Here is a 288,358-nt window from a genome sequence, read left to right on the forward strand (position 1 = left end):
CACATAACCATTCAGTCTCTGCTTAAACACCTCTAAGCATGTAGTACTATATAAAGTACTATATGACTTTAGAAGATGAAGTTATCACTTCTGACTGAAGGAATGATAACATTTATATAACATTTTAGGGTTTAAAAAGTGTTTTTTTCCTTTATAAGGGCATCAGAGAGAAGGTGCATTTGAGGTCGGGGTAGGGGAGGGCATGCGATGGGGGACCATTGAAAGCCTTTGAGCAGTAAAATGTTGAAATCTGACCTATGCATTAGGAATTGGCAATGATATATAGAATGGAGTGGAAGTAGGGCAGACTAGAAATTGGGACTCTGACTTTAAGAGTAGTGCAAGAGTTCTGGGGAGAGGTATTGAGAGTCAGAATTCAGTGGAGGCACAGATGTTGAAAGGGGAAGAGGAGTGTAACAGAGATTGCAGAGATAAGTGTTTACACAAGGATGGAGAGAGGAGAAAGGTGCAGATATATGAGTACTTAACACAAATTATGATAGCTGACATCTATATAGCACTCTGAAGTTCATAAAGTACTTCTCCCACAACAACCCTAAGAAGTAGGTAATATATTATGATCCTCATTTTACAAATGAGAATATGAAGGTTCAAAGGATGAGTGAGTTGCCCAAAGCTACACCACTAATATTTGGCAAAGTAGGTCCTCAAACCCTGGCTTTGTGAGGACTCTAGGTCCAGTATTATTTTCACTAAACCAGACATTAAGCTAAGAAACAAAAAGAAGATGAGGTGTTCTAGGGCAGCTAGGTGGTACAGTGGATCAAGTACTTCCTGATAGGAAGTACTCCTCTTCTTGAGTTCAAATCTGACATCAGACACTTACTAGCTGTGTGACCCTGGGCAAGTCATTTAAGTTTGCCTCAGTTTCCTCATCTATAAACATGATCTGGAAAAGGAAATGGCATACTCCAATATCTCTGCCAAGAGAACCCCAAATGGGGTCATCAAGAGTTGGACAAGACTGAAAAAGAAATGAACAACAGCAAAGATGCTCTAGTTCTCCCTTCTTCCTTGCTTGCATGAAGTCTGGTTTTGTTTATTTTTTCCAGATTCTTTCCCCTGATGCTTAGCCATGATAGGGCTGCATCAGAGATTGGCCTTATGAGATACTTCCTGAAATATTCACTACTCGTTGCTACAAGACAGACTTTTCTGCTAAAAAAGAAAAAATGAATGCAATAGATCACCTCTTCATACTTATTTCTTAGAAAGTAATTTTAAAAATGATAAATTTAATAACTATCCAAATTGAATGAAAACAATCAAGTGAGAAAAAATAAACATCACATACAAAACAATAAACTCCAATTTTGAAAAGTTTAGTAAAATGGAAGAATATATATCACATATAAACAGTAACAACCTAAGTAATCTAATTTGTTCTTTGTCCCTGTCCAATGTCATTTCTGCTTGGGAGTTCTTAATGAATTTTATTGTGTTACATTAGATTTCCTCAAACTATTATATGAGCAAACAGAAAAGCAACTATTTTGTGGAGAGATGCCAAAGTTGTTGGTGTCCCAGTACTTTCACATTTTGCTCATATTTCATATTATTTGAACAAAACACTCCTCCAAAATATGCCACTTTGCTGGACCTCCATTTATTTATTTATTTTTAAAACAGGGGGAAAGGAGTCTGATTCTAGGGGTTTCTGAGAACACAGGCAAACACATAGACTTCCTTAAATAATTGAGAATGGATATAGAAAAAACAGACTGGTGTAATGGAAAAATCCCTGGGGACAGGGGGCAGAATCACAAGAGCTAGATTCTATTCCTAGTTCTGCCACCCGTGTGACTTTAATCACTTATCTGCTCTGTGCCTCAGTTTCCCCATCTGTAAAATTAGAAGCAACATAGTGTGATAGCTAGAAGGCTTTCCCCAGAGTTCAGAAGACTTGTATTCAAATCTCACTTCTGATACATAGATCATGTGATCCTGAGCACCTCATTTAACTTCTCAGCACCCCAGACAATTCCCTAAGACTGTAAGTTGCAAAGATGTTATCAAAAGAACTGCAGTGGTTGAGAATTTTCTTATACGGTGTTCCCTACACTAATGAGATCACATATAAAAAACAAACACAAAACCATGGTGGTCAGGGGAGAGGAGGACAATATGCTTTCCCTACCTACTAAGTTTGTTTCAACCTTCTCTCTGCCTCAGCTTTCTTGACTATAAAATGGGGATACTAACATTTACTACCCACTAGGTCATAGGATCCTGAGGATCAAAGGGGAAAATTCACTTAAAGCAGATGAGGAAAACCCCTCTCCCAGTGCAGGTTGGCAACTTCTCTTCTTAGAATTGCCTAGAGCACTGACAAGAGACTTGCCCAAAGCCACAAGGCCAGAATATGTCAGAGGCATGACTTGAACTCAGAATTCCTGATTTCAAGTTAGTTCTCCTACCACTGTGCCAGCCTTCCTTTCTTGTGAAGCCTAGAATAAATAAATATTATTTTTGATCAAAGAAACTTAAAATAATATCCTGAATTAGTGATCTCCTTTTAGAGAGGAACAGATCAAGTCCAATGCCCAAGAAATAAATATGCATTCCTGATTATTTCCATGGTAGTAGGCGGGAAGGTAATTTTTTTAAAAGCAAGATTTTTTTAAACTATCTTTTCTCAATACGTTAAGGGGTCGTTGGCGCAAGTACCGTAAGAAACAATTAGGTGGGTAAGTCCGTCCTTGATAATACCTACCCAGATACTTCGTTTATGGGGATTTCAGCCCCTCGTGCCTTCTCATTTCATGCAGTTTTTGCCCAAATTTTCCCTGAACTGTCCAAAGACGATGAGAAGTTTCCCTCCCTCCCCCAACATCTTTGAAGCCTCCTTCTTCGGTCTTCACAGTTGACTAGGGTTCTACTGCAGCACTCAGGTCTCCTATCACTTACTTATACAGAGATACTCTGTATGTACTAGCTAAATAATTTTTGTTATGGAGTGATTGTTGGCTTTTTTTTTCCCTTTTCATACTGTATCAGTTTAAAGTGAACTTTTGGCGTTCACTGTGCTCGATCGGCAAAGTTAAGACTCAAGAAAAAACAGCTAACTTGTTGGACCATATCCAACTTATCTTAAAACTCTAGTCTCTGATCTTCAGAGAGCAAAGCAATTCAGAGATCATCCCAGGCGCTCAGGCGGTCATTGGTAGCAGCCTAGTAGTTCAGGAGACTCAGGGAGGGACACCCGCCCAGTAAACAACGGGGTGTCACGCAGAGGGAGACACTGAAAGACCGAGAAAAGTTAGCGAGAGAAAGCAGAGGAGAGGATCAAGTAGTGTGAGAGGAAAACTTTCTAGCTACTACCCCCAGGTTTCTCGCCTCCCTCTCCCCTTGGCTCTGAGGACTGGGTGAAAAGGGGAGGGGATGCTCTTGTGAGTTGCGCCTCCTTTCGTCGGGTCGGGTGAGTGAGTGAGTGGTGTGTGATCTCCAAGTTTTCAGACTGGAAAGAGCCTGGGACGTAGAGCCCGAGCTCAGAGGACTGACTGACTGGTCCGGAGGAGGACAGGCAACAGGCGCAGTTACCAGTCAGGAGCAACAGCCACTTTGGGAAGCAGCAGCAGCAGCAGCAGCAGCAGCAACACCGTCCCACCGGTGTTTGAACATGGAAGTACAATAAGAAAGAGGACCCCGGCAAACTTCAGTCTAAGCGGCGCTCCAAGTCTCCCAGACGGCTCCTCTTTTCTGTCAACATGAAAGGTCAGGCGAGGAGCGGGTGGGCACCTGGAGGCCTGGGGAGGCTCCATCTCTCAACTTTTCTTAGCTGTCTTTGGGCTGAGGGGGGCATCTGTCAGTACCTGGCCGGCCAGTGTGGGGCAGGGACTAGAGAGATACCTGTTCCAGACTCCTTCTGCTAGATAGCATGGGGACCAAAGGAGGGAGGGAGGAAGCAGGCTCGGTAGCTGTCCCGTATGCACTTCTTGCCCACTCCTTTGGGGCACCCACGTAGATCGCATGCGTGGGTGTGCGAGTTCATGTGTATCTGTAAGGAGGAATGTGTACCCTGCAGACTGGATGTGAATAGTTGGAAGTATCCCCCCCCCCCCTCCCCCTTGTCTCTCTGAAGGAGTTCGAAACTCTAAGTAGTTGTTTACGGATTCCAGTTTCCAACTTTTTAATTGAAAAAATATGGTGAGGAGAGGAGAGGAGTAATAATTCTTCCCAGTCATTTTTTTTCCTTTAACTTTCTCAAGCATTTCCCAGCCTCTTTTCTATATTTTGGTTTTTCTTCTTTTGGGCATTTTACCAGCCGGGGAGGTTGGTATGTTGCAGTTGTGAGTGTGTGTTTGCTCCATGATTTTGTGATGTTCTTGGTGTGCCTTCTAAACATCTGGCAATGATTAGGTGCCAGTGGAGGTTTTTAGCTGGCTTGGGAAATGTATTTGGCATCTTTCTCCATAAAATCCACTGACTGGAAAAATAGCTGTTCTTGGTTTTGAATCTCTTAAAGTTGAAACTTAAGTTTACTCCTGTGTTTAAGTTTTTTGACGCACACATGTGCTTTAGTTGTGACACATTCAGTTTAAGACTCCACTGGATTGGATCCCCTGAAGTTTTGTTTACGGAAGTATCAGATAATATCTCACCTTAAAAAAATGAAATAGTTACAAGAAAGGCTTTGCAAGGCATCCTTCTGTTTGGGGGAAAATCGGGCTTTTGTCAGCAGGAGAATGATTTATATCTCAGATAAATAATTACAGTGTGGGCATCAAAGGAAATTGTTTAGAGGTTAGCATGCAATTGTATATACATAAGATTCAAGTTTCCTTTTTTGTTTTGTTTAAGATAACACATTTCAATAAACATGCAAGCAGGCACCAGTTCAGAGCTCAAATTAGGTAGTTGGATGCTTAAAAATGCCATCCGGATACAGTTACATTGAGTTTCCAGCACTCAGAAGACTAGTGATGTGATCACTTATTCGTTTGCCAGAGTCGCTGTCTAAAGGGTGGAGCTTGGTAAGCCCACACACACTTTTAAGGAAACTTTTGGCACTATGAAGACTCACTCTCCTGAAAGGCAACCATACCATATTGTTAGGAGTGACAATTTACATGAATTATTCTACATTCCCTAGTTATTTTAGTCCCTGCCTTAGAGTCCCTATAGAGACTTACCACAAGCCAGGTGAAAAATACTCCCTTCCTGAAAGAAGACTTTCTTCCTATTGGATACAGAAGCTTCAGGGCTGAGTTTTCTCATGCTGTTAGCAGGCCTAGTACCATTTAATCGGTTACCAAAAGGGGGAGTGTTCAGATTGCTAAATGTTCCTTTTGTAATCCATTCCTGTCCCTTTGGCCAGATTTCACTTTCTCTCCTTTGCTTATCACCAAGGGCAGCCAGCATGTCTTACCCCCATGGTTTTCAGACTTTGCAGCCTGAGGACCACTTTATCAGGGCAAATCACCAATTCCCACTTACCCCAAGTCTTCCCATTTGTCTCTGCAAAAATTACAAACAAAAAGGTGGCTTTTTACAGGCTATGTCATAACAATGAGTTACATTTTAAATGCATTTGTCAATGTTCTTTACAATTTTGATTCTACTTTTTGGTAAAAAATATATTCTCCTTCTCCCCCCAAAAAATCCAAACAAACAAACAACTAAATGATTATTTTGAGGAATTTGCACTACAATTTGGGCCAACCTATAGAGAATCTGGAAAATCTTTATTTTCCACTGTGCACTCATAGCCAGTTTCCTTCATGGCACAATTTGAGGGATGCCTAAAGGCCTCTTGCCCAAAAGGGCCTGAAATTACCAGATTATTCATACTTTGTATAAGACATTAGGTTGAAGGCCTCTGTTAGATTGTAAATACTATCTGGAGAACTAAATCTTTTGACCATTAGCACATCAGCTTGAGTTAATTTATTGAGTTCACCCTAGCAGAAAGAATAGGACATAAGTCAGGCATAAGAGAGACAAAATGGGAACTAGAAACTGAAAAGTCCAGAACATGGGGTGCTTGTAGGAGGCACTGCCAGGGGTTGCCCTATTTGGAAAAGGGCCAACTGTTCTAGCCGACTGCAAACATACTATGAATAAGCAGTGAAATAGTGCAGCTGAAAGAGCTAATTCAGTTTTATCCTGGATTAGTAAACATAGAATGTTGAAAGCCAGAGAAGAAATGGTTCTGCTGTACTCTGTCCGGGTCAGATCACATATAGTACATTGTTTCCAGGTCAAGGTGCCGAATTTTAGGGGAGACATTGATAAGATGGAAAATTTCCAAGGGAGTGTGGCAAGGATGATGAGGGGACTGGCAACCAAGAGGAAACATGAGAATCAGCTGAAAGAACTGGGGATGGTTAGCCTGGAGAAAAGAACTAATGGGGAGGTCAGGGGGAGGTGATAGCTGTCTTTAAGGGTGCAAAAGATTGTCGTTAAGAAGAAGGATTCGATTTTTTTTCTGCTTGATCCCATAGGGCGGAATTAGGAGCAAAAGGATGAAGTGATGGCGAAACAGATAACTCAACCTAAGCAAACACTTCCTAACAATTTTTGTGATTCATTCATTTTAGTTGTGTCTCACTCTTTATGATCCCATTTTGGATCTTTTTTGGCAGAGATCCTGGAGTGGTTTGCCATTTCCTTCTCCAGCTCATTTTACAGATGAGGAAACTGAGGCAAACGGGGTTAAGTGACTTGCCCAGGGTCACACAGCTAGTAAATGTCTGAGGCCAGTCTTGAACTCAGGAAGGTGTCTTTTTTTAACATTTGGTTTTGTTTTTTAAGGCTTTGAGTTCCAAATTCTATCCCTCTGTTCCCTCCCTCCCTTCCTTGCTCCATCCCTGACACAGCAAGCAATCAGATGTAGGTTATACATGTGCAATCATGTAAAACATGGAAAGGTGAGTCTTAATAAAAAAAGTCCTACCAACTAGAATTGTCCAAAAGTTGAATGGACTGGCTTAGGGAATAGCTAACAAGCTGTCCATCACTGAATTAAGATTAATCAGAAGACTTCTATTAATCAGAAGATTATAGAAGACCATTTGCCAGGAGCATTATAGACATTAGACATATTTTTGGTAGAGGTTAGTCTCTAAGGTCCTTCCCAAATGAAGGATTCTGTGATTCTATGCCCAGCTAGTATAACCTTGAAGATTTAGGGGCAACCTGAACACACCCTGTATTTGGTGGGAAAAGTAGCTGATGAAAGAAGTAGGCCATGAAAATAAGGATGGCATGGTTTTAAAGACCTGTTTACAATTTTGTCTTAGGTTTGCCCTCAGTGTGCCATTTGAGAACCAAAGAAGCTAATGTGATCTTAAGTTCCATTAAGAGAGGCATAAGATCGGGGTTGGTGGGGTAAGGGTGGGGGTTATTAGTAGGGTTATTCCAAAGTGGAATGAGCTGCACTGGGAGGTAGTGGGTTCCCCTTCATTGAAGTCCTTGAGGCAAAGGCTAGATGGCCATATGCCAATGTGCTCTAAAGGGCATTCTTTTTTTTAGGCATTGATTAGATGGCCTTTGAGGTCCCTTCTAAATCTGAAATTCTGTTTTTCTGTGAATTATTGGCCTAAAATAGAGGATCAGATATAGGACTGGTATTGGCCTCTACTCTTCAAATTGTCACTGGCACTTTAAAACATTGACTCAATCCTATATACATGATCATAGCATTATAGAATTCTTCCTTCCTTAATGAATTCAGTGTGTGGCTCACAGTCTTTCTCTTTTCCCAATCTCTTACCCTCATCCAAGGGGATTTCATCATCATATTGATGCTCCCTCAAACATCCTAACTTTCCTACTACTCAGTCTACTGAATTCCCTTAGTCTGCTTTTACTTTCCATCTCATCTATACAGAGAGTTGTGTATAGGCAAGAAACCCTTGACTTTGCCATTACCCACAAATGTCTTACTTTCTTGTCCATGCACCCCAAAATTCTTTTATCTGATCACAGTTTTTTATCATTCTATCTTTCCCTATGCCCTATGATCCCTAACTTGAGTCTCCATCCTTACTCACTCCACCAAGGAGTTGCTGGAGCCATCTTGAAGTGGCTCCAGAGAACCTATTATTAAATATTCAGCATGAGCATTTATGCCTCAGAAATTGTCAAATGCTATAAATCAAGGCTTGATTTATTGTTTTGTTAGCTTTCTTTAAAAAAATAGTGGAGAAAAAATGTTGATAGTTAAGTTAAATATAAATGTGTATAGTGAGTACACTTTTAAAGAGTCAGTTGTTAAACATTTACCAGCACATCCTTTGACCCACCACCTCTGTTATTTCTCAAAACCTCACCCTTATGCTATACTCTCCTCCCTTCCCTTGGTGAACCAACTTAACTCCCTTTGGCAAAGCAATTCAACTCTACACCATCATCTACTCTTGAATCTCTTCCCTCCTTGTTCTGTCACCAATCAAATTTTGTTAAACTGCAATCCTGTATTACTCCCCTCATGTACTACTTTCACTGCTATTCATGTGCTGCTGAGTAAAGCTAAAGGAAATCATGAAACTGTGCTTACTGGGTCCATTACAAATTTACGTTATCTAATCTCAACTGGGCCCTAACAAGCAAGGAAAACATTCTATTCCTCCCTAATTGATTTGCTATCCCACTCTCCACAGGGGTTGTTTCAAATCTTCTGATCTCTCCTCAAATCATCCACTAAACCCCCTCCCCCCACCCTCTCAGTTAAAAATTTCTCTTTATTATACTTCACTGAAAAATTTGAGGGCATACAGCAACAACTCCACTTTCTCCCCTCTTCCTCATCTCACATCATTCAGACATGACCCTATTATAACTTCAGTCAGGGCTCAGATGAAGATGTGACCCTTCTTCTTGCCAAGGCCAGACCCTATACATGTACCCTGATCCCACCCCTTCCCATCTTCTCCAGCAGATTGCTTCCCACTATCATAACCACTTTCTGTCTTATCTTCAATCTTTCCTTATCTACTGGCTATTTCCTTGCTGACTATAAGCATAAACATTTCTTCCTCATCCTTAAAAACCCTCACATTATTAATCTTACTATTCACCGTAGCTATCATTCTATATCTCTTCTCTCCATAGATAAATGCCTTGAGAAAGTTGTCTACACTTGGTGCCTGCACTTCCAGATCTCTGTAGCCAGCCCTCATCTCTCTCCTGAACTACAGTCCTGGATGCTCTGTAAGCATCTCAAACTCAACATTTCCAAACAGAATTCATTATATTCTATCTCCTTCCACCCCTCCCCTCTTCTAAATGTCCCTACTACTGTTGAGGCCACCACCATCCTTCCAGTAAACCAGGCTTACAACCTCAGTGTCATCCTTGACTCTTGAACCACCCACATACCCAACCCATTAACACATCTTATTATTTCTACCTCCACAGTATCATTAGTACACATTCCCTTCTCCCCCCCCATCCCCCCACACACTACCCTACAGGGTGTTCCTAAGGTCTGGACACATAGGCAAAAATGCATATTGTCAAGAAATGAAATGAATGAAATATTCGACAACATTTTATTTAATTGGAATATTAACAAATAACATCTTCAATATGATTTCCATCATTTATGATGCAAAGGTTGATGCCCTTTGCAAGATTCATGTGAACTCGATGCAATAACTCCACATTGCCATAAACTTTAGCATATTCACTCTTTATGCATTCAGTCAAGTGTGGTGCATCTGTGATTTCCATTGAGTACACCTTCTCCTTTAGCATACCCCAGAAAAAGAAGTCAAGGGGGCTAAGGTCTGTTAATATTACAAATATTTCAAAATAAGCATTTTTGCCTATGTGTCCAGACTTTAGGGACACCCTATAGTTCAGGCCTTCATAACATCATGCCTGGATTATTTACTTATATTGAAGGCAGTGGCCAAGGTCACAAAGCTAGTAAGTGTCTGAGGCAGGATTTGAATTCAGGTCCTCCTGACTCCAGGGCCAGCACTCTATGCACTGTCCCATCTAGCTGCCCTTCATGCCTGGATTATTGCAATAAGTATCTTTCTCCCAGGTCTCCCTGCTTCAAGTTTTTCCCCACTCCAAGCCATCCTTCAATTAGCTGACAAGGTCAATTTTTTTTAAAGTATCTTACCATGTCACCTCTCTCCAAGGGAGCTCCAAGATGAAATGTAAAGTCTTTTTGTCTGCCATTTAAAGGAAACATAACTTGGACCTTTCTTATCTTTCCAGTCTTTTTAAACTTGATTTCTCTCTACTTACTCTCCAATCCATCTATTCTGACCTACCTTCCTCAAACGTGACACTCTTTCATGCCTTTGCACTAACTGTTTCTCATACCTGTAGTATTTTGCCCCTTTATCTCTGCCTCTTAGTTTCCCTGGCTTTTTAAAAGATAACTCAAATTTGCCTTTTGTTTGTTGGTTGTTACTGCATTTGTCCTTCATTTTCGAAGAGGACCATGACATCAGGGAAATGATGACATGACTTGCAGTTGACTTGGATTTGAGTGAGGGAGGGCTGTGCAAGGTCACCAGCCTCACTGTCTCCTCTGGAGCCATCTTGGTCCAGTGGCCAGATATTCACCAGGAAGATTGGAGATGACGTAGGATACAATAGGAGACCTTTTGCAGATGACCCTTCAAGTCCCTTCTCCAGACCACATTCTACCTCCTCTATATTTATGTTGACGTACCTAGATAATTTCAATTTGTCTCTCCCATGAGAAGGGACTATTTTGGCCATTCTTTGCACAGTGCCTAGCACATACTTAGCATTTAAAAGCTTGTTGCCTGATCAAGAACTAGGAAAGGTCTTATTGTTCTGTTTCTTCTTTCATAACATGACTAATATGGAAATATGTTTTATACAATTGCACACATAACCTATATCAAACTGCTTACCATCTTAAGGAGGAGGGAAGAGAAGGAAGGAGGGATAAAAATTTGGAATGCAAAATCTTATAAAAGAATGTTAAAAAATTGTCTTTACATGTAATTGGAAAAAATAAAATAGCATTAAAAATAAATAACAATGGAAATTAAAACAAAAAAGTCCAACCTTTTCATTTTGCAGATAAAGAAATTGAAGTTCAAAGAGATTAGCCAAACCTGCCCAAGATCACATAGTAAGTGGCAGAGCTGGGATTCAAACTCAAATCCTCTTCAAATCCAATGTACTTTGTACTACTTCAGGTAGTTTGTCCTTATGTAAAGGAGAAATAATGATCCAAGTCATTGGCTTAATTTACACTGATTTTTCAAAATGTTCTTTGTAACATCTTTGTTGAAAAAATATTATTTTTCCTTGACTCTGTGATAGGTCCAAAAACTTAGGACTGTTTGATATAACTGAAGTACAATCAACTCTCTATTATCTACATAAATGGAGAGAACTACAAAAAACAGGTAATTTTAAATCAATCAATCAATTAACAAGCAGTTATTAAGTGACTACCATGTTCTGGGCTCTTTGTTGGGTGCTGGGAATACAAACACGATTTTAAAATTTCACATACATATTTAAGCATAAGTTGCCTTATGCTTGTTAGAACAAATTTACCTTCCTAGTTAAGTTTTCCTGTAAATCACTAAAGAATTCTTTTGTGTACCTTGAGTAAACACCAAATAAATGGTTGAGCTACAAGGAAAGAGTTGGGAATTCAAAATCTGCTATTGGTATTCCCGGAGGTCAGAAAGCCACTTGAGAGTCCCTCGAAGCTAAAGACAATAATAATAGCCAGCATTTAGCAATATTGCCAATGCAATTATTGAAATATTTCTTTGTCTTTTATTCATTAACCCATGGCTCAGAAATCCAGAATTTCATAAATATTTGATTTCCAGAATTATGGGATCCAATATTAACCCAGTCTTAGAGTGTTAACGTAAAGCATTTTTTAACCAAACAAAATCGATGGGCACCTCAAGAGTTACAGGAGTTCATAAATACTGCCAAAGAAAATTTAGCCCCTATGTTCTTCTACTGCCTTTTTAAGGTACATATTTAGCTTTCTAGCTCTGATGTTTAAACCTTGGTTGTCATGCTTAAGATAACTAGCGCTTTTCAATGAAGGATATTCACACACTATTCTTGCAAGTAACAGTAACACCAGTATACTGAGTGAGTTCAGCAAACAGCTGTGTCCGTTTTTATTTCCTCTGTCCCTGGAATAACTGATAACAAAATAGTTATATCATTATAAATTTGAAAAGAGCAAACGATATATTCTGTTCCTGGAATTCTGGAGTTCTTTTAAATTGATTAAAACATGAAGTGCTTCTTAAACTGATAGGCAGGTCCACCACTACCACCACCCCAATATGGAATAGTACTTATAAACCTTGTTAAGATTTTCTAACAATTATTCACAGTCCTTCCTAAAGAATCTCTGATTTTTAATCTAGACTAAGGTATGTCATTCCTAAATCACATTCCCCAGTTCTGAACTTTGGGGATGTTTGTGAGTTATGATGCAGCATTTGTTGCCTAAGAAACAGCTGAAAACAACTGCCACACATTACAGCATACATACAGAACCGCTGGACTAATTTAACACAGGGGGAGGATGGACATTGCTATTAAAACATGGTGTTCAGTGCATATTTTTATGCTTTTGTATATAAACATGTTTGAAATGTTGTTTGGTAATAAAGGGTTTTAAAATGCATTAGTAAGTGGTGTACTCCCCCACCCCTATTTCTCTTCCCCCTCCTGCTCCCTCCCCCCAAATTCTGGACTCATCATCTTTTGCTTTTCCAGGGCTTGTCTAAAATTTCTGTTCTATTTAAGAACCAGAAAAAGCACATGCAAAGGCTGTTTCTTTACAAGTCTAAGGGGATGACGTTAGCTAACTTTGGGGGAAGGGGAGTGAGAGGAAATTAAAAGGTGGAAGAAGTGGATTGAGCTCTTATTTTGATAGGCAAGTTTTTACAGATGAGGAAACTGAGGTCCAGAAGAAGCAAGTCGGACTTGCTCAAAATCACGGACCCAGTAAGTGACAAAACCAAGACTCAAACCCAGGCCCTCTGATTTCAAACCCAATGCTTTTCCCTCTGTGCTGCACTGGGTAAAGACACTAATCCTTTTGTCATTAAAAATGACTCCCTTAGGCAGAATTTAGGCCTGAATCAAGCACAATCCATTTCATAGGAAGTTGTGCTTACTGACAAATGAATAAATGTGGATAGTTCCCTGCTAGCCATCACCACTGAAAACAATTTGAGCATATGCACTGCTGACAGTTTTGCCATAAAAAACATAAATATTGTCAGCAGTAGAATTTCTAGACATAAATCATAACACATGGTGGGTGATCAGTTGGAGACAGAAATTGGTGACAATGAGGGACAGTAATATAACTTTATAATGTTTATATGTGTGTGTGTATGCATATTGTATGTACACATATATCCATATGTACACAACACATACATCTTTAGAATGTATAATCTTTACAAAGAGCATTTTATTTTCTATTCTTATTAGCAGACTTCTTCCCAACCACACAAACCATCTAAAGCTGGTGGGAGGTAAAATTCAAGTTTAAGCAACTGTATGATTTTCATTTAATTAAATGGAATGTGAACAGCCAAAACTAGTGTAGTGCTTTGAAAATGTCCTGTAGATCATTTAACAGGAATGAAACTTGATGTTTGTAATTGCATAGCAACAAATGCCAACAAAACTAGAAATTAATATTACAGAATTAAGCTGCCAGTGAGTTCATATGAGCACTCAACAACTAATGTAGACATTCAAATGTGTCATGAAAATTAAGTCAACATTCCTTCTTGGTATTTGTAATTGGTAGGGGACATGAAAAACAAATCATCTGACTCAAATAAGTCTTTGTTACTGCATTATTAAAGGTACACTGACTATTACCCCGTGCCAGGGAGGTGACATTTGGTCAAAGAGGTCAAACATTTGAAATTCTAAGTAAATCACTGGTTTACCTCCCATGCAGCTTCGTGGAAGTTTCTTCACTTCTCAGGCCTTGGGCTTTTCCTTTATAACATAGGAATCTAACAAAGGCATTTTTAAAGGGAACAATGATTGGTCGATGAAAAAAATCTGCACATAAAATAGGTGAGAAATTTTTAAAAGGATTATAATTGAAAACATTTCATAAAATACCATGGTACACAAAGATTCTGGGGTAGAATCTTTTTCAATTGATTAATTTATTTTTAGTTTTCAACATTCACTTCCTTAAGCTTTAAATTTTTCTCCTCCCTCCCCTCTCCCTCTCCTCTCCCTCCCCAAGACGGTCTGCAATCTGATATAGGCTCTACATATACATTCCTATTAAACATATTTTCACACTAGTCATGTTGTATAAAAGAATTATAATGAATGGGAGAAACCATGAGAAAGGAAAAAAAAGGAGAATAGTCTGTTTCGCTCTGCATCCAGACTCCATAGTTCTCTCTCTGGATGTGGATGGCATTTTCCATCACGAGTCCTTTGGGACTGTTTTAGGTCCTTTCATTGCTGAGAAGGGCTAAGTCTATCAAAATCAGTCCTCGCACACTGTGACTGTTACTGCGTACAATGTTCTCCTGGTTCTGCTCACTTCACTCGGCATCAGTTCATATAAGTCTTTCCAGGTTTTTCTGAAGTCAACCTGCTCATCATTTCTTATAACACAATAGTATTCCATTACATTCATATACCACTACTTGTTCAGCCATTCCCCGACTGATGAGCATCCTATCAATTTCTAGTTCTTGGCCATCTGAGGTAGAATCTTAAACACTCTGGACAGGTCATTATCTCTAAGGAGTGGAGGATTATATGAAGTCAGGGTCATTTAATCCTAAAAGTCCATTTTAACTCAAATATCTCAGGTAACATGTCAAATACTTTAGATGAAATTAAGCAATTATAGATGTGTCAGAGCTGACCTTCCAAATGACCCAGTTGGTTCATTTTATTTGTCTTCAGCTGAGGGCACCTCTACTTCACCATCACCATGACCACCATCATCACAGCCTCTTACTTTGAAGTTTCGGAAGAATACCCTCTATGAACTTGTGTTACAAATCAGTAAAATGAGTAAGCTTTTCCCATTTGTGTAAGCTGCCCAATCTAGTATATGCCATCAGACATGGGACTAGGAGTAAGCAAGATAGGACACTGTCCAGGGGGCAAAGCATAGAGGGGCACAGCAAGGGACACATTAAATAACCACTGCAAACTTTCGGTCTTTATTTTATTTTATTTTATATATGTACATATATAATCATCATAACAAACACAAAACAAAACAGGCGTTTCCATATACACAATAGAATAAAAAAGGGAGATTGCACGTGTGACTTTAGATTTTGTTTTTCTTTCAAATATATAAGTTCAAAGCTGTCCCGCTTTCCTGTGTTTCTTTCTGACCTTCTTTCTGTTCTTTTCTCCACATTAAAAAAAAGATGCTTCAATGACCTTCTTTTATTTTATTTTATTTTTCCCACTATCCTCTTGCCATCTTTCTCACTTTCCTGACACCACCCCCCTCCCAATAGACATGATCAAACAAAATAAATTTGCTCGTCAGCCAGGTCCAAAAATGTATGTCTTCTGCAACTAGTCCATTGCCACTCTGTCAGGAGATGGGTAGCTTGCAGGGGTTTGCATTGTGCTGGGAACTATAACAGTTAGCCAAGAGTGAGGGGGGCTGGAATGTATGTATGACACATTTTTAAATTTAGTCTTCAATATTAATATTTTCTCACCTTCTTAAATCTGGACAATCAACAAAACAATGAACCAAATTCTAATTTGTAACATTTACTGATTTCCAAAGTATAAAGGCCCATACTGAAAATCTAACAACCAGATCCTGTGCTGGCTCCAGCACAACCCTGGGCATGCTTTATTATTGTGAAGCCTCTGGAATCACAGTTGATCATAAATGCGTGTATTTTCAATACCTGAAAATTCTTCTCTCAACAGGAAGGTATTTATGTTATGCTAAGTGATCCAGTGAAGGCTCAAATCCTTCATTGAACAGAAACATGAAGTAGGTACAAATTTCAAATATGTGGAGATGAGGTTTTAAAACTTTATCAAGGGCAAATAACAGGTGGATCACTATGGCTGTCAGAAGTCAGTCGATAAACATTTATTAAGTGCCCACTATGTGCTGATGCACGCTGTGCTAAGCACTGGAAATACATATATGAAAAAAGAAAGATATTCACTGCCTTCCAGGAGCTTATAATCTATCTGAAGGGGCCAATGCCCCTTCACGGAGTACCTAGGGCTGGGGCAGGATGTTTCTGGAGTGAAAATTCACTAGAGTGGCTAATAAGAAATGAAATTAGTTGGAAAATTCTGAGCCCTCTACAAAGCAAAGTTTTGGGAGGAGTTTATTGCTCCTGCCAGCTGCCCTCTAATCAGAGGGAAGAAGTGAGGAAGAGTGGAAGGTGAAAGCTGAATCATTCTCTGTGATAATGAGATTTCAGGTGATGAGCTCATCCTGGTGGAAGTGCATATCTATAGTCAGCATCATGACTGATTGCTTTACGCCTATTTATACCTGGCAGACCTTATTCTCCACTGTTACCACCTCATAGTGGGTAAACCAAACCTAATTTCAAATAAGGATATAAGAACAGAGGACTATAGAAAACACCGCACAAATTGTATCTGCAAGGTGGGAAAGAGGAGCAAGGCTGTAAAGAGAATGTGTTCCAGATTTGGAATCAAGGACCTGATTCCAATCCTTCCTCCAATACTTTTTACCCAGGTTACTTTGGATGACTCCTGTGGGCCTCAGTTTCTTCATCTGTAAGATAAGGGGGTTAGACTAGATCATTTCTAAGCTACCTTCAGCTAGGTGGCACAGTGGATAGAGTGCCAAGCCTAGTCAGGAAGCCTCTTCTTCCTGAGTGAAAATCTGGCTGAAGATACTAGCTATGTGACCCTGGTCAAGTCACTTATCCCGTTTGCCTCATTTTCCTCATCTGTAAAATGAATTGGACAAGGAAATGGCAAACCACTCTGGTATCTCTGCCAAGAAAACCCCAAATGGGGTCATGAAGAGTCAGACACAATTGAAAAATGGGCTACCTTCTAGTTCTAAATTTTTCAGATGATTGTCTATGCCTATCTGTGGAATAAATTTCACAATAAGCTGTTTTATTATCTAACATTGTTTTCTTTAATGTTTAGACATTTTTTGGTAATTTTAACATTAGATGCTATCAGAGAATGATTGACTATTTTCGAAACAGTCTCTATTCACTAAGTATTTATTGATGGTCTTCTAAATGTATGGCACTGGGCTAGGTACCATGAAGCACAAAGATGAATGAGTAAGTTTCAGTTCCCAACCTCAAGGAACTGTCTATCTAGTAAGGGAGATAATAATTATACACAAATAACTAATAACAAAGGATAGAGCATGAGAAGTGATGTCACTAGAGAGATATAAGGGGTCATGTGAATGCAGAGGAGAGAGAGTTCACTTTTTATGGGAATATATCAGGACATGCTTTGTGGAGAAGGAGTCAATCAATCAACAAGCAAATTCAAAGCTTCTGAAGCGGGATTTGCCTTGAAAGATGGATGAGATTTTAACCAGTGGAAATGCAGAGGGCAGCATTACAGATGGAGGGGTATAGCAAAGGCCAGTGAAGAGTTGCATACGCCTGGTAAGGGAATGGAAGTTCTTGCGGGTAGGGATTGTTTCCTTCTTTGCATTTGTATCCCCAGTGCTTTGCACAGAGTAAGTGTTTAATACATACTTGTTGAATGATTGATTGAATGAATGAATCAATGAATAGGAAGGAGCATGGCCGGAAAATAGAACATAGGAGGAGAACAGTCTATGAAAGTTAGGTCAGAACTAGATTGTGGAGAGTCTCAAATGTCTAATTGCAAAGTGTGGACTTAATTCTGTACTCAGTGAGGAAGTAGTAAACTTTTATGTGTAGGGCAATGATGTTAGGAAGTAATAAAATGTGATTTTTTTCTATTTAAATATTCAAATCTGTAGTCTTTTTACTCAATCATTTTACATTCTTTATAAAACACACTGCCATTTTATTTCTAAGGTTAGGTCCTCTTTTTGCAGTATTCTTTTGCAGTATTCTTTGCCTTAGTATAACTGCAGATGAGCAATTTGTCCTCTTTTTTCTATTCTGGAACATTTATCATGTTTTCACTATAATTATAATGATAATAATTTCACTATTATTATTTATCATGCTTCCTTTATACCTAATAACAATAGCATTATTATTACTTATATTTCCTTCATCACAAGTTTAATTTCCAATTGGATTACAAATAAAATGCTGATCCCTATAAAAAAAAACCAAGGATTAACAACCTCCTAAGGACAGAGTAGCAAAGCCATTTTCCTGATTTCCATGCATTTGACATATAGAAAGCCAGCTTGGTGGAATGGATAGAGTTCTGGACTTGGAGTTAGGAAAAATTGAGTTCAAATCCTCCCTCTGATAACCTACTAAACAAGGGCAAGTCCTGTAAGTTCTCAAAGTCTGTTGCTTCATCTATAAAATGAGGATGATGATGGCTATGGAACCTACTTACAGGGTTGCTTTGGGCCCTGAGCTGCCAATAATATATGTATGGAATCTGCAAAATCTAAAGCACTATATGAATTACAGATATTACCAATTTCTCCAAAAATCTCAAGGATCTATAATTTCTTTGTTGTGGGTACCCCTACTGATGCTGATTATATCTCCTCTAGACTTTATATTGTTTTAAAGCTTTTGTGTGGTTTCATTTTATTTTTCCAATTGTATGAATCTGATAGGACAAAAGTGATTAAGTTTAGAAGAATCACAAGCATCTAAGTTGAACCAGTAGCACCAAACCAAGCCCTCTAAAATGTGCCATTTGAATGTGGGAGGTAGGAACAAAGAGATTTAACACAAAATTCACTTGAATTGGGTTTCATGAGCCCAGTTTGGGCTCTTCATTTGCACTTAATCGGAGGAATATAGCTCTTGGCTTTTAGCACAGTTGTTTAGATAATCTAAAAATAAGGTTAAGTGATTTAAAAAGAAAGCACATTTATCAGTTCTCCGCCACAGAATGTATCTCTAACCACATAGCATTTGTGCCACAGAGATACGTTGCTTGGTTTAGATTCTTCTGGCCAGAGTCTCCTTGCATTGTGGAACTTTTGTAGGCTTTGGAGGGAGGGATTCAGAAAGCTACAAAAATGATTAAATGAGAACCTCTCAAATATTGAATGAAAATATGAATCATTTTCCATTTAATTTGCTGACTACTAATATCCTGTCAAAAGGGGCACTTTCAGGGCACACAGTTTATTTCTTTATTCTTTAGTTCTCAGGTTGCAGAAATCAGAGGCAGTTGACTTAGTATAGATCATTATCCCCCACAAACTAGCTTAATGGTTAAAAAAATGCCCTAAACTTTGTTCAACTATGAAGGAACAAACAAGACATTCTATCTTACTTTATCTCTGTTTATCCTGAAAACAAGCACTGGAGCTTGTTACATTTATAACAATTGCCTGCTGTACCTAAAATTGTAATTTTAGGTCTTAATTTTGAATAAATGATTGTCTTTCCTGGTTGCAAAACATGGAGTCCAGAAAGTAACCGAAAGTAACTTAAGTCCCCTTCTTATGGTGCCATTGAGCAATGCATGAATAATTAAATCATCTACACAGTCCATCTACTGTTCCAAGGAATAACCTGGGTGTGTGGAGGGAAAAGGCAGATACAATTAACCCTTTAAAGTCATAAGTGTCAGCTATGTAGTGATACCGCATTAAATTCATTTCATATGTTTGCAGTACTCTTTACAGCAACCATCTGGAAAGGCAGATGGAAAAGAGGAAAGCAACATAATAAGATATATACACTTAAAATAAGCTTTAGAAAGCTGTAGACCAAGCACAAATATTCCCAAACACAGACTTAATGTAGATGAAATACACTTTAAAAAATTTTCTTCATTTTTTACATCCACCAATCAATAAGCATTTATTAAGCACAAACTGCGTGCGGGGTACTATGCTAAATGCTGGTGATACAAAGACAAAATTAAACAGCTCTTACTGTCAAGGAGCTGACATTCTATGGGAATACATAAAAGGTAGCAAATGAAAGCAAACCTTCATTATCAAATACCTTACGTGCAGCACCTGGCAGTAGGTTCCTTGGAATGCTTGGGCAGGAGCATATTTTCCATGGTTTGCCTACGATGTGAGTAAGTGTCTGAATTCCTGGTTAGTGCTAGTGGGTTAATCATGGGGCATGAATCCTTATAAATGAGAAACTTGAGTTCAACTGAATAGTGAGCTAACTGCTAGAATGTACTGTGTGCTGAAGTCCTAGTATTCATTCTTGATTGAACTATGAACTAAACAAAAGTTATTGGTCCCTTCCCTCCTAAGAACCTAGTCAACCAGATGGGACTGAAACCAAATATACGTAATTAAAAAAAACACTTTTGAAATAGAACAAAGATGGAACATCAATACAATCTCCAAACCAAGCCTGGACCGAGCATAGATTTATTAAATGGCTGCTTGAAGACTATGGCAGCAAAGAGCCTTGGTATCACTGCTATTACCCACAGGCCAGAGGCTCTCTCTGGCTGTGGATTGGCAATGGAGCTATTACCTAGAATTCTTCCTTATCGTCATAACAGCTATGCACTTTCAGACCAGCTATAGAGTTAGATTTATGAAGGACCTTAGAGAGATCTTCTGCCTCAATGTTTTATCCCATGCAAGAATTCTTCAGTCCTGGGATGAATGGGGCGGGGGCGGGGGGAAGAAAAGAGGGGGAAAGAGAAGGAAGAAAAAAAGTTTTTAAAAAAGTCACGTGATAACTTTATTATATATTTAAGAGGAATAGTACGTTGTACCTAATAGATTTGCAGTTTCATGTGCAATCATCTTTTTTAAATTCTACCATGTTATGGAAATGCTTGTTTTATTTCATAAATTAAAAATAAAATAAATAAAATTTTTAAAAAAGAATAAAGAGGCAGTATGGCATGGGGGGAAGACTGATTACTCTGGAATCAGAGACCCTGGGTTCAAATCCTGCTTCTTTAACTAATAAATCCAGTAAGTCACTTAACTCTTTCTGGGCTTTAGTTATCTTCCCCTTTAAAATGAGGTAGTTTGACTAGCGAGCCTCTAAGGCCCAGTCCTAGATCTCTAACTATATGTAATAACTCATATTTTCATTGTGCCTTTAAGGTTTACAAATTACTTTTCTCATAATAACCCTGTGAGACAGGTATTTTTTGGCTGTTGTTGAGTTGTTCCAATTGAGTTCAACTCTTCATGACCCCATTCGGAGTTTTCTTGGCAAAGAAAGTAGAGAGGTTTACCATTTCCTTCTCCAGCTCATTTTACAGATGAGGAAAATGAAGCACAAACAGGGTTAAATGACTTGCTCAGAGTCACCCACCCAGCTAGTAAATATCTGAGAATGGATTTGAACTCAGGTCCTTTTGACTCCAGGCCCAGGGCTCTATCCACTGTGCCAGTTAATACCTTCTCAATATAAACTAACCAAATACAGCTTTGACAAAGGGATATTTACAGAAAGTTGTGGCATGGCCTGAAGTACAAAATGTTTCCCAAACAGGGACATGCTCTCCCCTCTAGAGGAAAGTAGGCTCAAAATTAAGGTGGTAACTACAAAGATTCTTCCCATCATCGTATCCCAGGTGCAACATAAACTATGGATGAGTTACTTCCTTGTAGGACGTGGCTACCAAGTTGATCTCCTGGTCTCTCAGAACTGCACTGCTCACTGGACTCTGCTGCTACATCTCAGAAGGCTCTTCTGACTTTGCAAGTCCTCACAAGACCGTGTAACAGAAGACACAAAAAAGAGGTGGCCTTATCCCAGACATGGGCTAGACCAAAAGGCTGTTTGCTCGGAGCTGGCCCAGTAGTAGAGGTGGAGGGAACAAGGGAGAGCCCTCTTTCCCCTCTCAGCTCTCTCGAGCTAAGAGTCTTCTTCATGACCTTTCCAGCAAGAAGGAAGGAGGAAGATTTGGAACATTAGTGCTTTTTTTTGTATGCACACTCACTTCTGGCTTAGCAGGAAATCAAAAAGCTTTCCATCATCAAAGAGCAGATTGATAGTAGTCACAGAATGCCTGCCTATGCTCGGAAGAGGACAGGACCCTCCAGTCTGCTTTGCTTGAAGCAGGATCCCCAGGCACAGTTGTGGGTGGTTTAACAGGCAGAGCAGACTTTCACATGTTTGAAGGACTGGGCAGCATAACCCAATCCCCTGCTACATGTATATTATTTTCCCGATTCTTCTTACTTTGTACCAATACATTTAAGTCTTCCCATACTTCTCTGAATCATACATTATGGTGCAGAAAAGTGCCATGTGCCACAACTTGTTTAGTCATCCTCCAATTAATGAGCACTTACTTTGTTACCAATTACAATTAAATTTCTAATAATTAAGAAGTATAATGGCTGCTTGTGAGGTAGTGAGTTCCCTTCTACTCAAAGTGTTCAAGCAGAGGCTAAATGATCACAGGCCAGGGATGCTGTGAAAAGGTTCATGGAAAATATAGGGTAGGATGAATGACCTCTAAGGATCCTTCTATTCAAACCCTAGGAATCTATGAGTCTATGGTGGATCATTTAGTTTCCTCAGGCAGAGATAGGAAGATGACAGTATTTGTTTTCCTCAACATTTACTTTGATGTTTTAATTTCTAATAGATATAGATAAACTAAAGCTCTTTGTTGGGTCGTCAGTCATTTTAAGATTGTTAAGAAGTCCCAAGACTAAAATATTTGAACACGACTGTATTAAAGGATATTTAATCTCATTGGCATTGGTTCTCTAATTTGCTAAGGAGATTATAATATTAACCTCATCCTGTATAATTGTTGTCCAAGATCTCTCTTAAGTTCTCCATAGGAGATTTACCCAAAGTTTTGCCCTTCTTTTACTGTTTTAGTCATCTTGAGGAATACCAATGTGACATTTGGGCTATCTTGCTTTGCACCAATTAGTTTCTTAAATGTATCATGGGCTGCTTGTGAAGTAATGAGCTCCCTTTCATTGAAAGTGTTCAAGAAGAAGCCGAATAACTACTGGCAAGGGATGTTATAAAGACACTCATGGAACATAGGGGAATTGTTGTCTCTCATTCACGTCATATGATTGGAGCATCTAATGTTACTTAAACTACTCATAGACAAGTCTCCCTTAGTAATATGCTACCCTCTGCTTATAGCCACCACAAGTCAAGTCAGTAGGCATTTATTAAATACCTACTATGGGCTAGGCATTGTACTAAACCCTGGCAACACAAAGAAAGGCAAAAATAGTCCCTGTGCTCAAAGAGCTCATTCACAGTCTACTGGGAAGACAACATGTAAATAATTGTGTACAAACAAGATATATATATGTATATATATGTATATGTATATATATGTGTATATATATATGTGTGTGTATATATATATATATATATATATATATATATATATATATATATGCCCTAAATTGGAAATAATTCAGGGAGGGAGGAAGAGGGTACTAACATTAAGAGTAATACAAGCCTTTCTGTGGTTCTTTTTATTTTTTGTGATTATAATTTTTCCAATATCATGGTGTTCCATGATTTGCATCCCCTTGGCATTATGGAGAAAATACCACTATTGAAGAGATAGGCTTCTGTGACAGCAAGCCACTGATTTTGGGATCACTAACAACACTAAACCAAGAAAAGGATCAAAGGGCACAAGACATATGTCTGATAATACAGCCAATAACTTGCATTTAAATATTTGAAATTAAGGAACAGGGAAAGGAGGTTGGATGGAAGTACCAGAGATGTTCCTGAGTTTCATAGATCGCCTCTAAAAAAACCATCACCCCCCCACCATTTGAAATTTTTTTTTCTGGAATCTAGGACTCTGAATTCCACAAACATAGTAAAATAAGCTCTACTTGAACTTGTGGTACTATGTAAAAGCAAGACTCAAAGAATAAATCACCAGTAGAATTCTGTTCAACATACCATGTTGCATGATCTCGAGCCAGTTTGGCTCTGTGCCAGTTACCAAGGAGAGCTGGAGGGAAAAAAATCACATTTCAAAACAATCCAGCAAAATACAGCATACCCCATAGGTATTAAAACTTTAAAATGCATCTGCCAAAGCCAAAAACTATGTTCTCCTTGATATAAATCTTAAATTAAACACTTTTATTGTTATTTAATTTGTTAAGGTCACCTCTTCCCTACAGACAAGTTGCTGTCAAAGATAGGAGTCAAGTTAAGGCAACTTCAGTCCCTGAGTCTTAAATCTCAACCAAATCCTTATTTGTTTAGGAATCTAGTACTTGCTTTGACTTTGAATGTGTCAAAGACAGTACTGGGAAAGTGGCAGGCTGCTTAGGAGACTTGTCTGAGAAAGGTATCAAGTTAGATGCTGCTCTCTTAGGGAAAAGATTACGTTTGGTTTTGAAAAGCCAGAAGGAAGATTTTGAAAGGATTCTGGCACACTCGCCTGTTGTGCCATGACATCTACAAAGATCGTTAGGATGCACTTAGCTTGCCTCTTCTTGTCTTAAGAAAAATGTTAGGAGACACTGTAAGGCTGTGTGTGCTGAGTCAAACATCGTCAAGGCCATTTTGGCCTCAGAAAAGCCATTGTATGCCTGCCATAGCTGAGAACGTTTTTTATGAAAGAAAAATCATTTTTAATCACTTATATTGTGCCTGTACAATATAGACTGACTCACACTCAGACGTAACCTTGTCGAGTTATTCCATATTCCCCAACTCCATTTCCTGATCATCTGTGGCTCCCTATGTCTCCTGAGCCCTTATTGGGATGATCTGTTTGTGAAGGGAGCTGCCAGGAAACCAGTCTACTTGACCTTTGGGTGTAAGCAGCTGGGCAAGGGCAGCAGACACAGGAACGAGGACATTTGCACCCCTTTGAATATGATATAACAGCCAGGAGTGTAAGCAACTTGGTCATCTGTCCTATCAGTAGACAAGGTTTTTCATTTAACTGTAGAGCAACCCAAGCCTCTCATGATTTTAACTGACAAGAACTATTAGCCAAAATGGATAGAAAGGTTACTATTCCTTTTGTCAACAAACTTTCCACATAGAACACAAAACTGTGGATCCATGTGGCAGAAATACCAATTCACTCATATACTCAGACATCCGATCTCCTTTACTTCCTCACAATAAGTAGGATTGGCAAAATACAAGACTACAGAAAAGGCAGAGAAAAGGTGCTACAGACTTCAGAACCATTCTTAAGATATATTTTCTCACAATAAATGAGCACCCTGAGTATAAAGTCTCATCTAGCTGGGTATTTCAGACAAGTTGTTGGGCTTTTGGGGAAAAGGGGTCATAATTTTCTGGATTGGTTGGGCAGTCAATAAACATTTATTAATTTCCCACTATCTGTTGGGCATTGGGCTAAGCTCTGGATCACTGAAGATGGTATATTTTTTATGTCAGTTAGCCAAATAACTTATCTTCATAGACTCATCCTAAGATCACAAAGGAACCCAGTGGAAATAAAGAACAAATCAGTGGATTATGGCAACTGAGTATATTTTTGAACTAAATCAAGATCAGATGTAATAATGGCGATGAATAGTAATTTTCTTAGAGCCCTCAGAGACCTAGATATGGTATAATAAGGCTTAATTTTCCTCGTTAAATGTCTTCTGCTGTAGTTTTAAAAAGCAGCAAAGTCTGCCCTACACAACCACACCTAATTTAAACTTTAGAATGGGAAGTCTTAAAAGTTCAGCCCTCATAGAATAGGGAGGCAACAGTCCATTGGAATGTTAAGCATTTGTATTTATCTGTATCTAAGAGGAGGATTTTAGGCTATTTAGAAGATAGCCTGGCCTACATAATTTTTAATGCTTGGTTGTTTCTAAATTTGTCTTAAACCTTTTTCTTGTTAAGTGACCAAAGAATTTCACACAACAAGGAATTTACCTGCACGTCTTTGGTTTGTAGTATGCTTTCACTGGATGAGCAGAGCAATATAAAGGAAAAAACACTGGACATGAAGTCAGATAACCTTCTCCTACTCTTATACACTCACATATAGTAGGGCCATCGCCCTCCACATCTCTGTTCTTTCTGCTGCCAGGCTGTCACCTTTCCAGTCTGTCCTTCACTCAGCTGCCAAAATTAACATTCAAATGTCTCAGGTCAGCTGGTCATTTCATTACCTTACTCAAAAAGATTCGGTGGCTCCCTATTACCTTTAAGATAAAATATCATTCTTTAACCTGGACTTAAAGTCCTCTCAAAACTGGCTCCAACCTTCCTTTCCAACTTTATTTTACATTGCCCTCTTCCACTCACTCAACATTCCAGGCAGATTGGATGGCTAGTTGTTGTGGAGTCTTGTTCAGCTTTTTCCTGCCTCTGTTCTTTGACAGAGGCTATCTTTTATGCCTGGAAGAGATTCCTTCCTTATCTCTCTCTTTTGAAGTCTTTCTTTTCCTTCAAAACTCAGCTACCTCATCATTTCCTCCATAAAGATTCCCTTAATTCCCCATAATTCCCTAGATCCCTCCTGTCAAACTCAAATAGAAACTCAAACTAAATAGGACCACTAATCCATACACAATAAGCTTTGCTGTCCCATAGTGGCTTAGTTTTAAAATACAATATTTATCTACATTTTCTTGTATTTTTATTTATTTTGTTAGATATTTCCCAAATATATTTTAATCTGGTTCAAGACACACTGGGACATGTTGTGGGATGTTTTTGGCCTGCAGGCCATGTGTTTGTTTGTGTTTGTCCTTCATTTTCAAAGAGGACCATGACATCAGGAAATTTCTGAGTAGATGATTTTCAGATTTATGTATCCTGCCCTAGTCCATCTCCTGAGCCTCTTGAATATCTTCAACTGGACTTCCTATAGTCATCTCAAACTCAACAGATCCAAAGCAAAGCTAATTGTCTTACTCCCAAACCCTTCTCTCTTCCAAACTAACCTCTCAAGATCAGTATCATGCTCCTAGTCACTCAGGCTCACAACCTCGTTGTCATCATCAGTTGTCTCTCATGTACCCCATATATCTATGCCATTTCCACATCTTGTCACATCGGCTTTCATAGACTGTGGCCCCTTCATCTATGGCCCCTTCACTCGACTCACATGGTCACAAGCTCTTCATGACCCAGCCCCATCCCACCTTTCACACACTCTACCATCCAACCATACTGGCCTACTTGAAGTTCCTCCCACATGACACTGAGTTTCACTTATCTTTGTATTTGTACTGACTGTCCTCCTTTTCCTTCTTTTCTGTCTTTGTTTTTCTCTCTTTTTCTTTCTTCCTTCCTTCCTTTCCCTCTTCCTTCCTCATCAAAACACCCACCAACATCTACTCAAATTTATGTCAGGATGTGAGTATACTTAGGAAATGTGGTCTGTATTCACCCATATTCAACATATCAACATATCCGAATGCCCATAAGATCACTTATATGAAAATATCCTAACCACTTCAGCAGATACTAACTGAGCCACAGTCCACTTCCAATATGATTTTCCAGCACCAACTTATCAATTCTCCACCTTTTGTTTCCTTGTAGACGATTTTGCAGAGGAGGAGGAGGTGCAGTCCTTCGGTTACAAGAGGTTTGGTAAGTAATGAATACCATCTCCCCTTCCTTGTGCATTGTTGCTGAGACAGAGTAAAGAATTGTGGAGTAATGAGAGCAAGATCCGCTTTGGGCATGTGCTAGCAGAGACTTTTCTGATGGACTCCTCTGGTTCTAGGGATCTGTTTTATGTTTAGTTTGACAATGGGCTATCTATCAGTGGCTGATGTAACTGCAACTGGTGCCAGTAGATGAGCCATTGTGATGTAAGTTCAAGGGAGATGTATCTTGTGGGAGAAATACATTCTTGGGGAATAAACCTCTAACAGCTGTAAAGCCCACTGGGGATAGTAGCAACTAGAAAAAGAGGTGGATGGTGGAATCTCCAAGGAGCTGCCCTCTGAATAGAAGACTGACATTTTAGCTAGGTGAAGAAGTAGTAAAGATGGAACATGCAAACTTTTAACAAAACAGAGGTTAAATACACAATATTTCTTGAGTCAGCTGTTAATAGAATAGCTGTATTTCCCTCATGTGACCTGCTACTCATTTCTCATCCAAACCCCAACCTCACCATTATCTCAGTTAACATTGACTTATCAATGGTAGTAATGTCATTTTCGTTCTCTTTAAGAAAGAAGGACAACAACAACAGCATGTTCTTTCAGGTTTCTTGATCAGGAAGCAAACTGGAAGTCATGAGGCAGCCATGGAGGCACTGTCTGTCTTGAGAATGCATTTCATGGATCCTCTACTTTGATTTTTTCGGATTTGCAAAAAGCAAACAAAACAAAAACAAAACCATTGCAGGATTTTAAAGAAAGTTCAGGGAGGGAGAAGCAATTTCCATCTGCTTAGATGGTTTTTATGGTGAGGGGAGGCAGGAAAGAGAAACAGAGAGAGAGAGAGACATGGAGAGAGGAAAGGTGGGGAGAGAGAGGGGGAGGGAGAGAGAGAGACAGAGAGAGGGAGAGACAGAGAGAGAGACAGAGGCAGAGAAAGACAGAGATAGGGAGAGACAGAGATAGAGAGACATGAGAAAAACTCTGGAGAGAGACTACTCTTTGATTAAAGTTAACAATCCCCAGCTGTACTAGCTCCCCCTCTTACTTTTTTCCTTCCTTTGCCTCTTTCTGGGTAAATAGTATTTTGAGATTGGAATACAGTCATATTAAACCCACAGTTCCTCCATAAGCAGCATTTTCTGCTATTCACACTGAACCTCTCTCTACCCCTGGCCAAGGCTGCAGAGTCAATATTTCTGGCATGTGCAGTTGGGTTTTTCTGTTTGGAAGTTCACTGAAGTGTGGGAGAGGCAAGGAAGAATGAAGATGAAACCAGAAACTATTAAAGGAGGCACTCAAAAAAGAGAAAAAGAACTAGGCAGAATAAAGGAAAATAATATAGCAGCAGTGATTGGTAGACAGGCAGATACAAAATACGAAAGAGAGATGCAATTAGGGAAAAAAAATTGAGATACCTGTGAGCTTAGGGTAGCACTAAAAGTATTTTGAACAGTGAACAAAAAGAATTCCTTTGGCAATGTTGACTTTGAGAGAATTTTATTTATCACTTGCTGGAGAAAGTTTCATTGCTCTTAAATTGTAGAGAGATTAGTCGAAGTTTTGTGAAAAGCAAGAAAAAAATAAAATGAAGAAGAATCTGGAGGAATTAATTTACAATAACTAAGGAGCTAAATATGTGAGTAGAAGTTGCCAAACAGTGATGACTGAAGGGAGAAATGATAACAGCCCGCAAATACTTAAATAGTGTCAACTCCAAGGAGAGAAAGGAATGACACTGGGTGGTACAACTTACGGGCAAGAGTGGGATGAGGTTATGAATGGGAAAATCAGGTCAGGATAAAGAATCTTGATGATTTTCAGATAAATTAATGGGCATCCCATTCAGGATAAAGTTAAATTTTACAGCTGGAAGGGATCTAAAACTTGGTGTGGTCCAGTTCCTTCATTTTACAGAAGAGAAAATGAGGCCCGTTGGGAGGCGATCTGACTTACTTAAGGTTACACAGGGCATTGTACAACATACACCAGTGCTCAGCAAAGTGCCTGGCACATGGGAAGCCCTTAATATAAGTGTTTATTGACTGACTAGAACGTATGTAACCTATACTCAGTATAGCCACTATAACATGTTAGCATGCAACAAACTTGAGTGTATGGGGATATATAAATTTATACATACATGTGTGTGTGTGTGTATCACACACATATTATACAATATATTTCTCCATAAACTATAATGTGCTAGATAGAGAGGGGTGACTAGGTAGTGTAATAGAGCACCAGACCTAGAGTCAGGAAAGCCCAAGTTCAAATGTGGCCTCAGACACGTCCTAGCTGTGTGACCCTGGGCAAGTCATTTAACCCTGTTTATCTCAGTTTCCTTATCTGTCAAATGAGCTGGAGAAGGAAATGGCAAACCAGTCTAGTATCTTTGCCAAGAAAGCCCCAAATGAGGACATGACTGAACAACAACGTGAAGTGCTAGATACAACGCCTCAAAAATGAATCAATCTGGTGTGAGTATGGTCAGACTGATTATAGGTATATCTTCCTTAATAAAACAAATATCTTTCTTAATAAAATGAACATACAAAAATCTGAATTTAGAAAAATTATGGAGATATTTACAGCATTTAACATTTTAATAAAAGATTCACTACAGAGGTCCTTTAAATAATATACTCCTTTATCATACTTAATATATTTTATTTACAAAAAATACATAGTTTTACATGGACCTATTTATTGCAGAAAATAAGGGACAGGTGTTATATTGTAATTTTATATTATAATTTTGTATTTTATATTGTAATTTTGTAAATATATTGTAATTTTATTGGTGTTATTCAATCATTTAATCAACAAGCATTTATTAAGTGTTTACTATGTGCTAAGCACTGTGTTAGACACTGGAGAACCACAGGCAAAAATAAAACAGTGTCTTTCCCTAAGAAGCTTACATGTTCTAGGGAGAAAATAGGTGCACAAAAAGTATATGCAAAAATAATATAATGTAATGGGGGAAGGGAGCCTTAGGAACCAGAAGCTGAGTGGCTCAGGAAAGGTCTAATATTGGAGCTGGTTCTTGAACTGAGCTTGGAAGGAAACTAAGGATTCTAAAAAATGGCACTCAAGAGGGACTGCTTTCCTGACATGAGGGGATGGCCTGTGCAAAAGCATAGGGACTGAGATAGATTGCTGCAACAGAGGAATAGCAAGAAGGCTATTTTGGCCATACCTCAGTGTGCTCGATGAGGGGTAACATGTGGAAATGAGGCCTGGAGCCAGTTTGTGAAGAGCTTTGAATGCTAAATGGAGGAGGTCACGTTTGATGCTACAGGAAAGATAGAGCCACCAGAGTTTATCAAGCAGGGAATGAAATGGTCAGACCAACAGGTCAGTTCAATGCAATCCACAATAAATGAACAACAAAATGGACACTCCTTTCTGTGTGTGTGTGTGTGTGTGTGTGTGTGTGTGTGTGATTTCAATAAGTCATCTCTACTTATTTATGGACTGGTTAATGAGCAATAATGTAGGGTAGGGGATAGAATACTGAACTAGTTGTCAGGAAGATGGGCCTCATACACTTACTAGCTGTACAACTTGGAGCAAACCACTTAATCTCTGTGCACCTCAATTTACTTATCTGTAAAATGAAGGGGTTAAGCTCAATGGCCTCTAACATCCCTTCCAACTATAAATCTATGATTTTTAAACTATGGAGAAATTCTTTCTCCCCTCTGGGTCTCAGTTTCCTCTTCTGTAGGAGGAGGGGGTTAGATTAGATAATGTCTAAGGTTCTTTCCAGCTGCAACATTCTAGGGATGACTAATCAGCCTTAAGCTTATCCAGGCCATTTTTCTGAGCTCCCTTTACTTGTTAGCACCTTTTTCTGAGCAAAACTAAAGTGTAGTTTGGATTGTAAAGAGGCTGAAATAGGCCAATTTGCCTCTTGTTAACCATTCTGATAAAAAGCTGTAGTGAGGGAAATGTAGAAGGATTGACTCTCTGGAATTTGGAGATTTCTATGTATTTCCATTATCAGCATTCCCTGACCCTTGGATAGATGAGCCTGGATAGAGAGGTATTAGTATGTAAATGATTTGGGGTAGTTTATTATCTGTTAACTTTTAAAATATGTATTATGTAGAGTGAATCACAGTATGAGTTATTCTCTTCCCTTTTCCTCCCAGTTATCATTATCTTAAAATGTCTTAAGTGACATTAGAAATTTTTATTATTATTAGAGTTAGCAAAAAGAAAAGAATTAGTTAATATTTTAAGGGCATCAGTTCAAAATGTTGGAATGTATTTGATATAATGATCCAAACATGTCTTCCAAAAGTTATGGGTTAGTCATATGATTAATATGAACACATCTCCAAATTTTTTTCATTAAAATGATCTTGGGAGGAAAAATGCCAGGTCAATTCCAAGGTGTGAGTGGTAAAGTATGGAGTTCTGAGTTATCCCTTCATTTGCATTTGGAAACTCAAACTTGGAATTCTGCTATTGACTTTCTCTAAATGAAAAAGGAATCCAAGAAATGAAGAAATTCATAACAGAGATAATCTCAGAAAAGCAAATTGGATAATCCTTGAAAGATAAAATTTCCAAAGATTTCTGAGGACTTTTTAAAACTCTATAACCCCTTATTTATTAGAGGAATTGGATAGTGGTAAGAGTTTAACATTTTGTGCTTCTTCACATCCAAAGTCAGAAAGCTTTTTTTTTTAAAAAACTGGAAATGTATAGGTACTTCTCTTCTGCCATCTTCTTGTTTTTTTACTCTTCCTCTTCTTCTCCCTCTTCCTCCTCTTATTCTTGTTTTTCTTTTTGTTCCTCTTCTCTCTTCTTCTTCCTCTTCCTCCTTCTCTTCTTTTTGTATCTCTTCTTTCTCTTCCTCTTCCCTTCCTCTTCCCCACCCCGTCCTCCTCCTCCTCCTCCTCCTCCTCCTTCTCCTCCTCCTTCTCCTTCTCCTTCTCTTTCTCCTTCTCCTTCTCCTCCTCCTCCTCCTCCTTCTCCTCTTCCTCCTCCTCCTCCTCCTCCTCCTCCTCCTCCTCCTCCTCCTCCTCCTCCTCCTCCTCCTCCTCCTCCTTCTTCTTCTTCTTCTTCTTCTTCTTCTTCTTCTTCTTCTTCTTCTTCTTCTTCTTCTCCTTCTTCTCCTTCTTCTCCTTCTTCTCCTTCTTCTCCTTCTTCTCCTTCTTCTTCTTCTTCTTCTTCTTCTTCTCCTTCTTCTTCTTCTTCTTCTTCTTCTCCTTCTTCTTCTCCTTCTTCTTCTTCTTCTTCTTCTTCTTCTTCTTCTTCTTCTTCTTCTTCTTCTTCTTCTTCTTCTTCTCCTTCTTCTTCTTCTTCATCTTCTTCTTCTTCCTCTTCCTCCTCTTCCTCTTCCTCCTCTTTCCTCTTCTTCTTCCTCTTCTTTGCTTCCAGATTTGTGACTTCATTAGTACAGGGAGCTCCAGGAGAGGAAACCCCCTCTAGTAATGCAGATAGACAGCTGTTCTGCAATTTAATAGTCTTAGAGAGTTGCCTGGGACATTGAGAAGTTAAGTGACTTACCCAGTCACATCTCTAGTAAATGACAGAACCCAAGGAATTGAACCCAAGTTGTCCTGGCCCCTAGGCTAATTCTCTGGAGCACAGGTGGGGAACCTGCAGCCTTCTAGGTTCTCGGGTATGACCGTTTGACTGAGTTTTACAGTTTTGCAGAACAAATCCTTTCAGTAAGGTGATTTGTTCTGTGAAGTTTGGATTCAGTCAAAGAGCCATACTTGAGAACCTAGACAGCCGCATGTGGCCTTAAGGCCTGCTCTAGAAGCATTACCAGGGTGCCTCTCAGTGTCTTAAATATGCTGCATTTGGATTGCTCTTTACAATATTCAAGGCACTTTCACATGTGTTATTTCATTTGATCTTCGCATCAACCCTGTGAGGTAGACAGGGCAGATATTATCATTATCATCATCATTATTATTCTTATTTTAAAAATGAGGATGCTAAAGCACAGAAAGGTTAGGTGAATTGTCCAAAGTTGTTACCTAGTTAGTAAGTGGGATCAATTGGAGGTAGTCTTCAGAGGGAAGGCACTCCCCAAGGTTGAGAACCCAAGCCTCTGATCCCAAGCTCAACTCCTTTCCCACTTTCCAATGCTGTGTCTCTACACAGGCTTAATCTTTAGTTTATTTCTCATGTAGAAATGTTAGGCACATCTGGACAGCAGCTAGGTGACAGACCACTTGGGAGATGGGATAAGGGTATCCTCTTGAAGTCTCAGTTTCTTCTTCCATCAACTGGAAATCATCATCTCTTCTCTCCTCACCTCACAAGGGTCTAGTGAGGGCAAAAGAAGATAATATAGATGAGAACATCATGAATTTAAGAGGTGTCATCGTGATGATGATGATGATGATGATGATGATGATGATGATGATGATGATGATGATGATGTTGACGACAATAATATGAGTGCTCTCCATTTGACATATTTTATTATGCTTAATGGAGTTGCGATCCTGGGAAAGCTGTAACTTATGTCTGTCTCAGTTTCCTCATCTGAAACATGGGGATGATACTAGCATCCATTTCCCAGGACTGTTGTAAGGATAAAATGAGATAATATTTGTAAAGCCCTTTGCAAACCTTAAAGTGTTATATAAATGCCAGCTGAGCATGGGGAGAGTAGAAAAGTATTTGTCTGGTAGCCAGGTGAACTCAGCACTGGTTCCAGGCTCCACAACTTACTAACTATGTGGCTTTAGACAAATCAGTTAATTACTATGTCCCTCAGTTTGCTTATTTGTAATATGGGGTGAATGGATTTGATTGTGCCTCTATTATCCCTTTTATCACCGGCATTACTTGATTTTGTGACATGGTACCCTTTGTGGGCTTGGTGGAGCTCCAGAGCACGTGACTTCTTAATTCCAAGAGTCCCAGAGTTGTTGCTCACATTATGGAAAAAGACAAAAGGATTTAAACTCACTCTCAGCAGTCTCTCCTTCTCCCTGTGGAAGGCAACCTTGGTAGTGCCTTCCTTTTGAGGTTGTCACCAATTGATCTTGTATATGTCTTGTTTGTACATAGTTGTTTGCATGTTGTCTCTCCCATTAGACTGTGAGATTTTAAGGGCAGAGACTAGGTTTTGGGTGTTTTGGTTTGGTTTGGTTTTACCTTCCTTTATATCTCCAGTGCTTAGCACAGTGCCTAGCACATAGTAGGCACTTAATGTGTGTTGACTTAATTCAGTAGTGAGGAGCAGACCTTTGGAGAGTAGTCTTTAGGATTTTCAAGTTCCTTTGTTCTGTGATATAGCCTTGCCTGTCTCCCTGACCTCATCCCCCTGGTCCATGGTGGGGGAGTGGTGGAGATAAATCCAACTTTGCTTCCTTCGTTGCATTGGGTTTTCTTTTGTTGTTTTTGGAATACAAACTCATTTAATAACAGGATGCTCAAAGTTTGAATGACGGAAGACCAGGAGATACATTGCTGAGCCTATGAAAAACATGGGTAAAAGTCCTGTAGATTTAAAAGTTTACAGTGAGTAATTGTGGGCAGCTGGAAACATTTGTTGGTCAGTGTTTGGCAAACAAAGCTCTAACCAAATTGCTTCCCTGGGGCTCAGCTTTAGGGATTATTAATAGCCATAGTGTGTTTGTTGTCATTAGTCACATCACAGGAGAGAAACAGATCCATAAGGTTGCAAGTTGTGAAACAACAACAACAAACAGGAGGAAGTCATTCTCTGTGAAGTGGAATTCAGTTCTTTGTGGAAATGAAGTGATAAAGTCTCAAGGAAAAAACCTGGAGAAGAGTATGGGAAAGAGGTTTGTTGTTGGGTTTTTTTTTTAAAGGCACATCCTGTGTATCTGTGACCACCTCCCATGCCAATGTACACAAATGTGCATTCCAATTTGACCTTAAAGAACCTTTTTGCTCACAGAGTCACATGCATATGCAGATTCATTTCTTAAACTGTAAGATTTAATACTTAAACCACCTATTTTCCTTGTACCATCCAGGATGGTTGTGAAGAAAGCGTTTTCTTTTTTTATAGATTTTATTGATGCCATGTGCTTTTATATTGCCTAAAGTTCTTGCTGTATTTCTCCCCCTCCTCTGTCCAGAAAGCCATCCCACCCCAGAGACTTAAAAAAAGAAAGAAAAAGAGGAAGAAGAAGAAAATCAATCAAACCAATCAATTCATCAAAAAAGTCTGAAAATATATGCAATGTTCCACTCTCCTGACACCAGCCCCTCCCCCCCATATACTTCTACAAAGGAGTTAGGGAAGGTATCTTCTAATATACTTTCTTTGAGTCAAGCTTGCTCTTTCTAATTTTGCAATATTTATTTTTAATTGTTTGTGGTTGTTTTTTTTTCCATTCCTATTGTTGTAGTCATTTGGGCTCAGTTACTTCACTCTGCATCAATTTATGCCTTTCCATGCTTCTCTGTATTCATCACATTTGTTCTTTCTTATAGCACAGTAATATCCCATTAAATTTATGTACCATAGCTTGTTTAGTCATTCCCCAATTGATAGACAGCTTTGTGGTTTCCAGTTCTGTGATACCACAAAAATTCCAAGATCCACACATATTAATACATACATATGTACACAGATATTATATATATATATATATATATACATATATACACAATATATATATATGTATATACTTTCTTCTTATCAATGGCTTCCTTGATATACAAACCTAGTAATGGAGTCTCTAGTCACTTTATTCACCTAGTTCCAAATTGCTTTCCAAAATGGCTTTACTAATTCACAGCTTACATTACATTAATGTTTCTGTGGAAAAAAGTATCTTCTACAAAGTGTTAGATATATGAAAATTATTGTTATTATTCATAGCTGCTGATATGTAAGGCCCTTCTTATCCCTCTCTTTAATGTCCTCCCTTCCAAAATAATTTAGAGGAATGATAATTTTATTAAGCAATTTAATTGGCAAAGTGCCAAGTATATAGTAGGACTCAATAAATATTTGTTGAGTTGGACCAGTCCTGAGGCTTCACCACTATCTCTAATCTCCCTTTTCTGGGCCTTCAATAGTTATGTACCTCCCGGTACACAAATACAATTTACGAAACTTGCATTTTGTACCTACTGTCAACTCTCTGAACTGCTGCCTGACAGGAAACTGAGAGGGTGCTGAAGGAATAAGAGTGTGGTGGATTATTTGGGCTTTCTTTTGAAAAAGAGAAAACATTCATCCTTAACTATTTTCCTATCAGCAGAAGTGATGACTCCTTCTTCGAACCAGGGTGAAGTTTCTGGTTTCAGTGGAGAAAAATCCCTAAAGTGGTTTCCTGAGTAGATGTTGCTAAGGGCAAACAGTCTGATGTCCCTGTTGGGTTCTCCTGCTTGGGCTTTGGGGACCCAACTGCCCTCCTCAAAGCATCTCCCTGACTGGGCCTTCAGATTGAAGTAGAGAAATGCCTTTGAAGTCATCTGTTTCAGAAAACAAACTATCCCTTTCCTCTCACATTCCTCTCACCACCCTCCTCCCCAAAGACTGACACCAGCCACATTAACCCTTTCCCCTGATAAGAATGTTAGGAATTTTGATCATTTCCTGTGGGGAATGACTAAATGAGCCTAGTGTGAGGGCCATTCTGTCAGCAGTACCTTTTCCAAACATCTTTAAACAGAAAGAATGAAAAAATAAGTCAGAGAGATGGACCTGAAAAGAGAAATGTGTTAAAGAACAATAGAATATAAGTCTGGCTTGGTGCCCTGTGAATTTTTTTTAATATTCAAAGCTATGAAGTAAGCATTTCTACATAGATGTCAATAACTCTAGCATTTATGTTTTGTAAATCATAATAAATTCAGCTATATCTGAGTCTATGAGAATTTACATGCAATATAATGTAAAGAGTAGGCCCAAAAAGAAAATATCAGACATAATTTCTTTTAACTGTTCAAATAATAAAACTGTTGGATGGGACCTCAGTGGGTCATCTAATCCATCCCCCTGCTTCTGGGAGGATAACATTCATAGTATTTTAGAAAAGTAGCTATCTATCACTTTTCTTTAAACATTCTTGGAAAAGAATTTTCTAAAGAAATTTGTTTACTTATTTCTCAAATTAAGGCAGCAGAGTAGATAGATTGGCATAGTAGATAGATTATTGGTGTTGGAGTCAGGAAGACCTGAGTTCAAATCCTGCTTCAGACATTTACTAGCTATGTGACCCTGGGCAAATTATTTCATTTCTTTGTGCCTGTTTCCTTATATGTAAAATGAAAGGTAAGACTTGAAGATCTCTGATGTCCCTTATGGCTCTAATTTTACGATCCTGGAAATCAGGAAAGTCTAGGTTCAAATTTTGCCCCTCATACTTACTAATTCTGTGACCTTAGGCACTTAACTAGCTATGTGACCCAAACTCTGCGTGCCTCAAACAATTCTGTAAGACGTATCTACTGGGTTATAGACTTATTTAGACAATCATCAAATCAGGGGTTTGGGAGGCTCCAAAGAACCATTTTAGTGTCCATTCCATAAATTATAGTTTCACCCAAAAAAACCCCAAAACAAACAGCAACAAAACAAAACAAAAACCAGAATCTAACGTGATTTCTTCCTCAAATGTGAATAATAAATTTGGTTTTGGTTTCTACTATGGCTTTTGGGAAAGACAACTTAGACTGTAAATTGAGTTTTTCACAACGTCCATGTTTCAATAGTATCTCAAAGCCTTTGCTGGAGAAGTAAAATAGTTTAGTGAATTTATATAGATCAAATGAACAATACTCATCATTTCATGTCTGTGGTACAGAACACAGCAGTCAAAATTGCCCAACTGTTTCAAATAATTCCCACCCCTAACCTTCCTGGTTTTCAGTTGCTCATAAATTTGGGTGAGGGAGTAGTGTAAAGAATTTGTATTTCTTACACTTAGAATTAAGCTGAATGTGTTTTGTTTTTATTTTTGGAAAGGTTTTAGAAAAATCCATTTAGCTTTTTTGGTTGACAGCATGAAAAAATTAGGATTTTTTTTCAGTGGTGGACTGTAGGGGACAGGATGGAAAAGAAAGCAATCCTTTTGGGAAAAAAATTCAAGCAACTAGAAAATAAAACCCAGCAGAGTTTTGAAGGTTTGCTTACAGTAATGTTAATTGCTCAGAGACCTTTCATAAAGTACAGGGCAGCCATGGCTACAGGTTCTGGGGAAACTCATGATTAAGGGCACTATCCATGGTCAATCCAAGAAAAACTGTCTTTGGCATTTTCCATTTTCTGTTTTTTGTGGGGATTTTTGGTGTATTTCTTCCTATTTTAGGTGAATCTAGTCCTCAGGGCCAGCCTCCTTACAGCCCTCTTTATTCCCTTCTGCCTCTTTCCTACCCCAGGCTTCAGTGCTGAAGTGGATCATCCTCCCCCTCTTCCCTTCACACTCAACATTTGCCTTTACTGTTTCCTATTCGCCTCAGTGTCATGATCTGCTCCCTGCTAATACGATTAAGTCAGGGTCTCTTAACCTTGGGTTCAAAGGTATCTATGGATAGATTTCATGGGGTCAATGAACTTGAATGGGAAAAACTGCATTTTTATTTCAATGCTACTGGCTTCTTTGGTAATCTGATATATTTTATTTTATTCATTTAAAACCATTCTGAGAGGGGATCCATAAGCTTCACTTCTGCCAAAGGGAACCATATAGGTCAGTTAGTCAACAAGCATTCATTAAGTACTTACTATGTACTAATACTATGTACTATTCCAAGTACTGGGGGTACAAAGAAAGGCAAAAGTATCATCCCTGCCCTCAGGGAGTTTACATTCTAAGAGGGGAAATGATATGCCAGCAACTGTGTGCCTACAAAATATAGCAAGTGTAAATGTAACATTGGTTGGTTGTTGTCCTTTATTCTCGAAGAGGACCAAAATGACATCACTATGCTAGAGTCAAGTTTCAATGTGTCCATCTGTGGCTGATCAAACCAATACAAGCTTGGCATGCTCTACCACAGTTCATATACAAATAGTCCATATGAAGATTTGAGGTGGATACTCTAAATTTGGACATCCTGTGTTTCCTTTGAGCTTTTACAATTGTGCTTTGCTCATAGAGCACAGCATCTTCTCTGATGTGTGCACACCATGCTGAGTGGTCCGTGCCAGTGTCTCCCATATCACACAATCAATTCCAAAGTTCTTGAGAGAGACCTCAAGAGCATCCTTGTATCGCTTCTTCTGACCACCATGTGAACGCTTGCCCTGTGTGAGTTCTCCATAGAACAGTCTTTTTGGCAAGCCTACGTTTTGCATTAGAATAACGTGGCCAGCCCATCGGAGTCGTGCTCTCCGAAGCAGAGTTTGAATGCTTGGCAGTTTAGTTCAAGTAAGGACTTCAGTGTCTGGTACTTTATCCTGCCAGGTGATCTTCAGAATCTTCCTAAGGCAATTCAAATGGAAGTGATTCAGTTTCCTGGCATGGCACTGGTAGACTGTCCAGGTTTCACAGGCATACAACAATGAGGTCAGCATGACTCTGTGGACCTTCAGTTTCATAATCAGTCTAATACCTCTTCCCTCCCATACTTTTCTTCGGAGCCTCCCCAACACTGAGCTAGCTTTGGCAATGCGTGTATCAACCTCATTATCAATGTGTACATCCCAGGAAAGAACATTACCAAGGTAAGTGAAGTTATCCACAGCATTTAAAACTTCTCCATTTGCTGCAACTGCTGGTTCCACATATGGATGGTGTGGGGGTGGCTGATGGAGCACCTGTGTTTTCTTGGTGTTAATTGTTAGGCCAAAATTAGCACAAGCAGCAGAGAATTGATCCATACTTTGTTGCATCTCAGCTTCAGAGGCTGCATTGAGTGTACAATCATTTGCAAACAGAAAAGCATACACCAACCCTCCCTTCACTTTGGTCTTGGCTTGTAGCCTTTTCAAGTTGAAGAATTTACCATCAGTGCGGTAGCTGACCTTGATGCCGAGTTCATCCTCATTGAAAACATTTGACAACATGGCTACAAACATCAAGCATGGGAGCTTGAAACATAATCCCTGAAAGAAGGCACGGGGCGGCGGGGGGAAGGTGAGGAAAAGGAGAGGGATTGGGGAAGACCAAGAAAGACCTTTTGAAGAAGGTAGCATCTGAAATGAGTCTTTTTTTCTTATATGTAAGTTTATTTTTTTGAGATTTTTTATTTTTAGTTTACAACACTTGGTTCTAATTTTGAGTTCCAGGTTTTCTTCCCCCCCCCCCGCCTACCTCCCCAAGATGGCATGGAATCTGATATATCTTCTACATATAACATACTAGTCAAGTTGTGAAGAATTATGACCAAGGAATGAATCATGAGAAAGAGGAAACAGAACCAAAAAAAAACCCAAAACAAAAACAAAAAGAGGAAAAAAAGGGAAAAAAAGGCAAACATAAAGTGTGCCTCAATCTACATTCAGACTCTATAGTTCTTTCTCTGGATGTAGATAGCATTCTCCATCATGAGACCTTTGGAGCTGTCTTTGCACCTTGAGTTGCTGAGAAGATCAAAGTCTATCAGGGTTAGTCATCGCAGAATCCACATATCTGTGGTTGTGTATAATGTTCTGCTCCGCTCATTCAGCATTATATCGTGTAGGTTTTTCCAGGTTGTTATGAAGTTCGTATCATCCCCATTTCTTATAGCATAATAGCATTCCATTACCTTCATATACCACAACTTGTTCAGCCATTCCGCAATGGATGGGCATCCCCTTGATTTCCAATTCTTTTTTACTACAAAAAGAGCTGCTATAAATATTTTTGTACATATGGGTCCTTTTCCCACTTCTGTGATCTCTTTGGGATACAACCCTAGAAGTGGTATCGCTGGGTCAAAGGGTATGAAAATTTTTATAGCCCTTTGGGTATAGTTCCAAATTGCTCCCCAGAATGGCTATATCAGTTCACAACTCCACCAGCAATGTAACAATGTTCCAATTTTTCCACATCCTCTCCAGCATTAATCATTTTCCTCTTTTGTCATTTTAGCCAATCTGACAGGAGAGATGTGGTACCTAAGAGTTGTTTTGATTTGCATTTCTCTAATCAGTAGTGATTTTGAGCATTTTTTCATATGACCATAGATATTTTTAATTTCTTCCTCTGAAAACTGCCTGTTCATATTCTTTGACCATTTCTCAATTGGGGAATGACTTGTATTCCTATAAATTTGGCTCAGTTCCCTGTATATTTTAGAGATGAGGCCTTTATCAGAGACACTGGTTGTAAAGATTTTCTCCCAATTTTCTGCTTCCCTCCTAATCTTTGTTGCATTGGCTTTTTTTAATATAAAAACATGAAATGAGTCTTGACAGAAGGAAGGGGAGCCCAAAGCTGGAAGCAAGGAGGCAGAGTATTCTAGATATAAGGCATAGAAGATAGAGCTGTAGTATTATGTGAATGGAATAGCAAAAAGGATGGTGTAGCTGAACTATAGAGGCCATGGAAGAACTAAAGCATACGAAGGCTTAGAAAGGTAGGAAGGGGCCAGGATGACTCTTGAGACCTCCTGGAGACAAGGACTAGAGGCAATCAAATAGAGTTAATGATTTAAAATTTTATTCATTCAAATGCATAGCCAGTGGAGAAAAAGTCTGAATGGGAATGAAGGTCTGCAAAAAGTGGGCCTCTTTGTCTCCCCCCAGAGCCATTTCATAGCTGAAGCCTAGGCTGGCTCCATCATCTTCCCTCTCCAATCTATCCTTTGGCTACCAAAATAATTTTCCTAATGCTCAGGTTTAACCATGTCATTTCCCTTCTTAAAATCCTTCAGGGACTCCCTATTGCTTTAAAAAATGGTGGTGGTGTGGTGGCGGAGTGGGGTAGGGGGGTGGTCCAGAATAACATATAAACTCCTTAGCCTAGTGTTTAGGGGACTCTGCAATCTAGCTCTAATTTATTTTTGAAGTCTTATTATATACATTCTATGTCCTTGCCAAATGGGATGACTAGGTATTCCATGATCTTTTATCTTTTATATCTGTGCATTTCCACAGATTACCCCACATTCCTAGAATATACTCCCTCTTCATCTCTTCCTTTGAAACCCTTCTCTTCCTTCAAGGCTCAGCTACAATGGGACCTTCTTCACCAAGCCTTCCCTGATTCTCCCTCATTTTCTTAGGTCTCTTTGGATCTTTTCTGTATCACTCTCTTTTTCTACACTGTATCACACTTACTTGCAAGCATGTCATAACCTCCTTCTCCCCGCCCCCCATTAGATTGCAAGCTCCTGGAAGACAAGAATTGTGTGATTTTTCGTCTTTGTAGCTCCAGTAGGCAGGATAGGCCCTTGTATAAAGCAGTTTCTTGAATGAAAGGTTGTTTCATTTAAGGCCAGATTCATCTCAGTCTCTCCCCTAGCACTTGACGTGCTCCTCAGTCAGGCCAGTGTGTTACTGAGAGCTAGGGCCATCCTTGTAAGCTACTCCTGTCAAACCTCATGTTCTTCATGTTTTCCTTCATCCAAATAGTAGCTGTGGGGACTTTCACAGTATCCAAATTCATTACAAAAAGAAATTGGGGCAGCTAGGTGGTGCAGTGAGTAGAGCACTGGCCCTGGAGTCAGGAGTTCAAATCTGGCCTCAGACACCTGACGCTTACTAGCTGTGTGACCTTGGGCAAGTCACTTAACCCCAATTGTCCTACCTTCCCCCCTCAAAAAAGAAGAATTTATTAAGGAGCTACTATATTTGGGCACAGTGCTAGGTTTTTGGAATAAAAATGACAAAATGAAGAAACAATCCCTACATTAACGTAGCTTACATTCTAGTGAGGAGGAAGGAAGTGCTCATTCCTTTAACCCCCTCCTTCCCTATGTAGTCCTAGAAGGGTTAATCACTGCTGCTGGGGCTGCTGCTATTTCTTCTATTCTCAGCAAATTCTTCCTGGAAGACTGACATGGATTTCCCAGAGCTGCAGGGTCTCACACCACTCTGTTTTATTATTGTCATTATCATTGGTATTTAGCATTAGTGTGGTATTAGAATGGATAAAAGACCTACAGACACTCTGTGTCCCACACTGTTTGACATTACCTGTAACACATCGTGTCCTAAGGGTACTGTTTGCTCTACAATGTGGTACCGTTTTCATTTCTGCCTTTTAATCTTGGCTCTAAAAGATCTGGAACAATGTAAAGTGCTGACAAAATCATAATGCTCTTCTCATTCTAATCATGTTTTAAATCTCACTCTAGGAAATCTTGAATCATCCTCAGCTTTATTCTTCCTGTTTTTTAATAAACTTTCCCCTTCCTTTTGTACTTGTCAGCGAAAATACAGAGTCTCGAAACAATATTGCTAGGGCTGTTTGGCGAAGAAAGTCTAGACAAAGTGCCCTTTCTGATTAGGTTGTAGCCATTGCTAGGGATAATTTTACATATAAATCTCCCTCTTGAATGTATTTTAGAAATCAATTTGGGGAAGTATAAACTGTGTGGCAATATATGGACATGTTATGTCAAGCAGTTTATTCATCAATCTAAAAAGAATTTTATAATCTGACCTTTTCTATTAAATAAAACTAAAATTATTTCAGGAGGGGAAAAACTTTTTTTTCTAATTTTTTTTTCTATTTTCTCTCTCCTAATCAAAAACTTTACTTTTCTAATTATCTTATCAATTAGTCACATGATGGTGGCTCAAGCCAGACTTCTCAAAGTAAATCCTAAAATATGTTTGCAATGACAATGTTATTGTGGCATGGAATTTCATGTCAAGGATTCAGAGAGGTGGAAATAGGGGATGTAGGTGGGAGCAGGGGAAAGGAACAAAAGGGCCTTTTTTTAAAGTTACCAATTGGATCACAGAGAAGGTGAGTATAGAGTGGTAAATGAGAATTTGAAGAAAAATGTAGGTGCGAGCTAGTGGGCCTTAAAGAGTACTCTGTTCATGAAAAAATATGCACTTTGTGAGATTTGCAGAGTGATTGAGACAAAGCAAGACTCTTTAAAACGGGAAAATGACCTTCTTAGTCAATGAGACATAAAAATTACAAGGCATTTATTAGCCATCCTAATTTGCTGGGCATCATGCATAATTTTAAAAAATAGAAGGCCTTTTTAAGTGTAAGTTAATGAAGAACACAAAGACCCATATAAACAATGATGGACTTGCATAAAAGAAAAATAATAGCCAATTATAAAAATATCTCCCCTCCCACCAGCAGGATTTCCAAAAGTACAATAGAGGGCACCCCAAGCTAGGGGGAATAGATGCTGCCTCTCCTCGGTTCTTTCACCCTCTTCCTCCTTCCTGGAGGGGAATTAAGAGACTAGAAGATTGACAGATTTAAATGTTTTGGACAAAAAAATGTTAAACAGTTCTTCCTACCCCAGATTCTACTCATCCTCTGTTTCTGCCCTCCATGAATACACTCGCCCACTTAAATAAGGGTTTTTATTCAAGACCCTGTCTCCTAGTGCCCAGCAAAGCTACCATTCTAAGACAGAGATCCTGCCTGGCTTAAGCCCTAAAGATACATTTGAGGAAAGTGTGTTTCCTTTCCCAATTGCTTCATATGTCCCGAATAGTTGAAACTATTAAGTGTTAACATATGAAACCATGCTAATATTAACGGTGGCTTTTAATTGGCGCTGGAAATGTTTAATAAGCTAATTTGCTTCAAAGGTACTAACATTTTATAGGAGGAAAATCTTGGAAAGGCATAAAGTTATCTGAGAGCTCAAGAATAGGAACACATTAACAGAGTTGGAGAGAGAAAGAACCAGGAATTTTCCATCTATAAAATGGACACAGTACTTCTTAGTATCATACAATTAGGGGCATTATGTGAATTGGGGTTTTAATGTTAATTGAACTTTGAAGATTTATGTCACCATTCAATATGTGTCATACTTATAAGAAAAATATGCGATTATGAATGGGCTTAAAAACTAAATTTTAAACATTTGGTAAAAATTAACAAGTGGAAAATTCAGACCAATCCATCCTTGCTTCCAGATTGCAGTGGTTCACTCCAATCTGTCTGTTCTATGTTCTTTTCAAGTATTTTCTCAATCCCATAGAGATATGTTGCAAAGCTCTTGTATCTTGAATCAATCTTCTTTCAAATTAAAATATGAAAGAGTTCATTCCCCACCAATCACATTATATCAACTGACTCATTCTTCAAATGCATGCATCTGCAAAATTAATAAAACTATAATGTTGCCATTAACAATAATCTCAAGGAAATTAATTCAGTGATCTGGTCATATTTATCATATTATGAAATTTGGTTTATGCTTTTCATGTTAATGAAAGACATGCTGAATGAAAATTTTAACCCCACTCGTTATCATCAAACAAGTATCACATTAGCTATGACCTTTCTTTAGCTGACAATCCAAAAGAGACTGTGGCTTTTCAAATCTCCTCTTACCTATGGAAATAGTCCCTCTTCTAATTGGTGACCTTGTAGAAGACTATGAAAACAGAGTGCCAGATGGTCCTATAGATCTTAGGACTTTCCCCTGTTTTGTCTCCCCGACTTTGTAACAAGACTGAGTCCCTTTTCCTAAGTGATAAGATATTAGTTCAGTTCTCTAACTTCTTGCATAACCAGTGTTTCTTTTGATATTTTTCAAATTTGTAAGCAGATGATCATGCTATAAAACTAAGCAAACTATGTTGGCAAGGCAGGAAGAATGAGTTTTCTTGAACAACATTAGTAGTTTTGGTTGGGAGTGGGGTGAGGTCATCTAAAGACTCCATATCTTTAATATCATCATACTTCCCAAGAAGCTAACCCTTGAGACTGGAGGAGGTTATATTGCTTCCTCAAGGTTGGGTTGGGGCAATAGGTTATGGAAACAGAGACTTGGAATTAAGGAGGCTCTGTGAGACAGTTCAAGAGAACAATGAATAGACCGGGTCTAGGGAGAGACTAGAGGAATTGCTAGAGTCAGGAAAGTAGGTAGTCACTACACTGCTCAGGCTCCTTTGAAGGTCTCCACAAAACTCCAAAATAGATTACCCTCCTGCTTTTCCATTTAAAAATGGCATTTGGTAGGCCTCCTGCTCATTAAACTCTCATTCACACTATCTGAAATGCTTCATTTCATTTTACATGAGGTTACCTTAATATGAATTGAGTTAATTATACTGCTATCCACCTATTCCCTATCAGAAAAAAATAGTTGCATCAAAGGAAGTCGAATTTTAACAAAGGTGGGAAGTGAAAGGGAAGGCCATTTGGGATCAAGGTGTTTTTGAGAGTGAAAGACATTCTGGGCTCTGTCTCTGACCCTTTTCTCTTTTTTTCTCTCTATACTTTTTCAGGTGATCCCATCAGTTATCCATGGGTTCAATTACCATCTCTGTGCAGATGACTTAGATCTATATTTATTTAGCCTTATCTCTCTCTTGAGTTACAGTCCCAAATCACCAGCATTCTACTAGACATCTCAAAGTCAACATGTTCAAAACAAGACAAGTAGAAATAGCTCAATATTGCTTCAGCACCCAGCCGAGGGAGCACACCGGGAAAGCTGCAGACCCCAAGAATGGTTAGGGCTGCTGTGTTTACTGAAAGAGTACATGTATAATGCTTCTGCTTTACTAATAGAACTCAAAGCTATGTAAAAAACCTGAGAGTTGCAGAAAAGTGGCTTCTTCCAGGGAAAGAATGAAGAGTCTTTGAAGAGGACCAGGTGATTTGCAGTGATTCAATAATTCATTAAACATTTACTAAGCGCCTACTATGCACCAGGCACTGCATGAAGTCCTGGATATACAAAAAGAGGCAAAATACAGTTCTGACCCTCAAGACTGTTTCTTAAAAGAGACCACTAATATTTAGGCCTGCAGTCCAGAGTTCTGAGTTGCTCTTGGACACATGGATTTCCTAAGTGTTCTGCAGAGGCTATGCATTGGTGGGAAAGTGTGACCTATGTTTATGAGTGGACTGTTATTTTGATTGTATAACTGTCCATATAACAGTACGCTTTTGCCTTTTTTTGGAGTAAATTATCATTTTAAGATTATTGTGGCTTTTGCCTTCTCATTTAGCAAATATTTCATGTTAAGAGTTTACAGTGTCATTGTGACGCTTTGTATAAATGGGAAGTGTACCAGTGGGGCCTCAGAAACTATAGTTGCAAGTAGTAGGAGAACATTTCTCACACAAAGATTTCCCCTAGGACCTGGAGAATGAACAGTAGATGAGTGGTCATGGCTGTTGCCAGCCCACCATTATCCCCCTTCTCCAAATCTCCCAGGTATAGCACCAACCACATTGGTTGTGTAGCTTGTGGGCATGATATCCAATTTAGCAATTGCACTCCCACCTTCTCTCTCTCTCTGGGCCCACTCATCCCCAACTTAGAGGGTGTGTGTGTGTGTGTGTGTGTGTGTAATTGTTTCCCTTTTTCTTTATATCCCTAGAGCTTAGCATAGTGCTTGACATATAGGTGCCAGCCACTTAATAAATTCTTATTGATTGATTAATTGGGACAAAGCTACAGAAAAGAAAGTAGGAAAATATCAAAGACAAATACCATGTACTCCACAATTTTCCCAGAGACTAGACTGAAGGAGCCCACCATGTTTAAATAATGCCCAGGGACATCTGCAGGACCAATCATCTTCCCACATCTTTGGATTTGCTGCCCCAGAGTAAGGGAAACCCCACATGCTCCTGCCTTGAAGAGACTGGGTAGAATGCTGGAAGTGAGAAAAACCAATCTGGCTAATTTATCTAGTTCTGGAACATTTTCCTTGCTGGCAAATCCATTTTCTGTGGGTTGGGAAAAGTACCTGTTCTATGGATGAGAAAGCAGATGCTCAATAATTTTGTCACCTGGGGATCAGCAGCTGAGGTGGTGTAGATCTTCCCAATATTCACCTCCCCCAATATCAAGGTAGGGAGGAATTTCTCATTTTTCTCTGTGGAGCTCTAGGAGTATCATTATTATACTCTGTAGAGGAAGAAGGGAAGAATCAGGCTGTGTGACCCTGGGCAAGTCACTGAACCCTGTTTGGAGATGAGAACAGTACCTGCCTCCCAGGTCAAATGAGAGTCAAATGAGATATTTGTAAAAAAAAAATGCCTGGAACATAGTCGGCACTACCTAAATGCTCATTCCCATCCCCTTTTTTTGGATTGTTTTCCAGCTATTGTGAAGCCTAGATTTTGTTACTGTTGGTATCTAGGCATTAGTAGTATTAGTTTAGCATTGGATCCAGAATATGATTTCTCTGCAGTTATCTGGAGTTATGTCTACACAGGGACAGTAAGATGATTTCCACTTCATCATTCAATTCTCCCGTGGATCTATGCTCTCATCACTGTGGGTATTGCCATGGTACAGATCACAATCCAACCATGCCTGCCCTTCCTGTGAAACCTTCATCCATCATCCACATCTTTCCACAGATTCACCACAGAAGATTTACCCAATGGCCTGAGGGTCTTCCTTATGTTCTCTCGACACTGCATAGAAACCAGTGGAGCACATGGGCTATCCATCCGTCATCCCTCGCTCTTATTCTCAATAATTGGCTACTATCCCATTTTCCCAGTAATACATTTCTCTGATGTCGTGCTTTACACCACTCTCCTACACAATTCCTCATTGGCAATATGTTATTATTTCCTTCTCATGTCTTCATTGGCCTTTGGGTATTCGTCAACTTAATTTTTTCAGACATTGTAGCATTCCATGGCTTGCAGCTATGTAACATCACCAGAAGAACATTGGTGTTAAAAGGAAGAACATTTTTTTCAAGGAGAATCCTAGGATCATCAAATAAATTGTGCTTTTTCCCAAAAGCAATCCTTTCTGCTCTGATCGATTTCTAGGTCCAACTCATTAATCTGCCTTCAACATCATGAAATTTGGGGGGGTGAGTGGAGTGGGAATTGGGGAGATAAAGATATATGAAGTCTTATACAAAGCTCTAATATAGAAATATTTTTAAAAGAACAGCTGTTAAACTACCCTGAGAAATGGGGAGGAGACAATTACACTTTTCTTCCAAAGGAGGAAAAGTTTAAGACTACTTTCTGCTGCTTATTTTTGTGGACACTCGGGAGAGAAGAATCTAGGGGAAAAGTGGGCAGGAAATGAAATTTACCTAAGGAGTGGGTCATGAAAGAAATAGAGACAATAGGAGCAAATGAACCTTCTCTACCTCTTTCTACCATGTGCCCTCAATATTTGCTCTCAGTCTCAAAGAGTCATGTCTTTGACGCTCTATGGGGCTTAAATTTGAGAGCTGAGAATTTATTTCTCTTAGTGCTCTAGCACTGGCAGAGGAATAATGAAGAGGCTAAGGACTTGAACTGTTTCTTTCTCATATCTATTCTAGCCCAAACCTGCCCACCTCCAATGTTTTTGTGGCAACCCAATCCACATCCACGTGAACTTCTTTACATAAGCACCTGACAGTCAAACTGAGGGATGGAGAGATCTCAGGTTCTCTGACATCTTGCCAGAAGGCCTCCTGAGTAGTTAGTCTTCTTGAATGTGGTTTGAAGGGCCATTTTGTTTCCTGTTCTCCATTTCAAAAATGTCCTAGGAAAGGGGAAAAATCAGATCAAATTATGTTTACATAGTACTGATTTTTAGCAAACTAGAGAATGATAGAATTGAAACGTCTTAAGAATGTTTTGACATAAAATGTCATTTAACCTCATGCAGGCCCCCCTGCCCAGGCTGCCATGGGGAAAGGAATAGGCTAGCTTATGCTTTCTCCTCTTTGTGCTAAGTTCCCATTCAAGCCAATCCTGTGGGAGGTATGGCAAGACAAAACTTAGATATTACTTATGAGACTCACTTTGGAACTGATGGAAGAAAGGAAATTTAATTTAGCTAAACATCCTTGGGAAACTCAAATGACACCTGTATTAGCAGGTTTTTTTTTCATCCTTGAAGAGGGAACCTCTAACTACCCAGCACTTTTGCTTCAAAAGAGTTTCTTTCAGCTTTCATCATTTAAACCCTACATTGTGTAAATCAAGCCCTAACCACCATTTTTAGGCACCCCAGTGGGACAGAAGGAAGAAATCTTGGGAGTAGCTAGAGTCCCTTCAAACTAACCTATATAGGGCTGGTCCTAGGTTGTTTCCTCAAAACTAGTATTTAGGAGCTTTCTACACTTAGACTTTTGCTGTATCTGACTAGTAAAAGTAGAATGCTTTAAGAAAACGGAACCTGAGAGAATTGCTTTGTATCAATTGTGATAACTTGGTTATCTCTCTGCTTCACCATAAGCTCAACTGTTTTAAGGAAAGCCCTAGTGCTCAGCTACTTGAGGGCATCTTTTATTTCTTTCTACCCAAGCATTCAGCATAGGTTCTTCAGGTATAACAACAGTCCCTTGACACATTTTCCCAGGATCACAAAATCTCAGGGATAGATGGGACTTCAGAGAACATGTAGCCCAATCTGAACATTTATCTCCTTTATGACTTCCCTCGAGGTGATTGTCCAGCTTTTGCTTGAAGGCTTCTAAGGAACTCAACCCATTCCACTGGTTAGAAAGTTGTGCATTACTACAAGCCCCCTGAAACTTCCAAACATTGCCCTTGATTTTTCCCTCTGAGTCCAACCAGAATAAGTCCTAATTCTCCTACTGAGCGCCCTTCTTCTTTGCCTTGCCTCTGACTCACCCTCCAAAACCCCAAGGCCTCATCAGGGTATCAGTAATACCAATAGGATTGTTCACATCATTTGGATAAGTAGAGAATAACCAATTACAAGCTTTCTAGTGAGATAGAGGACCACTAGGTCTTGTCATCTGCCCTGCCACTGTGATCTAAAGTCCTCTGAATCTTATCATCTGCACTGATTATGCCCAGGATCACACAGTCAGTATGAACCATGAGTTCTGGGATGATAACCCAGGATTTAAATCTAGGTCTTCCTGGCTTGGAGGCCAGTTCTTTTTCCATCACACCAGGCTTCCTATCAAGGATGAGGTTGGCAAGAAATAAATGCTTATCCAGAAAATGCCATTGCTAAAGACCATCATTGCCACCTACCAGTGTGCCCAAGATACACTGTTCCAGCTCCCCAGAATAGTTTGAGACTCATATTAATCTTTGTGGCCATTCAACCAGCCAGCACCAGACTTCCATTTCCCTTTATTCTTATGATATAGTAAAGAGCTGGCATGTGGAATGATAGCAGGGCTGTACCTAAAATCAGGGAAGACCTGGTTTTGAATGTCGCCTCTGACACTTAATAGCTGGGTGTCCAAGGGCTCATTCTCCCTCTGTCTTGGTCTCTATCTCTCCCTGAGCTTTAGTTTCCTCATCTGTAGAAATGAGATGGTTAAAAAATAGCTGCAATACTGTGTTGACGTGAGAAATCAATGGACATACTGGGAGCTAAGTGACACGGAGGATATGGCCTGAACCTGAGTCAGGAAGATCTAAATTCAAATCTGGCCTCAGATGCTTACTAGGTGTTTGATCTTGGGCAAATCACTTGTCATCTGCCTCAACTTTCTCTTCTGTAAAATGGGGATAATAATACCTACCTCATAGGGTTGTTTGGAGGATAAAATGAGATAATATTTGTTAAACACTTTGCAGACTTTAATAAGTGCTAGCTATTATTATTGCCATGTGTTAAGTGCTACATAAATTTCAAATAACATTATTATTGTTGTTAAAAAAAAGAAAGATCTGGCTTCTACTATTTGCTTCCCTCCCCCTCTACTCCTTTGTTGCTCTGGCATAACTCTTTCTAATCATCAAATCACCTCCTCCCTTCTTTTAAAATCCTAACTCTCCAATCTGCCTCTCACACAAGGAATCTCAGGGATAGATCACTATAGGCATTCTAGATTTTAGATTCCCTTTTAAAGTTGCTTTTTAGGATCTCAGCAAACATATAGGAATATTGGGTTGACCTATTAGCAGCACCAGGCCCCAGACTGGGGAGAAAGTTTGTGAAAGGCAGTATTGGCCATCCTAATATTCAATTTGGGAAGCTGGGATTGAACCTCATTTATCTCAGGCGGGACCCTGAGCTGGTTCTTTTCATTGTGGCCCCTCCTTCCTCCCATTAGGAGCAAAGTCTCCTCTTTCTTCAACCTTCTTTTCCATTGCTGGACTTAAGTGAAACCTTGTCTTCCCAGAAAAAACTTCCCAGCCCCCAATAACCTTGTAGGGGTTTCATCTTCTTCCTTGACTCAACAGGAGAGTACATAGCAAGATATTCCCAGCTCCCTAAAGCTACTCTAAAATGCCAATCTACAACCAAATGTTTAAATAATATAGCACTACTTTGCTACTTCCTAGAAGTCACCACAACAAATCTAGTTCTCCTGAGCTCCTCGGCCTGATGCTTTTGTTTCTCAAAGTAGCTAACAAGACAAGGTTAGCTTCATCCTGCTTTATTCATGGTTCTGGGAGTCTCATCTTATGGAACAAACTTCCTTGTGGAATAGTCTTCTTCTTATGCCTTCCCCTCTGCCTTTACAGTGGAAATAGGTGCTAGTATTGTGCCTGCTCCAGCTGCTTCTTTAAAATAAAAAACACTAAAATTATAAGGAGGATAAGTGTCAACAATAAACAAAAAAAATCAAATAAATAGACAAAACAAGGGACAAAATCTTACTGAAGCTCCTTTGTGTTTGATGAGGCAAAACTCAGAGAATTAACAAACAGGAAAAATAAGATGCTGTTATTCTACATTTCCTTCCAGATCTGTCCAAAATTCCACCATTATCAGCTGCCCTTCCCTCCTTCGTTACAGACTAAGATTTAGCAGAGACTTCAGAGGTACAATCCTTAACTAAAATAATGAATCCTGTTTAGAACATATCTAACATATGGTCATCCACACTCTGTCTGAAGACGTCTAGTGATGGAAGCTGGAGGCAGCCCATTCAATTTGTGGGGATAACTATAATTGTTAGGAAGCATTTCCTTTTGTTGAACTAAAATTTGCCTCCCTGTAAGTTCTAGTAATTGACTCATTTCTTCCCTCCCGAATTAAGCAGAAAAGTCATCTCTCTCTCTCTCTCTCTCTCTCTCTCTCTCTCTCTCTCTCTCTCTCTCTCACACACACACACACACACACACACACACACACACACGAGTTATTGTGTTTCAGTCATGTCTGATTCTTCATGACTCCATTTGGGGTTTTCTTGGCAAAGATACTAGAGTCCCATTTCCTTCTCCAACTCATTTTACAGATAAGGAAACTGAGATAAACCAGGTTAAATGACTTGCTTGGGGTCACATAGTAAATGTCTGAAGATGGATTTCAACTCAAGTCCTCCTGACTCCAGAGCCAGTACCCTATCTTCTGTGCCACCTAGCTGCCTGCAGTACCACCTCGAATATTTAAAAGCTGATTTCATTTCCCCTCCACATAACATTATTATTCTCCCATGCTGGATTACTAATTATTCCCAGAACTCATCTTTCCTTCTCTTGACTCCATGCCTTTGCACAAGTAACACTCCCGTCGCCAGCCCCAGACCTGGAATCCTCCTGATTGGCATTGCTTAGAGATTCATTTTAATCTTTGTAGCAAGTCTCAGCTCAACCTCTGCCTCCTCTCTAAAGCCTTCCTTGATTATGCCAGCTACTACTCTCAGATCACCCTTTTCTACCCTCAAATCACCTTGTATTATCATTATCTACACAAATAAAAGCACAAACTACCTGAGAGCAGACTGATGCATCTCTTTTTATCCACAGAATTTAGGAGAGTGGTTCAAACAGAATAAACATTTAATAAGTGTTTAATTGATTTTAATTGTCCATTGCCATCTTCCTAGCCACAAGAGGCCTTATCTTGTTGATGATCTTTGTGCAGTTGTAGGATCAGTATTCTTGGCAGCATCCTTTGTGAAATACATATATATACATATATACGTGTATATATATACATATATACACGTATATATGTGTATGTGGGTGTATATATACATGTGTATGTATATATATGTGTGTGTGCATGTGTGTATATATATATGTATGTATGTATGTATGTATATATATGTAGGATCTCAGCAAACATATAGTAATATTGGGTTGACCTATTAGCAGCACCAGGCCCCAGGTTGTTGGGGGCTGGGAAGTTTTTTCTGGGAAGACAAGGTTTCATTTAAGTCCAGCAATGGAAGAGAAGGTTGAAGAAAGAGGAGACTTTGCTCCTAATGGGAGGAAGGAGGGGCCACAATGAAAAGAACCAGCTCAGGGGCCCACCCTGAGATAAATGAGGTTCAATCCCAGCTTCCCAAATTGAATATTGGGATGGCAGATACTGCCTTTCACAATATACCTACACATATACCTGCACATGAGGTACATGGAACCACTGGTGGTTACATGATTTAGCACAGTGAAAGAGCCAAATTTTGACAACAGCACCACACAATATAACTTGGCTTGAGTAAAGACCCCAAAGGCAGTGAAATTTGTAAATTTATCTCCAAAGTGAAGAAAATTTAAGACTTGAACTGATGTATAGAGTAGCACAAGGGAAGGATGAAGAAGGCAAGGGAAATCAGAAAGCTTTAGGATTTGCAATGCATCAAGTATTGTGACACATTTTGTGGCCTGTCCCGGGTGGCCTCCTCGAAGAGAGTCTTCCATAATGAAGCAGAATAGCGTGAGTCAACTGCAATCTCTTTCTGGGGTGACTACAGATGGTCTCTATGTGAGTTTAAATAATAGATCCAGTCAAAAACCTCCTCCTGCCCTAAAACTATTGTTTACTAAGCTCAATGCCAGATCAGAAGAGTTTAACCAATTTTTTTTCTTTTCCTCTCTCTCTTATTGGGAGGATTCCTGAAGAAGAAGCTTAACTGGGTTAATGAATCATCATTCAGCACTTTTTTTTAAAGCAAGAATTTCAGGACACTTTCCCCTGGAAAGTATTGGAAGGTCACAGAATGAGTTGGTTGGCTAAAAAGCTGAATAATGCTGAAAGATGACGAATGAGGGGGAAAAAATCTGATAAACTGATGCATGTGTTTTGCACATGATTTCATTAAATTTCCAAGTTGATATTAGGGCCTGCCTTAAGTGCTTTCAAAGGGACCTGAACACGCCCCCTCTCCTTCCAAACTCACCTAACACACAATTGTAAGAAGAGAGGCAGAAAAGAGCTTCCTCTGGATGGCTTTTCTTCTCTCACTGCTAATTCTTGGAAGTGAAGGATGAAGCAGTATAAGCCATTTGTAGCAACCTGGAGATATTTGCCTATCTTGGTCATGGCAGAGTCCCAGGGTCTTCATCCTTAACAAATTTTGAAGTAAATGAAATTTGTTTTTGAGATGCCTCATGATCTGTCCCTCCCTGCCCCCAATCCTTTCTCACACTTTCAATGTGCCCTGCTGCTCCCCCTCCCTAGCCATCCTTTCATGGAGTCCTGGGTCCCTTCTATGGAGAAGGGTGAGTTGATAAACCAATTCACACTTAGGTGTTAATGACCATGTGTTATTCTTCCCGAGATATTTGCTTTTTAAAAGGCCTTCAGGGAGAGAGCAAAATTTAACTCAAAGGGGGTGAATATCTAGTGATCATATTTCAGATACCCGAGCTGAGCCTTTATACCAGGATCTAGAGCAATGAAGATCAGCAGGTAGTATAATTTAGGCAAGGGGGGTGCTGTTGTTCAGTTGTGTCCCACTCTTCATGACCTCATTTCGAGTTTTCTTGGCAAAGATACTGAAGTGGTTTGCCATTTCCTTCTCCAACTCATTTTAAAGATGAGGAAACTGAGGCAGACAGGGTTAAGTGATTTGCCCAGGGTCACATAGCTAGTAAATGTCTGAGGTCAGATTTGTACTCATGAAGATAAGTCTTCTTGACTCCAGGCCCATCGTTCTATCCACTGCTACCTAGCTGCCCCAAATGCATGCAAATGCATGACTCGGGAGATATTTAAAGAGAGCGGAGTAGGTACTACCTTCCACTTAAATCACATCAGTTAGGCAGCCACCCATGTCATTCAAGTATTAGTCACTCCTTTGCCCTTGTATAGTCTAACAGCTAACTGAATTATTGATTCCTTAAGACTAGGTCTGTCTGATAAGCAGTCAATTAGTCATTTAACAGCCTTCATTGAGATGAGCACCAGGTGCAAAGTACCAAATAAGGTCAGGTGAAGGATACAGAGGAAGTAGGGTTCCTGGTTCTTGGCCTAGAGAAGCTTGCAAAAATAGGTCAGACATTAGTAAATACGTAGACATTTGATTAACAGAAACAATATATATCTAGCCGGCTGAAGAGAAAAAACTTAAGGGGAGTATGATTGTTGTCTTTAACTATCTGAAGGGCTCTATGTGGAGGGATAAGATTTATTCTGTGTGGCTCCAGAGGTCAGAACTAGAACAGTGGATAGGAGCTGTAGGGCAACAGAGTCTAGCTGAGTATAATGAATGGCTTTTTAACACTTAGAGCTGTCCGTGATGCAATAGGATCTCTCTCAAAGTTCCAAATCCCTGTAACAAGAGCATTCATGCATTGGCCAGAGGACTATCTATCAGAGCTGTTGTAGAAAGGATTCCAGCATGAGGCAAGAGATTGGACTTGAGAGCCAAGGTCCCTTCCAACTCTCAGATCTCAACATATGCCAATCTTCCAGAGGTAGAGGCAAGTCCAGAGCAATGAGGGAAATCTGAAAGCTTGAACACAAAGAACTAGGTGGAGAAGGATCTAGTAGGTGGATTTAAGCAGCATAGACAGCAGTCCTCTGGTGACAGTGGACAGGAGAGAAAGCATATCTTTGTGATCCAAGAACTATGTGGAAACCAGTGACAGATGGTGTGTCTGTTGCCTAAAAACTAGTCTCACCAAGTTTCGAAGGGCCTCACCACCAAAAGACTGTCCACTGGCAGATGAATTTCTTTCAGCCATGGCAACTTGTGAAAAGTACTCATGAGGGTGTAGAGGCAGCATAGGTAGAGGGACAGAGGGCTGGTTTTAACAGCCAGAAAATGTAGAACCAAGCCCTGCCTTTGAGACATGCTAGCTGTGCAAGAATGGCACTAAATCTCATGGTACTCCAGACAATTGTCCAGAGTTATAAAGTTGCTGCTAATCTCTATCAGTGGAGAGAATTTCTATAGTCAGAGTTGTTGACAAAAACAAAATCACCAGTCCAGGACAAAAGACCAAAAAAATTGGAGTTTTGACCAACTTCGATTGATGGAGACCCACATAAATCAAGGACAATAAAATTATACTTTTAGATAGTGCTTTAAGGTTTACTAAATATTTTTTCTAGCACTAGCCTCCCAGAGAAAGCAGTACAAATACTATTGTTCCCATCTTATAATATGGAGGAGAAAACACACTCTGAGAGGTTGTGTGACTTGCTGTCATATAACACAACTAACAAAATGCAAGGTTTAGATGCAAACCTGGGTCTTCTGGCTTCATCTGTAATACTCCTTGTACTGCACCACATTGCCTTTTGGATGGTTGAAGTGCTCTAATTAAACTGAGAAGAGCTGACATGCCTGAATCAGTAGGAGCTACAGTAAGATAACCATGGCTTGTTTAATATAGGAGACACACAGTGAAATGGTTTCAGTGAGCCATCTCAGAGGTTAAGCATTTCATATATGGCCACTCACCTCATGACAATGGTCATGTGACAATTCTTAGGTGACTCTTGCTTTTAGTTCTTCCAACATGTAAAACCAAACCCATTCAGTCTTCCTTCAATGCTTCAATAGTTCACAGAATGCACGACCTCATTGATGTGGACGTTATCTAATGTTGATGCAGGTTTTAATCCCTCTGTGACTACCCATTATTGGTGAATCTTATGGATCGTCCATAGATGAGACACCCTTCATACTGGAGGTCTTCCTCTAGGGTCTTTTAGTGTTTCAGGGTTATCTATAGAATACTCAGGCTGTCCCTCTCATATCCCTTGTCCCCACTACAAGATCACTAGGCCCTCCCCGTTTCAAATCATATATTTCTTGATGATATTTCTTTTACAACTTTGTAGTCATATGTCATCATTGGAAATATGCTTCAGCCTACTTGTACCCACAATGTGTCTCTTCATTTTGGGTGACCAAAATTTAGATTGCTTGGAGACCATGGTGTTTCAAGATTCTTGACACTACAACAATGCTGGGAGAACATTTGTGATGAGATGTGTCTTTGCATTGTTGGGTAGCTTGGGATCATTCAAAACACTATACAATGTACTATTTGCAATCTAGCCTGCCATCTTCCTCTTGTTCAATTCTAGGCCCAACTTGTCCACCTGTAGTTATTGTCCCCACAAAATGTACCAACACACTAAAGTCCATCCAAGACTGTCCATCCAATTGTATGTCATAGTGAGACAACAGATGTTTTCCATCCTTGTAGTTTTACTTTATGGATTGTTAGTCTGACCTCATTTGAATAATCAAGGATCTCATTGAAGAAATGCTGTGATCTTTTAAGGCTTGATTCATATAGCAGGAGGTCAGCATTATGCTGTGGAAAGTATGTCTAATTTGATATCTCTAACTTGGATTCAAACCGTGGCTCTGCCAATTACTATGTGATCTTGGAAAAGTCATTTAACCTCTCTAGGGCTCAGTATCCTCCTATGAGTGAGTTAAGTAGACAACCTCTAAAGTCCCTTCTAGTGCTAAATCGAGAATCCTAAAGACAACCCCATCCTAAATATCATCTTCAAATAGAAGTATCTGGAGAACTTCTCCATTTACAGGAGATCCACTCTTACTTGGGCCTCAAGTAAGACATCTTCCATGACAATGCCCAATATCTTTGGCAAGCAAATATCTTCTAGTTCTACTCCATGACTGAGGTTAATAACCTTACAGTTGTTGAACAGTTATCTCCATGGTTTCATTTATCAAGGAAGCATAAGATTAGTATAGTATCAGCGGAATTTTACCATACATATGAAAGTCTCCTTCTTAGAGAAGAGCCTTTGTGGACTGAAGTTTTCTGATTTCCCAAAATCTCCTCTGGTGGTGCAGTCCCTTGCCACAATGAAAAATGTGGTGCATCTGGCAAACTACATCTTCGTGAAGTCACAAGATGTGTTTATGTAACTTAGTCAAAAGAACTTGAAAATATAAATTTGCAGCTCTTCAGACATAATGGAGCTTTTGAAAGACAATCTATATCCTGTCAGTGAGATATGCTATTCCCTTAATCACCAGCTCCAAATATCCCGAGATCCAGTTATTGTTGGCAATGATGTCCTCTAATGCTGAATGAAGACAGTTTTATTTCCCTGTGCTCAGCTTGGTGTGGAGTGCTTGCTGAGAGAGGCAAAAAGTGGGAAATAGTATAGCAACCCAACAGAGAAATCTTAACAATTACAGAGAATGCTCCACCCTTGCTAGAGGGTTCTCAATTGACTTCATTTGCACATTATAAAAATGAAAAGAAAAAAAAAGATACATTTCCTGACTTCTACTTCGTTGTTTTGTTTTGTTTTGTTTTGTTTTTTGGAGGGTGTGTGGGGAAGAGGTTGTCTGATTTTAATAGTTACCCCACCACTGTGCTGGAGATAAATCAACATAGTCCCTATATTCATTGGACACTTTCCGAACATGAAACATAAAATGCTTCCATGATAGTTGCACAGCTTGGACATAGCTCACCATGGTCTATATACTATACTTGACTTTATTGGAGGAGAGCATGGGTCTCGGACATTCTTCAAGGCAGGGTTAAAAACATCTGCAGCTTAGAAATCAGCAGAGTTCCCCGGGGGAGAGTGTTAAATCCAGAGTGTGCTGATCTGTTTCCTGTCTTTGTTATGATTTCTTCACTGTAACTGAATATCCCTCTGAGCTGCAGTGAATGAGTGGCCCTGGAGCAGCTGTGTCAGCAGGCCAAGGACTGTTGGCTTAGCTGACTCCTTTCACGTTTACACAGCTAGCTTCCATAATCCCAGAGTCAGTCCTATTCATTTACAGGTTAAGCCGCTCCTTGTCTTAAGATCGATGGACTTTGCTATACACTCCATTCGGTGGTTCCATGCAGGGGAAATATAATCTAATTAAAAGTAATTAGGAGTGGGGGTTGAGACTGGAAAGCAATTACTTGGCCTTCTTGAGTCCTACCTAAAGAAAACTCATAGGAACAAGAATATGCCTCTTACTAAGGTCTAAAAAAATGGTCAGGAAAAAATGTGGAAAAGCAGTATTATAATTAAGAATCTGAAGGGATTTCCTGGTTAATCCTTAGAATTGTAAGAGGGCTAAACATTCTACAAGAATAAATGAAGGAATGGAATCTTGAGGATTGGGGGTATTGTAGCCAATGGAAATCTTACCTACCTAATGCGTTGTTTTATTTTTACTTTCTGGAAAAAGGTATGATAATGCCTGCTGATATTAGGACCTTATAGGTCTACATCAACTCTAAATATACAATCGCACGGTCCTATGACCCTCATTTTTTTGTCCATGTGTAATCTATCTAGTCTCAAAATGGTAAGCTGCCAGGAATTGACCACTACCAACAGTCCACAACCCAGCTGGAATACTTGTACTCATTTTAAAAATGAGTCATTTAGGGACCTTGAAGATTACATATTCCATTCTTAAAACAAAGCGTCAGCTGCCAACAGGTTTCCAGTAAGCTAGAAGAGCATTTAACCCAAAGTGGGTTTGGTGACCTTCTTGAACTGAGAAGTGGGGCAGGTTCCAGTGAAGTGTGGGGAACAGATCATGAGTAATGCAAAAAAAAAAAAATCAGTCCATTTTTTTCCAGCTTCAGGGAAGGGGGGCAGGGGGAGTGTGGAGGTGGAGGGGAGGAAAGCCAAGCCAGTTTAGCATTTCTATAGAGGTTTTATCTGGGTGGTTTTTCCTTATTGTGCTTAACATTCAGCTGTGGAGGCCCAACATTTGAGCATAAATCTGCACATCACACTATTCACTCAGACTTTTCCAATGAAGAAAACAATGAACATTTTCCATGTTTGTAAGAAGGCAACAGAACACAGCGCTGCAGGATAAATACTGATGTTCTCAGCCATGATCCTTAGCTCTGCAGCCATATGTAATGGCCATTGTTGGTACAGTAGGATTTCAACATGATTTTAGGGCCACAATGATTCTCTGATTCCACATAACTCTAGTGGGCCAAATGGTTTTTAATGGTAATGCTAACATTTATACAGCATTTACTATGTGCCAGGCACTGTGCTAAGTAAGCTCTTTACAGCTATTATTTCACTTGACCCTCACATCCAACCCAGGAGGTAGGAGGTACCAGGCCCATAACCACTGTGGGAGTGAATAAATGTATATGTCAGATTATTTTTCTAAATCTTATGTCTAAATTCCATTTCATAATAGTAATGATACCATATTAATATAAAAATCATTCATCCATCAGCGGCATACCTTATAATAATACCACAGAAGACTCAACATACTGTCTAACTGTACACCCTGTTGGATGTATGTTTTTCTTAAGCATGTAATTTAAAATATTTTGCACTAATTTGGTATCATTATAAAATTCTGGTGCCTTTCATCTAGCTACAGTAGAATCAGAGGATATGAAATAACAATGCCTATCACGGTGGTGGCTAATCCTTAACTGGATGGATTTGGGGCCACAATCCAGTGGAAAGAGTACTCATCGGGGAGTAAGAATACTTGGGCTCAAATCCCACCTGTCACTACCTGTGTAACCGTGGTCAAGTCACTTAACTTTTTGGATCTCAGTTTCCTCATCTGTAAGATTCAAGGTTTGGACTATCTGTGCTCCAGCTCTAAACCTATGAACTCTGATCACCACTGAGAAACACATTATCGACAATAATAAAAGGCCTTTATTGGGAAAGATGCTAGTGACACATCACTCATCTTCCAAGTACACTGCAAAATGCTCTCCTCTACCCTTCCATATCCTTCGCATATTCAACTTCACAGACACATGAAGAGAGGAGAGAAGGGAAGGGAATAAGCATCTATATAGCACTGAATATATGCCAGGCACTATACTAAGCATTTTTTTAAATTTAATATTCTGTCTTAGGGGGGAGGGGGGAAGTGAGGGAGAGGGAGAAAATTTGGAACTCAAAAAAACTTGTGGGACTGAGTGTTATAAACTAAAAATAAAAAATAAATTTAAAAAAAAGAAATAAAAATGCTGTTTGTCTCAGTTTCCTCAACTGTAAAGTGGTGATAATAGCAGCACCTACCTCCCAGAGCTGTTGAGAGGATCAAATGAGATAATATTAATTTTTTTTCACTTTTAAAAAACCTGTTTAAAGATTTTCTTGCCAAAGATACTGGAGTGGTTTGTCATTTCCTTCTCCAGCTCATTTTAGAGATGAGGAAACTGAGGCAATCAGGCTTAAGTGACTTGCCCAGGGTCACACAGCTAATAAGTGTCTGAGGGTGGTCAGGTCTTCCTGACTTGAGGCCCTGGCCCTCTATCCACTGCATCACCTAGCTGCCCAGCTTCTACCTACACCAACGCAAATTGTATTACCTCTTTGCCTTGCTAGATAGGCTTAGTGTGGTTAGTGAGTTGCTCTGGCCAAAAAAAATGCATCACTATGTAGCCGCTCTAGTCAAGAGCTTCTCCAAGTTCAGTTTAGCTAATCCTTGGACAACAGATGTATTTGGATCATACTTCGAGCCTTCCAGCTTGAGGTCTGCTGGCATGGCCCTTGAGAACTCAGGCTCACCAAACCAGTAAAATGAGTCATGTCCATCACAGCTTACTAAATTTAATTCAGCATTGTGTCTCACGACAGCCTTTCCCTGACTGGCCCCACCTGACTGATGCTTCCTTGGCTGTGTATCTGCTTAGCAATTCAGTGCTTATCTTGAGCTAGATTCATTTAATTTGTGGATACGGCTTTGTATTGCTTTTGTAGTATTTCATGCATGTGTGTTTTCTCCTTGAGTTTATCGCATATTCTTCATAAACTATTTACCTTCAGCAAGGTCCTAGAGAAGTGCAAAGATGAAGAGCTACAGCTTTAGTTATCCTGAACAAAACTTCCAAACAAAAACAGGAGATGCCTGTTCTTTCTTTTGTACTGCCCCTCTCTAGGGCCCTTCACACAGTAGGTACTCAAGGCATTACTGTTGAAAGAACCAGAAAATTATGAAAAGGAAGCCTGTCTTTGGGGAGATGACTTCAGCTGCCTGACCACAGTTAGGCAGCATGCTGTCTTTATTATTTTAATGGTTAGTAATGCAATGAGAATTTTAGAGCTTGTATTCATTTTTGTGCTTTGGACTCAATATAACTCTAGTCCCTTGTGTTCACTATATGATTTCTAAGATTAGTTATAATGGTTTCTTTAAATTATAGAAGAAAGTCTTACAGAGACATGGAATGACTAGCTCTCAATTTTTCATTTTTTTTCATGGTGAAAGTTGAATAAAGGTAAAAATGTGTTGGTTGCCTCAATTTGGATTTTAAAAGCCCATTCCTAAAGACTGAAATTCATATTTTAAGATTTAAATGCCAAATAACCTATGAGAGTCATGCCCCACTATCTAATCACAAGCACCCTTCCCTTCCCTCCCCCTTTCTTTTCCCTTCTATTTCCTTGATTACTACTTTTTTTCCTCATTGATGATTTCTCAAACTGTAGTAGTCATCACCAAGTTTTAGATGCCCCAAAAGTGAACCATCAGAGGCAGCTATGGTTAATGTTCAGGTGATACTCTGAGAAAATGGTTGTCATGAATACAGGTTCCAATCCCAGGACATCCCTCCCCTTGCTGATCTCCAAGTGGAAATCCATCCCAGTAATAATATGGCAGTAATTAAGAATTCCTACTTGCTGAATTCACTGTCACCTTTAAGTAGGGGAAGTTGGGTTGATGTGGAGGAAGCAGAAAAATAAACCACCAAGCCCCAGAGACCTCTCTTTGTTGTTTAGAAATTCAACTATGTATTAGAAGATGGATTTGGCACTTATAATAAAAATGACTCTAGTTTCCTGCTGGTTTTTAGGATGATGTCTTTTGGTTACATTCTTTCAACTTGTAGAATATTAATTTAGAATTCTCTTGGGTAAGGGCTTCTAGCTGTGCTGCCTCTGTGAGGGCACTGGGTCAAGGAGGCAAGACAATGGATGGCACATACCCCACAGCCTTCTCTGTTACCAGTCCAATGTGGTGTTTAGTCGCTTAGGGTTCTGAGTTTCAGTCGCCTGGCACAGCAGAAGATAGAGGTTTTGTGATGTTCAGAGAGGAGAAAGCAGGCCAAAAAGACATTGGTAGACATTTTTTAAAAACTGGAAAATGAAGGGTAATGCTTATTTATTTTTCCTATTTATTTTTCCTCCCATCTCCTATTTTTGTTTGGAAGTGTTGTTCAGGGTAACTAAAGCTGTAGCTCTTCATCGTTGCATTTCTCTAGGACCTTGCTGAAGGTAAAGCCCAGGAGCACAGAACTATGACAATAAGAACTATTTAAGAATAAATAATGATGATGAGTTCCGTAGGAAAAGAAGCTAAACTGTTTTAAAATCAAAATACTAGAAAACAAAGATTTACATTCTTAATAACAAGGAGGATAAAATAAAATGTACTGCAAATATGAATTGTAGACCGCTTCACAATAAGCCATTTTTGTGTCCTAAGTAAAGCTAGAATATGGCACCCCTTGCATTTGGAGATCACACTCCCTAGGCATGTGTCCATGAGAAGCTGAGCCTTGTCTGCACCCTATATGACTCAGCTTTTTATATTGACATTTTAACAAACCTGTCATTTCATTTCTGTGGGCCACTCCTTCGAAGGAAAAAAAGATTGTGACCTCCTCTGGCCCTGTGCAATTCCTGTTTGTGCCTTTTCATAAATCCCTCGTAAAGGAGCCATCCAACATACTGGATGCCTTCCCCTGGTTACCTTACTCTCCCGGAAGCACCAAGCTAACATTCAGAGGGGTCTGGTCCATCTATCATCTCTCCTTCTCACTCCACGACTGTCCTACCTGCTTTTCAAATCATATATTCCCTTGATGTTGTCTATACCCTTTCTGTTCCTTAGAAGTCATCTTTTACAACGTGCTTCCAAGTATTGATGTCCCGCCCTTCGGACTTTTTTCTTTTTTTAAATAAGTTTTTGTCAATGTCTTTTGTCTTTTACATAACCATAGTTTCCCTCAACATATCTTCCCTTCCTCCTCCCAGAGAGTTATCTCATATAACAAATAGTATTTTTAAGATGAAAAAGAGGGAAAAATCAACATAATTAATCAACATATCACAAAAATCTGAATTTAGGTGTAATGTGCAACACTTGTGGGCCCTTTGCCTCAGCAAAGGGGTGGTAGGGTGGGAGTATCTTCTCATATCTCTTCTTTTGAGCCATGCTTATTTTGCAACATTCATTTTTAACTTTTTTGTGTTTGTTCTTTCCATTTACATTATTGCAACCATTGTTTTCTTGGCTCTGCTTGCTTCACTCTGCATCAGTTCATGTAGACTAGAGGTCCCCAAATTCATTTGGCCTACCAACCCTTTTTCAAAAAAAGAAAATTACTCAATTCCCCCCCTGGAAATCTACTTTCTTTAACCTTTTAACAGTTTTTTAAAAATTTGCATCATTTCAAAAAATAAAACTTTTTTTAAATGACACATCTTAAATTTAATAATTTATCTTAAATTTGTGAGTTTTTTCCTGCATTGAAACTTTGATGATGCAATATTGTGTCATGTAACCATATGATATCATATTTCAAACAAGTCATTATGTCCACATGTTCCTGCCGATGTATGTGGCACTTGCCAACAATGCATGGCGCACTTGCCTGCCAACACTTGCTTGTTAAGACCTGTCAGTGGACTTGACCACTGTAGGTTATAACTTGCATTTTATGCATTTATTTGGAAAATAATGTAATCTCTATAACTTTAACTCTGTTACACAACAGATGAAACATGTACAGTTTTTCAAAATTTTCTTCTCTTATCTTCTTTCCTTATGCTTCCACCACCCTCTTACTTTTATTCAATGCCCCCCAATTGCACCTGAGGCTACCACTGCCCCCCCCAGATTATTCCAGCACCCCCAGGGGGCAGTATTGCCCACTGAATGTATTAGTAGACATTTCCATGTTTCTCTGTATTCATCAAATTTATCCTTTCTAAGAACGTATTAACATTTCATTATATTATTGTACCACAATTTATTTAGCCATTCCCTAATTGATGGCATCTACTTTATTTCCATTCTTTGCTTTTACAAAAAGACAGCTGCTATAAATATTTAGGTGTCTATGGAGACTTTCTTCTAATCAATGGCTTCCTGTCCATTGGGCTTTGATATGTGTTTGGGGGTGTCTGGATATGTTCAGTGACAAATCTGAGAAAATTAGTATTAATATAACAAGCATGTGATGATAGAAGTTTGGACAACTCCTGCTTTTCCCATTTGCCATTGTTAAGAGAATCCAAGGATGCTTATGCAGAGCAAGACTTTCCGGATTAGTAACCATGCAGGATGGAGAAGGGCTGGCAAGACTGAGTAAAAGAAGGTTGTATGTCCAATTCGCACTGCCAGAACCACTTTGACAAAGTCCGAGAGGTAGGCCAGACATGGACCAATGTTTGGAAACTGTGCCTGACTCCTGGTGCCATGCCAAGAAACATGGTCTGGTTGTAAGGGAACTATTACTGCCAAACTACTGAAGCCAGGCAGCCCCACCAGAGGCCAAAGAGAAGCTAGAAACAGATGGCATTGCTGCTCTAGCCTTGAAAGCTATGATTTGATTATCAATTTGGTGACTTCTCTAAGTGATTCTAAGAGTTTGTAGGGACTGTGAGCAAAATCTCTGGGAAAGGTTCACTGGGAAGACCTCTCCCAATGGCTTTCCTAAAGGTCTAAGCTTTTATGAATCCTTCCTGTGTTCCTGAGTGTCCTAAATAAATTTGATCTTTTCTTAATGCCTTTGTTAGCTTGCTTGCTTACCCAGTGCTGCTGAGGATCCTCTGAAAGACATAAGCCAGATTATTGTGTTCCCAGGGGAACTTCTGGGTAGGGACATGAACCATCAAGATCACTGCTAGAAAGAGGACCCTGAAAATGAATCTGGTCTAATATGTCAGAGGCAAAAGTCTAATTCTTCTACCATTATCTTCACTTTGCTCTCCTCTACCACTTTCCAGTATGGCAAACTTGGACTTTATCCTTGGATCCCATAGCTCTGATAAATGAGCTTTTATCTTATCTTGCCTGGAACCAAGCCTCTGTGCCACACTCCAGTCATTTATACACTATGCCTATGTGCCCATATCCCACCCTTTTCTATTTTCCCTTTATATGTTTCTTTCCCCCCTTAAAATGCTTATTGAGGGCAAGAATTCTTTTGCTTGTTTCTTTTTGTATCCCTGGTGCTTAGTCCAGTGGTTGGTTCCATAATAAGAATTAAATAAGCATTTCTATTGACTCAAGATCCATTTAAGAACTGACACAGTAGATAGAATGCTGGGCCGGTAGTCAGGCAGACCTGAGTTCAAATTTGACATCATATACTTAATAGCTGTATGATGACAAGATAGAGTAAAAGCCAGTGAAAAAATGGAGTTGGTTTGGTATGGGAGTCAACAGAACCAATTAGCTTCTATCTTATGAAGAATGACTCCATCTTGTGCTGCCACATGTATTATCTTCCATCTTGTTGTTTGTCTGCAAATCACCCTTGGGAAACTAGATGGTGTAAGCCATCTATTGTTTTATAAATGCATGTGAATGCAATTAAAAAAAGAAGGACCCTGAAACTTACCCCTCCCCGCCCCACCTCCTAACTCAGCTGAAAGTAGCTCTTTCCCCTTCTCAACTTGGAAAACTCTTAATCTTTCCTCCAACTGGAATCAGATTACCTAATTTTGTATCATGGCTTGTATCCTGTTCATCGTTTTGTTTAATTAATTGATCTTATTTGATTGTTTTCAGTATATAAAAATCTGTCTCGCTCTGTCTTCAGGGTCTTTGGACTTACTGGGGAGTCCATTGATCTATTTTACTAATAAATCATACAGTTCAGACTGTTTCCTCAGTTATTAATAATTATCTACCACAGTGACCTCCAGCAAGTCATTTAACTTCTGTTTCCCTCACTTTCCTCATCTGTAAATAAAAGCACCTTGCTCCCAGGGTTGTTGTGAGAATGAAATGAAATAATATTTGTAAATTGCTTACTAAGCACAGTGCCTGTCACACAGTAAGCACTATGTAAATGTTAGGTATTATTGTTATTAGCTGATTCTGTCCTGAGTTACACATTCATGATAGCCATTGTTCTCTCTTTTGAGCTACATGCGTGCTTTGGAAAGCCAGTGTGTTTACACTTGACTTTAAGTCAAGATGATATTTTCACAACGTGCTTGCCAAACTTTGTCATTCCACTATGGAAATTCTGCCAGAACAAATACTAGAAGGATCAGACTCTCAATGCACATCCGAATTTATTTGTGAAAGGAAGTTCTGTCTTATTTCTACAATCCCAGACTCTCAACATCACATTGGAAGCTCTGTTGTACATATCCCATGATAATTAAAAAGTGTTTGAAAGGATATTATGACCAAAAGAGAGATCTTCAAGAGACACTCAAAGACAATGATACAGATAAGCTTCAAAAAAAAGGAAACACTTATTAACTACCACGTGGATATTACAAAAGAAACAAAAGGTAGTTTTTTCCCTTCTCTTTATAAGTTTCAGTGTTTCTGGATTTTGCACAGCAGCCCTTTCTGATAACTTGCTTAAAACGAATATGCTTTTCCAAAAATATGGGATTTATTAGACAATGTACTTGGAGTCAGGAATACCTGGGTTTAAATTAATCACCAAACATTTACAAACTATGTGACTTTGGGCAAGTCAATTAACCTCTATCTACCTCAATTTCTTCATCTATAAAGTGGGAATAACAACTGTACCTACTTCATAGGACGTATGTGAAGATCCAATGAGATAATATAGCCAAAAATCCTTTGCAAACTTTAAAATGTTATATAAATGTTGGCTATTAATTAGAAAAGTTTTTTAGCTAATTTGCAAGAAGATGCAAAAAAGTCTTATTAAAACAAATCTCTCATGGTCATTGCCTTTATTTAATAGCTATTGCAGATACTTTACCACATGAGAAAATTCTAAGTCTCTGTCAACATTTCTTTTTAGTCAGTCAGTTCCTAAGCATTTCCTAAGCCCTTACTGTGTGCCAGGTACTGTGCTACTTACTAAGTATTGGGAATACAAAGAAGGGCAAAAACAGTCCCTGTCCTCAAGGAGTTCACAGTCTAATTGGGGAGACAACATTCAAACAACTATGTATATGCAAGATACATACAGAATAGAGAGAAGGCACCCAGTGGTATGGAAGGAGGGGAGTGGAAAAAGGGAAAGACTTGGGAAGACTTGCAGAAAGTCAGATTTGAGCTGAGTCTTGATAGAATCCAGGGAAATGGAGAGGCAAAGGTGGGAAGGGCGACCATTTGAGGAATGGGGATAGCCATTGAAAAGGCACAGAGTAGGGCAATAAGCATCCTATGTGATTAACAGGAAGAAGGCAAGGGTTGCTAGATTGTAACAGTGGAGGGGAGTGAGGTGAAAGAAGATTAAAAGATAAGAAGGAGAAAGGTTGTGAAGGGATTTAAATGCCATAGAGAGCCTCTTATATTTGGTCTTGGAGTTAATAAGGAGCCACCAGATTTTACTGAGCGGAGGTAGGGGTTTTGCGTGTGGGAGCAGGCATAACATGGTCAGATGTAACCTTTTGGAGAATCATTTTGGCAGCTGAGCAGAGGAGTGGGGAGAGACATGAGGCAGGGCAGACCAACCAGAAGGCTATTGCAATAGTCCAGGAATGAGGTGATGAGGGCCTGCACCTGGGTGGCAGCCATTTAAGTGGAGAAAAAGGAATGGATGCCAGAGATGTTGTGAAGGTAGAAAGAACAATACTTAGAAACTCATTGAATGTGTGGTGTGGGTACAAGAGAAGAGTCTCAGATAATGCTAACATTTGCAATCCCAGAAGACTGGGAAAATGACCGTGCCCTTGACAGTGATAGGGAAGTTTGGAAAAGGGGAGTATTTGAGGGGAAAGCCAATGGATTCTGTTGTGAATGTGTTGAGTTTGAGAGGACTACAGGATATCCAGTTCAATATGTCCAAATGCTTTTACAAATAAATCAATAAATCAAAATATGCACTAATGGCCCAATCCTCCCAATTCCCTGTTACAGGCTATAAAGATAGATTGTAGCCAGATTGTGAAAGGCTTTAAATGTCAAACAAGAGTTTTATCTTATCATAGAGGCAATGGAGAGCCACTAAAGCTTCATGAGTGTGGAAAGGAGATGATTAGATGTATGCTTTATTGGTATCTCTTTGGCAACTGTATGGATGATGTATTGGAGTGTGGAGAGAAGGGATACAGGGAAATTAGTTAGGAGGCTGTTGCGATAGTCCAGGCAAGAGGTGATGAGGGCCAGAACTAGGGTAGTTATGGCTTCAATAGAGAGAAAGGAATGGATTGGGAAATGTCAAATTAACAAGATTTTGAGGATGACTCCTCAGTTGTGAAGCTGTGTATCTGGAAGCATTAGAGCATCCTTAATAGAAACAAGGAAGTTTGGAAGATGGATGGGTTTAGGGGGAAAGACAATAATTTCAGTCTGAGGTATGTTAAATCTTACAGGACATTCAGGTGGAGAGGAGAGGCATCCAGCAGGCAGGTCGAGATACTATGCTGAAGCTCAGGAAAGAGATGAAGCCTGGATGTGTAGATTTGGGAATCATCTACATAAAGATGATAACTGAATCCATGAGAGCTGATGAAGTCACCAAGAGAGCAAATGGGGAGAGAAAACGGGAGGGAGGCCTTGCAGGTCAGAGTATTGGAGTACATCCATGCAGTACAGTAAGAGATGGATGATGATCTTGCAAAGGGGAATAGGAAAGAACAGTTGTATAGGGCAGAAGATAACAAAAAATTGTCATACAAACCAAGAAAAGAAGTATCCAGAAAGAGGGGGTCATCTGTATTCAAATGCTACAGAGAAGACAAGAAGGATGACTGACAAAAGTCCATTGGATTTATTGATGAAAAGATCATTAGTGACCTTAGAGAAAGTTACAGTGAAATGGTGCAGATTGGAAGCCTGATCATGAGGGGTTGAGGAGTGAGAGGAAGGTGAGAAAATGGAGACAATAAGTATAGATAACTTTTTCTGGGATCTGGGCTGTGAAAGGGAGAAGCAAAATAATATGATAACTCCAGAGCATAGTTTTATGGCAGTACATTCCCAACTCCATGGTTTTAGTTCTTTATTAACTGAAGAGCCAAACTAAATTTAATCATCAGTTTAATTTTAAAAGTTCAATTTGGATTGGATTTTATTTACATATGCATAATATATTGTTTCTCTATCTACATTTCTGTGTAAGTTTGTGGGAGGGTGGCAGGGTTTCCGTATAAGGAGATTCCTAATCTGTATGACTTTTACCTTAAATGAAAACCAAGACTGAATATGTGTTTCTGGGAAATGAAATTTTCTACTTTTTTCTTTATTGTGAAACATTGACTGTAAACTATGTCACTATACGGCATTGAACATGTTATGGGACTGCTCATCATTGGACATGGACCAAGCTTCAGTATTCTTGACAGCAGCAAATGTTGCTGTTTTTACAAAATATTGTGACATTTTTTAAGACTAACTCCCACAATGTCTTGTTGGCATTATTCTACTCCCTATGTATAATAAACATTCTTGCCCATTTATCAAGCTTTTAATATGTTATAAATTTTTGGAAAAAAATTATTCCTTACATAACATGTAATGAACACTGTACTTATATAGATTATTTGCTCCAGCCCTGGATGAATAAATAGATACAAAAATTGGCTTGGAAATCTGTGACCCAGTTATCAGATGGAAAAAAAATTCATACAGAATATATTTACATACACAAACATATGTGTATACATACTCCTACCCCCCACATTTTGCAAATATATGTGAAATTCCTTCATCTGTAAGGATAGAACAAGACAGAACTCTTAAACATACCTCACTGTTCAGAACGATGCAGATGCTACTTATGATTGGTTCAAGGCTCAGTGATTCCAAATAGGTTACAGAAAGATTTCAATAAATTTAATAAAGCACAGCCTACAATTTAGCATTTGGTCTATTTTCTCCTTGATAACTGGGTTGTAGACCTCTGAACCTCAAAATTTTGCAGTATGGTATATTGTTAAAAGTACTTGGTTACAAGGCAAGACATTATAGTTCTGAGTACTGGCTTTGCCTTTGGCTAGTTGTGGAACCTCATCTTGGGCACCCTTCTCTAGACTTCAGTTTCCCCTTATGAAAAACGAAGAAGTTAGATTAGATGGTCTTTAAGATCCTTTCCAATTTTAACATTTATTCCATGGGAAACTTTCATTCCCCCAAAATTTAGTGCCTTCTTTGTAGAGGACAGTATTGTCATCTAACAAATATCACAAGATGCTTAGAAGTAGACAAGATGGTAAGAACTGAAATGTACCAATAACCACCAAGAAATAACCATTATCTTTGGGGGATATCAAGCAATATCTCTAACATATTTTGCTACTGGAAAATTTTCTTCCTTTCTTGACTCTAAACCTACAAAAATTCACTGAAGAACCAACAATGCTTGTTTAAATTCAGTAATAATAAAACTGAGTCTTTTTGAGCCAGGTGCAACATGATAGACTACTAATTTACCCTCATTAAACTTTTAAGAGAATCCTGCATATTCTTGTAGGTTTGTGTAAAACATATTCCCTCAACACCCTTTTTAGTGGGGCTGAAGCCCAGTGCATGAAGCCTGTGTATCCACTTTCTTGCCTGCAACGTACAGAAGGGTAGAACAGTGTTCCTGCTTCTAGCTTAGCCATTCACTATGTGATCTGGGGCCAACCAATTAGATGCGAATGCCCTTCTTAGACTTGGGACCCACATGCCATCTGTCTGCCTTGTGCAGATATTAGGAGAGCAAACAGAGTCACATACTCCAGATTCTGTGGTAGGGGTCTCATAGAGGGAAACTGGATGGAAGTAGAACATAGGCCAAAATTGTTTTAAAATGCTTTGAATTGATTACAAAGAAGAAATTGTTTATGAAACTATTCCTATTGTTTTCTTATTTGGGAGTACTGCTTATTGAGAGGAACATCTACAAAACAGATGTGGACAGATTATCAATAAGACCACAAGTTTTTGGTCAAAGGATTCATTTACCAATAAGTGACTCTGCAGGATCTCCAACCCCACAGAAAGAAATGGTATGCTGACCCCACTCAGCAGTCTCAAGGGCTGACTTATTCCCTAGTGACTACAGAGTCCCAGAGGCCTCACATCTGTCATTTTTTCCACTCAGCAGATTCCTTTGGTGACCCAAGTTACATGTGCTCATTTTCAGGGACAAACGTCCAGAACTTGTAGAGAATAAACATTATAATAGTGTTTATCCAAAAGAAAGCATGAAGAAATTCTTGAAGAAATGACAGTATTCAAGTCCTCCCAGTATTCTTTATCAACATAATCTTTCTTGGTAATAACAATACATTTTCTCTATGTCACATTCATAGTTCTGATGAAAGAATTGATTATTGTGCAGAATTCTCATTATCTACTTTGATTTTAGATAGAGATATATAAAATGATGATGGTTTAAAATAGTAAGCTAAAGGAAATCATAAAATAAAATCAAATTTAGATGAGACTTCAAAAATTATTTCATCCAGTCCCCTAGACTTCATGAACTTTGCTGAAGTTTTTATCTTTAAAATCCTCTATGAAGAAAATTCCATACACTCCTTGAATAGCCTGTTGAAATACTTAACAATCCTTCCTGCCAGGAAGTTCTTCCTTCTATCTAGCTTGAGCATTTCTTGATATAATTTAAGCCTGTTTCCTCTTGTTCTGACTCTTCAAATTAGGCTAACTATAGTAAAAGCCTAGAGGATGTGCCTAAACCTCCAATTTAAATGTTGTTTTACCTGAAGTGAAAGGAAGAGGGAAAACATCAAAGGCACCAAGTTCTAAGGAGCCTTCTCTCTCATTATTGAAATGGGAAAGTTAGGTTTCACAGAAATAGAATTTTCCCTCATTTCACCTTTTACAGTTGTTATGAAGGAAGTAACCCTCTAACTTTGCAAAGATGCCTCACAACCTGTTAATGGCTTAGACTCATACTGGGAGGATCTAGTTCTATAGAACTGATTGTGTTGTCAAATTCTGTTCTCCAAGAAGTCAAATTGGACATCCTTCACAAAGTAAGCAAAGCAATTTCCCAAAATGCTTGGGCATTTACAAAAGGAATTTGTACAAATTTGTACAAATTACAAATGGAAAATCACAGGTCCCTCTTCTCATATCACTGGAAACAACTAAGGCAAAAAGCTGTCTTTCCTATCTTCCCATTCCTAGAAAAGTGACTGCTACTTTAAGTGGCAATTGGAAGGTAATGTCAGAGGTAAGCATCTTAGTATGTACCCGATAAAGGTAGCTGTGTGAGTTAGCAATGTTATCCTAGAGATTGTGGTCAGGATAAAGGACAAAGACAGAAACCACATGTGTGGGTGTGTCATCTGCAGGGTCTCTCTGAATGGAGTGGAAGATGAGTAAAAAGTAACTCCATGCCATGTTGACTCCATACCGTGAATATCTGTTGCTGTTCCACGGGTCATTCAGTTGCCGTTCCATCTAGGATCATGTAGTCTCTCACCAATGTGAAGTCAGCAAGTGAACTTAATATAATTGGACGATATAAAGAACCAAGAATATTATCACTAACAGGAACAGGTATTAAGGCAGGAAAGATCAGTCCAGATAACCCAGACCAGAGATAATGACACAACCTATTTTCAGACTCCTTACTATTAAAATATGACAGAGCATTAAAATATCGTTGTATGAGGCACAATATATAAAGTGAAACTCAAGCTCACAATATATAGTAGAACTTGTCTAATGCAGGCTAAGTAGAGGAAGGACCAGTATGGATTTGTTTTTTAAAAAGCATGAATTGTAAAATATTTTGAAAGTAATGCCTTTCAAGTCCCTGTGAAAATAATGACTAACAATGATCTGACATATTTAAGTCCTACTGAACCTGCTTTAACAAATGAGTAAGAATGTATAATTAGAAAATTAACTATTTTATGAAAATAGTATTGCTAAAGTTTTAGAAGGGTCTGAAAACAATTTGCTTTCATGATCAGGCAAAAATGATTCTTGGAATCTTGTTTCCCTATTGATTTGTTCAGCAAACCTGTCTTTATGGATAACACCAAGACAAATTTTAACTGAACTTGTGTCCTAACGGTCACAAGTGTTGAATTGGTGGTGTCCAAATTGATGAGTTTTTTGTAGTATGATGTAGGCAACTTTCGTGACTGAGAAAGATCAAGAATAAGAAACAGAAGGACAGAGTAATAATGTTTTTACCAGGGTCTTCTGAAATCCACATGAAATGGAATCTGCTGAGACATGGGTTTTGCCACATTGAAAGAACAAGCGCATGTTTTTACACTTCTGGCACTGATTTCATTCTGTTCTCTGCATGAACATTATTGTGCTGGTCAGGTTTGATGACTTTATTATATGTGCAGTCCAGAATGCCAAGTTTCATGTGGGAAAGCCATTTGCAAGAGAAATAAATGAACTGTGAGGGCTGCAGGAAAGGAAGAAAGCAATAAGGGAAACTGGACTCCATTTAGAAATAATGTATATGAAAAGGATCTCCATTGGTCTGTTTTCAACTGACAAATAGGAAAAAAAACGAGAGGTGAAACCTTGCCCTGGATCTGGGAAAGCCCTGAACATGTGATCCTCCTCACTGTTAAATCATGTTCTATGATCCACCTCCTCCACATACCTGATCCCAGAGTTCTGAGGTATACTTGGGTGAGTTTGAGATGTAGTTTTTGACTTAATTCTAAATTTCTTGTTTTAAAGATATCTGAAAACACTATGGATTTATTAATTTTATAGTCTATATGTTTTTTATTATTGGAATTCCTTGATTTTTTTTCATTCTACCAAATTTTTTTCACCTTTTGCTATATCCTCTGTTCCTGCCAGAGAAAAGAGATATTCTTTCACAAAAGCTGAATGCATAAACATGTAATCAGTTTTTTTTAGATGGGACACTTTCTCAGAAAGAACTTACCCTCCTTAAAACTACTACATGGAACTTACTGTTTAAATGTTTAAGAAGAACTTGTTTACCTTAAATGCTTACATTAAATAAATTTACTAATAGGTTAAATTTTTTAAAAATAAACCTTGTAGGTCTATCAATATTTTCACCTTTCCTAGAATTTTTACTGAGCCTGCCTTCAACTGTCAGCACAACACACTATCATCATTTAACATTTAATGATTACACCTATCAAACCTACAGGGAATAGGGCACTGCACCTTCTCCTTCTTCACTAAGGAGCATATCTGTTGTGGATATACATTTGTGGTATGGGCTAGGTTCAGTTCTGAGGGACCCAACTTCCAATGAGATGATCAGCCTCCTTTTCCCACCTACTACATTCCAACCTTGCTCCTCAAGGGAATATTTCCTTGAAGGTTAGATTTGGTTTATGTCTAAAGTTTCCACAAAGAGAAGAAATGTACTGAGTGTTCAATAGGAATCAGGTATGGGAAAGGTATTATTCCCTACACAAAAGAAATGCTACATACCAAATATTCACAAGTGTGCATTGACAGAAAGATTTAAAACAGGATACATTAACTTAATTTATAACTACTGTTATACTACTCTCCTAAGAGATTAAGATGTAACCTCATCAGACCATAGGACAATGTGTTGTTGTGTTTGTCCTTCATTCTTGAAGAGGACCATAACATCATGGAAATGATGACATGACTTGCATTTGACTTTGATTTGAGCGAGGTGGGGGCGGTGCTGGGCAAGGTCACCAGCCTCACTTTCTCCTCCAGAGCCATCTGGGTCCAGTGGCCTGATATTCACCATGACTACTGGAGATGGCCCAGGATGCATTGGCAGACCCTGGCCCTTTCTGGTTAAGGTCTTTTCAGGTTCTCACTTTGAGTGAGGTAACGGCCAATTCAGTGAGTCAGGGATGGCCCCCTTAATCAAAAACTCAAAAAAAATCAAACTGGGAGGGGAAGACCCTGAGGGTTCTTGGCCAAAAGAGAAACAGTTACTATTTAATATTTACATTCACTCTGTGCTAGTAGGTCAGGGACCTATTGTCTAATCTGAGCTCCAAGGTGAGGTGGGTTTATGGCTTGGCTTTATAGGACAATTTAGGAGCCTAATGAATAGGCATTATTACATTTAATCTTGATTCCATACAGTCCCCTTGCTGTCAATGTCTTCAGGCCATCCATGGTCAATTCTTCATCTTCTCTTGTTGGTGGTCATCTTCTATGATGTAGAAACCTCTCTCTGATGCAAACAAGAAACCAGCCAGGACCTCAAGAACTTTCAAATTCATAAGATAACCTTTAAACACAGACAGTCCATTTCAAGACTGATGTTCAGTTACCTATATATACTCAGGAAAAGAAACATAAAACAGAAGCATCAGATAGGGCTCTGCAATCCAGTGATGGCCTTGTCTGTGTAGGACGTGTACATTAGCTACCATGTTCTCATAGCTTCATGTGGTCAGGTTGGAGATATGGGTGAGCTGTCCTCTCCTCTAACCCTCACAGAAAGTCACAGAGTTACATGGTGCCACCTGGAGAGTGGAAGAGAATCATGGGTGGCATCATCGACAGGTTCTAGGGATGCTTCCTGATATTCCGAAACACTGAACTAACATGCATGGATGACTGCAAGTAGGCAGGAAGCCTTGAGAATTCTTCATGCAATCCCTGGCTATGATAAAATTTAAAGCTGGGAGGGGCCTTAGAAATCATCTAATCCAAGCTCATTATGTAGATGAGGAAACCGAAGTCTGAAGACATAATGTGACTTTCCCAAGGTGAAAAGACTGTCATAGGATCATAGATTTAGGGTTGGAAGGGAACCTTGAGGTCATCAAGTCCAACTCCATTGTTTATAGTTGAGAGAACTGAGACGCAGAAAGGTTTAATAACTTGCCTAGGGTCACACAGCTAGTAAGAATCTGAGGCAGCATTTAAACCCAGTTTTACTAACTACAATTCCAGTGCTCGATTCACTATGTCAGACATGTCAAACACGCAACCCACAGTATTCCTGAGAGTAGCCTGAACCAAATTAAAATATAATTAGGAAATATTTAACAAAATAAATAAAAGCACAATAAAACATAGATAATATTACATTTTAAAACTAAGTCAATATGTGACCAACAGGGATCCTTATGCATGGTTTTGTTGTTGTTGTTCAGTCTGATCTAACTCTTCATGATCCCATTTGGGATTTTCTTGGCAAAGATACTAGAGTGGTTTGCCATTTCCTTCTCCAGATGATTTTACAATGAGGAACTGAGGCAAACAGAGTTAAGTGACTTACCCAGGGTCACACAGCTAGTAAGTATCTGAAGTCAGACTTGAACTTAGGAAGATGAGTCTTCCTGACTCCAGGCCTATCACTCTCTCCACTCTGCTATCTAGCTGCCCCATATGTGATTTAGTGGCCTCCATTTCTATTTGAGTTTCACACCACTGTACTGTACTATTCTGCCTCTCAAGTAGTAAGGATTATAGAAGAAATGAGAGCTGAACTCAGGATTTCTGACTCCAGTCCCATATCTATCCCTATCTATTGCTTTAAGATTGTCATCATATCATAATGCATGTTTCTTGGCTACATCCTCCTTTTGTGTCAACATTTGCATTGCTGGGATAAAAGAACAGAGACGTATACGGTAGCCAAATATATTTTAGAGATCACCAACAAATGCACACCCCCCCCCATTACAACATAAAAATCCAACATGTCTTGAAGAAAATGTCATTTTTACCCAACATTAAGATGCAAAACCCAGCAGGTTTTTCAACCAGAAAATTAAAGTGGGTTCACCTCATAAACCAAAAGGGATAGAAATGGAGAAGATGCAGACCTTACTGAGTTTCCTTTAAGCCTAACATGTTTTCTTTCCAGTCACAGGGAAATAGATATGCCTGTTTATTTGGATTTTGTCGGTCTGCTGGTCATAATTTAGCTCCTGTTCTGAAAGGGGTACTTGAAAGATAATCTAATACTATGAAATTTAACAAGCATTTATTAAGTACCTACTATGTGCCAGGTCACGGGTTACATTTGGTGTCATGTTCTATTAGGGATATTAGAAACCACAAAAACCAGCCTCTGCACCTTAGGAGCCTGCTGTCTAGTTGTGGAGAAAAGCTGTACTGGGGCAGAGGGGGAGGAAGAGGAGAATGAATTAAACAAAGGCAGTCTATAAGAAGTGCCAAGGGATGCTAATAGTCAATATGTACAATTGGAGTCCAGAGGAGGAAGATCTCCCTGTGAGCTGAAGTGATTAGGGAAACGTTTTAGAGGAAAAGGGACTTGAAATGGACCTTTACAAATGGGCACACTTTGAGCAGGTGAAAAAAGATACTAAAAAGCATTTCAGCAGGGCAGAAAGGGAAGTGAATGAGCACAGAAGAAGGAATGCATGAAGCTTGTTTGGGAAATAGTGTGTAGACCAGCATGCCTAAAGCAGAAGGTCCTTGTAGGGTTGAAGTCACAAATAAGCTTGGAAATGAAGGTTGGTCCTCCACAAAGGAGTCTGGACTTTGTCTAAGGGAGGCTTTGAAAGATTTTGTGTAGTGGCATGATGGAAAGGGTATTTTAGGATATTAAATATGGACAAAGCCCACAGGAAAAGACTGGGAGGGGAGAGACCAGAGGCAAGAGGAGCAATTGGGAAGCTATTACCACTACCCAGATATGAGGTGGTATGGGGGTGGCAATGGAAAGAGATAGAAATGAGAGATGCTACAAAGGAAAAATGAACAGGACTTGGGGATTGATTGGATATGAGAGACATAGGAGAGAGAGATGTAAAAGATAAACTTGAGGCTTTTTTAAGCCTGGGCAGCTAGGAGAATTGAAGTGTAATTAATAAAAATAAGTTGTGTTTGTCCTTCATTCTTGAAGAGGATCATGGCATCAAGGAAATGATGACATGACTTGCAGTTGACTTGGATTTGAGTGAGGGAGGGCTGTGCGCAAGGTCACCAGTGTCACTTTCTCCTCCAGAGCCATCTGGATCCGGTGACCTGATATTCAACAGGATGACTGGAAACGACCCAGGATGCAATGGGAGACCATGACCCTTTTAGGCTAAGGCCTTTTCAGGTTCTCACTTTGAGTGAGGTAATGCCCATTCAGTGAATAGGCCTCTTTAAGAAGTGAGTCAAGGGATGACCCCTTTAATCACCAAAAAAAAAATCAAACTGGGAGTGGAAGACCCTCAGGGTTGCTGGACAAAAGAGAAACAGTATTGACATTGGACATTCACTCTGAGTTAGGAGGGCCCAAAAAATAGCTATTAAGTGGTGCTCAGGCAAGGACCGATTAGACAACATTAGAAATAAAAGAAGTTAAAACAGACAGTAGAAGGAAGGAGAAGAAATGAGTGACATTTGAGGCCTGTTTAGTTTCATGTGATCAGGGCAAACAAGGGGAAAAGTACAGCAGGACGTTATATATATGGGACCAGAGCTCAGAAAAGAGGGTTAGAAATTTCATAGGGAATGTCATAGGCATGGAGGTGATAGCTAAAGCCATTAGAGTAGATGAGATCTCCCAGAGAGAGAGAGAGAGAAAAAGAGAGAGAGAGAGACAGAGAGACACAGAGAGAGAGAGAGAGAGAGAGAGAGAGAGAGAGAGAGAGAGAGAGAGAGAGAGAGAACAAGAACAATGATAGAAGAGCAAAGAGGAGAGGACTGAAGTCTGAACTTTGATGAACACCCCATTTGGGGGAGGAGGACAAAGAAATAACTGAGAGGAAGGAGAACCAGGTTAATGTGATTTCAAGGAAAATAAGAAAGGAAAGAGCTCCAAGAAGGGAGCTTCATCAAGTGAAACAGTTGAAAGAGGTTGAGGGCTCATAAAAAGGCCTTTGAATTTGATGATTGGGAGGTCACTGGTGACTTTCCAGAGAACAATTTCAATAAAAGCCAAAATGAAAATGATTGAAGAAAGTGGATAATGCAGATGTAGAGGAAGTCACTGTAGGTCACAGGTTCAAGAAGTTTAGAACTGAAAGGAATTAGAGATAAAATGGTAGCCAGAGACAACAAAGGGGTTTTTCAACTTAGGAGAGAACCAAGGCTATTTACTTGAATTTTTTACTAATGGAGACCCAGAAATAATCGTGAGACACAAAAAAATGGAGTTTACTATAGGGAAGGGAGACACAAAGCCAGAAATTCAGGATTGAGGGTTGGTATAGTAGACAGTGAAAAAGGTTAAGATACAAGGGATACTATAAAGATGGACGGCATTGAAGTGGATAGCTGTGGATTCTGCAATAGGCAGGGAATTGGGTAATCAAGAACATAAAATGGATTGGGTGAAGACGGGAAATCAAGTGACTAGAAGTACAGGTGAGGTCAGTAAGTATGGGAGAAGTAGTAGTTGTGGTCAAAGAGGTACAGCACCAAGTCTGAAGTTACAAAGGTAGGACAGCGCCATGGGATGACAAGGGTCAGGCTATGTCCACACTGCTCAATGGTTCGTGAGACTGGAGATGACAAGACAGCCTTTGATTTGCTATTATGGAGTTATCCTCAGATCTTAATTTTCTCACCTCCCTCAATTTTACCTCCACATATTTTGCATCGATCCCCTTCTCTCCCCTCACAAAGCCGCTCCTCCCAGTCCAGATGTTCATCACCTCTCATCTGGACTCCAGCCTCTGCCCTCTCCAATATCTCCTCCACACAGCTGCCAAATTAAAACTCTTAAAGCACAGGTCTGACCATGCCACTCTATTGCTCAAGAAGCTTTGGCGACTCCCTATCCCTTCTAAGATAAAATATATTCTTCTGTTTGGAATTTAAAACCCCTTATCATCTAACTAGCACTAACATCTTTTTGGCTTGATTTCACATTATCCTCACTTTTACCCACTCAGCATTGTAGTCAAACTGGCTTACTTGCTGTTCTCTGAATATAGACCCTACTGCTGAGCATAGTCTGTTGTCGATGCTAGTAATGCCTTCACTCTTCTCCTCCATCTATTGGAATTCCTTTCTCCTTTCAAGGCTCAACTCAAGCACTGCCTCCTACACAGATGTTGTTTGTCCTTCATTCTAGAAGAGGACCATGGCGTCAAGGAGGTGGTGCCATAATGTGCAAGTGAACTGGATTTAATGAGGAAGGGCAAGGCCTTTCAGGTCCTCCCCTCTCCTCTCACAGTAGTTAATACTGTCCCTCTCCAAAATTATTGTGTAGTTTTATTGCACATATTTTGTATTTACCTGTGTGCTTGTTGTGTCCCGGCAGAATACAAGCTTCTTGAGGTCTTTATATTCACAGTGGTCAGTACAGTGCCTAGCACATAGCAGGTGTTTAATAAGTGCTTACTGAATTGAATTAAATTCAATTCACAGGCAGGACAGTTTGTTTTTAAACAGTATTTATCAAATACCTTCTTAGTACAAAGCACTGTACAAATCCAGAAATGCTAAATTTTGTAACCCATATAATTTTCCAGATTGAAGATCCTTTTCATTCCAAGGATTGCATTCCTTTTCTTATTAGGAGACAATATCCTTTAATCCAATGATTTCTAATGGAGTAGCCCCCCCCCGGGTTTCTAGCAGATGAATAAAATAACATTTTGAATCTATACAGCATTTTACGGTTCACAACATCCCTGTGAGATAGGCAGGGAAGGTATTATTGTCCTCATTTTGCAGCACAGGAAATTGACTCAGGTATATTTAATGATCTGCTAGACTAGCGGTCTTTTATATCCTCAGTATTTGCTTGATCTAGCTTACTGATGTAAGAACATCCTAAAATATGAATTGTAGAACAAAAGTCTGGAGTGAATATTAACCTGTTTGTGGCACCTGATGGAAAATTTTAAAGTTTGAAGACTGGTCCAGGAGAATTAGGAGTTAAGTGAGATCATGGACAAAGCATCTTTGTTCCTCTCTTTGTTGTCACTTACTACCCTCAGCTGTGAGAATGTACAGATGTTTGCCTCACAGACTCCAGCTGTAGGCCATGAAAGGAGCCAGATTCTTCCTCCTTTCCTTCTCTCCCTCTTCCCTGCCCCCCAACTATTTATAATGTTTAAAGATCCCAAAGAATAGATTTGCAAACAGAGGCAACAAACAATACCTTGACTCTCTAAGAATTAAATTATGGAAAATACAAACCTAGACTGAGTGGCAAGGGAACTTCTGAGTCCCAGTCAAGATATGGGACTTTTTCTTTATATAAGAGAAAAACTAGCAAGGTATTTTGCTTTTGTTGTTCTATGTACTGATCCCACATGTTCTGGGCCCTTGGCAAGGTCTGAATCATCAGCTGACATAGGACTTGGGAACCTCCCAGGCCAGTTAAGAACATATTTCTCACCCAAGGAAGCATTTAGAGAACCAAAAGCCATGTTCTTGCCTTCCCATCAACAACTCATTAATTTGTAATGACAATATCCTTCAGTAGATTTGGCTCCAGATACATAAATTTTGTGCATGGACTGCCTTTCATTTCTCTGTTGTGGCCTCTAGATTACTTTTAAAATAACCAGTTTAGAAAGCATTTTTCTTCTACATAGTGAGAAATTCAACAGGGGAAGTCAACTGTCTCCAACAAATCTTCCCAAACTAGATCACGTGGCCCAAGACCATAAAGCTAGTCCCAAAGATGGAACTCACATGCTAGTCTAATGTTCATTCCCTTGCAATGAAACTCTGTAACAGATATATTGTACTGGAAAGTAAAATGGCTTTGTTTTGTAGACATGTTACAATAATTGATACTTACACAGCACGTTAAGCTTCATTACTTCATGTGCATTATCTCATTTGATCAGCAGCCATGTAAGGTAACATTATTACACCCATGTAACAGATGAAGAAACTGACGTAGTAATAGCCAGCATTTATAAGGCTTGCAAAGTGCTTTACATATGTTATCTCATTTGATTTTCATGACAATCCTGCGAAGTGGGTAGGTTCCTCTACTAGAGGGAACTAAAGCAGAGAGAGGTTAAGTGACTTGCCCAAGATCACATGGCTTATTAAGCCAAAGAGTTAGCATCAGAACCCAGACCCTTTTACTCAGCAAGGCACAGTGAAAAGAAAAACAAACAAGAAATTATTAGGCAGCTACTATGTATGAGCTAGGCACTTTATTATTATTTCATTTGATCCTCACAATAGCTCTGTGAGGTAGATTCTATTACGATCTCTATTTTTCCATTGGGGGAACTGAGGCAGACAGCAGTTAAGTGATTTGCCCAGGGTCATACAGCTAGGAAGTATCTGAAGCCAGATTTGAACTCAGGTGTTTCTGATTCCTAGCCCAGAGCTCTATCTGTTGTGCCGTCTACTCACCCCAGATATGTAGTCAAAAGACCTGGGTTTAAATTCCAGCTCTGCCATTTACGAGCTAAGTGACCTTAAGCATTTAAACTTTGAGGGCTTCTGTTTCCTCATCACTCAGCAATGTCTGAAGTCGTTCTCCGCTTACATTCTGTGATTCCATGACTCCGAGCCCAGTGTTCTTTCTCCCCCACCACGCTTCCTCTAATGTCTTGGTTTGTAGCCAGACCATTTCTGAATTTGACATAAGACACAACAACTTTCTGGGCTCAATTTTCTAGATGCTTATCTTCATAGCATGTCACTTGGGAGTCTGTTACTGACAGAAGCGTAACAATTTTTAGTTTATAATGAAATTAGATTCATCTATATTTTAGAGGGGAAACCACACATTCTATCCAGAACATTTAAAAACTGGTGTTGGGTCAGGAGTGGAGGCCCTTGAGCAAAGAGCAGGATCAGGGCCTGTGGGTGGAAGGGAAAAAACAAAATTAGACGGGAATAAAGAGGTAAGTAAAAGGCTAAGTACGCTGCCAGATGAGATCACCACTGGGGCTGGGTAGAAGAATAAATTCAGAGTTTTACTATTTCTTCCTCCCTACAGAGGCCCATTACTGATAACTCAGATCCCTTCCTGCACTGGCCCTGAGGAGAGGTTAGAAGTAGGGACAAGGTAAGAGAGTTGGTAGTCTCAGGTAGCAACTAGTTCAGACAGAAGGCATTTGACAGGGTCTTTCATGATATTCAAGGTCAAGATGGAGAGATGTGAGCAAGTTAATAGTATACTTTGGTGGTTGAAAAACTGTACCCCAAAAAACTAATGGAGAAAGATAGGTAGGAATGCAGTGTCTTGTGGCATGTCGTAGGACTCTAATGCGGCTCTAGCAATGCCCTGGCTACCATTTTTATCAAATTTGGGCAGAGGCATAGTTGTTAGGCTTATTTAATGTGCAGATGACACAGACCTGAAAAGAATAGTTAACACCTTACATGACAGTCAAAGACAGCAGATTAGAATATAAGCTAAATCTAGTTAGATAAAATTTAAGAGACATTTTTAAAGTTTTACATTTGGATTTTTTTTAAAAAAATAAATTTCACAAATATAAAATAGAAGAGGTATGGTTTAAAAAAAACTGTGAAAAAGCTTAGGAATTTTTAGTGGGCACAACATGAGTTAACAGTATGATATAGTGGCCAGAACTGTTAATGTGATCTTAGGCTGCCTTGAGAGGTGATAGTCCCACTACTTTTTACTCTATATCCAATGCTCTGTTCAATTCTAGGCCCCAAATTTTAGGAAAGATATTGATAATCTGGAGAGTGACCAGGCTGGTGGAAGGCTGTGAGATCATGTCATATGACAATCAGATAAAGGAAATGAGATGTTTGTCCTGGAGAAGACTTAGAGGGGATATGATAGCTTTCTTCAAGTATTTAAAGGACTGAAGGAACAGGCAGTTTTGACTTGCAGGTAGTACCTTATTATGGAAGACGGATTTTAGGTATCAGTTAGACAAAATGAATTCTGAGTTCCCTTTGCACTCTGTGACTTTAAGATTCTAGTGAAAAATGATGTAAAAAATGTGTCACATCCTGACAAATCTCCTTCCATATGTATTTGAAATCAACCATATTTATGTTTTAAACTCTTAACATCGGGTCATAGAAAGATAGTGCTAGGAGGGACCTTACATATCTAGTTCAACTCCCTCATTTTAGAGATGAGAAACTGAAGCATAATATTGGGGTGTGACTTCAGAAAGTTGTAAAAATGGTAAGTTATGATAAACATATGCATAGATGTATGTGTGTATGTGGGCACACATGTGTTATATTATGTGCCTGTATATTTATATAGGGTGTTCCCAAAGTCTTAGTGTAGTTTAATCTTCCAAACTTATATGCATGTAAGTATGCATGTATGAGACATGCATGTATACCTAAATGTGCACACATGTTCATATGTCTGTGTATGTATATACATATCATGGACATATATGCATACACTATTACATACACTATATAAGAGTATACCTGGTGAAACTTCAGCAAAGTTAAAAAGTCTGGAGAGGAAAAGATAAAAACAAAAATGTAAAGGGGAAGGCCTTCAAATGCAAAATAAATATTCCATGCCTTAATAAGGGTCTTGAACTGCACTCAAAGGGGCCAGCAAAGATGCACTTGCTTCTGGGCACAGGTCACATACTTATCTTTGTTCCTCTCTCCCAATAAGAGTCTGGGAAGTATAACTGACTGAATTGGTAAGCATAACCCAAGGAGGAGTCTCTGGCTGAAGGCTGCTGAAACTGTCACTAAAGAAGGAATAACTGTCTAATATGAGAGTCTACCAGGGGTGGGGAACCTGCAGCCTCAAGGCCACATGTGGCCCTCTAGGTCCTCAAGTGTGGTCCTTTGATTGAATGCAAACTTCACAGAACAAATCCCCTTAATAAAAAGATTTTTTTCTGTAAAATCTGGACTCGGTCAAAAGGCTGCACCCAAGGACCTATAAGGCCACATGTGGCTTCAAGGCTGCAAGTTCCCCATCCCTGGCTAGACCTCTTCCACCTCCTGCCTAGAGGTGACAAAACTCAGAACCAAGACTCTTAGAGGGTCAAAGAGGGGAGGCTTCTGCCAAACCTGGGCAGAGGGTCATTACCCTAGTTGAAAGAGCACATGCACACATATATATCGACACATATGCACATATTCAGAGACATAAAAGCAGTGCTTTTAATTAAATGTAAACATTATTTTTAAAAATTTATTAAGCATATCTCTAAACTTACTTTAAATAAATTATAGAAATTTGCTTCGTGTTTTATCACTTGTGCATCGATTGAGAACAAAATTATTAGCCCTACAGCCATCAAAAAAATGAAAAAAAAAGTATGAAAGTAAAATATAGGGAAGGATTTCATCTTTGGCTGAAAATGAATATAGCTTATCTGAGCTTCTCAGGGAAATTAATTATTTGCAATGATAAGAAATTATGATGTACTTTTGATTCATACCCCTTTAGACAACTCATTTATGTACTTTAAGAGTGAAAATATGAGCTAAAGGTAACTTCTGTTGGAAAAGGAGGAGGAGGGAGAGGGAGGCAGAAATGAGGATTTATGTGGTCATTGGTTATAATTTTATGTCTGTGAACGTGTATTATGGGGGTGAGAAGTCAAAAGCCTTGAATTCAGCTTTTTCAGACTATTTCATTAATAATCAATGAGACTCTATATCTATTTTATCTATTATATCACTCCCAGATAGTCATCTCCCATTCCAAAGACTTTTTCAAGCACTATAACAAAGTATCTCCATCTGTTCTCTCACCTCACCTACTCAAATTGGAATAAAATTTTTTAATCCCCAGAATCCTTTTCTATCCTTTCTAATTGAACAGTGCAACTTACTAAAGAAAAAGGACTTGCCTTGCCATCTGCTATCTCCTTGAACAACTTAATGACAACTTTCCAATTCCTGACCTCACAATGAAAACCAACTTAGATCTATGAAAGAAGAGAGAGGATAAGTTTGTAAAAAAAATCTGTTAGTGGAGTGTCTTGGGACAGGTCATCCTGGGCAGGGAAAGAATGTTGGAGAAATGAAAATCCAGTGCAGGTGGCCACCCCGAAGCTAGTTTGACTTGGGTCAGCTATGATCTCTTCCATCTGTTAGAATATATATAGTGGCATAATGACCCAGATGTTCTCTACTTGGTCTTCTTCATACCACCGTATTTTTCTTTACTTATTACATGATCAGCAAAGCCTAAACAGAATTAATATCCACTTCTTTCATGCTATACAATGTCCAAGGATTATTATGAATGACAGCATAAGTGATTGTTGCAGCGCACTTTGTTATGTCCTTGTCCAAATTAGCTAGCTTTCTATTGCATATTGGGGACCATATTGCAGGCTCATTCCTGACTAATTATACATTTATTTATGTGGTGTAAGTGGAAGGAAGGAACTATGAATATTAAATTCGGTGGATCCAGTAGGACCTACCTAGTAGATCGCAGGATAAGTACCCACTGTACTTCTTTCATATTGAATCCCACCTTTCTTTTCAATCTCATCCTTCTCCTGTTGTTCCCTCCCCTGACTTTATAATCTTTTCTTAGAATGGCTTTTGGTTTAGGTGGCTATCAGGCTGGACACAAGAGAGAGCTGTGACCTCAGGCCCTGTCATTGTATTTTTAGACCTGAAGAAAATATGTTGTGGGAAACAAATATATGGTTGTGATTAACCTGATCTCTCCAGGTTAATCTGGACAAGGGGTAGCTATAGCATGAGCTTACATTTAGTGTCCCCCAAATCAAAGCTCAGAACCCCAAATCCAATCATTTGTGGAAGAAGGAGGAGGAGGAGAAGGAGAAGAAATAAGAGGAGAAGAATGAGGAGGAGGAGGAGGAGGAGGAGGAGGAGGACAAAGCAGATGAGGAGGAGGAGGAGAAGTTAATAGCTCAACAAGGAGGACATTTATAGGCCAGTAACTGATTGTCCTTAAAACTACCTATAGGAAGAACTGAATTTCCAACAGATTTTTGATTCCTTCCTCTTCTATAATTTGTTATTTGCAAAATAATCAGTGATCTAGCAAAGAGAAAGTGCCTACCCCTAATCCTTAATTCCCTCTTAATGGAGGAGCTGCTTATGCATTATTTGTACCACTGATTAAGACTCTTCTATGTAGCCCAAGTTAGTGGAAAGGAAAGGCAAATATGAAGACAAATGTTTGATGGATAACTTAGAGGTTACTAGTTTCACAGGGGTTGTCCAGCTGACATACTTACAATGCTCATTAGTCATGGATTTTTATTTCAATTCCTCCCTCCCCCCAGAGATAATATGGATGCATTGAAGATGAAGGGGAAAGGTAGCCAGTTATTAAGGGCATCTGACTGTCAGGAAGACAAGAGGCTTTTGTGGCTACTTAAGATGAGCAGTATGAATTTCAGTCCAGGAAATTTCTGCTCCACATTATCAGACAGGAGAGTGCAAAGTTTCAGGAAACTCTTGAGCATAACCAAACAAAATAACAATCATAATATTTTTATTCCAACATTTTTGCATTTTGAAAATGTTAACTTTTACTTTACTACTAGTAATAATAACTTACATTTATTTTAATATGTACAAAGTAAAATAGTTGAAGGCTGTGACTGCAATGCCAAATATCCAAATGGAAAATTTTAAAATGTAATACTAAACCTAGCCGGTTTGTCTATACAATACCTATTATGTGATTATTTGGATTCTTTCTTCCTCTTTGGTTTATAGAAAAAGAACCTTACACCACATAAATAAATGTATAATTAGTCACAGGAATGAGCCTGCAATATGGTCCACAATATGCAGTAGAAAGCTAGCTAATTTGGTCAAGGACATAACAATGTGTGTTGCAACAGTCACTTATGCTGTCATTCATAATAATCCTTGGACATTGTATAGCATGAAAGAATCTTAACTCTATTAATAATTAACATTAGTTATTAGCTATAGCATCAAATATATCCTTAATAATTTGGAGTTGCTTGCAAGACGAAGTATTGATCATCTAGAGTTCTTGGAAGGTATTGAATCCAGAGTTGCCAAGTTTTTACTTTGAACCATTTCATATCATATTATATCATGTCATAGCGTTAACAGTGCAGAGAAATAGACATTCCATTAAATGATCCAATGTAATAAATAAGAAAACATCTTCTGTAAACTGAGTGAAGAGTAATATCTATTCAAGACATTAGTCACAAGTATACAGAAACTGTATTTAATAAAATACAAATTCATTTAAATGTGTTGTTCAATTCATACTTGCTTTTTGCTATTATTTTCTCAATTAATAGATATTAATAGTATGCCTTCTATCATGTGTGGGATTGTAGCAACAATCTTGCTAGCAGCTACTGTGGCTGTGTAAAACCAACAACAACCAGCACACAGAACACTGCAAGCCCAGGTTCTTTTGATCTGCTTTACTAAGGAAAGCAACGTTAAGGGGTTAACAATCTTACTTTAATCCAACATACAAATATCATTCATTTAGTTCATGAGAAAAAGCCAGCAACCTGAACAAACTATAAACATAAACAGACAGACCTTGTCTGATTCAAATCACAATTCATAGTTACCAGAGAATCACCAACATCTATCTGGGTTACAAAGCCAGGGGCGGGGGCAGTTACAGCTTGTCCAGAGTCTCAACACTCCTTCCGTGAATGTGCCACCAGACATAATGCTAAACTCTGTTCAGGGCTCAAAGGATTCACACCTAATCAGCAAAAGGTTGTGAGCCTGGAGCTTCACACTTAGTTAACAAAAGGGTGTGTGCCTAGAGCTTTGCACCTAGTAAGACTTAATCAAAGACAATTAATTTAGCATTCTAAAAGAGTAAAAAAAAGTCCCACCTTAATTACCAATACAGGGATCTATGAAATTTTTCTATCAAAAGGGTCCCTCAAACTTGAAAACGTTAGGAATCACTAGACTAAATATTTGCCAAGGTATTTTTCATATCTACTGTATGATGCAGTGAGATTAATAAGGAATTGGAGCTCTTTGAATGATTTTAGTTTGAGGTCCCAAATTACCACTGGGGAGACATGTCCAAAGGACTGTTTGAAGATACAGTTGGAGCTCCAGTGAGAGGTCAGGGCTAGAGATAGATATTTGGGAATAATCTACATAGAGATGCTCCCTGAAACCGAGGAAGCAGATGAAATCACAAAGAGGGATAGTGCAGAGAGAAGAGGAAAAGACTAAGAACAAAATCTTGGGGGAATACATATAATTAAGGAGGAGAAAAGAGGGAATGATGAAGATAGAAGGAGCAAGTAGAGAGGTAGGAGAATGAGGATAGTATCATGTCAAAGAAACCAAGATAGACTTTCTAGATGGGTCAGTGTTGAATCCTATAGCTCAGATTAAGCTCAAAAAAAGGCCTTGGATTTGCAACCTTTGGGAGAACAGTCTTAGCAGAGTAGAGAGAAGGTGATGGCATGAAAGCAATATCCAAGTAGAGGATTAAGATGGGGTGACTTGAGCAGGTTCACAGGCAGGTGAAACAAATCTAGTCAAGATGGAAAAATTGATGGAGCCAGCTCTCTGAAGAAGTGGGAGGTATGGGCTCAAGAACACAGGTGGACCTAGCCTTGGTGAGAAAGAGGGAGTACGTATTTCTCCAAGACCCATTTAGAGAAGAGGGTTTGAGATGAAGAGAAGGGAAACTTAGGGATTTAGATCATTGAATATTCTCAGTAAGGTAGGGAGTGATTCATCTGCTAAAAGTGAAAGGATAGGCATAGAATTAGCTCCTTGAGAGAGGAGAATGTATTTGAAACTGCCACTGGATAAACCTAGAGCTGGATTAAAAACACAGTTGGGACCTAGCTCATACAAGCTAGCATGATTTTGTGGGAAACCTAGTCACCTCAGTTTTGCGAATTTCTACAACAGTGCAAAAGCCTAGGACCAAGAGTGGAAAAATAAACAGTAAAGTTACCCAGAGTTAGGGAACAATAAAATGGAAATGGCAGAAGGACCAGATTGGGAAGGGAGGCAAACGAAAGTAGAATAAGGGAAATGGATTGGAATATTAGAGAAGGTAGAGACAGTGAAGATTCTAAAGAACCAAGGTTCAATAAGAGGGGTCGAATAGGAGAAATGGGTGGGGAAAAGAGATTATGAGAGAGAAAAAAATCTTGACTACAGGAGATTAACAAGGAAATTTTGAATTCCATGTGAAATCCTCCTGGATTATTATCAATCATTTTGAGTTTCTTTTTTTAAATATGAAAGGTTTTTAAGATTGAAAATAAAAAGTACAAAAGAAACCAAAGAAATTGAAAAAGCCTCCCTTTGATTGGCTTATTTCTCCATAATAATTCATTGCTATCTAAATTTAGTTTGCAACAGGCAACATGTTTTTAAACTGTTTTTCTTCCTTTATTTTAGCCAGTGAGAATTTAGTGATTTATAGGTAATAGTCTAAAAGAATACCATGCAAACACAAGATACTGGATTATTTATTAACAATAATAATAACAACAACATCATACATTTGTATAATTACTCAACAGGAGTTTGTTTTTTCAAGGAGGTTCATTCTTATGGGGCATAACCTGCTATGAGGTTGCTAGCCCACAGAGTCTAGTCTACTCCTTAACACAATAGCCCTGGAGCCTCTAGAACCCAAGAGACAACTGCAAGGAGTCAGATTATCAATGGGCCTGAGTCAAGTCTGAACATCCTTTAATTATGGCAAGGGGTGCTCTCTAAAATGATCTGACCCCCAGGCTGGGTGACTGTCTGAGTCCTAGGCCCTATTCCACACACTTCTGTAAAATGACTGCTTGGTTACCATGGCAGACTCAGAGATCAAACAGCACTAACCCATTCATTTGAGCATCCTGAGGAATTCTGGGGCCGCAAAGCAACCTCTCCCAGGCTGCCACAATAAGGCCCATCCTGATCTAAATCTTCAGAAATCCCTGGGCTACTGCTTACAGGTGGGGAACTTCTCTAAAGAACTGAACTCCCAAGTAGACGGAGGTAGTGGTTTTTCCTTGAAGAAAAAGAGAGGAATTAGATTAAAGCAAATAAATGTTGATTATTTTAAGGATATGAGTTGATCCTTAAAGAGTGAGTCTTAAGAGGCCTCTCTGAAGCAAAACTGAAATTTGGGCCACTGTGCCTCCTTGGAATTTTTCTTCTTGGATAATCAAGTGAGTTTAGATTCATTTCAGTCTCCCACTGATTTGACTCAGTCTGGCAGGGTTCTTTGGAAGGCCTATCAGATTTAAACACTAAATCTAGGAATAACACAGTGGAGTTTCAATGCATTTTAAAAGCCATTATTATCTTTATCATTGTTGAGATTTTTCCAGTACAGTACAGTTAATATGAATATCATACTATGAAGAAATAGTAGATGCCAGGTTTGCATCTACCTAATTCAAGGACCCAAAAAGTCATCTTTGAAAAGTATGACCTTTTAAATGATTTCCCTCCCCTCAAAAAAACGTTAAGCTGCTGGCTTATGTCTTGGCTCCCCTACCAGCCCACCCACTTCTACTCTCTTACTTCTTCCTTTGACTGTTGAGAGACTTGGGACACAGAGGATGAATGGGTGTGGCGGGGGTTGGGGTTGGGGATAAGCAACTTTGTTACAGAAACTTTCTCAGAACATTTAGTCATAAAATGTCTGCAGCTATCCTCAGCTTCAGTCTTATGCCTTACTCATTCCGCACTCTACTTGCTCTTCACTCATATGGCACTCCACACCTCTGCACCAACTTCTCCATAACTGAACTGCTCAGCCTTTTCATCTCTGCCTCTTCTGTCCCCTTCCTTCTTTCATGACTCAGCTCAAATCCCTCCTTCAGCCAGAAACCTTTACCTACCCTCCTCCCACACCCTCTACCTCTGCCGCTAGTGCTATCGCACTGAGGGGGATCTTATATGTACCGTTATTGAGATATCATTTTCCTAGATCTTATATGTACCATTACTGAGATAAAGCCTCCCTAGATCTTATATGTACCGTTATTGAGCTATCATCTTCCCTTGCATCTTATACGTACAGTTTTTGAGATATTGCCTCCCTAGATCTTGTCTGTACAGTTACTAAGATATTGATTCCCCATTAGCACGTGAGCACCCTCAAAACAAGGGCTATTTTGCCCCGTTTTTGTGTTCCAGGCATTTAACATGGTATCTGGCATGTAGAATGCATTTATCGAATCTTGCTGATTGATTGATTGTCCCCCTGGTCTATAAAGCTCTTACTTCTCATCACTACCTCCTGCCTTCCTTCAAGTGGGCTCAAATTTCATCATTTGCATGAAGCCTTTCCTAGTCTTCCCCCTACCTTCCTCATGGAGACTGATTGCTTCCCACCTATTCTGTCTGTATCTTGTGGGCACTCATTATTCGTATCTTATCTCCCTCCTTAGAATACAAGCCCCTTGAGGACACGGACTGTCTCTACTTTTCTTTTTATCTCTAGCACTCAGCCCAGTACCTGACACATAGTAGCCCCTTTAATAAATTTTTTTATTGATTATTTAAGGTTATTATTATAAGGATTATTAAGGACTATTTTAACACTAGGTAGACAAGAATTATTAAACTTTTAGATCTGAAATCCCAGAATATTAAAGTAGAAGGGTGCCTTAGAATGTGTCCAGTTTAACCCCTGAATATTTTGCCTAAGGTCACGCAGCTAATGTGGCCAAGTAAGGACTAAAATCACCGAATTTTAGAGCTAGAACTTTTAGTCATCCTACTTATTCTAGATACGAGAAAGGAGCCCAGAAAAAAATTGTGATTTGCCTCAGGTCACCCAGCTGGTCATCTGCAGAACTGGAACCAGAGTCCAAGTTTCTCCATCTTGGCCCAATGTTATTCCTGCTTCCTACCCCACACTGCCTAAGAGTAATGACTTCATTTGGATTCCTTGTTTCTGTCTGGTTTTCCTGAAAAACAGCCCTAAACTACACTGGGTTGACATTTTTATCTGCAGAAATGTGTATACGATAAGGCATGCAATATACAGTAGGAAGGCTAGCTAATTTGATCAAAGACAAAATAGTGTGTACTGTGACAGTCAGTTGTTGTGTCATTCACAACAACCCCAGGGTATTGTATAGCATAAAAAAATAATTAATTGTCGCATCAAATACATATTCCATAACTTGGACTTTCATATAGGATGATCTTCCAAGCCCAGACATTGGCAATTCACAGTTCTAAGAAATTATTGAATCCAGTGTCTCCATGTTTTAACTTTCAACTCCTTCATATCATATCATGCACACAGAAAAGATAATTAAAATCCTCTGTAACCCTATTACCTTTTCAAAGTAGCTTCACTTTGATTCCGTGATTATATGAAATGTTTCATACAGTGCCAAGTCAATAATATAAATGTTCACTTTGTGCCAAGCCAGAGTATTTTTTTTCAACTGGGATTTAATACTCACAGCCCAGATTTATCTTGTGTATTTTTCCACTTGAGGTTTTTATCTACTCTTATGTTCACATTTTCAAAAAGAAAAAGTAGGTGTCTAGAATTATGATGTGTCTGTTTTATATATATATATACGTTATATTTGAAGCAGAAAATGGGTCTATCCATAAAGCAGATCGTTGTCAACCTCTATAGAAGGCAATGTTGAATAGAATTTGCACGCTTCCTGGATAAATGAAATCTATGTAGAGAGAGTCACTAATGATTGAAAAACAAAAATGAGTCACAACCTTCCTTCTGAATTATCCAGTCTGACTGTTTGAATTGGTCATATTAATTCATTAATTCAAATTCAGTCAACTGAATGACCGCCTTATATACAGAGCGCAGAGAGAACGTTAAGTGTACCTATCCTGGTCAATCCAACGAAGAGACAAGACCAATATACACTTAAAAAATAGGAATTCATATATGATTCCTTTCTCACGTGTGGGTCCCCAGAGAAACATTCTAGGTGTGATATATACCATGTGTCAACACTCACTTAAAACCATAGCTCATGTGTTCCTACCATTGTGTTTACTTTTATCAGCTAGCCATAGTACAAATACTGCTCTAGTTCAAACAAAAGATATTTAATCAAATATCATAACAAACAAAATGTTAAGAAAAGTTTCCCCTGTGCATACCTAGCATATATACTCTCTCACAGGTTACTTAACACTAGTGGGAGGACACACATTCAGAGTACATGTGTGACCAAGAAACAAGCATGAAGGGCACACAAAGAGAGGGAACATGTATGAAGAGGCACACACCAAGAACCTGTGAGGCCAGGACAAATAAATTGAGAATATGTATGACCTCGATATACTCATACCCATTGAAACTCATGATATCATCATGCTACTCTGCTACTTTCTGCTTGGCATCATCTCTGCTCTACACTGGGATGCATCGCCCTATTGATCCTGTGGTTGGTATTATACCTTGATCCCTACTACCAATTTCTAGATTTTATCTCTTTAGAGTCTCCTGCTAGCAATCTTGGCACATATCTATGAGCTTACTGTGACAAGAAAGTCTTTAGTTGATAACAACTGACAATAGATGTCCTCTCTTTGGTCATAAAGAGATTATGAGCTACCATATCCAACTAAGGAGGGGCCAAACAAATTCCAAGCCAGGCTAAGATTATTTGTGCCTTAATCAAAGTTCAAAATGTCTGTCTGGTTTAGGATTAGAAAGTTCTTGTAACTCTCATTTAATCCCTTAAAGGAATTATATGGCCTTCAAATTGATTTCCTTCGTCTTCTCCCTACATCCTCTCTCCAGACAAAAGCCAATAGCTTTGTGGAAGCTGGGTAAGAAACCTATTTTGCTTCTAAAATTCTTTCTGGGCTGGCATGCAAATGAATCTAAACAAGCACAAAAACTAAGGAAGGAGGTAATCATCCTCTGTCTTCCTGGCCTATCATCTTGCCTTTACTATATATTTCACTACCAAAAAAAAAAAGAAAACCAACCTAAAACAAAACAAAAAGAGAAAACCCTGGTTTAGGTCCTGAATCTTTCCAATTGAAGAACCTCACTGTCTTCCTACATTTCAAACACAGAACATCTAACAATTTATAAATGCCACTCATTTGTACTTGAAATTACTAATTGCTAACTCTTCACTTGACACAGAATAGACAAGACGGGGTGGGCTCTAGTATGCAGAATGGGCGGTACATTACATTGACTGCCCCTGATTTGGCAGTTCTGTTTTTGCCTGGTCCATCTAATCCCAGCAAACTTTACTGACCACTTTGACTAGACTTCTCTCCATGGACTTAGGGCATGGCTACATATCCAGGATTTTACTCCTCATTTAACTCACAAAGTCAATGGTTGATATATTGAAATAGTTTTAAAATTTGGGCCTATGGTTTTTAAAAAATGGATGTTTAAAGAAAATTTAATTTGTAAACATAATGCCTTACACATAATGGGTACTTTACAAGTATTTGTTGAATTAGATGCACTCTATTATTCAGTTTTTAGCCATTTAAAAATGATTTTCCATATGAGTATGGACTTATAATTAAGGTTTACATAAGTCTATAAGAATAATAGCAATCTCATCAGTTTAGATACGGAGTGTTTTAATGCAAATAGAAATCAAGATATCACTTGAAATTTACTTTTCAATGACAATTTTTGTGTATGGAGCTAGATCTATAGATTGATATGATATGAAAATATGTACATATAGTTAGCAATAGTTTTTGTCTGTAATACTATATTACTATAATTTTTTAGTCTGCTGAATATCTAACTATTCTTTAAAAAGCATATCAAATGACACCTCTTCTAAGAAGTCTTCTCTGATTTCCCTAGTCAATAATGGCTTCCTCTCCCTCCCTTGGACTTTACATAGTACATTACGTGTACCTTTCCTAAGTACTTACATATTATTTTGTGCTATAGTTGTATATCATATCTCCTATTAGACTACAAGTCTTATGAAGGCAAGGACTATGCCTCATCTAAACATTAGGTCTCCCTCAGCACAGCGTTCTGTACATAGTATGGGGTTAATCAATGTTTACAGAATGTAGCGTAAGTTTCAAGTCTATTTTTAAATTAGATTTTTATTCAAATCTTTTATTTTTACATTACCTAGAGTACCCTCCCTATACCTCCCCTTTCCCGCTTCCAGAGAACTGTCCCTTATGACAAAAGAAGATTTTTTTAAGAAAATTTCAAAATCATCACAATGAACAAAGAAAACCCTGTTTTTCAAAGTATACTTTAGTGAGTTAGGAAATATTTTCAACAGGCTATTTTAATAACAATGTTATGCAACTCAGTGTGGTCATAGGATTTAGAGCTGGAAAGGATCTTAAGTCATCTGGTGCAACCTCCTTACTTTTATAGAAAAGAAGTGAAGAGCCTAGAAGGTAAATCAATGCAACCTCCTTACTTTTATAGAAAAGAAGTGAAGAGCCTAGAAGGTAAATCAATTTGCCCAAGGTCAAACAAGTAATGACTAATGGAGCCAGGTTTAAAGCTCAGATCTTCTGATTCCAAAAGAACACTATCCATTTCCCATAGATTATGTGAATTACATTCCCTACAGTACTTTAGGAGTATGCTAAAAATATAATTGTTATGTACCAAATTGTAAATAGACAAATTCACAATCTGTATTTTACCAGTAAACACTAAGACAGAAATATAGATATCTAGAATCATAGAAATTCAGACTAAAATAAACCTTAGAAATCGTCCAGACTAACCTCTTATTTTAGAAATCACAGCATCACAGAATATCTGAGGTGGAATAGAGAGAAGGAAACTTATGTATCACCTATACAGAAAGGAAACAGACCACAAGACTGACACAGGGGCATAATGTGGTAATGATGGGAGAGCTTTAATTATCTAGACATCTGCTGAAGTTTGCCCTCTTCCTAAAACAGAGTAGCTAATTATTTCTAGTCTCACTTTAAGGATAGTTTCATCCTTAAAGTGGAGGAAGTCTACATCCTCATTTGATAGATCACAGAATCACACACTCAGTGAAAGGAACCACAGTTACCATCCAGAGGTAGGGAACCTGAGACCTCAAAGCCACAAGTGGCCCTCTAGGTCCTCAAGTGCGGCCCTTTGACAGAATCTAAACTTCACAGAAAAATCCTTCCACTCTCTGAGTCTAGCCATTCAACTAGTTTTGAATGCATCTGATTGCATTATTGTCTAAACCTGACTTCTCCAGTTTTTTTGCACAAGAATAACATGAGATATTTTATCAAATGTTTTCTCTAAAATCCAGATATACAATATCTAGAGTTCCCTTAATTTAGCAATACAGTAACAGTGTCAGAAAAAGAAAATAAGGTTAGCCAGACACGACCTGTTCTTACCAAAGTCATGCAGTGTCTTTATAATCACTGCTTCCTTCTTTAGGTGTTCATTAACTATCTCTTTAATAATAGGTTCTAGAATTTTCTCAGAAATCAAAGTGATATTCAGTGGCCTAGAGTTAGCAGATTATTCTCTTCCTTTTTTGTTTTTGAAAATTGGGACAAATTTGCCCTTCTTCAATCCTGTAATTCCTTTCCTATTTTCTACAGTCTTTTAAATACCACTTAGAGCAGCTCTGTAATCACATTCACCAGTTCTTTTGCTACCTGAGGATTTTGTTCATTGGAACCAGGTGACTTTAATTCATCAAGGTCTGCTAAGTGCCCTTTTCCACCTTATATTGGTTATTTACTCCTTATTAACCATTTCATATTTATATTATATTGTCGTTGATGCTGTTTAGTCTTTTCAGTCATGTCCAACGCTTCGAGATCTCATAAGTAGTTTGCCATTTCCTTCTCCAGCTCATTTTTACAGATGAACAGCTGAGACAAACAGGGTTAAATCACTTGCCCAAGGTCACACAGCTAGTAAGTGTCTGAAGCCACATTTGAATCCAGGAAGATGAGTCTTCCTGACTTCAGGCTATAGACTCTATCCACTGGGTCACCTAGCTGCCCATATCATGTATGTCTGTTAGTACGATTCCCAGGCATGGTCTTTGAAGATTGGGTTTGAAGAGTTCAGCAAAACAGCAGTAGTGTTAGCAGGGCAGGAAGATATCTGGAGTGAAGCCAACGTGTAACAATGTTTTCTGTACAGTTTGTGCTTTGGCTGAGCCCGTTGTAATCCAGAAAGCTTGGAACGATCAACTTCCTATTTTGTTTAAAGCAAGTTACCCTCTCCACTCCTCATGCTTACCAAAGCATCCTACTGCCATTCCCCAAACAGGTTTTAAGGAAACCAGAGCCCCGCCTTGATGAGGTTCCACTGAGGACAGGAACTGCAAATGAAGCTGGCACAGTAGAAAGACAACTGACTTTGTAGAGAAAAGAAGTGAATGTGAATCCTGGTTTACTAGCTGTATGAACTTAAGTCACTAAACTTCTCCAGCAGACTTTCAGAATAAGAAAGAGGTTCCTGCTTACATATTTGTTTACTTAAAAAAAATTTAAGTGTGAATTATAGAGGAATAGCCAGGCCATTATTGGTTGTTGGACTCAATAGATTATCATTACTGAGTGTTATAAGCCATATGGAATAATCTATAAAATAATAATAATTTCTCTTTCTGTACTTCCCTTAGTTGAAGCTTCTCAAAGCACTTCTCCAGCATTTACCAATCTACGCTTAAAAATACTATAATTGACCATTGTCAGATATTATTTCCTGGTATTGTCGTTGTCTTCTGTCCTTGATTTCTATTTATTTTATCTTTTATTTTATTTCATCTTCCCACTGTATCCCTATCTCACAGGGTTCAGAATCTCTCCAGATTAACATATGAACACTATGAACTTGCCCATTACTCTGTGGAATTTGAAGGCAAGTGGAAGGGGGTAGAAAGAGGGTTTCTTTTACCTAGCATGTTCCAGTCACTTATCCATTTCTAGTTTCCAAAATAGTTGAGGAGCCTTGACGATCGTTTTAAAAAATGTGGAAAGGTTTGTGATTACTTGCCCTTGAAAAGTAGCAATATCAACATATTGATGAAGCACCTACTGTGAGCACTTATTCCCCCTCACTCCATCCAATCAGTCACCAAGTCTTAGCATTTCCATCTCCTTAACATCTCTTCTATCTTTGACCTATCTTCTATCTCCTTACTTATAGCACAGTTACTCTAGTGTGGGCCTTTATCACCTCTTGCTTAGAGTTATGATAGTATGCTTGACTGTAATAGGGAAGCTCAAAAGAGGGGTAGGCTTGGGGAGAAAGATACTGAGTTCTGTTTTGAACACGTTGAGTTTGAGATGCCTATGTGAGGTCCAGTTCAAAATATCTACTAGGCAGTTTGTGATGAGGGATTTGAACTCATAAGAGAAACTAGGGTTGAAGTAGAGATCTGGGAGTTGTTGACACATGTCACACTTGTGGTCAAAAACTTTCTGTTGCCTCCTATCAAATAAAATGCAAACTCCTTAGATTGTCATTCAAGGCTCTCTACAGTTTTACTCCAACATAGCTTTCCGGTTTTCTGATGTAACTTCCCTTGAATGTACTCTCTACTCCATCCCAATAGTTACTCTTCCCAGTTCCTCAATCTCCTCCCGCCACCCTCAGTCTCCCTGTTTTGGTGCATGCTACCTCTGAAGTCTAGAATGGATTGTCCTTTCCCACTAAGCCCATTTCTGTTAGCATCCTTCCCATTCTTCAAATTCTAGCCCAGGGGTGAGGAACCTGTGGCCTCAAGGCCACATGTGGCCCTCTAGGTCCTCAAGTATAGCCCTTTGACTTAATCCAAACTTCACAAAACAAATCCTCTTAATAAAAGAATTTGTTCTGTAAAACTTGGACTTGGGTCAAAAGGCTGCACCCAAGGACCTAGGGCATAGGTAGCCTCAAGGCCACAGGGTCCCCATCCCTGGTGTAGCCCATGGATGATGTGTAAGGGTCTCAATCACTAACTACAAGGTTCCTGCAACCTCTAATTCTACTATCTACTCCTGAGAGAATAGGGAAGGGCTCAGAAGGTACTGTAAAGAACACGACTATTACTGACCTTGTGTAGGTCACCATTTCTCAGCCCTTTAGCTTAGTCTTGGCCTAAGACCTCAGGCAGCTTACAGCATAGCCCATTGACAGAAGACTTTCCCCAGAAATACATAGAACACAGGAAAACACAGATCAAATGCCCAACCTTTCTGCTTACAATACTTCCTACATGAAACCCCTCCTGATCCCCGCTCCCCCCTCACCCAGTAGAAATATTCATTCTCTCCTCAAACTTCTCAGACCACTCTTCCTTTTCCTGTGCAAGTTAACATTTACTAATTTATAGTGTAATTATTTGCTTGCATCACTCATGCCCTACTATGAGATTATAAGTTCTCTGAGAACAGAAAGTGTGTGGTTTTGGGGTTGTTGTTGTTTTTAATCTTTGTATCTCCAATGTTGCCTAGCACAGTTCCTTGAACAGAGTAGAAATTAATAAATACTAACTTGAAATAAATTTGCTAACTCTAGCACAAATCCCAGGGAACTTGTGGAGTTTGGTTCCCTGAAGGCAGGATCTGTGTCTTATTTTGTTGTTTTATCCCTATCCATAGTGCTATTTTTTGTACAGAGAATATAAGTAATATATAGGGTTTTTAAATTGCATTTGGAGATTTATAAGAATATAAAAGGTGCCTAGGTTTCTTGGGTGAACAGACAGATTCAGCAAGCAGAGGCTTAAGTCCATTCTTTTTCTAGTGAGAAAATGTAGGGACCAGAGAAGGATACTTGGGTGCCCTTTTCCAAATTCAGCGCCATCTATCTTTTGTAAAAGGACGGGGTTGTGGGGGTGGAGTATCTGGACCAACCCTTTAGCGTCTCCTCCAGTACCTGGAAGGCTACCGTGGCCATTTACAAGAAGATCTTTCAAAAGTAATTGGTAACCTAGGGATCCCACAACTTTCTGCGAAGGTAACAAATTAAGTTTGATATCCTGATAGCCCAATTCTTTGCCTGGCTGAAGTTAAGTCAACAGAAACCATGGTACCTGTGGTATTGGGAGAACTCTTCAGAGGCCCAGGTTAGTCAGTACAGGAAGCTTTAGGCTCAAGCTGGGCTGTCCTTTGTTGTACCAAAAAGTAGAAAGTCTAAGTCCAAATCTCTGAGCTAGGAGTAGGACTATTTTCATCTTTCTCAGAGACAGCATCTGTAAATAATCAGGCAGAAGCCTTTCTATAAAATAACACAGCAAAACCTCAAAGAGGATTCTAAGTCTGCAACATTTAAACAAGATTTTTAACCCGTGGGGGAGCCAAGATCAACACAGAGCTTCCTGCACATAAAAGCCTGGAATTTCATCACAGTGTGGGGGCAAAAGTGACAATCACGTTTTCACTTTTCAGAATCAAATGCTGTTTAACATTACTATAGGGATGGGTGGAATGGATTCAGGCCTGTGAGTAAGATAAGTCCTAGAAACAATACCTAGATGCCACCTGTACATGAGGGCATCCAGCTTCCATAGAAGAAAAAGAAAACAGGAATTTAGCCAGACTAGTTAGAGTGATGGAAGTTAGGGAGGAAAAAAAAGAGGAAAAGAAAAAGATCACTTCAAGGTCAGGCTACTCAACATAATTTGTAACTGGACTTTGACTTTTCACAGAATAATATAATCAGTGAAGTTTATAGTATAAAATGTTCTGCCTCTGAGGATGCTCTGCCTAAAAACAACCCCTGGGACACAGCTGTAAACACCCATCCAGATGAAGCACAATTGAAACCAATTTATTTTCCTTTCTAATTCCTGCTCCATGGGGAGAAGGAGCAAGAACCCAGCCCACATGTTTGTGGGGGAGAGAACAAGTAGTCAGTCTGGGACTTGAGCTGAGGTGAGGGAGTAGGAGGGTTGCAAACTGCATTTTGATGAACTGAAGAGGCTTTCGATGCAAACAATTATCTTCTCCTGAGCAACCAATGCCCCAGAGACTTCTTAGCCCCAGCAGATCATGGTACCACGTGAGCACACTGCTGCTGGGCTAGGCTCACCCAGAAATGATCAGGGACTTAGAAGCTCTCAAATTCATCCTTACTTGGAGGTTCTATGCAATGTGTACCAGGGGTGGGGAACCTGCAGCTTCAAGGCCACATGGGGCCCTCTAGGTCCTCAAGTGCAGCCCTTTGACTGAATCCAAACTTCACAGAACAAATTTCCTTAATAAAAGGATTTGTTCTGTAAAACTTGGACTCAGACTACACCTAAGGACCTAGAAGGTCACATATACCCTCAAGGCCGAAGGTTCCACAGCCCTGTAGGCAGTCATGTGGTATGAGATTCTGTTTGGCTTCAGAGGGCAGAATTAGAATTAGAAGCAAGGGGTAGAAGTTAGGGAGAGATGTATTTTGGCTCAACATGTGGAAAAACTTGCCAGCAATGATATCTGTCCGGAAGTTGAGTGAACTGACTCAGGAGTCCAATTCAATCAAAAGTATATACATACACACATATATCTACATATCTATATCTATCTAATTCTGAACAAAACATGGTGCTAGGGGTGGGGATTTTTTTTAATAAGACACAAATTCTACCTTCAAGGAAGCAAATTCCAAAAACTCCCTTGTTCTAGGGTTAACAAATCTAATCGAAGTTAGTAAGCATTCATTAAGTTTTATTCTGTGTGAGTAACCGTGCAGATAGCAATGAAGTTGCAAAGTTTGGAGTTTTTTTTTTAAATCATCTCTATTGTTAAGGAGTTTGCCATATTATAGTGGTGCACAAGTGATATAAACAAATAATAATAGTACAAGTTAGTAAATGAGAGACCCCCATCTCTAGAGGCCTTCACTTAGCCATTAGGTGACTACTTGTCTGGGATATTACAGAAGACTTTCCCACTCAAGATTGGACTTTGTGATGTCCATCTCAAGGGATCCTATGCTTCTGAGCTACTACTTGTCTGGGATATTACAGAAGACTTTCCTACTCAAGATTGGACTTTGTGATGTCCATCTCAAGAGATCCTATGCTTCTGAGAGACCTTCCTAATTAAAAGGATCTGTTCCTATTGCTCAAGGTTATAGTGTCAGTAAGTAGCAAAGTATCCCCTCATACCCAAAGTACATAGGAAGTAATTGCTGAAGGAAATGGAATTAAATTTCTCAAAGGCAGGGGTCACATCTTCTATTCTTTTTACACCCATCACAATGCCTAACAGTGTCAAACACATCAGGCATTTAATGAGTTCAATGAACATGGTATAGTGGATAGAGAAACATTCTCAGAGCCAAAGTAAATCTGGGTTCAAGTCCTGCTTCTGATACAGGCTATATAGGCTGTGGGACTATAGGCAAATCACTTAACTTGTCAGTGTTCTAGGCAAGTCAGTAATACTATAAGTTAAAGAGGAAGGGCCTATCTACATTGGGAGTTCTGAATACCAATGGAATCCCAGGTTTAGTCTCAATCTGTATCTCTTGGAGTGAGTGAAGGCTAAAGTCATGCTGCCCTGAGCACAAAGAATTTTAGCGGTAGGTTTGCAGTGCCTACCAGTAAATGTATTTTCTCATCTCTTCTCCAAAGCCAATCCTGGTTATTATGATGCTATAGCATTCAGTCTCCTTTTCTTATTTCTTCTTTTTTTAACCCTGTACATTATTGTAATTCCTGGTTCTGATTACTTGGCATTAGTTCATAAAAAATCTTCCCATACTTCTCCGAATTCTTCATATTTGTTGTTTATTACAGTGCAATAATACTGCATTATATTCATGTACCACAGCTTGTCTAGCCATATGCCAATTGATGAGCACCTACCTTATTTCTATATTTTGGCAATCATAAAAATTGTTGCTGTAATTTTTTTTGTATATGTGAGACCTTCTGTCATTGATTTTCCTAGAGTGTATATCTAGCAGTAGTATCTATATATCAATGGATATTTAATATTTCATTAATACTCTTTTCTTTCTTGTCATTTATGATACCACTGTTATTATTCTTCCCACAAAGATATCCCAACAAACAAAAAATAAATAGAAATTCTAAAACACCCTTCTTTGTAACAAACAAGTATATAGCAAAGCAAAATAGACCCACACATTGGCTATTTCGGAAAATGTGTCTTTTATTGTGGCACCTCTAGTCTATTATCTCTCTATTGAGAATTAGGAGATATGATTCATCATAGGCCTTCTGGAGTTGTGTCTGTTCACTGAATTTATCAAAGTTCTTAATTCTTTCAAAGTTGTTTTCTTTTATAATGGTTGTAGTTACTGTAAAAAATTGTTTTCCTGGTTTACTTAATTCACTCTGCATTAATTCATACAAGTTGCTCAGGTATCCCTGAATCTGTCCTTTTCATTGTTTCTTGCAGTGCAATTATATTCAAATATCATAATTTGCTCAGCCATTCCCCAACTGATGGACAATTCTTTGTTTCCAGTTCTTTGCTACTGTGAAAAGTACTGCCATAAATATTTCCTTTCCTTCTTTCTTTCTTTCAACTCTTTGGGGCATAAGCCTAATAGTGATATCCCTGATGGGTACAAATAGTATATAAATAGTTACATGGTATCTAGTTCTAGAATGCTTTCTAGGATGGTCGGATAGATTCACAGATCCACTAACAGTATATGAGTGTGCCCAAAGAAGTAGATTCTTGATGGTACCCTATAGTGACAAGTGAGTTGAGCAAAAGGACAGACTTTAGGGAAAATACACAAAATGCATTCACTTGGTGAAAGAGAGATCAAGAGTAGAGAAGTCCATTTGGTTTGGTTTGCCATTGTTAAATGCTTTCTTTTGCGTTTTTGAAAGCACCGAACAAAATATAGTTATATATATTCTAATCAGGTTTATTAATATTAGCCCATGACTTAGATGTGATAAAAATATTTCTATCGGTTTATATTTCTTTTATTTCTTTCTTTCTATCTTTCTTTTTTTGCCACACAATTAAAAAGTATTATGGAACAAGGGGAAATCATATGACCAGTAGGACTGCCACTTTGACCTTGAAACGTTTGGTTAGGAATGATCCATCTTATTTATCTCTGGAGTAATCTATGAGTCTTACTCAACTATGGACATATTAGGTAATATTCCTCATTCAACTGATGTCTAGGTCCCGGTAGATTGGACCACTATCCAATGAATCAATTGGTTCAACCTCTAGATGAGATCATTCCAATAACCATTCATTTGTTTGAACAGGCCATATCTTGATGCCATGTAGACAGGATTAAGGGAAAAAAACATTGCCATTTGGTGCCCCTGTGTAGATGCCAAGAGCATGCCATTTTACCAGAGTGTCTGTGCTTGCATTTGTCAGCTGTGAATTCAGCTGAGATACTTAAAAATATACTTACTGACAGAAGTATGGTCGGTTTCAAATAAATAAATAGAAAGCATCCCAAAGGCAAGAATTTCTAGAGGAGACCACTGTCAGTGCAAGCTGACTGTTGGAATCTTTCAAATGTTTCTGTGAAGTGAGATAAAGTGCCACTTATCTTCAGTATGGGTGGCAGAGTTCTGCTTAAATGTGGTTATTGCACAGACTTTCTGTGTATGACTTAAATTGGGGAAATAGGTGATTTAAACCACTAACTTCCTAAATTAAAGGCATAAAAGTCAGACATATAATTTCTTCAATTACACACCCATATTTCTCCTACATTCCTTTGGATCTTTCATGTTTGTCTTCTGCTAGTTTTATATCCTCTTCATAGGAAATGAGCACTAGGGAGCATGGACCAACTGTAAGAGAATGAAAAAAAATGCATTCCATTTTCCTGCATTTATTTTTAACGAGCATTATTTTCTTAGAGAAAATTAAAATTGCTCTGCTTAAAAATCATTTCATTGTGAACTCTACTGGCATACTTCTCTTAGCACTATACCAACCAATATTATTTCATAATTCTAAGACTGTTAAGTAAATGAGAGCCCCCCCCATCTCTAGAGGCCTAGAGAATATTAGAGAACACAAATATGAGGAATATAAAGAAATATGGAAAGACGTTTATGAAATAATTCAAAGAATGAGAAGAAAACCAAAGCAGAAGGTCAATATATACTTTGACTGTGACTACATAAAAGGAAAAAAATATGTACAAATAAAGGCTAATAGGCAGCCAATGGAAGTGTCTGCTGACACTTGGAGACAGTCTTTGCTATACAGTGTAGTGAAGAGCATTCTACCAGGAGCTTTCTATCTAGGGCAAATTCAGAGGAAGCCAGAGAACTCAGCTAGTCCTATGCAATTAAGCATTAAAACATGTATGCACAGACAGAACATCGAGAGAATTCTTAGTCAGAATCAACCCTTATTGTCTACTTAGTACCTAATCCTAGACCTTGCTGCATTTGGACTGGGCCCCTTGGATGCTGTCAATCTCAGTTTTGACCCTTCTGCCCCTCCAGATGATGCTTTCCATGCCTGGCTCTTTAGCTTCATGAGCTATACCTTGATTGCCCTCCTAATGGGAGTTTTTTGTGGAACACTTTTGGGCCCCTACCTACTAGTAATCTCCTGACTTCCATGGGAAATTTTAACAACCATCATGAAACCTGTCTAATTAAAGCCCATGACAGCCCCAGTCCTGGTCCTGGTTCTGGATTGGGTCAGAGGGAACATCAAAGAAGAAGATACATAGAAAACAACAAAATTCTTAAAGATATCTGCATGTCAGAGGTAACCATTTAGAGTTTAATTAGTTGTACCCTTCACTATAGCTCTATTTCAATGATCCATGATGGACTGAGGTTCTTGAAGGTGCTGTCAGAGAAAAGGTAAGCTCTGAAAAGTTCAATCAATCTGGAAAAGCTTTGGCTATATACATCCAGAGATAGACTGGACCTTTGTGTTCTAAAGACCAGCCCAACTCAAGACTGGAATGATGGCCACCAGGAAAGAATTTTTTTCAGAAGCTCACTAAGACAATCCTACAAAAGCCTAGAGGAATTGTAGTCTATTAGTAGAGAGTATCCGCAACAATGAAGTCACAGATCCTTGAAATATTGAAGCAATTAGATGTAAATGTAAATTTAATCAGCTTTGTTTTTGTTTAAAGTTAATTTTACAATAAATTACCCATTTTAAAAAAACCACAAAAACAAACTCTAACCAAACCTTACCAAAATCCTGCCATAAAACCATTTAGTTAATCTCTCTCTTTACATGATTGTTCCCGATTCTGTCCATAAATTTCATTTCATACAAAAATGTGTTTTCTCAGAACATTGTCAGGGTCAGTAAGGTTATTCTCATACCAAATTCTGCAAATTATAAGATAGCAGGACCTCCCAGGACAGAAGGAGGGAGTTTTTAGATGCCTTAGCACCTGGTTTCCCTTGGATTTGATTGAATATGGCCCTTATCTATCTTGCAATCTAATTTTCTGCTCTTCCACTTCATGTACTCCATATTCCTGGCAAATTAGAGTCTTCATGATTCTATGACCAACTCTCACACTTTCTTGCCTTTATGCCTTTGCATACAAACTTCTCTCTTCCTCATTTCCATCTGTTGACCCTTCCAGATCAAGATCCAATGTTGCTTCTTCTATGAAGTCTTCCTTCTTCCTCCCAGTCATAAGTGAACTTTCCCCATTCTGGGCTCTCATAGTATATGCCCTTCATGCACTTATCATGTTTTCTTTTGTACTAGAAATTTTGTGTGTATATGTCATCTCTCTTACTAGATCATAAGCTACTTGAGGGCAGAGACTAGTCTCTATTTGTAGTGGGGGGGTGCTCTCCTTCAGTGACTATCACAATGCATGACATTATAATCATTTAACAAATATTTTTCATTATGGTTGAATCAAATTGATTTAAATCACTAGGTGAAAACTCGATTTATATAGATTTTTAAGAAGGCTCAGCATTCCTTTTCTATAGAAAGGGCAGAAGAATTACGTGTACATGCTGTGTCTGTGTGTATGTAAGTATGTGTGTGGGTATATCACTCCACATTTATCTAGGCTTATCCTTGGACATAAGATTTAATCTGTCGGTCATGTATATATATATGTTCATATACATGATCCATACTTAAAGCTTTTAAAACTGAGTATAGCACGACAGAGTTTGTACTTTGCTGCTGTAACCTTCAAGAACTTATAGTTACCTCCATCAGGCATTTGAGTAGGACTTTTGTGGAGATAAATGTACATTGCAGTTTTAGAAGGTGTATGCCACCATTCAATTTCAAGCAGCAGTTCATTGTAACATTTTTCTAGCTTAATAGCAAGAGAAGATTTCTGAAAATCATAGAATACTGGAGCTTTACAGGGTCTTTAATGTTTAACAACCAGTTCTTTGGGGGGGGGATACACACAATACACTTTAAGTTTAATCTGCATTATTAAAATTTTTCACTTTCTGAAGTCTAAATCATACCTACTACTGGAGTCCTGCCAACATTCCCATAGTGCAGACAAAAGCAGATTACACGCAATTGGGAAATATTTAACAAAATAAATAAAAATAGAACAGAACATAGATGATGTTCATACATCATTTGCTAAGTTAATATGTTGCCCATAGGGAGCCTCATGTATGGTTTAGTAGCCCCATGTTCTAGATAGTTGACCCAACTTGAGATATCCCCCTGAAAATGTGTCATTCTGAAGATGATTTTAATCAATTTGGTTTCTTTAAGCCCTCCCAAGTTATCTTTTATGGAGTAATATGGTATCTTGCCCAGCATATTAGAGAAGCAGTTTTTAATTAGCAACCCTAAGTATACATCATGTTTCTAGAGCATTAACCTTTGTCTAAGAGCTGAACATAGCTTTTTTTAAAATAAGAATTAAAATTATGTCCAAAGATTTAGTTCTTTCTTCTACCATATTTAATTTAAAGGAAGAGATACAGTCCTGACTGTTCTTTTGCTATGCAATATTTTATAGGTCGAGTTTTTTTTTCATCTTTCCTTATTCATGTGTGAGAAAGAACTGAGAAGGTTACATGTTAGCAATCATTTCTAGGACTCCCTAGTGAATTATATCCAGAAGAACAGAAGATTTTGCTGTATTTTCCACATTCTGAGACTAGCATTTTTATGGATGTAATCTCCTTTTAGTGACATACACTTTCATAAATTTCAGGGAAATGTTTTATCATTTTGTTTGATGGATACCCCCACTAACATCACCAAATATCCCATATGCCAGAAGGAGAATTTTGTTATTTATTAACCCCAAATCATACCCTGCCTTTGTTTATAAGATAGATGGTTCATCATATTTATATCATAATATAGAATAGACTCATATTTCTATAAGAACTAATCTTTCTGTGATTGCAGCGAAGTATCAGTGAAAATTATAGTTATTTTTTTCCTCAAAGAGCTTTTCATATTTTTCTCCTATTCTCAAAGATAATCTGCTTAATTTCTAAGTATATGTATAAACCAACATTTTTTTAAAAAAGATAGAGTTTAATAATTTTTTTAGCATCAAACCAAGTGCTGAAATGAGTCCATTTGCTTCACCCAAGATAGCAAAGTTCTTCCTCCATTCATTCATGCCATAAATGTTTATAAAAGGCTGATTTTGTGGAAAGTATTTTTCAAGGTACTGGGAAAATACAAAGCTTAGATAAAATAGTGCCCATCTTCATAGGGTTTACAGTCTAGTCAGGAGATAATCATTATAATAATTCACATTTATTATATAACATTTTAAGTTTACAAAGTACTTTCCTCGCTGAGCACAAACTATTAACAAACAACTATGATACATATTATATGACAAGTGAGTTAGAGAGTTAGAAAAAATTGCTGTTCGATGTTTGAGGGGGAAAGTCATTACCAAGGAGTTTGGGGAGGGAGGACGATAAGGGAAGGCTTCTAGTAGGAGATGACTGCTAAGTTGACCTTTTAAAGGGTAGGTAGGCATTGAAGAGACAAAGAGAGACATTTCTCTTCTAGGCATAAGAAAGAGCTAGAGCAAAGACAGATGAGTTGGAGAGCATATAGCATACTCAGGGAAGAGAGAATACACTGGTTTGATTAAAATATAAATTATGGGGAAGGAAATAATCTGAGATAAAGTTAAAAACGTAAAATAGCAGTAGGTCAAAAAAGACATTGAACGCTACATGAAATAATTTGAACTTGCCTCTGGAGGCAATAGGGAGCCATTGAAGATTTTTGAGCAGAAGATCGTCATAACTACAGACATAAAATGATGTTTCTGTCAACAGTAGCAATGATGGCTTGCAGGTGGGAAGAGAGTAAAGGTCAGAAGCCCTGTTAGGAGGTTTTATCAATAATTTAGGTGGGTGGTAATGAGGACCTGTACTACAGAAGTAGGAGTAGGAATAAATAGAAATAAGCTCATGAAGGAGCTTGCATAACTGAAAGAGATAAAACTTGGTAGCTGGATAGGAGAAGTTAAAGGAAAAGAAGATAAACAGACAGACAGACAGACAGATAGATAGATAGATAGATAAAACATAACGCCAAAATTGTAGACCTGGGTGACACTGTGAATGCTGGTGCTACATATAAAAACAAAGAAGACCAAAGGGGGAACCAATTTAGGAGAAAAGACAATAAGTTTGAGGCGGCAGTAGAACATTCAGATACACTTGTCCTGAAAGCAGTTAGAGCTCACAGAATCAAAGAATCTCAGAGCTGGCTCATCCAATCGGCATCTGACCAAGAAGAATATCGTCTTAATTGCATTGTAGTATTCCATTCCATTAGTACATCACAATCCATTTTTAAATATTTTCCATTGTTGAACTCTTAGGTTACTTCATGTTTTTTTTTTTACGATAGCACATAATGTTTATATGCAAATCTTTGAGCAGATATCTTTGTTGTTATTTTCAATACACTTTCAGGAAACAGTATTAGCAATGAAGTTATTGGTCAAAAAGTATGTTCCGAATATGCATTAGAAGTTGAATTTTTAAAAATACCCTCCGCAACATTCACAATATCCTTCCCCTTTGGATGAAGATTTCTGGTGCAGGGACCTCTATCTCTCGAGATAGCCTCTTCCATTTTTGGACAGCTGTAATCATTGAGACATGCATCAAACCTAAATCTTGTTCTCTGTGGCTTTCATCATTTGCTCCTATTTCTGACTATGGGCCAAGTTAAAAAAAATCTAATTCTTTTTCCACATGACAAGCATCTGAATACTCTAAGACAATTATAACGTTCCTTCTACATCTTTTCTGGGCAAAATATTGAGAGTTCCTTTAGTGGATACTCATTTGACATACTCTTGGTGCCCTTCACCATGCTGGTTGCCTTCCTCTGGGTGGTTTTCAGCTTACCAAGCTTCCTTTGGCCTTCCTAAAATGTGGCCGTCAGAACTGAAAACAACACTCCAGATGTTAGACAGAATATAAATGAACTGTTACTTCCCTATTCGAGACAGTATGTTTCTCTTAATTCAGAGTAGTATGTACTATTAACCCATACTGAGTTTTCAGTCTACTAAAATACTGGGGGGGGGCGGTTATCATATGATATATTGTCTGGTCAAGCCTTCTTCATTTTTTACTAATGAGGTTGATTTCTTAAACCCAGTTATTTCCTATTAAATTTCATCTTACTAGATTCAACCCATCATTCTAGCCTTTCAAGACATTTTGTATCCTATTTCTCATTCAACATATTAGTATACTTTGTGTCATCTGTAAATTTAATAAGTATGCCATCCATCTGTGCATTCCTCCAAGACAGTTATGAAAACATTAAAAAGCACAGCACTAAGGATAGATAGATCCCTGAGACACTCCACTATATACCACCCTCTAGTTGCCATTAAGTCGCTAATGGCCACTCTTTGGGTCTGGTCATTTGACTAAATTCACCTAATTGCACCACTACCTAGCCTACCGCTCTCCCCACATCTAGCACACATGACAGGCTGTGCCCAGATTTCCTTTTCTCTACTTCATATTCTAAGATGGAATCTCTACTTCTCCCCCAAAGTCCCATCATTTCTATTTCAGCAACTGGTTCTCCTTGTTAGTTATCTAGAATCAGATCAAGAAGAACAGTTCTTGGGGCAGCTAAGTGGTGCAGTGAGTAGAACACCAGCCTTGGAGTCAGAAGGACGTGAATTCAAATCCAACCTCAGACACTCATCATGCTTACTAGCTGTGTGACCTTGGGCAAGTCACTTAATCCCAATTGCTCTGCCTTTCCCTTGCAAAAAAAAGATCAGTTCTCACTCTGTTATCACTAAGATGCAGGATTGTTCATCATGAGAGGTCAGACAAGACTAGATATAAGAGTTTTTGAGCCATTTTGAACCAAAGGTATGTGACTAGATGATCTTGTGAAAATCCTTTCCAGCTCTAAATTCTATGGTTTCATGTTCCTGTTTCTACTTTTCTAGTTTCATGAACTTGGAGTACAATGAAGGTTCTCCATAGAGTAGTATTATAATGACAGTCATTTGTGGGTAAAACCTTCTTTGCAGGGGAAAAAATGAAAAGATTCTATGCAAAAGAAGACATCTACAAGACAGGAGAATGTTTTTTCTTTGTACTTTGCCTGGACTTCACTTTTGCACCTATCACATTCTTTCCACTGGATCAGTTATCTGTGTAGATACTTTTAACTTTTAATAGATTGTAAGTTCCTCTAGAACAGGGTGAGCCAACAGACTTTGCTGAGGATGCTTATGGTGGCCCTCAGCATCTGAAGATGGAAAGGTGGGAGGAAGAGGCAAAAGTGAGATTTGTACAATGGCATGTTCTGCTTTACCATCCATCTTTATCTATATCATATATCTATATCTTCAGTACCCAGGACAGTACATTGTTCTTAGAGGGTTGCCAGGGGTACCACAAGACTAAGTAATTTGCTCAGGGTCACACAAGTAACATGTGTCAGAAGTTTTATTTAAACCTAGGTTTTCTTGACAGTCAACAAGCATTTATTAAGTACATATGATATGCTAGGCACTGCACTAGGCACTGCGGATACAAAGAAAAGTATATCATTGGTCCTCTTTGAAAACAAAGGACAAACAACAACAATAGACAGTCCCTGTACTCAAGGAGCTTACATTACAATGGACACTGAGACCAGCACTCTATCTACACTGTCATACTGCTAACTTAACATGGGCTTTTCACATAGTACCATTTGCACAAAGTAGGTATTTAATAACCATTTGTTGAATGGAACAGAGAAAATAGAGCTCTTCCAATGAGAAAGAACTTAAAGGGAAAACTCCCTAACCTCAGGAAGCTCAAAGCTTTGTATTATTGGCTCAGGGGAAGACAAAAATTTTTAGAATTCAGTTACTACAGGACTGGCCAACATTTCTTAAAACTTGCTGACAACAAATGCATTAGAGATGATATCACTAAAGGGACTTATGATTATGATTAGGTTGAATATACCATTATTCCAAACCTCACCCTTGCCTCTTCCCCTCACCTCTCCATCTCCAGATGCTGAGGGTCACCATGAGTACCTCAGTAGAGTCTGTTGGCTCACCATTTTCCTTTCCTGATAGGACAGCATGATGGTGTTTCTGAGAGTTTGGCTCTAAATACCACCAAATACATTCTCAGAGAGAGGGAAAAATCATAACAGAAAAGAATAAAAGAGGTACAGTGTTAGAAATAAGAAGGAAAAAAGGCTGCATTTGTCATCATTGGCCCAGCCAGATTGTTCACTTAGTCTGTAAAAGGTTTTTTCACCACCTACCTCAGTGGATGAGGCGAAGAAAGTGCTTGGCAAACTTCAAGCGCTTCACACTCCTCCACTTGGATGTGAGTTTGCATTGGATTATAATGCCTCCAAATGCAAGGGCAAAAGTTTAATACCTGCAGTGATTATTGCATGGGTTGGCCAGACATCCTACAGACTGTGGCCCACTATGGTCACAGAGGAAACCAAGAAAAGAATCAATAGTTCAGAGGAAGTCATCACCAAGATCCAAAGAGTCAGAGCTCATGTGCTATTAAAAGTGGGTCCTTGACATCTTTAGACACAAAAGGAAGCAGCACATATTCTACATAATTGCTAAATTTCTCCTGAATGGCTCAGACAGTGGAACCTTCCTTCAAAATATCCTCATATCAGCCCTTCCTAATTGTCAATACCATTGCCACACCATAGAGGAAGCATCATAATTTTCACATAAGCTAAGAAAACAACATAAGAGCCTTGTGACAATCCCAGAACTACATAGTCTGAGTTCAAACATGGACTAAACTCCATCCTCATAATGGAAAAGATTCCCAGCCAGAGTGGAAGCACAGAAGCTGCTTTCCCTGAATCGTGGGAATTCCTCCAGGATATAATAACAAGACAATTAACGGAAACATTGAATGAACACTTAAAAAGACCCATAACTCACAGCAATTATTGCAGCAACTCTCCCATTATATGCTGTGCTCAGACTCTGACCTGATCTGTCTTTCTTTTCCTCCTCTCCCTCAAATCACAATGAACTTTTAAAACTCAGTTCTGCTTAATGTTTCTACCACTTACAATGACAAACCAGTGACCAATGTTTTCTCAATAGCTATTCACTGGTAGTATACCAGACTCTCAGCTTATTTAATTATTTGATTTAAAAATATATACCAAATTCCATGTGTGTTATGCCAACACACACAAAAGGTCAGTTCTGAATTTCTGTCAGGTCTACTATGACCTGTGTCTTTAAGAAAAAAGAAAGTAGAACCATGAGATTTTCTCCTTCATACAGAGAGGTTTAATCTATTGGTCATGCAGAATGGATATTTCAATAATGTTGTACTTTATCACATATATATTTATTTATTTATCAATATCGTATATCTATATCTTCAGGACCCAGGACAGTACGTTGCTCATTGAACTTTACTGGTGATTTCAGTGATACAGGGAATTATTAATGAGAAAATTCTACCCATGCAATTTATAATCTTAAAGCATTGCCTGGGGCACTGAAATATATATATATATACACATATACATATATACACATATATAGTATGTATGTATACACACACATAGACACACATACAATATGCACACATATATGTATGTGTGTGTATATATGTGTGTGTATATATATACATATGTGTGTAAAATTGGTGCCCCTAGAAATTCTCTAAGACACACACACGCACATACACACACACATATATATTTCATAAACTCACAAATTTTTTTCCTAACTTCCCTACTATGATGATGACACTGATGACTATAGTGAAAACCATTCACCTAAAGAACAGTTGATAATATTCATCACAAATTCTACTTCTTTTTTTTACTGCAGCCCAATCTTGGACCCAACATGGCTAAGACAGATGTATTGACTGGTTAAAGAGGACAGGTGAAAACAAATTACAACATAATCTAGTTCATATGTCACTGTGACAGGCAGCCAAAGAGGACCTTCCAGGTTAATGCATAATTAGCAGGAAATGGTGAGCAGTTTTTCTTAGCTCTATATGAGCCAATTTCCTTTTCCCTTAATGAATGTATAGCTGCTAGCCCAATACCATATAAAACCTTCCTTCCTGTAATCTAAGGTTCAAAGCATTTGAATTCCATATTCTGAATTCAGAGAAGTCTTGTAATCAGCATTTTAAGCTGCATTTAAAAAGGCACCCTGTCCAAAAATGAGGTACCAACAGTTGCACTATATTCTGCCTAGGTCAGACCATATCTAGAGTGTTATATTCAATTGTAAATTACACATTTTAGGAAGGACATTGGTAAATTGGATTGTGTCCTGAGAAGCACAACCAAGGTGGTGAATAGACTCAAGCCCTATTGAGGGAGCTGGTGATTCTTAGCCTAGAGAGTAGAAGACCAGGGTAGAAGTAAGCAGGGGGTGGAGGATGATGTCTCTGCTTTCAGGCTTTTGAGGGATTGTCCTTTGGAAGAGTAATTAGACTTATCCTGTCTAGTCCCAAAAGACAAAATTACAAGCAACGGGCAGAAGTGAAAAAGGCAAATTTAGTCTTGATATATGGAAAAATTCCCAACAATTAGAGCTCTCCAGAAGTCCAATTTACTGCCTCAGGAAAGAGTGAACTCTCCCTCACTGAGTATCTTCAAATGAAGACCAATTTGTTGGATATGTTGGAGAGTGGATTCTTGTGCAGGTATAGTGTAGATTGGTTGGTCACTTCCAACTCTGTATGCAATATGACTGACAGGTTTTCTAGTGAGTGAAAATAAAAGCAAAAGGCAAATTATTGAAAGGGCAGACATCTATCTACATAATCTATTGAAAATTCAAACTGCTCTTTCCAGAACAGAAAGCCAATCTAAATTAGCCCTATTTTAGGATAGTGGCAAATCTAATTGACAATGAAAATAGTAGTTGAGGTGTTCAACTCAATTCAATTTAATAAGCATTTATTAAGTGCCTAGCATTTGTCAGGAACTATGCTAAGTGCTGGGGTACAAAGATCAGATCAAATAGTCCCTGTCCTTAAGGAAACTTACATTCTACTGAGGGGACATACCATGTTCACAGACAAGCAACTACAAGCTACATACAAAGTAATTTCCAAGGGAAGAACGCTCATCTAATATGAGGGGCAGTTTATTAACCAGAGCCCTAGAGGGCATAATGGAAGGGTAGGAAAATGGTGCCCCGAGCAATTCTCTAAGACGCACACACACATACACACACATACACACACACACACACATACATATATATGTACTACAGGTCTGTGTATATATAGTATATATATTTATGTGTGTATGTTTATGTATGTGTATGTATGTGTGTACATACATACATACATACATATACATATATACTACAGGTAAGGACTCAGGAGAGATAGGATTAACATGAACATGGGGATGAGGATAAGTTAGCAGGGCATAACAGTAAAGGAAGGGAGTGTCTTATAACTTGGAATTCAGAAGCACAGGGATAGTGAGTGGAGCAATAAAGCAATAAATTAACTCACCCTTCATGGTAATAAAAGTAATGTTGACATGATCATTAATCCCTAAGAAATGGGAGGAGGCATTTAGCCGGTTGCTTTTAATAGGACCCCTAAACTATATGGTAGGTAGCAAGATGGCACAGTAGATAGAGTGCCGCAAGTGGAGTCAGGAAGACCTGAGTTCAAATCCAGTCTCAGACACTTAACAGCAGTCTGACCCCGGGCAACATGACCCTGTTTGCCTCAGTTTTCTTATCTGTAAAATGAGCTGGAGAAAGAAATGGCAAAGCACTCCAGTGTCTTTGCCAAGAAAACTCCAAATAGGGTCATGAAGAATCAGACATGACTGAAATGACCCAACAACAAAAGACTATATGGTAATAATGATCAAGAGTGTTCATTTCAGTAGGACTATTATATTTCTTGTATTTCTGTGCTGTACTATTATTGTAACACAAAGTTCCACAACAAATTAAATCATCTTGATCTGCCACAGAAATTATTTGAAGCAAAATGAATCATGAGGTGTAGGGCATAAAGAGTTATATGGTAAGGTCAGACTGAGCTTGGAGATGGCAGAACAGAGTGTGATAGAGTTCCCACCTGATAGGGCCTGCATCATGGAGACAGATATTTTTTAGCCTCTAGACTTGAGGGTGAAAGGCCTCTGTTACGTAAGTATATATAAAGTACCTTCATGTGTATGCCTAGTAGGAGGTGCTATAGCTAGCTCTATGTCTTTAGATCCTATCCAACCCATCTTCTCCACTCCCATGCAATTATGTTAGGTCAGGGCCCCATCACCTCCCAAAGGACCTACTGTAAAATCCTCTGTTTTCCTAGCTTCTAACCAAGATCTTCTTCAGCCCATCCTTCACACTGCTGACAAAGTTTGCCAAAAGTCTACTCTGAACACATCGTTCCTCTTTTCAAAAAGCTTTAGTAAAAGGTTCCACATTATCTACTAAATAATGTCTGTTTGCTTACTCTGACCCAGTAGTCATATAGGACACTAGTAATTTTATAATAAGCATGTGTTCCACGTCAAAGCTTATACAAATACATTTTGAATTAGACCTTTGAAAATGGCTGCTGTTATAAAGTGTTATGCTGGTTCTACTTACCTCACTCAGTATCATTTTATACAAGTCTTTTTAGGTTTCTCTGAAACCATTCCACTTACTATTTCTTGTGGTGCAATAGCACTCTACTGTATTCATATAACACAAATTGAAGAGCTAAGACACACATTTATGCCCATTGTGGGAATTTGTTTTTCTTGACTATACACATTTGTTACAAGGATTTTTGTTTTCTTTTTCAGTTGGGGAGAATAGAAAAGAAAACAAATGCTTTTTAATTTTTAAAAAATAACATAACACTATAAGTGAAAACTATTGCTAATATCTACTCTTTGCTGAAGCAATACAAATGAGCAGAGAGAAGTTAAAGAATAAACTATATATATTTAGTACATACATTCTGCATGTATATATACATATATATATAAAATCAGTGTTATACCTATTCAGTATATATACACACACACGTATATGTGTGTTTGCTTGTGTATATGTATATATGGGTGTATGTGTGTGTGTGTATATATATACACACACACACACATACACCCATACACACACACACACACACACACACACACACACACACACACACACTGAAGAAAGAGTATATTCCCAAACATTTCACTCAGTAGGATTCAGAGAAGGAATACTCACTCATATAGGCAAAGGGATCTTCCCAACTCAGGAACTGTTCCCCACCAAGGATATAGATTACAATCCATCCATTCTTACCCATCTGATATACTTATCTGTATCTATATCCCTCCCATAGGTTTGCCACAGGAGATCTACCCAATGTTCTGGAGATCTTCCTTGCTTTCACCTGGCATTCCACAGGTACCCCTGGAGTACTCTGGCTGTCTACTTGTATTTCCTCATCCTTGCCACATGACTGCTTCATCTTCTTTTCCTATCACACAAGTTTTGGTGATGTCTTTTACATGGTGCTGTTCAGTTATTTTTCAGTCACATCCAACTCTTTGTAACCCCATTTGAGGTTTTCTTGGCAAAGATACTTGAGTGGTTTGTCATTTCCTTCTCCAGCTCACTTTACAGATGAGGAAACTAAGGCAAACAGGATTAAGTGACTTGTCCAGAGTCACACAGTTAGTAGGCTCCTGAAGCTAGATTCAAACTCAGGAAAATGAGTCTTCCTGACTCCAGGCCCAGTACTCTATCCACTGCACCATTTACTCACCTTTTATATAGTAGACCTGTAATATATGCTAGTTGCCTACTCATGCCATGCCTTCAGCATGATATTCATTCTTTGTTGGCAGTCGATTTCAATATCTTGCTGGCATATGCCAACACCAATAGACTGCTAATGTTTTAAAGATGAATCTTTGCTTTCCTGAGAAGTTTGGAGTCATTAAAGGAGCTTTGCAATTTCCTGATGGTAAGCAGCTCACTCTTATCCTTCCAGCTAACTCTGGGCCAACTCAGTATCCATCTGAGCTGTCTGTACCATTCTACACATTGATGGACCAGCTGTATGGGGTTTCTATCTAAATGTAGATTGAAAGCCGGATAATAGATATTCTTTATACATTTGATCTTTCCTGTGTGGATGTTCAGGCCAAATTCTTTTGAGTGATTACAGATCTTTTTAAGGAGGTTGCATAATATCTTCAGGCTTGAAGCAATTAGGAAAGTTTCATCTATATACAGGAGCACCTGGAAGACTTTACCATCCATAGGAAATCCTTCTTGAACCTGAACTCTATGCTGGATCTCCTCCAACACAGTGGTGAATATCTTTGCAAGCATACACTTCCCTGTTTCATGCCTCATTTGATTTTCTTATCAGAGAGTCATTAAACAGAGTTCTTTCTTTTGTTATACCTTCTATGGAATCCTGAATGATTTTGATGTATGGGTGTGAGTCACATTGTTGTGACAGTGCTTGTAGGGTAGTCTTTTGTTATACTGAGTCAAATGTATTTTCATAATCGACAAATAATAAGCACAGTGGGATCTTATATTCTCTATATGGTTTTCTATTAATTAGGAAATGGTAAAGATGTGGTTCATTGTTGAATATAATTTAGGAGAACTTTCTTGTTCTCTACTGATAATCTTATTGAAGATGACCTCAGTTTTTGTATAGATGACTTTAATAAAGATTGTGTATAGATGGGAGAGTAGGTGTGTGGGTTAGTAATTGATGTTCTCTGTTACCTTTTCAGTATTAAAAAAGTCTGAGTTGTTTTTCCCCATACCTTTGGTATTTTCCCTTTCTTCATATATCCATATCAGCATAGTTCTCTTCTGTATGTACTTCATCCATTCTTGAAGTTTCCTCCATGTTCCTGTCTTTGATGCTGTTTCTCCCTCCTCTGTAAGGATATCAGTAGCTGTAATACTAGGATTCAAGCACAGTTACTCCACTGACCTTGATGGATAAAACAGTTAGGATGATCTTTGTAAATCTTTTCCATTCTTCTTCTGTTTATAATCCTTCTTTCATTTATATACTTGAATGCCCTTGGAATGACTTTACTTAGTTGTATATCCTGCCAAGCTTGCTTGTAACTGGTTTTACTTTACATTGCTTTTGTCTGTGTTATGAGATGATACTGCTCTTAGTCATCTATCATCCTTCTCTGTAAGATTTTACAAATGAGTTTATATTTTAATCCAGTGTTGCCTTTGGCAGTCATCTCTTTCTATCTAGGAAATAAGTTAGATGTTCACCGTTTAAGGTATTTTCTAGGCTCTTTTGGACTCCTGTTGAGGCAATTCATTTACACTGGTTAAACTTTTATATAAAAATTTTATAGACAGTGTCTCTGTCCTTTTTATTGTCCATTCCCACTTCCAATTTTGGTTTTTAATTCAAGGTTAAATTGTTTCAATATATTCCATATCTTTTTCTTATCATTCTACCCTGTTTTGTTTTGTTCTGTTTTTACTAATTCTGATATCATTTCTCACAAGTTAATGATCTGACTGTACACAGATAGATGACTCACAGATAATCCCACATCAATAACAAGACTTTTCCTTTCTGTTAACATATAAACTATTTCATTTGTTATTGTGTTATTTGCTGCTCATTAGGTCCAGCATGGACCAAATCTACGCTTGCAGAAAATGTTCATGCTATAGGACTTTGTGGGTAATCTGTAAGTCATTGGCCTCTCTCATTCCTATTTCCTGAACTGTGATTTCCCCTATATTTCCCCATCCTCACTTTTTCTCACCTTTACATTGGAGTCGCCAAGTATCCAAATGTATATTGATTTGGAGGATTTTATCAAGTTCCTTATGGAATATCTCTACTTACCATTATACTTCTCATAATAATTATCATTAGTGCTGATGTAATAACCAAATATCCCATAAAATAATGTTTCTCACTACTTTTAAGTACAAGATAAAACCCACTTCAACACTCCATTTCTATCTCAAAAGAATACCTGTGAACTGTGCTTTCATGTGACTACATCTTTCTTCCTTTTTTCCTGGTTTCATTGATAGCAAGATGGTCAGTATTGATATGATTCATCTCCTTTATAAATATATCTATTCAATGGTCATTAGACAAAGATCTTATATTTAGAGTATCAATAGACAAATTATAGTTGATGAAAGGCTTAAAAACTGTATGATTAATATCATCTGCCCCCTTTCCTGCCAGCCTGTCACCATCATTGAAGCTGAAGGGACCACATAAAGCAGAGGGCCATTCTTTATTTTCCTTTGTTTCACAGTTGGCTGTAGCCAAAAAAAAAATCTGTTACCCGTGGGCCAGTCTGCTGGTAATGAACCCCTTCTAGGCTGATTCTTGGAAAACAGACTCAGTCTATAGCTAGATATTTGAAGCTTTTCAGCATGGTAGAAATCCATGCCTCAATGAGGCATCGGAGTAGAATTTTTTGGAAGAATCATTCAACTTCATGCCTATAGAATGATACCATGCATTGAACGGTAAATTCAAAAGATGCTCTCCCTTCTTTCAATGGTCCAGTGGCTGTATATCCAGGAAAGAGCAATGGGTTGAGAATCAGAAAGTCCTATATTCTAGCTATGGTTCTGCCACTGATAAGCTGTACATCCTTAAGCAAGCAATTATTTCTCTGGGTCTTAGTTTCAGCATCTACAAAAGAAGATTATGTTCTATATCTGATGGCCCTTTCTAACTCTAACATCCTGTGATTTCTTTCTACTTATTTCAACTCAAGTCACATAAACATTGTTAAGTGCCTGCTCTGGATGGTTCAGAGTGCTAGGTGCTTGGGATACAAAGCTGAGAGTCCTTGCGATTGAGGAGCTTACAGTCTCATAAGGGCAAAACAAACAAACACACACACAAACACACAAAGACATACTCACACAGAGAGATAAACACATAACTATAATACCAGGTAGACTATAAGTGCATAAAGGACATTTGGGCAAAGGAGAAAAGTATCATTTTTGAGGGGAAATCAAGGAAAATTTCATGGAAGAAGTGTCACATCATCTGAACTTGAAAGAAAGAAAAAAATTCAACAAGAGGAGAAAGTCCATTTCAGGTGAAGCATGTTCTTAAACTTATGGAGGTAGAAAAGGGCAGAACAGGATTGGGGAAGAGTGAATAGTCCAGTCTGACTGCAACTAAGTACATATAAAAGAGATGAGTATCACGTGAAATAAGGCCAGGAAGTGTTATGAAGAATGAATTGGATTGGTGAGAGAATGGACAGATAGAGAGACAGAAAGATTTTTCTTCACTAGTTTGTAACAACCTAAATGGCTGTTGTGCTCAGTTGGTGGACTCTATTTTGAAACTAATTGCTCTTCAGAGAAACAATAACCTCATACCCAGATACATGAGTTGCTAAATCACAGGAAACATTTTCAATGTCACCCACGGTTTCTATCAATTACTTTGCTAGCTTCTCAGCAGAGACTTCTACCCAACAAGAGAATACAGAAGCAGCCTAATGTAATAGCACAAGCATTTGACAAAGTCAAGAGACCTGCATTCATGCCCCACCTCTTATACTTACTAGCTATATGACCTTGGGCATGTCACTTGCAATAATGTTTTTTACCTCCCTCGTAGGAATGTTATGAGGAAGGTGATATATGATTAGTTACTGCTAACTACTCAACAAATGTTTGTGAATTAGATGAGTAAATGAATATTGATTTCACATTTTTGATTGAAAAGTATGTTCAAGAATTCTTACACAAGACACAACTATGAAGCAAATAGACCAATTTCCCTAAGCCGCTTAAGAACTCTATTATTACTTTATAACTATATCTTGTATAACAAGTAAAATGCTTTATTATAATTTTGTATGCAGTAGGGTAGAATTCTGTTGTAAAAAAGTGTGCTGTTACTATACTAAACCAAGCAACTTTTTGGTCAAGATTTGTGATTTCATTGTTATAAGAAGTTCCTAGTGAGGAAGTTCCCTTCACCAAAAAAATGCAAATTGGCAAGACAACTTAAAGTCTTAGAGAGTTAGAGACTGAAAGCTTGAGGGAATACCACATATCAAATCACTTAGATATATCCAAGAATGGAATGGGTTGCCTCAGGAGAGAGTTAAGTTCTCCATTCCTGGAAGCCGTCAAGCAAACGCTGATGCCCACTTGTTGGGTCTGTCATAGAAGAAATTTCTGTACAGGTCAGACTAGATAACCTCTGAGATCTTTTCCATCTCTCCATTTCTGACTCTGATCTTAGTCCTCATACACATAATTGCATTTAGGAAAAGTCAGCCAAAATACCATTATCCAATAAGGGAGAAATTAATCCTGTCTCTAGCTTTGTGAAGGTGGTACACTTTTCTCAAGAAAAAATGAAAAGCTTTAAGATAGAAAGGTATATCAGGTAGAAGTGTATTTAAGGTCATTGCAGTTCAAAATTCTGAAACGGCAACTGCTTTTTTCCAACCTTTCTGACTCAGTGGAAAACAGTGTGAAGAACAAGAGGATAAGTGTGCAGAATGCAGCCACCATACACACAACACACACAGCCAGATCGCTCCCTTGTTGACAAGACACTGGTATTTGGTGGGAAATTATTGTGGCCTAGCCTAGTGGTAGGTCCTTGAGCAAATCTATCCTGCATTAAAAAATAATAACATTTGTTACTTAGCAGCAAGTATTAATAATGAAAAATGCTTTTGATAATTTGGTGTAACCAATAAAATTTCATGCAGACCAAAACCATAAAGTATTGCATTTTATTAAACATGGAAAGACTTCATTATCTGTACAGTGAGGAAGAGGAGAGATTAACTACTGGGGTCCATGAACTTGTTTTTTCAAATATTTTAATAACTGTACTTCATCATAACTGGTTTCCTTTATAATCCTATGTATTTTATTCTATTTAAAAACATTAAATATGTTATTCTGAGAAAAAGGTCTATAGGCTTCCGCAGACTTTTGGATCCATGAAACAAAAAAGGTTAAGAACCAATGAACAAGTCAATCAATTCAATTCACAATGCATTTATTATGCACCTAATATATGCTACATGATAGAAATAAAATGACCAAAGAAAAACTGTTCCTCTCTTCAAAAATTGCATTCTACTAGGGGGGATGCAACATTATTTGAGTAAATAATGTAATGAGTATATATGTCTTATAATATAATATGTAAATAATGTAATGAGTAAATAATTAAGCAGAAGGGAATTTGAGGAGAGTACAATGAGAGTAGGGGGAGGAGGAGAATAACAATGCGGGGGAAGGAAGAAAGGTTTCCAGCAGAGAGTGGCACCTGCATTGAAACTTGATAGAAGCCAACGTGAAGGTGAACAGAGACTGAATTCCAAGCAAGAAGGACATCTATGAAAGGTGTGAACATCATGTACTAAGAGCAGAAAGTAGACTAGTTTGCCTGGAACATAGATTATTTGAAAAAGAGTAATGTGAAATAGGTCTGGGAAGGTGAGCTTTGGTGGTGAAAAGTTTTAGGTACCAAGCTGTGGAGTTGTATTTATTACTTGAGACCACTTGTGATTCTTGAGTAGTGAAGTGCCGTGATCAGACCTCTACTTTAGGAAAATTATTTTCACAGCAGTATGGAGAGTGATTTGTAGAAGAGATTGGAAACATAGCAATCAGGAGGCTATTATAATTATTCAGCCAAGAATGGTTGCAAGCCATGTAAGTGGAGAGAAGGCTAGAGGCTGGTGGCTATGTGAGTGGAAAGAATGACATAGATAAGAAATATGTTGTGGAAGGAGAATTGAAAAAACACAGCAACTACCTGGATATAGATGGTGAGGGAAAGGAAGAGGGAAGAAGCAAAGATGACTCCAAGGTTATAAATGAATAGTGGTATTCTCAATGGAAGGGGAAGGGAAAAGAAATGAACAATGCCTACTATACTAGTTTCCAATATATAACTCAAATAATGCAATCATAATCTCTTTCCCTCTTGATGATTCCCTTTCTTCATGTCTCTTTCTCTCCATGTCTCTGTCAGTATTTGGCAATGCTTGAATTCTCTTAGGAGCCCAAGCTTAGCAACAACCATGGATAATTCAGATTTAATCTTGCGTTTATCCTCTTTTGAGTTCCAAACTTGACATCTTTTGTCTATTTATGAAGGGCAGGCTCTTTTGTTTTGAGAAAGTAATTGAAAAGAAAGATTGTCAAATGAGTAGAGGTTATGTGATGTTTTATTTATTGAAAACATAGAAATGTTTCCATGTGTGGCATGGATCACTCTGCTCCACTGAAGTACAGGCAGCCTGAGGCTGAGTTTATAATTGTTTTCTGCTCCTCTTGAATCCCACTTCAGGGGCCACATCTGTCTCCCTGGCAATCTTCATGACATGGACATATAGCCTCATTGGCAATGCTCCTTGTAAGTCTCAAATATTCCCCAAATAGCTCCATATCTACCTTCTGTTTGTTACCCACAATTAACTTCCCCTTCTCCAGATCCTGTCCATTTTTGCTCTATAACCCTTTAGTGGACAAACACTTCGATTAACTTCAACAAATATTAACTACTTACTATGTACAAGACACAATAATATTCTTTTTGTGAGGATTAGACAGAAGGTATAGTAGTGTGTATTGCCAAAGCCTGCTCCCCTCCATATAGGGGGCTTAGGTGGGAAGTTCGTGTTTCAAGTTCGCTCAAGCCGCATCCATCCCTTGCCTAACCAGGATCTCTAGGGGCAAGATGCTAGGACAGCAAGCTACAGTACTTTCCTCCCAGTTGTTTCCTATTTTCTAAAAGGGTTGGGGATACCACTTCCCATATAGACTTTGGGAGGAGAGGAGACCAACTCTAAGAAAAATTTCAAGTGGGGTTATTTGATTTTGGTAATCTCTCCCCTCAGGATGCCTCTTCCCCCAGCCCCTTCCAAAATGTCCAGTACCTTCATGCTATGCTTTGGTCAGTCAGTCAACTAACGAGCACTAGAGTTGACCAACTGACCTTACTTCCAAAAGCTTCTTTGTTACCGCCTCCATATCTCACTCAGGTGTGCCATTCTCTGATCTCAAATGCCTTATGACTACCCATTCCCCATTCCCAAAATTACCCATTCTTTCTCTCCCCTTCTCCCTATCTTTCAAAACGTCCATTTCTTCTTAAAGGCTGATCTCAGCTAAATATTGGAAGGAAAACAATCTAAGTAAATTAATTAAAAATGAATCCCCCAAACTTTACAGGCATGATTGCTTTTATTTTATTTGCTTTTACATTGGTCATTTTCCTTTAAACTGAAACAACCTCCCGCCCATGCTCCCCACCCCTACCAATAAAGAAAAGTATTTAAGTAAAACCAGCAGACACTGTATGAAACAATAGCACATATCACATTTCTTATTCATAGTTCTCCATCTCTCTGAAAGGAGGGAGCTATGTTTCAATGATGCTTCTTCAGGATCAAGGTTGGTTATTACAATTAATCAAAGGTTAATGGTCTTTTAATGTTGTTTGCATTAAATTATTTTAGTCCTAAAAACTATCTTATTATTCTGGTTTTGATTGTTTGGTTCTGTATCGGTTCATACAAGTCTTTTCAGGTTTCTTTTATTCCCTCATTTTCTTATTATGGGCAACTAGGTGGCACAATGGATAGAGTGCCAGACCTGGAGTTAGGAAAATCTGAGTTCAAATCCAGCTTCAGAAACTTCCTATGCAATCATTTCACCAGTGTCTGCATCAGTTCCTTCATCTACAAAATGGGATAATAATAGTACCTACTTCCCAGGGTTGTTATGAGGATAAAAATGAGATATTTATTAAGTGTTTTGAAAACCTTCAAATTCTATATAATTGCTAGGTGTAATTGTTATTCATCTTTTCTTCTGGTACAATAATATTTCATTACATTAGTATACCACAATTTAATATAAATCTGCTTTGTTTTCTGGCTTTCATTTTTTGTTTTTGTTTTGTTTTATTTTTGCTACCACAGAAAGTACTATTATGAATATCTTGGTATATGGCACCTTTATTTCTGCTTTTCTTTCCCCTAGGGGAATGTGTTGAGTGGTAAGACCATTGAATCAAAGATTATAAACATATTTGTGACTTTTACTGTTTTCTAGACTAGGTGGATCAATTCTTAGCTCCACTAACAGAGTATTAATGTGTCTGCCTTCCTTCAGCTATTCCAACATTAACATTTCATTTTTGAAAATAATCTTTGCTACTGAGTGTTGTTAGATGACAAATGAGTTGTATTAGTTTATATTTCTCTTATTATTAGTGATTTTGAGAAGTCTTACATATAGCTGTTAAAAGTTTGTTGTTCTTTTTTGAAACTGTTCATATGTTTTGACTTATCTATTGGAAAATAATAATAGCATTTATATAGAGGATTGTAAAGATTAAGGATTGTAAAGTTCTTCATAAATGTTATTTCAGTTTATCCTCACAACAACATGGGGAGGGAGGTACCATTATTATCCCCGTTTTACAGATGAGGAAACTGAGGCAGACACTGATGAAATTACTTGCCCATGGTCACATAGCTAGTATTTGAAGTTAGATTTGAACCCCGGGTCTTCCGGATTCTAGGTCCAGCAATCTATCCACTGTGCCATTTTAGCTGCTCTTAGTCTTAGATATTGTGTCAATTTGCTACATCTGTTTTGTTTTAGCTTTTTAAATTAATAAGCATTTATTTCCTCTGCTCCTCAGAGCCCTCGTAATAAATATGCGTAGTCAAGTAAAACAAGTTCACACATTGGCCATGTCCAGAAATGCTTATCTCATTCTACATATTGAGTGCATCAACTCTTCAAATATTGCATTTAAATACAGAGTGATAGCAGAACAAGGTGTCCCAAAAAGTCTTAGTGCAGTTTTAAGTTATTAAAGCATAAAGGTTATTTATCTTCCTAAGGGCCATTGCTTTGAACCATGGGGCCATGGGGAGGACAACTTTCCCTTGTATATAATCCTTCCATCATACTGATTATTCAGAAACTTTTTACATATATGTATTAAAAATAACAAGCAAAGTACTCTTTCTGAATGATAGTAGTGTTTACACCCTGTCACAATAATTAACTTGTTTTAAGCTAGAAGGCAATATATTGGATCTGTAGTTAACCCCTCACCTCTTTTTGACTGAGGGACTACTGAGATTACTAGAAATGTTTGTGTAATGAAATAACAGATTATGTTATAGTAGTTTTTGTTAGAGGAAGTCGGGGGGAAAGCAGAGCTCTTCTTGAGACATTCCTTAGATCTTGACTAAGTAGATGCACTGGTGCTGCAAGGTAGAGGCAATAAAAGGCTTTCAGCGGAAGGTGGAACTTGAGAAGGAAGCCAGGAAAACCAACAGTACGAGAGGATGGCACATTGCAGGCATGAAGGACAGCCAGTGCAAAGGGATAGAGCTTTGTTTTGTGATTTTCTCAAAGTAGAATTGGCTGTCCTGATGGTGGAAATCAACTCTGATTGGTTAGAATGAATAAGAGAATGAATATTATAATGAGAGGTGGACCTATTCTAATGAGGTTCTGGGGTATGTGACTCTGATCACTTAGTCTGGGTCAAAGAGACTTAGCTATGTTCATATCACCCATCTGACAAAAGGGAGAGAATTCGTATTTTACCTTTTGAACAGATCTAAGTTCTCCGTCTCAGTATCAGCCTGGTTGCCTGAGTAACCTACAGGGGTGATTTCTGAATAAGGAAATAGAAAAGGGGGAAAACTTTGGTCCTAATTCAATGATTAGTTATTAAATACAAGAGAGAAATAATCATTTCTCAATCAGAGAGAGAGAGAAAATATTTGTTAAGAATTTATTATGCTCTAGGCACTTTGCTAAGTGATGAAAATACAAATAGATGCCAAAAAAGGTAATCCCTTCCCTCAAGGAGCTTACATTGTAAAGGAAAAAAGAGCGGGGGGGGGGGGGGGGGGGGGGGGGACACCAAAGAGCTGGTGAAGTCCAGACAGCAAGGAGTGAAGCCCAGAGTAAAGTGAGCATGGCCTGGGTCCCTTGCTGTTAGACTTCATTGATAGTGATAGTGATGGTGATGATGGGAAAGGGCAGGGAAGAAGCTTCCACTCTGCCTTGAAGAAGCTGGGCTACTATTAGAAAAAAGGAAGAATCAGCCTAGTTGACCTTTCCCCACAAACCAGTACTAAACTCTATTTTTTGTCCTCATTGTTTTGAGAAGCAGTATGATACAACCGAGAGAACATAGGACCTGGAAAAAGGGTAAAGCAGCCGTTCTAGGGACTTGTAAGCTTGTACCATGTTTGTGGTTTTGCCACAGGCAATCCAAAAGGAGGCCTTCAGTAAGGGCAAAGTTGTCTCCCCTAAAGGAGAGGGATGAAAGAAAGCCCCTTGGCTCTTCAGCTTTTCAGGAGGTTGAAGTGTTCCCTAGCAGCATGGAAGCAGAAATTCAGAATGAAAACTAACTTTTTAAAAAGAATATAAGCAAGCACAGGGGAATCTAAATAAGGGGCTTGAAGGGAGATAGAATTGGACACTGGGGAAGGAGGTAGAACGCTTCAGAGCATCTGGAGACCTGGTTCACATCCTGGCTTTGCTGCTTACTTGCCACAAGACCATGGGCAAGTTGTCTAACCCCTGTGCATTTATTTCCCCATCTCTCAAATGAGACTATTCACATTTCCATTACCAAGGTCAGAGGGCAACTGAGAGAAAATAATCCTGTATGTTGCAAAATGCCTGATTGGTATGAGCAATTATTAGAGAGGCAGAGAAGTGTCTCTTTGACCAAGAGACAAAAATCCAAGGTTCAAGTCCTGATTTCGCCACATTACCTGTGGGACCCCAAACTTATACTTATAAGGGATACTTAACCTCTAAGTCTCAGTTTCTTCATATGTGAGATAGACACGATAATACTTGCTCTACCTACCTCAAACAGTTGTTATGAGGATTAAATAGATAACATATATGTAAAGTGTTTTGCTACCACAAAGTACTACATAAATGCCAACTATTAGTATTATTTTCCTGTGCATTTAGAAGCATAGAAATTTATTGCTGGGAGGAACCTTAGAGATAATCCTTTCATTTTACAGATCAGAAACCTGAGAACCAAACAGGTGAAATAGCTCTTCCAAGGTATAGTCAACAGTGTCTAGTGGAAAGAGCAGTAAGTTTGGAATCAGAAGAGCTGAATTCAAATCTTAGGTCTGCCACTTATCACCTCTATGACTTTAGACACTTAACTTCTCTGGGCCTTAGTTTCCTAGACTAGATAATTTCAAAGGCCCTTTCTACTCTTCTATAATCTTTTGACTCCATATTCAGGACTCCAGGCTTCAGTCTTCTTCTTCCTTGCCCCTTTGCTGTGAATTTTGATCCACTTAGTAAGATGAGTCTTTCCTTTCTCCTAGTCATAATAGCAATGAAGTAGTCTCTCATGGGCAGAGCGACATGGGAAGCAGAAGAACACATTGCCTCTCTATTGACCTTAACAAATAACTTCACGACCGCTTCATCAAGCCCTGCTCTGAGCTTTGTTCTGAATCTGTGGGTGGCTCCCATCTGCCCTTTGAACACGCTCAAGTGTACAATAACAGAAAGTTCATGAGTTTGTCAGGAACGCCTCAGTATATAAGACTATAAACCAATTCCTCTTAAATTCCTACCAGACCGATGAGAGTGGGATGTTCTGGAATTGGGTAATGTTAGAGTGAATTGGAATTTCTCCTGTGACCTGTAAACAGTAGACTAAGGCTCATATGACAGGCATGTCTGACCACTTGATGCTTTTGCTACATTTTTCTAAACTCGGAAGAACAATTGTTAACTAACAAACAAAGCCACAGGAATGACTGCAGCTCAAGAGAAAAAACAGGAAACAACAAAGTCACTTAAGTTTACCCACCCATGATTTCGTGTTAGTGTTGAGTACTTTTTAATGCATAAAGATAAAGTTGTTCAGAGTCTTCATTACAATGCTCATATATTGGGTGTTCTCTCTATCCCCATTTGGCTTTTTTAAAAATGAATACTAGTGAGGGATCTGGTAACAGAGGATGCTCCTCTGCTTACTAAAATTACTTATGAAGTTTAAGATTGAATTTGGTTGTTTTTTTCCCTATTCTGGAGCCTCAAACAAAACTTTTCATGACCCTGTATTCTACTATGATCCATATGGAGGTGGGGGAAGGGAAATTTAAAGTATAGCCAGCATAGACATACACAGGCAAAGTGAAGTAGAGGCAACTGGTGAATTTGAGCTACACAGAGAAACAGGTTGGACAATGTATTAGAACTTTCCTCTTATTTTTGTCTAAATTATCAAGACAGTTGTCTCAATTCTCTATTTCACCTCGCCAATGGAGACATGCTTCCACTAAAATTCTACCCCGATGTCAAAGAATCACTGACTCCTCCCTTCCCAATCAACAGTATTAGCTGCTTTTAAGGAAATGGCCAGCAGGCTTCTGTAATATCCTGAGCCTCAGTGAGTAAACACAGCCAACTTTATTCAAGAAGGAGGGAGACACATGAGAATTGGCAAGCTTGTAATCTCTCAGGTAACTTCCCAGCTAGAAACATTGGAATCCATTTTTTAATGAGTCGTATACTTTACGGTTATAATTCTTAACAATAAACCTATGAAACCAGATGTGATAACACATTCCTTTAAGCCTTGACACTGGGGAGGTTAATGGGGTGGATGTCTTGAGCTCAGGAGTCCTGAGCTGCAGGAGAGGTAAAACCAATCTGGTGTCCACACTAAGTCTATCACCAGTATGATGGCCATGTGGGAGCAGGGAATCACCAGACTGCCCGTGGAGGGCCAGACCTGCCTGGGTTAGAAAATGGAATAGGTTAAAGATTCTAGAAATGGAATAGGTTGAAGGTTCTAGGATGGACAGCTAGGTGGCATAGTAGATGGAGTGCTGGGCCTGGAATCAAGAAGAATCATCTTCTTTAGTTCAAATTGAACCTCTGACTTACAAGCTCTGGGAATCTGGGCAAGTCACTTAACCCTGTTTGTCTCAGTTTCCTCATCTGTAAAATGATCTGGAGAAGGAAATGGCAAAGCACTCCAGTGTCTTTGCCAAGAAAACTCTCAAATGGAGTTATAAAGAGTCAGATACACAATTGAACAACAACAACAAAAAGCATTCTGTGCCACATTGTTGCTTCTTCTGCTGCTGCTTCTGGTTATGGTAAAGATAATGATGGTAGCCATTACATCCCTTAGACTTTGGTGAATCACTAGGATGTCACCTCTTAAAACTATAGTGACTATCTAGATGTGACTATAAAATTTCATTATTTCATTTGATAGAGTAGAAAGAATACGGAGTCAGAGGAGCTGGGTTCAAATACTGTCTGATTCTTATGTCATGAGTCAGAAGAGTCATCTAACTTCCCTGAGCCCATTTCCCCATCTGCAAAAAGAATAGGTTGGACTAGATAGTGTCTGAGGTCCTTTTCAGCTCTTTCTATGGTCCTATGAAAAGCTGCAAAATTACCGAAGGCAGCTTTGCATTCAAAAGAATTAATGAAGGATTCAAAGAATTATTTATGTGACACTAACCAATCTGAGTCATTAAATACTGAATAGGAGAACGAGATATACAGGAAAAAAAATGTTTCATTGGCCCTCATGAGGAACTACTCTAAAACCCTTGGATTCCTCAAAAGCAAGTCAAACATAGGCAACTCCAGAGTCTAAGCAGCCCAGGAAATGCTAACCATGTGGAGCTCCTAGATAGGAGATGAGCATTGTTAGGCCTCAAAATGCTGTTAAGAAAAAGCCAAAAGAAAAGTTCAATTCAGAGACCTTCTTTTAGTGCATCCAGTACATATGCCATTTCTCTGTAGATAAGTTAGAAAGGAGAGTTCCTTTAACTAACAGATGCTTGGTTTAACTTGGGATAAAGAATGAGTCTTAACAAAATGAGGAAGAACAGTTTATTTTTCAGGAAGCTTGAAGCATATGTTCCCAGATGTTGCCCGTGCCACATAAGTCAGGGAAAGAAGCTTTAGTCTGCTTGTTTAAAGGAAAAAAAAATACACACCAAATTGTTATTTTTAAAAACAGAAAAACAAGCCCTCCAATATAGTAAATGTTGCAGAAATCATAATAAATTGTGGCAGAAATGTCCATTTTACAAAACAAAGTCAGTCACGTCTCATGTTGCATAACAGGCAGCCATGTGTGCAGGCATTTCTGTGCTGATTGAGGACACATTGCCATATTCATAAACATCCATCACAAGCTCAGCCACGCACCTCCGCATTCCTTGCAGGACCACAATGAACATTCCACTTGTAGAGCATCCATGATGGAGCAATTGTTACTCCTTTTTCCACGAGATCCTATTTGTGTCCAAATAAGCCATCTGAAAATCCACTCCCTCAATGTAAGTAAGCACCTGGGGTGAAATAGCCCTTAGGAAACCTAATAAAGAAGAAAGGAAATGGGCAATTGGAAGCCAAAATTGCTTTCTCAAAGTGTGGTCAAATCAAATGTGAAAAACAATGGCCTTGTTCTGCCAGAGGGATGGATAGTAGCATGTACCCTCCTACACAAACTACACTTTTTCCCTCTTCAAGTTTTAGTACATATTTGAACAGAGATTACCAGACATCCAATATGGAGGAATTTATAACGGTCTGGAAATGATTAATGCCATGCCATAACTTATTAAAAAATATAACCAGCATAAGTCGGCCTCAAAGCCACTTTATGTCCTAACAAATCACTTTTCCATCATTCGGAGCCTGAATTATCCAGATGATTGTTCCTCTGGTCCCTTTTGTTTCTCCTTCCTACCCCACTTGCTGCCTGGCTTTTTACCATTTCTTTCTTTCTCAGCACCACTTAGCCACACTAAACTGGGGGCCTAAAAGAGAAGGGGAAGTTCAAACCACTTAATTTTGCTACTTGTTAGAAGGAAGGAAGCAATGCTGGTTGAATCCCAAGCAGTCATCTGTCCCCAGAGTAATCACTCAAACAGTACAAGAAAAATGAAACTAAGGCTCACCTCATCTAAGTTCTCTTTTATGTTCAATTAACAAATAGGTTTGACTGCTTAACACTGGGGCATATTCTGGTTTACAGGAGTACCTTCTTTGTCCAGAAATTTAGGGGTGCCCTTCTTCTGCCTGGACCTCACAGGGGTGGGGAACCTGCAGCCTCAAAGCCACATGAGGCCCTCTGGGTCCTCAAGTGTGGCCCTTTGACTGAATCCAAACTTCACAGAACAATAATAATTAATTATTGTTTTATTATTAATTATTAATGTTGCCCATGCCACATAATTAATTATTATTAATTAATCCTTAATAAAATATTAATTCATCCCATAAAAAAATTAATCCCTTAATAAATTAAAATTAATCCCTTGATAAAATGTTAATAATTAATTAATCTCATAATAAAAGGAATTGTTCTGTAAAACTTGGACACAATCAAAAGACCGCAACCAAGGATCTAGAAGGCCACATGTAGCCTCCAGGCTACAGGTTCCCTGCCCTTGTTAGAACCTTTCATTCCTTTCGAGGTTCAACTCAGGAGCCATCTCCTATCGGAAACTTTTCCTGGTCTTCCTAATTGTTAATGCACTCTTCCTCTTAGAATTACTTTGTTTTTACTTATCTGTATACATGCTATATACCTGAAGTGGAATGTATGCTCCCTGGGTCAGTCTCTCTCTTACCTTGTCACAAAACGTGAAGCCCTTCCCTAATCCCCCCAACTGTTAGTGTGGTCCCTCTCTAATGACCCTGTGTTTATTTTGCATTTATTCTGTATTTATTTATTTTGAGCATGCTTATGTATGCACATGTTGTCTCTCCTTTTTGAATTTAAACTCCTTGATACTAGAGATTGTTTCATGCTTTGATTTTGGATCTTCATTGCTGAGCAGAGCGCCTTGGTGCCTAGTAGGAAGTGAATAAATGATTATTGATTAATTGGAATCCACTTCTTTAAGACTTGTTTATGCCTTTTGTAACAGCAAGCACTCTGACATACCCAGGATGACTTGCTAGCACAGGTTCTTTGATCTGCTTTTAAAGGAAAGCAACTTTAAAGGGGTCAACAACCTTAATTTTAATTACATTCACTAGTTCAGGGGAAAGGTCAACACCCTGAATGTCAGAGAAAATACAAGCAGAGAAAATACAAGTAAAGAAATTAGACCAACAAACAGGGCTCTGACTGCCTGAATCAAAGCAATATTGCTACACACTTTACATCCACCACTGGACTAAGAGAGCATTTACATCTGAGCAGTTGGGGAGCTCTGAATATATGGCTACTCAGAGTCTTGACCAGGAAATCAAAAGATCCTTCTCATAAGCGAACCCCCAAAGCAAAATACCAACTCAGAGTATATATACACTTCTCAGAGCCAGAAGGCATCACAACTCTTGTGACTCAGTGCCTAATCAACTTAGTACCAAAAGGAGTGAAAGCCTTCCTACAAGCAAGCCTCCCCTAAGCAAGCTTCCCTCCCCCAGTGGGCTCTGTGAATCAGGGTGTATCACAGCCGTTGGCTGGGCCAGAGCTCAAAGCAGGTCACATAGGCCTATTAATAGACGGGGAAGATCTTCCTATTCCATTAACATTACACTCTTTTAGGAGATTATAAACATGATAGAGAGCTTATAGAATCACTGAGCTGGAAAGGACTTCAAAAGTCACCTAGTTACCTGTCCCTGAGCAAAGATCCCCTTCGACGTCAGCCCCAGAAAGTGGTCGTGCAAACTCTGTTTGAAGGCTTCTCATATGGATAGAGGGAGGGCCCCACTATCCCCCAACATAACTTGTTCTTACCTTGAACATCTTCGTTAGGAAGTTTTCCTGACATCAAGCCTCATTTTGTTTCCTTGCAGCTTCTCTTAATTATTCCTGATTCTGCCTTCTCAGGGCCAGACAAAACAAGTCTAATCCTGTGTTCCTCGAGACAGCCTTTCAAACACTGAAAGACGGCCGTCATGTCCTCCTTGGGTTTCTATCTTGTGTTTTCCCTGTCATGCTTCACTCTCTAGACTTGATTCCAGTTGCCATCTCCCTCTGCCCTCGGGTCCCTCTTCTCCCATTGATGAGATCCTCCCAGAACCTCCATTTGGAGGAAGAACCCAGACCAGTTGTACTTCATTCTCTGGACTTCATTCACAGGATCCTGCCCAGGTCCCGTCCCCCTCCCACTTTCAGCTCCCTTACCCCATTAGAACATAAGCCCCTTAAGGGTGACTATTCTTCCTTTGTGTACATAGTAAGCACTTTATACATGCTTGTTGACTTGGCTTCTGAAGCCTTATCTATTTGTCTGATTTGATCATATAAAATTGTAACAGAATAGGAATTTTTCATTGTATCCCCCAATATCAACATCTATTATCAGGTTTAACAGAACAAGGAAAGGATTCTGGAAAGATGGGGACAAATAATTTGTGAGTGTCCCCTCCATGTCCCTGACCCATGAAACTCTCAGGAGGTTTGACAATAGAAAGGTTTCCTTCAAGGCATGAAGCATTGAAGGCACTGAGGACGTGGGATCATGATGGGACAGTCAGTCAGCTGGCATTTATTAAGTACCTACTATGCAGGCGTTGTGCTAAGTGTTGTAGAAGCAGTAAAAGGAATAACTTTATCAATTCCTCTATTTTCTAGCCCACCCGTCCCACTACCTCTTTGTTGTTGTTGTTGAGTCGTTTCATTCATGTCGGTCTCTCCAAGACCCCATTTAGGATTTTCTTGGTAAAGATACTGGAGTGGTTTGTCATTTCCTTCTCCAGCTCATTTTATAGATGAGAAAATTGAGGCCAACAGGGTTAAGTGACTTTCCCAGGGTCACACAGCTAGTAAGTGTCTAGGGCCAGATTTGAACTCAGGAAGATGAGGCCAATAGGGTTAAGTGACTTGCCCAGGGTCACACAGCTAGTGTCTGGGGCCAGATTTGAACTCAGGAAGATGAATCTTCCTGATTCAAAGCCCAGTGCTCTATCCATTATGCCTGCCTCTACCCCTTCTTCATGCTTCTCCTCCACACACATACAGTTATTTCAATGCGCATGCCTATGGATAATCCCCGGGGCTCACAATTCCTGTCTCATTTCCCTTGACACCACTTCTTCTCATCAATGACCAACCACAGGAGCAGCAGACCATTCATTAGTGCTCTCTTGTTTTGTAAATCAATGACACAACATCCTTTATCTACATCTAGTGATGTGGGAAATGTTCTCAGATAAAATAGTCCCACAGACAATGCTGACATTGATTTAGTTTGTTCCCCTCACAACAGCACAGTGAAATAAGTACTACTTTATTATCCTCAATTTATATACGTGGAAACTGGCTCACAAAGCCATGCCTGCCAAGAGCCTATAGCTACTAAGTGTCAGAAGAGGGATCTGAGTGCCCATTTTCCTGAATTTAACAGCAATACTCCAGCTACCCTCACACTGCTTCTGATTAAACAACATGGCATAATAGAATGTTGGACTTTGAATCATTGAATATTGAATAATTGAACATTTAATATTGAATAATTGAATAATTCTGACCTATGTGTGACCTTGGACAAGTTGCTTTGTCTCTCTGGGCCTCATTTTCCTAATTTTTTACAAGGTAGTAGCAATAGATGGTCTCTAAGGTCTCTTTCACCCTTAATCTAATATCCTATGATTTTTCTGGGTCAGTATTTCAAGCGATGCCTTCTTTTATTTTATTTTTTAATTTATGGAATAAAACAAGCATTTCCATAACATAATATAATTTTAAAAAGATGACTGTACATGAAACTGCAAATCTATTATGTACAACTAGCTATTCCTTTTAAATATGTAATGTATATTTTTAACAATGCTTTAGACTGCTGATAAAACCACTTGACTTCTAAACGTTAATCTGACTCTTTTTGTTTTTAACTTACTGGGTTCTACCAGATTAATAGAAAAAGAATCAAAAGAACTCAGAAGTCTATATTAGCTTTGGACTTTAGGACTAATTTTTCATACCTAAGCCCCCTCTCACTACATACTTTCTTTGGCTTTACGGTTCTTCATATTGTGTTATTTAAACACATGGAATTTCCAAATCAATATATAAACATCCCCAAGTAGCGTGAAAAGAGGCAGTGTGCCCAATGTGCGGTAAAAACTGTCTGCTTCACACAGGCTCCCAAGGCACATGGAAGCTTCAGATGTTCTCAATTTCTGGCCTTCAGTTGGTTTCAATTTTTCTTTTCTTCTTACTCTTTTTATGAAGTTTCACTGATTTGAACTTCATCAAAGCCTCTGCCATGTTAGAGAATGCTGTATTAAAGACTAATTGTTCTACAATGAGAATGTTTATGCTTCATTGTTTCAAGGATGCATCATTTATTTAATCAGTATAGGTAACTCCTCCCACTGATTTACATTGTCACCCTTAGTTAAAGGTCCTTATGAGCAGCTGGTCCTTACGCGGACACAATCACACTCTAGGCACCTTCTGGTAGCAAACCTTTCCAAACTTAGCTAGGCCGATCTTTGGCTTGTAAACACAGTTTTTCCAGCTTAGTAGGACTAGAAGTCTGTTGACAAAGTCTTCAAGAACCTCTAGTTCACAAGGCATCACAGTGGAACCTTAGCAGAGAATGAATTTTCATATTCTATGTTTATTTCCATATTGATGTCTTCAGCTCCATTTCTCTGTCTTGCAGTTCCAGCATGTATATTTCCCTTTTGCTTTCAAGAGAACTCCAACCTCAAGAGACAGTAAACTGGCAATGGGAGAACTGGGCCAGGCTGGGCTTTCTACTTTAGCATTGGAGAACCAGCTTTTCTTAGCATCAGACTTCACTAGCAAAATTGGAAAAAAATCCTCTTCACCTTGTATTTTTAACTACAAAAGTAGGTGGAGAGGGAAATTTTGCTGTTAGCTCTTTTCATCAGATAATGGATATTTTTCTCTATATTCAGAATAAAATCCTAAAAGAAAAGTATAAATCATGACCCTCAACATTGAAAGTATAGAGAAGTCATTTCTTATATTTTTTAAACCCAGAGTCAGATGACAAAAGTCCTATGACTGCAGTTTTGTATCATTTATCATTTGTATCATTATATCATTTTGTAACCCAGGTTTCAAGACTGAAGCATTTTCTCTCTTTGGTGGAGAGACTGATACATAACTCAATGCTGCCTCCATATTTGCAGGGGGGAGTTAGTATGAGAACTTTGTAGAGGAGAGTGATTCTTCATCCCTGGTTCTACAGAAGTCACTCACAGTTCCACATTCTTTTCAGGGAGAGAGATCCATAAAGAGAGAGAGAGAGAGCAGACTTTGGAAATCAGGGATGAGCAGCTGGCTTTCCCCTATATGTTTGTTTTCCAAGGTCTGTTTATCTTTCTCTCTCTCTTTTTTTCTCTCTCTCCCTCCCTTCCCCTCTCCCCTTCTATCTCTTTCTCTCTGTGTCTCTGTCTCTTTATCTTTCTCTCTGTCTCTCTCTCTTTCTGTGTGTGTGTGTCTCTCCAAGCTTCTCCCTGAAGAGAGTTTGAAATCATGTGTTTTCCAAAGCACTTCCATTACACATTACCACAACTCTCCTGGAAGCAGGTTTTCCAGCCTCCTCCACGTGAGGAGATGCCATCAGAGGCACTCTGCCCAGGTGCCAATCTCCAATTACAATTGTTTAACCTTTGGCAAGCACTAAGGGACCTGAGCTCTCTTTGTTCTGGATCCATTGGATGACCAATGGAAAAGAATTCTCCTATCCTTCCTAGTTCAGTTTCTTATTTTGGAGGAGTTTATGAACTAAATTAGGTGTGTGGGGTACAGATCAGAGTTTTTCTTAATTTGAAAGTAATGCCATATACATGTTTCCTTTGCAGATACTTAAGTCAGTTGGATATGTTTAAGTTCTGAAACATCTCTTCACTTTTGAAATGTTCAAAACCAGAGATGATTTAAATGTGGAACCAATTGTAAAACTAAATATAGCTTGCTGGCGAGCACAAAATTCTTTGTATTTTTTTCTTTTACCAGTCCTTTGGTGACACAGTGTCAGACTAATATTGTATAGAATAAGCCTCAGGCTTTTGTCTTAGGATCCCCAGAGGCCAAGAAGAATGATATTGATGGCAGCCATCCAAGAGGGACCTTCTCCCCAACTCCCATTATTCTATCCCTAAAGATATCAGTGAAATTCAGAGCAGCCAGAGTGGATCATAACTTTCCAGTAGCTAAGGGAAAGCTGAGAGACTGATGGATGCATCAAGGTTGGATTCACTGCTGAGTTAACATAAAGAATGTCTAAAAAGTAACCTTATTCCCTGAGAGTCAAAAGGAAGTACATGGGAGCAAGGACAGGAGCCATAGCAACAAAAGCAACAGAAGAACAAGGAGAGTGTTTGTAAAAAAAGAGATTGGAGAATAATGTCCCCAAGAAACCTAGGGATATGTCCCTCTGAGGAACTCTCCAAAAGATGGAGATTCTCCAAAAGCTACGGATAAAGTCTGAGAATCGCTTCTAGATCAGAATGAGGATCGTAATCAGCAAGGCCATAGTTGAATCAATCCAATAAGAACAGATTGAGTGCTGGCAGAATGAGGCCTTGGTGGATCCACTAGAAAGGCTACTCTGGCAGGCTTTCTATGCCATTGAACCCAAAGGAAACACAGACAGATTCCCCATATCAAGAACCAATTCTGAAATGATACTATTAGCTGACATTTATATATTGCTTTAAAGTTTGTGAAGTACTTTAAACATCCATTATCTCATTTGATCCTTATCATAACAAATATTACGATCCCCCTTTTACAGTGGTGGAAATTGGGATTCAGAGAGGTTAAACGGTTTATCCATGATCACAAATTAGCAAGGGGCAGAGGGAAGGTCTGAACCCAGTTTGTATCTAACTCCACATCTAGCACTCTTTTCATTCCATCATATAATCATCCTAGGCCATTGCCAGTCATCTCAACTTTTGACTTGCCATTGGATTGTGATGAGTCAAGAAGAGAGAGAGTAAGGCTGATAGTTTTTCACAATTCTACCTCACTTATATCCAACTCATGTACAAGTCACGACATCACCTGTGATGTCACTGGTCCTCTTCCAAAAAAAAAGGGACCACCACCACCAACAACATTTTTCCATTCACCATGGGAGACAGCATGGTACAGTGGAAAAAATACTATCACTGGAGTCAGAAGAGCGGGCGATGATTACTATTGTGTCACCTTGAGCAAGTCAAGCTCTCTGGGCTTTTGGTTGTTGCTGATTTTTCATCTTTTAAATAAGAGTATTAAACTAGTTGACCTCTGAGATCCCTTCCAGCATTGTATCTATGATACCATGGCCATGGGCAGCTGATTTTTTCTAATGGGGGCAAATTAAATTTTTGCATTTTCATCACTCTTAAAACTTTCTGAGTCAAAAGAAGGAAGACGAGAAGAGTGAGGAGGCTTTTCCTGAAATCATGGGTATATCTAAACTGATTCTAACACAGCTAATCAATTCTATGAAGACAACAATGAAAATCAGATTGACTGATGCTGTGTAGATAAAATGGCTAGTTGTAATCAGCTGAATTTTCCATTTTTCAACCAAAGAATTAAGTCTTTGTATAGATACAATCTAGATAAGTCATCTTCTTTTCAGTCAGTAATGGTACCACCAGAACTGGCCAAGCCCTGAGAATATATGACTGTAAAAAGAATGATGGCCATCATTATGAAGATATCTATCCTTCAGAACGCTAGAAACCTAGATAGAGAAAGAGCAAATGGGGCATTTGCTTTGTAACTAACAAGTTTGAGCTCCAGATACAATCTGTCCAGCACAGTGCCTGGCACACAGTAAGTACTTAATAAAAGTTGATCGATTGATTGATTGGACTAGAGTATCGAGTTATTCCCTTTCAAAGGTCCACTGCGTTCTTCCTGCTCAGTAGCCAGTAACTGGATTGCTTCCTCATTTCAAAGCACCCAAGACCTTTAGGTGTGAGTTGTTTCCTCTAAAGCGGCCAGGGTGTGGCTCTAATCCAACCCCTGTTCCACGTACAAAATTTCTCATTGGCTTTCAGAGTCTGGGTTAAGTAGTGAGCTCCCTCTCCCTCTCTCCCCTCTTTCCCCTCTCCCTCTCTCCCCTCACCCTCTCTCCCTCCCTCTCTCTGTTTTTCTCTCTCTCACCCCTCTCTTCGTCTCTCTCCAACCCTCCCTCCTTCTCTCTCTCTCTCTCTCTTTCATCCCTCTCTCTCATCTCTGTCTTATCTGTCTGTCTCTCTTTTTTCTCTGTCTGTGTCTCTCTGTCTCTGTCACATACACAGACACACAGACACAGACACACACAGAGACACACACACACACACACACTTTAACCTGGGGGACTGGAGCAGGGAAGAGACACCACTTTCACTCTCACATTCCTAAATACATTTGCTGCACCCATCCCACCCAAATTCCCTCTCTGATTCGGAGGACCTGTGTGGAATCTGTCAGTGAGGCAACTGAACCTTGAAGCTGAGGAAGGTGCCACCTCCATTTAAGAAGCTGCTAGCAAGGTAATTAAAGAAAGCAGTAACCAGAGCCTGCAAGGCCAGTTCTTTGGCACTTTTCTCCAGCATGTTGTGCACACCGGGTCACTGAGGGCCTGTAAATTGTACGGTAATGGCTGGTTCCTCAGCAGGAATAAACATGTGCTTTCAGTTTTCTAAATGAGTCAGGCGCATGCTGCTGCGAGATAAATGCTGATAGCAAGCAGATGTGAAGTGTGCACTGCAAAAATGAGAGGGAGAGAGGGAAAATCATGGGCTGGCATCTTCCACCCTCCTTGAGCCCATAGACTGATGCTTAATGGAGTCTGCCCTCTTTAAAAGCAGCATCTTTTTTTTTCCATAAGAGTAATCTCCATTTCAGCCCTTCAATGTAAACGTATTCTGGCTCCAATTTGTCGGCTGACTCTAATCGCCTCAAAACTTATATAAACTCTAGGTGAGTAATTTCCCCCAAGTACAGTACATCTCTGGAATGCACGTGCTGTGAACTTGAATTAAACTTTTAACCTCAGATTTCTCTGGCGAGGGTTATTATCCACATTCTCATTGTACAGAAAGAAAGTTGAGACCCGAGCATGCTGTGTACTTTCAGCAGTTCAGGTTTGTGTTGAGATGCTGGGTTTTCCCCATGAGGTTTTCCCTTGAGAGTCCATTGCTGGGGGTTATAATGAAGGCATTGTTTTTGCCAAATGAGGTTATATTCCAATGGAGCAGAGAGAGGCTAGTCTGGAAATAAGATTTCTCTGCACCCAGATTCCTCCTCACTGTTTTGTGATGAGTCCCTTTGAGCTAAGTAGATCCAGAACTTATGGCAGGGTCTTCATTCCTCCCAACTTAAATATGCTTGTCTGGTGACTTTCTGAAGGCCAATCACAAACCAATACTTATAACCCTCTGTATGAAACAGAATAGAGCATGGGGGTCCTACTGTAGGAGCAATGCTCTATTCTCCCATGCTCAGTTTGATTTCTTGCCCTGTCTTCTGCTTTCTTCTGGCAACTGAATCAGCAGGTGTTAGGGTGTTTAACAGCTTACATTTCCAATGCTGAGTTTGAGCATTTTTCATTTCTTTACAGTATCTAATCCTGCCCTCGTGTCCTTGAATCCAATATCTATGGCATACATTTTTGATTAGTCCTTTATCTGAAATGAGCAAACCTCAATTCCTCAAACTTTACTGAGGTAACATTGTCATGGGAAGTAATCTATTATCCTGTCCTCCAAGGAACTACTCTTAATCTGTGCTTTATTTTTGTTTGAAGACGATGAAAAGGTGACATAACACAGTGGAAAGAATGCTAGCCTGGGAATGGAGGAAGCTACATTCCCATGACTATCTCTAAATATCTATGTGACCTTAGACAAATTACTTACTCTCTCTAAGCCTCAATTCCCAAACCTGTAAAATGAAGGGCTAAGACGATCATCCTTAAGATCACATCTCCTCCCAACAACCTATAATTCCGTGAGTTTAACTGTTAGGTTTTTAAGAAACTCAAATTAAAACACAAGAGGCAAAAGCAGGGGCCTAGGAGGCAGAAGGGAATGTGAAGGTTGCTTTGGAATGTTATTGAAATCCATTCTATTTCAGTGTTCTGATGAAAACACCGTGATGTTATTAATCCCACTTTACATCACATCTTCCAAAGGATTCTTTGGATTCCTGAACAAATGAGAAACATACTTTCCAGGCACTGGAAACATGAGAGGAGAAGTAATAGTGTCATTCCCTCCCCAGGAATTGGAATATTTATTGGATAATTAGTTGCTGATGCTAACTTTCCCTAAAACCTCACCCTAGTCCACCATTAGCTGCTCACCTTCCAGACCTCCTTCTTCCCTCCAATCTTTTTTTTTTTGGTAAGGCAGCAGTGCTGACATGAAATTTAGGGCGTGGAAATGAGGGACCACTTAAGGTTTCTCGTTGATGCTAAGCATAATACAATGGAAAGAACATTAGACTAAAAGTTGAGAAATCTTACATTAAAGTCTGGCTCTGACCATAAGCAAGGCACTTCTGTTCTCTGAGCCTCAGTTTCCCCATCTGTAAAATGAGAATAATAATACTCATACTACATGGCAGGTTGGGTTTGATCGATTTTTAAATTTTTGTGAGGAAAGTGTTTTGTAAACTTTTTAAAGGGATACGGAAATATGAGTTGGCATTGTGACATTTATCATTGAATGCCAAGTCAGGGAGATAGTTTCTTATGTCGCTAACTCTTTTACTACAGAATAATTGATTTTGCAGAGTGCAGAATGATTTGGTTTCACAAATACTTTAATGTGACTTATTTATTATATTGTGATCCTGAGATGAAAATTATCTTCCCTTCAACAATTTCTCAGAGAAATTGCCCTAGGCCAATTTCAAAAATTTCTTTTCTTTTAATTGCCCATGGCCCAGAATCTTTTGCCATGAGGAATCATGACACGCTGAATGTCTAACGTGAAAATTACAGAAGAGTTGGGAGACTTGTGCATGGGCGGTTTCCCTTTGATGAGCCACCATTTTGTTGAGCTCTTTGCCAATGATTTGAGATCAGTGTGTGATGTAGACAGCTGTAGGTTTTTTTAAATGAGTATTATATTTACCATAATTTGTTGAGTAAGTAAATTTTATATTAAAATTTTCAAATAAATTTCCATTTTATCTACAATAACATAATATCCAACATTTCACAATGCACCCTTGGAGAAACACTGACCTAGATTTTTCCTTTATATTTAGCTCATTTAGGTATTTGTGTATTATCTCCCTCTCCCAACAAATAGATTGTAAGCTCCTTGATGGAAGGGCTTGCATTGGATCTATCTCTGTAACCCCAGAATCTAGCACAGTACCTAACCTACAATAGGTCCTTGATGAGTATTTTTAATAAATGTATGAATATTTTATTGATAATCACAATTATAAACTGCAGCAAATGTTTGCTGAATGGAATCAGACATCCTCACATGACTCCTATCAGAATCATTACAAAAGCATCATCCGGTGCCATCAAAAATGACAAGGATGAGGGAGAATTGTGAATTATTATGATTGCTTTTCTATTCTGAGTACCATAGCATAGTAAAATAACTCAGGATCAGTGGTGAGATTCAGCCTGTTTGCACCAATTCGGGAGACCAGTACCTAATTTTAAGCTGAGTTCTACAAACTGGTTGTTAGCGGGGGCAGGGCTTGCGCCTGCCACATCAGCAGCAGCGGCACCTCAGCTTGGTTCGTGGAGAAACGGTTGTTAATTCATTTGAATCCCACCACTGCTCAAGGTCAATATTTTACCAGTATTTTAATTAATACTTGAAGTATTTACTAGCTGTGTGAACATAGAAAAGTCTTATCACCTCTTAGTACATCAGTAAGCTCTCTATGAAGGTACAGACAAATCGCCAGACTACTGAGTAACAGATTCCCCCATGCCAATGAAATCACAGGTCTAGACCTGAAATGATTCATGGCTCAAACATCTTCTAAAACTACTCACTTTTGTCTGCAAAGTATTATTAGGGGACTCAACCTTGTTTTCTGTTTGTATCTCTAAAAGTACAAAGGTGTGGGGGCAAATTTGGAACCAAGTGTAATTAAAGGGGTCAACTAGAGCAAGACATTAAATAGCAGATAAGGCGTCTTTCCCCACCCAGTAAGTAATTGATTTACTCCCAGGGAGTGATTATTGTCTACATACTAGTTTAGCAAAAATCATCTCCCACCCTGTACTTCGGTTTGAGCTATGTGCATGCATATACGGAGCTACAGCAGGTATTAAAAATAAGGCAAAGTAGAGACCTGGACCTTTGACAACAAGTATAGAGACTGGTCTGAGAGGTACACTTCAATAAAAATGTTTTTTAAAGACAAAACTAGAAACCAAGGTGAAAACGATGGAACCACTTCCCTACTAAGATCCAGTTGCCCACAGCTGTCTATATAAGGTCATGTTCTCTGTTCATTCCCTGATGAAAAACTGGTTTGCTATTGTGGAGAATTCTGGGATCCCTTGAGCAGTGTTGTGCCTTGCTTCTCTCAGTCCTTCCTTAAGTGTTCCACCAACCACCAGGTAATGACTTGAGTAGCAGAAGAACTGAGACCATTAACTCTTTCAGACCACTAGGGTACCATTTAGTTCCTTAAGACTGTCATTGACTAAATTACCTCTTTCACAACACAAGGGCATCATTTAGTGAACAGAAGCAGTAATTTGCTAAATGATACCTTTGTGGCTTGAAAGAGTTAATGGAGCTTCCCCAAAAGTCTAATTTACTTCCAGGGTGTAGCTTTTACACTTTAAGATTCTGGCTCAATTTTCTCATTTTGCTTCTCTTATAGAAATAGCTCAAAGGAAGGGGACGTGTTGGCAGATTCTTTCTTACATAACAGTGCCTAGTATTTATGCAGCAGATACAAGTTCCATTTTCATATTCTCTGGGAAGCTGGGCTGTCTTAATATCCTGCTGTGCAAAAAGTCCTGAGAACTTCCCCCAGATGGGACAACATCTTTAAAAATAGGTTGTACAATGTTGTTGTTGTTTGTTTGTTGTTGCTTTCAATTTGTTGGAGGAAAACTTCAAGCCAAAATTGAACAGATTCCATCCAAGAGATCAAACACTGTTCCTATTCTTTGAAGAAAGTTGATCACTGTAGAACCTCAGAGCATCTGATCCACGCCATACCTGAGCAGAAATCTCCTCTGCATTATCCACCAATAAGTGGTCATCCAGTTTCTGCCTAAAGAACTTCAGTGATAGAGGAATCTTTAGAAGATAGTGTGTGCTTTTAGCTTCTGGGGATAGCTGGGTGACAGTTTGGATAGATCACTGTTCTTAGAGTCAAGAAGATCAAGCCAAATTTGTCCTTAGAAACTTACTATATGTGTTATCCTAAACAATCACTTAACCTCTATCTGATTTAGTTTCCTCACCTGGAAAACAGGGATCATAATAGCAGAGAGTCGTTGTTAGATTCAAATGAGGCAATATTTGTAAAGTGCTTGGCATGTGATAAGCATTTAATGAAGGCCTGTTCTTTCCATCTCTTTCTCCCTCCTTCCATCCCATAATAGTAAATTAACATTCATTTTATGTTACTGTGCATTTATAAATTTGACCATGAATGGTATTTCTAAAACTTTTGGTCTAGCACAAATGTCAAAGATCCACTCTAGATACAATGGAAGCTTTAACACTATGGTTTTGTGGTCACATGATCTAGCAGAGGTTCCCAAACTTATTTGGCCTACTGCTCCCTGTAAAAAAAAAATTAATGTCCCCCTGGAAATCTTACAAACTAAGAAAGAAGTCTCAGATTGAGCATACAATTACACCTGAGACTACTACCACCCTCCCACCCCCGAATCATGCCAGTGCCCCCAGGGGACAGTATTGCTTACTTTGGGAACCACTGATGGAGGAAGGCACCCAGATATAGCATAGGAATATGATTTGAAGAAGGTAACTTCACGAAGGCAGCACCAGCCAGACAAGCAGTTACAGAACTAGAGGAACCTCTTCAGATCAGTCAAGACATCACAGATGGGTCAAGGCCCAAAGAGAAGGAGCCTCTGTAGCAGATTGTAGCCCCATGATTTCTAAGAAAAAGCTGAGTAGTACTGCTAATTTGGGGCATTTGAGGATTTAAATCTTCTGCTTTCATTGTACCCTCCAAACCAAAGAGAACTGAGAATCGACTATACTTCTTCACCATGGTAGGACAAGGACAACTTTAACAGAATGAAAACTGGCAGAATTTTATTGATAATAGCCAATGAAAATAAAATAAACAATTACAAAATCAACACAAATAACCTAAGAAAGCCCACAAATTTCTCTAAAATTTTAATGGCTTCTTTTTAGTTTATATCCAAGATGCAAAATAAAGGGCAGCTAAGTGGCATAGTGTATAGAGCACCAGGCCTGGAGTCAAGAAGACTCGTTTTCTTGAGTTCAAATCTAGCCTTGGACACGTGCTAGTTATGTGACCTTGGGAAAGTCACCTAACCCTGTTTACCTCCGTTTCCTCATCTGTAAAATGAAGTGGAGAAGGAAATGACAAACCACTCCAGTTTCTTTGCCAAGAAGACACCAAACAGGTTCACGATGTGTTAGACATGACTGAACAACAACAAAATATGCAAAATAATATACATATCAGAACTGTCTCTGTTTTTCTTTGTTCTCTTATGAGCATTTCCTTTCTTTTGCTGTGGAACATAGAAACATATAGCTCTGAATAAACGTGATCATGAGAAATGTAAATCTCAAATTTTGCATAAAAAAAGAATGCAGCATCTAGACAAAACACTAAAATCTCTAGAAAATTTAGATTTTTTTTTAAGAAAGAATGAAATAGAGCAGGGGGAGAAAATTATTTGATTTAACCAGTTGAAACTTGTTCATGAGGTGTAAGGACCAGATGTTCCTGAACCTGTGGCTGTTATGTATCTAAGAATCAGAGCAGATCTGGATTGTGGAAAGGGAAATGGAGGAAGAAGACCAGGAAAGAGGTTATGCAGTCTCTACTTTTTTAATGCCATTTTAAGAAAGATCCTTAGGAAGGTCCAGTCACTGCCGTATTATGAATTCTGAAGGACGTTCTTCAGTTCTTTCTGAAGTAAGAGAGCATTTGCTGAAAGTAGAACACGCTTCAATCCCCAGAGATTGAAATAACAAATAAGTAAGCCTGAGGCTCAATGGGACTAAAGTTTATTGGCAATAAAAGGCAGCTGCATTGACAACTTTACCAATTAATCTGCCAAATGCTAGCACGTCACATTGTTAGAAAACAGGGCTGGAAATGTCCAGGGGTCTGTATAAAATACAGACAATATCCTCAAAGGACTGCTGGTCAGCAACTTAGTACCGCACCCTCCAGCAGATCGAGTGATGTCCTACAATTTTTGGTTCCAGTGTAGGAAGAAGGGACACACACCAAGCCATGTAGAAATATCCTCAGCCCATTATAGATTAAGTCATATGCACACTAAGGATGTTGTAGATGGTTCTGGCTCTCCCAGGGAAACTCCAAGGTTCAGTCCAGATTAAGATGCCTCCAAGACAGTCCATCCTAGAACTACCTCAGGAATTCCATTCCAGGTCTAGAAAATTCACATTTCTGGACTTAGTTCACTTTGAAATTTTGATGAGGGATGATCATAGGTTGGGCAGAGGGAACTACGGGAGGGAAGCCCTTCTCTCAAGGCTAAATTTTGTCAGGTAGTGGGTCTTCAAATTATTAGTGGACAGACTCTCACAAGGAGCAGGATATAACAACATCAGCCAACCTGGCCACTACTAAAAAATTGCCCCATCTTTCACATAAATATTGCCAGCCCTCCAATCTAGCAAATAAACATGGGCTCTGTAGTGCCTGCCCTCATAATTTTGTTAATATTAATTCATAGTATATGTGATAAGTTCTTTTAATGGAAAGAACTTTTCAGGGAAAACATCCTGTATGTTTCTACTGCTTCTAGTGAACAGGGTCCATGCCAAACATTTACCCAAGATAAACATGTAATCAATCATTTAATCTGAAAATTTAAGGGTCATTAACTTGGAAAACCATATAAATAGCTGGGATCCCCTCTAGGACATGTCTCCCTAGATGCCCATAGTGAAGTCATTTCATGTTGCCATCTTTTATTTTGCATTACTTCATGAAATTTATTATATTGTAGAAAGGGATTTGAAGGATTTCAATCTTTCCAAATACTTATTTCTCTATCCCCAACATCCATATTGTTTATTCATTTGCTTAAGGACCTTTTCCTTGAGAGAGTCCTTCTGCTGAATTAAACAAAACAGATGTTATCCCTTCGGAAATATAGTTAGCTGGTTAGCAAGTATCTATGCAGAACATTGAAGTATTATGAGATCTAAATGAATGAGGAGGCACTAATACTGCCTTTAAGGAATTTACAATCTTACTGGGAAAGGCTGAGCTTAAGGTGCCACACGTTTACTTATAGAAGATCAGGCTCTTGCTTCAAGAACTATAGGACAAATAAGAAGAAAAGGCATGATTTATTCAATGTGCCCAAGTTATATATACAATAGTTTCCAACTTTCAAACCAGTTTCATTCCAAAAGTTTATATCAGTCATTTGCAACTCAGTAAATTATTTTCTCATAGAAATAATTTCATATAAGATGGGTGGGTTTTTAGGAGATCCATGAAAGCCTATTTTCCCCAAGATATGCCCCATTATGTGCTTGCTAATGCTGAAACATAATATATGAGAAATAACACACATGACAATTTTGCATATGCTATCCCAAATGCAATTCTTATGCATATATAATGTAATATTACATTGCATTAACTTTACCAATTAATCTGCCAAATGCTAGTACGTCACATTGTTAGAAAACAGGACTGGAAATGTCCAGGGGTCAGACAATATCCTCAAAGTACATTACATGAACTACTCCAATGGACATTATCTGGCTACGTGAATAATCATCTCTCCCATTTGCCCCCAAGCATCACTGTTACCTTAGTCTCTGGCTCAATAGTACTAGCACTTCTAGTGTGACTTCCTGAGCTGGTGACTGACCCAAATTAACTGTGAGCATCCTTAGACTGGCAGGTTTGTAGGTCCAGTCTGGATCATGTGGATGGCACAAGGTGACCATTACTCTTTTCAGTTTATTGTTGTTATTATTATTATTCAAACTATTACATCTTTTCAGATGTATTTTGTTTCCCAGGGGCCTCTGCTCTGATATATGAGGCAGGAAAAGGGCTGCCTGTGGGTTCAGTCCTCCCTCTCTATCTGAATAAAGGTCCCAGCATACAGTGTCCTCCAAATCTCTATCTGAATCCTTACCATATGAGCCATTTATTACATGATAGCCTAAAGCAAAGGTCAGCAAACTTTGGCCCATGGGCCACATCTGGCCCGCCACCTGTTTTCACGCAGGGCTGAGAGTTAAGAAAGAATGAGTTAACTCACAGCCCCATACAAAAATGGTGGAAAAGCAGGCAGCAGGCCGGCCTGTCCTACATGATAGATTCTGACTGTCCATCAGCTGGTAGGTAGGTTGTTCTTCTTGTGACATATTAACATATGCGGCCAAGGAGTATGTGAAATGGATACACATCAGAAATCAGTGTGGTCAGGGCATAGGCGTGGAGGGCGCACACATGAGAAGCATGATCAGGCAACGACTAGAGCCCTTTCCTATCCTAGAGAGGAGCTGTTAGCATGTAGTGTTGCCATTTCTCTGCTCTCTGTTGCCCTAAGTGAGCACAACATCCTCTGCTGAGTATGTCTTCTCTGCCAAGAACCCCTGCTGGCCTTATGATCAGTGTTCTGATCTCTGCTCCCGCCTTCTGGTCTTCAATCCTTCAGGGGCATTGGCTGGATTTCCTTTTCTCTTCTATGATGCAGAGGTCTCTCCCTAACAAGCACAGGCTAATACTATGAGCCAGCCACCATACTAAGCCAGGCAGCCAACAAAAACTAGTAGAGTGCCCCCGGACTAAGACTGTTGATTTTTTAACTTCCCTTTTTCTTAGGATTCTAATTGAGGTCCAGAATCCCAGACAAATATTTGAATGAGTTACATTTCTCGAAACTCCAAGAAAATTCCTTCAATTCTTGTTTAACCTCTAATTTAGCCTGTGTTCCCAAAACTTAAGGGAACTTTGCAAAACAAAACAAAACCTCCTAAAAGCTGCATGGAAGCTATGACCACAAAATCAACCTACTCCCCAAATCAGCTTTGACTGGTGCATGAATACATTAGGGAAAGAACAAAAGGGCCAGGTGAAGCAACAGCGCCTCAGTCCTTCCTTTATTAGGCATATCTGCCTGCAATAAAAGTGCTGACCTTCTTTTGTTTGCTTCTGCCTAGCACAGAAATGCTCTATCTTAACATGTAATTACATGTGTATAACACTTAACATATGGCCAGCATGTGTACTCAAATGTTAGAACATAAGTATTTTTTAAAATCACAGTGAGTAAGATTCTTCCTCTAGTTAAAATTTAAAAACTGAATGTCTTACATTGACTTTTGCCACTGCAATTCAATTTAACAACTATTTATTAAGCATTTCCTATGTGCCAGAAAACCATTATGCCTTACTATAGACAGTGGAGTTACAAAAAAAAAAAAAAAAAAGAACACAAGTCTTATCTCCAAGGAGGTTTCAGTCTCCTGGGACGGAAACATAAACAGGGATAACTATGATACAAAGTAGAATGTCATAGAGGCAGAGTATCCTTATAAAAACTGGTAAAGGTAGCACCTGATTTAAATGGTGAAAGTAGAGAAAGATTCTGAGAGATGGTGATAAACAGGGAATACTTCACAGGCACATGTACATGCTTGGATGCAGAAGTGGTAGGTTGAGATTAGACAGTGACTAGTATCTCTTTGGCTGAAATAGAATACTTGATAGCGGAGTGGGGGTAAAATAAGTCTGGAAGGACAGAACCAAATCAAGGAGGGCCTTATAAATTTTATGAATTTATTTTATAAATGATGTAAGTTCCAGGCAAGAGAGTTTCTATTTTATCCTATGACCCACGGACAATGGTGAGCCAGTGAAGATTTTTTACCAAAGAAGTAATATTGTCCGACCTGTGGGGAGATTATTTTGGCAGCTGTGTAACATACGGACTCAAATGAGTAGAAGCCGGTAACAAATAAAGAGATTACTGAAATGATCCAGGAAAGACAGGGTGAGGTCCTGAACTGCAGAAATGACAGATGAAAGTCTGATGAATGAAAAGGATATTGTGGAGTTTGAATCAATAGGACTCAGGGCAGCTAGGTGGCACAGTGGAGGGAGCTCTGGAGTGAAGAGGACCTGAGTTCAAATCCAGCCTTGGACACTTACTAGCTGTGAGACTCTGGGCAAGTCATTTAACCCCAATTGCTTCCCCCCTCCACACACACACAAAAGAATACATTTAAAAAATCTATAGGACTTGGATGGGGGGAAAGGAAGAGTATATAATTATTTCAAGGTTATGAGCCATCCATTAAGGAGAATGATGGTACCCTCAACAGAAATAAGACTATCCAGCCTAGCAATTATATAGTAATTTAAAGTTTGCAACACACTTTAATATATGTTTTCTCATTTGATGCTATCAACAACCATGTCAAGTAAATTCTATTATTATTTTTTATTCTAGAGTTGAGGAAACTGAAGCTGAGAGAGGTTAACTCAGGACTTCATAGCTAGTAAATATCTGTGGTAAGATTCAAACTCAGGTCTTTCTGACTTCAAATTCAGTGCTCTATCTACCAAGCCATTTATCTGCCTTGGAAAAAGAAGGATATTTAGGTGTGATGATAATGAGTATATGTTTGGACATTTTGAGTTTGAAATGTCTAATAGGGCCTTTGGAGATACGAGGTTGTAATTCAAAGGACACATTTTGGCTGGACATAGAGAGTTACACCTCATCCGCATGGATCATTGAGGAAGTAAGTGTAAGTAGGGAAGAGAAGAAAGCTAAAAACAAGGGACAGACACAAGGAAGGAGAAGGAGAATGGGCTTGGGTCTACTGAAACACTCATTCCCTTTCTTTTCCCTTGTCTTTAATTGAATCTTCCTTAAGCTGGTCATGCATGTGAAACCACCAGATGGCTCTTGTCTAGTACATTGACTCTAGCCCTTCTGTCTTGATAAAATGAATGGATGCCTCCTCCCACACCAACACTGCTTTTTGACACTTGGATCTCTGCCTTACCAAGTGCCTATTGCTGGGCAAGCTGGATTGAACTGTCATGGAAAAAGATTCATGAACTCCCTAAGGAACCTGATCATTCTACCACTCTAAATCACTTGTCAGAGGAAGCAAGAAGCCATCACTTAATGGAACATTAGGAGGACTTTTAGTATTTTGAACTTTGAACTGGATGAGTTGTGGTCTCAGCACTAACTCATTTATTTTCCTCCTCTGAGTTCTTTTCTGTTTCTTCTTCCTTCTCTACATTTTCTCTTCATTTCTCATTTTCTCCTGTGTTCGCAAACTGCTACATTGCATGGACTTGAGTTTTTAGAAAATAAGTCTTCTCCCCTGTACATTATGATTACTTTTTCTGGGCAGTTTTGCTGAACAGTAAAGGAAGAAATTAAAGGTTCCCTTAGGCCTGTGTTTAAAGTTGTAGAGATTGCTAAAATAGAGTGAACCCACCTCCTTACTTCCCTGCTACTACAGAAAAAAAGTGGTGTGGGTGGGCACAGGAATGCTGGGAAACATCCACTGACTTCAGCGTGTCAGGATGATTACATGCCCCTGCCCCTCTGGAGATGCCAGTTTCTAGGAGGGGCCTTTGAAGAGAACAACCAGATGTCAGGGTTTGACCTTGGAGGTTTGGATCCTAGAGACTCAAGAATGCCTTTGGGAAAGGATGATGCGGGGCTTGTGAGGTCATGAAGAAAGAAAGGTATGGTGTAATGGCGTAAAGTTTGGGGAGCAAAGGAGAGAGGGCATGAAGAGCAACATTGCAGAGACTGGAAGTAAGTGACTGACAGGGACAGATAGATAGGAAAATGAAGGAGGCCACAGAGTGGGCTTTGAGAGGGTTACATTTAGGAATATTAAAGGAAGAGATAATTGAAGAAAGGAAAAATAAACAAGAGGTGAATATACAGTGTGTAGGGAAGAGAAAGAAGCTCTTAGAGGTCATCAGAGACTGTTAGACTAGCTTTATCTGAAAATTTCAGGATATATCGATTTAGAGCTAAAAGCAACATTAGAAGCTATTGAATAGAAACCCCTCACTTTAGAGATGAGGAAATTGAGGTATAGAGAGATTAAGGACTAACTGGGTTCACACAACTAGTAAGTAGGTAAGACAGAATTTGAACCCAGAATTTTCTGACTCCAAGTCTAATACCCTATCCTTTACATCAGTAGTGGCAAACTCAGATAGAAACAGAAGCCACTAAACTATGCATGAAAATCCCTGGGAGCCACATATTCACTTAGAAAACTACCTAGTAACATTATCTTTGGGGGCAGCTAGGTGGCACAGTGAGTAGAGCACCGGTCCCTGGAGTCAGGAGGACCTGAGTTCAAATCCAGTCTCAGACACTTGACACACTTACTAGCTGTGTGATCTTGGGCAAGTCACTTAACCCCAACTGTCCTGCCCTCCCCCTCCAAAAAAAAAACATTATCTCTGTTTTATCATATTTTTGTTTATTTCATTAAATATTTCCCAGTCACATTTTAATCTGTCTCAAGCAACAGTTCTAACAATACGATTGACACCTCTGGATTGCACCATGCTGCCTGCAAAATACTTTCTTCATCACATATAATGTTATGAGGACACATGCAGAGATTCCAATTTGTACAAAAAGTAAATTCCTAGAAAGCCAAGGTAAAAAAATTTAAGGTGAATCTTACTGCTTATAGTAACTTAAACTAAAATTTCAGGAAATGCCTTCTATGGAATTCACCATCTCAGCTGTAGCGTTCATTGCCATTGGCTCCGTTTACTTACACCACTTATTAATTATGTCTCTTCTAGCTGTAAGAGCAAAATCTTATGAGGTGTCTTTCCTATACTGTAATAGTATATTACTAATACACTGGTATATGTAGAAGAAGGTAGTAATATGGCATTTTCTTATACCTGGTAGACACTCAGCAGAACATTTATTAAGCACCAGTATATGCAAGAGCTATGGTAGATGCTGAGGTTACAAAGACAAAAATGAAAATCCCTACTCTCAAGGAGTTTATACTCCATTGAGAAAAAAAACATATATATATATATATATATATATATATATATATATATATATATATATATATATTCTTTATGTGTACGTATATGTATTATGTACATATATACATACATATCTATATATGTTGTTTCTCTTTTATACATATATATGTATATACAAAGTAAATCCAAGGTGATTTCAGGGAGGAAGTAATAGTAGCTGGAGGGATGAGGAAAATCCACATCTCAAAGACAATCATTAAGCTAGAAGCTCAGCTTGCTATACACAAATTTTTGCTGTATCTGAATGTGTTTTAATGAACACAGAATTCAGTTTTAGGAAGAATGTTGGGTGATGAGAATCCAGTGTCAATAGCAAAGGGTGTGTTTGAAGGTTTGGGTATTTTCCACTCACAGGTGGTTTCTATAGTATTTTTAAATGTTTCTGTAATGAAGAAAAGGGTAGTGAGTTGGGATTTGCAATCCAAGGGCTGGTACCCATAATTATAGACTTACAATTTCAAGTTTTGTCATACTTCCAATCTTGGACATCCTTTTTCTCTGTGTGACAGTTCTACCACTTCTAAGTGGGGGAGGTACTCTGGGGAGCCATAAACTCTTGGTAGGTGAAGCAGGATCTCTCATGCACTTGCTTTGTGAGGGTCTCTTAAAATTTACATCACCTCAGTATCAGACTGCTTGTCATTGTTTTAGAAGGCTAGGGATTCAAGTTCAAGTTTTGGACAGTCAGCTTTACAGAGAATGAGAAGCATTCAAAAATAAAATGGGCCTCTGGTGCTGCCAGCAGGACCCAGGGATTCCCTCCCCTGCAGCATGAATCCAAAAGCTCAACCAGGCCCAAGTCTCCACAAATGCTTTGGAAAACTCGTTTTGTTTTTAAAATAGTCATGTATGCTGCCTTTCTGCAACCCAGCAGTGGATTTTCATGACAGCACATTTCTGGAGGGCTAATTTGGCTACTTCTAGTCAGCCAGGTCTATGGTTACAGAACACACATCCGAGGGCAGAGACATGAAACCTATTATTCAGGCCACCCCAGAATATGCTGTTTGAACCAAGTGTTAGGGATTGCTAAGACAGGAAGTCCTGAAAAGAGGTTTGAACTGGGCTAGAGTATCTATAGATAGTTTTCCAACCTAATTAAAATGGGTTCTTTTATGTTTGATTCATCATCAATCAAAAGGTTGTCCGCTAAAACCCGTTAATATCTCTATTTAACGCCACAGTTGCTGACCCTTGAGGTCATATTTTGTGTTATAGACCTCTTTGACAATCTAATGAAGTCTATGGACCCCTTCTCAGTATATTTTTAAATGCATAAAATAAAATACATGGGATTATAAAGGAAACCAATTGTAATGAAATACAGTTATCAAAATATTTTTTAAGTTAACAGATCCAGGTGAAGAACAGGGAACAAAATCATCATGGCTATGGACTTGACTTAGGAGTTTTTCCTTATTTCAGCTCTGCAATAGGAGTGGCCTAGGAATTCAGAGCTAGCTACTCTTCTTTCCTGTAGGACTTCCAATCTGGAACTCTCCCAAGCTCCTCTCTTCTAGCCACACCTGTTTCCCTGTCTCTTTTCTGCCCTTCTCCTCCCCTCTAAGTTGCCTAGCACTCAGTGCAACTTTCAGAGGGACTCTCGAACCAGCCCGGCTCCACTGCTCACACTTTGTGTGGAGGCCAAGTAGTAGTTTGGAAAGACCATCTATACAGTGGGCTTTGGTCTCTGTCCAGTAGATGAGCTTCCTCAATCAGAAAGCAAGGGGGAAGAGTCATGGTCAGTGTCTTACAAAAGTCCCTGAAAAAGTTGGCCCTTGTGTTCAGTAATCATTGTGACTCTTTCCTACCATAGTTCTACTGAACAATGACAGTGTTTATCAGGAACTAGGTTGGAACTATAACTTTTCCACTACACATGTGTTTAGCAACAATTAGTGTCTCAAAACGTCACACACACACATACACAGGGACAAGACATGGTTCTACTACTATGGTACTCACAAACATAACAATTTTGGTCTAATCAGAGGGTTTGGCTTGCTGCAGTAGAATCAAGATCCCAAGATGGCAGAAGATCCATGCTGGAAAAAGAAATATTCATTTTACGCTAGACAGTGAAGCCCTAGGCTTCTCTAAGGAAGCAAAATGATCCTTTGAAAAGTAATTCACACAGAGTGTCAGCTTCTTGCCAACTCTAATTCAGTGCAACCAGCCAAAAACAGCCAAACTTTGTTTTGGGCTGTGAAAGCAGCTGTTATAATAAACTCCCTTTTTTTTCCTCTCTCTCTCTTTTTCCTGTGATGGTGGCATAACTGTTTAAAATAGATGTCTCCAACACATGGATTTTCTGGGGTCATGATAATATTTTTAATTTCTGAAACCCAGTAAGTTTCTTCTGAAGTTCAGAAATAAAAAGCCACATAGGGTTTCATATTGTGTCTGTTTAGAATGTGAGTGTAAAATCCTGTAGGTAGGAGCCCCTTGAAACCTGTAGTCTCATCCTTGGCCTTTGATTGGCAGGACCAACCTGAGACTTTGAATACATCCTATGTGTTGTAGCTTTGAGCTTCCCTTCCCACCCTAGCCTGCTTTCTAGCTGAAACGAGTCCTTCCCACTGACTGTCCTGGGGCCCTAGCTAACTAGGTGCTCAGCTTCCCAGCTGCCTAAAGATAAAACCAGATGTGAGGTGATTGTGCTTTTGCTTAACTGATACTGCTAAATAATACTGAAAAGGCCTGCTACCTTTTCAAGTTTTTAGAGCAGGGTAGCTCATAGTAGGCCATCTGGACCTCAGTAGTCAACATTGGACTTGTTGGTTATAATTATGAATGAACTATTTCCTAGCTTTTCTCTGTGTCTGTACAACCTCTGCCTTTTTTTAAAGATGGTTTTAATGTTTGTTCATGCTCCATGTCATACTCCCACTTCATCTTTAGTTGTTCAGTGTGCTGGCCAGGCCACATTGACAGCCATGAACCAGGCTGTGTCTTCACATGTTGAGATATGTACAGGTGCCAGAAAATAGACATTGCTGCAATTCAGGAAGCACCCCCACCAACCAACAGGTGTGTTTGATGGGGAGAGGAGGAAGAAGGAAGAGGAATAAATGCAGATAGATACTAGGATCTCAAAGTAGGAGGTTTGTTTCAGGCTTGAGTAGGAGGCAAGATATTCTATATTAAAACTGAAATACTACAGAACATAAGCTTTCTGGCTACCTTGTCTGAAACTAATTAAATATGCCCTTTCCTGGTGTTGCCTCTGAGTGGCTGGTGGACTACATAGGTAGTCAACAATACAAGAATAAAGAACTTACTAGTATAGTCTTGGCTTAAAGTATATTTGCATAAAACTCTCTTCATTGGTAGAGATTGATTACTTAACACTCCAGGTCTGCCTGAGGGCCAAAGTTAGTGGAGTTCGTGAGAGCTTGTGAGATGAGAACTGGCATGTCATGATGTCTTTGAGGTCCTGGCTCCTCTACATGTTGGCTTCTTTCCAGAGCCTTTCTCTTCTTTCAGGAACCTTTCCCTAAATAAAATGGAAAACTGCATGTCTTCTCTCTCCAAGTTTGAAGCCAGACCAAGATCTCTCTTTGGTCAAGCTCTCACCGACTCCACCCCTCCTACAGGTGTGGACCATTGAGTAACCAATCTCCACCAGTAAGGAGTTTTGCTGTTGAGACAACTCAACAGCTAAGGCAAACAGGGTTAAGTGACTTGTCTAAGGCTAGATTGGAACTCAGAAAGATGAGTCTTCCTGATTCCAAGCCCAGTTCTCTAATAGTAGGTACTATTCAGTACCTACTATTTGTCAGACACTGCGCTAAGCCTTAAGGATACAAAAGGAGGCAAAAAATAGTTCTTGCCCTCCAGGAGCTTACTATCTAATGGTGAAGAAAATAAGCAAACAATTATACATAAACAAGCTATAGAGAGAGAGAGAATAAATAGCAAATAATTTTAAAATGGGAGGCACTAGAATTAAGAGGAGTTAGGATAATCTTCCTATAGAAGACCGGACTTTAGTTGGGACTTAAAGGAAGCCAGGGAAGCCAGTAGGTGGAGATGAGAAGGGAGAACATTCCAGACTTGGGGAACAGTCAGTTTAAATGCCCAGAGCCAAGAAATAAAATGTGTTATTCAGGGAACACCAAGGGGGCCAATGTCATCAAATCAAAGAGTAAGAGGTGAGGAGCAAGGTATAAGAAGACTGAAAAGGTAGGACGGGGCTAGGTTATGAGGGGCTTTGAACGTCAAACAGAGAATTTTGTATTTCATCCTGGAGTCACTGTATTGCAGTATCAGAGTGGTGGTGGCAGTATCAAAGAGAAGAAGGGTGCATATTCAAGAGATGTTATAAAGGCAAAATCCATAGGCCTTAGTCACATATTGGATATGATAGAATGAGAGATAGCGAGGAATCAAGGATGATACCTAGGGTGCAAGCCTGGGGGACTAGGAAGATAATGGCACCCTCAACAATAAGAGGGAAGTTTGGAGGGGAGAGCTTTAGGTTGAAATATGAGTTCAGGTTTGCATATGTTGAGTTTAAGATATCCACCGAACATCCAATTTGAGATATCTTAGCTGTTAGAGATGTAAGACTGGAGGTCACAGAGATTAGGACAGAATAGGATGCTAGTTGCATCAAGTCTCAGAATATTGCAGAGACTCCTGGATGGGATCTTGAATCCCTCAAAAGAGTTTAACTTAACCATCTACACAGGCAAAACAACGTGGATGAAAAATGTCTCTCACCCAGATTATGACACGTAGTTAAAGGGTGGAGAAGCAACCTTTAGAGTCCAACTAGACAAAGAGTTAGGCCCTAAATTGAGTAGCCAGTCAGTCTGGATTGCCATTGGGAATTTGCAAAATTCTTTTAATGACCCCAAACTTTTCCCTGAAACAAAAGCACATCTTTTCCATACCAGTAGTCAGTCTGTTTTGTTGTATAGCTGTGAATCATGAAACAATAGTCACTAAAGAATTAAAGTTGAGGACAACCCAAAGGACAATGCAAAGGCAAATCATGACTCAGAGCAAGTTGCAACACATAACAAACAAGTAATCACAAAGGAGAGGCAGTTTAAAGGATACTATCACATAAATGTAAGAGCAGGAAAAAAATGTACAAGAGTGAAGGATGGCCAGCAGATAGCCTAAATGTTCCATAAATCTCATGGTAATGTCAAGAGAACTTGACGTGTTGGACAAATCCTCTGTGGTAAACTTACTGGAAGACACATGTAGCACTGAAGTTTTTACAAAGAAATATTTACTTCAAATGGTATAATCACAAATATATAAACTTATTTCCATGACACATGAAAGACATAATCTCTTGCCCCTTATACTACCTCAGTCTCTGGGAAAAGAAAAGGAATTAGGTTCACAGCTTAGTTCAGTTACTATAGAGCACACAGTCCCAGTTACAAATCCAAAACTCGCTTTGAGCTTGGATTCCGGGTACTCTGACTTCTCAGAGCTTTATACTGGGCTGGCTGGCTGAACTCATGCCACCTGCAATATTGGCTCCAAGGTCACCATTGCTCCAATGCCTCAGTCTGATGGGTTCATGACTGTTACCTGAAACTCAGGACAAATGATACAGAATAGAGACAAATACCCCTGCCCATTTCTTGGAGCCAGGGTAAAAAGGAGAGAGCAAGGGAAGGAAGTCCTTCCCCTCTCACAGCGTCTGCATGTCATATGTCAGTGAATTGTGATCTTCACCCTCTGGACACAGCAAGAAGGGAATGCATAGGAAAAAGCACAAGTCAGAAAGTTCACCAGAAGAAAAGGGACTGATCATCTTAGTCTTGCCAGTTTTAATGAATCAGGCAGACAATTAAAAGAGGCTGCCCCCATCCCCTAAAGAGGCCTCCATGTTAGGGAATCTGGATATTCTCCAAAGGCCCCTCAGGGTGCCTCTATGTCAGGCAATCTTGGCATGACCAGACAAGCCCAAGTTATATATGTATAAAGTTGCACAGTCTGGACAAGCCTGTTTTGCTGTCTATATTACAACGCATTATACGTTGTTAGGAAGAATACCACATTGGTCAGTTCACAGACCCACTGAACTATTGGAGTAGAATATTGCCCCAAAAAATGTCATCACCTGATATATATACACACATACATATATATACATATATACATACACACACATACACACATACATACATATATACATATATATGCATATATATACAACATACATTATACATTTGTGTATATATATATATGTATAATGAACCTCTTCATATTTAGCTTTGTTGATCCCTAGATGACAGACACACAAGCCTTTACTGAAATCATATCCAAAGTCTTTTCCACTTTGTAGGAACTGTTAGAGCTAGTGCTCTGTCACTATAACCTCCACAGATTCAAACTCACCTCCACAAAGCGATGAGGCATCCAAATAAGACTTTGGCAGATGAAATTACACAGCATAGCCATTTAAAATTTTTGAAATGAATGGATCTCAATACTCAACAATTTATCACCATATTTCACAATTTTGGCTCTTTTAATGTTTTCATCAATAATATCTGCCAGTCTTCATTATAAAAATAATTATTAATTTATCAAATATTTCTTCAGTGTCTGCTATGTTTGAAACACTATGTACGTGCTAGACTCTTGGAGAAACAATACAAAGAAGCAAAAATGTAATCGCTGGCTTCGTAAAACCCACATTCCAGTAGAAGAGAGAAAAACAAACCAATAACAACACAAGGGAGAATGTGAAAGTACCACGAGAAGGCTAGAAAATACTATGGGAGGTCAGAAGAGAGTTTTTCTTCATCTGTTCTCTCTGCCCCTCCCCTCCCCACCCAAGTTAAATGTAAGCTTCAGGAGGACAGTTTAGTTTTCTTTTTATGCCTAGCACCTGGCACAGTGTTTTATACATAGCAGGTGTTTTAAAACATTCATTGAATTTAACTGAACTAAGAGAGATGACTTTTTCTGTATAGATGAAGGAAGGCTTCATGGAGAAGTTAGGATTTTAGTTTGGCCTTGAAGGATGGGTAGGAATAATCCAACAGAAGCAGGTGACAGTAGAGAGGAGATATTCCAGATGGAAAGCTAGGCTTTAACAAAAGCAGGAAAGCCCAGAGTGTGTTCAAGATAGACTGTGTTTGCAGTAACAAACAATGCAGTTTGGTTGGAAAACAGCTTACCTAAGGGAAGTAGTAGGAGATAAGTCTGGAAAGATAAATTCAGGCCAGAGTGTGGTAAGCTAAGGAATCTGGATTTCATTTGGTAAGTTATAAGGAGCCATTAAAGGTTTTTGAGGAGTTGAGAGAAGAGTTGGGAGGAAGGAGTGGTGGTGACAAGATGTGGAGATATATAAACGCATAAAAAAATGTTATAAACTGGCTATATATAGCAACCTAGAATATTTTTTAAAAATTCAGACTGGCCCTTAGGCATTTTTACTTCTTCCTAAGGTCCTCTGGTACGAGCAGGCTCCTGTGCTGGGACAAGACCCAAGAATAAAGAAAAGCTTAGAAATTAAGGTCTGTTTGTTTTTTTTAAGCAAAAAAAAAAAACAAAAACAGAAAACCTTAGCAATTAATTGTAGCCACAGCACTACAGTAGAAGAGAGCTCAGATGTGGGTTTTGGTTTTTTTACATACCCAATTGACACACAATGTGCAGTGGACACATAGGACACAATCAGTAAATATGCTAGTTGACACATTAACATCGTATGTTGGTAAATTGAGGGAGGCGGCCTAGAAAATCTCAGAACTTTCCATCCATCTCAATGATTCTTTCTGTTCTGACAATTTCACTTCTACTTTTACCTCCCAGAGTTTGCTACAACTAGGTACAAGTGTTGCAACAATTCAGCTTAGCAGCTGCTGTGGGGGTGAAAGACCAACACAAGCCCAACAACAAGAACATTGCTAACACAGGTTCTTTTGATCTGCTTTACTAAGGAAAGTAATGTTAAGGGGTTAACAATCTTATTTTAATCCAACATATACATATAAACTCACTTAGTTCAGGAGGAAAAGCCAGCAACCTGAACTTCAGATCAAATACAAATACAAACATATATTAGAAACAGACCAAATCACAATTCATAGTTACCAAAAAGCATCAACATCTGAGTTCAAGATCCGGGGAGCTCATAACAACGACTGGCCCAGAGTCACGCACCACTTCTCCTGTGTCTCAGAGCTTCAAGGGAGAACACCAACCTCTGGGTTTATATATCTTGTTCAGGGTCAAAGGTGAGTCACACACGCGACTCGCCCACATGACCTAAAAGCATCACAAACCCACGTGGTCTAAAAGCCTCTGATGTCACAAACATGTCACTCAAACCCATGTAAACTAGGCTTTCCCTTGAGGCAAGGAGGTCATCAAGGACTCCTAATTTAATCAAGGAAACAAAGGCCAAACTCTTAAAGGGCACTTGATTGAATAAGTGCTAAGACCCCATCTTGATTTCCAATGCAACAAGCCATACTAGACAGGGGTTTGCCAAAAAGAGCTGGAGAAGTGCTAAGCCCCTGGCAGAAGACTGTGGCTCCAATAAACATCCTTTAGTCTGTCATTCATTGGCCTGTCAGTATATGTGGCATAGTGGAAAGAGAGCTGGACTTGAAATCAGAAGACCTGGATTTGAACCCCACCTTAGACATCCACTAGTTGTATAACCTTGGCCTAGTTCCTCCATTTCTCAAAGCCTCAGTCTCTTTGTCTGTAAAATGGGAATAGTAATGCTGACCATCCATATCTCACAGGATTACTATGAGGAAAGCATTTTGTTGGCCTTACTGCAGGATTAGGAGCAGAGCAGACCAGAGCACCTATTTCCTGTGTATTCTTAGGAAGCTAAGTTTCAGCAATAATTCTGAAATATCTTACTCACAGAAAATGCGTAGGTTCCCTCCAATTCAGTGACACAATGGAGAAGTAGTAAAAAAAAAAAAAAAAGTGGGCGGAGTTAGAATAAAGATGACCTAAGTGGGTGGTAGTGATAAATGTCAATTTTATGAATATTTTTTAGGTTCTAAGTGCTTTTTTGAGCCCAAGTACTGGTTATTCAGGAATTTTGGCACATTCAAAGAAACTAGAGCCTTGAGTAACTTTGTTAACATGTACACAGATAGTGCTTAAATTATGTGGGACTTGTTGGGATCCTAACTCTAGAGCTCTACTGGGGAGAAGAATTTAGAAAATATATTGGGCAGAGCGAGGTTCACTGCGTTTGGTGTGCAGCTATTTCTAAAAGTCATGTGACCAATTCAGAAAACATTTACCAAGCACCTATCACATAGTGTTGTGCTGAGCAACAAGAGAAATAAAGATGAATGAGCAATCTCTGACATTAAGGAGTTTACAATTTAGTAAGAGAAGATATGACACTTAACTGACAGTTCTAATATAAAATACTCTATTAAAGATAGTTACAAGCCTTTTTCTAAGTCTTTATTCTTTGATTGATTTGTCATTATGGTAATAAAGTTGCCAGATTTCATTGAGAGAGCTAGCGGTTGCTGATTACACTTGTTAGGCCATATCATTTGGCCTTTAACTTTCCCAGGTCCCCCTTTCATTGGTTTTATACAGTTGTTTCCTGTCCTTCATGCCATAGAGCCAGTCTTTTGTTACTCTCAGGAATTATAAGTTCACATCTTTATAATGTTCTCAGTTAACAAAGTACTTTCCTCACAATAACATCATGAAGTAGGTAGCATTGGAATTAGGGCCACTATTTTACCCAAATATGTGCAGATTCTGTGAATATGGCAACACTGGAAGCTCCTGGGATGGAACTGTCACCCAAGGCAGATTACATCCCATCCATGACTAAGAGGTAAGTCTAGGGCATTGTTTGAAGCTCACTGAGATCAAGACTTGCTGGATCGGGATCACAGAGCTAGTGAATGTCAGCAGTGAGATTCGAATCAAAGTCTTCCCGACCCCAAGCCCAGAACCCTATCCACCTGACCACCTCTATTTTGTATATTTCAACACCATCCTAAAGGTGAGGAAACCAAAGCTCATATAGGTTTAATGACTTGTCCAGAGTCACACAGTTAGTTTTTTCCTGATTCAGCCTCGCACAGAATCTCTGTAGCCCAGTGAGGAGAACAGAGGTACTGCTCTAGGTACTCCCCAAGTTGCCACTAAGCTGCAAATTTGTTAATAGAAAGAAGATCATTTTCAGTCAGTTCCCCCTCCCCCTTCCCACTGCCATATATCAACCATCTTCCCATCCTGCCTAAATAAATAATCACATATTCTTTTCTAGTTTTCTCTAAGAATATTTTTTTCAATCTCTGTTCTGTGTCTCCTTCCATCCTATTCTTGATCCATTATAGGATATTTGTATTGTAGTATCACAGGATAGCAACTTCTGGACTAAAAGGATCCCATGTGAGCCTGACCCATCTGCCAGAGACCTCTGATTCTTTCATCTCCACTTTCATGCACATCAGTCAGGCACGATTTGTGGCCAGTTACAGCTGACTCGGCAGTAGAGGTAGAATTGTCAGAATGGATCAGAATTCCAGAACTAAAAAGAATCTCTGAGGAGAGCCAACCTTTGGATTTTACAGATATGGAAACAGAACCCCAGAAAGGTGCAGTAACTTGGCTCAGATAGTCATAACAGAGACATGATTGGAATTTCATTCTCTCACTTTCCAGCCTGGCATTCCTTCAGTCTCCAAATGCCAGTTCTTATCTCCCCCACCAAGCTCAAAGCCAGAATTATTTTTTTTTGTGATGCTAACTGATTTTAAAAGCTTGCAGCTCAATGTTTACACACGTTCCAGAGCTGTACATCGCACAAGTAAATTAGAACCTCTGACTTTACTAGCCCTGTCATAACCACAGCTGCACGAGGGCTTTTTCTTTTCTTGTCTCTCCTTTTGCCTGTAGTACACGTTCTTCTCCTTTACTAGGTGTTGTTTATTAGGTGTTTTCCCCTAAGTGCTGTATAAAACTGACAGATTTGTTTCAAGGCAGCCAGTAGGTTCAGATTTAGTAGGTGGTTGCCTTTACTAGCTCTGCTGCTGCTGTTGCATAACTGGTTTCAGGAAGGAAGAAGCAATGCAGACTGGTCAGACCTGGAAATCAGAACCGCCATTTGCTCCTATTTCAGGGACAGATGTTCTAAGACTTTGAGTGAGCCACCAATCATGCCTCTGACACTCTCAATAACCTTCAATTTCCTCAGGAAACTCTAGGATAATAGTAAAACCTTCCTAGCTTTTTGGGTACAATGATGATACTGTCGACCTATTATCAGTAAGGCACAAGCCTAAAATAGTTTTCCTAATGGTCTTGACAGGCTAAGTATGGTCCACACACACTTAGTAAGGACATAAATTTGTGTGATGGTTTACATTTTTCAATCAACTATGTGATTCAAAGATATGGTCTACTATGGACTATCTCTAGTGGAAGTTTGTTCCTGTCTAAGTGCCTTCGTCAAGAACACCCTCAACCTTTAACTTTAACAATAAGACTGTGTCTACTTTAAAAATGGATTTTCCTCTTGGTGACTCAGGCAGTCTAGTCCAGAATACATTCCTTAACATTTCATATAAATAATAAAATTCAGTAGTTACTGATGTTATTTTGACACCTTTTTTTGGTAGCAATCAAGTCTGAGAGCATCTTCTCTTCTCTGTCGGATATGTTGAGAATTGAGCTTACAATCTCCTCACAATTATCACCTCCAGCATGTACCCACCCTGTTCATTTGATCTAGTTCAGCTGCTTTTCCATCTTTATTCTCTTCTATTTCATTTCTACCTTCTCTGTAAGCGCTAGTGGAGACTCCACTCTCTTTGATAGTGAAAGAATTTGTTATAAAAAATCTTTGCTGATCTTTTCCATCTTTCCTGTGTTTGTTATCCTCCTCCAGCTTCATCATGAAATGACTTTGGGACAACTTTGTTTAGTTGGGTTTAAGTTTTCTTTAAACTATTTTTACTCTCTACTGCTCCTCTTTGTTTTATGATGTGATATTGCATATAATCTCCTAAAACTCTTCTTTGTAATATTTCACAGTTGAGATGGTATTCTAGACTGGCATTGCCTTTGACTTCCATATGTCTCTGATTTCCAAGTAGGTCACAAGTTTGCTGACTAACATGGATTTTAGACTCTTTTGTCTCTTCATTTTGGCTATTGATTTATGTAGATAGTATATTAGTATATTTATATCAGATATATATCTGATCTAGGGCCTTCAATTTTTTTCTCAAAGTTTTCATGAGGAATAGGCAAGAGGCTTCTGTGTATTCTACCAGTTTTTGCCCTCTCTCATTCTTAACACCTAATCTACTCTTGATCCCTATTCTCCAAAGTGGTTGGGTTGGGGCAGGGGGTGGGGGGGAGTTCAGGATTTTTTTTGCCATTTCTCCTATTCTCATTTTTGCATTGAAGGCATTGAGTATATGTTGATTTAATTTGAAGAGTCTTTATGAGTTCTTCCTAAAAGTTCTCAGCCTCTTTCTTCATCTTTTGAAACAAATGGTGGTGATTAAGTTGCAATTACTTTCATGGTGGTCTTTTTGCAAATACTTATCATGAGTCTGTGATGTGAGAGGGCTAAATATTTCAGAAAATTGTTTTTCTTTTTGCCTTTGGATGCATGATAAAAATCAACTCCATGTATTCAACTATTAGAATTTATAGACTATCAGATAGAAGAGACTTTGGAGGTCATCTAGTCCAAACTCTATTTTGTGGAAGAACCTAATATAGTGTTATTTCAACTGTGCAATGCTACCTCCCAAAACACATGAACCACTTAAACCTTCCAGAATAGGGTGGAAAATCACCCACATTATCAATCCGGATAGAAGCATCATCTTAGCCTGAAATTGTCAGGGTGTAGATGATCTGTCATTCTCAAGGTAACTATGCTGAGTGTTGTTTCATTGTCTGCTCAAACGTAGCAATTACCTTTGGGGAATGTGCTATTGCACATTTTGCAGTAATACTTTTCTGACATCTGTTCTGCTCTCAAAAATTTGCTTACATAGTGTTTTGCAAGTAAATTGTTTGCACTTGTTCATCTATAAATGTAATTGTTTCTCTCACATCTAAAAAACAGCTTCTTTGTTTAATTTAGTTATTTGTGAAACCTTTTCAAAGGAACAGCAAAGTTAATGAGTGTCCATTTTCTTATTCATTTTAAATTACTCTTTTAATGAAGTCTTACTCTGATAGTAATCTCTCTAAATTCTCAAAGGCTATGTTAGCTGGACATGAATCCTGAATGGACATACCAAGCTAAAAAAAACTTCAAAGTCAGGCCTATTGGTAGGTTATGTATTCCCATCATCCAAGGGCTAGCCTAGTTAAACTCAGAAAGACATATTGTTGGTTGCCCACCAGGCATGAATGTTTTCAGTGAAGTAACTCATGAAGCAGCCTTTAACTAAGACAGAAAGGGGTTGTGATTATATCAGTGGAGGGAGGACATACCCACAAAATCTAGAAATAAAGGTTTAAATTGAATGGTAACTCTCTGTAGTCTTAGCTACTATTTATTTCTGGGTTTATTTTCCAGTTTGTTTTTTGGGGTATTAAAACAATCATAGTTGTCTGACCGATGAGTGCATTTTCCTCATCTGACTGTCCCATTTTAATAATGAGTATGTGACTAGATGAATGGGTTCTACTTCAATGAATCTGTGTGTAAGCCACATTCCCAGTCTTGGTGGTCCCATTAGCCTGTAAAATAGCTCCCTCCCATTTCCCTCATTAGTTTTCTGCATTCTTTTGCTCATTTAGATCATTTCCAGTTAAGTGACTCATTTTTCACTCAGGTTTCGGAACTAAGTCCAAATTTAACTGTCCCAAAACAGTTAACCAGATTGTTGCTATAATATCCTAACACTAAGATCTGTCTTCTTTTCTGTTTTCATTTTCTCTCATTCTGAGGAGTCCTCGTTCTTATTACAGAATCACGAAATTTGAAAGTTGGAAGGGACCTCAGCAGCCATCTAATCCAATCCATACGTGAAAGGAATGCTCACTATATCTGACCAGTGATCATCTGAGTTCTGCTTAATGATCACCAAGGAGACCTCTCAAGAAAGTCCATTCTTTTGGGGGGACAGTTTTAATTGTTAGGGAATTTTCCTGACATCAAGCCTACGTTTCCCTCCTTGCAGCTTCCTCCTGGTTCTACCCTCTGGGACCCAAAAGAACTCCTTCTCCCCTGCCCCTCCCCTGGCCCCAAAAATCCTTCAAATGCCTGAAGATAGCTATCATGTTTCCCTTGAGTCTTCTTTTCTCCAGGTTAAAAATGCCCAGTTCCTTTAACTGATCCTCATGTGATGTGGACTCCACACCCCTGACCATTTCAATTACCCTCCTTGGACCACTCTCCAGCTTATCAGCCTCTTTCTTAAACTGAGGTGTCCTAAACTGGACACAACACTAAATGAAGCCTGATGAGGGGAGACCTAGAGTGAGACTGTCCCTTCCCTTTGCCTCTCTAAATGAAGTCTAAAAGCTCAGCAGTTTTGGGAGGGTTTCGTTGTGTTGTGTTTTGTTTTGTTTGGTTTTGTTTGACTGTCATATCATACTGCTGACTCTCATTGAGTTTATGGTCCACCGAAACGTCCAGATTTTCTTCAGAACACACGCTTTCTAACCATGCCTCCCCCATCTCGTATTGATGCATTTACTTTTTTGTGCCCAGATGTTACCCTTGTTGAATTTCATACTATTAAGTACAGCCCAGTACTACAGCCTGTCAAGATCTTTTTGGGTCTTGATTCCAGTCAACTAGGGTGTTAGCTATCGCTCCAAACTTCATCTGCAAATTGGGTATCTTTATCTAAGTCACTAATTTAAAATGTCACACAGGACAGAGCCTAACACAAGTCTCTGGGTCACCCACTGACATTGCACCATGAACAACTACTCTTCAAGATTTACCATCCGACCGCTTCTGAAAGCATCTTATATTATCATCTTATCCACATCACTCCATCTTCTCAACAAAAAATCGTATGGGAAACTTTACCAAAAGCTTTGTTAAAATCTAGTTCAATCGTATCCACAACATTTCCCTTATCTACTGGTTTAGTAAACCTATCAAAAAAAAAGGAAATAAGGTTAGCTTGACATAACCTGTTCTTTATGCAGCCAGGCTAGTTCTTTGTAATCACTGCTTCCCCTTTCTAGCCATCTCTGTAATCATCCATTCCGGGCCTCAGTTTCTACAGCTATAAAATGGAGGTTATTGTTCTTAGATTATCTACAATGCCTCTCAGGGCGGTGGTAAGGAAACTCCTTACAACAACTTTACTTTAAAGCATTGTAGAAACATGGATTGTTATTGGATTGCATCTCATCATTGCATCATTGGATTGGATCCCATCTAAATAGGATTCTGTCTTGGAAACAACATAGGCTGTGTATTAAAAAAAAAAAAAAACTTGTGTTCCTTTGGAATCTTCATATGAGCAACAAAATTACAACCGTGCCTTTTAGTAAATCCACAGAATCAAAGAAGTCAGAAAAGAGACTTTGGCTATCATTTAGTCCCAGGGGTGGAGAACCTGTGGCCTCGAGGCCACATGTGGCCCTCTAGCTCCTCAAGTGTGGCCCTTTGATTCAGTCAAGGGCCCAACTTGAGGAGCTAGAGGGCCACATGAGGCCTCGAGGCCACAGGTTCCCCATCCTGGGACTCTAGTACAAACCCCTTACTTTGCCAGTGAGGATCTCTGGGCTCTGGATGGGTTTAGTGGCTTCCCAAGGTCACACACACTAGCTTCCTTAAGCTACACAATCAAATAATCTTATATTTCAATTTTTATTCACTTCCCTCAAGGAATTTAAAATCTTATAGGAGGGTTAAACCCTGTAAACAAATAACTATATTATGGAGTAGAGTGTAGTAAGTACAAAGAAGAGGTCCAAACAAAATGGATAGATAAGTACACAAGGGTCACAGGAATTGGGTAGGGGTAATTCTGAAAGGTTTCGCTCAAAGAATGATTTTTTCAGTAGGATTTTGAGGGAGGGAAGGAATCTGTTTTAATGGAAGGGGGCACTTCAATCAGAAGCAGTGGCACTGGTCAAAATTGAGAAGGGAAAATAAGAAAACAGTGAGCCCAGTCTGCTTGATGGAAATGGAGATACTGAGATGGGAGGTGGGTAAGATAAGAGAAAGCCATTTAGAAGAAGGTCTGGAAACCCATGCTAAGGAATTTTGGTTGTCTCTGATTAACAATAGGGAACCACTGTAAATTACTTAACAGTAGAGTGACGTGATCAAGGTGATACTTGAAAAGAAGATCATTCTTGGCGCTGTAAGTAGGCTACATTAAAAGAAAGCTTCTAGAGGCAAGCTCATTATAACTCAGTTTTTTAATACAATTTCCTCTACACTTCTTTCTTTCCATTGTGACCTCTTCTACCTTGTTTCCTTCAACTCCAGCTGTCAGTTAGTCTTTGGCCTGCTGGCATTTGTCATGGTTTTAACAGCTCATTGATCCCTATGGAGTTTGACTCTGAGCTCTTCCAGTATACCAGAAACTTCAAAAGAGTTCAACAGATACCACCACATTACTACTTTTAGGCTTAACCTGAGTAAAATTCCCAAGAGCTTTGTGGCTTCCCTTCTCCTCCCAACCCACCCACCTTTAATCCCACATTCCCCAACATTCCTGCCTCACTTAGAAGTACTTCCCCTGAGACATAAACAGCCTGCTTTTTGGCTTTCTAGAAAAAGTCCAAGGCATATGGGCTTTGTCTTGTTCAGGGCGGTAGTAAGGTGCTTTAATCCTGTCTATTGTCAGAGATCACAAGAACTTACTTACTTGGAAAGGAGAGGGGAATTGACTGACCCCTTTAAGAGTGTCCTCACTAAACGTTGACAGAGACAACACAGTCTATCTAAGACCCTGGCAAAGAATCTGGCTTATTATGTCTAGCTTTTGCTACTTCTTTCTGAGAAAGCCTTGGCCACCAAAACATGAGATGTTTTGCTTTCCTTTCCTTTTAATGAGTGTCTCTTAATTAAATGTGAGTCTAACCTGCTTGTTTTCAACAATTTCTCCTCCTTGAGTGGCTTTACTTGTTTTTTCTTTTCCTTTTTGGAGGTGAACTCAGAAAATCCACTTTAGCTACATGTAATTAAAAGAGGTGACCACTCACTTGCTGTACACTGTGTGTGCTGGAATGTGGCATAGTGGAAAGACAGTATTATAGTTAAAGTCAGACTTCCTAGGTCTGAATACAGATTCCAATGGTTATCTTCTTTGTCACTTAACCTCTCTGGATTATAGTCACCTCATCTGTAAAATGGGAGATGGATGTGGACTAGATTCTAGCTCTAAATCTTATGGCTTTCTGTAAAACCACACCAGGCTTTTGCTTGAGTTTTCCTCAAAATACCTGTTCACTCTAGCGTATTGTCCCAGTAGCCTCTGAGTAACCAGGCTGAGGCTGAACTTTTATGTACCCTTTTAATTAAGAGCCTCAGTATTTAATCACAGTAGGGCATTGTTTGGTAGTGCCATATAATGAAAAGGTTAGAGCTGCTGAAATGTATCATTAAGACAGTGGACAATTCATTCAGTGTCCGTGGAATAAAATGAATAGGAACTGAGCCAAAAAGATCAACTGGAATATACAAAGATGTGAGACATCATGGTTGGGTGGCACAATCAGTGGGGATGAGAGCATTTGTGTTTGGTACAGGCAAGGAGAAATCTCTCATGAAACAAACGAAAACCACTTGAGAGAAGTAATGGCATTCCTGAGACTCTATGTGCTATGGCAGGGCTGTCCAAAATACGGCCCACAGGCCGCATTCGGTCCACAGTGCAATTTTATGTGGCCTGCCTGTGGTTTTTAATTTTCACGAGAGAAAAAATAAAATAATAATTTGCATGGAATACATATTAGATTTTTAAATTCCATCACTAATAAATAATCTCATTGATGTTAATTTTAGTTGGTGCTTTTAAGCAGTATTACAGATGGAACATATCACATGGAATTTTCAATCAATCTGTGGGATGCGTTCCGTCTGTACAATGCAGACTAGTCAGTATGCACCTACCTTTATACTGTTGTATTGTCGCTTTGTTGTTTTGTGTTTGCTTTCATGCTTCTCACCTTTGCACCTTCATACTGATGACGTGCGTTCCCCCACTTTCTATTACCGTACCGTATTTTTTATCCTGGGTGGGGCCCTCGAATAATTATTTTATTTTAATGTGGCCCTAAGATAACCTAAGGTTGGACAGCCTTGTGCTATGCCAAAGGAAAGAAAGTCTCACTGAACATACCTTTGAAAAGGACAGCTTCCATGCTTTGCCTGTTTTGTTTTGTTTTGTTTTGTTTTGTTTTGCTTTTAATGAATCACTAAGACCAAGCTAGGATTAGGTCTTTCTGCTGCTTCTCCTGGAAATGAAGCTTTCCTTGATGCCAAAACTCTATCCTCTGTAAGTGCATAGAATGCAAAGCTTAGGGTGAAAACTGAGGTGTTTGGTCTCTCACAAAACCTTCTTTTTAATATTTTTTCTAGTCTGAATATATTTTTAATAAATAAAGAAGCACTGTCTTGCTTTGTTTACTTTACACAGAAAGTGATTTTCATTTCCAATCCCTGTCCTATTCCCATTTTCATGATTTTCCACATGGTCTAGGAAAATTGGCATAATAAAGTGAATGGATGTCCAAAGCAGGCAATGACATTTGGGAAACTAAATTACTTACTAATAAATAATAAAAAAATTTTTACTAAATAAATACATGTCCTGTCATTTAGTAGATAGCCATTATAAAAAGAGAAAGCTAATACTTTGTGGGATAAAGTCAAATGTTTTTTATGCTTTATTTCTGCTCTAGTGGCATTGAGTAACTTTCAAGGGACTATGACTTTTGTCACTTTACTACTTTGTTGCCTTTGAGGGCACATTAATTATATGAATCGATTTGAATCATCAATTCTGACTCTAAAGCCAGATCACTCTCCAAGGCTTATGGGAATACACCACCAGATTGATAACTTCGTAAAGAACCACATGAAAAAGAAATGGTGAATCTCAGATCCAGTCTTGTGGTTTACTGGATTCTGAAACCTACCAGCTTTCTGAGGCTTGACTTCAGTAATCTGATCCATGTAATGACCCAGTTCAGACATGTACTTGTGATCACTTAAACAGACCCAGTGGCCACCCCTACATACCACCCCTACAAAATTTGCCCACTTTCCCAATAAGGAAGGGTATTTGTCAGCATCTATCCACCTTCTAGAAAGAGCCAAATTCCCTTACTTGATAATGGATATAGAAAAAGATAAACTGTCTGGGTTTGGGAGGTTGAGTTTTTTTTTTCCAAAAAGTATTCTGAATCACAGATTGAAATGAAACCTGGGCCACAAGCTTAGGGAGGGTTCTTTATGGAGAACCATAGCAGAAAGGAATTCTCTTGGATGCTGAAATATTTGTCTCTGTGCATTATCCTTCCAGTAGAGTTTGAGACAATCTCCCTAAACATTTTCCCCCTTTTTCTTCTTTTCACTTTAGATATGTATTATGGGACACATTACTGTAGGGTACTTGGAGTTTTGACAATTGGAGCCAAATTCTTAACCTTTATGGTTCACCAGGAGGATAGTCAATGAGTTAAACAAGATGCCTATAGCTTGAATTGGTCCCCAAACTTCACCTTGCACCAAAAACTTGGATTTTGTAAGATGTATAAAACATGAGCCAGAAAATTAGTTCAGTGGGAAATGTTTCCATAGGGCCAAGTGTGAGGACAATACACAGGCTTCCATATGCTGTCCGGGCCAGGTTTTTTGATAAGCCAAATCTCTTAGGGGCAAAGGGCAAAAATGCTTCACTTCCTGAAGCAGAATCTCTTATCTTCAGCCCTCTGCAGAACAACTAGTCAGGAATCTGCAGATGGGTGTCTTCCTCCTTTTCCCTCCCCTCAGGAGCCCCCATGTGAGAACAAAGTCCCTAGTATCTTGAAAGTAATGTTAAGAAAATAAACACTACAAAGACTGGTAACAGGGGGATGCCTCTCTTGCATGTTTTTTGTGGCCATCTTGGTTCAAGCAGAAGGGGGGTCCCCCCAGATATATGAGCCAGCAGGATCTCTTTGTAGCAAGGATTAGTGTGTTTGGCCAGATGTCCTCCCAGTGGAGGGTAGACAAAGAAAGAGAAAACAGAATTCTTATTAAAAATAAGTCACGGGAGGAAAAAAACACAGAAAGTGTGTCAAGTGGAACAGGGGCCCGTGAGGTGCCATCTGATATTGATTAAATGCTGATAAAGTCAACAGAGAGAAATGCACATTGTGAGGAAGTGACCCTGGCTCTTCGGAATGCAAACTAGTGACAAATGTCTGGGAGCCAGCCTGCATTAATACCATATGTACTTGATACAGTGATGAGAGCCCAAAGCTCAAAGCAATAGAAAGAGTGTGGCCTGACTGCAAGAGAGTCAAGGTGGGAGTCAGGAGACCTAGGTTTTAGGCCCAGGGTTTAGTCCCAGTGACTCTGTCACTAATTAGCTCTGCAACATTCATCAAGTCACTTCACCCTTCTGTGACTCAGTTTCCTTTTCTGTGAAATGAGAGAGTTGATCTATGATCTCTCTAAGGTCCCTTGCAGCTCTCATATTTTATGATTACTAAAAACTAGTTCCCCTAACAGGTGATTTTCATTTATTACCCTCAGGGACAACAATCTTTCATTGGTTCTGAAATTCTTCCAAGTAAGTATAATAGATCAGAGAGGAAAGGAGTGGAAAAATAATCTACTTGGGTCCTAAAATTCCAACAGAGGGAGATTTTTCAAAAGGCCATAAACGTGCCTCCCAATCTCTCTCTATTGGAGATCTCCTGAGGACAAGCCCCCATTTTGTGCCTCTGTGTTTTACAGTAGTACATGCCGATGTGGACATAAATGTGAGCGTGATGTGGGAAAGAAAGAAAGCACAAGGCTCTCTCTGACTACTTGCCTACAGTTCTCTATCAGCCAATTTCAAAAGCATCTTCACTATGACATTGAGGTTAGGTGATACCTAATCCCCTTGTAAAGAAGATACATTCCTTGGGGTGGCTAGGTGGCACAGTGAGTAGAGCACCAGCACTGAAGTCAGGAGTTCAAATACAGCCTCAGACACTTGACACACTTAGTAGCTGTGTGACCTTGGGCAAGTCACTTAACCCCAATTGCCTTGCCTTCCCCCTCAAAAAAAAAAGAATATGGAGTCCTTAAAAAACTGGTTTTTTTCTGGGAAGTTTAAGCGTTTTTTAAAAAGGAGAAAAAAAGAGAGAATGGGTATAAGACAGTGGAGACTGCATGGAATAGGTGAGTTTGTGTCAGTGAATGAATAATGCAGTCTGTATCTAAGGAGATTTGACTTGGGCCAGTGTAATTCCTGTCAAAGTGATGAAATGCAAAAGCAAAAGTTCCTGTTTTATACCACTGGAAGTCCTCTAAACAGCTTCAGGGGGCCTCCAACTTTGTCCAATTGTGTTCAGTTCATTCATTCACTTAGCAAGTATTCGTCGAGTGCCAACTATATACATAGCATCATGCCAGGTGTGGAAGAGGATCCAAGAGAAATGTGTGCCATGTTTGACTTTAGCCCCGTTCTCTTACATGTCTTTTACATTTTACTACACGCACACACAAACTCACACAAACACACACAGTTCTCCAGTACCCTGAGGGAGTTGAGGAATCTCCTCTACCATTGAGAGCCTCCACTGACTGTGTTCTCCCCATTTTAGATACCCATTGACTAGCATCCTAGTTACATTTCACCACTTAATACTGGATTCACTTTTACAAAGAAATATTTACTTCAAAGATACAGTGAGGACAAATATACAAACTTTTCCTTCAACACCTCAAAGGACATAATCCACTCACCACCATCTGCCCCCTACCATACCGCCCCTATCACTGGGGAGGGTAGGAAACTCAGGCTAATAGATTAGCTCGGTTTTTACGTAGCATGAGTTCCACCAAATTCAAGTTTTTGGAATCCAGACCTTTGCTCCTCAGGCTTTTGCTTCTGGGCTGTCTGCAACATGTGGCCTGGATTCCTGGACTCTATGGCTCAAGTTTCCAGGTTAGAGATTCCAAAAGGACAAAGGAAAAGGTCACAAAGTCCTAGGCCCATTTCTCAGGGACATGTGGCCCAAAAGGGGATTGGGAAGAGAATTGGAAGAAGAAGGTAGCCTTCAGGCCTTCCTTCACCTGTTACTACACAGTGTCACCTGTCATGAAAGAATCCTTCATCCTCAGAGGAGAATGCAGAAAAGCCCCAGCTATACTCAGGCAGTTTTAAAGATGCAAACGATCCAGCCACATGTCCAGTGGGAAAAAAGGCAGCTCCCAGCCATGTGGTAGGCCAATAAAAAATGTCCATGCATGCTGAAGTCCTCTGTTCTCCCAGAATGAGGTGCCCCCACATGGGTGATTCCATCTTGGGTAGCTGAAGAATGTGCCAAACCCCCATTATAAATGCTAGAACTTAAACTCCAAGTAGGAAAAGACTACATACACATGAATTAAGTAGTCATGTAAAGACATTCCTTATTAAACTCCAAAAGAAAAGGTTGGGCCAGTCAGTACAAAGGCCATGGAAGATCATTGTTGGGCAGAGTAGACAGAAAAGGCATCCAGAAACACCTGTAATATTGGCTTCTGAATGAAGGGTACTCTTTAGACAGGTAGAGAGCAGGATGCTGTAAGTATGAGGAACAACCTGAACAAACTCACAGCTCAGGAATGAGTTTAACGTTTTCAAGCAGTGGTAAAGAGATTGGTTTGGCCTGGGGGAAGGGTTCCTCTGAAGGAGTGCTGAGAATTGGATGGAGAAGGTTGGGCCAGATTATAGAAAGGCTCTGACTTCCAGACTGAGAAAAATTCACTTTATTCTGTAGTTAACATGGAAATTTTTATTGTTTTTAAGTGTGACAGTGATACAACGACATTACTATTTGAGAAAGTTTACCTAGTAGTGACGCAGCTAGGTGGTTCTGTGGATAGAGCTCTGGACCTAGAGTCAGGAAGATCTGAGTTCAAATCCAGCCTCAGCCATTTACTAGCTACATGACCCTGGGCAACTTACTTTACTTTGTTTTCCTTAATCTACTGAGAAGGAAATGGAAAACCACTACAGGGTCTTTGCCAAGAAAACCTGATATGGGGTCACAAAGAGTCAGACACGACTGAATATCAACAACAGTCTAGTAGTAATGTGTAGGATGAATTGCAGTAGGGAGACAGAGAAACCAGCTAGGAGGCAATTGCAGTTATCCAAGAACGGAGTGATGAGGACTTTACTCTAGGGTTTTGCCAATGGCATTGGAGACAACATCTGTGAATTAACAAGTCTTAATGATAAACTTCGTGGCAGGGGGAGGGAGAGGGTAGAGTTCAAGGGAAAGGAAGAGTCAAAAATGACTCAGGGGCTGACTTCCTAGGAAACTGACTAAAACTGTGGTGGTACCATTGGTGGAAATGGGAAAGATGGAGGAGGAACTAGCTGATTTGCCAAGGAATATAAATTTAGGTTTGAATATATTGAGTTTGAGTTGACATTAGGATGCCCGACTGAGAATGTTCAATATGCAAATGGAACAGGAAACTAAACTCAAGTGAGAGAGTGGGGCTAGAGATTGAAAGTCATATGAATATGGATAATAATTGTAGTAAGAGATAAGAACATATCAATTAACAAAGAGATTACTTTCCAGATCTGTTTTTCTCTTGAGGAGCTGCTCCTCTTCCCCCATCTCCCAAATGTGTTTGTTAACAGAATTTCTTTTTTGAGAGTATCTTGTCATCTTTGAGCCTATAAAAACTTGGACCATAGGATTCTAGTTAACCTTTCTCTGAACTCTGAAATCCATCCCCTCCACCCTCTTCTCTATACTCCCTCCTCTTGGCAACTACATCCATTCCTATATCTTCAGTTATCACTTCTATGCAGTTGACTCCAATGTCGTATCCCCAAACTCTGCGTTCCACTCCTGCATTTCCAGCTAGATATCATCACCTAGGTGTCCTGCCAATATCTCAAACTCAATCAGTCCAAAACTGAGCTCATTTCCCCTCTAAAGGTTATCTTCATTCCTTTTAACTTCTCTATTTTTGTCATTATCACCACTGTTCTTATAGTCACCCAGGCTAAAAAAACCTTTGAGCTATCTTTAACTCATCCCTCTCCCTTACCACCTCTAATCAATTACCACATCCTGCTGATTCTACCTCCACAGTACTTCTCACATCCATCGTCTCCCCTCTTCCACTGCTATCATCCCAGGTCAAGCACTCATTCATTACCTCTTGCCTAGGCTGTTGTTGCCGCTTTCTAATCTGTCTGCTTCCTCCATTCTCTCCCTTTGTCCCATCACATCAGTCATCAGGCACATATTAAGCACCAGACACTGTAGATATAGAGGTAAAATACTGTCTTTGCTCTCCAGGAGCTCACATTCTAATGAGGGGAACAATGGGTAAATAACCGGATAGAGATAAGACATATATGAGTGTATACACGGATGTATTTAAACCTGTATCTATACATGTATAAAGTATATGGAAGGTGGTCTCAGAGGGAAGACAATAAGGAAAGAGGAGAGAGGGCTGGTAGGGTCTCCCTATAGAAGGTGGGATTTAAGTCATGAAGTAAGCCAAAAATGAAGGCACAGAGCTGGGGAAGGAAAGCGGTCCAGTCTTGGGGGTCAACCAGTACAAAGGCTCAGACAGGAAATGAGGTGTCCTGGGTGAGAAACAGTAAGTAGACAAGGGTGACTGAATTTTTAGGTGTATGAAGGGGAGTAAAGTATAAGAAGACTAGAAATATGGGAAGGGATCAAGTTGTGACAGGCTTTAAATGCTAAACATAGGGTTGTGGCTGTGTGAGTAGAGATCAGGAAATACGTACAACAGACATTATGAAGGAAGAAACAAGATTGGGCAATGAATTGGACAAATGAGTGAGAGTGATGAGTCAAGGAGGAGCTGAAGTTGGAGTCTGAATACTTAGGATAATGAGGGTGCCCTTAATAGCCATAGAAAAGTTGGGAAGAGGGGAGAATTTGAGGGGAAAGATAATGAGTTTAGTTTTGATCTTGTTGAACTTCAGATATCCAAAAGGCAGTTGGTGGTACAGGACTGAGCTCAGAAGACTGACTGGATAAATAGATTTAGGAATCACTTGCAAAGAGACAAATAATTGAATCTATGGTGACTGATGGGATCACCAAGTGAGATAGTATAGATGAAAAAGAGGGCCTAGATTAGAACTTGGAGGGTCACCTACAAATAGTAGGCATGACATAGAAGAATATCCAGCAACAAGGACTGAGAAAGGAGTGGTCAGACAAGGAAAAGAACCAAGAGACAATAGTGTCGTGAAAACTTAGAGAGAAAAGTATACAGGAGGAGATGGTGATCAAGTGTCAAAAGTTGCAAAGAAGTCAAGAAGGGTGAGAATTGAAGGGTTTTTTTTAAAAAATAGATTTGCCAGTTAGGAGATCATCGGTAACTTTAGAAAGGGTAGATTCAATTGAATGATGAAGTTGGGAGCCAGAGTGCAGAGAATTTATAACTGAATGAGAGGTAAGGAGGTAGAGGCATCAATTATAGATCTCAAGGAATTTGATTATATATCAATTATTCCAGGAATTGCTTATATATCAATTACAGATCTCAAGGAATTTAGCCAAGAAGAGGAAAAGGAATAAGGGCAATAGTTAGCAGCAACTCTAGGAAGAGTTATTTTTTAAGAATTGGAGTGATATAGAAATATTTGTAGACAACAGGAAATGAGCCAGGAGATAGAGAGAGACTGAAAATGAGACAGAAAGAGAGAGAGAGAGAGAGAGAGAGAGAGAGAGAGAGAGAGAGAGAGAGAGAGAGAGAGAGAGAAACGATTGTAGGGGAGATCTCTTCAGGAAAAGAAGGGAGGAGATAGGATCCTTCATCAGAGGCAAGATCTATCCTTCATACATCAACCAAAGTAATCTTCCTAAATCTCATATGTGACTATGCCACCTCCCTTAGCATAGATCATTGTACATAATATGCCTGATGAGTTTTTGCTGAAAATGTTTGTTACAGGGAAAGCATGCAAAGAGAGCCAACAAGTAAGGGTAGAGGTCACTAAGGACCTATAGGAAAGCTTGGGATCAGGAAAAAAAACTGAGTATGCTGAAAACATCAGAGTATCAAAGCATATCATATTTCACAAAAGTATCCTGTTTACTTTCCACATAAGCAAGAGTTTTCCTCTCCCAAAGAGAGAAAAAGGTGAAGGATAAAGGAAGGGAAAATTGAGGTATATAGAACCTGATTCATGCTTATTGTCAACACAATTAATTATTACTTGCCAAATGACAAATGAAGGCACTGGGTCAGCAAATATTTGATCCAAATTGTTTGTCTTAACCAGCAAAATCACCAGATTGAATCCATTCAACTTTTGCCTACTGCCCAGAGACATGTGACACAAGGAGGCATGGGTGTGCCCAAGAACTTAAATTTCAGTCATTATTAACAGTCTGTTTTTCTCATCATTTTACAATAAACAGGGATGAAGATGCTTTTCCACCAAAGAATGTTGTTGCTGTATATAAAATCACAAGCTGAAGGAGAATAACTTCAACTGTTGCTTAATCCCCATCATTTATCCATCAAGAATTATTGAGCACAATTACAATCAGTCAGTCACTTGTATACTGCTACTCCCCAAGGGACACTATAAGTAAGATTCACATAGGAAAACAAATCAAGAAAACAAATGCATTCCTGATAGTCTTTTCAACATGATTTTCACATTAAAATATCTAGTGTCTCTCTCCTGTGTTTCTCATCGTTTGGATGGAAATTTCCCCTTTTATGGTTTACTTTCTGTATGTACTTACAGAAATGACAGCTGGTTACTACTCAGACCAGTGTGTTCTTTAACAGGTTGAAATGACTATACGCTCAAACTTTACTCCCTCTCACCAAGGAAGCAGACTCCTTGTCCCAAAACCAGACCATAACTTATAAATACGGACACTAGTATTCCATATCTTTCATATCTTCACAGTCCAAACACAATGATTAATTAAACATTCTGATTTTAAAATGATCTGTTTTTTACTGAGAGGTAGCATGATATAATGGATAGAGGACTAGCCTCAGAACCAGGAAAACCTGGACTCACATTCAGCCTCTGATGTGTACTGACCCATAGGAAAGTCACTTAACCTCTCAGTTCCTTAATGACTCTCTAACAGTTACTTATAGCACAGATCAACTGCTGATAAGTAGAGGGGGCTTACTCACCAGAAATTCCTTAAACCAGTAAAAGCACAGGTCTGGAATTTTTTTTCTATTTTAATTGCGATTCCATTATGACAAATTCCAAAGGACTATCTAGACCAGGGGTGGGGAGCCTGTGGCCTTGAGGCCACATGTGGCCCTCTAGGTCCTCAAGTGCAGCGCTTTGAATCCAAGCTTCACAGAACAGATTTGAAGTTTGGGTTCAAACTTGGGCAAAGGGCCACACTTAAGGACCTGGAGGGCCACATAAGATCCCCACCCCTGATCTATACTCTTAGGGGCAGCTAGGTGGCACAGTGGATAGAGTACCTGGGCAGGTTATTTAGCCCTGTTTGCTTCAGTTTCCTCATACTCATCTGTAAAATGAGTGGAGAAGGAAATGGCAAACCACTCTAGTATCTTTGCCAAGAAAACTCCAAATGCGATCACTAAGAGTCAGACATGACTGAAACAACAGGACGACAACAACAAAATCTAGATTCTTCCACTGTGCTAAACATTTTCTTTTGTCAAATACTGCAAAAAATAAATGGACTAGGATTTGAAATACTTTGGTTGTCGCAATTTTCACTGAAATATTATTATTACTATGAGATTTTGTTCCATGCCATGAACTCAAACCATGTACCATTTCCTAAATGTATGGAATATAATCATTATTGCATATGGAGAGTCCCTTATATTGCTAACATGATAGGCAAGGAATATATCCACTTTAAAAATACTACTTGTAGCTGTTGCTGTTCAGTCACGTCTAACTCTCCATGACCCTATTTGAGGTTTTCTTAGCGAAGATACTGAAGTGGTTTGCCATTTTCTTCTCCACTCATTTTATAGTTGAAGAAACTGAGGCAAACAGGGTTAAGTGACTTGCCCAGGATCACACCGCTACTGAGTGTCTGAGGCCGGATTTGAACCCAGGTCTTACCGACTCCAAGCCTGGCACTACTACACCATGTAGTTACCCTATGACTCATGGTGCAGATACACAAATGCAGTATCTTTGTATATAGTGTGTGATCCTCTTAATCATTCTGTGTATTTGAACACATACTGGAGTAAAAACTCTGAAATAACACCGCTGGGCACAGTTCTTAAAATATATCTTCTCTTACAGGTATTCAGGAAGGAACACAATGTACCAAATGTAAAAATAACTGGGCACTGAAGTTTTCTATCATATTATTATATATTCTGTGCGCCCTGCTAACAATCACGGTAGCCATTCTGGGATACAAAGGTATGTACCATATGAATTTTCCTTTCCAATAGCAAATTAACTAACCATGGAATGAAAAAATGATTTATCCACAGGTATGAAAAATTAAGTATCTTACTTGTATTGAACTTAGTAATATGACTTCAGGTCCTTTACCCTTGTCACTGTAGGTCAATCATAATGTCTAAGCAGGAAAAAACATCCCTACCCTCAGTGATTTCAGTGATGATTTTCTCCCATCTATGTGAAGATTTTTGTTTTTCAGGTCTTTAGGGTTGTATAATTTTCCTTGTCTGTGAAGTGAATTATCATTTCCAGCTACACTTTCTTCCTCAGTCTTTTCCTGTCCTATCTTAGTGGTCATATGAAAACCTTGGAGCCAGCACACAGTAAAGCCACAGTGATGGTGGCCAAATAAAATAAAAAATCTCCATGGCTACTAGTTCCTTCAGCCAGTGTCTACACAGCCACTTCCCCCTTTTCTCCACAGCAGATTTACTGTGGTCACAGTTGGTTTTGGCTAGTTGAATGTCTATAATATCTGAAACACAATATAAACACTGCCTTGAAGAAGTTAAAAGGTAATGTAGGTGAAGATCAGAGTTGTAGTTCAGTTAACTTTCCTGAATGAGGAGGAAAGAGAGATTGTTGTCATTTTTCCAAACATCTGATCTTCCTTTCCTTTCATACTCCATAGAATTAATCTGATTGAGTAAAATTTTCTTGTCCGGTTGGAGCATTTTTTTCCCCTTGTGTGACTAAAAGTAAAAATATCATAATTCAAATCACAGTGGAAAACAACAAAGAATTATGGAACTCTTTCTAGACACAGCCATGTTAGGCTCATTTCTCTGATTTCAACACACAAACAGACATGGACAGAGTCTACTAATCTTAATATCTTTAACTTAGCAGCCAGCTTCAGCTGCCTTCCCTCAGAATGACAGATTGTGCAACTGATACAGGAAAAGGAAAATTCAGAGACTCACTAGCTCTCTGCTCTTGTCACTATGCCCACCATAGCTGCTTTGGGGGTGAGGCAGTAGGTGGGCCATTTCCTTACACTTTTTTTCTCTTTAGACCTGTATGTTCTACAATACCTGTCACACACACAGCTAGGCATTTTCCTGAAGTATTATTCAGTCTGCCCCCTTAATGCCAGGTACACTCAGAATAAAGCATACTGTGGAACTTCCCATTTATTCTCTGATGAATTGAGACAATGAAGAATTTGGAAAATTACCAGGCCTTTTATTCCCTTTCAGCTGTGGTAGCCTCACCTAACTAAAGGACATCTGTATGGAGGAAAATAAGGTCCAACAAGTATAAGTTCTCAGGTTAGACAGATAGGTAGATAGAGGGATGGATAGATAGAGGGATAGATAGATGACAGATAGGTAGACAGATAGATAGATAGACAGATAGACACATACATTAGAGAATTGGAGTCACCTAAAAGTGTCTCCCCACTAAAAAAATCTAATCAAAAATCAAAGAAAAGCTTTATTTTGTTACTAATGATTCAAATAGCCAACTCCATCAAATTAGTCAGCTTTCAATTTCTTTCAGTCTGTGTAAACATGATTAGTGAACCAGTGGCAAAGCAGTAACTAAAAATCAAGTGGTGACAATTAAGCTTTTATTGGGTCTCTCTAGGGGGCTACTATAGAGCAGTATATTAAGCCCTTGGAGTTGAATATTTATTATAGAAAGAAAAAGCACAGTTCTTGCCTTTGAAGAGCTTACCTCTGTCTAATACTTGGCCAATTTTTCGTTTTGTTAGGAAATAATTCAGAGAAACTTTTTGCCTTCTTAAGGCACAAGGAAAAGTCCAAAAGCAAGACTCTCTGAGGCTTTTAGACGTTACTTCCTCGGTTTTTATAACCTTGAAAAGGAAAATAGTGTACAAAAAGACCTCCAGTGAGCCTCCTGGGACCTTCACTGCAAGCATCTCCTCCCTCTCCAGTTCATTGCTTATGACTGTTTGTTATCGTGCAGTTCTCCTATTTCCTATTTTTTTTAGGCATTGTATTCAAAAGTACAACTTTTTTTGTGTAGTCCTTGTCTACTTCATTTCTTTTCAGCTCATCTATTTGCAAAAACCTGAATATCCCATGGTTGTGCTACGGTCTTTCTCAATGAGGAGACAGTTTCAGTAACCAGATTACAAAGGCAGAATTTTAAGCCAAATAGCTCAGACTTATTTTAATACCACTTGCTTGTTCTGAATGTACTGGATCTTGAGTCTTGGGGGAAATATATTCCAAAGGAACTCTTGCAATTCCACCTCCTGACCTCCCCCATTCACCTCCACCCATTCCCCTTTCATTTCTCTCCTTCTACAAACCCAAAATTGGACTTTTTAAATAGAATTTCTTCAGCAAAAGATTTATGTGAACAGCGGGGAATCCTCTAAACTCTTCACTTAAGATGTCCTCAATATGTCTGTGATTTATGGCTCACAAAGCTGCTTTGAAAACTTTGTTTATTGCAGATTCCTTGGATACTCTAGGGAAAGAGAAAAAACCACTAATTCATAAAGTTTTGTGCACTGTTATTACCTTTCACCAAAAGTGTTTACCTGTACACTCGCCCCTAACCTTTGTAGTTCAGCAGAACACAAGAGTAAAATAAATAAAATAAACCTGTCATTTTAACCTGCCATTCAATCCAATCTAGCAAACATATATTAAGCCACTACTGTGTTCGAGGTTTTATGTGAGGTGCTAAAGGAGATACATAGACAAAAATAGCTCCTGCCTTTAAGGATATATTCTACAGGAGAGAGGAGGGGAACATAACATAGATCCAGATAAATTAATACAAGATGTAATTTGAGGAGGAAGAAAGCATTTTGAGCTACTGGGTGGGAGGGGAGTCAGGAAAGGTTTCAAAGCAGAAGTGGCTCCTGAATTGAGCCTTGTCGAAAGATAAAGATTCCAAAAGGTGGATGTGAATTATTACTGATGCAAAGCGCACAAGCACCTAACTAGCTGAGGTATTCCTGAGTATTTTGAGTTATTAGTCAAGAAAACCATTGGAACAACTTCTCAAGGAGAAAGGAGAACCACCGAATTTCAGTCAAAGGAGACTCCAGAGGCCATTTAGTACAACCCATATGTGAAAAAGAATCCCTTCTGAGCTATACTAGACAAAAAAACTCATTGAGCCTTTATTTAAAGACTTCCAGGGAGTAGAAACTCATCTTCCTTCCACCCTGCATTTGGATAGTTCTAACTGTTAGGAAGTTTTTCCCCATATGTTGTTTTTTTTTTTTGCCCTTCCATTCATTGTACTAGTAATATTGATAAAAATTTAGCACTTTAAGGTTTGCAAAGCACCTTACAAATATCTAATTTTATCCTTACAACGTCCCTGGGAAGTAGTGCTAAAATAATGCTATTTTTCCCCTCCTTTTTACAGAGGAAGAAACTGAGGCAGACAGAGATTAAGCAGCATCGCCAGGGTCACAAAGCTAGCATATGTCTGAGGTCACATTTGAACTCTCGTCTCCCTGACTCCAGGTCCAGTGCTCTGATTCATCCTTCTGTTTAATTTCGAAGAGAGCTGTTCTGACTCCTCTGTGTCTTTTCTTCTCTAAGCTAGCCATACCCCATTCCTTTAACTAATCCTTGAATGAAACAGACTCAGGACCCTTCACTATTTAAAGGTTCTCCAGCTTTTCAGTGCCCTTCCTAAAATGGAAACCAAAAAGCCTACAATATTCCAGATGTGCTCTCATCTGGACACAATAGTGTGGAAATATCACCTCCTTATTCCTGGAAGCTATGACTCTCAATACAATCACTTTTTTTGGCTGCCACATCAAACCATTGACATATTCATCTTGTGGCCCACTCAAATCCTCATAACATTTTTAGATAATCTTCTCCCTGCTTAGGCCTCCCTCATCTTGTACTTGGAAGGTAGGGTTTTTTTGTAAGCCAAGTGTTAACACTTTATATTTATCCCTGTTAAGTTTCATCTTATTAGAATTAACCCAATGACTTAGTAAAGTCTTTTTGAATCCTGACTCTGTCATCCATTGTGTTTATTGCCCCTCTCAGCTTTGTACCATCAGCAAACTTGGTAAGAATACCATTGGTGTCTTTATCCAAGTTATTGATAAAAATTCAAGGAGATGTGGGTCAAGCACAGACGCTTGGTAACTGGAGTCATCCTCCCAGGTGGACATAAACTGTAATGACTACTCTTCCAGCCTGGTTATTTGACCATTTCTGAATCCATCTAATTATACTATTGTCTAGTCCGAATTATTCTGTTTTCCATGTTAGGAGCATGAAATACTTGGTCAAGTGCTGTAAAGAGACAGAGACATACAGAAAAAGGGAGAGGGACAAAGAGAGATAGATGAATGGAGAGAGAGTGAAAAAAAGAGAAGAGAGAAAGGGGCAGAGAGAAGGAGAGAGGAGAGGGAGAGAGAGGGAAAGAGAGAAAGAGAGATGAAGAAAAAGGGAGAGAGAGAGGGAGTGAGAGAGAGAGGGAGGGAGGAGAGAGAGAGAGAGAGAAGGAGAAAAAGAGAGTGAGTCTGGTATGACCTGTTCTTGATGAAGTCATGTTGCTCTTTGTGATCTCCTATTCTTTTTCTAGATGTTCACTAACCATCCCTTTAATAATACATTCCAGGATTTGGGCAGAAATTGAAATCAGTCTGACTGACCTATGGTTTGCAGGCACCATTTTCTTCCTTTGTTGGAAAATTAAATCATTTTGCCCATCTCTAATCATGTAGCACCTTCCTCATTCTCCACAATCATTCAGATACCATTGCTAATGATTCAACAATCACATAAAGACTTCAACTTTGCCAAAATAGAAATGGCCATTAAATAAGAATTGGACCAAAGATCTGTACTTATATACATAAACTAGAGGATTATGATACAGCTGTTGTTGGGATCCAGGCCATGAAACAGTCTTATAATAAGTTGGGGGTTTTTTGTATTTCTACAATTCAACCTTATTGGATAGGGTCCAATGTTTTTGCTTTAATACTTTGAAAAAATCTATGGTCTTTTTGGTGAGTGTAATCCTACTACCAATGCAGGTTGCCATTCACATTTTCCTGTAAATACTCCACGGGTGACATATCCAATGCATTGGGTGCCTTCTTTTTGTTCTTTATCTTGGAGTACCAATATACCCCACCATCTCTTTTTTGATCATACAAATTCCTGATAAGGTGTCTCACTACACTTATTGAGTTTAAGTCATTGGTAACGTATTGGATTCCATTTATATCCTCCATCATCTTTCCTTTGCCCTTTGATTTATGATTTTAATTCTTTTGAGATCATAGTCTTTCATATTTGGCAGCCATATAAAATCACTAGGAGAATATTGGCATTTAAAGATATGGTTCTGGTTGAATTTCACTCACAGTGAATAAGGTTTTTGGGGAAGATCCAATGTAGATACATATTTGGAGAAGAAGGTAATAAGCCAGGCACTGTGCTAAGCACTTTACAAATATTATCTCCTTCTATCTTCACAACAACTGTAAGGTGGGTGGTATCATGACCCCCATTTTACACTGAGAAAACTGAAACAGACAGAGGTTGAGTGACTTGTCCAAGATCCACAGCTAGAAGTATCTGAGGTTAGATTTGAACTCAGGTCTTCCTAGCTCCAGGTGCAGCACTCTGTCAACTGTGCCACCTCGCTGCCACACAATACCCTCTGTCTGGACCTCTTAAGAGATAATTCCACTCTATTCTTTCCCCTCTCCACTGAGTCCTTCATATATCATATATCAGCAAAATATACATTATATATAAATGTATGTATATATATACATACACACATACATATATATTTTAAGTACTTACTGTTACAAGAGCACTGGGTTAGGCCCTAGGTGACATACAAAGTGCAAATAAGAAATGGTCATTAGCATCTTGGAGCTTACAGTCTTGTTGGCACATAATAAATGCTTACCACAGGCCTGTTGACTGATTGGTTGAAGATGGTACACGTAACACATAATATTAGATGATAAGGGCATTATAGAGTTGCAACATAATGTTACTTAGTAGATCTGGACTAAGTTTATAAATGTGGCCATGTCATTTCTCTGCTCAGACATCAGACATCAATTTGTTGCTTACTAAGTAAAATAGCCCTAACCTGAGGGCTCCACAGGAGTCCATTCAATGTCAATGTCAAGAGATCTGGAAGAAGATGTCAAAAGAGTCGACCTAATGTACTTGGGCATAGGGCTGGTGTCTCCGAGATGTAGCCAGATGTTCTCTCCAATCTAAGCCCTAGATACATATTTGAAATTCAAACTTGTATCTAGCTTTTAGACAGAGACTTGGTGTAGCACTAACAGGAGTCTGCCCTGTCCCTAGTGGGATAGACTGGACCACAGAAATGAGAGTATGCTCTAAATTAACTAATAAGGAATTAAGAATGAGAGGCAGAGAACCATGCAGTAAAATCAACTGGGGTGAGAGGATAAGCAGGTGAGGGAACTGTTCCCTATCACATATCAAAGGAAATCACACTGTACCATAACGCACTAAGTGTTCCTTGGCTCACAAGGCAAGACCTCCCCCTGCCTGGGAGCCCATGGGATAGGATGGGGAAGAACGGGAACGCAAATGTGCCCCAGAGGCAGTTGGTTGCCTCTCCCGGCCACTGTGGACAAAGAAGCAGCTTCCCTATAGTGGCAAGTAACTTCCACAGCTGAATACCTAATGAGCAGATAACCAGCTCACCGATACCTGCAGGAGCTGCAAGACTGAGGGGATGGGAGGGAGGCTGGAAGAGGGGTGGGAAGGGGAGGTAGAACTTGTGAGTCAGTGAAACCATCCTCTAGGATTCTTATATGCTAAGGTTTACCTGACCCAGAGACCAGGTATCTACACACATATCTACACACACACATGCACACATATATGCATTGCACACACACACACACACACACACACACACCAGATTTCATGCTGTGGCACAGTTAGAATTAAGTTTCCTGTCTCCCTGCCTCATTCCTCATACCTTATTAAGCAATTCAGAGCATATCCTCATTTCAGTCACCCACCAAAACCCACTGCCTCAGTTCACTGCTGGGTAATCATCTGTTAGTGTCACATCAGCTCTTTGTTCAGCCCTGAATATCTGTCACTGACCCTTGGCTTGGATAGTGTGAACATCTTGCTGCCCCTGCCCCTCCTAGACATTAACCCTATTTTGCCTGTGAAATCGTGAGGCAATCGTAGCTGTATACCCTAAGCTGTTCCCTGTTGGCATCTGTTTAGCCCATATTACTGCTATGCCTGTGTGGCAGAGTCGCTTTTCAGGAACATCTCTCTCTCCTTTTGCACTGCAAAGGTCCTCCACAATTTGGCACCATCCTAACCTTCTAGGGTTATATTTAACAACCCCCTAATAGATGCTCTATGCCCTAGACAAATTAGACTACTCTATTTCCCAAATACACCCTGTCCTTTCCTTTCCTGTGTTCCCATTGTTCCCTCTGCCTAGAATATCCTCTTTCTTCCTCTTCCTCTCCGTCTCTTAGATTTCTTCCCATCCTGTAATCTCTTCCCTGAAGCTTTCTCTTATTCTTTCAGTTAATGATAACTTTTTCCTGCTTATACCTCTAACAGTATTTTGGTTTGCATCTCTCTAAGGTACTTCTGTGGCATTTTGTATTAAAATTATTTGTGTATATGTATATATAACATATGTGTGTATGTATATATGTATACGTATACATATATATAATATCCTCTTATTGTCTATGAACTACATGAAAATAGGGACTATGTCTTTTCTCCACTGTGATCTCCCCTAAAGCCCAGCATAGTATTCTGCATATAGAAGGTGATTAAGAAATGCTTTTAATTTAAAACTTAGAGCTGGAAGAAAGCCTAAAGTTCAGCTTGTCCAATTTCTTTTACAGAGAAAGAAACTGAGATCTTTATTATAGTCAGAGACATAAAGAGATTTGCCTAAGGCAACACAAGTTATGTGGCAAAACTGGGACTAAAACTAGGGTTATTGATTTCCCCAGCATTCTTTCTATTTCACCATTCTGTCTCCCTCTTCATTCTTTGAGTCCCTAAGGGAATGCCTTCAGTATAATAGATGTGCAATAAGTGTTTGTTGATGATTAAAGAAAACTATAGAAATGGAATTTCCACTCAAGTCTTATTCCAATGCATCATTATGGTGTGGAGGTGGCTTTGCATTCTCATAGACCATACCAGGAAAACACAATCTCTACTAAGTCTAACCAAGCTAAAAAGGTTCTGGTAAAATAATGTGTGTGTTTCATCCAAGGATGAGGCTACCTAAGGCCATTACTATAAATCTGACCACTCGATGATGAAATTTTTGACCGTAGCAATTTATAGAACATGGCAAGATTGCAATCTGCATCAGTAAAGGGACTATGTCACCAATGAAGTCCTTAATCTGTCAGAATATTGAAGAACTGACAGAATCCTCACAGTGTTTGCTGTTTGGTTAGAGAAACAACCTTACTTTCAGCAAGATAATGATATGAATAGTAATGACTAAGCCCAGTTCCTCAGCGCCACCTCAAAACAATGGCAAATGTACCAAATCAAACTAAGAAGCAACAAGAAAGAAAAGAAAGTTGAAAAAACCTCATAGAAAAAAAACCTGACAGAAAAAAGAAAAAAAAATAAAGAAATCGGTAAGCAAAAAACCCCACCCTAATATAGTACATCAATATTATTAAAAGTATAGCAAAATCTCCGGAAGGAAAGGACAAGACAATAATAATTATTCAATCAATAATTAAGCACTTATTAAGCACCTACTGTGTACCAGGCACTGTGCCAAGTGTTAGAGTTTAGAAAAAGAGGCAAAAGATAGTTCCTGCCCTCAAGGAGCTTCCAATCTAATGGGATGACAACATGCAGACAAATCTTATGAAGCTAAGTTATATACAGGGTAAATAAGAATTAATTAACAGAGGGGAAAGCATTAGGAGGGGTTGGGGAACACTTCTGTACAAAGTGGAATTTTAGTTGGTACTTAAAGGAAGCTAGGAGGTCAGTGGTTGGAGAGGAAGAGGGAGAGCATTTCAGGCATGGAGGACAACCAGGGAAAATGCCCAGCCAACAATTATACTCCTAGAAAAAGAACAGATATACTGAAAGAATATCCAGAGTGATTTAGAGTCACAGGAAGTGTAAAAACAAAGATCTGCCTCTGTAACACTGGAAATAGTTTCACCTAAGAAAGAGTTCAAGATGATGAGAATTTACATTTATTGACCTTATAATTGATAAAAATAGAAGCAGTGGTGGATTAAGCAATGAACTCCCAAGGAACAGAATGGCTCAAGTAGAATGGAAAACGATGAGATTAAAGAACAAACAACAAAGCAACTTTTTTAAATTGTAAAACTGGGGGCAGCTAGGTGGTGCAGTGGATAGAGCAGCAGCCTTGGAGTCAGGAAGACCTGAGTTCAAATCTAGGCTCAGACACTTACCATTTGTGTGACCCTGGGAAAGTCACTTAACCCTGACTGCCTCCAAAAAACAAATAAATGAATAAATTAATTAATTAATTAATAGATAAATAAATAAATAGATGTATGAATGAATGAATAAAATTATAAAAGTAGAAGAATAGGTTAAGTCTTTATCTACCAAAGTAATAGAGCTAGAAAGCACAATGAAATCAGAAAATCAGAAAATTGTTGGCCTTCCAGAAAAATAAAAAGAAACTAAGAGGGAATTGTTGGCCTTCCAGAAAAATAAAAAGAAACAAAGAGCCCAAGTATTATAGGAAATAATATCAAAAAAAATTCCCTGTGTTGGAAAGAAGAGGACAGAATGATAGTCAATAGGCTGTTGAGAGAGGAGAACCCTACATTGACCCATTCAGTGATATAATTATCAAGTTTTAGAGTTTTAACATCAGGTATAGAGGCTTGAAAGCAGTCAGGTGAAAGCAATTTATGTTATCAACAGACTAGTTTGAATAACTCAAGATTATTAAACAAAGACTAGATGTTGTAATAAAATGTAGGGAAAATCAAGAGAAATGGGCCTGCGCTGCAAGATTAATTCTCCTATAAAACCTAAAGATGCTCCTTTATAGGAAAAATCATTCTTCAATGATGTCAGAAACTTTCATTCTGAAAATTGAGAATTTGAGAGTCTTTGACAATGAATTAATAATGCCTAAACAAGCTTAAAGAGGAGATTTTGAAAACTAAAAGGTGAGATTAATCATTTTAAAACTAAGCTAAGAACGTTTTAGAGACAGTAAAACCAAATGAATAAAACCAAGAATATAAAGGACAAATTCAAAACAATCGTAAAGGAAATAAAGAAAGTTACCAGTATTCTGCCGAATTATATGACAACAAAACTGACAGTCTATGAACTGTATAAATATCTAAAATAAAATAAAATGCTAAAAATACCAAATAAATTACCTAAATAACCCCTCAAAAGTAAGTAAACTTCTACAGAAGAAACTCCAGGTACAGAATAGTGAGTTCTATCATAAATATAAAGATCAAATAATCTCTATGCTATATAAACAATTTTCAATAGCATAACGTAAACCCTCTATCAAATTGTCTCTGTGAGATGAACTTGGTCCTAATTCCCAAACCAGGAAATGATAAAGCAGAAAAAGGAAATTAGATTACAATAACAAATTGATACTGAAGCAAAAATATTTTTAAATACTGACAAAGAGATTAGACCTATGTATTTTTTAATTTACTGTGACCAAGTTAGATTTATACCAGGGAAGTAAGTATGTCTCAACATTAGAAAAGTAATTATAAAAATAATTACTATCATTAAATTATTATAAAAATAAAAAATATATATTTTTAACAGACCTATGAGGTTATTAATGTTAGAAACTTCAATTGAAAAAACTCTGTCTGCCCATGAAGCTCAGCAAGTACTGTGTAGAACAATGAGACACTGACTAGGACACTTAAGTGATTTTTCCAAGATCACATAGCCATTAGGTGTCAGAGGTGACACTTGGACCCAGGCCCTCCTGACTTTCAGGCCGGTTTTCTATCAATCATATCATATTACCTATTATAACATGTAATATTAATAACAAAATAACAAAAAACACATGATTATATATTAAAAGCAGGAAAAGTCATTGATAAAATACAGTATTCATTTTTTTAAATGTCAAAACTTTGTAAACTAAGACAATTTTAAACAAAATTCAGATTTTAAAAAACTTGGTCAATATTGGTACTAATTTGTAAAGCAATTCACCTGTCCCTTCTCTTTACTAATAGAAAACTCCTAGAGTATAAATCTTAAGCACTCATTCATGTTGTTTTACATAAGTATTTCAAGAATTGTGCATTAGGAGTATTCAACAGTAATATTTTTAGAGATTTGAAGAATATACTAAAACAAAATTTATCAATAAATTTTTTTCATAATGGTAGAATGATGGACTGAGAGGCAGGCTCAGATCCTACCTCAAATAACTAATATCTGTGTGCCTTTGAGCCAGCAGCTTAACCTCACTGAGTCTCAGTTCTTCATGTGTAAAGTAAAAGATTTAGACTAGACTTCTTACCTTTCTTCCAGAACTACATCTATGCTCCTGTGATCCTAAAGGTGTTGTTTTGTACGATATAAATAAAAAGTGTTACAAAGGTTCAGAAAATGGAGAGATCAGTGTAAGGTAGAATAGTTGCAGAAGGCTTTGGAGATGAGATAAGACTTGAACTAGGACTTGAAGAATAGGTATGGTGTGAAAGGTGAAGAGGAGGAGGAGAAGGGCATGAGTAAAAACACAATCATTACGTATTTTTACAAACTTAAAGATAAAGTTGGCATTTGGATCCAGGCTATGGGAAGGGGAAACATCTGGGTACTGGGAAAAGGACATCTAGCTGGAGGAGGGGCCAAATTGAAAATATTTTCCATCTCCCTCACATTCATTGAAACACCAATAATGCAGAAAAGAAATGCTCCATCAAGAAGCAAATGGCCCCACAAAAAAGGAGCTCTTACAAAACAGGCTGCTGCTATCATTTTCTATCAATGATGGTTTTCCTTCTTCAAGAGTTATCTAACAAGGGCCATAGGTTGATAGACTTGTGGTCTAGAATAAGATAACATATGTTTTGTGTTAAAAAGTTAATAATAAGGACCAAGGAAAATGCTGTGGGATATTACAGCAAGTGTTAGTTCTGGATCACAACCAGTCTGCTATTTGTATGCAGTAGGCAAGCTGCCATCTTCTCAAGCCTGAAGTTTGGAGCTCTACACTAAAGCTCTATTTTTAAACACAAACATACACAGAAACACACGGGGCTGCTTGGAGCTAGCTCATTAACACTCGTACACAGGGCAAATAGGTAGTTCCCTTGCAAAGCTCAAGTAAAAATTAATCCTCTCGTTAAAACATCTATTTGTTTTCTTTTTTAAACTGTGTAAACTCAAGGCATCCCTTTCGTTTCTTTTTTCTTTTACAATTCTATGACTCTTTAAACCAAAATAGAAGAAAAATAAAGAGGGAGAAAAATGAGTGACCATCAGCATATTTAGAGGAGCCTCTTACTGCCAGCAAAGTGGGGCGAGTCTTAAGGTCCTTCTTGCGGTTTTAGCACAGGCTGAGGCACATGTTTTGACTTGAGAATCAAGCCTGAATCTAAATGTGTAAACATTTTAACTTTTTTTCCCCTGTTCCTGCCCACAGTGTAATAATTTTATTTTTGCTTTACTGAGGCAGTTGTTTTAACACTTTGTTCCTAGGACTAAGAATGTTCATATGACCAAAACAAGTAAGCTAAGGGTGAAAATTATTATAGCTAGATCTATTACTACTAGACCATCAGTATACAGTATTATCAAAAGTTTATCAATAGGCTTCCCTTCTCCTGAGTCTCTCTGTGATCTGAGGATCAACCTGCAGGCATTTTTGCCACTGTCACCTGAGGAGCTAATTCTAACACCATGACCTTCCAAGTCACACAACACCTTCCTCCTCCCAGACACCAGACATCAGAGGATCTTCTCAATGGAAAAGGCTGTGGTGGGGCAATAGAGTGACTCTACTCAGGGACAGAAACCAACCATATTTCAAGGAAGTTGGTTACACAGATATATCTTTCATTTGCTTCCCTTTCATCTTTTAATTATTAGAACATTTGAAAAAATAAAAATGACCTCTACTATATTCACTTGCTTAAAATTAATTACATAAAATAAATAAAACAAAATATATAAATATAAATATGAGAATAAATAAGCAGTTATATAGCTGTTTAAGGTTTGCAATGCATTTTACATGTCATCTCATTTGATTCTTACAACTTCATAAATTAGTTACTATTATAATCCCCATTTTACAGATGAAAAAAATTGAGGATAAGAAAGATCAAGAAACTTGCCCAGGGTCACACAGCTAATAAGTACCTGAGACAGGATTTGAACTCTGTCCTCTGCTCCACCTAGCTGCCCAAAAAAAAAAGTTAATGTTGAAAAACATTCTTTAAAAAAAAAATATCTATTGCAACAAGCGGATGGGGCAACATTGGTATTCAGCTGGGAACATACTGGTAATCACTATGAAATGTTGATACAAAATTTATCAGGAGAATTTTTTCATACTGGTAAAGTGTTGGACCTGGAGTCAGAAAGACCTAGTATCAAATCCTATATCTGAGGCTTTCTAGTTGTGTGACTATGGGTAAGTCATTTAACCTCACCAAACTGTTTCTTCATTTGAAAAGAAGAATAGTCCCTATGACATGTATCTCACAGCATTGCTGTGAGGCTCAAATGAATGGATTTTCTTTAAAGCATTTATTAAGCACTTATTATAACACATTAACGATCAAAAAAACAAGAGGCAAGACAGTCCCTGCTGGCATTAAGGATCAAAAAAAAAAAAAGAGGCAAGACAATCCCTGCTGTCGAGAAGCCCATTCTAATAGAAAGACTGAGATAATGTGTTAAACACTTTGAAGACTTAAGGTGTTAAGGGCAGGGCTATGGAGGAAATGGCCAGAGTGGGGAGTGAAGTGAAATGTGGCTGGGACTTCTCTGAAACAGTGACCTGAGAGGTCGTTAATTAGGAGAATGAGATGGCCTAGGGCAGACATTCCAGAGGTGAGAGTTAAAACTCCCAGGGCATGGTCTTTGGTAGAGCTATAAGGCTATTAGTGAGACTAGTGAAAATGGCCAAAGACTAGAGAGCGAGTGGTCACATGCAGGCTAAGGGATGTTATTAGTAAAAGGATTTAACTGGGGCAGCTAGGTGGCTCAGTGAGTAGAGCACAGACCCTGAAGTCAGGAGGACCTAAGTTCAAGTCTGGCTTCAGACACTTGACACACTTACTAGCTGTGTGACCTTGGGCAAGTCACTTAGCCCCAATTGCCCTGCCTTCCTCCCTCCAAAAAAAGAAAAGAAAAAAGAAAAGGATTTAACCAATCCCACCACAAGTCCCACCTCCCCTTTCCTCTACTGTATTTTCCTGAGCTCTGTTCATACAACTATAACATAGTTTTATTGACTGGACTAGACAATCCGAAAAAAAAAGGTGAACATTTTTAACTCTGTATATGCTATTTTTTACTTACCTACCTATAGTGATGGCTCTAGACTCTATTTTCCAAAATGAAAAATACTACATTTCCCTTCAGGATTCTAAGGGAAAAAGGTTTGGGTTTCTTTCTCTAATACCATCTGAGAGAATCTTTCCCCCATCCCATTGTTTCACACACACACACTGTCACACAGCAGTAATTAACTCTCCAATTCCACTTAATTAATATCAGTTAGCTTTCACAAAAGGATAATTACTGAAAACATATAGTAAGAACAGAAGTCCAAATATTTCCCCAACACCTAAGGTCACACTCTGCCCTATGATATCTCAGTCTCTGGGGAGAATGGGCTCAAGCTTAACATAGTTTCTACACTTCTAAATTCAACATAGCCACTAGCTAAGTCTTTGTCTTGGTTACTACTGGATGTAATCCCACTAGTACACTAGTCTGAGTCACTCAGCTCCTTCCTCAGGACCTCAGTGGCCACAAAAATTTTCATGGACTCCTCTCCTGGATTCCCTGGTGGCTTGTCTCTGATCTTTCAAAGACGGCAAAGTCACAGCCATCACCAGTCTCCTTCACCTAGAAACAAGAAACAGATGACAACAGAGACAAAGCTACCGCATTGCCATGTACTCACCCAAAGGCCGCATTGCAGCAGCTTCATGGGGAGATAAAAGACTGAGGTCTCTCTTTTCACAAGGACTTTCAGTAGTTTTTGCCTCTTTACTTGAACACACCAGTGAGAAAAAATTAAAAGTCAAGAAATTGGCCCAGGCTAACTGTGCCCTGCTGCCCTTCTGAATGCACCCCAACTTTGGCTATGCAGCCAGTCAGCACAGGATTAACAGATCCCAACCAACTACAGGAACAAATGCTCCAAATCAGGGAACAGGTCACTTCCATTATATGTCATCATGCCTTTTTGTAAGTAGGCTCCCCAGCCTCTTCCACATTGGAGATTGCATCAGCTCCTCAATACAGTTCCCCCCGCTCCATTATATACTTACAGAATCAGGAAAAGGAATAAATCACAAATACATTTAAACAACTACCATATAGGCTATGCACCCACATCTTCTTCCAGACTTAGAAGTTTTTAACCCATCTTTAGATGTACTCCAAAGTCAGGAATTTGGGGAAAGACTGAGTTCAATTCTCTAACCTCACTGTTTTCTCCCCTCCAGGAGGAAGCAAAGGGCAACCTTCCCCTCCTGCAAGGAACAACCTATAAGACTTAGTTCCCAAATGCTGACCCATTCCCAACCTTGAAGAGAGGAGAAACACAAAGGCCCCAGCTCCAAACACTCCCACTTTTTTGTCCACAATTCTATTGTAGACAGCAGCCTTCCCTCTCTGACTACTAGCTCTGTTCATTAACTGAGTTATATAAGATTTCAACAACTCATCCTGGCTTGTTCATCACTAGCAGAGGGACATGGTGTACCGTCAAGGACAGCCTAGGTGTCTTCGACCAACTAACCTTTTCTGTCCCTCTGGGTCCTTGAATCTTGTATGTAGTCTTTGCATGTTATCTTCCCCCACCACCCCTAGAATTGGATCTCCTTGAGGACAAGGGCCATGTTTTTGTCTGTATCCTGAATCATTAGCACAACATGTAGTACATGTTTGTTGACTGACTGAAAACACAGGACAGAGAATCAAATACTTCTGCTTTTTCATTTCTGTTGCAACAGAGGTTTGTGTGACCTTGAGTGGGTCAACTTTTCTGACATTCAATGATCTGTCCTATTCAAAAAGCATGTCCCAGCTGCCTGACATGTTAAAAGGATCATAAGATATAATTATGGATGGAAACTGTTTCCTAGATGAGCCATATGTTTGGTGCCTAGATGCTAGGGAAATAAATAAATTATAAATGCGAAATAGAATATGATACTTGGGGGGAATTCCCATGGCATATTAAAATGAAGTCAGGTCCAAGCCAAATGCAAAACATCCAAGACAAAGCAAAATATCCCAGAGCAGAAGAGAATATAATATTCTCAAGTGGCAAAATGGAAAGTACATTGAGAGTCAGAAGACCTGGGTTTGAGCCCCATATCTGCCATCCATTAATTGTGCCACTTTGGGCACATCACTTAATGTCTCAGAGCCACATTTTTGTCATCCGAAAGATGAGACTAATAATACTTGTCACAGCTACTTCATAGGATTGTTGTAAAAAAAAAATGAGACAACACTATGAGGGTACTTTGGAAATCATAAAGTGCTATGTAAATGTCAAATATCTGCTTATTCGTCTAACTCGGGGGTTTTAAGACAATCGAAGCTAAGGATTCATCATTCATTTTTCCATATGTGACCCTGATTACTTTAGTTTTTGCTCTATTCTGTATCCATCACTCTATTATTCACTAGGCTGTAAATATTCTAATGTGTTGCTATAATGAAACAACAGCCCATCTTACAACTAAAAAACCAAGCACGAATAAGGATTCTTCTTACTAATGAATCATTTTTCAACTGTCAGTTGTAGAAAAAATGGACAACGTCACAGGTGGCATGGAGACATCACATTTAAGATACAACGAGAAACTCACAGAAGTGGAAAGTGGTCTGAAGAAATTAGGTAATCCACAAATGGAGGAAAACTTATTTCTCTAGTTCTAATTTGTATAAGTAAATAAAGCTTTTTTAGCAGAATTCTTGTACATTCATAGGCAGCCAGAAGAATGTTTAGATTTTGCATTGTCGGTAGAGTCTTTCCACTGGATGCAGTTCAGAAAAATCTTAAAGCTAAGGATTGGTTTGGGAATAGGTCCAATAAAATCTTTAGTAGGCCAAATAAAATCTTAAGACCTGTCCTGATCTTAAAGTGCTATAAATGCCCTTCGTTAAATGCTCTTTACTAAAGACTCTGTAGGTTTATTTTAATATGCTTCCTGTTATAAATAACAGTTGAATAAATTAGTTTCCTATCCAAAAGAAGGGCTGCAAATTCTATTCCTCCATTTTTTACCCAGAGGAAAAAAATATTTCTGATGATTAAAGAGCAATAAGTTATTTCCCCCCATGATATCCTACCCTGTGGCCTAGAGCAGGGAAAATTTTGAGGGCACAGAGTCATTCAACCATAGTTGTTTGGCAGTCCTAATATTGGCCATTCTTGACATATAAATCAGGTTGTTAAGAGTTCAAGCTACCCAGTTTGGGAACACATGCTTTTCATGCATGTAGATTTAAATCTGCGCATGCCCAGATCATTCCTCCCAAAGTTCATACATACTGGTGCATGTCAATTAAAAATCAGACCCTAAAAATCAGCCATGACTCTTTAATTCCCTTTAATGACATTGTGTCTCATTAATAATATTTTCTATTCCAGGAGACCAAACTGGGCAGAAAGCTGTGAGCACCAACACAGAACTTTCCTCCTTCAGATCAGACATACTGGACCTTAGACAACAACTTCATGAGATTACAGAGAAAACCAGCAAGAATAAGGATGCACTAGAGAAGTTACAGGAGAGCGGGAACATATTGGATGACAGGCAGAGTCAAATGAAAGAAACATTGGAGAATAACTCTTTCCTGATCACCACTGTCAACAAAACCCTCCAGGCTTACAATGGCTATGTCAACAATCTGCAGCAAGACACAAGCATTCTCCAGGGAAACTTGCAGAGCCAAATGCATTCACACAATGTGGTCATCATGAACCTAAACAACCTGAATCTAACACAAGTGCAACAAAGGAACCTAATTAGCAGTCTGCAGAGATCTGTGGATGACACGAGCCAAGCTATCCAACGAATTAAGAATGATTTCCAAAATCTGCAACAGGTTTTCCTTCAAGCAAGGAAAGACACCGATTGGCTTAAGGAGAAAGTACAGAACTTGCAAATGCTGGCTGCCAACAACTCAGCCTTAGCCAAAGCTAACAATGACACTCTAGAGGACATGAATAGCCAACTTAACTCTTTCAATGGTCAACTGGACAATATCACTACTGTCTCACAAGCCAATGAACAGAATCTGAAAGACCTTCAAGACTACCACAAAGAGTCAGAGAATAGAACCACCACCAAGTTTAACCAGCTAGAGGAACGATTTCAACTTTTTGAAACAGATATAGTTAACATTATTAGCAATATCAGCTATACAGCCCACCATTTGCGGACGCTGACCAGCAACCTGAATGATGTGAGGACAACTTGTACAGATACCTTGACCAAACACACAGATGACCTAACTGCCTTGAACAATACACTGGCCAACATTCGTTTGGATTCTACGACTCTCAGGATGCAGCAGGATGTCATGAGATCAAGGTTAGATATTGAAGTAGCCAACTTGTCCGTGATCATGGAAGAAATGAAACTGGTAGACTCCAAGCATGGTCAACTCATCAAGAATTTTACAATACTACAAGGTAAATGGAAACTCCAGCTTTAGCTTATATTTTTAATTCTGTTCTTGGTGTAAAGCATCACAGCTTGTGGTGGTACTGTGAACTAAAGGTTAGAAGACATTAGCCCAATTTCCCCAGTACCTTAGCTATTTTACAGTTATAAGTCAAAACCCTTTATAGGTTACATTAATCCTTCCAAGTCACAAGGATACCATTTATCCAGTTCCTGCCTCATTAAATTAAGTACAGTCCTCAGACCCCAGGCTACAGGACCATATTGTAAGTGAGACTGCATTATAATGAGGTCCTTTTGGTGATTAGAACCCTGGGACAGAATCCAAAACTGACCCATTTATACTATATTCCACATGAGAGAAAATTGCATTATTGTAAGGCTCAACTTTGCAACCTAGTGGCTTGAAAAACTTCATCCTAGTCTGTCTTCAAACTCTAGTAGACATTGTAAGATGAGGTTAAATATAGGAGTCACAAGAAGTTTTGCAGGACCTACGGACTTCCTCTGTGGATCTGGGCACCCCAGGCTGAGAAATAGTGCTAGATAGCTCTAGCAAAGTTAATTTTTATGAGAATCCCCTGGGGTAAAGCTAATTCACTATTTCTGAAAAGCAGTTTATTTGCAAGGAATAGGATCAGATAATTTTCTATTAGGAAATGTGTAATAATGTGGCATCAATTAAAAAATGAAGATTCAAATACATAGAACTCAATGGGAGCTTTATGTGAAAATCTGAGGAATCATTGTTATTCATATCTGACTGTGATATTTCAAGGGTCCATTATTTTTTCATTGTGGGTATTTCTCAACCAATGCAGACAACGTTTGGTCTATCACACAGGGTGTATTCTTAAAAACTTTCCAACAGGAAGAACTTTCCAAAACATATCTTTTTTGGCATAGCCTTCAAGAATTTAGGGTGATCTTTATCCCCCAAGTCTCTAAATATTAGAGGTATTTAGGTCAAAAAAGTCCTTAGGCATTACCCTTTTATACTTTGTTATTCATAATAGTTGTGTATTAATGGTGCTTCATGTAACAAGTTCTGTTATATGCCTACAATGACTATCAGATGACATTAAGGCTATACCTGAAATATAAAAAGTTGCCACACATTCATGGAATCCATCTGCTTCCTACAGTAAATTATTAAATGGATGATTTATCTTTTCCTTTCCTTCTTTAACCTAAACATGGAATGAAACAAATGATGAGAAGACTGATAATTCATTCATAGCATCAAAAGATAATATTTTTCTGATTTTGTCTTGGAATACTAATATTAGTCCCATCATGTTATACCATATATTTTCCATTAAACTCTTGGACAATGTGGGTTGCTAGCTAAGTAGAGAGAAAAAAATTTAGTAGTTGTGGGTTGAGATGCCAGCTTTCTAAGCCTATAGTGGGGAGCATAACAGGGCCAGGTGTTGTGCCCTTAACCACAGAATCACAGAATTGCAGAATTGTAAAGGACAATAGAGGTAATCTAGTGCAACTCCCACCCATAAAACATATTCTATCTCCAACACCCCTAGCAAGTGACCATCAAAGCTTCACTTAAAGACCTCGAGTAATGAGAAACACATGGTTTTCTAAGTTAGTCCATTCCATTTTGGAACAGCTCTACTTCTTATAAAATTCCATCTAAGTATCATATATTTGCCCTTGTTCTTTTCTTCAAGGTCAAATAGAAAAAGTTGAATCCCTCTTCCACATGAAAGAGGAGAAGGAACAAACACACGTCAAGTGTGTACCATGTGCCAGGCACTGTGCTAATAAGCACTTTACAATTATCTCATTTTTAAAGACAGTTATCAGATCCTTCTCCACCACCACCACAAGCCTTCTCATCTCCAGGCTAAACCATTCCTCCTATGAAATGGCTTACCTTTCTCTGGACTCATTTTAATTTATCAACATCTCTTCTAAAATGTGATGCCCAAAACTGGACATACTATAACAGTCATGGCCTGACCAGGACAGAGCATAGAAAAATCTCTACTCTCTTGCTCTAGACACTATTCTTCTATTAAGGTACCCTCAAATCATGTTAAAGCTACTCTATCATGACAATGAATCAGTGAGCTTCTAACCCATAAATGACCCTAGGTCTTTCTCACGTGAACTGCTTTCCAGCTGTCTTCTTGTATTTGGACAGTTGCTCTACATTCATCCGTATCAAGTCTCATCTTGGTACCTGGAGCCCAACATTCCCACCTATCAGAAACCCTTTACATCCCGGTTCTGCCATCCAACAATATAAATCCATTGCCTTTTGAGGCAGCTCTTCACACTTTTAAACAGATTCACACTTTTATAGAGCTCTGATTATTGAAGTTTTTTTCCTCACACTGAGTTAAAATCTGCCATTCAACAACTTGCACTCTTTCTTCTACCTCTGCCCTCTGGGACCAACCAGAACATGAAAGGCCCCTCTAGCTCTTAAAGACCATCATCATATCTCCTCTAAGCCTTCTCTTCTCCGGGCTAAACATTCACAGTTTCCTTCAACCAGTCTTCATATGGCATTGATGGTGCTGAGCCCTTAGTAGAATCTTAATAAGTTCGTGCTGGTTGATTGATTTCATTCATTCATCCTGATTACCGTCCTATAGAAACATTGTAAATTGTCAATGTCCTTCCTAAAAAAAAAAAACAACAAAAAAAAAAAAAACAATCTTGCTAGCAGCTACCATGGCTGTGTAAAACCAACAACAACCAGCACACAGAATGCTGCAAGCCCAGGTTCTTTTGATCTGCTTTACTAAGGAAAGCAACATTAAAGGGTTAACAATCTTACTTTAATCCAACATACAAATATCATTCACTCAGTTCGGTGGGGAAAGCCAGCACCCTGAACTTCAGAGCAAATACAAACAAATTACAAACATACGTTTATGAACAGACCAAATACAATTCATAGTTACCAAGGAACCATCAACATCTGAGTTCAGCCGGGAGCTCAACAAGGCTGTCTCAGAGTCACATGCCCCTCCTGCTGTGGCTCAGAGCTCCAAAATAGAAAGCCAACCTCTTCACCTATACATCCTGTTCAGGGCCAAAGGTGAGTCACACACGCAACTTACCCATGTGACCTAAAATCGTCACAGAAACACAACTTAAACCCACGTGGTGCAAAAGCCTCTGATGTCACAAACATGTCACTCAAACCCAAGTAAACTAGGCTTTCCCTTGAGGCAAGGACACCATCAAGGACTCCTAATTTAATCAAGGAAACAAAAGCCAAACTCTTCAAGGGCACTCGGTTGAATAAGTGCTAAGAGTCTATCTTGATTCCCAATATGGTTACCCAGGACTGAACACAATACTTTAGCATGAATCCCTTCCCACCAAGTCTCAGTGACACTAAGAAGTTATATTTAACCCCCTTGTGTTAAGGCCTCTAGTTCGATTTATCAGCCACACCCAACACTGATTCACAAACATCTAATTCCATCAGTGTGTTTTGGGGGGATTTTTTTTTAGCTATTACCTCCCTTTACCGTTTGGGCCCCTCATTTGGAGCTTTAAGCAGCTACCAGAACTATGGCACTTGACTTCAGAGTAGCTGAAGAAACAAGCAAGTTTTCCCCCAAAATGCTTTGGCTCGTTTAAATGTCAGTGCATCAACATGGCAGGCTTGCTTTCTGTCATGCTTTGGGGCTGAAGGCAACATGGAAAAATAGAAACAGCCCTGGCTTTAGAATCGAAGACCTGGCTCTGTGACTTATTCCCTGCGTGACCTCAGGAAAGTCAACTTTGTTTCTCCAATCCACAGTTTCCCACTCTGTAAAATTTGATTAAACTAGATCACCTCAGAGATCTCTGCTCTTTTGTGCACTGCTTGATATGTGCTAAGTATAGTACTAATAATAGATTAGATCAGATTGGTTACTATATGTTCCAAAATGCTTCCAAGTTTAGGCTATTTATTTATTCAATCAACAAACATTGATTGAAGACCTCGTTTCTCATCTAGAAAATCCTCATTTCCAATTATATTAAATCTGTCACTATTATTGCTGCTATTTATATTCCCTAATTGATCTTCTGCTAGTAAACATTGAATTATTACTATTTGATCTAATCCTGAGTTCCATCTACAAAACAAAGAAATACAGTAGGAAACCGAGATGTTTTGAAGGAAATGTTTGCTTATGGAAATTGATTCTTCTGGTTAGTGAGACCACATAATACACGGGCCACGTGAACCAATCAGGAGAAATTTATTTCTATAAATCTATTTCTTCAGAATATCCTACTCTCCTATTCTATTTCTTTGTTTTGTGTTTAGAAATCTCATCCAAGACAGTGATGAAGTGGTAGAGGATAATAAAGAACCAGGCATTATTGGATTATGTTGGCTTTATGTAGTGCCTTTCCTCTGCAAAGCTCAAAATACACTAACGTTTTCCTGGCAGGGCCTCCTTGTCCACTATAATCCTGCTTTGCACTTTGCATTTGTTCCCTTAAAACTTTGCCTTAGACACAAGTACAGCTGTTCAAAATTCTTGGCCTCCTCAAGAAATGAGCCAAAGGAAGCTGCCTTTGCTGAAGCTAAATTGTATCTGAAATTGCAATTAAATACTATGCTGAGTCTTTATACTAGGAAGAAGTTCATTTATGAACAAATGAGCCTTTCTAAGAAAATATTTTGTTTTCACTATAGATAATTTAAGGATTTTTCTATTAACTGCACACAGAGGACATTCCAGGCCTTGTGTCACATGCTTTTGAATAGCAAATTCACCAACAATTGAACCCACTTTTCCTCTTTGTGTTCAGGAATATATGGGTAAGGCCATCTAAGTGCCACCCCCTCCCCAGAATCCATAGCATTTCTCTGAAAGAGTCTGTTCTAAGTAAGCAGTCACCTACAGGACAGTTGTTGGCTCCAGGTAATTGAAAAGTTGCTTCCTGTTCATTCCAAATCACTGTGCACAGATTAGCAGTGGGGGCAAGGAGGAGACAAGGAAGCTTCCCTAGTCAAGGATCACTGACAAAAGAATACTACAGCTACACTTTGCTGTCATTTTTCAGTTATGTCTGACTCTTTGTGACCCCATTTGGGGTTTTCTTGGCAAAGCTACTACAGCAGTTTGCCATTTTCTTCTCCAGTTCATTTTACAGATGGGAAACTGAGACAAACAGATGTTAAGTGACTTACTCCAGGTCACTCAGCTAGTAAATATCTGAGGTCACTTTTGAACCCAGATCTTCCTGATTTCAGACTTGGCACTCTGTCCACTGCAGCACATTTTTTTAATATTTTCAAAAACCATAAATGTAAATAGCTCACCGTTCTATACCATATCAAGGTTTTTTAAAGCTCTTTTCTTCCAACAACCCTGTGAAATGGGTTGCATAAGTGATATTATTTCCTAGGTACCTAACATTCAAAGAGGTTAAGCACTTTGCTCATAATTATGCAGTATCAAAGCCAAGATTTGAAACCTTATTTCCAGTGCTCTTTCCACTACCCTTTAAAAATATATAATGGGAGGCATGGTGGCGTAGGCCTGTAATCCCTGCTGAAGCTCATGGGTCACTTGAACTTGGGAGTTCTGAGCTACTCTAGGGCTAAAGTCGATCAAGTGTCCACATTAAGTCTGGTACCAATATGGTGAGCCCCCAGAGCAGGGGGCCATCAGACTGCCCAAGGTGGGTGTGAACCAGCTCAGGTCAGAAAGGGAGCGGCTCAAAGCTCCCATGCCAGCCAATAGGATTAGGCCCCTGAGTGGCCACTGCTCTTCCAATGTCTCCAAAAGAATAAAATAAAATAGGGATAGTGACTGGACCTGGGATTTCATTGGTGGGCTGGGGAAACTCCTCTACAGGGAATATGCAACTCCTTCTATATATAAGTTGACACCTTCTCTGCAATTTTGGTATGAAAGAGTTGCCCAAGCACTTAGAGGTTGAGTGAATTGTTCAGAATCATACAGATAATATGTGGCTGAATTGAGATTTGAATCCAGATCTCCATGGCTTCAAGGCCAGCTCTCTAGCCACTACACTAGGGGTGTCAAACTCAAACAGAAAGAAATCCCTGCAGACTTAGAAAGCCACAAATGAATATTATTTATACTACATTGTATTTTTGTTTATTTAGTCAAATATTTTCCAATTATGTTTTAATCTGGTTGGCATCACTGGGGAGTTTGTGGGTTGTAAGCAGACTTCAGGCCATGAGTTTAATACCTCTGTACTACTCCATGCCATCTCTCCCTCCCTCCCTCCCACCTTCCCTCTTCATCCCTTTCCCTCTCTTTCTCTCTTTCCCCCATCCCCCATCTCCCTCCCTTCTTTCCTCCCTCCCTCTCTCTCTCTCTCTCTGTCTCCCTCTCTCTCCCTCTCCCTGCCACCCCGTCCCTTCCCCCCCTTTGTCTCTCTAGTCTCTTCCTCTCCCACGCACAAATAAATGGATCAATTAATTAATAAATACATAAATAAACAAAAGACTTGCCCAAAGTGACCTAAGCCATAAACAACAGTGCCCAGAGTCAAACCTAGACGCTCAGATTTCCCCTTCCAGCACTCTGCAAGCCCACCGTGCTAGGGAGTTCAGATTTCAGATTAACCAACAGTGGCTCTGCTCAAACACAGATTTGGAAATCTTCTTGTGCTTCTTGACTCTTGCCATTTGAATGCTAATACAGGACTGGCAAAGTAACTTAGAACATCCTTTTCTCCCTGAACAGCAATTTCTAAGGTCTTGGAATTTTAAGGCTTCAGGAGTTCTTGAATCTAGGGAAAAGGGAAAAACACAAAGTTTCTTAGAGTTTGGTTATTGTTCATGCTTACTCATTTCTGGAAGTGATTTGATGACTTTAACAGGGGAATGGGCATCCTAGCCCTTCAGAATCTTAAGCCAGGGAGCCACCCCTTTGGCCTTGAGATTTAATAAGAATTTCAGTCAGTTTGACAGAGAATCAGAAATTAACCTGAAATGCTGCCTGAGCTATCACATTTACCTCTACGTACATAGTTTTAACGTTTTTCAGCTGAGGGTTAAGGCTGCTACTTGCACATGCTCAGATTCACATATAGTTTGCATTGTTTTGGCTAAAGCCCCTTTTTTGAAGGTAGATTTTATTTTAGCTTTAACCTAAAAAAAAAGAAATCGAGGAAGACATAATTGGTCAATGCTTTATGTCATTCCAGATGCTAACAAGTGATGCCAACTTGAGTATTCCATGGGGACAGACTATGACCCTTGGCATCAATCAGCTATTTTTATGAGGAGCCAATGCTAACTTTCAAAATAGTTTTAAATGTTTTTCTCAATGATCAAATGAATCCATGGCAAACAGGCAAATTTCTAGTCAGGCCCCAATGAAAAGAGCTCACAATGTGCCCTACAGTACGCATATCATGAAATAATACTTTAAACGGCGTTTGAAGGCATTCAGGGTCAGTTCTTAAAGCAGTGACTTAGACTCTGGCAGCAATCTGACACTACGGACAAAGACCTCAAAAACGACATTCTTGGCCGAAAGTTCTCGTATAGTCATACATATTAAAGCACATTTTATTAAGAGAGACAGAGATGGTTGTAAATATTCCCCTCTGTGCCTTTATAAAATATCCTTGGGCTATTTAACTCCCACCTGACCAAATCTCTCTGGTTAAAGTAGAAATGAACCTCAAATTGAGGGTCAGACCAACTGACAAGGTACAGAAACCTAATCTTTCCCTAATGAGTCCAAAGCATAGCACAGGAATGATTTTAGACATTTATCCAGAGCAAATTTCCCCCCTTGTTTTTCCTTAAATTCTCCATCCTTTACTAGTTCCATAAATCAGTATCACACAAGAATGTATTTCCTGCTCAAGTTTGGTGCTGGCTATGGGAATCTGATTTTGGTGTTACCCTTAAGATTGTGAGACAAATGGATAAGGAACCATTCCTAGCTCTGAGGGAAATCACTAGAAAGCTATAGACTGAGGTCCCCTTCTCAAGAAGAAGATCAATAAAAAATCGGATCCTGAGAAGACTAGAAACATAGAGACTCCTAAAGACGGAATAGATAATCCACCTACACAGCGAGAGTCATCTGGGTAGGGATGACAATTGAACCCATAGAGTTGACAAGATCACCAAAAGAAAGTTTGTAGAGAATCCAGGACAGAGCTGGGGTCATTACATCCAACACAGCAGAAAAGATACAGAAGGGGGAAATATATTTCAGGTTTAGAGTCTTGTAGATGTCCCTAACCTAAGGATGGGCCCCAGTCAAAAGATACTCCATTTTCAGCCCCACCTCCTTCCTCCTCATATGGTTAGGCAAAGTCAGTGACTGCTGCTCATTTTGCTGTGATGTGTACAATCAGAGTCGAGGGCAGAGAAGGGGAGAGGAGGGGAGAAGACCATGCCTGGACTCTAGGTCCAAGCCTTTGAATTAGCTTGTGTCCCTGCTGGAGTAGCATAAATGGAAGAGAGGTAAGAGAAGTGGAGCGTGAGCCTTTTAACAAGATCCTTCCACTCTTTATATGAGTATTCAACAAGTAACACGCAGCCCTAAATTGGGCAGCTTTGACCCTAAAGAGAGAATCAGTTGAGAAGAGACTAGGAGCCATCTAGAAGAGGAAGAACCAAGGGGCATGTGACAGTGAAGGAATAAAAAAGGTCTAAGTAAAGGAAGCATTAAATACTCAGCTGGAAAGAATTCTGAGCTCACTCTCAGCTGCCTTTCAAAGGACTACAAAACCCTATAGGAGGTCATGATGTGGAGAGCCTGGGCAGAGTGAGAACCTGATCACTCATTTCAACAGGAAGGAAGGAAGGAGAGAGGGAAGGAGGGAAGAAGGAAGGAAGGACTGGTTAATATTATTTATTAACATTATTACTATATTCCAAGCATTGTGCTAAATACTTTGCAAATATTATCTCATTTGATTCTCACAACAACTCTAGGATGTAGATGTTATTATTATCCCCATTTTATAGTTGAGCAAGCTGAGACAGACAGAGGGTAAGTGACTTGTCCAGGGTGACAAAGCTAGTAAGTGTCTAGGGTTGGATTTGAATTCAGGGCTTCCCGACACCAGGCCCAGTGCTCCATCCTTTATCTGTACTATATAGTTTTAGACATACCCTTACCTAAGCTGTGTTACTGAAAAGCTGTATATAAATTATATATTTGAAATGGAGTAGGGAAAGTTGTTTTTCATAAGATTTTTTTAATGAATCCTTAAAAAAAACACAACAAAGAATCTTTTGGTAAAGTCAATAATTGATCCTTAATATATACTATTTTGTAAGTTTAGATTTTTTGCACTTTGGAAATTTATTAAAAATTCTACAAATATTATTTTTTATTGTTGCAGGCCCTCCTGGTCCCCGAGGACCTAAAGGTGACAGGGGACCCCAAGGACCAATTGGTCCTACTGGTAACAAAGGACAAAAAGGAGAAAAAGGGGAGCCAGGGCCACCAGGTCCAACAGGTGAAAGAGGCCCAGTTGGGCCAATCGGCCCTCCAGGGGACAAAGGCAGTAAGGGTTCCAAAGGATCCCAAGGACCAAAAGGACAAAGAGGATCCCCCGGGAAGACTGGCCCACCAGGACCAAGTGGAGACCCAGGCCCTCCAGGCCCTGCAGGCAAGGATGGTGCTCCTGGCCCACAGGGTCCCCCTGGCTTCCAAGGATTACAGGGCACTGTGGGAGAGCCTGGAGTTCCTGGTCCCCGAGGACTTCCTGGACTACCTGGTGTGCCAGGCATGCCGGGTCCAAAGGGCCCACCTGGTCCACCAGGCCCCTCAGGAGCAATGGCACCACTCGCTCTACAGAATGAACCAACACCAGCACCAGAGCCTAATGGTAAGTCTGGGTGGCCCCAGAGGAAAGCCAGGAGCACATCTATGTACAAGGTAGAGCACACGGCTTTGACTCACCTTCATAGAATGTTTACTGTGCTCTGTCCTGCTATCCCATCTTATTAAGCAGTGAAAGTATCGTGCAGGGCAAGCATGAGAACCCTGCTGCTTTAACAGACCTAAGCCCCATGTGGTGTCACTCAAACTCATATGTTTCATTCTCTCAATGTGATCAGGTTTTCTGCTCCTTGTTTATTTAGCTGGGTTGGACTTTCAGAAAGCATGCCCTTCCGAAAACATTTCCTTCATTGAATCCTGAGGTTGGCCTCCACATGAGTCTTCTTTTCATTTATTCTCTTCACCCTAGGGATGAAAGTGTTCTTCAATTCACCCCATTAATATTCATACTGAGCCCTCTGTTACCCATCTATATGCAATTCATTTTTCTAAAATATGTGGTCGTTCCTATACTGATATGTCCATTACAGCTTTAATAGTTCATATATGTGGATATAGGTGTGTATATATCCATGTGTATATACATTTATACATGCATATACCTATATATAGATATGTCACTATGTATGTGTGCCATATATGCACATATACACACATATATACATTCATACATGTACGTACATATGTCACTATGTGTGTCATGTATGCACAATACACATATATACACTCATGCATGTATGTACATGTGTCGCTATATATGTATGTTGTATATGCACACATACACATATATACACTCATGCATGTACGTGCATATGTCACTATATGTGTGTGTCATATATGCACATATACACACACACATACATACACTCATACATGTACGTACACGCAAACAAGGACAGGCCATTTGGAAGAGCCCTTGGGCCCAGGAAGAACTGGGTTTTAAATCCCATCTCTAACAATGACTGGCTGTGTATCTCTGGGCAAGTCACTTAACTTTTTGGTGCCCTAGGCAACTCTACAACTGTTTATAAATTGCAGAGCAAGTGCCAGTTTGCATTGGTAGAGGGGATTTCCTAGTAATGAAATCACAGGTCTGCCTACCCGCCCCCCCCCTCCCCTGCAAAAAATAATTGTTAGATTTTAGACTTAACTTTTTTCTTCAACCCAGACCTAATTCTGACCATTGAAATACTCTTCTTTGAGAAGACTCAGGTTTTCACTATTGCAACCTTGGTTTATTTTCTTTGTCCTAAGTCCTGGACCCTCACATCCAATTGTTTACAGACACCATACAGATTCCAGACTATGGTGCACATCTGTGCCTTCTTCGGTCTTTTTCCCGTCCTTGAACAGACTAATCCAGATGCAGATTGAATGTAAAGACAGGGAAATAATAGTCCCACAAACAGCTATTTCCTAAATTGTGTGGTCTCAACTACTGGGTGGAATCTTACAACCTTAACAAAGGTTAAACTTTGTATTAAGCACAGACGTAAAGTTTTGTAATGTGTGTCTCTTCGTGGGTTCTGCACGACAAAATGCCTGGCTGTCCCTTGGATATAGAAACAACCAGGGGCCAGCTGTGTGTCTCAAATATTCCTAAAAAGAGATATCATATTCATGTTGTTTTAACCAGTGTTTAAATGTTTATTTTTCCCAGGATGCCCCCCTCACTGGAAGAACTACACAGACAAATGCTACTATTTTTCAACAGAAAGAGAAATTTTTCATGATGCAAAACTTTTCTGTGAAGACAAGTCTTCACATCTCATCTTCATAAACACAAGAGAAGAACAGGTATGTGTATGGCAATTTAAGGATACTTGGAGACTGGAAATCACATGACTGGGGAGAGGTGGGTACAAAGATACTGAACATTCACAGCCAAGTAAGCATGTTCACTCTGAAGCTCATAGACTGGACCACAATAGGTCTCTGCCCAAGCTCCACTTCATGGCTGGATTTTGGGCCCTCCTGGCTTAGAGTGAATGTCAATGTTAACTGTTTCTCTTTGAACAGCAACCCTGAGGGTCTTACCCTCCCCGCTTGATTTTTTTTCTTTCTTTTTTTCTAATTAAAGGGACCATCCTTTTACTCACTTCTTAAATGAGGCCTATTCACTGAAAGGGCATTACCTCACTCTAAGTGAGTACATGAAAAGGCCTTAGCCTAAAAGGGCCAGGTTCTCCCATTGCATCCTGGGTCATCTCCAGTCATCCTGATGAATATCTGGTCACTGGACCCAGATGGCTCTGGAGGAGAAAGTGAGGCTGGTGACCTTGCACAGCCTTCCCTCACTCAAACCAAAGTCAACTGCAAGTCATGTCATAATTTCCCTGACGTCATGGTCCTTTTTGAAAACAAAGGACAAATACAACAACAACCCAGAAGGCAAACTCTCAGCATTTACCCAGTAAATAAAAGAGAATTGATGTTATAGATTTTCTCCTCCCCTCTAGTTTGAAAATGCTACTTAATTTTGTTAGAGAAGAACTAATTATTAGACCCAAAAATAGCCATGTTGATAGACTAGGGAGTTTTTCCTTTGGCACCAATTCATAATAATAAAGGGAGAAACAAAAGTATTATGAGAAAGACGGGAGAGCCAGTCAAGGGAATATAGTAACAAGCATGCATTCAGGTATGCAACAAGAATTTAAGTGCCTAATATGTACAGAGTATCATACTAGGAGGGAGATATAAAAATCAGCAAGATATAGTCCCTGACCTGACCTTATGGAGCTCACAGTTTACTAAGTGTGGGGAGGAAAAAACATACACACAAATAATCATAATACAGAATCAAAAAGAGATGTTCATAGAAAAGATATAAGGAAAGGATCATTTACAAACTCTGGGAATGGAGAAAGACATCATGGAGAAAGTAACATTTAAGCTGGGTCCTAGAGAGGGGGTTGAAATTCACCAGGCAGAGATGAGGAAAAAAAGGTGTACATTCCAGACATAGGAATTGGAATAAGTATAAACATAGTTGTGGGAAAATATGAGATGTGTACATGTTCAGTCACTTTTAAGTTACATCTCTTTGTGACCCCAATGGGGTTTTCTTGGCAGAGATACTGGAGTGATTTGCATTTTCTTCTCTAGCTCATTTTACAGAAGAGGAAACTGAAATAAGCAGGGTTAAGTGACTTGCCCAGGGTCACACAGCTAGTCAATGTCTGAGGCCAGATTTTAACTCGGGAAGATGAGCCTTCCTGACTTTAGGCCAGGTACTCTATTCACTGTGCCACCTAATTGCTGTTCTATGTACTGTGGATATCAAATAGTCCAATGGCTGACTTAGGAGTCAGCTGTACATGTACTAGAGGATGGGGCAGGAAGAGTACAGTAGGCTACGTGAAGTATGGTACTTAGAACATACCTGCTCATTTCTAAGACCCTCCTGCAATAGCTTCCCGGAGCCCTTCCCACAATGACTAACCAGGTTTGGAACACAGGAGAGAAGATGGCAGGAGGGTCACGGGTTCCAGGGGTTTTCAGCAGGTCATCCTAAAATAATTTATCATCAAAGAAAAGCAACTAGCACAGCCCCAAAAAGGATATGGAAAGGCACAAGAAAAAGATAAATTTTAAAAATATAATTAGAAATGAAAACAGGGCAGGAGAAAGCAATTTAATGTATTCTGACAAATATGTTCCTTAAAAAACAGGCTGGATTTCTAAATGGTTTTTAAAAAAGGCAGCTAACTGACCTCCAAAGCCCCATAAGTCATCTGTCTTAAGGAACAGTAATAATGCCGTACCACCTGTTTTGCAGCAATGGATCAAAAAGCAAATGGTGGGCAGAGATAGTCTCTGGATTGGCCTTACCGACTCTGAACAGGAGAACGAGTGGAAGTGGCTCGATGGAACTACTCCGAAATACACGTGAGTACTGACAAGTTTCCTAGAGTTTCATTAAATTATGAGTACCTCATTAGAGTGTAAGCTCCTTGGGGGCAGGGACTCCCTTTTGCCTCTTTTTATATCTCCAGCACTTAGCACAGGGTCTGCACCCAGTAGGCGCTTAATAAACATTTATTGATTGATAGCGTGGTGGTTCAATAATTATTCGGTCTTTTCTCCCCTGTTTCCTGTCTTCCTTCTTAGCCCTACTACTTAGAGAACTCCCTCCAAATTGATAAGCATTGGTAATTCTACATCAGGAAATTGCTATTGAGTCAGTCTTATGATGATAAGGATGAAGAGGAGGATGAGGATGATAATTGCTAGCACTTATAGAGTGCCAACTATGTGCTAAGTGCTGTATAAATATCACCTCATTTGATCTTCACAACAACCTTATGATGTCCCATTATTGCTCCCATTTTACAGTTAAGGAAACTGAGGCAAACCTAGATTAAGTGACTTGCCCAAGGCACTTGACATCTGCCATGTCAGATAAATGTCGGAGGACTCCAGGCCCACTCTACCTACTGAGCCACCTAGATACCCTAGAGCATTTGGGGAGAAGGGATAGTTTGGTGGATTTTCGTTTTTGCTGTTGTTTAGCCAAAAGGAAAATTGAATATTAAATGGCAGGAGAAGAGAATCACAGGACTCTTTTTTTCTAACTATTGTCTCGGGTGAACGAATAATGAAAGCCAGGAGTTTCTTGGTCCCCGTGAGATTTTCCTCAGCAGTAATTCTGTTGGCTGTTTTGCAGAGCGCCTGTCAGTGACACGTTATCAGGAAAACTAAGTCCAGCTTTTTATCTTGATCTAACATCTAATTATGAAATGAAAACATCATGCCCTTCTCACAAATTGGAATTTCAGTCGGGCGGCAAAATAATTGAGTTTGTGGAAGATCAAGGATTTCTCATAAATCCAACTGAGATATCACTCCTATAAAAACGAGCATAGAACAGTGGAAGCAATTTAAATTGACTTCTTGGACCACACTTTACACACAGTATCATCTGCAAACATTCAAGCCGATAGTTGCAGCCTCTTTCCCAACCCAAATAGAATCGTCTATTAACAAGGGGAAAAATATATAGATTTGAATTTTATTTATGTTCCAAAATAAGACATGTAATAATTAACAACCCATTGCTGAGCCTGGATGGGTCAAAGCACTTATCTTCTCTCATTCCAGAGAAGGGCCCCCTTTCCTCTTTGGGGGTAGCTAGGTGGTACAGTGGATAGGGCCTGGAGTCAGGAACACTCATGTTCATGAGTTCAAATCCTGACTCAGACACTTAATAGCTGTGTGACCCCGTAAAAGTCACCTAACCCTGTTTGCCTCAGTTTCTCCATCTGTAAAATGAGCTAGAGAAAGAATTGGCAGACCACTCCAGTATCTTTGCCAAGAAAACCCCAAATGGGGTTACAAAGAGTAAAACATGACTAAATACAGATGAATAGCAATTCTTCTCTGGATACAAGTGGGCAGACTAGGTTCAGAACTGGTAGAGCTTGGCAGCGTTCTTTTCTCAAACTCTCTGGTTCTTTATGGACGTAGCCTGGAGCCCTAAGAAAATTTATTTATAGCTTAAACTGGCTCATGTCCAGATTCTCACCAAAAAGGAGGGGGGAATGGAAAGGTAATCAATGTACAGTGTAAATCAGATATGGGGCAGCTATTTTCTTCCTCCAAACAAAAGAAATGCTTAACCCAAGAAAGTCACAAACACACATTGACAGCATATTTAAATACACATCAGCAATAACAACTTATCACTACTGTTATACTCCCCCAAGAGGTTGATACTTAAAACATCAAGATATGAAACAGAACTGCTCAACTGGCACTGAATATTTCTCCTTGGTTCTACATTGTCCAAATTATTCCCAAGGCTGTTGAGAAAGACAGTGGAAGCAATTTAAATTGATTTCCTGGACTACATTCTTCTTGGTTCTACATTGTCCTTCTGTTAGTGGTCAGCCTGAAGCAGAAATTCTTCCTGCCATCAGTCAGATCCCAACTGAAGAACCCATGATATGCAGGCCTCCTTTCAAATTCACAACGTTGCCTCCAAGACTGGAAGTGTCCATACCAGGATGACTAGTCAGCCTTGCTCAAGAAAAGAACACAAAACAGAAGAAGTAACCAACAGCCAAAGGTCCAGGCTCAGACTCCCCTAACCCAAAGCATGTGCTTTAACTGCCATATGCTGGGATAGGGGAAGGGGAAGAAGAATTATACTATTTCGCAGATGCAGAAACAGGCTCAGAGATGACAAATGACGTGCCCAGTCATACAGTTAGTAAATAGCAGGACCAGAGCTTAAATACAAGTCTTCTGACTTCATGTCCAGGGATGTATTCACTAAACCAGATAAAGAGGGAGTATAATTCAAGAACACTATGATATTAATTAGCCTTCATAGAGCATGTAGAATTTCAGAATTTAGAAACATTTACAAACCAATAACACACTTAGGAAATGCTTTAGTACTGATAAATGTATATACCTAGGAAACAAAGGTAAATGCCAGATGCCTCCAAAATACTGCCCAGATATTACAATAAGGCTTTAGCACATTGAGTGGCCATAAGCAGTCATCTTGACTTATGTCTTGCCACTGGACTCCGGAGGAGAGAATGAGGCTGATAACTTTGCACAGCCCTGCCTCACTTAAATACAATTCACTTGCAAGTCAAGACATCCCACTCCTGTTACCATTGGTCCTCTTTGCAAACAAAGGACAAACATCAACAGCAATCTGTGAGCACATTGAGTAGATACCTTATGACAGATTCTTGGGAAGACATGAATAAATTCACATGAAATGAGAAAGTGTGAATTGGTTGCAATCTACACTTTCGGAGGGAACACACACATTAAGGAGATCATGGATCCATCAACTGTATTGTTGAAATATTGAATCAAATGGCCTGTCTGAGTCAAAGGGGGAGACATAAGACTTGAAATTATGAGGATATGTCTGCTAGTGAATGCAAAATAAAACTTTTTCTTTTTAAGCACATGATGCCTAAGCTATCTGTCTAAGGAGAGAGTCATTGGATTCAGCAAGCAAAGCATAGGTAAAAGCATCAAACGTGTCAATCAGTAAACATTTACTAAGTATTTACTATACGTCAGGTACTGTGCTAAGCCCTGAAGGTGCAAAGAAAAGTAAAAAACAATCCTTCAAGATGCTGCTCAAAGTCAAATGAGGGAGACAACATGCAAGCAACTGTATACAAGCCAGCTATCTATGGGATAATTCAGAGATCATCGATAGAGGGAAAGGGGAATATTTGAATGCACTTGAAAGTCAGAGGCCATATTTGAACTTGGGTTTTCCAGGCTCTGAGGCTAATTTTCTATCTGCTACATACCATACTGGCTCACACATCCAGCCTTGGTAATGGTAAAAATCCTTTAAAGTTGCTGTAATAGAAAAATGAAGCAAGAGCTACAGAGAAAAATGGCAGGGGAGGAGGAGGGCAGAAGTATAGACCATTAAAGAAAAGAAGATTGGCTTTCTTTGCTTGATAGGATGCCAGGATCATTATTTTTTATTTGAATAAGTCTCCTCCACGATTACAGCACTTTCCTCATGTCTATAAATGCAAAAAGGCAAGAAAAGGGAAAGCTCTGGGTTGTACTATCCAAGAAATCCAATCTTAATCCTTTCCTCTAAGAAAAAGCCGATGCTGGCCCATATGGAATGGATTGAGCAGGAACAGATCTATCCAAGCCAGCTCTCCCAAGATGAAACTGGGCTTTCCTTCTCCAGGCTCCAGCAAGAATTATGTGCTTTAAGAGTGAAGCACCACTGGTAGTACCTGGGACTCAGATAAGTATTAAATAGCAAACTATCTGGTTTGGAATGCAATCCCCAAACCACAGACGCTTACTCGGAGACCCTCTGAGAGTTTGGGCTTTTGCGTCAGAGCCACAGGACTCAGATTCTGCTTCTCATTTTCCACAGAAAGGAATAAATGTAAATATAAGAATCTTGAGGTTCAAATTTTAAACTATAGTATGGCAAGAATAAAATATTCAGAGATAATGCAAGGCCCCCGAAATGAAGTACCAAGATAGAAAATAATGGACGCTGCATAAACTGAAAGGGAGAGGATTCCACACATCGTTAAATTGCCTGATCACAGCTTCCTGTGGGAAAACATAATGAAAAATCATTCATGATATATCTTACCACATACTTCACTGAAAAAAAAAGGAAGCAAACATCACATGTTCCCTTTTCTTCCCAATTCAGTTACAAGCAATTCAGCATCCTCCTCCATTCTCTCCTTTGCTCTAGTTTCTGTGGAAGAAGTGGTCTTTGTCAGTGCCAATATCACCCCATCTATTCATACCCTTAATTCCATTTCCTCCTGTCCTTTCCAGGTGTTTTCCCCTTTCATTATATACATTATACTTATCATATCCAGTCTGTTTGTATCTATTTTCTCCTTCTCTGCTGCCTACAAATAAATGCCCCCCAAGTTTCTCCATTTTTTTTAAAAAAAGAAATCCATTTGACCCTTACATCCTCTGAACTATCAACCTATGCCTATCATTTTCACAACGAAAGGCCTAGAAAATGTCATTTACACCCATTGATTTAGCTTTCTCACCTCCCACTCAGTCCTTTTCATTGTGATTTCACTCCATCATTCAAATGAAACTGCTCTGGCCAATATCTCTGATGATTTCTTCATCACTAAAGCCAATGGCCTTTTCTCAATCTTTACCCCTCTTTACCTCTCTGCAAAGTTTGGTACTGTTGACCCCTCCATCTGGATTCTTTTTTTTTTTTTAATGACACTGCTCTGTCATAATTGGAACAGCTAGGTGGCACAATGGAGTCAGGACGACTCATCTTCCTGAGTTCAAATCTGGCCTCAGACACTAGCTATGTGACCCCAGGCAAGTCACTTAAACCCGTTTGCCTCAGTTTCTTAATCTGTAAGAAGGAAATGGCAAACCACTCAGTATCTTTGCCAAGAAATCTCCCGATGAGGTCATGAAGAGTCAGACACAACTGAAAACAACTGAACAGCAGCAACAAAACCAGTATTCTGAATATCTTGACCTTAGTCTGACATTTGGTTCTACATGTTTCATTATATTCTTTCCTTTGCCTTCTGCAGCTTTACATCTCTTAGTCTCTCAGTGCATCTTTTTGTTGTATGCCATGAAGGTTCTGGTGAGAACTCTCTCTTCCACGTTAAATACCTTTTGCTTCTCTTCTGAACACTGAACACATTACTGACTACTCATTCATATGATCTCAGAAATGTCTTTCCAGCTAGAGCTTGTCATCTACTGGCATAGCCTTCTGGACCCCAGAGTCACTTCCATAGGCATATGGGTTGGTACACTCTAAAGCAGCAATGCCATTGGTCTTTCCTGGGGGCATACCCAGCCCCATGGTCTGCCCATACCTGAAGTTACCACATCTTGATGTGTAAGATTTTTGTGACATACATTACACAGTTGTAATGTGCATCAGCATTGCAAAAGATGAAAATGTCTGTACTTACTCTTCCCCTCTAATTGTTCATCCTTCTCATGTCTTTGAACAGACTGTAAGAATAAAAAAAAATGCCTTAGAGAGTGACGACTTTGTACATTGAAATTGTAAGTAGGATCCCACTGACCAGCAATAAACTTGTCCAGACAAAGGAACAACACTTACACGGCAGAACAGCAAAGGCAAGAGCCTGTTTGGAGGGGCATAAGCAATAACTCATTCCATTTTCACTCATCACAATTCAGCCAGAATGGCAACAGGCCAAACCACCAGGGAGAAATCCTCTTCAGTGCAGACCGCTGTACCAGGAAGGGATTCTCTAGCAAAGGCATACTTCTCATTAGTAACACTTCCCAGTTATAAGGCAGAGCTTCACCAATGGGAGTTTTTTGGCCATAAAATTTCTGTCAATTTTGTGGGCAGTAAGAAAGCACATTGGTCTGGGAGTCTGGAAAGCACCGCAGCCATCATTTAGAATTTAAGCTCTGCCTCCCTCTAGATGAAAATGATATCTGGGAACTTTCAGACCAACTAGAATAGCTCTGAGGATGCTGGAACATTTTTTAGAAGGTTTTCCTATTTGTGGTAAGTTTATCAGTGTGGTAGAAACAGTTTCAAAGTCTTCTGGTATTAACTCAAAATAAAGCACAAATGCTTTGTACAAACAAATCCATTCAATTGTGAGTTCCTCAAGGGCAGAAACTACCTTTTGCTTCTCTTTGTATTCCTAGCCTGCTATATAGTAAGCACTAAATAAATATTGATTGATTGATTGACTGACAAATGCCTTGCTAGAACTTGCTGCTGATTTATGCCTACCACTGCATGAGATTCAGGCGCTTTCCCCATCTGTGGCTTCCACCTCTCATGCTGTGAGATAGCACTCATAAATATAATATGTAACCAGGGGAAGCATTTAAATCTGAAAAATGCAATAGGTATATGGAGGAGGCACGGTGTACAGGCAGAAAGAAACAATAAGTGTTTATGGGATAAAAAGAAGGATGTTTCCTGGCCTTCACATAGGGTTCAGTTGTAATTTATTCTGGAATTCTTTACCAAAATACATATGATCCTTATCTGATCTATCCTTATCTTTCTCTCCACAATTATAAATGTGTGCTGGGTCACGGTATTTTATTCTGATTCCGTACTATTATTTCTGATGAATTTTGTTATACAGACATCTCAATGTGCTTGTTCTTAGTCTTCTAATAAAGGTTAATAATCTCTATGCCTTTCTTTATATCCTCAGCATTTAGCATAGTGCCTGGTACATAGTAGGCATTTAATAAATGTTTACTGATGAATTGTCCCTCTGTTGTCCTGACTTCAAGCTACATTTTTAGACCATCTACATTGTATTACTATTGAGGGACCATCCTCTCAGTTATCCAGGCTTGAAACCAAGGGGTCATCCTTGGCTTCTCATTCTCTCACGCCCCCCCACCACCACCACCACCATATCTAATCAGCTGTTAGCTCTTGTCAATTCTGCCTTCTAAATATCTCTTGGATATACCTCCCGCCCTTGTCTTCTCTGACACTGCCACCGTCCTAGTATAGGCCCTCATCACCTGGACCAGGGCTGTCCAAAATATGGCCCGCGGGCCTCATGTGGCCCACAGTGTGATTTTATGCGGCCCGCCTGTGGGTTTTAATTTTCACGAGCAAAAAAATTAAATAATTTGCATGGAATGTGTATGGGATTTTTTAATTCCATCACTAATAAATAATCTCATTGATGTTAATTTTCTTTGGTGTTTTTAAGCAGTATTATGGACGGAATGGATTGCACAGAATTTTCGATTGATCTGTGGGATGCGTTCCGTCTGTACGATGTAGGCTAGTCAGTATGCACCTACCTTTATATTGTTGTGTTGTCGCTTTGTTGTTTTGTGTTTGCTTTCACTCTTGGCGCCTTCACCTGTTGTACTGATGATGCACGTTCCCCCACTTTCTATTAGTGTACTGTATCTTTTGTTCTGGGTGTGGCCCTCGAATAACTATTTTATTTTAATGCAGCCCTGAGATAACCTAGGGTTGAACAGCCCTGACATGGACCATTGCAACAGCCTGCTGATTGGTCCAAGTCTTTCCCCGTTCCAATTCATCCACTCACACTCAACTGTCAAATTGATCTTCCTAAAACACAAGTCTGACCTTTTCACACACACACACACACACACACACACACACATACACACATGCACACAGTGGCTCTCTATTACCTTCAAGATCAAATATAAAATCCTCCATTTAGATTTTAAAGCTCTTCCTAACCTGGCTCCTCTCTACCTTCTAGTGTTCTTACACCTTCCTACCCTCCACATACTCTGCAATTTGGTGATACTGACCTTGTTGCTGCTGCTCACACACAACACTTCATTCTCCTGGGCATTTTCACTGGCTGTCCCCCATGCCTAGAATGTTCTCCCTCCCTATCTCTACCTCCTAGCTTTCCGGGCTTCCTTCAAGGCTCAGCTAACATCCTATCTTCTGTAAGAAGCCTTTCCCTCTCCTCCTCAAGTGCCTTTCCTATGAGAATATTGTTGTTCAGCCTTTTTCAGTCATGTCCAACTCTTCATGACCCTATTTGAGATTTTCTTAGCAAAAACACTGGTTTCTCATTTCCTTCTCCAGCCCATTTTCTAGATAAGGAAACTGAGGCAAACAGAGTCAAGTGACTTGCCCAGGGTCACACAGCTCATAAATATCTGAGGCCAGATTTGAACTCAGAAAAATGAATCTTCCAGACTCCAGGCCCAGCACTCTATGCACTATGCCACCTAGTTGCCCCCAATTTATCCCATATGTATATTGCACATACATAATTGTTTTCAGGTTGTCCCTCCCATTAGACTGTGAACTCCTTCAGAGTAGTCATTGTTTTCTGCCTTTCTTTGTATCCCCACTGCTCAGCACAATTCCTGGCACATAATAATTGCTTAATAAATACTAATCGACTAATTAGCCAAAATCATAAACATCATAGACTTAAAATAAAGCTTATAGGTCATCTTGATCATATCAGAAGTATGGGTCTCCTCCACAATATCCCCATGGTTCCTGTACATTGTCACTTAAATTTCATATAAAGACCTCTAAGGACAGGTAACGGACAACTTCCCAATGCAGCCCATTCCAGAACAACTCTACTTGTGAGGCAGTTGGTTTGTTTTTCTTCTCCTATTGAGCTGGCGCGTAGCTCTGGGGCTGCCATACACTGATAGGTTATCTGTCCTCTGGGGACATCCCTGTTACCTCTGCTCCCAGCCCCAGCTGTTTACTCTGTATCTGGTTCCAAAAGAAGACCATCCAAAGCATGAAAAAAGTTCAAGACAATTTTGTCAATTAATTTAAAGGTTAAAGACAATGCTACTGGATCACAGCAACCCACAACACCTCTGTAACCAGTTACTTTCAACCAGTTACCCTTTTTTCCATGTATCTCCTCCCATATTAAACTCAGCTGTATGAAAAAAAAATTTGAAAGTAAAGAACCGAATGAAAAGATTTCTATTTGTCCCTTCTATATGCTTGTCACAGTTAACACTTTTTGTTGTTCAGTCACTTTCTGTCATGTCCATGACCCCATTGGAGATTTTCTTGGCAAAGGACCACTGGAGTGGTTTGCCATTTCCTTTTCCAGATCATTTTACAGAGGAGGAAACTGAGGCAAATAAGGTTAAATGACTTGCCCCAGGTCACACAGCTAGTAAGTGTCTGAGGCCAGATTTGAACTCATCTTCCTGACTCCAGGCCCAGTGCTCTATCCACTGTGCTACATATACTAAATGCTTTTTTCATTACTTTTATATGTAAGATTCACCCAGTTTATCAATTAACTGAGAAGTGTATGGGGTGGGGTAGAGGGGCAGAAGTAGCTATAATAACTCTTCTTTACATTTGTGAACTACACAATGGCCTCTGACTCTCCAACACACTGTGGTCCTGAGCACACTGAGCAAAATTAAAATTATAAGCCCAACCTCACCTGCTTACAAAAATTAGGAGATTGTACTAGTAAGAGTGTGCTCTTCAATGACCTGTGACCATTAACAGCTGCTGAAAAGCCAGCCAAAGTGATACAAAATCGATAAATACAGAAGATAATGTAAATTCTACAAACACTCCACAGTCCAATTCTCTTTACATTTTCCTTACCTTCGGGATCTCCCCACCATCCTCAAAAGTATCTTTCCACTTTTGGGCTCACATAAGGTAATTTGACAGTTGAATTAGGAATTTCCTAAGTGCCAGGCAATACATTAAGTTCTGGATCAGTCCCTGCCCTCCGAGAGCTTCTATTCTAATAGCAGAAGACAGTACATAAAGGAGACATGAAAAGGGAGAGGAGGGCAGCGTGGTGTGGACAAGGCAAGAAGTGATATTGAAACCTACTTCCAGGCTAAACACGGTCAAAGCTCAGAGGTTAGCTCACATCTTGTTAGAGCCTCCTTCAAATTATCTTTCCATTACTAGACTTGGTTATGGTCTTTTAGTCACTCTTTATAAAGAATACCCCAAAATACACATTTGAAAGGAAATTCTACCTTGTGTGTTTTTTTAAACTTACTATCAACATCAGATGTCTTTTGTAAACATGATTTGGAGCTGCTGGTCTTACCCTTAGAGGTTTCTGATGATATGGGGTGTCCTTGAGTAACCTCAGGACTGCATGTTACTGATGGGAAAATGACTCATCGTTTCTGGAAAGCCATGTGCATCCTTTTCCAGATGTTTTCTCAGACCCTCCACATCAGGCAGGCGTGTCCTAAAGCTGATCATGGCATTCTTTCAGGCAGTAACCACAAGCTTCTGTGTAGCAACCTGTTTCTTAAAGGGGGAAAAACCTACTTCTGAGGGCTGAGATTGGAAGTACATCTAATTTATTAAATGAAAACATAATCTAGAAATGCTAACTCTGCCAAACAAATATCCTAAAGGTTGTTTCAAGTTATACCGTCAAAGTTAACAAGCCTTAAAATGAACCCACCCTAAAGAAGCTTATTTTTTGTTTCTGATTTTTAATTTCTTGAAAAAACTGAAATATTCTAAATAGTAGTGAAATTAAATTTATCTTTCTCAGCTAGGACAACCAACATAACAACCACCAAAGAAGTCATAGCCATTTGTTTATCATTAGAGGGATTTCTAGCTGCATAAAATATTTCTTTGTATACCGGAGAAAGTAGGTGGCCTAGCAGATAGAGCATTGGGTCTAGAGTAAGAAGATCAGAGTTTAAATCTAACCTCAGACACTGATTAGCTGTGTGACCCTGGGCAAGTCACTTCACCTCTGTTTGACTCAGTTTCCTCATCTGGAAAATAGGGATAATAATGGTACCTACCTCCCAGATCAAATGAGATAATAAGTGTAAAGCACTTAACACATGCCTGGCAAATATTATTATTATTATTAATAACTCTTAGCAATTCTGTTCTTATTTTTGTTCATATATTTCAAAATATATAAAGATTCAAACGGATTTTCAAAAGGCTCTCTGCTCAGAAGAAATAAGAAAAAAACAATGTGTGGGAATAATGTCCTCTCATATGTACAAATACAAATCACATTCTCCCATATTTCTCAAAGCCAACGGAATGAGGACTGAATTTAGAACCAGAAGACTAGGTTCAAATCCTGGTTCTAACACTCACTCACTGTGTGATCCTGAGCAAGTCAATTAAGCTCTCTGGGCTCCAGTTTCTTCATCTGTAAAAGGAAAGTGTAAGACCAGATGACCTCTAAAGTCCCTTCTTGAAAGCCATGACCTATGTTAAAAATTTATCATTTGCCTCATCATGATAAACTACATAATTTATTGAAAGTTGGGGTGCTTTTTTCCCCACAGCTCTGCACTGAAATAACATACTGAGTTGATTTCATTGGGACAAGGTAAACAAACACCCCAGGGAGTGCAGCATGGAAATCAGACTTGAGGCCTCCTGACCTTGACATCCCCATTGTATTGACTTGAGAGATTGCCTTCTCAGCAATTGCACATATGCTTCTCATTCCCCAAAAGAGCATGTACTGTTTTTTAAATAATGTATCTTCATTTCAGGAAAGATACAGTGGTTTGATTTTTTAAAAAAAGTTTTTACCTCTCTTCTCTTGATCAAAAATATCGCACTGTGTAAATAACACTCAATTTTTGTTTTTGCAAAAGAAATTGGAAAACTGGACAGCCCGATAACTGGGGTCATGGCCATGGACCAGGAGAAGACTGTGCTGGGCTAATCTATGCTGGGCAGTGGAATGATTTCCAATGTGAAGACATTAACAACTTCATTTGTGAAAAAGACAGGGAGCCAGGTAAGCAGCATGAGATTCTTAAAAGGAAGAATTATAGAGTCTGGGTCACTACAAATGGATGTTTTATCCATATAACCTTTATCATTTTTGACTAATCCAATACAACAGCATTCATTAAATTTTCCTATCAACATTATGATCAACATTATGATTTTTTTTAAAAAAAAATTGTAAGATGTGGAGAATTATGACCAATGGAATGAATCATGAGAAAGAAGAAACAGAACCAAAAAAAAAAACCCAAAAACAAAAACAAGAGAGAAGAAAAAAAGGGGGGAAAAAGGCAAGCATGAAGGGTGCCTCAATCTGCATTCAAACCTCATAGTTCTTTCTCTGGATGTACATATATTAATTATATTATATATTAATTATAGATATATATACATAGATATATTAATTATATTATATATAATTATATTATAAATTAATTCAATGCGAAGTTATACATGGTAGTTATATGAGATTCCATGCCATCTTGGGGAGGGAGGGGGAAGGGAGGGGAGAAAATCTGGAACTCAAAATTATGTAGAACCATGTGTTGTAAACCAAAAATTAAAAAAAAACAATAAAAAAAAAGAATTAACAAAAAAAATTGTGAGAGAAAATAAATATTTGTTTATTGAAAAAATCAGTTTAAGAATTTAAAAAAAGACAGTGGCACCATATGATGCCCAAAGACCAACACTGTGCCTTTATGAGAATTTTTTTCACTTTGCTCTGTTCTTGAATATCTCACATCTCTAACCCAATCTCTCTACACATGTGCTTCTTTTACACTGGGGATCTTAATGCAGTTTCCCTCACCAGAGCTATAATTCATTTCAAAGAATGGGGTCTAAATCAATCCAAATTTATGATTTGTTTGAATTGTTTATCCCCTTTGATTGTCACAGTATAGCCTCTAGGGATGAGCATCTGGCCCTTGAATCTGACTAGTTTTGGGGGGAATTGGTGTGGGGGGATGAGTGTCAATGACTGTAATTGTTTTGCTTACTAATTGTTCATTTCTTTGAAATTATATTCACTCGGATGACTCTCAGGTGGGGAGAGGGGCAGGATACAAGAGGAAATCTAGCCTATGTAAAAACAAAAGATATCAGTGAAAATTTATTTTTAAAAAGAAATCATATACATTATTGTTTAAACCATGCATTTTAGAATCTTGAACAGATTGGGCAATCCTTATCATTTTAATACAATGTTAACTTGATTAAATATTAAGACTTATTTTGTTCCTTTTAGCACCAACTTCTGCATTATAAAAAGCTGTGAAATGACAGGCATGGACACAAATTCTGGACATCTCCCAAAAGTAAAGGATGTGCCTTTCTGACTAGATCATCTTCTCACCCATGGAAAAAGAAAGCACTGAAAACTGTTTCAACAAAAATTCCTGCTGCAAATTTTTCTTCCCTTCCACCATTACTCAAGGACTTGGGACCTAGTTGATGGTCAATGTACAGCTGGATGGAATCCCGTAGCCTTTCTCAGCCAATAACCACCCAAGCATGTGAGTTCTCACTTCAGAAGCACAGGGATACTCCATTCTGAATGAGTGCTTGTTATTCAGCTATAGGAAAAGCTTAAACATCTACTGTGTAAACAGTGTGTTACATGTGCTAAAATCCCAAATGTAGGAAAATTATACAGATATACATATATATATATATATAGTCCAAACTCTTAGTAATAATATGGAATATACTTTTAAGAGCTTTTAAAACTTTGTATTTTTGTACAAAATATTTGCTTTTTATATATTTTTTCTTTTTTATGGTCATTTTACCAATATAGTACATGAAGCCAAAGAAAACAATAACGGTACTAGTAACTCATAGAGTTTCTTGTCAGATGCAGCTCTTCCCCGCGGTAAAGGACGTTTCTGGTTGTTTTTTTTTTAATTACACACATATAGATCTATGTATGTGTATATATACATATATGTATGTATGTGAATGTATATATATGCATATGCATATATGTATGTGGGTGTATCATTTCCCCAGGGAATTCACTAACTTGAAATAGCTTTATGGACGTTGGCAACGAGAAGTTTATGATTCTGTACAGGTCTGGACAGCCAACAATGGTTAAAGTTGGTCTGTGTCGGTCACAGGGCCTATTGCTACATAGTGAACCTGCTCTGTCAAGTTTAAAAGAAGTGGCTGTCTAAAGGCCATTTCTCATTTCTTTGTCTTGGTGGTGTTGGTGAGAAGGTGTTCATTGGAAAACGTAAAAGGTCTCCATCTCTGGCTCTCTAAAGCGCTCCACTTAGGTTTCTAAGGACATGCCTCATGTCCCAGGAACCCCACAGAAGCAGGTGTTTCCTGCCAAGAGATCCAAGGGTTAGCTCAGCCAACAGCAGTGTCTTTGGAAGGACAGAAATAAACTATGTGCTGCCCGAAAAGTTTGCATTTTTTTAAGTCAAGTTTCAGAAAAGTAGTTCCAAAGTACATCAGTTCTGAAATGCTAAATCACGATCTTGAAAATGAACTTTTCCCACCTCCTCTCCCCAATAAGCCCTTCTCTAATCTCTCCGTTCATTCAGAAAACTAAAGTAAAATATGTCTAAAACAGGCATTGGGCACTGCCCATGCTCAGGGGCAAGGTCTCCACCCACCAGATATCCTACCCTCCCTTCCCCAAGGACCTGCCTATGCAGTGCTGCTATCTATCGTAAATAAAATTTTTAAAGAATAAAGAAATAGTTCAACTTTATCAATTGTGTGATTTGTCTTCAATTCAACTACTAACCATGATTTATGCCACCTGCACATCCTTTTGGCTTTGTGCCTGGAGTTTACTAGAGACAAAATGAACAGTTCATGATAGCTCTGCTGGAGGCCTGAAGATTTAGACTTCCAGCTACCCTCCTCCAAAGTTCAGCCCCAAAGGAGTCAGGCCTCTTATGACTCAAAGGCCTTTGTGGGCAAACCTCGACCCCCTTTCTTCCTGTTTTTCATCTGTCAATTGTGATTTGTCTCAAGAAGTAACTTGAAAAAAATCCAAGGAATTCCTAATGTATACATCAGAAAGGAAGACTAGTGCTGCTTGAACAGCTGAAAATATTCATGCCACAGTCAGTATTTTTCTTCCAGCAATAATGTTTCAATTTTCAGAAGGCAATCGGGAGACTTTTAATGATTTATTCAATAAAATCAGATGGTTTAAAACATTATGAGGCAATCAATGTATATATGACTATATATTTGACTGTGTATAGACCAGATGTTTCTCCACACACTCAGAATTTAGGCCATTTTCAAGGGAATAAGTTTAGCAAAAATGCAACACTATGAAATGAGAGAACATATGTCTAGCTCTTTGCAAACTTTAAAACACTATATAAATGCTAACAATTATTATTATGTGTAATGAGATCTTCAGATACCTGACTTGCTACCTTGTGAGGAGACAGAAAATGGTTTCCCCAGCCGTGGCCAAGGAGGAATGAAAGCTCAGTTCGCTAAAAAGGAAAGAAAAACTCTTTCTCCTTCCTTCCTCTGTGATCACTGCTCATCATCCTTCCAACTTTGAATTAGTTTGAGCTGAAGCAGGCAGCAAGCAGGAATAGCTACTACCACAGGAAGAAGTTTTTTAAGGAAGTAGAAAACTGCATAAATCAAGTAACCATATTGAGCATGTAGATTTCTGCCCCAGACAGCAGAATTGATTTCCCCTTGAAAAAAAGAGCATCTTTTTTAATTCATTCTTGACTTCCATAAGGACATGCTCCATTTTCATTAGGAGAGGTAGGATGGTATTGTTATTTAGAGTCAGAGTAAATGGATTCGAAAACTGACTCTATCACTAACAAGCTGGGAAACGGGAAATAAATGTCTTCACTGCTCAGGGTGTCAGTTTATTATGTATATAGGACAACTCAAGGCTTGGGAGGTATTTGGCTAGCTATGTATACATAAGAACAAAGAATCTGCCCTTTTAGCTTTTTTACTTGCTCAGATTTATTTGCATGGCAAGTTCCAAAGTATTTGAGGGTCCCAGAAATAAACTGTGGGGGCTCAAACCCACATAGTTCTATGAGGTTCTTTTGGCAAAGGCCCCTAAAATTGGCTTGGAGATAGAGAATGTATAGTAGGGAATTAACTTATTCCAGCTCTAAGTAAGAGAGTGACATTAAGATATGGATCCTCTCTAGCCATTCTGGAGAGCGATTTGGAACTATGCCCAAAAGCTATAAAAATGTGCATACCCTTTGACCCAGCAATGCCACTTCTAGGATTGTATCCCAAAGAGGTCACAGAAGTAGGAAGGTATGTACAAAAATATTTATAGCAGCTCTTTTTGTGGTAGCAAAGAATTGGAAATCAAGGGAATGCCTATCAATTGAGGAATGGCTAAACAAGTTGTGATATAGGAATGTAATGGAATATCGTTGTGCTATTATAAGAAATGGGGAAGATATGGACTTCATAATAATCTGGAAATACATGATCTGATGCTGAGTGAGGGGAGCAGAACCAGGAGAACATTGTACACAACCACAGTCATATTGCTTCTGTGATGACTAACTTTGATAGACTTGGCTCTTCTCAACAATACAAAGTTCAAAGACAGCTCCAAAGGACTCATGACGGAAAGAGCTATCTACATCCAGAGAAAGAACTATGGAGTCTGAATGCAGATGGAGGCAAAGTATTTGCTCTCTTTTTTTTTTCTTTTTTTCTTTTTTTTGGTTTTGTTTCTTCTTTCTCATGATTCATTCTGTTGGTCATAATTCTTCTTTACAACTTGACTATTATGTAAATAAGTTTAATGCGAAAGTATATGTAGAACATATATCGGATTCCATACCGTCTTGAGGGACAGGGGGGAGGGAAGGAAGGGGAAGAAAATTTGGAACTCAAAAACTTGTGGAACTGAGTGCTGTAAACTAAAAATAAAAAAATCTAATTAAAATAAAATATAAAAAAAAACTAGGAGGAAAAAAAAGATATGGATCCTCCTTGCAGGAAAAAGGGAGTTCAAAATTCAGGCTTAATCTAGGGGCATCCTGTGTGACTTTTCTCCTTTAGCTAGATATAGTGGTTCACAGCATCAGCTATAACTAAAGAGATGTTAGCCTGTTCCTATAAGGGAAAAGATTTCTAGACATGGCACCCTAGCAGACAGGAGCCAGATGTCCAGTATATTACCTGAAGAGACGAAGCCCAGAAGCTGGTAGCCCACAAACATTTGGCAAACATAAGACCAGTGGCAGACGTGGAACAGAGAAACATCCAGTGGCAATTACATGAGTAGAGCAAGGCCCAGTGAGAATACATTATATAGGAAAGAGAGAGAGAAGGAGGAAGAGAGAAAGAAAGAGGAGGAAAGGAGAAGGAGAAAAAGAGAAAGAGAAAGGGAGGAAGAGAGAAGAGGGAAGAGGGGGAGGAGGGAGAGGAAGAAGAGGAGGAGGAGGAGGAGGAACAAGTACAAGAAGAAGAGGAGAGAAAATACCCCACACAAGAACAAAAGAGATCATCAGCTCAGTAGGAGAAAATGATGACATCCCCAGAATACACTTTCATCTGTGTGGAATCAAATGCCCCTCACATGCACATGCTGGCCACATATGTTTCATATATTATTCCTCTAAACATATGTCCCTATGTGTATCCACTCTTCCCAGTGATGTTACAGGTATATAGGAGATTATACCCAAAATTTAGGGGGCATATTCTCCCTAAATAGGGAGGGAGTTTTTTAAATTTTTATTGTATCTTATAGACTATATACACTATATAGTACATATTTAAAATACACTAAAAATATATTTTATATACTATGTTGTTTCAGCAGTGTCCAGCTCATCATGATTCCATTTGGGATTTTCTTGACAAAGATACTGGAGTGGTTTGCCGTTTCCTTCTTGAGCTCATTTTACAGATGAGGAAAGGGTTAAGTGACTTGCCCAGGGTCACACAGATATTAAGTATCTGAGGTCACATTTGAACCCAGGAAGAGTCTTCCTGACTCCAGGCCCAGCACTCCATTCACTGCACCACCTGGCTGCTCCTTTGTATACCATACTATGCAGCACTTTACCATATTTTATTTTTGCTATACTATTTTTAAAAATCACTTCACTTTGAACTAAGGGCAAGTTGACAACCCTATTTTTTAAGCACGTACCACATACTAGGCACTGTGCTAAGCACTGGGGAGGAAATGAGAGGGAAAAAAATAAAACAGTCTCTGCTCTCAAGGACCTAAACTTCTCAGTGGGGACTGGAGATTCATGAGCTATGGTTTTGAATAGATGTAAACTCACAGACTACCTTGAATTTGTGATAACTTTTGCGCAGGCCCCATGTGCTGAATGTGCAATGCTTTACAAGCCACGGTAAAATGGGAAATATTTAAATTGCCTACACAGGATCATTGGGAGGATGAAGTAAGATAATGTTTGTGAAGCATTTTATATACCTTAAAATACTATGTAAAAGTGTACGTGCATGTATGTGATCATTACTTGCTCTGATATTGAGTTTGACTTCCATAGAAACTCACTGGAAAAAGATAGGTTTGTATATTTTGCCTAGTGAAAAAGAAAACCCCAAATGGGGTCACAAAGAGTCAGACACAACTAAAATGACTGAACAGCAAGAACCATTTTCTTAGCAAAGATACTGGAGTGGTTTGCCATTTCCTTCCCCAGTGTGTCCCTGTTTTACAGATGAGGAACTGAGGCAAATAGGAGTAAATAACTTACCCAGGGTCACACAGCTAACAAGTATCTGAGGCCAGATTTGAACCTCAGATCTTCCTGCGTCCAGACCCAGCTCTCTACCCTCTGTACCACCTACCTGCCCCAGAATAATAGGAGTAGTATGCAAAATACTGAGATGATTAATTGATAAAAAACAGAAATTTAAGGGAAGAAAGGGAATTCACGGAAGAGACTATGACAGACACTAATAAGAATGCTTATCAAATGTCAGCTACATCACTAGTTATTTCCAAAGGCTTTTTTGGTCGCCCAAGGAACTCTTTCTGGAAGAAGTTAATTTTGAGAAGGATTCTGAAGGAATATGTTGCATTATGATTTATTGTGTACTACATGATTTGCTTTATGTAAAATCTAAAAGTATTAAAGATTTATTATAGGCATATCCATCATTGTGCTAGCTAGGCACTATGGAGTTTACAAAAACAAGGTAGCCTCTGCCTTTGGGAGATTATAATCTGGTTGGGAAGACATTAAGTAAATGCTGTAGAAACTGAGAAGGAAAAATTCAGGTTTTGCCAGCTTGGTTAGTCAGCTGCTAGCTAGGTCTTAAGTGAATTGAAAGGAGAGAGAAAGCAAACATATGAGATAAACTATGTTGCCCGTCATTGATTCATTGGTGGAAAAGCAGTAAGGAAACAACGAAGATTGATGGGGAGGCCCATGAAAGAACTCAGATGGTAAAATGGACCCCTCCTACTTACAAAAATGTGACGGGTAGGGGAAGAGCTAGAAACAGTTCCTTAGTAGTAGGGTGGTGACACAGCTTTTTCCCCACTAGCATGTTCAAAACCCATCCTTTAAAGTACAAAAAAAACAAACTATGGCTCTATCTACATTCTGATGTATCACCACCTTGTCTGGGGAAATCTTTTAATGACTGGGCATCGTATTTATCTAATAATTCATAAAGAAGCTATCTGTAAAACCTCTCCTGACTTTGTATACTTTTCCTCTTTCCTGCCTCTTACATTTATAAATAACCTCTGCACAACAAGAACTACAGTATTTCAACTTAATGGTCAAAGATCCAGAGTAAAAGATCCCAAAGAACTTTCAGATTCTCCCAATGCTGAAGAACTAGGAAAGGTTACAATGTGATAATATCTCTAATTGAATAAGCCTGTGTCTCTACATAATCTCTACATAAAATTCCATGACCAGGATTTGTCACTGCCTCCCTGCAGATTCCAGGGCCTTATTAAGCACTTAATTTATAAAACAAAGACCTCCCAGATAATCTTAACAGCATTTGGGAGGGATTTATTGTTCTAACCATACAGCTAAGCATTTTGGCGGGGGGGGGGGGGGGGGGGGGGGGGGGGGGGGGGGGGGGGGTAATTAAAGGGTCTCAATTTGACCCCCTAATGCACAGCTATCAAACACTGTGGCCACATGGTGGCCCCCATAACACTCCCAAGAGTAGCAGAAATTAAGTGAAAATATAATTCAGAATTATTTAACTTTTTGTATATTTATATTCATATATTTAATATTATTTAATTATAATAAAATAAATAAAAATACAATAGAACATAGATAATGTTAATATGTGATTTTCATCTTTCTGTGTATTTTAGCAGCTCCCAGTTTCTGACATTGCCCTAAAGGGGTTGTCCTTTTGCCATTTTCCAAAGTTTCACTCTTGGGGCAATTTTTACGTTTAAGAGACAGTGTGATGTGGTAAAAAGAGAGATGTAGAAGAACTCCCACAAGATAGCTAAGTTATCATCAGTGACTCAAGTACAGTTCTCCATGATTATCACAGCCTCAACAAATGTACCAAATCAAAGAATGGGGGGGGGGGGGGGAGCGGCGGAAATAGAGAGGAAAAGGAAAAAAAAACTTTTCCAAGAGAAATGCTCACAAGAGACTGAAGAAATAAATAGGCAGAAAAGAAGCCACAAAACAGACCTTAACTACCCCAGAGGAAAGAATACAAGGATAAAACTTTAGAAGAAAAGAATAAAACTACAACATCAACAACAACTAGATCCCACAAAGACATAATGGACCTACTGCAAGTCTCTTCAGAGTTATTTAGAAACTCAAGACAAGCTATGTGGAGATCTGTCATCAATTCTCGTGGTAATATTATCTAGAGGAGAATGCAATGCAACAAAGTATGAGAATCAATAGTGCAGAAAATAAGATGAAAAACTGTATCATAGCAGTAGATTTTAAGAATAATGACCCAGGCAAAATATGCAAAGATTACAGAACAAATAGTAGCAATGTCACAACTGGAAGAAAATTTCTAAGATTTATAAATCAAAACAATAAAGCTAGAAGGCAGAGTTCAGTGAGATGGCCTCAGAATTATTGATTTTCCCCAGAGATATATGAAGAAACTAATCTGATTTGTACACACCAGAAAATCAAGTCTGGAAATATTGGAAATAGTTAGTAGAGTGAAAATTCAAAGAATCCAGAAGATTCTGATGGAGAGGAACCCTACACATAATACACTCAGAAATATGGTCACCAAGAAATTTAATGTCAAAAGACAAATCTAGTACACAGTCAAGAAGAAACAATTCACATATCAAAAAGCCCCGATTCAAATTACACAATATTTTCCCATAAGGGCAAGAAATAAAAAGAGGCTAGAATGTATTATGGTAGAAAAACAAGGGAAATCAACATGTATTTTTTAAAAATCTACCCTAAAGGGAACAACATATTTCATAATTTTCAATGATGGCACCAATTTTCTCTTTCCTGCTGAAAGATCCGGTTGTTCCCAGGACTTTTCACATTCACATTCAAAAAATCTAGAAAAATAAATTCAATAAAGTAATAGGACTTGAAAGCTAACAATGAGTACATATTGGCCCAATGCTTATATACTATAAGGAAGTGATAAAATCATTTTAGTTTTGAAATACCAGTGGAGGTTACTGAGAACATAAAGTCTAGAAATAAGAAGAGAGACTTTCATAAGAAACAAAAAGAGATAGAGAACTAAATCAGTTGGAGGAGAAAAGGAGGCATGGGAATATTTAACACTGATGAATCATTAGATAACCTTGTCCAGTCTTACATCTCTAATTGCCTATTAAACATCTGAAACTGGATGTCCCGTAGACATCTTAAACTCAATATGTCCAAAACTGAATTCATTATCTTTCCCTCAAAACTCTCCCCTCTTCCTAACTTTTCTATTTCTGTTGAGTTTACCACCATCCTCTCAGCCCCCAGACTTACAGCCTAGGTGTCTCATCAAAATTCACCTCCAATATCCAATCTATTGCTAAATCCTGTTGATTTAACCTTCTCAATATCTCTCCTACATGGCCCCTTCGGTCCTCTGACACTGACACCACCCTGGCTCGGGCCCTCATAACCTTATGCCTGGACTATTACAATAGTTTTTGGATTTGTTTCCCAGCCTCAAGTCTCTCCCTACTCTAATCCACCCTTCACTCTGTTGTCAAATTGAGCTTCCTTAGTAAAGTTCAAGTCAGACCAAGTCATACTTCTACTCAATAAACTCCAATGGCTCCCTGTTTGGCATTAAAAACTCTTCATAACCTTGCCCCTTCATATCTTTCCAATCTTCTCATCCCTTACTTCATGTCCCCACAACATATTCTACAAAATCCAGTGATGCTGACTTTCTTGGCTGTTCCTAGCACAAGACAATACTATGGGCATTTTTACTGATTGTCCCACATGCTTGAAATTCTCTCCCTCCTCATCTCTGCCTCCTGGCTTCCCTGGTTTCCTTCAAGTGCTAGATAAAATCCTAGTTTCTATAAGAAGTCTTTGCCAATCTTCCTTAATGCTTGTGTTGATGGTATCCAATTTATCATACATATATGTACACATATGTGTGTATGTATATATATGTATATATGTGTATATACATACCTTATTTGTCCAGACTTGTTTTATATTATCTTCCTTGTTAGACTGTGAGCCCCTTGAGAACAGAGACTGACTTTTGCCTTTCTTTGTATCTCTACAACTTAGCCCAATGTCTGGCACATAGTAGGCCCTTAATAAATGCTTGTTTATTGACTATTGACTGAAAACCAATTCACAAAATAAAGAAATAGAAAGGAGAATTCACAACAAATGGAGAGGCAAAAAAGAAAGTTATTGGAAGCTACTATTCATAGTTATATGTCATCAAAACAGACAATTAAGACGAAATTTCAAAAACCTACTAAAATATATTTTTGAAATGTAAAATATCAAAATCAACAAAAATAGAAATAATTAACCTAACTAACCCAATCTCAGAATAATAAATTAACCAAGCCAGAAATAAACTCCAATGGGAACAAAAAAAAAATCCAAAACCAGACAGATTTTCAAGTGAATTCTATCAAATATCTGACAAATAAATCTGTATTATATAAATTGTTTTCAAAAATGGAGAAAAAGGCAATCTAGAAAACTTGTTCTATGAGACAAACATATTTTGATTCTCAGATCAGAGAGGAATAAATGAAAGAAAAGTATGTATCAATATTGCTAAGAAATATTGATGCAAAAATATTGTGACATTAGCAAAAAAGATTATAGCTATATGTCCAAAAAGCTATTCATTGTAATGAAACTATTTATAACAGGAATACAAGGATGCATCAACATTAGGAAAATCATTAGCAACATGAATGAAATTAAAAAAACACTCCAAATGCCACATGATTGTGTTAACAGGGTTTTTTTTTAATAAAAATCAGTGCATATTCATGCTTTAAAGGCACTAAAAGTCATCAGAAAAAATAATCTTTTCTTAACATGATCAAAACCACTTATCTAAAAGTGAAAGTTAGAAGTTTTCCCATTTAATAATGGAATCTTTACTAATAAGATAAGGAGTATATAAGCATACCCACTGTCATCTCATGATTAGACAGAAAAATAGAATTGCTAGTTATAGCAGTAAGCCAAGAAAAAGAAGTTAACAACATAAGACAAAATTACATCTATTAGTGAAACAGTAGAATAGGTTATTTAGAAAACCCTCGGGAATCAATAGAAAATTAATGGATAATAAAATAGCTCCATCAAACAACAGGATGCAAAACAAAATCACAAAATTATCAAACCAAAAAGGAAGAGAAAGAGAAATGTCACTTACAACAACAACTAATGTATGAAATATGTAGAAGTTAACCTACCAATAGGTAAAGATGACCTATCTAAAGACAATTTTCAGAGAAATAAAGGAAATCCTGTATAAGAGGAGAGAGATTCAATGTTCATGTACAGGTTATGCCATTATTATAAAAAATTACAATGATAACCATATTAAACTACAGATTTAACACTATATCAATAAAATTACTAAAGAATACTTTATAGAAATAGACAAAATAATATGAAAATTTATATAAGGGATTTTATAAAAGGTCAAAAATATCAATAGGGATGATGGAAAAGTAGAAATGAGTGGGGGTTGGTATTAACAGAGCTTGAATTATATAATAAAACAATACTTATGAAAATTATTTGGTACTAGATAAAAGTAGAAAAGTTGACCTGTAGAACAGATTAGATAAACAATATTTATAAGGAAAAATAACTTACAGTCTTTTTTTAAATAAACCCAAGAACATAGAATACTAAGAAAAGAATTTTTTTGTTAAAGAACTGGAGAACAGTTTGGCATTAACTAGTCTTAGATGAACATCTCATACCTTATAGCACAACAAATTCCAAATAGATGAAATATTTAAATATAAAAAGTCATAAAATAAAAAATTCAAGGAAAATGGAAAATGCTCTGATGAAACTGTGGACAGGGGACGAATTCATCTGTGCCACAAAGAATATAATGAAAAGCAAGCAAAAGAGACAATTTCAACTATATAAAAATAAAAAGTCTTTTGCACAAATAAAATAGTATGGCTAGAATAAGAAGAAAACATACACATTAGAATTTACATTTGCATTAAATATCTATAATAAAAGTCAGACGTGTCATCCATAATCCATAGGGATATGTTAAATATATAAGATTAAAGGTCATTCCCCAATAAACAAGTGGTCAAAGTGTGTGAACAAAATGTTCTCAAAAGAAGAAATGTCAACTCTCAACAACTGACTGAAAAAGTTCTCAAACTTAATAATAATCAGACATTAAAATTAAAACAACACTGAAGTATCACTTCACACTCAACAAATTGGCAAAGATGGCAAAGTGCTGGCTGGTCTGTGGAAAAACAGGCAAGTTATTCACTTCTGGTAGAACTGTCATTGGTCCAACAATCTGAAATTATGCAAGAATGATTAATGAATTGCTCATACCCTTTGGCTGAGTGATTACCCTGGGCAATTTGTACAAAAAGATGATTTGCAGCCAGAGGAAAAACTTATGTAAAAATATTCATAGCAGCCTTAATTATAATAGCAAAAAATTGGAAACAAATTGTGTACCCTATGATTATGGAATGACTTAGCAAATTATGGCATATGAGTGCAATAGAATATGTTGTACTATAAGAAATGACAAATATCTAGAATTCAAAAAATAGGGGAATGTTTGTTGGAATTAAAAGAGTGAAGAAAATGGAATAATACGGACAGCATATACAATGACAACTATATACATGAAGATAACTCCATCAATAAAACTATAAAGCAACAGCTAACAAGTTTTACTAATTTGTTGAAGTTAAAACACATAAACAAAATATGAAGTCACTCTTATAATGTGTTGTTTGACTATTTTCAGAGATTGTGCTTTGTTCATATTTAATTGTGAATTTGTTGAGATATGTAAGCTATATCAAAACAAAAATTATCAATGAAGAAATGCTTTAAAAAGATTTTGACCTTGGAGTCAGAGAGAGACCTGAAGTCAAATCCTTCCACTGACACTTTGTAATTGTGGAACCATTGGAAAGTTACATACTTTCTCCAAGTCTCATCTGCAAATTGGGGATAATACCTGCAGTAATTACTTTGCAGGGTTGTTGTGAGGTTAAAATAAGATAATATATTTAAAGTGAATGACTCTATCACAGGTAATACTTTTGACCAAAAAAAAAAAGTCAACCAAGAAGACATTAGCAATTATAAACCCATGTGTATGGTTTCTCATCTTTGTAAAAATCTTTTTTTTATTAACATCCCTTTATTTTTTCTTTTTTAATTAAATTTTATTTTCATTTCCATCTTTATGAAAATACACACAAATCAGAAATATCCTTTATAAATGCATTTGTAAGGAACAATTTCCTATAGCAGATCACATCCTGTGATCACACAACTGTAAAGAATAAAAGAACATACTCTGTTGAGTTTAAGTATTTGACCAAGTAGAACAAAATTGAGCTTTGAACGCTCTCCTCAGATAAGATGTCTCACACAGGAAGTTTGCTGTTTTACAAGCCTATCCCTCTAATACCAATGGGGCAGCTAGGTGGGGCAGTGGATAGAGTGCTGAACCTAAAGATAAGAAGACTCCTCTTTCTGAGTTCAAATCTGGCCTCAAACACTAGCTAGCTCTGTGACCCTGATCAAGTCGCTTACCCCTGTTTGCCTCAGTTCCTCATCTATAAAAATGAGTTGAGGAGGAAATGGCAAACCACTCCAGTATCTTTGCCAAGAAAACCCCCAAATAGGGTCACAAAGAGTCAGACACAACTGAAAACAAATAATACCAATATTTCCTAGTAATGTCGTAGAGAACTGAACTTCTGGAATCCTGTAATTCCTGAATTAAAATTGAAGGTGAAAGGGAAGGGACCCAGAAGATATAGAAGCAACCTTATCAACAATGCCACAATTTGTGTGTAAGAACTAACATAAAAGACATTATTGAGAATATATGGCTTGCAATCTAGCTTTTATTTCTGCTGTGCTGCTAAAATAGCTGTCTCTAAGGTTACCAAAGACCATTTTAGCGCTAAGGAGAACTGGATTTGGAGTCAGATAACCTAGATTTTAGTGCTACTCATTACTCATGTGATTTGGGGTATATCATTTAACCTCTCTGGGCCTCAGTTTCCTCATCTATAAAATGAGATTAGACTTGATGAGTTTTAAGGTCTCTTCCTGCTCTAAACCTAGGATCATGCTGTTCCTACCTATCTTTAAAAGACAGTTCTTAACCTGGTACTGGTTAAGAAACAGGGGTGTGGATCAGTGGAATAGGATAGGTACACAAGTAGGTGAAATCAACAAGTTTAGCAATCTACTCTTTGATAAACCCAAAGAAGCCAGTTTCTGGGCTAATAATTCACTATTTCACAAAAACTGTTGGGAAAATTGGAAAATGGTAGGGAAAAAACTGGGCATAGACCAATATCTTACACCATATACCAAAATAAAGTCAAAATGGGTTCATGATTTAGGAGTAAAAGTTGATACTCTAAATAATTTGGGAAAGCAAGAAATAGTTTACTTATCAGATTTGTGGAAAAGTAAAGAATTCATGACCCAACAAGAGATAGAGAGCATTACAAAATGCAAAATGGATAATTTTGATTATGTCAAATTGAAATGTTTTTGTACAAAAAAAGCCAATGCAACAAGAATTAGGAGGGAAGCAGAAAATTGGGAGAAAATCTTTGCAACTAGTATCTCTGATAAGGGCCTCATCTCTAAAATATACAGGGAGCTAAGCCAAATATATAGGAATACAAGCCATTCCCCAATTGAGAAATGGTCAAAGGATATGAACAGGCAGTTTTCAGAGGAAGAAATTAAAGCTATCTACAGGCATATGAAAAAATGCTCTGGATCGCTGCTGATTAGAGAAATGCAAATCAAAACAACTCTTAGATACCACATCTCTCCTGTCAGATTGGCTAAAATAACAAATCAGGAGAATGATAAATGCTGGAAAGGATGTGGGGAAATTGGAACATTGTTGCATTGCTGGTGGAGTTGTGAGCTGATCCAGCCATTTTGGAGGGCGGTGTGGAACTATGCCCAAAGGGCTATAGAAATGTTCATACCCTTTGACCCAGTAATACCACTTCTAGGGTTGTATCCCAAAGAAATCATGCAAGCGGGAAAAGGACCCATATGTACAAGAATATTTATAGCAGCTCTCTTTGTGGTAGCCAAGAATTGGAAAGCAAAGGGATGCCCATCAATTGGGGAATGGCTGAACAAGCTGTGGTATATGAAGGTGATGGAATACTATTGTGCCATAAGAAATGGGGATGATGCAGACTTCATAACAACCTGGAAAAACCTACACGACATAATGCTGAGTGAGCGGAGCAGAGCCAGGAGAACGTTGTGCACAGCCACAGATATGTGGATTCCGTGAGGACCAACCCTGACATACTGCGCTTCTTTCAGCAACCTAAAGGGGCAAGGACAACTCCAGGGGACTCACGATGGAGAATGCTATCTTCATTCAGAGAAAGAACTGCGAAGTTTGAATACAGACTGAGGCACACTACATGCTCGCCTTTTCTGCTTCTCTTTTGTTTTTGTTTTTGGGGTTTTTTTTTTTTGTTTTGTTTTGTTTTTTTTTTTGGTTCTGTTTCTTCTTTCTCATGATTCATTCCATTGGTCAAAATTCTTCTCCACGACTTGACTAGAGCATAAATTAATTCAATGCGAAGTTATACATGACAGTTATATGAGACTTCATGCCGTCTTGGGGAGGGAGGGGGGAAGGAGGGGAGAAAAACTGGAACTCAAAACTATGTAGAACCGTGTGTGGTAAACTAAAAATAAATAAAACACCTTTTAAAAAAAAATGTCATCTCCTTCATGGAGCCTCAAATAGCATTTTGTACTTCCTCAATACCTTTCTTTGTGTATTTATTTGTATTGTACATAACCTGAGATGTAGGGTGGTATTGGAGTTAGAGAGCTGACTACAAAGCCATGAAGACCTGGAACTGAGTCCTTCTTCTATCACATCTTGTCCCTGTAACATTGGACAAGTCACTTAACCTCTCAGTGCCCAAGGCAATTTTCTAAGACTAAGTTGCAGAGAAGGTGCCAACCTAAAGGAAGTATTAAAGGGAGTGCCCTCACCAGGCTGTTCTCTATACAAATGAAGTCAGGTCTAGTCCTTATCATTTCCTGGTAGAACAGAAGTTCTTAATTTTTATTGCATCATGGACCCCTCTGGCAATCTGGTGAAGCCTATGGACCCCTTCTCAGACTAATGTTTTAAATGCATAAAATAAAGTACATAGGATTACAAAGGAAATAGGTTAGTTAAAAAATAGATGTAATTCTTCCCATCTAAATTCAATTGAGCTATTAGACTGTAAGTTCCATGAAAGTTGGTACCATTTTTTTAATGAAGCTTTTTATCTCTCCCAGGACCTGACACAGTAGTCTGCACGTAGATAATGCTAACTTGTATTCCTCTTTATCCTCCATTCACATCCTGGCCTTTCCTATCTCCTTGATTTTTCTCATACCACTCCCATTTCTAGAAAGAACTTCCCCTGTATCTCCATACCTTGGAGTCCTTTTCTTCCTTCAAGGTTCTTCTCAGAAGCCACTCCTTCCATGGGACCTTCTTGACTATCCACTCCCTCCTCCATGGCCGGGTGAAAATGACCTCTCCCTCTTCACATTTCTTGTAGCACTTTACTGAATTCTCCTTATTACATGCCACATTCTACATTGTATCATCATTATATGGATGTCTTCATAATCCCTATTGATTTGTAAACTTGAGGGCCTCGTCTATGAACCCTCTGCAGTTAGCACTGTGGCATAATGGGCACCTGATGTATGCTACTGACTAGAATGTAAAGGGAATTAATTGAAGTGAATTTATATATTTATATAAATAGGCAGTAGGTGGGTCACGCAGGAAGTGAGAAACCACAGTACAGTGGAAAGAGCATTGAACCTTGAGTCAAAGTTTCAATCTCCAATCTGGTCACCAACTCTGCTTTTTGAATCTTGCACTTAATAATATTTTATTTTTCCAATTACATGTAAAGACACTTTTCAACATTCATTTTTGTAAGATTTTAAGTTTCAGGGGTGGAGCCAAGATGGCAGTTGGAAAGCAGGGACTTGCCTAGGGCTCTCCCCCAGGACCCTCCAAACACCCATAAAAAATGGCTCTGAACAAATTCTAGAGCTGAAGAACCCACGGAATAGCAGAAGGAAGCAGGGCTCCAGCCCAGGACAGCCTGGATGGTCACTGGGTAAGGTCTATCAAGCATGGAGCTGGGAGTGGAGTGGAGCAGAGCCCAGCATGGGCTGCGCCTGGACCAACCAGACCAGCAGCAGGGTGAAACAGGCCATAGTGCCCTGAATCAGTGAGCTGTGGCAGCTACCAGACTTCTCAACCCACAAACATCAAAGACAATGGAGAAGGTTAGTGGGAAAAACTGCAGGGACAGAGTGAAAGAGTTAATGGTTCGGCCACCAACCCAGGGACAGCAGAGGTGGTGCAGCTACAGAACTACAGCTGCAGTTGCTTCCAGCCCCAGACCCACCTGGTGGGAGGAATTAAGTAGCAAATCAGAGCAGCAGTGCAGAGCCTGCATAAGATCTGAGTCAAGGTCTGGGTTGGCGGTTCTTGGGGGAGGAGGAGCGCTGGTGTGCCAGAGCTTGCTGTATAGAAAAAGCTCTGAAAACAACAGCACATCCCCTCAAGCTTGGAACAAAGTACTCTCTACTCTACAAGCAGTTATACACCAAGAAAAAGCTCAAGGGTCAAGTAGTTGGCTGGGAACATGGCCAGGCAGCAAAAATGGACTCAGATTCAGTCTCAGACTTTGGAAACTTTCTTTAGTGACAAAGAAGACCAAAACATACAGTCAGAAGAAGTTAACAAAGTCAAAGAGCCAACATCAAAAGCCTCCAAGAAAAACATGAACTGGTCTCAGGCCATGGAAGAGCTCAAAAAGGATTTGGAAAAGCAAGTTAGAGAAGTAGAGGAAAAATTGGGAAGAGAAATGAGAATGGTGCAAGAAAACCATGAAAAACAAGCCAATGACTTGCCAAAAGAGACCCCCAAAAAAATACTGAAGAAAACAACACCTTAAAAAATAGACTAACTCAAATGACAAAAGAGCTCCAAAAAGCCAATGAGGAGAAGAATGCCTTGAAAGGCAGAATTAGCCAAATGGAAAAGGAGGTCCAAAAGACCACTGAAGAAAATACTACCTTAAAAATTAGATTGGAGCAAGTGGAAGCTAGTGACTTGATGAGAAATCAAGATATTATAAAACAGAACCAAAGGGATGAAAAAGTGGAAGACAATGTGAACTATCTTATTGGAAAAACCACTGACCTGGAGAATAGATCCAGGAGAGATCATTTAAAAATTATTGGACTACCTGAAAGCCATGATCAAAAAAAAGAGCCTAGATATCATCTTTCAAGAAATTATCAAGGAGAACTGCCCTAATATTCTACAGCCAGAGGGTCAAATAGAAATTGAAAGAATCCACAGATCGCCTTCTCAAATAGATCCCAAAAAGAAAACTCCTAGGAATATTGTCACCAAATTCCAGAGTTCCCAGATCAAGGAGAAAATGCTGCAAGCAGTCAGAATGAAACAATTTGAGTATTGTGGAAACACAATCAGAATAACACAAGATCTAGCAGCTTCTACATTAAGGGATTAAAGAGCTTGGAATATGATATTCCAGAGGTCAATGGAGCTAAGATTAAAACCAAGAATCACCTACCCAGCAAAACTGAGTATCATGCTCCAAGGCAAAATATGGATTTTCAAGAAAATAGAGGACTTTCAAGCTTTCTCAGTGAAAAGACCAGAGCTGAATAAAAAATTTGACTTTCAAACACAAGAATCAAGAGAAGCATGAAAAGGTAAACAAGAAAGAGAAATCATAAGGGACTTACTAAAGTTGAACTGTTTTGTTTACATTCCTACATGGAAAGATGATGTGTATAATTCATGAGACCTCAGTATTAGAGTAGCTGAAGGGAATATACGTATATATATACGTAGGCAGAGGGCACAGGGTGAGTTGAATATGAAGGGATGATATCTAAAAAAAATCAAATTAAGGGATGAGAGAGGAATATATTGAGAGAGGGAGAAAGAGAGAGATAGAATGGGGCAAATTATCTCACATAAAAGTGGCAAGAAAAATCAGTTCTGTAGGAAGGGAAGAGGGACCAGGTGAGGGGGAATGAGTGAATCTTGCTCTCATCGGATTTGACCTGAGAAGGGAATAACATACACACTCAATTGGGTATCTTACCCCACAGGAAAGAAGGAAGAAGGAGATAAAAAGGGGAGATGATAGAAGGGAGGGCAGATAGGGGGAAGAGGTAATCAAAAGCAAACACTTTTGAAAAGGGACAGGGTCAAGGGAGAAAATTGGATAAAGGGGGATAGGATAGGAAGGATCAAAACATAGTCTTTCACAGCATGAGTATTGTGGAAGGGTTTTGCATAATGATACACAAGTGGCCCATGTTGAATTGCTTGCCTTCTTAGGGAGGGTGGGTGAGGAGGGAAGAAGGAAAGAATTTGGAACTTGAAGTTTTAAAACAAGATGTTCCAAAAACAAGTTTTTGCATGCAACTGGGAAATAAGATATACAGGCAATGGGGTATAAACATCTATCTTGCCCTACAAGGAAGTAAGGGAAAAGGGGATGGGGGGGACTAGGGGGACAGAAGAGAGGGCTGACTGGGGAATGGGGCAATCAGAATATATGCCATCTTGGAGTGGGGGAAGGGCAGAAATGGGGAGAAAATTTGTAATTCAAATTCTTGTGAAAATTAATGCTGAAAACTAAAGGTATTAAATAAATAAATAATGATTAAAAAAAAAGATTTTGAGTTCCAAATTTTTCTCCCTCTCTCCCTACCCTTCCCTCCTCCCCAAGACAGCAAGCAATCTGATATAGGTTATACCTGTACAATCATATTAAACATATTTCCACATTAGTCATGTTATGAAAGAAGAATCAGAACAAAAGGGAAAAACCTCAAGAAAGAAAAAACAAAAAACCAAAATAAAAAGTGAAAATAGTATGCTTTGATCTGCACTCAGACTCCAAGGTTCTTTCTCTGGATGTGGGTTTTCCATCACAAGCCTTTTGGAATTGTCTTGGTCTGATCACCAACTCTGAAGCCAACTGATGGCTTGTACCTGAGAGACCTGGAGCCCGGGATCAAAGCCTTCTACAGATAGCACCCTGCTGAAGCACTTGAGTGTAGGACCTCAGGAGAAAAATCTAATTGCTGGCAGCACTGACATTGATGTCTGCCATGCAGGCTTTGGCCCTGGAAAAGACCCTGGGCAAACACTCTTGCCAGCTTGCTGCTGGGAGTAGCTAGAGGGAACTTCTAGGGTTTGGGCCTTCCTGACAGTGAGAGGCCAAGGGCCGGTTTGAGAAGGATAATACAGTGTGGGGAATACACAGCCAAAGAAATATGAAACAGTGTATTCATATTAATGGTTTTAATTCATTTCTAATAATCTGATTATGGTCCTATTGAGTGGGATGGTGAAGCCCTCTCATGGAATCTGGATCTTGGCCTTTCTGTGAGTTGAGCAGGATGATGGGGGCGGGGACTTTTCAGTGTAGCTCAGGGCTTCTGATTGTAAGCTAGGCCTAAGTTTTGAGTTACTACCTGTAGGAATCCAAAATTTAGAGCAGCCTGAACTCCCCCCAGCACAAACCTCACCAAATAAGAATAAAAGTGTTTTTAAGAGTTGGCATTGGCTAAATTGTACTTGGGGTAATAGATTTCCACATTTAGATTGCAAGCCTAAACTCCTCCAATGCGAGTAAAAGGTCAGTGGTGGGGCAAGGGTTGTTTGCCTTAGGGTATAAAGCTGAGTTCTGCCCTCTGGGCGCTGCCTCTCCCTCCCAATTGTCTATCGCTTCAGAGACCACCCTTTCCGAGGGATCCTAATAAAATTCATTTCTACTTTCTACTTGAGAAGCCTTTGAGTTTTTAATTTTGAGTGAAGTTGCTGTCCCACAGACTATGATGTTAAAGAGCTATATTCAAATACACTTGTGTATGAATTCTAAGACAAGCTCTGTGAGAACAGGAGTGGAGCAGGGGAGTCTACCCCCAAGTACCAGGAGGCTGATCTGATTGGATAATTTACACATAACCTACAGTAAAAATCCAGTACAGCAACCACAAAAGGGTGGAGCCAAGGGATAAGTAACAGCAGATGACCAGAGTGCTATGAATAAGAAAGACCCCAAGAGCCATGGCTGATGCCCCAGATTTCCTCTGGTATTAGGTGGTGGGCAAAATAACAGTATTTAAAAACTAATATAAGATGAGGATTTGAGAGAGGACCAATCAGTTTGGTAACAGTGTCCCCTCTCTATTACCAAGTGTATTGTTCTTTTTAAAAATCCTGTCTCTCCAAAATATGGACTTTCAATAAAATAGAGGACTTTCAAGCTTTCTCAGTGAAAAGCCCAGAGCTGAATAGAAAATCTGACTTTCAAACACAAGAATCAAGAGAAGCATGAAAAGATAAACAAGAAAGAGAAATCATAAGGGACTTACTAAAGTTGAACTGTTTTGTTTACATGGAAAGATGATGTGTATGATTCATGAGACCTCAGTATCATAGTAGCTGAAAGGAATATGCATATATGTGTGTGTATGTATACGTATACATATGTGTGTGTCTATGTATGTATATATGTAGGTATATATATGTGTATATATACATATAAATATATATATATATAGACAGAGGGCACAGGGTGAGTTGAATATGAAGGGATGATATCTAAAAATAACATCAAATTAAGGGATAGGAGATGAATATATTGAGAGAGGGAGAAAGGGAGAGATAGAGTGGGGTTATCTCACATAAAAGTGGCAAGAAAATGTGATTCTTTAGGAAGGGAAGAGGGGGGATGAGGAAGAATGAGTAAATCTTGCTCTCATCGGATTTGACCTGAGGAAGGAATACCATACCCACTCAATTGGGTATCTTACCCCACAGGAAAGAAGGAGGAAAAAGATAAAAAAGGGGGGATGATAGAAGGGAGGGCAGACGGGGGAGGAGGTAATCAAAAACAAACATTTTCGAAAAGGGACAGGGTCAAGGGAGAAAATTCAATAAAGGGGGATAGGTTAGGAAGGAGCAAAACATAATTAATCTTTCACAACATGAGTATTGTGGAAGGGTTATACATAATGATACACATGTGGCCTATGTTGAATTGCTTGCCTTCTTAGGGAGGGTGGGCGGGGAGGGAAGAGGAGAGAGAATTTGGAACTCAAAGTTTTAAAAACAGATGTTCAAAAACAAAAAAAAAAGTTTTTGCATGCAACTAGGAAATAAGATACACAGGCAATGGGGCGTAGAAATTTATCTTGCCCTACAAGAGAAGAAGGGAAAGGGGGATGGGAGGGGAGTGGGGTAACAGAAGGGAGGGCTGACTGGGGAACGGGGCAACCAGAATATAAGCCATCTTGGAGTGGGGGGGGAAGGGTAGAAATGAGGAGAAAATTAGTAACTCAAACTCTTGTGAAAATCAATGCTGAAAACTAAATATATTAAAGAAATTAAAGAAAAAAAGAAAAAAAAAAGAAAAAAAAATCCTGTCTCTCCAATCAGATCTTGAGTTCTTGGTGGAGGGAGCAGCAGACTTGGAATCATGGAGAGCTGAGTTTAAATCCTTTGGCTGATGCTTAATAGTCTACCCTGAGTAAGTCACTTAATTTCTCTTCAAGTCGGTTTCCACATCAGTAAACACCTGGCCCACATGGTTGTTGTGAGAGTTAAACGAGGTAATATATGCAAAGGGTTTTGCAAACAATATATGCACTATAAGAATATGCAAACAATATCTACAGAATGCTAACTGTTGTTATTATTAATTTTCAATCTCATGGTACCTAGAACAATGCTGGACACACAAAAGGTATTTAATCAACATTTGTTTACTTAAATTGTCTCTGTCCCCAGGTGAAATCCAGGGAATTTCTTCAGGGACAAATTTACAAATCAGGTTCCCAACCAAGGACATTCATTCCCTTCTTCTTGACCCCTATATAAACATGCCCTTTCTTCTAACTATATTCCACTGAATGCAGCTTTGGGGACACTACAATGAGATTTCTTTTTTTTTATTTTTATTTTTTGAATAAGTATGCATTTGCTCTTCTTCTCACCTTCTCCCCCTCTTTCCCCTCCCCCAAAAGCAAAAAATAGTAATAATAATGTTGTACCAGAAGCAAGTGAGACACGCCACAGAGTATAAGTTTTAAATGGAGAATTTATTAGCCGGCGGCCATCAGGGTACTGCAACCCAAATCAATGGCCATGTGTTGGGGTGACAGCTTGACTTATATAGGACATGTGGGGGTACAGTGATTAATTATCTCCTGGAACCTACAGGCCAGGTCACAGGGTGGGGGGAACAGGAACAAAGGTCCTGGCTGATCAAAAGATTCAGTCAGGTTATCGTAAAGTGGGATAATCTCATTGACATTCCTTGGTGGAGTCACGGAGCTCCAGGGATATCTGCTAGACAGAAAGGGTCTGCCAGGTTATCCTTCAGTGGGATGGTCCTATCTATTGACATTCCTTGGAGGAGTCGCAGGGCCCCAGGGATATCTGCTAAATGCCGAAGAGATCTGAGTCCATTGTTTCTGGGGGTGCTTGTCAGTAGCTAGGGGTTTCTCAGGGGTTCCTAATTTTTCCAGTATTACAATAAAACTAAAACCTTTGTAATAAAAACAGTAAAGTTGCACAATGGATAGAGTGCAAGACCTAGAGTTAGGAGATCTTGAATTCAAATTCTGCCTCAAACATTGACTAGCCATGTGGGCAAGCCATTTATTCACTGTCTGCCTCAGTTTCCATATGTGTAAAATAAGGATAATAATAGCACCTACCTCCTAGGGGAGTTTGGAGGATAAAATGAGATAATACTTGTAAAGTGCTTTGCAAACCTTAAAGCACTATTTAAATGCTAGCTATTATTCCAGTAAAATGTGCACAAATAGCCAGGTCAGCAGGAATGAGGAGGAAGGCCAACAGCTGTCTTGGACATCTTTGGCTTGACTCCTAAGCTCATTTAGAGAGGAAAAGGTCATAAAAGTTGTCTCACTCATGTGCAACGCCACCAGAAATAACACACAAACAGAAAGCGCAACACTTTAATATAGTTTTATAAATGTGCGTTTAAAAAAAATCTTCAATAAAACCAAACAAAAAATAAAAAGGAAAAAGAAAATGTCACTAGCCACCCTCCCCCACCCCAGGAAGTAGAGGTAACAAAACAAAATCAGCAGTCTTTCCAGCTCCTTCAACATAAATGGTTACTATGTTATGTCCCCAGTAAACCCTCTGACATGGTTTTGTTTTTCCGTGATGGCGATAACTTCTTTTTTCTCCATGGCAAAGCTCCAATTGAGACAATAGTATATTAAAAGTTAACAACTCTCCTTTGGACAGCATTTCTTAAGCCCCCTGTATTGGTAATTAAAGTGGTAATTAAGGTTGGTAATTAATTCTGCTAGCAGAATTGTTGCTACACCCCCTTTCCTAGGCCTTTAATAAAATAACCCTAAATTTATGATGCTATGAAATTCCACTGAAAGATAGTTGTGTTGTAGTGGAAGGAGAGGGGAATTTTGAAGACAGAAGACCTAAGTCATTATTCTGTCACTGAACCTACCTGAGCCTCATCTGTAAAATTGGGATAATGATACTTGCTATGGCAAAATTGCCTTGTCCTATTTTCTTAGCACTGGGAAGAGTGAAAAGGAGAAGAATATGTTGAGATTGCTGTCGATATTGCTTCATGTCCATTAATTTTGTTGGTAATTGTCATTTTAAAAAAAGAAAACATGTAGTACATGGGATTTTCCACGCTCAGTCCCCCAGTTGGAGCAGAAAGTACAGACAAAAAAGGGTTGAGAATAGGGGCCAAAGTTCTGGTCTTTGAAGTACGGAAGAGGTTGAAACTAATACTTGAAAGTAAGGAAGGATGTTCATTATTCATGGGCTTTGTGGTATGTATGTTAGCTCATCTCTATGAAAGAGTGGAGCAAAAGCTAGGGATGGGCCCATCAACAAATACAGGTTCAGAATGAAATAGAAGTATTATCTTGGAAGAAGGGTCATGTAGGGAACATTATTTGTTTACAGAGAAGATATCAGAGATGTCTCAGGAGGATTTTCTTTTCTGTGTTTGTTTATGAAGTTTTAATGACCTAATACATAGTCAATTTTTGTGATACTGCCATACTGCTCTCATTCTCAGAATTCTCCAGAAGTCTGTTACAACAGTGGGTAATCTGCGGCCTCGAGGCCACATGTGGCCCTCTAGGTCCTCAAGTGCAGCCCTTTGACAGGATCCAAACTTCACAGAACAAATCTTAAATTTAAAACAAAATTAAATTCATTTCATTCATAATTATGATTGCTAGCCCTGCATTCATTCTATTTTCTAATACCTTTTCTTCTCTCTTTTCCTCAAACCCTCTTTAAGAGTTTGCTTTGCAGGGCAGCTAGGTGGCAGAGTGAGTAGAGTGCCAGCCCAGGAGTCAGGAGGACCTGAGTTCAAATCCAGCCTCAGACACTTGGCACACTTATAGCTGTGTGACCTTGGGCAAGTTACTTAACCCCAATTGCCCTGCCTTCCCCCCTCAAAAAAAAGAGTTTGCTTTGCTTCTGACTAATGCCTCCCTTAATCTATACTCCCTCTTGTTCCCCCTTTCTCCCTTAATCCCTTTCCTTCCTATTTCTCTGTTGAGCGAGATGTATTTCTTCATCTGATTGTCTGTGTATGTGTATATTCTTCCTTCCTTTGACCAGTTCAGATGAGAATGAGTTTCAAACATCACCCACTCTCCATGCCACTGCCTCTTCCTTGTGCACTACATTTATATGAGATAATTTTCCCCATTCTTCCTTTCCCTTCCCCCCCCATATATTTCTGTTCCACATCATCAAAACATAATATAATCACTCCTAGGCCCTCTATCTAATTAGATTTCCCAAATGCCCCTGCTGACAATAGAGTTCTAAGGACCTATATGTATCATCTTGCCATATGAAAATGTAAATAATTTATTCTCATTCAGTCCATTATGATTGCTCACACATTTACTTTTTTATGCTTCTCTTGACTCCTGTGTTTGTATGTTAAATAGCCTACTCACTTCTGATCTTTTCATCAGGAATGCTCGGAATACCTCTATTTCATTAAAGATCCATTTTTCCCCCTGTATGATTATAATCAAATTTGCTGGGGAGGGGTTTTTTGTTGGTTTTTTTTTTGTAAGCCTAAAGCCTTTGCCTTCTGGAGTATCATATTCCAAGGTCTCTGCTCCTTGAAGGTGAGGGTGCTGGCTGCTATGTATGATCTGACTGTGGCTCCTCAATATTTAAATTCTTTCTTTGTGGTTATTTGCAGTATTTTCATCTTGATCTGGGAGTTTTGGATTTTGGCTATAATATTCCTAGTAGTCTTCATTTGGATGTTTCTTTTAGGAGGTGAGTGGTAGAATCTTTCCATTTCTACCTTGCCCTCTCATTCTCAGACATGCAGGGACATTTCCTATGATTTCTTGAAATATGCTGCTTGGTTATGACTTTCAGATAGGCTAGTGATTCTTAAATTATCTCTCCTCGACCTGTTCACCTCTCTGTTACGCTTAAGTGCAGATCTCCACTTCTGTCTGCCTTAGATTTATGATACAGAATTGGGTAGTGAATGACAGAGCTACAATATGGCACCCATTCCCACCCTGTACACCAGTTCAGGGACCTTTTCCTGGCCCAGTGCAAAGCCTCTCACCTCTTTAAGTCACTAAGCATTGGAACACTTTGCATACTCCTTTGGAACACTCTTTGCATACTCCTGGCCAAACCTCAGTATTCCCAGACCTCCCTCTCTATCTCCTTATGATAACCTGGGCTGGAAAAATGAGTTGGTGTAATTTTTTCTTGGATTTCCCAAATCAAGATTTAGTCTGGTACATTTTCTAGATCTTTGTGGAGGTGGTATGATGGGAGAACTGGGCTATTCATACCTTTCTATCATCTTTACACCTCAATAATATACTTTTTTTTAAAAAAATCAAGAGCTATGAAATGGGAATTCATAGTTTCATATATGATTCTGTTTTTGTGTTCTGCCATAATTTTTTAAAATTATTTTAAAATTTCATTAACAATTAGAAAACTTATTTGAGGCATTGCTAATATCACTCAGAAAAAAAATACTAAGAAGGCAGCGTGCTACTTTCAAAGAAATAGGGGGAGGGTTTGGGGAGGAAAAAAAAAAGTCAACTGGGAAATAGGAATCCCGGAAGTAGAAGGTTAGTTGCAATTAGAATGCGATTGATGAGACCAGTAAACTGGGTGAGACAACATCTCAAAGCAGGTGGTACCCAAGAGATTCCTTCTCTGAGGCTTCCCTCCAGGTAGTAGCCTTCCTAGGGCAATACTTCTTTCTAAGTATAATTATCTTCCATGATGATTGTGGATGAAGTGAGATAATGTTTGTGAAGCACTTTGTAATACATAAAGTACTATGTATGAGGCAACATGGTATAGTGTTTAGAGCTGAGCTTCTTAAACTTTTTCCACTCATGACCCCTTCAGTGCTTCCTAAACCGTGGGTCGAGATCCCATATGAGGTCCAGAAATATATGGATTCAGGTCCTTCTTTGGACACATACTAACTGTGTGGCTCTAGGGAATTTCCTTAACCTCTCAGTGCCCCAGGCAACTCTTTAAGAATATAATTTAAACACGACTAACATTGAAATATGTTTTGCATGAGTGCACATGTATATGTCAAATTGTCAAATTACTTGCCTTCTCAAATGAGGGCGGAGGGGAGGGAAGAAAGGAGAGAATTTGGAGCTCAAAGTTTTAAGAAATGAATATTTTAAATTGCTTTTATGTGTAATTGGGGAAAAAATAAAATAATGAATTTTTTTAAAAAGAATATTGTTAAAAAGTCAAGCATTTATGAAGAGTACCAAAATAGTCCTTTCTCTTACAGAGCTCACAGTCTCCTGGGAGGTGACAATATATGCACAAATATGTGCAAATGAGGGTACAAGATAAGCTGGAGATGGTCAGTTGAGGAAAGGCACTAGCATTAAGGAAGACTGGAAAAGGCTTCTTGCAGAAGGGAGGAATTTAGCTGAGATTTTTAGGTTACTAAGCAGTTTCAATATGCATAAGCATAGGGAACTATCTATACCAATCAAATTCACAGGACCAAAAAAAGTGTCCTTCAAATTTCAGTGATTATTATTACTATTTAAGCTCAACAAATAGGTGATTACTTCACACCGAATTCTTCTCTTTTGATTATATGCAGTGAAGAATATTGCTCTAACATGTAACAAGCCAAAAGGCACTAATTGTAATCTGAATATCTTCTTATAGATGCTAATATTTCAACAACTAAAAAGAAAGAAAGAAAAAAGGAGAGGAAAGACCTGAAAGAAAACCAAGATGCCAAAACACCATTACTTTTTTTTTAACTCAGGGAAATATGAAAGAAGTCTATTCTGGTAGAGTGAACATTACCATTGAAAATTCATTTAAGTCCTCCGACCCGACCCCCAGTTGTAAGTTTTCGATTATGATAGATTAGGAGAAGCTGGCTCCAGTACATATGTTATATTGAGAGGAAAAAAACACATCTGTTCAAAATCATTTGTGGTTGGTTCAACTCTGTAGGTATAGCATTTAGAAATTACAGACTACTATAAATTACCTTCTCAAAAAATTTCCGGGTGCCATCACAGGCAGCAGAATCATGTGTCTTGCATTTTCCATGGCTCCACAGTAAAAATTGGCACCTTGGTCAAGAAGCCTTGAGGTTTGGGGTTACAGTTCTTTCTTTTCTTTGGGAATAATTCTGCTCCCTGGGCAATTCAGTTCTCTCAGAAATATTCTTAAAGAATGGGCATCTAGTGAGTGCAGAGCAGAGAAAGCCAGAAGCAGAGGCATTAATAAACATAAGGCAATAAGGTCTCTTCCTACTAAAGCAGTCCAATTTTGTGTAGGACCAACCCTGCTCCTCACAGTGACAGGGAGGTTCCAGTAACCTCCTCTAAAGGGTAGAAAAAATCCTGATGTAAGCAAAGTTTGTCTTCAATCTCAATCCCTCCCTGTCCTGAATATTTCTCCTTTCTCCTCCTTTCAATTCACTTTCTTCTTCCCAAGGATCCAATACTTCCAGGCTTCCCCTTCCCCTCCTACCAGGGAGAAAAACCTCTAAAACATTGATTCATACCCATTTTAGTGGCAATGTGTTTGTCTTCCCAGGGACATCTGCTAGTTTAAAAGTGCATATACTCAGCAGAGGCTGATGCTCAGACCAAAGGAGTATCTTTTTAATGATGAATTTCAGGCAGTGAGAGAGGGATTCTTTTTTAGCTGACCAGGAGGAGTAGAAGTGAAGACAGCTAGGACCTTTCTAGTGCTCTACAACCAAAACTCCCAAGATTAAGATCTGGCCTCACTTAGACAAAAGGACATCCCTATGTGGGAGCATAGGCACCTAGCCCCTTTTCCTTTTCAATAGAATGTAAGCCAGGCACCTGGGTGGCACATGCTAGACTTCAAGTCAGGGAGACCTTAATTTAAATCCTACCTCAGACATTTACTAGTCATGTGACCCTGGACAAGTCACTTAACCTCTAGTATGGGGATACTAATAGTACCTACCTCCCCAGGTTGTTGTAAAGATAAAATTATATAATATTTGAAAAAAAAACACTTTGCAGACCTTAAAGTTTCATATAAATGCTAATTATCACCATCATCATTATAATTCTTTAAGATCATGAAGTGTTTTTCATTTCTATTTCACACTCTACTATCATGCTTTGAACATAGAAAGTGCCAAATGAATGCTTCTTTTCGTTTTCGTGTCCAAAGACCCTGAATATGGGAGACTATTAGGAAACCAACTTGGGCTATAGGAGACTAGAAGAAACTTAGAAAAGCCTGGAAGTGTGAAAGGAACCAGCTTCTTATTTTTCATTGCATCTTACTGCCTTCTGCAAGCCTCTTACCATCATCGTGCAAGTCTCTGTTTTGAAGGACTTCATCCTACAACAAAGATGGAACTGATGTCTACATACGGAGATGTCAGTCAGTAAACAAGCATTTATTAAGTGGCTGTTGTGTAACCATACTGAATACCACACAGAAACAGTCCCTTCTTTTAAGGAGCACACCTTATAACAAGGGAGACAACATGCAAATGGCTATACATTAACAAAAAAACACAGGATTAACTAACTGGAGATAAACAGAGTGAAGGCACTAGTAAATGTTGAGGCAGTCCAGGAAAGGTTTCTTGCAGAAGGTGGGATTTTAGCTGAGACTTGAAGGAAGCCAAGGAAGCCAAGAAAGCCAGAAGAAGAGAGGAGGAGGGAGAAAATTCCAGACATAGGAAATGGCCACTGAAAATGCCCAGGAGATAAAGCGCCGTGTGTGGAAAGAACAGTAAGGCTAGTGTCACTGAACTGTAGAGTACATGGAGAAGAATGAGGTGTAAGAAGACTGGAAAGGTAGAAAGCAGCCAAGTTATGAAGAGCTTTAACGGTAAAAGAGATCATTTTATGTTTGATCCATAATTGTAAAGCACTCCCTCCTTCCCTCTACTTCTGAGAAACACTATCTCTTGTCAAGGTTTGGCTCAAGTGCCAGCTCCTGTGAGGCCTCTCCTGATCCCTGCAGCTACAAGAGCTCCCCCACCCCCACCCCTACACACAAACACAAACACACACACACACACACACACACACACTCACCCCGACACTTTACTTTGGATTTATTTGGTATTTATTTTTATGTATATGTGTTGTTTCCCAACCCCCTCTCACCCCACTGAAGGTAGGTTCAAGAGGGCAAGAACCATTTCACTGTTGCCTTTATATCACCAGTGCCTATCATAGTGTCTTGCATATAGTTGGCATTTAATGAATATTTGCTGCTTGCTTGCTTGTTTAGAGTAAAGGGATCATCCAAGATCCTCCAGACTTCTATGCCCCCTGTCACTGACTGGCTGAAATATCGCCTAGCACCACATCGGTCCCTTGCATTATTTAAAGGCAATTTACCGGCTAGGCTTCAGTCAAAATTTTGATTGGAAGCTAATTCAGGAAGATGTGGATAGGGAAAGGGTACAGGATCCTATACTTCTGAAGCAATGCAATTCATTGACTTTGTGGAGGGGCAAGGGTCACATTTATTAGAGAAGCTGTATCATTCAGCTGAATATGTCAGTACCAATGATCTCTAGACAGATCTGGTAGATCTTTAGATGCTGGAGTCAGCTTATACACCCCAGGGGATTGAAACAAAAGGAGTATCTATGCCAGAAAAGGGGTTTATAAGCTACAATGCACTCATCTTCTCTGTGATGATATCCCTACCACTCTCACATGCGTACCTTCACGCACCACAATCGTAATAAACACAACATTGAAAATCCATAAGAAAATCAGAAGTCTGAAAAGACAGCTGCTGTCAGTCTTTTGCTTGAGCTCAAGAGCAAGCAAAGGAAAATAGAGCCATAAATACAAATATCATCAGAAATCGTTCTGCCTCTTCAGAGATCTGCGGGTATATTGACATCTGGATTTCACTCGACAAGCGCTGAACTAAACTTGTCACATGTGTGTAATCTGTTGTTTTTCTTAAACCATGGATCTTCTTGCTCTTGGGGGTTTACTCCGTCCTATCTCTTGTCTGAAGTTTGCATTGCTTTCAGATGATCAGTTCCAGTAAAGCTGTATGTACTGATGGGATTTTTGAGGTCTTACTATGAGAATTTAAGAATCTGATTGACAAGAATTGTGTTGGAAGGAGGAGAAGCAGAGAAGAGATGCTCTAAAACAGTCATGCCATGCTCCTCCCACCTCCACTTCCACATCCCATTTCACTTCGCTCCAGCTCCTTTTAAATTAGTCCTTTTTCTCTGCCCCAAACCTTTATCTTCTGACAAGACATACATTCTAGCAATCGTTGGTAATCAATTCAAAAGATACTAATGTTTCTTAATAATTATGATGATGATAGCTAGCATTTATATAGAACCTACTATGTGCCCTGGCATACTTTGCTAAGCACTACGTAAATATTACCTTATTTGGCCCACACAACCCTGAAAATTAGGCAAAATCCCCATTTACAGATGAGGAAACTGAGGCAAAAAAGGTTAAGTGACTTGCCCAAGGTCATACCATTAGTAAGTGTTTGAGGCCAAATTTTAATTCAAGTCTTTCTGAATCCAGTATCAGGGCCCTATCCACTATGGCACCTAGTTGGGGACCTAATTAACTCACCACTGGCAGTGGGGAAACACCTGTCCAATTCCTCCATTCAGACTATATTTTTATCCATTTGGTCTATTTCCAGGACATAATCCCATCCTTCTAGGATAAAGTGGCCCCAGTGATAGATTTCCCTTCAGACCTTGCTGAAACTAGACAACAGACATCTGCTACTCGTTAAAAAGATTGTTTTCTAAGCCCAATTCTTGATCTTGCTTTCAGGCCTTTTAAATTTTTTTTTAATTTTAAACAATAGAACATCGTCTCTTTAGGACTGTTGATCCTTAGTACTTTATCTTGATTGTGGTGGTGAAGTGTGGACTCATAGCCCCTTTGATTGAATCTACTTTAAGATTTGGATGGGAGGGGTGGGATTTGGACGGATTACCAGAGTGCTGAAGGCTTCCTCGTAAAAGAGGTGGCGCTTGAGAACAAGGGGAAAACCACTCTCCCCATTTTCTTTTCCTCATACATAGAAGGGTTTTGCCTTCAAAATATACATCAGACAGAAAACAACATGGAAAAATATCATACCCGCTTTGAATTTTCTTATAGAAAGACACATAATTAATACTTAGGAGATCTTAAAAAAAACTTTCTGCTTACTAGCCTTATGTTCACTGACAGCTCGGCAGCCAGCATCATTGTTGGAAAAAGGGAGTGATCTTTTCTTCCAAGATTTTTATATGACCTATAACTCTTCTTGGGACCCCATTGTTATGAACTTCCTGCCTATGACCGCAACTCCAAATAACATTTCCTTAATGATTCTCAAGAACGAGGAAGCCAAAACACTCTCCTTTATCGACATTTATTCTTTTTAAATGATATTGTAATGGTCAGACTCTTCCATGAAAGGGAAATTTGTTAAGCCTGATAAACGCGTTGTATAGCAAAAAGCCTTAGTAATCACTTGGTTAAGCTGTCTTCACTAAGGAACCCTATACAAAATGACAATCTTCTATTTTGCTAAAAGACTTTTTTAAAGTATCAAATGGACTCTTTTCCCAAAGAAATCCTGCTATTTAAGCATGTTCCTTTTTATTAGGTGTTATGAGCCAAAGCTCAATGGAAGAGTTAAAGGGCTATGCCATGAGGCACCTGGGGGTCTAGTTCAGCATTATAGAAAATCAGGCCCAGTTGTGGATGAGGAGAATTTACAAGACACTTTAAAAACTCTCCATAGGTGAATATTGCAATATGTATTGAATGGACTTCTAATGGTCAGAATGAGTTGCTACATTTCCCAAGACAGTCTAGCTCTCTCTCATGTTGGACAGGCAGAGGCCTTGTCCATCAAATATTCTAGTTAATCAAGTTTATTGATAGTTGACATCTGGAATAAACAGACACTACTTCACAAAGTAATAAAGCTGAAAATGGGCATAAACCATTTTACTTATTCAATAAGTTCAATAAGTTGTTTGTTTTATTTTAAATTTTGTTAATCTCTCCTTTGACTTTCAAGATTTCTATTTTGATGTCCAGCTGGGGAAAGGGGAGGTAAATGATTGGTTTTGTAATTTTTTTTAGTTGTTTGCCCAATTGATTGATCTGTACTTTCTCACTCTTATTGGTAAAAGTGTTTAGATATATAAAATATTTGTGTGTGTGTGTGTGTGTGTGTGTGTGTGTGTGCATTTCATTTTTCTGTGATCTCTTTGGGATACAGATCTAGTAGTGGCATTTCTGGGTCAAAGGGTATGCACATTTTTATAGCCCTTTGGACATAGTTCCAAATTGTTCTCCAGAATAATTGGACTAGTTCATAACTCCACCAATGGTTTATTAGTATGCCTGTTTTCCCTCAATCTCTTCAGCATTTGTCATTTCTGATATGTATAAAGTGGTACCCTAGAGTTGTTTTAACTTTAATTTCTCTAATAAATAGTAATTTAGAGCATTTTTCCACATGACTATAAATAGCTTTGATTTCTTCTTCTGCAAGCTGCCTATTCAAAGCCTTTGACCATTTATCAATTACAGAATGACTCTTATCTTTATACATTTGACTCAGTCTCCTATATATTTAAGAAATTAGGCCATTATCAAAGAAACTTGCTGTAAAAAATTTTTGATATTACTTTATTGTTTATGGCTGCTGTTGTTCAGTTGTTCATCATATCTGACTCTTCATGACCCTGCTGACTATACAGTCCCTGGGGTTTTCTTGGCAAAGATACTGGAATGTTTTGCCATTTCCTTTTTCAGCGGATTAAGGCAAACAGAGATCAAATGACTTGCCCAATGGCACATAGCTACTAAGTGCCTGAGGTCAGATTTGAATTCAGGTCTTCTTGATTCCAGGCCCAGAGCTCTATCAACTAAGCCATCTAGCTGCCCCTTATCTATGGTAATTTTTAGAAAAATATAGTTTCCCTGATTATTTAATTAGGTCTATTTTTATTTTTGCTTTGTCTGAGATCATGATTACTGCCCTAGCCTTTTTTACTTCAGCAGAAGCATAATAGATTCTGTTCCAGCCTTTTATTTTAACTCTGTGTGTATCTTTCTGTTTCAAGTGTGTCTCTTGTAAACAGTATATTGTTAAATTTTGGTGTCTAATCCATTCTGCTATCCACTTCTATTTTATGGGTGAGCTCATTCCATTCATATTCACAATTATGATATTACTGTATATTCCCTCCATCATGTTTTCTTATGTTTATCCTTCTCTCTCTCTTTTTATCCTGTCCTTTCTCAAGAGCCTGTTTTGCTTCTGACCTTTGCTTTCCTTAATCCACCCTCCCTTTTATCATCACCATATCTCTTATCCTCTTACCCTCCTATTTCCCTATTGAGTCAGATAAGATTTCTGTACACAACAGAGTACACATATATATTTTTCCCTCTTTGAACCAATTCCAATAAGGGGCAGGTTCAAGCATTGCCCACCCCCTCATTTTCCACTCCACTATAAAAGCTCTTCCTGATGCACCTGTTTTATGCGAGAAAAAAATTCTTCATTTTACTTCTCCTTTCCCCCTTCTCCCAGTGCATCCCTTTTTCTTACTTTCTTTTTTTTTTTTTAGATTGTCTCAACATAGTGAACTAACAGTCAGGCCTTCTGTCTACGTAGACTCTTTCTAACTGCACTAATAATGATAAAGTTCTTTGGAGTTACATGTATCATCTTCCCATACAGGAATATAAAGAATTTAAACACAGTAAGTTCCTTATGATTTCTCTTTCATGTTTGCCTTTTTATGCTTCTTTTGAGTTTTCTGTTTGAATGTCAAATTTTCTATTCAGCTCTGGTTTTATTTATCAGGAATGCTTAAAAGTCCTCTATTTCATTAAATATTAATTTTTTTTCTCCTGAAGGATTATACTCAGTTTTGATGGATAAGTTATTCTTGGGCATAATCCTAGCTCCTTTGCCTTCTGAAATATTATATGCCAAGCCCTCCAATCCTTTAATGTGGAAGCTGCTAAATCTTGCGTGAGTCTGAGTGGGGCTCTACAATGTTTGAATTGTTTCTTTTTGACTGCTTACAACATTTTCTCCTCAACCTGGGAGCTCTGCAATTTGGCTATAATATTCCTGGGAATTTTCCTTTTGGGATCTCCTTCAGGAGGTGATCAGTGGATTCTTTCAGTTTCTATTTTACCCTCTGGATCTAAGATATAAGGGCAGTTTTCCTTGATAATTTCTTGAATTATTTCTAGGCTTTTTTTTTATCATAGCTTTCAAAGTGCAATAGTTCTTATCTCTCCTTAATCTAATTTCCAAATCAGTTGTTTTTCTGATGAGATATTTTACATTTTTTCCATTTTTTTTCATTCTTTTGGCTTTGTTTCATTGTTTCTTGATGACTTAAAGTTATTGCCTTCCACTTGTCCAATTCTAGTTTTTAAAGACTTATTTTCTTCAGTGAGCTTTTATACTTCTTTTTCCACTTGACCAATTCTGCTTTTTAAGTTCTTTTACCATTAGGCTGAGTCTGTTTTTTTAAGGTTTTATTTTCTTCAGTATTTTTTGTGCCTGTTTTACCAAGCTGTTAATTCTCTTTTTAAAATTTTCTTGTATTGCTCTCATTTCTTTTCTGATTTTTTTCCTCTGCTGCTTTTTCTCTTTCTTTAACTTTTCCAGAAATTCTTGTTGTAGTGTTTTTGAGGCTTTGCTTTCAGCTGTTTTCACTTTGTTGTCTTTTTCTGAATTTGTGTCTTGGTCTTTCCTGCCACCTGATAGTTTTTTACGATCAAGTCCTTTTTTTGCTGTTTGCTCATTTTTCCAGACTATTTTAAACTTGGAACTTTATGTTAGGCTCTGCGCACCTAGGAGTGGGGAGACACTCTCCCAAGGTTTTTTCATGCTGCTTTTTTCAGAGCTAGTTCTGGGGGATCTGCAAGTTTTTAGTGCTTCCACAGTGGTATTATGTGGAGAGTGGTATGGTCACTGCTTTCCTGGTCTGCTCTGGTCTTTACCTAGGAAGAACTCCTGCTCCCCTGAAGCCACAAGTGCTAACACTCTTCTTGGCCCTGGAATTGTGACCAGGTCCCCTACTCTCCTACAGATGCAAGCAGTAGCTCTCCTCTCCAACTTGGAGCTACAACCAGCGTCCCTTTTCCCTTATGACAGACAACAAGTGCTCCTCACCCTGGAACTACAACCCCAAACTCCTTATGGGCAACAGAGTTGACAATCAGAGACAGCTGCACCCAGTGCCAGCAAAGGGTCACTTGTAATCTCTTTCTGACCAGTTTTCTGACCCGTTTACCATCTCTGTGCTGAGAGCTCCCAAAGCTGCTGCTGCGGCTACTACCTCCAAAGCCTGCCACTGGTACTGCCTCTGTGTGCATGCCCTCCAAACAGACCTCCACCCCTCCTGTCTACCTTATAAGTTGCCTTAGGCTAGAAAAATGACTCACCTGAACTTTTGTTTGCTCTGCTGCTCCAAAATTTGATTTGAGTTAAAGTTATTTGGAGGAAAATGTTGGGAGGGTTCAGCTGGGTTGCGAGTTCAGCCTGTCCTCTACCAACTTAACCTCTAATACCTGCCCTCTGGTTTCTAAGACGTTTGAACTATTTCCCATGATTCCTTGAAATACAATATCTAGCTTCTTTTTTTGTTCATGGCTTTCAGGTAGTCCAGTGATTCTTAAATTATCCCTCCTCGATGTATTTTCCATGTCAGTTGTTTTTCCTGTCAAATATCTTGTATTTTCTTCAATGTTTTCAGTCTTTGGATTTCATTTTATTATTTCTTGATGTGTCATAGGATTATTAGCTTCCATTTGGCTAATTCTAATTTTCAGGGAATTTTGTTTGGGAGGGCAACATTTTATATCTCTTTTACCAAGCTGTTAAGTCTCTTTTCATAACTATTTGTTAGCTTTCATTTTTTCCTCTAACACTCTTATTTAGTATTTTTTTAGAAAAAACTTTTTGCTCTTTTTTATCTTTTTCTTTAACTTTTCTAGGACTTATTGTTTGGTTTTGTCCCATTTGTGTTTTTCTTTGAGGCTTTGCTTATTAATGTTTTCAAGTCACTGTCTTCTGTGTTTGTGTCTTGAGCTTCCCTATCATTATAGTAGCTCTCGGTTGAGTTCTTTTTGTTTGTTTGTTTGCTCATTCTTACAATCTATGTCTTGACTTTAGACTTTATGTTAGTATTGAGCTCTACTTATTCCTGGGGAGGATTCTGTCTTGAGCTTCTGCTGCTTTCATGGATCATTCTAGGAGCCTCAAAGTTTTCAGTGTTTCCAAAGTGGTGTGATCTGGGAAAAGGTCTGTTCACAGCCCTCTTGGTGTGAGTTCTACAAGCACCTGACCCAGGTTTGAGGCTGTTGGCTGGTGTGTAACTGAGTTTCAGTACACTGCTGCTGGACTCAGTCATAGTTAGCTTGCTGAGAAGTTCTGCAGGTTCACAGTGACATGCTGGCTCCTTTTTGGTCTTGTTCTTCAGTCCTGATTTTCCACTGAAGGTTTATATGCTGGGCTAAAGATTAGAACGGAGTAACCATTCTGCTTCTGTGCTCAGAGCCACTGCCACCACTACCACCAAGCTGCACTCCAGGTCCACCCCTACTTACATGTTGAAAACCTCTTTGTCTATCTTCCTAAACTGCCCTGGACTGGAAAAAGGACTCACTGCGATTTTTTATTGGCTTTCCCAATCAGAATTTGGCCTGGAATTTTTTCTAGGTTGTTGTAGAGGAGGTATGTTAGAAGAGCTTAGCAAAAACTCTAATTTTCACTCTGCCATCTTGACTCTACCCCTCCATACCACTGGATTTACTGAATGTAATAATATTGATTTACCTCCAAATGGAGTCTGTGAAATGGCTCAGAAAGAAAAGTAGAACAAAAAGGGGTTCCTTTCATGTCATCTGCGTGAATTCAAACAATGATATATTGACAAAGAAATGTTGAACAAATGGCTGAGTCATGAAGTTTTGTTTACAGAAGCAAAAGGGAATATGACAGTGATACAGGGCCTGATCATTACAACCTGAAATTACAGCAAGACCATCCATAAGGAACTTAGACATAGTGATCATTGAACATTATGAAAGAAAATGATAGAAAACTGAACATTATCACTTCAACATGCAAAAATTTAGCCCCCATTTAATACCTAAAAAGACATGATCAGGAAACCAGAATTATACATCAGAAGGTCTCTAAGCTTCATAAAGTATCACAGGACAAATGCCTGGACTGCAAATACGAACCCCAAAATATCTTTGAAAATTCAACAAATAAATTGTAATGAAACCAGAGCATTATCAGTTAATCAATGTGCAACTCAAAAAGAACTGAACAAACAACAAATGTGCATTTATTAAGTCAGCATCCACCATCTGCCAAGCAGTGGCCTCTAGGAATACAAAGCCAAAAGCACAATGGTCTGTGTCCCTTGATAAGTTTACATTCTAATGGGGGAGGCAACATTACATGTACAACTACTACAAAACAGGTACAAGGTTACCTTGGGAGAGGAGGCAGTAGCACTGGCAGAGGGAGGCTCCAGGAAAGGCTTCGAGCAGAAGGTGGCACTGGAGCTTAGTCTAGAAGGAAAGCCAAGGGATTCTACAACAAGACCGTTGCCCATAATCACCCAGACATAACACTTACCCATAAAAATTTAAGAACAAATTCTGATAATAGAGGTTGACATACAAAATGTCCATAAATTTCAGAATAAGTGAAATGAAAAGCTTTCAAATATAGAGACCTAGCAGAAGAAATTGAAACCACATGAGAACAGAATGAAGTTTATTGCATGCCATTGTCCTGTCTACTAATGGAGTTATCCTGAAGATGATTTCAGTGAGCGTACAGAAGATGATCTTATATTCCGATAGTTTTATTCTACTGCAAAAAGTAAGCATTTTCTCTACCTGCTCAATAGTCCACCAAACATTAAATATAAAAAAAATGCAGAATAGAGACTTTTCCTAGGAGTTTTTCTACCTGAACTCCACTGAACATGAGACGAGAACAGAAATGATAGTAGTAGAAATAATAAATGGCGTTTACATAGTGATTTAAAGTTTATAATGTACATTACACACATTACCTCATTTTTGCCTCCTCATCCTCATCATCGTAGCTAGAATTTAGAGAGCACTTTAAGGTTTGCACAGTGCTTTACAAATATTATCTCATTTTATCGTCACAACAATCCTGGGAGTTAGGTGCCATTACTATCCCTGTCTTACAGATGAAGAAACTGAAGAAGAGAGAGGTTAAGTGATGCACTCAGGATCACACAGCTAATAAGTATTTGAGGCCAGATTCAAATTTAGGTCTTCTTGACTCCAGGTCCAACAACCCATCCATTGAACCACTTAGCGGTGAGGTAAGTATTATAGGTGATCCATTTTAGAGATGAGAAAACTGAGACTCTAAGAGGTTAAGTGAGTCCATGGTTACACACTTGGTAAAAAGGAGAGCAGGGATTTAAACACATGCCCTCTTGATAACTTGCCCAAAAATTACCCAAGTTGCTTCTCAGGAAACTAGGTTTTTATTAGAGAACTATCCAAAAAGTTTCTAATGCTATCTAGTTAGCAAAGTATTAATTTTCAAAATCCATATAAGTATTCCCAGATTTCTCTGAAACCACTTTTTTAATCTTTTTTTTTACCTTTTTTTATTTTAGATTTAAATACTAAATTAAAACTTAAATACATAGTAAGAAAAGAAAAAGAAACATTATAAACTTAAATATTAAAACTTAAATACAAAGTAAGAAAAGAAAAAAAATAAGCCATATGCACAGCAGAATATAAGAGAAGATTCAAAATATATAGCAGTAAATTTCCATTTCAAGAAAGCCTATGTCAGGGCTGGAGAACCTGCTGCCTCAAGGCCACATGTGGCCCTCTAGGTCCTCAAGTGTGGCCCTTTGACTGAATCCAAGCCTGAACAAATCCTCATTTTGAACAAATCCTAATTTAATCCTAATCCTAAAATCCTAATCCTAGGGGATTTGTTCTGTGAAGTTTGGATTCAGTCAAAGGGCCACATTTGAGGACCTAGAGGGCCACATGTGGCCTTGAGGCAGCAGGTTCCCCACCCCTGGACTACATAATAAATACTATGAGTTGTGTTGAGAGCTGTCCATCTTTTCTTTGCTTCCTTGTAAATTTTCTTTTGTTCTTTGCTCTGTACTTTTTACTTTGTTCTTTTTCTCCCCTTTTACCTCCCCCTCCGTAGGCTACAATTAAGTGTGGATAAATTTATATATAAACATAGATAGATATATAGATATAGATATATACATATGCATATATACACATACATATATAAACATATACTTTCCCTAACAAATTCTACTCCTGATCTTTATTTTTAATTTGTGTGTATCTCTTATTTCCTTTTTCTCCTGACTCCTCTATTTTAATTCCACCTTGCCCTCCTATTACTTAACCTACCCCACCTCAAAGATCTCTCCCTTATCCTCCCATTCCCATACATCTAAACACCCATCTATACCCCCTTTTGACCTATTCCCTCACCTTCCCCTCTGGAGATCCCTCCCTTATACTCTTCCCCACTCCCTATCCCCTTAGTGTTGTATTTCTTTCTGAATTTACAAGACTCTTCTAGATATATATGTATTGCTCCCTCTTGAACCCATTCCCGATGAAAGTAGTCTTCCAGAACTATGCCCTCCTCCCCCATCTAATTCCTCTGTGGTAGTTCTTCTCACACCTCATTTGTATAAGATAATTACTCTTTTTAGCTGTTCCTAAATAGCTTTACTTTTTAAAGTCATATTATACTCAGGTCTACCCCAATCTTTCTTATGAACTACCCAATTACTAATAACAATCTTAGACATACATTTTACATTTTACATACAAAGGTAAACAATCTGTCCTTATTAAGTCCCTTGTAATTAGTCTTTTAGTATGTACCTTATACTTCTCTTGGCTCTGGTATGTCAAATCTTCTCTTAAGTTCAGGTTGTTGGGTTTTTTTTTAAACAAAGTCCTGAAAATCTGACAATTCATTAAATGTCCTTTTTCTTTTTCATTCAGGATTATGCTTAGCTTTTCTGGGTATGATATTTTTGGCCAGAACCCCAGTTCTTTTGCTCTTTGATATATAGTGTTTCAAGACCTACAGTCTCTGCTGTTAGGTCTTGTGTGATTTTAATTGTGGCACTGTCATATTTAAATTTTTTTTCTTGTTGCTTATAATATTTTATCCTTGAACTCTGAGTTTCAGATTTGACTATAATATTCCTGTGGGTTTTCCTCATAAAATCTCTTTCAGGTTGGTGATCGATGGATTTTTTTCTATTTCTACTTTTCCCTCTTGTTCTATTGCTTCAGGACAATTTTCTTTAATTATTTCTTTTATTATTGTATCAAGATTCTTTTTTTGATCATAGCTTTCATATAGTGTGATTATTCTTATGTTTTCTTTTCTTGATCTGTTCTCCAGATCAGTTGCTTTTCTTAGGAGATGTCTCACATCCTCTTTTTTATTTTATTTTTTCATTCTTTATATTTTGTTTTATTATCTCTTACTCTCTTATAACTTCACTGGCTTCCGCTTGCCCAATTCTGATTTTCAAGGAGTTGTTTTCTTCCTTAAGATTCTGGATCTTCTTTTCTAATTGGTTGACTTTCTTTTCATAATCTTCTTGTTTTTCTTGGATTGTTGTCATTTTTTTTAGTTTTTCTTCAATTTCTCTCATTTCATTTTTAAAGTCTTTTTTAAGTTCTTCAGTGAATTCTTTTTGGGCAGGTGACCATTTGACATTACTCTTTGGGGTAGAAGAGAGTTTCTTTGCTTCAGTATCTTCCTCTGAAGATGAACCTCAGTCTTTTCTATTCTCATAGTAATTCTCTGTGGTTGGATTCTTTTTCCTTTGCCTGCGCTTTTTTTTTTATTTGTAGTAGTTTAGTTTTTGCAATCACCTCTAGTCCTGGGTATGGGGGATGGTGCCTCTGGCTTCAGATCTTCTTTCAGTTTTCCCCTCTGGCCAGGAACCAAAACCAAGACCTCCAGCCTCCTGTAAGTGTCCACAGCCAGGACATCTCCACCCCACTGTTTCTGCACTCACCAGGAATGTGCTGGTTCCTTCTCACTGAGTCCGGTGTTCCTTGTTGGCAGAGGTTCCCTCGATCTTCCCTGGCTCAGATGCCCAACTCCCCTCACTGTCCTGGAGGCAAAAGTTCCTGTGGTTGGGGCTGGGGCTGGGGCTGAGGCAACCTCCCAACCCAGCTAACTCCAGGGCTTGCCACTTGTTGTTTAAACGAACCTAGCTTGGAGGTGTTTACTCTTCACAGGCACCAAACCTTGTCCTGGGATTTTTTCTCCAGATCTCCTATTCTCCCAGAAGGACCCTGTTGTGCCCCTACTCTTATTTATTTTGACCCACTCTATTTTTGCTCTGAGGCACTATTTTCTCTTTTGTGGGGGAAAATTTTGAGAACTTGGAATCTTCTGACCTACTCTGCGATCTTCCCAGAATTTTCTCCTGTTCATTTTTTCTTCTGGTGTGCACCAGATTCCCTTACAGGGTGTGCCAAATATTCCTAATACGATGTCTTCATGTACAAATTTTATTATAATAGTCATGGATCATGTCAGTGTCATCATCAACAACACCCCTAATAGGTGTTCTCTATTGCTATAACATCTCCATTATATCCTCAAACCTATTAATGGTGTAGAAGGAAAGAGAAAGACTTATTCCCTGGTGTTCCAGTCATGTTAATTAAGTTCAGCCAATTAGTTACACTATCTAGAGGAAAGGAGGAAAAGACACGAGTTCCTCTCATGAAATTGCAAGATTTATTGTTATTGTTGTTGTATGAACTGATGCAAAGTGAAGTGGACAGAATCAGGAAAATGATTTACATAAGAATAACACTACGGCAAAGAAAAAAAACTGAGAGACCAAAGAACTGTGATCAATGGAACAACTAATTATGACTTCCAGAGAACCAGTGAGGAAAAGGGCCTCTTACTGCCTGATAGAGAGGTGATAGACTCAAGGTACAAAATGAGATATACATTTTTTGACACAGCAAATGTGGCAGTGGGGGGGTGGGGGAAGGAGGTGTTGTTTGACAAAGCACTTTCGTTACAATGAGTTGTTTGGGGAAGTTGGGAGGGAGTTAGCAGCAATTGGGTTAAAAATAGGGGAAGAAAGATGGTCGCTGAAATTTTTTTGTTTTCATTTTTGGAGGGTTTTATAAAGCACAGAAGTCCCATTTGGTCTGTCTGATCTGAATTCATCTGCTTAAGCTGATGTTGTAGCATATTGGCAGAGAAGTGGAGCTTATTTGTAACCTTTTTCTGTAGCCCTTGGCCTCCAAGGGCCAAATATTTGAGGACTTAACGCGTATCTAATCCAGGGAGAGGAGAAAGGAAACAGAAGGAAGTTTGTCAACTCATAAGGCAATTTTGGACTATGCTATAATAATGAACTTTCAGCCTATTAAAAGCAGCATTTTAGTCTATAATGTCTATGCTCTGGACTCTAAACTAAGCAGATCTGTTAGGCTAGAATTCACTAGTAAAGTTAGAAGAGAGGTATTTGTGCTACTCAGTCACATCTGTTACTCATTTTTCTTGATTCACTGTGCCTATATGTATATGTAGATAGACCATTTTTTTTTGTACTGGCTAGAATACAATGTGAAAATGCAACAAATAAAAAAAAGCAAAGTCAATTTGAATGAAGGATTAAGAGAAGAGTAACAGGGTCAGTCAAATGAATAGACTTAATCTTTTAAAATATATGTTTATGTATTTCATTAAATATTTCCCAATCACATTTTTAAAATTTTTTAACATTCATTTCTTAAAAATTTCGAGTTCCAAGACCTCTCCTTTCCTCCTATCCCTCCCATACCCCTTGAGAAGGCAAGCAATATGATACCGATTATACATGCGAAATCATACAAAACATATTTCCATAAAAGCCATGTTGCAAAAGAAAACATACATATACATACAAAGAAAGGAAGGAAGGAAGGAAGGAAAGAAGGAAGGAAGAGTGTGAGATAGTGAGAAAATAAAATGTGAAGACTTCGCAGGGAATATATGTATAAATATATATCTATATCTATTCATATCTATACTTAGAAATAGTTAAAAATCAAGAAATAGGGAAATAGGGAAGTGGGAAAATTCTGAGGCTATGAGAGTCTGATTACTCAGCCTCTGGGAAAGTTTCCTTTTTTCCTGAAACTTTTTGTTCTTTCTTCTGGTTCTGATTTAAATATTTACTAAGTAAGAATAGGGTGACTGTGACCTTCTTTCCTTTACTGTAAAAGTACTGTAAAAGAATGGAGACAGTCTCCCCCTCCACTTATCTTATTCTCCTTCTTTAGATTTATAGATGTCACCTCAGTTGTAACCATTAACTCAGGGAATGGGAATTGGAATTTCTGTGCCTTGATTTCCCAGTTCTTTGTCTAGTTTTTCATGCTCAGATTGTAAGCCCACCTCCCAGCCAATGGTGAGAAGGGTCGCAGGTGGGTGGGAATTCTCTTGCATTGGGTATAATTATTGGTGCTTTGTTCCTTGTGCCTTGGCTTCCCTTGCTAGCTTTGTTCTGGCAGAGGATGCCCTATTCTCATGAGAATCAAATAAAATTTTATTTCTGTTCTTACCTTGAGATGGCTCCTTATTAGAAAATAATTTTTTTAATTGGTGAGGGTTTTTTTTACCCTATACAGAAGGAAGGAAGGAAAGAAGGAAAAGGAAGGAAGGAAGGAAGGAAGGAAGGAAGGAAGGAAGGAAGGAAGGAAGGAAGGAAGGAAAAGGAAGGAAGGAAAGAAAGAAAAGGAAGGAAGGAAGGAAAGAAAAGGAAGGAAGGAAGGAAAGAAAAGGAAGGAAGGTAGGAAAGAAAAGGAAGGAAAGAAGGAAGGAAGGAAGGAAGGAATGGAAAAAGTATGCTTCAATCTGCACTTAGAATTCATCAATTCTCTCTGAAGGTGAATAGCATTTTTCATCATTGGTCCTTTGGAATTGTCTTGGGTCATTGTCTTGATCAGAGTAGCTAAATCTCTCACAGTTGATCATCATTACAATATTGCTTTACTGAGTACAATGTTCTTTTGGTTCCACTCATTTAACTTTGCATCACTTCTTATAACACTTCCCAGGTTTTTCTAAAACCAACTTACTCTAAATTTCTTATAGCAAAATAGTATTCCATTACAATCATGTTCCACAACTTGTCCAGTCATTCCCCAAATGACGGGTATTCCCTCAATTTCCAATCCTTTGCCAGCACAAAAAGAGCCACTATAAACATTTTTGTGCAAATAGGTCCTTTTCCATTTACTGTTAGTTATCTCTTTGAGAAACAGAAGTAGTAGTGGTATTGTTGGGTCAAAGTGTATGCATAGTTTTATAGCCCTTTGGGAATAATTCCAAATTGTTCTCTACAATGGTTGGAACAGTTCACAACTCCACCAACAATGCATTAGTTGGGGGGGGGGCAAATTTTTCCATATTCCCTCAGCACTTGTCATTTTCCTTTTCTGTCATGTTAATTAATCTGATAGGTGTGAGCTGGTATCTCAGAGTTGTTTTAATTTGCATTTCTCTGATCAACAGTGATTTAGAGCATTTTTATGTCACTATAAATAGCTTTGATTTTTTCTTCTGAAAACTGCTTGTTCATATCCTTTGACCAAATATTTGTCAATTGGGGAATGGCTTATATTTTTATAAATTTGGCTCAATTACTTATATATTTGAGAAAGAACCTTTTATCAGAGAAATTTGTTATAAAATTCTTTCTCAGTTTCCTGCTTTCCTTTTAATTTTGGCTGCATTGATTTTGTTTGTGCAAAATCTTTTTAATTTCATATAATCCATTTTACTTCCCATGATCCTATCTTTTGTTGTTGTTGTTGGTCATAAACTCTTCCCTTATCCATAGATCTGGCAGGTAAATTTATGCATGTTCTCCTAATTTACTTATGATATCATCCTTGATGTCTAAATCATTTATCCATTTTTACCTTGTTGGTCTATGCCTGGTTTCTGTCAAATAGCTTTCCAGTTTTCCTAGCAATTTTTGTCAAATGGTGAATTCTTACCCCAAAAGCTTCTCAAACACTAGATTATTATGTATTGCATACATAATCAAATAGACTTAATCTTAACCTGAGGCACTCTGTGAGTTTTTGCTAACTGCCTGGCTGGGAATGATAGTTCCCTTGGCTATGCACTATAAAAGTTTAAGCTCTCTCAACTAGAGAGATACTTACTAGGTGCTGTATTCCCCAGCAAATGGAAGCAGAAAGCAGCAGATGAATGAAGGGATTGAAGACCTGCACATGACAACTGAGAGTGACCACAAGATAAGTAGAGTTGAAAAATGAAACACCACATCCAACAGGGATGATTTGACACTCAGCAAAAATTAATCCCCAGCAGTGGTAATGCATTGTTGAAAGGGGAGACACAGGGTAGAGGATAAAATCAATCAATCAACATTTATTAAGTATCTATTATGTGCCAGGCACTATGCTAAGTGCTGAGGATACAAAAAGAGGAAAAAGATAACCCTGCCCTCAAGGAGATTGCAATCTAATGGGGATATAACATGCAAACAAATATATACAAAGGAAGCTATATACATGATAAATAGGAAATAATTATCAGAGGAAAAGCACTAGAATTAAGAGGGTTTGGAGAAGGCTTCCTATAGAAGGTGGGATTTTTGTTGGGCATTAAAGGAAGCCAGGGAGGTCAGTAGTTGGAGTGGAAGAGGGAGAACATTCCAGGCATGGGAGACAGCCAGAGAGAATGCCTAGAGCCAAAAGATGAAGTGTCTTGTTCCTGGAACAGCCAGGAGCTTATTGTCACTGGATCAAAGACTGAAGAGTACCAGTCGATACTAAATCCAGTTCACTTGTCTCTGGTCCTCTTTGAGAAAGGACAAACAACAACAAACCTGTGAGGGAGTAAGGTGTAAGAAGATAGGAAAGGTAGGAAGGGGCTAGGTCATAAAGGGCCTTGAATGTCTAACAGAGCATTTGGTACTTCTTCCTGGAAGCAATAGGACACAATGACAAGACCAGAAGACACTGGTAGCAAAATGTCACAGCTTTGAATTATCCTGGTTACACACGCGTGTGCCTGATCTTATTCTACAAATTGTTACTAAGTTGAAAGACACAATGTTTCATGCAAGGAAACATACAAGGATAGAGGATGCTGCTCTCAAATATAGATTTATAACATCTTATAACCTGGTTCATCAAGATAAAGAGGATATTGGTGATAATAAGAACATATTATGAAAGTCTTAACAAGAAACTGGGATGGGGGGTAAAATCGAACAGAAGAAAGTGGTGTGACCGCTCCATTTACACTAAAATGAAAGCTAGTTTAAAGATGATATCACTCATGTCAGGAGAGAGAGAAGATACAGGAGTCTGTTCTCTTTATCTCCATAAAAGGCCCAATAAATTTGAGGATAGACATAGGATTGGTGAGTATATCCAGAAATAATTATGTCGTAAAAAAAAACAAAAAACAAAGAGCATCAATAAAAGAAAGAAAAAACTAAGGAAATTCTGAATGTGAAGGTGGTAAACCAGCTAAGATAGAAAGATGTTTTAGATGGGGAGGCCTATTAATGGAGAAATGTTTGAACAATTGTGCCATGTGAATGTAACAGAATATTCCTGCAGCAGATAAAACAAATATGAGGAATTCAGAGAAAAATGGGAAGATTTAAAGGGATGAATTCAGAGTGAAGGAAACAAAAGCAGAACAACACAGTATCTTGAACATCTTAGTACAGTTAAGCTTAAAACTGCACTAAGACTTTTGGGACACCTTGTACATGCAATGACCACAATTACGTAAATGAAAATAACTCTGAAAAGCAGTTGAACTTAGATTTATTGCAGCAACCGACATTGACTCCAAGATAAGCAGATGAGAAAACACATTTCCTTCCTTTCTATAGAGAGGTGGAAAACTATGGGTACAAAATATTACATAGTCTATCAGATAGGGACTTTGCTAGTTTTGCTTTACTGGTTTTTTTTGTTATAAGTAAGGGTTCAGCAGGGAATAGGTTTATTAGGAAATGACTGTGATGTAAAAGACAAAAGGCATCAATTGATAAAACATTTTTAAAGAAAGTGTAAATCAGTGTTGGAGTGGGAAATGAATATTAATACCACTTTTGTTTCGGATCTAAGGAGACCAGACCTATGGAAGATGCTTTACGAAGTTCTAAAATCTAATGCTTGCGAATGTTTGGCCACTGTGCTAATTACAAAGGGTGAGTGGAGGGGAGCAACCATTGAATATGCTAATACATATGGAAATACTCCAACATATTTTCACAGTACAATTATAAATACATTATAACCCAAGGCCCAGTGTAGAATTGTAAAACCCCACCATAATGCTGCTAAACCAATCAGTCATGTATAACATTGTTCTTATAAAACTTACTGTGACATTCTGTCATTTCACCTAACCTATTGTTTTTGTGGAAACAATTTGTGACATTAGGCAATGTGTATGTATATACATATCTATAATTTCTATACTATGTAGAACTGTATAAACTAAGAAAAGTAGTGAGATTTTAATCTCTTCATTGAAAAGTTTATTTCTCTAAGGAATTAAAATAAACAGTGAAACAATTAGTCTGCAGTGGAAGCCTACCCCACGCAGGCTTTCCCTCAGACATGCACATGCCATTCTGGGCAGAGCTGCTGTTTGAAACCCTTTGTGAAATAATTGCCATTTGTGGAACAGATCCCCAGTCTAGGAAGTTCCAAATACATGCTTTCCATGTGAAAGACAGTAGTCACTCCTTTTCCTTGACCGACTTCTACATGCTGGTCCCCCTTCCCCTCTCTGATCCAAATATGGGTCATTAAATGGTGTGACTATATAAAGCTAATTGAAATGAAGATTCTTTGCTACAAGAATGACTAGCCATCAACAAGACCCTTCTGAATGACCATCTTTGTGTGTCTTGTTTGCGTCAGGAGCCTGACAATCCTGAGGAACTTGGAAGGTTAGTTTCACAAAGAAGCAGGAGTGAAATCTATCCTCTGAGAGGGAAGGTGACATCTATTTCCCCAAAAATAGTATTACAAAAAGTCCATTTGCCCAGGCCATTCACTTGTCTACAGAGAAGTTGCAACCCAATATAACTTCATGTTCAACACTGCAAACACTTCAAAAAACAAAACCAAAGAAATTCCAACTTTAAAGGCCTTTGTTACATTAGATCTCTAGTTAGCAAGTAGAATTTAGGTTAATGTTGGCATTCTCCCTTACCCTGAACAGCACCCACTATAAGCACATATTCCTGATCATACAAACATACATCTAGTAAATGTCTGAATGGGATTTGAGTCTGTCTTCCTGACTCCAAATCCGGTTCCTTACCCACTATATCATGCTGCTTCTCTGACAAATTTTGCTATTAATAATTTTCAGAATATGAGTTCCGTCTAATAAAAAGAAGTCATGTGTGGCACCACATCCATCATCCCAAACTAGGATTCACTCATCACTTCTAGTGCCTTCCTTCTGTTCATTTTCTCTAGTTTATCTTCTATGTAGCCTGTTTGTAAATAGCTGTTTGAATGTTATTTCCCTCATTAGACAAGGAACTATCTTTTCTTGTATCCCAGCACTTAGCAAAGAGCCTAGAATGTAGTAGGCCTTTAATAAATGTTGATTGACTGACCTCCAGGCCGGGTATAAAGGCCAATTAATATGTGACCAATCCGATTAAGTGATTCATTCCTCATGAGAGAGTTTTGCACAGTCTCTTTCTGGGAGCACAAGACAAGAGCCATATCTCAGAATAGGTTTGGGGTAGTAACTAGGAAATGTCAAGGAAATACAAACAAGCATCAAAGAAAAGGCTGACAGGCTATAAATGACCAAATGCAAATAGTCTATGGAGTTCCTAACAACTTCTGATTACCACGATATATGAGTTGAGTCCATGCACTCACTAAAACCTAAGACTAGAATGTGTAGAATAAGAAAAAGTATGAATTTGAGACAATACAAATTATAGCTATGTGTGAATTTGGATCCTGATTTTTAGAGAAGAGAATAGTTATGATACTTTTCCAGTTTCAAGGACTCCATTTCTTTTTGTCTCTATGGGCCCAAAGGAATAACAAATTCATCCTGGCAACATCCTGGTAGCTCATAGCAGCAAACAAAGAACCCCAACAATCAAAATCTGTTGATTTGGAGAAGAGATGGTTGAATAAATGAATGAAAAATCATTTATTAAGAACCTACTATGTACCAAGAACAGTGCTAAACACTAGAGATGTAAATATGAAAAGAGGCCCTGCCCTCAAGGAGTTCACATTTTAATAGAGAAGACAACACAAATACAGGAGTGATGGCCAGGGAAGGGATTTTTGGTCTGGGGAGTTACAAATTTGGTGATTTGCTGTATACGTCAGTCAATTGACACAACCTTTCCTGAAAAAATGATATAATTAATTAATTAGATTAGATTACTAATCCCAGAGCAAAAGGTAGAAAGTGGGGGTAGGAGGAGAGGAAACCAAGAGGAAGGGAGCTCCAAAGATAAGTGGATTAGCTTACCCAAGAATTCAGAAGTTCAAAAGTGTGAAGGTCAAGATCCAGAGGTCAAGATGTGGTGTTGACAATGACGGTCCAGGTAGGAAAAAGCAGGTCAGTGGAGCAGGCATATTATAAAATGATCTGGATAGACAGTTGGATGACCAGATGAGACATTAAGGTGAAATGCAGTCTGGTGCTTAAGTCCAGAACTAGATATAATGGGCTAAAGTGTCTAGTTTGCACTCATTGAAGAACAGATCAACTGGGTTGGGCCTTAGTGCAGGAACACTAAATATGAGTGCATTAATTCGTCTGGCTGGTCAGAATACTCTTCTTCTTAGATAAAATTTTTCAGGAAGTTAGATAGCAGACAAGTGTGAGTGTTACATTCTTATAATTGAACATTTTACTCTAGGATCTCCAAAAAAATTGTCAAACCAAAGCATCTTTGATAAAGCCATTGTAATAATGATAATATTTGTAATATTATTACTTTCACCAAAGGTGGTAAAATAATTATTATTATCATTACTATGAGTTCAAAAAATTCAAACGTAACTAATTTCAGCACCATTTGTGAAGTAAAATTGTTTTCCCTTCATCTTTGCAATTAAGAAAATTGATACACACAGAAATTAAATGACAACTTCCTTGGACCTCTGTTTCTTCATCTGTAAAATGAGGGGATTCCCCCATGTAATCTCAAGAATTCCTTCCAAGAGTAAGATTCAATAACTCCATGACTAGTCCCATGTTATATGCCATTCATAAGAGGATAGGATATAGGATTCTGGTGTCCTGAATCAGAGTTCATTCTTCTAAATTGTCTCTCTGTTCTGATTCTGAATAGCAAGAAAATAAGTCTTAACTTAAGGAGACTATGGAACTGTTTAGAGGCAGGTATGTGACAGAGTTTACAGAGCACTGGGTCCAGAGTCAGTGAATTAGATTGACATTCTATTGAGGTACAGTGGTCATATACAGACAACAATTGTATAGAATAAGAAGACATCTCTGGAGAGAGTACCCAAATCAGTGAAATCTCAGATCTTTTAAAGTGTTACAATACTGAAGTACAAGGTACATAATAATATGGATCCAACCACCTCTTATCCAGCTCCCTGAGTGATCAACAATAAATATTTTCAAGATAATAAGCCAGAATTTGGTATATAAAATGTGGACACGGAACAGAACAAGCCTATCTAACATACTAAGAATAAAGTTGTCTAATATGGCTTCATTAACACCATGCTCTACCAAGTAAGAACCACTCATAGCTCAAATTAAGATAGCACTAAGGCTTTTACTGATCCTCCCAGTTAATAAGAATAATAACATTATAATAGTACTTATATAGTGCTTTAAGGTTTGCAAAGTACTTTACAAACATTATCTTATTTTATCCTGACAACAAACCTGTGAGATGGGTGATATCATTATCCCTATTTTGTAGCAGAGGTTAAGTGACAGAGGCAAATAGACAGTAAGTGTTTGAGGTCGGATTTGAACTCAGCTCTTCCTAACTCCAATTCCAGTGCTCTGTCCACTGTGCCACCAAACTGACCCTTTTTCAAATAGTTTACCTCCAAAATCACCTCATACCCATTGTATATAGATAGGTGGTTGTTATTGTTCAGTCATGTCTGACTATGTGTGATCTCATGGACCATAGCATGTCAATGCTGTTCATAGACAGCACAGCTTCTTAGGAAAGATACTGAAATGGTTTGCCATTTCCTTCTCCAATAGATTAAGGCAAACAGAACTTAAGTGATTTGTCCAGGGTCACACAGCTAATGAGTGTCTAAGGCCCAATTTGAATTTAGATATTCTTGACTCCAGGCCCAGCACTCTATCCACTGAGCCACCTAGCTGCCTCAAAGACAAATAGAGATTAAGTGGTTTGCCCAGGATCACACAGCTAAGTATCTAATGCTAGATTTGAACTCAGGTCTTCCTGACTCCAGGTCCAGTGCTCTATCCACTGAGCCATCTAACTGCCTCTATACCTGTAGATGGGTCATAGATCTTTAAATCTGTACACATCTCTCGCTGCTAGACTGTAAGTTTTTTGAGGGCAGGAGCTGTTTACTCTTTTGTCTTTGTATTCCCAGCATCCAGCATGGCTCCCAGGACATCCTAGGCACTTAATAAATGCTTGTTGATTGAAAAGAACCCATGGCCCTTAAGTTGAATCATGACATTATTTAGAGTCAAATTCTGATTTGATGCAGGCAATAATCAACTCTCCTGAAGACAAGAACTCAGGGCATGGTCTAAATGTGAAAATCGTCCTACAATTTTATATCACTTTGGATTAGTATTAATGAAACTCTTAACACTCAATCCCATACTTCACATCTGACACATACATGTGCTATCAAGGATGATAATGTTGTTCTAAAAGACCAAAGTTTTCCCTGTATCTCCTGACCCATCACAATGAATTGCCCATATGTATAGGCTCCAGTATGACAACCTTCTGAAGATAAAAAAGGGGGGAGTGGAGGAGTAAAATTCCCATGATGCCAGACTACCAGAGAGAGTTTGTTCAAGACAAACTCCAGGCTATCAATTATCTTTCCTGTCTCTTTGAAAAGTATAAAAAAGTGAAGTTTCCCTATAGACCCCTGGACAAATACTCAGCTACCCTCCGGGGGGTCCAACCCTGGCTCATAATCTATGTCTTATGCTACAAAGAGGTTGACATTCTTACTAGAATGTAACAATTAAGAAAGGTGCTAGGGGTTGACTCAGGAGGGGGTAGTTGAGTGTTTTTCAGGAATTTAAAAGCTGTTGGATATTTCCAAGTAATAAGAAAGCTCATTTCCCTTTCTCTGGATTCACATCTTGAAAACCAGACTAATCAGCATTCTTTTGGAATTGAAGTTGTTATTAAAAAATGTAATCAGAAGCCCTGATAGCAAAGGTTATCAATGGCACACACACACTTGAATCATAATCTGCACAGCAGCTGCAAGAAAATTGTCAACTTTTGGTTCTGAGAGTTTATGGTTAAGGAAAAGATAACTTCCAAGTATTCTTGAAATCTCTTATTTCCCTCTGAAACAAGAGCTTGCTTACTGGTTAAGCTTGGTCAATCTAGGAGAGTTATAGTACTAGCCAGTAATGTCCCTGAGACTTGTTTGAGTTATTATTATTAAATCTATGTTTAAAGCCCTTCTTGGTTCCTCTAATTATTACTGTTCACTCCTATCATGTACATACTTATCTGTTTACATGTTCTATCTCCCCAGCAGAATATAAGCTACCTGAGAGAAGGGAATTTTTTTCTTTTCTTTGTATTCCTATCACCTAAACCCAATGCCTTGTAGGTAGTAGGCACTTAATGAATGCTTGTTAGAGGAGTTTGAATCAGTGACTGCAAAACGGTAACTCCTCAGAAAGAAGTGAAGCTGTATGTTTCTCATGAATCCCCTTTAGGGAACCCACCAAACATACCTTGGATCATAGCTACCAGTTTGCCTACGGTTTCCCTGAATCAAAGCGGTCCTCTTGGGATGGAGTTCATTTGTACCCACCATGGATAGGTTTGTGGGTGTGCTTCAGGCACATTCCAACACTTGAGTGATGTAATGAGCAAATTCCTAATGTGGCCCCTTCATGGCAAATAATGACAAAACAGTGATAAAAATCTGTTTACATAAGGCATTAAAGTTTGCAAAGCAAATTACAAATATTATCTCATTTGATTCTTACAACAACCCTGTGAGGTAGGTGCTATTATTATCCCCTTTTACAGAAGAAGAAAATGAGGTTGAGAGGTTCAGTGATGTGCCGAAGGTCTCACAGCTAGTATTTGAATAGGATTCAAACTCAAATTTTTCCTGATTCCAATGCTAACACTATCTACTGTGCTACCTGCCTCATACAGCTCCATATAAGCCTACGACATGATGCAGTTGCTATAAAGATAGTCTTAGACTACATTAATAGAACTTTAATGTCTAGAACAAGGGAGGCAATGGTCCTGTTTGTACTCCACTGGTAAGATCACATCCATACTACTGTATTCAGTTCAGGACTTCACATTTTAAGAGAAACATTGATGAGCCAAAGTTCATCTAGAAGCAGCAACTAGTATGGTAAGGGGATAAAAAAAATCTTGCCATATAAGAGGATGTGGAAATA

At 38.8% G+C, this 288,358-nt stretch overlaps 1 protein-coding gene across 1 annotated transcript; it reads left to right on the plus strand.

Annotated features, from left to right (window-relative positions):
- The first annotated feature begins 3,135 nt into the window (after positions 1-3,135).
- COLEC12 (collectin subfamily member 12) lies at positions 3,136-233,602 on the plus strand. The gene is made up of 10 exons (XM_036741362.1): positions 3,136-3,735; positions 27,570-27,620; positions 187,651-187,773; positions 204,808-204,906; positions 205,663-206,709; positions 216,038-216,526; positions 218,141-218,277; positions 220,262-220,371; positions 232,096-232,241; positions 233,484-233,602. The coding sequence occupies exons 1-10, from the start codon at positions 3,729-3,731 to the stop codon at positions 233,501-233,503; spliced, it is 2,229 nt and encodes a 742-aa protein (XP_036597257.1). The 5' UTR covers positions 3,136-3,728; the 3' UTR covers positions 233,504-233,602.
- The last annotated feature ends 54,756 nt before the right edge of the window (positions 233,603-288,358 follow it).

Source organism: Trichosurus vulpecula, chromosome 1 (genome assembly GCF_011100635.1).
Source record: "Trichosurus vulpecula isolate mTriVul1 chromosome 1, mTriVul1.pri, whole genome shotgun sequence".
NCBI lineage: Eukaryota > Metazoa > Chordata > Mammalia > Diprotodontia > Phalangeridae > Trichosurus > Trichosurus vulpecula.

Excerpts from the sequence above, each read along its gene's own strand:
- COLEC12 (XM_036741362.1), top strand. Across the intron at positions 206,710-216,037 it reads GAATTTTACAATACTACAAG|GCCCTCCTGGTCCCCGAGGA; the intron begins GTAAATGGAAAC and ends TTATTGTTGCAG. Across the intron at positions 216,527-218,140 it reads ACCAGCACCAGAGCCTAATG|GATGCCCCCCTCACTGGAAG; the intron begins GTAAGTCTGGGT and ends TATTTTTCCCAG.